Raw genomic sequence first — 288,358 nt, forward strand, 5'->3', positions numbered from 1 at the left:
CTGGAAGCTTGTGGGTTAAATTCCTGGCTCTGCTAGTCTATATGTGCGGTGTGTGAATGGGTGAAAACTACAGTGTAAAGCAGCTCATATAAATACAGACCATAATACCAACTCTTTATTCTTCTGATTTGATTTGATCGTAACAAGTAACAAAGACAGTTAGAGGAAGTTGTAGTGGAGTAAAAGCAAAAGTTGCCAGAAAAATAAATGATAAAGTGCAGTAACAAGTATTTGTACTTTGTTACACGACCTACAGGCAATCTGATGAAAAAAAAAAATGTGTGTGTGTGTGTGTGTGTGTGTGTATTCTGTGTACTGATATACTTAAGTACAACCCATACATAATAGATTTTGTATCTGAAATTTTAACAATCTAGTTTTTTAGAATTATAGACCTTTTCCACTATACAGTTATAGCACAGCTTGGCTCGGCTCTACTCGTTGCTTTTCCATTAGTGGCAATACCTGGTACGTTGTCTGACTGCCGGCCACTTATGCCACAATGACAATCTGTTAACCCAAACACAGTATATACTGTATATATGCCTTATTCTATGTATTTATTTTACAAATATGTACGCATGTGTCCACTATCAGTGCCCTAATTGTGCCCCACACTTCAGTGAGTGGCAACAACAGTATTAGTGTGACTGTACATTTTCCTCCCAACACGGACTTACGTACGCACTTTATGGCACTAAAGCAGGTGAACGTCACTTATCTTTGCCTCTGTGGAGCCAGTGCTTTAATACGTCAACTTGTTCACGCTTATATTCTGGATAAAAACAGACAAACAGTGAAGCTGATCCTCGATTAATCAACAGGATTGATTGAATGTTATATTAATCTTGAATAAAATTGTAGTGGACTCTGTGCGCAGGTTTCCAGGAGTAATGAAATTTACAAGGTTCACTGAATGCACCTCTAAGCTCAACACACTTTGGGCTCCACGACTGTCAGTATGGACTTATGTCATAGAGTTTTTTTTTATTTTCGTTATTATTTCGCTTTTTTTGTTTGTTTCTTTATAACTACTTAATAATTACTATAATATACTGTATGTATGTGCATTTGAAGAGAAATTTACACGGTTCACTGAATGCACCTCTCGACTCTGTGTCACTGTCCCACGCTCTCATGCACTGGATCTTTCATGGATACAGCAGTGGCCTTCATTTTGTGGAGTCTTTAAAGGCTTGTTTTCGTGGTCAATCAGTGTAGCATCTTGTAAAAATGTCTCATCGGAGCAAACAAATCATCTAAAACATTGTCTACTACAAATAATGTAATGTCTAATGTGAGCCTAAAGAAACACTTGAGTCCATAGGATGTGGACAACTGGACTTTGTAATCCTTAAGTCATTTAAGTCTTTAAACATTTGTTTTTGTTATTTGGGGGGGGAAAAAAAATCACATATAAACACAGTTTTTTTTACTAGTAGCTTGTAAACATGTGTTATTGCCACTAAAGATTATGAGTGTGTGTGTGTCTCAGACGAGAGAATATAGCTGACTTTTTACACACTTTTCTTTTAACTATTCAAATGTGGCAAGGTGGGGAGGGTTTTCCTGTTGGGTGACAAAGTCAGAAGAGGATTTTTCTTTTCTTTTTTTTTTACTTTTAGTTAGCAGGATGGAAACATGGTGCACCTTGTCAGATTATATGAAGCCCAAAAAAATGGCTCAAGACAAGTTCAGGATGATGACATAAATTATTTTAAGAAGTTAGAGTGTGTGAGGAAGTATTGTGACAGCGCTGAGACAAGGGCCAGTGACAGAGAGTGTGATTGAATGGCAGGGAGGACCCTACATTTTTAAATTCCTCATTATCCACTAACGCACAGGCAACACGTCTGCTCCTATTCCATTACTTACCCCTGCGTATTGTCATGCTCTGAGAATTCAATGTAGTACCTTTTATTGTAGAAAATGAAAAATGTCACCCCCCTCTTCTCTCTCTCTCTGCCTCTCTCCTAACACTAATTTAAAATGTCTCATCTCCCTCTGCGTGTTCAACAGTCTGATTGCCTCAGTGCTGAAGAAAGAGGCCTAAGAGGAGGAATCCCCTCTCTTTGTGAAAAGGAGACCAGGTGGGAGCAGAGGAGGCGGAGGAGGAAAATGGAGTGGGATGATTCACGAAAAGGCAAAAATCTGCAGCTTCATCAGAGTCGGTCAAGCAGGACAGCTGCTGCCGCCGTTGACCTCAGGAACTATAGTGGAGAGACCCACACCTTCAAGGACTAAAGGTCTTCTTATTATTTCCTCTGCAGCAGTCACACCACTTTCCCTCCATCTGTCATTCTTTTTTGTTTTCTTTTCTTTTCTTTCTCTACCACTTTTTCAACTCTCAGCATATATTGCAAAAGTGCAAGGTTAGGATTAAACCTCGCTGAGAAATGATGATAATAATAATAATGATGATAAAAAAAAAAAAAGAAACCTTCAGGTCCTCAGAGAAGGACAATGATAAAGGTTTGTGTGAGGCTCAAATACAGTAGAACATGGATATGTGTTGTAGAGCTCAGCGAGCAGTTGAAGTAGTTTGGCCAAAAAATTAAATAAACGGTGACCTCCTTTATGAGGCAACAGGAACAGGAGCAGAAATACTGAAATTAGTCTTTGGAAAATCATTATTTTGTTTCGGTAAAGACTTGTAGCCTTATCATCACATCATCATCATTGTTATTATTATTATTATTATTATTATTATTAATAATAATAATAATAACAATAATAATAATAATAATGATGATTATGAGGGGAAATAAAGTATAAATATGGCAGTGTAGATATGAGATTATATACAAGAATAATAAGAGGAGTAAGTGATATGACTATAAATATAGTAGTATGTACAAATTGAAACAGAATGTGTAAAAACAAGCAGGTTGCATGAGTGGTATGAGTATAAAAAAATATGGTAGTATAAATATGGTGGTATGTACAAATTGAAAAATAATAATACATAAAATAGTTTAATGGAAGTAACAGAATATATGGAATCATCAATGGAAATTAATAGTATTATTGACCATTTTTTATATCAAATAATCATGAAGGCAATACAAAAATATCAGCAGAAAATCAATTCAATTATTTTGTGGCAGGAAAAAACACAACGAAAATAATAATAAAACATTGTAAAAAAAAAGAAACACAATCATACTATATGTATATGAATACTATTTAAGACAATTCAAAGTAATAATGTACATTATAGACGTCTTATCACAAATATGTTGGAATTGGATTAGTTTTAGCTGGATGTGACGAATAAAGTGTGATACAAACACTTCATTCAACCAACTACAGTGGCCCTTCTGACAGGAATAACTGAGTTTCACATTATATATTAGTTTTATATTATATGTTCCAATTATACCTCATTATAAATTAAAAAGTATGTTTATTCTATGTAAAATGAAATGATTCACTCAAACACACTGGCTGCTGCAGCATGGATGAGGAACACACAACCACAGAGTTCTGCTCTCTGTCTCTGAAAAAAAATACACATGGCCCTGCCTTCAGACAGAGTTCTACTGCCCTCCAGTGGAGTACAGTGCTGCAGGTCAGAGTTTCCATCGTGCAGTGAATATTTCTTCTTTAGTCTAAAGTGTGAGAAGTATTTGGGATCGCTCACTCAGATCATGCTGACTGAATAGAAGAAAGATGGTGAGGTTTCTCAGAGTGTTTGCTCATGGACAAAGAGGATGAATGTTGCATAATAATGTAATGTAATAATAAAACCATATGTGGAGAAAAAGTTTCAGATGTACAGTCGGGATTATGCAGCACCTAAGACCATCTGTCTTACTAACCTGCTCCACAACAAGAAGAACAAGAAGGAGGTGTGTAACTGATGTTCAAGGTCAACATCAAGGATCAACATCAAGGTCAAAGACCAGGCAAGTCAGTCACAAAATGCCTTACATTCCTTCAAAGGCTGAAGAATCTATGAATGGAAACTGTGTAAAACATGCACTGACTTGACGACAGATTTACACTCACAGATCTGTCGTGGTTCTTTCTCTCTGTTGTTTAAGTGTCCAGTGAAAGTTCAGGTTACAAGACATAAACTCACTGTATTATATACAGTGTACCTAATGAAGTGTCCGATGTGTTCCTCTGCTGATGTGGTTATTTCACTTACTACTTTGAGTAACTGTTGAAATCTTTGATATTTTCTCATAATCTGTAATCTGTAAACTCTAGGGATGGTTGTGGGTAATTATTCCAGTTCATCCGATCTGAAATATTCAGGCCACATTGTCTGGCGCCAACTAGAAAGCCATGCTCAAACTCATTTAAACTGCCTTCCTCATTGTGATGCTAGGTTTGCACTTCATCAGGTCGTCTTAATCATGTGAGCTACTGTGAATAAGCCATTGAATTGGTATGCCTTATTAACTTGCCATGAAGTGTACATACTTCATTTAAAAACTTTTGGAGACTAACCTTACTAACACCTCACAGGTGTCTTTAATTCTGAGATTAAAGTCAGAAAGTCTGAATTCTGAGATTAAAGCCACAAAGTCTGAATTCTGAAAAGAAAGTCAAGAATTCTGTGACTAAAGTCATAATTCTGAGACTAAAGTCAAAATTCTGAGATTAAAGTCAGAATTTTGGAGAAAAAAATCATAATTCTGAGATTTAAATCAGAAAGTCATACTTCTGAGATTAAAGTCAGAAAATCGGAATTCTGAGATTAAAGTCAGAAAGTCGGAATTCTAAGATTAAAGTCAGAAAATCGGAATTCTGAGATTAAAGTCAGAAAGTCGGAATTCTAAGATTAAATTCACAAAGTCTGAATTCTGAGACTAAAGTCAAGAATTCTGACTAAAGTCAAAATTCTGAGATTAAAGTCAGAATTTCTGAGAGAAAAGTCATAATTCTGAGATTAAAGTCAGAAATCGGAATTCTGAGATTAAAGTCAGAATGTCTGAATTCTGAGATTAAAGTCACAAAGTCTGAATTCTGAGAAAAAAGTCAAGAATTCTGAGACTAAAGTCAGAATTCTGACTTTATTCTCAGAATTCATGCTGTCTTTAATTTATTTATTATTTTGAACCCACATATTCAGTATACAAGAATAAATAACATGCCAAACCCGAGACAAATCGAACTAATTGAAAAATAAAAATTCATCTCATAGATGAGAAAAGCCAGCAGGATAATCCACATGCTCAGTGACGCATCTTGCATCTGGCCCCCCGTATATATACTCTGTATTCTTTACGGTGACCACAGGCTGAGAAACTCAGTGAGAACCAGCTGCAGCTTCTCCAACATTTCAGTATTTATAAAGATTAAAACGTCAGGCGTCTGAGACAGAAAGGACAGGATCAGTCTGAGTCTGTGCCGTCACTATTAGATAAAGAGGCTGCCTGTATATTAGTGGTTAATCTGCCTTAACAAGATAGACTAGGACTGCATGTGCTGCGTCACTGATGATGGGACCAGTAATGACTGAGGTGGAGAGTGAAAGGTTGGCAGCTAAGCCTAAAGTAAGCTACTTTGGCTCGACTGGTCACACTCTGTGTTTGTGTGTGTTCACTTATTAAATCAAAAATGTGACACCAAGAAGCTTAAAGCACCAACAAGCCACATGGGACACATTTGGTTCCATTAGCTTAACTTGATAAGAGACAGGGAGATGAGTTTGAGGGAAGAGTTTGAATATGAATTTTTAACGCTGATTATTTTTTTGCATCAAAATCAGACTTTGAATTTTGAGAGAATTTCAAGCACTTCCATTGTTTTCAATGTTGTGTGAAAACACTCAATGTCTCCAAAGAAATTCAGTGCAAAAAAATGAAACCTTCTATGATTGATTTTTTCAGACAATGTTTTGAGACATCAAATATTTTTTACTGAATGTTTAAGACATAAAATAATTTTTTTTTTAAATCAAAGGCAAAAAAAATGCTTGAAATTTTAAATTGTAATATTCAAAGTCTGACTTTGATGCAAATTTGTTACAAATTCGAGGACCTTAGAGGACAGTATTTAATCAAAGTACTCCCAATAATACTTTCACAATACTATCCCAGTAAAGGGAAAAAAAAGGAACAATATATACACCAATCAGGTAATGTAATGAATGTTTTATTCAAGTCATAATGACATAGAGACACCAGTTATTTGTTATTAATTCACTAAATGACACATTTACTCATGTACAAACTAGTTTCCTTACAACACAAAAATTGAAATAAGAATAATAACATGACACTAGTGACACTTTCAATGTTTTATTGATTGAGAACCTTTCATGTGCGGGACAACAGGGGGACATTTGTACTACATCTATTTAAAGCTGAGGGGGAGGGGGGGGGAAAGGGTGTATTGGCACTAATAACAGTCAGAGATTTAACACGCCACACACACAGAGACAGTAAGCACAAATGAGCAGAAGGCAGTATCTTCTTAAAGGTTATAAATATGAGATGTGAACATTCAGCGTCCACTCCATTGTTTACATTTACAATATCCTGTGATGATGTAGATCACTGTAAAACCAATGACACACAATGTTAATCTGACACAAATGTTGGACAACATGCAGAGAGACTCTTAATCCGTTCATACATGAGCTGGACAGTTGAGGTTTTAAGTGTGGTTGGATGACAAATTGACAAATGATCAACACCGACTTTGCTGAACACACTACCACATTTGAAGCCAGCAGGGACACAGGAGATACCGGTCCACTGCTGCTTTGTCACTTTAATCTGAATTTAGCGGCAGATGACAAACTCCTGTATGCCTTGCAAGTCCTTATTTGGTCTGAAAAATAACAGAAAACGACGAAAAATGTTTCCCGAAACATGGTTTCCCCCACAAACCTAAATTTGACTTCTTTGTTCGATGAGCTAAGAAACCAAAAAATATTGACATACTCAAATATTGAAAAAATACTCAAACCTGATTCATAGATTACCAAAACAGTTCATTTCTAGGCAGAAAACGCCGTCAAAGAAAAAGCAGCAAATCCCCAAAACATCACAGGCTGAAGCTGGTGGACCTTTGTTAAATAAGCGTTTTATTTAAGTGGCTTAAATCGTTTTTACCAGCTGTGTTATCAGTGACAGATGTGTGTCCAGCTCCCAGAATTGTCCACAGAAACCACAGTGCACTCTCCAAGGTCACAGTTGATAACGTGTCAAGGCCTCATAGACCCCACTTTAAAAAAAACCCCTCAACTATCCCCTTAAAAGACGCTTTCACGCGACCTTCAACCCCTACAGACTTGTGTAGGCAACCCGTTGCTGTCAAAGCACACGGTGAACATCATATTTATAACCTTTAACAGGAAAAAGCTCAAGTTGAACAAAGACACGGATATTAAAGCCTGTAGCAACTGCTGCAACACATAAACGTATAAAAAGACGATTGAAATGACCACAGGTGATGTCACGATTATTGTCTACAATCTAACAACCATAGTCATTGATACAAGTTGTGTGAATTACATTCAGGGCCACCATTAAAGGATAATGATGTGTTATCACATTTGAGAGAGAGTTAGTTTTTTATCTTTTCAAAAATATTACAACACTGACTTCAGATTCTCTGGCAGTCTCACAACAGCTGACCACAGGCCTTAAATCCACCACAACAAATGAAGACGTTTCAAACAAATACTGGACTCCTTTTCACATTCACAATCAAGGTAACTTAGATCAGACCTTTTCATTCATTCCTTCAGCAGCAGCAGCAGCAGCACAGCGGGTTGTTTCAAGCTTGGACAATGAATTAAATGTATAGGCGTCAATTTGGAAGTCCCCTTTTTCAAAACCCGTGTATTTGGCATTTCGTGGGGTCTGTTGTTCATTTTATTTTTTGGGCCCGGCTCCTTTCTCCTTCTCAAACTGGGCAATCTGGTTGAAAATATTGAGCAGATGAGGAGGAAGTTCTTTTTTGGCACTTTCCCCTGGACCGTCACCATTTCCAGCACTGTTTTGCGATGTTTTGCGGATTCTCCCAGCTGACCTGCTGCCCTCTTCCTCCACTCTCCTCTTACTACTTTCCTTCTCTCTATCCGCATCTTCCGTCTTATACCTACCATCGTCAAAGGAGTTCCTCTTCGAGGACTCGTGTCTCTCCCTCTTCTCCAGGTGTTTGGAGGCGGAGCTGCCGTTTCCTGGATATTCAGACTGGAAACCCGATTTACGGGAGAACTCTGAGTCGGCCGACGAACAAGACACTTTTCGCTTTCTGTTCTCGTCCAAGCTGCTTCTCCTTTTGGAGTCGCTGTTCCTCCTGCTCTCTTCCTTCCCTCTTTGCCTGTTTTTATCCCTCCTTTCTTTACTCCTGCTGAGTCTACTCTCTTTCTCTGGGCTTCTACTCTGGCTACTTTTCCTCGTCTTTGCCCTTCTCTTTCTTTCTCTACGTGACGAGTCTGAATCTCCGTTATCTGAGGCTGCCGACAGAGAATACAAATGACAGATCCTTCTTTCATCAGACTCCTTCGCTTCCACCTCCTCATCCACCCTAAACCCCGGGCCCCCCTTCTGGTTGAGGAAGGTAGCAGAGGTGTTGGGAGGTGCTGGATACCACTCCACCTCCTCCTCCTCATCCTCCTCCTTCTCCCTCCTCCCATCTTTCTCATTCTTACCCTCCTCACTTCTCCTGCTGTCCCTTGAGGAGATCCTGCTCCGGCGTTTACTCCTACGCTCGGACCTCCGATGCTTCTTTTTCTTCTTTTTGGATTTCCTGCGGGAGGATGAGGAGGATGAAGAAGCAGAGGAGTTCCTGGAAGACTCGGAAGATGATGACAAGGAAGAGGTAGACCTCTTCCGTTTTTTCTTCATCCTGAGGAAGGGAAGACGACCACTGCTGAATTCATTCTGATCAAATAGTCGATGACATGCTTTTACATTTTAGCACAACCAAAGTAAGTTTTAAAGGGGAGAAATGTAAAATATGTACAACTGCGACCTTTAGCATTTTGAACAGCTCCCACAAACCCAATTCAAAACATGGTTGCTTAAGTTTCTAGAACATGGAAACACAAATGGAACTGGACCTATTTTCAGCAACAGGCGGACATTTTTCTTACATTTAGCCCCTTTAAGTCTCATAAATGATTGCTTCAGAATAAACGGGGCAAAGAAATACACTGATAAACCATGACATTAAAACCAGGTCCCTGTTTTAATGTTGTGGCTGACCAGTGTACACACCTGCCTTTCCTGTAGAAGATTGGAACCAACTCACCTCTTCTCTTCTTTTAAGATCTTACGCAATTTGTCAGCGCTGGTTTGGCCGCCCTTAGGCTTCGTCTGCTCCTTAGCTAGCGCTTCTTCTCGGAGGCGAATTGATTTCTTCACGGTTGCCGAATGAGGCAATGCACGACAATGGCACACAGGAGTCCACAAGAGACATTTAAGACACACATGCAACCGAGACCGCCCGAAATGTAATTCATTCAGTTATTCAAGTCATTCGTTCATGTGGTGGGAGTAAGAGCAGAAAGAAGAGTGCAGAGGAATTCAAAACATTTTTAAAAGAGAGCGTTACAGTTAAATACCAGGGGAAACAGGAATGATGGAGGAATATACAGTCACATTATTACCATAGAGAAAGTGGTGCGACACAAGAGCGAGGTAGTTGGAGAACAAGCAGATAGATGGACGGACAGAGGTGCAGGCAGACAAAAAACACACAATTTGAGATGGGTTGCAACGTTACCGTGACGGACCAGCGACATGGCACCACACACCCAGTGTTCCAGGAGTTGAGTCGTTGTCATTTGTGCAGTTTTTTTGTTTTGTTTTGTTTTATTTTGTTTAACCCCCACAGGACAGGTGACAAGGCAGTGGCAGTCGGAAGGTCAAGGGGCAGAGTCCCAGGATTGCAGACAAACACACACCAAAACACTTGATCAGTATTACAAACCACCACATTAACTGCATGTGTGTGCTCATGGTAAAAAAGAAGAAGACATGCTTTCAGTATAGTATCTATAGGTGTAAAAGCATTATGTCAATGCTGTTAGACTTCATTCAACTGCTAGTCTCAGACACGCAGTTTTAACTAGTTATAAAGAGCAAATCATTATAAAAAAATCGCTACAGATGGTGGGCAAATAACTTCAGGAACAGAATATTTAGTGTTCAGCTTTGACCCGAGTCAGCGAGATCAGTGCTCTTTCCTTTGTATAATAAAATGGGATTGTGTTCCAGTAAGAGGCACAAATAAAAGTACAATTAAGAAAAAACAAACAACCAAACTGTTTTTAACAATTTCAAAAAATATGTGTGTATGCCATAAAGGAGAATGTTGTAGTTATTTCTGTGGCGGGGACCCAAAACAACAAGTTGTAAATTCATGTATTATCAAAACAAACATGGGAGACATTACATAAAGGTTGAAATCCTTCATTGTGTTGCTTTAGTGTATCATATTTATTTTCTTCTACAGCTAAAGTCTAAAATCTAGATTAAAACCCCCTGGCAAAAATGCTCAAGGTACGACACACTTATATGGACAAAAGTATTCAGACGCCTGACATGAAATTGGCCCTCCTTTTGCAGCTTTAACAGCTTCCACACTTCTTGATTTGTAAGTGTTTCATTCATTCTGTATAGCACGTATGAGGTCAGGCACTGACTGTTCCAGTTCATCCCAAAGGTGCCTGATGGGGGTCAAACCATGTCTTTATAGTCCTTGCTTTGTGCACTGGGGCACAGTCATCTTCTTTAAACTGTTGCCACAAAGTTGGAAGCATAGCATTGTCCAAAATGTGTCGGTATGCTGAAGCGTTAAGATGGTGCTTAACAGGTGTGGTCAAATAATACCTTTGTCCATACAGTGTAACTGTGTAATCGACAAAACTATCTCACACAGCAACAAGTATACACGGGAAAGTAGGGCTGAAAGTTTCAACCGCTGTTAAAGCAGCGAGCAGCGGCTGAGTTGTTGTTATGAACGTGCCAAACTGTGAATCATCCAACAGGCTCCAACAAAAACACGGAGTGATGCGTTTTGGCTTTAGCTTGCGTTTTATTTATTTATGCATTGTTTTCCTCAAGTCATACATGACACTACAGTGAAAAAGCTTGGTGATATTGCACAGTGCAAACTCGCCAGCTCACCCAAACCATTGGTGTGTGTGTGTGTGTGCGTGCACGCATTGTGGCCCACTCACCTGTATAGTGTCTGTGATCTTGTGCAGGGCATCCTGTGCCTCAGGATTTGAGTCATCAAGAGACAACGCTCTCCTGTACAATCCCTCTGCTGTCACAAGTTTCTCCTGCTCTTCAAGCCTTAAGGAATAAATAAATAAATAAACAATCACACATGTACATACATAAAGAAACTAATCATAGAATTATAACATATTTTATCAACAACAACCAAGCCCTAATAAATGTATTTATGTTGCCGCTCCTAAATCTACAGTGATCTGTTGTTGTTTGTAAAAGAAATCAGACCGGTTGATGTTCCCTCATCTGTTCCAAAACAGCATATCTGTCATATTCTGTCACTTTAATGACCTACCTGCATAACCTCTGTCTGAAAACAGTCCAAAATATTTTGTATTATTTGTCCAGAGTTTGAAAGGGGAGGTACTGACGGGATAATTTCAGAGACAGTGGGGGAAGCAAATGAAGAGGAAAAACATCCCAAAGCTGTTTACTGGTTGAGGTATCACGAGGATGTATGTCGTAAATTTGAGAATAAATGTTTTTTTTAAACAAACAAACCCTTTGCCAGTGTGAACAAAACCACAGGGAGAAACCACTGTCCACATAAATCTCATTATTTTATTTCACTACTGTGGGGTTAATGCACAAAATGAACTGCTTACTGTTTTCCTCTCTCCACCAGTGTCTGGCAGAGGTACTTCTTGGCATTGCGGTGATCTGGACAGCTTTCTAGAGCCTGTTCAAAGTTGGTTATAGCTTTCAGGAGGCTGCCTTTGTTAGCATACCTGAGCAAACAATGAAAACATTCAGTAGGAAGAAAAATATTCAAATACAAATCTTGTAAGACTGCTTAATGGCCTTACTAATTCCAGGTTGAACATTTTACTCATCTGCACACAGAAATTAGTCAAATCTGACTGTGACAATGACACTTAAGGGTTGAACTAGAATAACTGTTCAAAATGTCATATATGTATGCTTATATTGTCCACATTTACTTTCTCTGTACCACTCACCTTTTCTGGTGTTACATATTTTGAAAACATTTCATCTTATTCAAGAAAACTTAGAAAAAAATATAGATACAAGTAAATGGCTTAAGGAAATATAAGTACAAATGAAAATCAACTCACAGAGCTCCCCGTGCCACCAGTGCTTCCACATTGTTGGTGTCAATTTCTAAAGCCTTGTTGTATTCATTCATGGCTTCCACATGTCGACCGTGTTTGAAGTGGTCCACACCTGCACGCACGCTGAAGACAAAAGAAGACAAAGGGACAACTGAAAGTCAAGTTTACGTTCACATTGAACATGTCAAGACAGAAGCAGGAAATGTAAAGCTTAGCCTCACCACTTTAAGGCCCAGGATGCAGATTGTTTTTTCCTAATTGAAGAAGCAAAATCCTCCTCCTTGAAAAGTTTACTATGGAGAGGAGACACAAGAACTACATTAATAACTCGACATACTTAAAACAAATGTTTGGTTTTGTCTACAACCAAAAGGTGTCATAAGAGGCTGAACACCACATTGGTGGCCTTGGGTTTCAATTATCAAATGAACAGTTGCTGAAGGAGTTCTCAAGATGAACCACACAAATCAAAGACTTAACTTAAGAGACACGTCAATCAAAAGTCTGGATAAAATCAGGAAGCCTAAAACCATCCTTTTTACACACCAGTAGTAAACACACAAAAGCTGGGCGCAGGAGCAGTGGGCAGCACTTATCTGCACCCGGGAACAATTGGGTGCCTTGCTCAGGGGCACCCCAGCCCTTGGCCCTTCCAGTGATAGAACCGACCACCTTCCAATTACGAGCCCAATGCCAAAATAACAAAATACTATAAACTCTTAGAGGTTCTACCAGTCAACATGTTTACCTCTGTAGACCTCTCATCATCGACGGTGGATGGATGTCACTAATTTGCACCTTCTCCAGCAGGTAGTCCACTACACAGGGGTTGTGGTAGCCATGACAGGTCCTTAGTATTCGCTCATATGTCTGACTGGAGTCATTGGATGCACGGGTGCCACGGCTGAGAGGGAAAAATGTTAGAGTGGCGTTATCTTCTGATCAGTCAGATTCCACATACATGATACGACTCCGAGAACTGAACACACAAAGAATGAGGAAAAACGACAAAGGTTATAGTGACCTATGTCACAATAAAGTTGGTGGGGTTGTTTATCTTGACTGGAAGTGAAAAGAATCTCACCAAACCAGAATTTAACAAGTGTTAATGGGAAAATAACGCAAAAGCTGGACAGGCAGAAACAGAGACACAGTTTCTCACATTTGCTTTCCGACTAGATATTGTTGTTTCTCGATAGTTATATTTTCTGAACAACTACAGAGGAGACAATCCACTTCCTGTTTACACAAGCACACACATACACAGTGTAACTGCAGGGTCAAGTCATATACATTTTTAAGAGTTTCTATGGATGCAGATGACCTCTGACATGGAGCTGAAATGCTCATCTGGACATCAATCATTGTTTTTCTTCAAATAAAAACAATACGTTTGTCAAAGTCTAAAAGACTCCAGTATTCACTAATGAGATTGTGATATATGTTATTACCTGTAATGTATGGGCAGCTCCTCCTTGGTAAGGACTCCCAGTTTGATGTGGTCCAGGCCTGGAGAAAGACAGGACTGGAGGAGGGACACTGTGATTTTCTCCTGGTAGCGGTCGATGTCTTTCACTCCAGCTAGAGAACCAGAAAATGTAGAAGATTTGTTACAAATGACAAAACAGCAAAACTAACAAAAATCTCCCACTAAGTTCATCATATGTGAAATTCCAGAGAATGTTTGGACTCAACTCTACAGATATTGTCACCAGTTCATTTTTGAGAAATTTGAAGTGATTTTTGAAAACTTTGTTTTTGACACAAAACAGTGTTGAAACCTAAAACACTGGCCCTGTGTTTTAAAAAGAAAGCTCAGCGGAGCATAAAATAAATTTTTTCACACTGTGACAACACAGTGGTCTAACTTAGAGTGAGTGTAGGGCTGCAGCTAACAATTTATTTTATAACCGATTCATGTGTCGGTTACTTTCTCGATTTTCTCAACTTAGTCATCAATTAATTGATGAGTTGTAGAACCCAAAATAGACACGTTAAATGTCTGAGATACTTCTGAAGTTGATTGATGGCAACTGTTTGGTTGCTTTAGTGACAAAACAAAAGACTACTAAAGATTCGCTTCTTCTATTTTGTAATAACTTGATCTTTATGCATTACGTTTGACACTGACCATGTCTACACTACACTCTGCTGACACTGACCTCTGATGAAGTCCCCAATCTGGTAGTAGGACAGAGGATCATCATGGCTGCCAGTGGAAGGTATTTCTTTAACGTGACATAGAGCCTGAAAGCAGAAAGGAGAATATGCTTAATAAATTATCTTTATTAATCAATAAAGAAGAAGTCAGGTAGGTTTCATTGTAGCATTTTTAGGTTGGATCTATTACTGTGCAGTTTATTAAAAGACACAAAAGAAATGTCAGTAGCAGTCATTCCAGTTCTGTTCCAGAATCCATCTCCAAGTAGAGGTGTGGACACACCCGAGACACACGACTGATGCACTCAGAGGGATGAGTTGATCTAAGGTGTGGTTTTATGAGTTACTGACACAATCTGTACTAACTTGAACTATCACTTCAATTACCACAGATTACCCACAGACTGCAGGCTGAAGTGGCCAAAATGTGGTCAGTGTGAACAGCAAATGTCACAGGTGGATTTGCTTTTTTTCCCACTCTGATTTGAGTCCATTTAATATGTAGCCCAAAATTTGGATTTGAAAAAGTGCTGATTCCACGAGACTTATGCTGTTCAAAGCTTCATAGTGCTAGCTCTCTGTGAGATTAGTGGGGCTTTTTTCTTTCCTTGCAGCGACCAGGCAAGACATCTTGTAATATAAGGCCTATAATAAGGCCTGATTGGACTGTTAAGCAATGTAACATTTTGTAAGAAAAATGCTATATAAATAAAGTTTTTATTATAAAATAATATATACAGTCTGAATGTAGTCCAAGGTCCATCCACTTCAAATACGCTGACTCATCTGTGGCCACCACCACAATATCTGACCACTTCTAAACAGGACATTAGAAACTCACAGAACCACCCAGGGACAATCCAATTACCCCATTTTTTAACTGTTGGTTTATTTTTGATATGTGATGAGATTTATGAGGGGTCGGCCAAATTTGGTTTGATTAGCCTGCTGACTTACCGACAAGTCGAGGTCTTCTATGTCTCTCTTCAATCCTCCTGCCATGCACAGCAGAGTGAGAAAGAAACCATATTCTCTTATGTTGTTGATCCTCCCCACCACCACATCTCCTCTCTCCAAGTCCCTGTACATCACGGATCTTCTCTCTTGATATGACACCTCCATGAATATCTCCAGTGGTGGCATGATGGCATAGGGCTCTAGGGAAAGCAATGATAAAATAACGATTTAATCAGCACCTCAGCAAAGTAACATCCTCTAACTTTTTTAAAGCTCCAGCTCTGGATTACCTTTGGCTATCGACTCAGCCAAATGATGATCTGAGCAACTGTCCATGAGAGATAAGGATAAAACCACTTTATTATTGTAGTTTATTTCTTTCATTTTAAGACTCCTGCTGTTCTGTTCCCCTCAAATGCATCATGACCCCACTTTTTTCTGATAATAATTCACAGGGCCTGCTCCCTTAAATGAAATGAGCTACTGACACACACACATAACAGAAAACGAAGTTGTTCAGTCATGTCTCATGTTTTTGAATAGTTGCAGTGAAATGATGAAGGTGCTGTTTGTTATCTCATTTGTCTGAACCTGTGTTTATGATTTTAATTCATCCATTACTACGTATTAATTAATTAATTAATATGCATCATAATATGGTCACAAATTGTTCTGTGTGTGACCAACAGAAAGAGAAAATGCTTTAAACATGAACATGAATTTGCAGGGACGTGGAAAAGTCACCTTGTCCTACTACCACAGTATGTTTGCTAAAAGTATAACACAATATTACAAAGTTATCCTTCTGTCAGACACAGAAGCAGAGCATGTGAAAATAAGTACTACAGCAGCAGCAATTAAGCTGAACTAAACTGAGAGAATTTGAAAATTCTTTATTTCGTTGTGAGTCCATCTACGCAAAACATTTTGACTTTAGACCTTTTTTATTCAGCCATGCAGATCTTTGGGTGTCCTAACAGCATAACTGAAGATGATGTTCTGACACATTAGAGAGAGAAAATACTAAGAAAATCAATATTAATTCACAAAAATTAAACAATGAATAATGAAAATAACCATTAGTTGCAGCCCTGACAAACAAAAATACATATGAAACACAGTAGGGTTGGATAAAAAGCAGCTGAGATCCAAACAATGTGTGCCTTATTATTGTTCAAATCTTTCACTGTGGTCTGGCAAGTGCACATTTATAATATGACTACTTTGTCAAAACGTCGTTTGGCATTTTGCCTAAAGAGCACTGACCTGCAGCCTCCTCTTCCTCCTCATCATGTTCCTCTCGCTGAAGAGTGGCTGTCTTCCACGCCGGACTGAACAGGATGTCTGCCTTCCTGGCAATGAACTGTTCCACAAGTGGGCTGCCCTGCTCTTCACCCCTGCTACAAACAAAGCAGCTGCTTTTATTCCGTCCTGGTAACCATGTGCTTCTCTGACAAAACTAGAGATCAGAGAGCAAAAAAGCTTTGCCAAGACTCCTTAGTTTCATGCAGTTTCAAACATTCCCCCTTCTTGTAATGATAACTTTTTTTTTAAACCCTGACTCCAGATTTGTATCACCACCAAACACTAATAACTAATTTCTTGGTACATTCCCTACACCCACAGAAAATGTACTTGTACTTAACTACATTTTTTTATTCTTGCTGCTCACATGACCGACAGACATGGCAAAAAGGTTAATTACTGCACAACAATAATCATTGATTACTTTGTTGGAAAAAAGTAGCTTCCCAAAATAACTAAAAGATAATTTCTTTTATTTTAAACAAAACATGACACAACAAACTGTTACAAAAAAGAAACTTCATTGCAAATATCTGAGACAATTCCAAGAGATGAATTTGGATATCTGCTGATACTAAACGTTATTAGTTGCAGCACTATATTTATACTTTACCAGCTAATTGATGAAAAGACATGGGCTATGCAAGATTTCAGTTTTTTTTTATCTAAAAGGGATGTTAAAATCAGATAAGATGAAAAGATTCAGCACACACTTGATTCACCAGGTATGTACACTTCTTTCAGGAGTCTGTGCAGGCCTTGACAGAGCTTTAAAAACACTTCCATTTACCACATTCATCAAAACACACATTCTTTGTTCTGAGGAGTAACAGAACTCAAATTAAAGATATCAATATATGCCCAATATTATTATTTGTATTATTATTTATTTATTCTTTCGGGGTGACAGTAGCTCAGTGGTGGGTTGTGGATTTGATTCCTAAAAATGTATTAGTTAAATAATAATAATAATAATAATAATGATAATTAGAGTCACCTTATCTCTCACTAGAGCTCGGCTCGGCTTATTTACACCAATGTATTTTAACGTTGGCGATAATGGTGTTACTTCAAGAGCTAAGCAGTACTTGATTGGTATAAAACGAACCAGTGAAATATAGAATGAGTGGATACACATTCCCATTAAACACTTCAAGAAGAGTGGAAGCTATACTAATATGTATATTATAGCTGGGTAACTCTATGTTAAAGTCCTGCATATGTATTTGACTACGTCATTACAGTCCCTGCTGGTGTAATGGTCACATCATTCCAACCCAAATACCAGTGATCACAGAATTTACCAGACACGAAAACCAGTAATATGCTGGCGCAATGAAAAAAAGAGTCACAACTTTCTCGCTTACCTTTCACTCGTGACTTTGCACAAGTCAGGCAGCACAGCTTGGAAGTCTGGGTTTTCCGTTTGCTCACATTTGAGTGTGTTGAACAAGGACTCTCCATGATACAAAAGAGACTGCCTTAACAAGTCTCTGTCCATTATGTTTGTACAACACTGCACTCACATTACTTGGACGCGGTTTAGCCGTTACGTTAGCAAGATAGATTTAGTTTCAAAATCGTACCACGCAGCAGGTCTGAGTGTAGAGTCGTATGAAGCAATGGTATCTTGTGCACACGTAGATAAATATAGTTTATAAACAGTAAGTAGCAACGTTAGTCAGTGATGCTAGCAGGGTAGCAAAACAAACGAGTGCCATGCCAAGACTCAGACTTTTTCCCATTTATGGTTTAATATCTTCACAAAAAAACATTCCGATACTTTAACATACGTATTATTATTGTTTCGCCCCCTACAAAAGAAAACAAAACGCAACTATATTTCTACTAACCGTTGACAAAATACAGGCCACTACATCCGCGTAGCTGGTAGATTTAATGCGCCTGCGTGGTGTGTTACACTGCAGATTTCCGCAGAAACAAGCTCCGTTTCGGAACCAATGAATCACTTGACAGAAATGCCTATATATGGGTCCGAAGCATGGATGTCCTAAGCCGAATTAGATTGCTGCTATTAAATGCACATTGTAACTATGTTAAATGGCCAGATCCACCCAAAGTGAAAGAAATGTAATTTAAAATAGGCCTACATTTATCTAGCTGCCAAAACTCAAAGTTGGTTCCTCAACTTGACAAAACTTACATAAATATGTTGGATGTTATCCAACTATTCTGAGCGTGCTGTTTAAATTGGAAGAACCTGATTTTGAATGTAGACTATTACTTCCTTTACTCCCGCAGGTGCCGACACGAATAAGAACCTAACTACCTACATCGGTGAATTAATCTTGAATGAACTTGTAGTATTTTGAACAGGATATCTTGGATGGCTGTAATTAAATGATTTCAGGCTTGTTAGAACTGAAACAGAATCAGAACAAATTAAGGAATGTTGTGACCTTTGTTTCCCTTTGTGCCATGAGCACTGCCAGTGGATGTGCACTCCCATGATTGTCACGCCCTTCTCAACACACGCTTGAATATACTGATACAAATTTAAAAATGTAAATTGCATTTACTGTTATTTACACTAAACCCGTGTCACTTTGGTTTTTGTTTTGTTTTTTTTACCTTAGAAGGCAGTAAAATCACAAAAGTGGCCTAATATTAATTTGCACTTTCAAGTGAAGCACTAAGTGTGGTGTTACTGGACTTGAATTTAACAAGTAAACCACTTCAATATTTAAAACTTAGAACAGGTGTGCAAATGTGCACTAAATGAGCTCAACAATAAAACCAAACTAGAAGATTATGCAGTGAAATTTTGATCGTCCCTGCTTTTTGGTGCCAATATCATCAGGTGCAGGACTTGAGCTTGTAATGGAGTATCGATGGAGTAGATTTGTAGATTGAACCTTTAAAACTTAAAGAGAGAGACTGACACTTGCAATTGCATTGTACAAGCCCCTCCCCCTCTTCAACCCCCCTCTCCCTTTCCAAACACCTGTTTCTAATGGCCCTTTTCAACTATGGTCTCGCCTCGCCTCGCCTCCGCACGGCACGGCACGACACGGCACGGCATGGTTTAGATTGTATCTCCACTACTGAAAAGGTACCTACTCAACGTGGGCAGAGTCATCACCGCGCGGCTGCATGACACTGCGGTGACTTCGTTTTACACACGACACACACACACACACATATAAAAGAGTGACTAATGACTTGTAAAGCAGTTGTTTTCAGTGTAACTGAATCAAATCACTAGAATCAGTTAATTAAAAATATTTGTTCAGTGCTTCCTACATGACTGGAGCACAGACTCCGTCTGGACTGAAATACACTGGCAGGGTTTGTGACGCCGGTCGCGATCAGCAGCACTGTTGCTAAAAACACCAGAATCCACTGTTAAATATTGAGTTTTTAGACATTCCCCTGGTAATTGTTGGAGATTAACCCACATTTTTAGGATTTTTTTTAACTGATCTACAGTTTGGCATTGTTTGGTTTGATTTTTGTGTCGGACGTCTCTTCCTGTGACGGCACTCTGGCCAACCAGTGGCCGGCAGTCTGGCGACGTCACACATAGTGCCTACTCATCCCGCTTGGAAACTCGCCAGAGCAAGTACGAAAAAAGTACCTGGTACCTGGTACTATGCTAGCGGAAACGCAACTTAACCATGCCGAGGTGTGGTGAGTAGAGCCAGTGGAAACATGTCATAACAGTCAAAAACAGGTGAAAAACAGAAAGCAACATGTTTTCAAGTTGTCATGTTTCAATGATACAGATGAGACAGATAGAAGTCCTGATTTGTGAGTGTCGGGAGGCTTTAGGGAGCTCCCACATTTAAATTTGTGAAAAACGGGTATGAATTGACAGAGAAATTACAGCTTTAAAATCACCCTCATCTTAATTTTTTTTAACATGGGAGTCAATGGGAGGTTTGATCAAAACCCTCTGTGCTTTTAGATGATTTTAAGAAAAACTGCAAGTCACATGGAAAAGGAAACAACACACCGGGTTAGACAACAACCATAGCAACATTTTTATGTAAAATTGTCTGAATAGTCTGGAAATTCTAGGCAGGAAAATAATTTGTTTAGAGATTTCTGTGATTATTTGCATTTATTGATGCCTGATGAGAAAACAGGATTAAATTGTTCACACAGTTTATTAAAAAATACTACTGGAGATCAAACGACAGAGCAGGTAATGATGGAGCAGTGACCTCTCAGATCTCGTCAGATTCATTCAAACCACCAACGCAACTCTCAACAGACACTTTCTTTTGTCGTTGCAGAATTAATTGAGATGAACAAATTGAACAGGTTGAGGAACTGTTTTTGTTGGCACATTAAACTGGTGAAATAAAAACAATAAAAAAATCTTAATCTGTTCCATCTTCTAATTTTCAACTCATAAAAGCAATAAAAGTTTAAAAGCAACATCACACCCGGCGTGATATTCGTGATACTCATGCCTATATGACCACATCACAGCCACTCAAAACATTCAAAAAAAGACCCATTGTTTGAGGATGCTGCAGTCCTATTCACAACATTTTAATAACAATCACCATCAATGTTTTAACCAACTGCAGTCTTTTAAAGTATGACATGTCACTTGATTTAGTTTGTAGTGGCCTAACTATGTACACATCTGGTTTTTCAGGTTATATGAAAGGAGCCTCTCACACCAAATTATTGTTACCAACCTCTTTAATTTAAGGGAGGAGCAATTCAAAACCCAAGCATAATATGAGATCACAGAAAGAAAGAACTCTCTGTGCCTTTACACCTCTCATCATGGAGAGAAGAATCCTTTGTTGGATAATTTTGCTTGGATCTATTTGTCCATCCCATCTACAAGGTCAGTATTCATGACACATTTTATAATTTTAACTTTGGTTGTTTATATTTCATTGGATGTATTTTGAACCAGGACAGAGTATTTCCAGACACAAAGTATATGTGATTTATTGCACTATACAGATGACTTATTCTAATAATGCAACATCTTTTGGCCTGCGATGAAAGTTTCATCAACAATGTATGATTGTTTTCTCATGACATAAAACAAGCAAAGTTCAATGTTATATATTAAAGCAATGCAACCCACATTTGGACAAAGAGCATCAGAAAGTATCACTCACTCACTCACTCACTGATTACAAGAATAAATACTTGTGTGACTGTAAAACTAACAGAAATTGTTCAAAGCACATTCTGTTTCAAAAAAACTGGGTGATGGAAAGCGTAAACTAGACAAAGTGTCTGCACACCTGTTGTTGCCCCCATGAAAATGTCCTTGTGTCATGTGGTCAGTCATTTATTTTTCTCAGAGCAATGTCAGGTGTGTGGTCACTTTTGTTCGTTAACTGCAGGACTAAGCTATCTGAAATTGAAGCTATCTGAAATTGAAATTTACAAGAATGTTCAATGATAAATGCTCCTCCAATTGGCTCGAAAGCAGTGGCTCATAATTTACCATGGCAATTTATTCTGTGCGGTCCGGACCAGGCTTACCATAGCTCCTGCTGCTCAGTCCATCAAGTCAGCTGTCACTCTGATCAGAAATAAACATGTTTGTTGCAGACACCTTTTCTTCCATTCATCTGACTTTAATATAGGCAACAACCCTTTAATAACTGCATGCAGAGTACCTGAGGGCCTTCTGCTGGCCCTAAGCTGCTATAGCACATAAATGTCACTCTGTGCGAGTAACATGAATTGCTGACTTCACAAAATATTTTTCCTAAAAAAAAATAATAATGAAACAAGTTGTTATTTGTTTTTTTTCCATAGTTTACAGTATAAAACTATGGAACTGCGTAAAAGCAGTTATTTTGCTCAAATGAGCTCTGTAAATATTTATATTGGCCTACAGATAATTGTGCATTAATTCACAATTATCTGCCAGGATTTGTCTCTGAACTTTATATGTATCAAGTCTTTCAAGTGTTTCTCACTTGGAGACAAATGTCTCCTCCATTTCTGCATCAGTACATCTGTGATCGACCTCAGGGTCCACTTCGAAGAGACATGAATGTTCATTTACCAGGATAAGTTATACCTGGCTTAACTAAACAATGCCTTCTCATCCTTGTTTGATGTTCATTCAACGGATTAAGCCAGGATGAAATTACAGTGGTAGCATTGATGGAGCTATTTAAATGGGCTATACATTTGTTACCAAATTGTTAACATTTTTAGACAAAAAATACAATTTGCAAATACTGTCTCTCACTTCTCAACTCTGTCTCCAACTCCACCGACAACGACCATGACAACTCCAGCTTCAACGACAACAACTCCATCTACAACCAACACGACAACTCCAGCCACAACCACAACCATTCTAACCACAACTCCTTCTACAGTAACCACAACAACTCCTTCCACACACAACAACCATGACAACCCAACCACAACCCAGCCACAACCACAACACCTCCACCCACAACCACACCTCCACTCACAACCACAACTCCATCTACAACCACCACGACAACTCCAGCCACAACCACAACCATTCTAACCACAACTCCTTCTACAATAAGCACAACAACTCCTTCCACAACAACCACGACAACTCCAACCATAACTCCAGCCAAATAACTCCATCTACAACAACCACAACACCTCCACCCACAACCACAACAACTCCAGCTACAACCACCACGACAACCCAGCCACAACTAATAACCATTCTAACCACAACTCCTTCTCACAGTAACCACAACAACCCAGCTACAACCACAACAACTCCATCTACAACCACCACTAATAACCCACAACCACAAACCATTGTAACCACAACTCCTTCTACAATAACCACAACAACTCCTTCCACAACAACCACGACAACTCCAACCACAACTCGCCAAGAACCACAACAACTCATCGACAACAACCACAACACCTCCACCCACAACCACAACCACAGCTACAACCACAACAACTCCATCTACAACCACCACGCATAACTCCAGCCACAACCAACCATTGTAACCACAACTCCTTCTACAATAACCACAACAACTCCTTCCACAACAACCACGACAACTCCAACCACAACTCCAGCCACAACCACAACAACTCCATCTACAACAACCACAACACCTCCACCCACAACCACAACTCCAGCTACAAGCACAACAACTCCATCTACAACCACCACGCATAACCCAGCCACAAACACAACCATTCAAACCACAACTCCTTCTACAGTAACCACAACAACCCATCTACAACAACCACAACACTTCCACCCACAACCACAACCAAGCTACAACCACAATAACCCATCTACAACCACCACTCTAACCCAGCCACAACCACTCTAACCACAACTCCTTCTACAATAAGCACAACTCCTTCCACAACAACCAATGCATAACCCAATAATAACCCCCAACCACAACAACCCAACTACAACAACCACAACACCTCCACCCACAACCACAACTCCAGCTACAACCACAACAACTCCATCTACAACCACCACAACAACTCCAGCCACAACCACAACCATTCTAACCACAACTCGCTCTACAACAACCACAACAACCATGACAACTCCAGCCACAACCACAACAACTCCATCTACAACCACCACAACACCCCACCCACAACCACAACCCAGCTACAACCACAACAACTCCATCTACAACCATGATAACCCAATCCCAATCACAACTCCAGCTACAACCACAACAAACATGTCAATCCAGCTACAACCACCACAAGTCCTTCAACGACAACCATGACAACCAAGCTACAACCATAACTCCAGCTACAACCACAACTCCACCTATAACAACCCCAACAACTCCAGCTACCACTATTGTACCAACCACTACAACTACTGCCTAACATTCATCATCCAACCAACTACTGCTCCAAACAACAACTACTGCAATCTACAACTACTGGTCCAACCACAACACTGCTCCAACCACAACAACTACTGCACCAACCACTACTACTGCTCCAACCACAACACTACTGCAACAACCACTACAACTACTGTTCCAACCACAACTACTGCTCAACCACAACTACTGTTACTACTGCTCCAACCAAAACAACTACTGCACCAACCACTACTACTGCCCAACCACAACTACTACTGCTCCAACCACAACTACTGCTACAACTGCACCAACCACACAACTACTGCTCCAACCACAACTACTACTGCTCCAACAACAAATACGCTGCTGTCCAACCACAACCACCACCACCAACCAACTCAGTACTGCTCCAACCCACAACTACTGAACCACTACAACTACTGCCCCAACCACAACTACTACTGCTCCAACCACAACAACTACTGCACCAACCACTACAACTGCACCAACAACTACTGCCCCAACCACAACAACTACTGCACCAACTACAACTACTGCACCAAACACTACAACTACTGTTCCAACCACTACTACTGCTCCAACCACAACGACTACTGCTCCAACCACTACTACTGCTTCAACCACAACTACTACTGCAACCACAACTACTACTGCTCCAACAACAACAACTACTGCTCCAACCACTACTACTAACAACCACTACTACTGCTCCAACCACAACTACTACTGCACCAACCACTACAACTACTGCAGCAACCACTACAACTACTGTTACAACCAACTACTACTGCACCAACCCTACTACAACCACAACTACTACTACTACTACATACTGCACCATCCACTACTACTGCTCCAACTACAACTACACCAAACTACTAATTGCTCCAACTACAACTACTACTGCTCCAACCACTACGATTGTAACTACAACATAAATCACAACTACTAACTGCCCAATCCACTACTACTGTTCCAACCACCACAACTACTGCTGCTCCAACCACAACTACTGTTCCAACCACTACTACTGCTCCAATCCACAACTACTGCACCAACCACTACCACTCCAACTACTACTGCCCAACCAACTACAACTCCTTCTACAACCACAACAACTCCATCTACAACAACCACAACACCTCCACCCCAACACAACTACTGCTCCAACCACAACAACTACTGCACCAACCACTACTACTGCTCCAACCACAACTACTACTGCAACCACTACAACTACTGTTGCAACTACAACTACTGCTGTCAACCACAACTACTGTTCCAACCACTACTACTGTCCAACCACAACCTACCACCAACCACTACTACTGCCCAACCAATAACCAATACTGCTCCAACCACAACTACAACTGCACCAACCACTACAACTACTGCTCCAACCACAACTACTACTGCTCCAACAACAACAACTACTGCTGCTCCAATCCACAACTACTACCGCACCAACCACTAGTACTCCACAAATCACTGCTCCAACTAATCAACTACTACTGCTCCAACTAATTACAATACCATCATTCCACAACTACCACTGCTCCAACCAACAACAACAACTACTGCAATCAACCACTCACAACTTCGCAATTCTAATTAAATCCATCGTCCAACTAATAAATTAAATCATCGCAATCTACCAATCATTTCAATTCAACCACTACAACTACTGTTCCAACCACTACTACTGCTCCAACCACAACGACTACCGTTCCAACCACTACTACTTCTCAACCACAACTACTACTGCACTAACTACACCACTACTTCTCACCTAACCAATTACTACTGCTCCAACAACAACAACTACTGCTGCTCCAACCACAACTACTGCACCAACCACTACGACTGCTCCAACCACAACTACTACTGTACCAACCACTACAACTGCACCAACAACTACAACTACTGTTACAACCACAACTACTACTGCACCAACCACTACTACTGCTCCAACCACAACTACTACTGCTCCAACCACAACTACAACTGCACCAACAACTACAACTACTGCTCCAACCACAACTACTACTGCACCAACCACTACTACTGTTCCAACCACAACTACTGCTGCTCCAACCACAACTACTTCCAACCACAATTGCAATTCAACTTTTAATACTGCTCCAACCACAACTAGTACTGCACTCTAGCCACAACTACTGCACCAACTATTACCACTCTGCTCCAACTACAACAACTACTGCAATGGAATCCACTACTACTGCTGCTCCAACCACAACTACTAACCCACAACTTACAACTACTGCTGCACCAAACTACTACTGCAATTCAAACTACTACAACTCCAACAACTACAACTACTGTTCCAACCACAACTACTACTGCCCCAACTACAACTACTACTACTCCAACCACAACTACTGCACAAACCACTACAGCACTGTTCCAATACCATTACTGTTCCAACCAATAACTGCACCAACCTCTTTACTACTGCTCCAACCACAGCAACCATTGCACCCAATTACTACAACTACTGCTCCAACCACAACATCTTAGCCTGCACCAAACCACAACAACTACTGCACCACTACTACTGCCATCCAACCACAACTAATACTGCTCCGTTAACCCACAACTACTGTTCCAAATCCACAACAACTTGCTGCAATCAACCACAACTACTACTATGTTCCAACCACATCTACTACTGCTCCAACCACAACAACTACTGCACCAACCATTACTACTGCACCAACCACAACTATTGCTCCACCTACAACAACCACAACTATACAAGGTAAGGGATGTTGATGCGATTGTGAACTCTATTGGAGAGTTATGCTGACTGAAAACAGCATCCAAATTCAGTCGACTATTACTTGAATTACTATTAACACAACACAATTTAAAAGCAGATTCATAATAGTTACATGTCCAAGGCCCATGTGGAGAATAGTTTACAGAAGAAGAGTCCCAGTCTGGGCCTTTCTATGTGGAGTTTGCATGTTCTTCCTGTGTGTGGGGGTCTTCCTGTTCCACATCTGTGTAAAATCATGCAGGGGTTGATTGAACACTCTACATTGCCCGTAAATGTGACTGTGTGAGCGAATAATTGTCATACAGATTGTATGACAACTGGGGTTTCCAGTGGGAAGTGGGAAATTCCTCTATGCTGATGTTGATGGGTCTTCCACTGTGTTTTAACTGCAGCAACTCTACTGAGCATTTACAAAACAAGTATCACTCATTATAAATAGTCTACAGGATAGAAATATGCATGATATCCACTGCCTTCATACATCAGTGACGTTAAAGATTATGATTTCAGATTGGTGCTAAAATCAGTTTTCAATATCTTTCATCTGTGATGAATTAAACAAAACACCATCAACCCTAGTTTAAATACAAAGTAAGAAATACAGTAACCAACAGCCAATGTGTGAAAAAAACATACTTTTCACATTGTTATAACTTAAAATATGAACTGTCATACTTTGAGAAGAATAGTTTCTCTGATGAAAAACATGTGTTTCTTTATTTAGTTATGTAGTATAATTTATTTTGTAAACATGCACGACTGTAAACCTACCTGGTTTTTCAGGTTATATGAAAGGGGCCTCTCCCTCTGTCACCTCCCTCTGTAAGTGAAGGAGGAGCAATTCACAATCCAAGCATGATGTGCAAAATTATCTCAGTACCTACAGCAGTGAGGACTGAGTAACACCACTCACCATGGACTCCAAAAATCTTTATTGGATCATTTTGCTTGGATATTTTTGTGCATCCCGTGGACAAGGTCAAAATTCATTTAATTTACATATTTAATTTTAAGTCACAATTTTTGGCTTTGGTTGTTGGCTGTTATGAATGTCTTATTAAAAAAATGTAAATGAAATAAATTCAAAATGTCCCCTTTAGTGAACACCGACAAACAAGACCAAATAACAGTTAGACGGTTAGACAGGTAGACAATTATGACATTTTTTACAATTATTTTTGATAGGATTATAAAATAATTACAAAAATGAAAACTGTATAATTAAAAAGACAACACGTCCACTTAGGATTATTGACATGATTTGGTGTACTATCAACGTGGCATGGTGCTTGAAATTCTCACTGTCAAGGACAATGGAGAATCATAATGAAGAGCCACACACAAAAAAAATAAATAAATAAATAATAAAAAAAAATTGTTAATTTCCCCAAGGGAACCTCCCAAAGGGATCAATAAAGTCGTCTGTCTGTCTGTCACTGAACTGGCACACAGTCATCTATGCCAGTGGACAAGTACCGGTCCGTGGGTCGATTGGTACCGAGCCGCACAGAAAGTATACATATCTTACATTATTTCCGTTTTATTTATTATCTAATGCTGAACGATGTTTTATTTTGGAAAATTACCGGATTCTCTCCGCCATATCTGTCTATGATTCACTCGTGAAGCATGTCAAGATGCTTGCCTCGGTCACATGTCACGGTCGCAAGAAGAAGATCAACTGCTGGAGATCGCAAATGAAGGCTGATTGAAAGCACGGTGTTTTATTTTGCAGCAGGAGTGCAACACCCATCTCGTGGCTAAGTGTTTCTTAGTGTTTCTCACTCCATTTCTGCATCAGTACATCTGTGATCGACCTAAGGGTCTACTTCAAGGAGACATGAATGTTCATTTACCAGGATAAATTATACCTGGCTTAACTAAACAATGCCTTCTCATCCTTATTTGATGTTCATTCAACGGATTAAGCCAGGGTGAAATTACAGTGGTAGCATTGATGGAGCTATTTAAATGGGCTATACATTTGTTACCAAATTGTTAACATTTTTAGACAAAAAAAAACAATTTACAAATACTGTCTCTCACTTTTCAACTCCGTCTCCTACCATGACATTTGCAGGAACAACCACACCACCTCCAACCACAGCTACAACCACAACAACTCCATCTACAACCACGACACCTCCAACAACAACCATAACTCCAGCGACAACCACTGTAACCACAACTCCTTCTACAATAACCACAACGACTCCACCTACAACCACTACAACTACTGCACCAACCACTACTAATTCTCCAACCACGACTACTAATGCTCCAACCACAACTACTACTGCTCCAACCACAACCACTGTACCAACCACTACTGCACCAACCACAGCTACTAGCTTCAACCACACATGCCACAACTACTACTGCATCAACCACTACTACTGTTCCAACATAACATGCTCAACCACAACTAAACCACAACTAGCTGTACTAATAACCCAACAACTACGCTCCAACCACAACTACTGCTGCTCCAACCACAACTACTACTGCACCAGCCACTACTACCGCTCTAACCACAACTACTACAACAACAACAACTGCTGCCCAACCACTGCTGCCAACCTTGTTCCAACCACAACAACTACTGCATGCAACTCCACAAACCACAACTACTACTGCTCCAACCACTAACTTCAACTACTACTGCTAACCCAACCACAACAAGTACTGCACCAACCACAACTACTGCACCAACCATTACGACTACTGCTCCAACCACTACAACTACAACCACAACAACTACTGCTCCAACTACAACTACTACTGCACCAACCACCACTACTGCTCCAACCACAACAACTACTGCACCAACCACTACTACTGCTCCAACTACTTGCAACCACTGCAACTACTGTTCCAACTACAACAACTACTCCACCAGACTACTGCTCCAACCACAACTACTACTGCCCAACAACAACAACTACTGCACCAACCACAACAACTACTGCCCCAACCACAACTACTACTGCTCAACCACAACTACTACTGCTCAACCACAACATCCCACAACTATACAACAACTACTCACCAACCACAAACTGCACCAACCACAAACTAACTACTGCTCCAACCTACAACCACAACTACTGCTCCAACAACTACAACCACTCATTGTAACCACAACTGCTACTACAACTAACCACACAACTACTGCGCTCCAACCACACAACTACTGTTGTTCCACCAACCACCAACCACTACAACTACTGTTCCAACCACAACTTCACTCTAAACTACTACTAAACAACAACTACTACCCCAACCACAACCACTCCACCACTAAACCACAACTAACTGCACTAACAAACCAAACAACTAACAACACCAAACACTACACCACAACTACCAACCACTGCGCAACTACAACAACTACTCACAACCACCTTCACCAACCACAACAACTGCACCAACCACAACCACTCCAACCACACAGCAACTGCTGCCCAACCATTACCACTACTGCTCCAACCACTACAACTACTGCTCCAACCACAACTTCTACTGTTCCAACTACAACTACTACTGCTCAAACAACACTACCCCAACCACAACCACTCCAAACTACTGCTCAACCACCTAGTACTGCACCAACCACAACTACTGCACCAACCAACTGCTCCAACCACCAACAACAACTACTAAACCACAACTACTGCAACCACAATAACCACAACCAACCACAACTTCTACTGCTCCAACCACAACAACTGCTCAACAACAACTACTAACCACTACACTGTTCCAACCACAACTTCTACTGCTCCAACCACAACTACTGCACCAACCACAACTACTACTGCTCCAACTACAACAACTATTGCCAACCACTACAACTACTGCTCCAACCACAACTACTGTTCCAACCTACAGCAACTACTGCTCCAAAACAACTACTCCAACCACAACAACTACTGCTCCAACCGCAACCACAACTAACCACACAACTACTGCACCAAACAACTAACAACTACTACTAACAAAAACCACAACAACTACTGCTCCAACCACAACTACTACTGCACCAACCACAACTACTTCACCAACCATTACCACTACTGCTCCAACCACAACAACTACTGCAACAACCACTACTACTGCTTCAACTACAACTGCCAACCACTACAACTACTGCCAACCACTACTACTGCTTCAACCACAATTACAACCACCAACCACTGCTCCAACCACAACTTCTACTGTTCCAACCACAACTACTACTGCTCAAACCACAACCCACCCCAACCACAACCACTCCAACCACAACAACTACTGCTCCAACCAAACCACTGCAACTAGCTCCAACCAACCAACTACAACTACTGCTCAAACAACAACTACTACCCCACCACAACAACTACTGCTCCAAACTAAACTACCACCAACACAACTACTAACCACAACAACTTCAACAACCACTACCATTACACTGCACCAACCACTACAACTACTGCTCAACCACTACTACTGCTTCAACCACAATTACAACTGCACCAACCACTACAACTACTGCTCCAACCACAACTTCTACTCTTCCAACTACAACTACTACTGCTCAAACAACAACTATTACCCCAACCACAACCACAACAACTACTGCTCCAACCACAACTAGTACTGCTCCAACAACAACTACTGCACCAACCACTACAACTACTGCTCCAACCACAACTTTGACTGTTCCAACTACAACTACTACTGCTCAAACAACAACTACTACCCCAACCACAACCACTCCAACCACAACAACCACACTGGTACTGCACCAACAACTACAACTTGCACTACAACCAACCACCAACTACTACTGCAACAACCACTACTACTGCTTCAACCACAATTACAACTGCACCAACCACTACAACTGCTGCTCCAACCACTACTACTGCTTCAACCACAATTACAACTGCACCAATCACTACAACTACTGCTCCAACTACAACTACCACTGCTCAAACAACAACTACTACTGCTCAAACAACTACTACCCCAACCACAACCACTCCAACCACCACAACTCCAGCTACAACCACAACCACAACAACTCCAGCCACAACCACGACCACTCCAACCACAACTCCGCCTACAACAACCATGATAACTCCTGAAGGACAAATAACAATCCAAGGTGAGGTTTTAGTTTCGATCAAATGGATAGCTCAAATCCAATAGGGGAGATATTTTGACCCATAAAAGCATGCATACTGAAAAAGTAAAAACAGAACACAATTTATGAAGAATGTTAAGTACCCTTGATAGTAAAAGACCTCTTTGAAGGATAAATTAGCAAACAATAAAAGTTTTCTTAAAAGAGCTAAGTATCAATGCAGAAGAAATATCCTTTTAATCTTCAGTTGCAGGTGACTCTAATATATCAGCCTTGTGGATTTCCCACTAGCAGACATGGAGGGTAAAAACAAAATCAGCTATTTGATTTGAAAATGTATTCTGCTTTAATTTAAATTGTTTAAGTTATTTTAAATATTTCTGCTATTTCTAAGCGCCTTGGAAAACAATGTATGTACCAATAATGGGATCTCACGGGCAAAGAGTCTTCTAACATTGACATCATTTTTATTTACGGTATTTGTTAATCAATTATGACATTTTCTTAATCCCCACAGGCCCCGTGATCATAGCAGGTCTAGAGATTAAGCTAACTTCCTCTGGTGAGCTCAGCAACGGAACCATTGTCGAGCTTGTCAAAGAGGTACGTAACTCAAAAATTGAAATAGCTGTCTGGGCAAAGCTCATCGTGAGTAATGACAACTAATGGAATGCAAAAAAAAGTGTCGGACTGACCCACTATTTTGTTCTCTCCCCATTTAGTTTTTGAGAGACCAGCTCCTAAACGGCACAGCCCACACGGTCAACGTGAGAAAAATTCAAAGGGTTGTCGTTGGACCATAGAAACACCACCTGGACACAAACTGTATGGACCACATAAGCATATATTACGTCAGTTTTACGCCATTAGTAAACCACTGTAGGAAATGGTATTTCGAAAGGATCAATTCATCATTTAGCACTTAAATAAAATCTAAAACATTCATTGTTGACAGGCACATTGGAATTAAGTGTTATTTGCACATCAAAACAGTAAGTAAAAACCAAGAAATCTGATCTGGCAAAGGAGTAGGTTGTATGTGGTTTATGCCCATGCTTTGTAACTGGAGAAACTGTTCATCTGCTGATAAGCCTAGTTACCAGGAAACACTTCAACTTATTGCACCTCAGTCCTCCCCTTTGACTGCACAGTAACAAAACCTGTTTAACAAATACACCTGGATGACTTCCGTATACCAAGTGTATGACAAGACAAGGAAGTGACAGTGTATTCCTGGAAAAACGCAGTTTCCCAGTCTAATTAAAGTACCTAAAGAATTATCAATGAACACAATGTGACTTGTTTTTACATGTACCAAAGCATGTTTCCTGGTTGGCTTTGCGTCGGGAAAGACATCTGCACTTTATAAAGGACGTACAGTTGAGGCCAAAATTATTAGCCCCCCTTGTGAAATTAGACAAAACTCTTGATTTCTCTCTGGAAATGACCATTAACAAGTGTTTCCACGTGTGCATGCAAACCTTTTAAAGGTTTTGGCTCACGGCACATATTAATGAATGTGTATTATTTGTGTTGCGTACTAGACAGTCCTTGTTTTGTGGCGGAAGTGTAAAATATGTTAAGTATGATAGACCTTGTGAGATTAGAGCATATTATTAGGGTTCCTATTGTAACCCTATTGAAATGCAAAGGATTATTTTATTATTATTATTATTACCTTCCAAGTATTTTTCTACCTACAGTCAAAATGTTTTGTACTGTCTTCAATTTTCTCAAATTATTTTTGTACTTAAATACTTAATGCACAACCAGATTAAGTTTGACATTTCTGACACTTGAACTGTAGAACCAAAATGTTGAACATTTGACTTCCTACCAGTAGGTTTGTGTGACAAAATGATTTTAGTTTATTAAGCTTTATATCACTTTGAAAGACAAATAAAGAGATATCTGTGTTTGTGTCTATTAATACTATTCTGTCTTCATTTCTTTTTTTTAATGACCTTTATTCAGCATTTGATTTTAAAGCATATACATTAATAAAAAATGTTTTTCTCCCATAAAATATTATTTTGAAAAGAACAGAAAGTTAAATGTAATGACGTATAATAAAACAACCTATTCTGTTAGGTAGCCAAGTATGAAAATATATTGGAGGTCCATGACTTAAGAATTAATACTTTTTTGCAGTAAATAATTAAAATAAGTACAAAACAGAGTGACATAAAGTAACACAATGGAAAAAATGTGCAGGGTGTTGAAATATCCTGTCAAGACATCTCATCTGATCCACACCTTGTCCTTTGCTATGATCACAGTCAGTCAGCATTCCCAGCTGCTCTAAAACACATTGTTTCCCTGACACAAAAGAAATCATGCACAGCTGCTGTTACACGACCAACTCCGAAAAACAATGACGCTTTACATAAAACCTGGCCGACACCGTATCATCAAGTGACTAATGTAAATAGCAAATAGCTGCTCAGACAGGCACGGTGCTACTTAGAGTCAGCTAGAGGGGGAAACGTTTTCAGGAGATCCTCCCGTTCCCAGACTTGTCATCTCGTCTGTGCGGTCATCCTCTCAGTCTCCCCCTCTCTGGACGCGTGCAAACCCCAGAGCCTTGTGTATGGCTCTGCTCAGCAGCGCCAAGAGATCCACAGCCCGCGCCACTGACCTCGGCAGGAAGAGCTCCAGAGCACAGGTGGAGGCATAGGGCAGACCATCCTGAAAATGTGATGTTTGAATAGATTTGAAACAGAAGGAAAGACACATGCCATCAGGAATCAACACACTCAAATGACAGAATGGATATTATGGCAATGTCATTTCCTCCAGAGAATTCCATTCCATTATTGAATTGTTGCGGCTTTGTCAGTAACATTGGATCGGACTGGCGTGTTCCATTGACTGGACATTTCCTCTCATTAACAGACAAATCTATTCGGCCAGTCACATGGCAGGAACTTAATGAATTTAGATTATGATCAAAATACGTGGCTGAAAAGCACACCAAGAATCAGCATGAGGAAAAAAGTGACTTAAGTGACGCTGACTGTAGCGTGGTTGGCAGCAGAAAACGTCTGATCTACCGGCGGATCATTTTCTTGACTAATCGAGTACTTGTTTGCTCAGAAAACGTTGAAACAACGTCGATCAGTGTTTCCCCAAACCTGGAAATGATGACGTTCTGTTCTGAAATGTCTTGTTTTGTCTGCCAACCAAAATAATGCAGTGGTAGCAATTTCTTTCTTATAAGGAGCAAATACATCAGAAAATATTTGTGCGTCAATATTTAAGAAGCTGAACGATCTGAAAACAAATACTCAAATCGATGAATCAAAATAATTGACAATTGATTTAGTCATAGATTATTCGAATAATCGTACGATTTCTTTATCCCATGAAAGTAGAAGACATTAAAAAGAGTACACTGACAAGTCTCATATTAATCTGAGAAATACTAACCCCGGTGTAGAAACGCAGGGAGATTACCCTGGGGAACCCAAGAGGAGGCAGGTGATCGGCCCCAGTGATGAAGGTGAGGACATCTTTGAAGGAAAAATCTGCCTGGCCATCTAAATGTGAACAGGGAATTACAAAACAAACATCTGAAAGAGCATTTGTGAGAACACTCGCCTGAAGAAAAAAAAAAAGAGTCAGTCACTGAAATACACCCTCCTTGCTTACTGCTGATGATGTCGAGGACCGTTTCCCAGTGGTCAACCGTTGTCTCCTCTGCTGCCCTCAGCTCACAGCCTCGACGGCTGTAGCAGACGTCGAAGAGGGACAGAGGTGCCTGGTGTGCGCTCGTCATCGCCGGCACAAACACCCTCCAGTTCAACATGACTATATCCCACAAGCCACCGCAACTGTTCATGCCCGCCTTGAACTGGGAGATCATACTGGCAACCCTGACAGAGAGCAGGAGGACACGTGGGTCTTAAAATAATAATAATAACAACAATAATAATAATAAAATATGGAAATAATAAATCAGAGGGCAAAAAGAAAGGCAGGTTAAATAGAACTCACTAAACCACTTCATGGGCTACCTGTGGAAGATGTGGTGTTTGACAAGGCGGATATAGAGGTCTGGTATTTCATCAGAATGGTCAGAATAGATGCCAGGGATCCCACAGCTTGACACCCACTCACACAGAGCAGGAGACAGCAGCTTCACGTCTGTGTAACTTTGCAGCTGGAAGAGAAGCAGTAGTTACTTTTAGCTCTTCAACTTATTTTAATATATCTAATGTTCATAATTTCCTATATTCTGGTACTTGCTTATATTTTGCATTTACTGTGCTTTTTTTAATTGACTAGTTCTCCTTATGCATAACCTACATCTGACAAAGAAATCCATATGTATCCATGTTTTGACCTTGTCAGGACCAGTCGTCGTCATGGAGATAATATTACGAATAATAACAACAACGCTCCAACCCTGATCATGTCCTGAACCATGACACTGGAGGTACATGGTTCCATGATTCAACGAATGGGACGAAAGAACTCTTTTGTGCATCAGTCAATTCTAAAACTAACCATGGAGCTTAATCCCAGATCGAGTGTACTGAAGACCTCTTCTGTCCTCGCTGATCGTTCCATCTTGTCTTTGTCGTTATGCAAATGCATTTCCGACTTAATTGTCTGACAGTAAAGTATATCATCGTCATCGTTAAAGGAACTGGTTTAAGTTTAGGGCTACGATATGAATCGTGGTTAGACATTAACTGGTTAGGGTTAGGCATTTAGTTTTGATGGATGTGCCCTAAAGTGAGGTTTTCGGACCAGGTTTTCATCTCCATGACACCCACTCGACCCACAAGGTCAGTGTTTATGCCAGAAAAGGTCCTGAAGAGGTAACAAACATAAGTCAGTCACACTCATCTCGTGTCTGTGCCGCATTCTTAGTGACCAACGCTAAAACCAAGTCTTCACCCTCAAAAAGCCCCTTTTAAAGAGGTGACAGAATGTGAGGGCCATCTTTAATGTCCTCACGTTCACAAAATGTCTGCACTCCCTGTGTGTGTGTGTGTGTTACCTGTTGCAGTCGGCTCTGCACTTCAGTGTCAGTAATGTCTCTCCATGTAAAATCTTCCAACGATGGATTGTGGCCACACATCAGCTGTCAGTACACAGAGTATACACAATACATTACAGTGATATAGTGCATATGTTTTTCTTATTTTTCTGAGTAATTCTTTTGTTTTTTTGTGGTAATTTTCTTCATTCCGTTTTTCCAAGTAATTTTTTTTCCTGTATTTCGAGGTCATTTTAAACTCTCCAAAGACCCTCGAATCTAAGGTGACTCCTGCCCGTACATACTGTACATCTGTTGAGTCACCACGTAGCGAGCCTGAATGCATTTCAAATGAATGGTCTCGCATCCGTGGACCATGCCGTATCTGTCCAACTGATCCTGGAGAAACATTGCTATGTATTGCTGGCAGATCTGAATGGGCTTTTCCTTCTGAACAACCGCAAAGTCCTCAGGTGCCTGTGCAAAGTCGACAAACTAATGGTAATGCCATTTATGTGACTTAAAAACAGGAATGTCTCCCAGTGTCTTGATACTGGCTCAGACCAAAGTAAAACTTGATGAAACTAAACAGGGCGTCCATGTTGTTACCATTAAATCGAGCTCTCAATAAAGGAATTAATCAGTTCATTGTTTCTAATGCTTTCTACTCCAAAAAAAAAAATCAGTAAATCAGATAAAAAATTACTCTGAAAAACTGTTTGTTTGATGTAAGATATAAAACAAAATAATTAGTTTGATTTTTATAAATCTATGAACTATTTTAAATGGCAAAGTTAACATTAACTATTTTATGGTAATGTTAATCCAGACAAGGCGGCTTTATCTCAAGAGATAAAGAGTGATGTAATTACCAGCTGAATAATATAAAACAATTACAATATCATCGGTTAGTTTTTGTCGTTGGCGTGTAAGTGGTCTCGTCACAGTAGTGACTGACCGATAACTTACATCAGTGAGCATTTCAATAGATAGCTATGTTAAATAATGAAGGTACATTTCTGAATTTGGGTCCAGCGTGTTTGCATGTTGGCGCCTTACAGTTATTAACAGTAAATGATTGCATTCACTGCCATTTGGACAGTAGAGCCATTCTGCTAACTAATTTCTCATGAAATAGGACAACCTACAATCTGAATATCAATATAAACAATTGAAATTGAAGTACAGAGAACATTAAATCACTGAGACTTGCTGCGTCAGTTGAAGAAAACAAGAATAACCAGTCGGTTGCAATGCCACCCAAACAAAAACAACAAAAACAAAAACATGCACACAACCTGGAAGAGGACAGGGTGTAGACAGCGAGGTCCAGGTCCACCCTGAGCCAAAGACCAGCCAATGAGAATGCCCGCTTCGTAATACTTCCCACCTTCAAGTGCGGCAAGGTCGTAGGTCAAAAACAGGCGTCCTGGATGACCCTCGAAGACAGAACTTTGCTGCAGCTCGAGGAGAGTCAACCTGCGAGACAAGATATTAAATCCATTGACATGACAGACATTTGTGTGCTTAAAGATAGTGACACATCATCAGCCTGGGAACCAAAACAGAACGGTGTCTTCACACTGAAAACGATTCCATTTGGAATTTGAAAGGTTGGTTATCTGTGAAAATTACAAAATATTTCATTTCTCCATGCCAGCTGTCATCAGTGGGTGACAATAAACTGTGGTGGAGAGGAAGAAGGAAGGAGAAGCTCAGCAGTGGAACTTTTGTTTCGCCTAACTGGTGTGAACGCGGGTTGGTTCACTTAACCAAGGTTCCCACTGAAACCAGAACCTTGCTGGTGCTGGCCAGCATGTACTTTGGAGTGGAGAGTGAGCGGTTTACAAAGTTATTCCTTTAAAGCTTCAGTGGGTGATTTCAGTCCAATTTTGCAGTATTATTTGAATCAAGGGTGGGACAAAATATCAAGTTGGTGATATATCGTCGGCGTTCCTCGTGCAATACGATAATATTATATAAATAAATACATTTTAATTCACAAATTAAGGCATTCTAAAGTAAACGGTCCCTCCCTGGCAGTTTCACTGGCCGGGCAACATTACTTCATGTCTCCTCGTACACATGACTTCATTTAAGTGTTGGGAGTGGCTTCCCAAATTCTATTTAATGAATGTTTCAAACACAGGGAAGAATTCTCTGAGAGGTTTATAAAACATAGACATTGGACGCGATGCATATTTTTAGTTGACGAAATATTAAAAACACTTTCATTCATCGCCTTGATCTCAAAATAAGAGGTGTTCACTTTGAAAGACAAACATTTAAATACAGTCATTAGAGCCGCAGGTGGCAGACCGCTGACAGATATTGTGATGTATCACTATACGATTGTCTTATAAGATATTGACTCTCACAGAATCATTGTAGCGTGATATTATTGGGATCGTGGACCGTGTATCGTAGGGTACCCTGTGATTCCCATCCCTAGCTGAACTTGGGCTCGGTCAATTGACAGGGAGTGTCTGTGTGAGCAGTAGAATTCACTTCCGTAACGTTTCGTTGTTGTTTCCATTCATACTCCAACCTGTCAGCAGGCATCGCTTTACGAGAGCAATTCTATATACTGTTGACTTCAGGTAAAATAAAATATGAATAATTAAAAAAAAAAAAAACCTGAAGAATTCTCTGAGAGGCCCCTCATGGCCGTTGGTCTCCTCTCCTCTGAAGGAGATGATGGGCGTCGCCCTGAAGCAGAAGGCTGGGTTCCTCAGCCACTCCAGAACGCTGTGCAGCAGCTCAGTCCTCCTCACCTGGACGTGGCTTTCTACGTCTCCATCCACGTTCTCCTGCCTGTACAGCCTCAGGACAGTGTCCAGGTCGAGCGTGAACTAAAAACAAAAATATATATATAATAATCACAGACAGACATGACATGATGGCCCCTTTTTTACAGGGTTCCCACACCTTGGTCGACATCAAATTCAAGGACCAAATGCGCTAACACAGCTTGAAAGTCCACTTTTATTGATTTGCAGCACACTGCATCTGGACAAGCGACTGTCCTTGGGATCTTGGTCAAAGTCAGTCTTTGTAATTTTCTTTGGTGCGACAGAGATCTTGGAATTTGCATTTCTCAGGTATCACGTCGTCACTCGCTCTCTCTGGAACTCGCTCATTGTTCTGCATGGAATCTCACCTCAACGGCTGAGAGACAGCTGGTAATTATGACGTGTCCTGTGTAGGCCAAGTCTACGAATATCAGGCATGGAACAGTCGGTGGCATCGTAACAAACAAGGGAGACATTTGCCTAAATATCAATTTCACTTGTTCAATCTTTTAAAGATTAATCTTTCAAGGATTTAAAAGGACCCATGGGAACCCTGCTTTCATCGTGCAGGAAACAGTGAAATCATTTCACCTCCTCTGTGGTCCTGCCACAGTCAGGCTGCGTCTCTTCTCCTGGCTGATTGTTTTCATCTGTGTTGGACTGGAGACAAAACTCCTCCCTGAAAAGAGACAACAATCATAACTTTGTGTAATCCAGTCACATAGTTCACCATTTGGTTATGATCCAAAAAAGGTTTTCAAGATCTCCTGCAAAGAGTCGTTTATGCCAACGAACCTGTTGAGCGCAGGTGTCACACGCGAAGGCCTCCCACATTCTGCCTGTTGAGGAAATATAAAAGTTAAAGACATTACTTGTGTAGCTATTATTTATCAATCCTTTGAAAAGGTCCAGTTTGTAATATTTAGAAATTGACTATATTGCCCATAAGTATGTTTGTATAAGAGTATAACTGCACAAAAATAAAGAGCCTTAGCACAGGCAGAATACAGAATTCAGAGATTAAAGAAATTCATGCTGTTTTTTTGTTGTTTTTTTTACATGTGGCCCTAATAGAGATTAATTTTGCATTAAACATACGTTTTTATTCTGAATTATATGTTAATTAAACACTATACACGCATATCGCCCCCCCCAATGACCAGCTTGAACAGCCCACTCCTGACCAGACTAGATACTCATCAGTCAATTGAGTTTGAGACTCCTGAATACCCTAACACCACATACAACAGTTACAGTTCTGCTTCACTCAGAAAGTGAATATGTTACAATAATAAATAAATGTTAAAGGAAGATTTTATTTGAAAAGGAAAAAAAACAATTTAATATGGAAAAGTCATGAATCACATTATTTTCAGCAATCATACCTGCTGAAATGACAAAACCATCCCATAGTAACACAGCAATAATGGAATCAAGATGAGTGCGTTTCACCTGAGGAACGTCCAGTTGAGCAAAGACATACAAAGGACTGTGCTGGGAAATCCTGAGCACCTGCTCTGTCGTCCAGCCCTCTGCGGGGGGATCTGGGACAAACAGAACCCTGGAGCCCTGCAGACACTAGAAACAACGACACACCACCAAAAACAGTTAAACCCAAATGTAGATGTCAAACAGCAAAATTGTGCAGCGAATGTCTTCTGGCATTTACTTGACAGAGGCTGTTTCCAGAAAGAACAATTAAAATATGAACATAGTGACCTGCAGATATGTGAAGGAGAACCTTTGTCCTGCTCGTCTTACAAACTTCCCTCTGAAAAGCATGGCCAGCCGACTCTCCATCTGACTGATTGACCAGCCGTCGTCGATGGTGATACGAGCGGTTATCGCCGTGGTTCCTGGAGAAGCTCCTTCGTCATCGTGTGGAACAATCTGTCTGTATATAAAATATTGACCTTGCTGATGCTGAATATCTGTAAACTGCCTGTACACTTTATTTATTTATGCATCTACCTGCAACATGCAATATTTCTGTAGCCTTCATTCTTGTACATAATGCACAAATACCTTTCTGTTTTTTTCCCCATCTTTAATCCCTTACTTATTATGTGTTGTCTGTTTTTTTGTCTGTGTAACAGGTGAATCCCCCCACGATGAGGGATAAATAAAGTTTATCTCATCTTAAACAGTAAATCAGAAATTGAGATCATGGATAAAAATATGCAGCTCAAGTTTTCTTTAGAAACTACTACTAAGTGACTGAGATCATGTTCAAGGTAAATGCAGTGGCACACACACATTGCGGGGAAGGGGTGAAGTGAAAAACAAGGGCACCTTCATAATTATTTGGAGGAAAATAGAGGATTATCCCTCCTCGTTTTTCTGCAACTGACTGAACATGATATTTCTGCTTCGCCTGTGACAACATGGACACACAACACAGCTCACAGCTCCATTGTCCTGACGTTTTCACGGCAACAGTAAAACGAGATGTTCTCAAGTGACTGCTTGGCAACAGAGTCAGTGCATTACAATTATAATGTAAGTGTTAGGGCCCAACGTCTATACATTATTGCACAGTTAGGTTTATTTTCATTATTATTATTATTGTTATTATTTGCAGACAGAGTTAATAGACAATGTTTCCATAATCTAACTTATATCAGGTGAGTGTAAAATAACATTCAGCTCGAGCACTTTCATACTTGATTATGTGATTTTCGATATATCTGATTTTAGAATCGCCAAACCACTTTGCGTAATGCAGTTTTCCAGGCGTTATTACACACATTTAATTAGGAATTGACGGCACGAGCCACATTTAAAATACATATTGTAAATAAAAGAAATGAATAGGACATAATGTATATGTGGGTTCGAGCCCCGGTTGGAACAAGGGCCTTTCTGCATGGAGTTTCAGTTGTTCTCCCTGTGTGTGCGTGGGTTTTCTGGCTTCCTCCCACAGCCCACAAACAAACAATATAGGGATTAGGTAGATAGGTCACTCTAAAATGACCATAGGTGTGTATGGTTGTTTGTCTCTATATGTGGCCCTGCGGTGGACTGGCGAACTCTCCAGGGTGTACCCCAAGTCATCTGAGATTGGCACAGCACCCACCGCGACCCTCCTGTGGAGGATAAAGCAGTAAAAAATGGATGGATGGATAATGTTTATGTAGCCAAAGGGCAACGTTAGTAGAAAAGAACCTTAGTAGCTTCACGTGTGATTTGGAATCACCAAATTACCTTGTGTAGTTGAAATAAACTGGAGGTGTGAGGTGTAGAAATAGGAATTCAGATGCAACTTTTGGGCACATTTATAAAATACGTATATAAAATAAAAGTGTTTTCTGCACAGAGGGCAAAGGGACAAAAACAAGTTGACATTCTTTGTCTCCGTGGTAGCACAGGAGAAATGTCCCTACTGTCCAAAATAAAAAGGGGGCCATCACTGAGTGGGGGAAACTGTTAATGTTTGCAGTGAACTCGACGGCATTCTGTCACTTACATCTTGATGATGATAGAGTGATAGAGTTTTAAAGAAGAGGACGTCGTGAAAAACAGGTGGTAATAAGGGACAATATCAGATGTCATACCAGTGTGGCGAGTACTTAAGATATCTTATCTGAAGTCAAGCACGGACAGCAGTTTCTCACGAGGGAGAAATGGGTTTTATCAGATTATCTCGTGTTACAGTAGCACTCTCACCGCTGCGGCTGTGCCAGGTCGTGAGCCGCGGGCAGACAGACGACGTCCCTGACCACCAGGCCTCTCCTCTGCGGGGTCACTCTCCTCCATTTGAGACGGCTCATAGTGTCTGGCTGTGATGCCTGCAACACACGTTGTGATTCGTTTTATGTTTGATATAAAAGATACGATCGCAGTCTGAGGTCAACTTCAGACCAGGGAACAAGGAAACAGAAGCATGGGTACAAATCATTTAGAAGTATGCGGCTGTAACTAAAAATTCAGCATTATTACAAACAGAGGTCACGGTGGAAGAACGGTGGGACTTCACCTTCACTTGTTCACTCTTTGAGACTTTGAAGGGAGGAAAGACCTGTGAAAGGAAAGCAGAGATTTACAGTTAAGATTTCATAAATCAATCACAAGCATGTGTCGCTGTGACAGACTGTGGCGCTGTTTACGTAGCCTACATTCCTAACTCACTCACATTCCACCTATTGTTATCACTAACCTCCATTTCTATCTCTATTTCCTCCATGAAGCCTGGGATCGGGGTGTAGTGCTTTGTCACTTCACCTGCAGGAAGTTCTGGGCTGGGCCTAGTTCTGGTTCTGGTCTGAACCTCAACCTCAGACTCAGACTCTGATTCCTTCTCTGGGTCTGGGACCAGAGGATGCTCCAGGTGTCTCTGAGATCAAGAAGAAGAATAAATTAGATTAACACCACAATCTCAACAGTGGCACACTAAAACTTATCTGTGGATCTTTGCATTGAAAACCAAACACTGGGTGAAAAAAAAAACAGTTTACCCTAAAGATTATTTTCATTGTTTTTCATGTGAATCTTTGATTTCTAGGCAATTTCAAATGTCCCCCATATGTGGAAACATATCTCTATAATTTCTAGACCAAGATTTGTGGGCATGTATCGCCCCAAATTGGGATCCCACCAGCTGCTTCTTATTGGATTTTGACATCATTCTGATGGCAAAACCTGTAACAAATGAGGTCCATGTAATTTAGCTCATGGTGCTAAAGCTCAAACACTATTTTCACCTCCACTCTATTTGCTTTTGCAGAAAATAAAAATCTCTTTAAGCGTCCGCATGGCTCAATCGTACCACTACAGGAATAAATGAGAAAAATAATATCCACATCTCTATATGAGATTTGAAAAGACTTTAAGATATAATCTAAAATATGAATTCAACGGTGTATTTCTGCGGTCATGTGTCACATTCTTTCTGAGATTTGAGCACATACGTAACTTTCCTCTGTGTGTTTTAACAACAAACACTTTTCATCATGGGGCCGATGAGGATCAGTGACGCTTCCTTGTTTTCAGTGTGTATTTGTGTGTGTGTGACTAACAGTCGCATAGTGTAGAAGCCACACCTGGTAAAACATGTGTTCCTCCACCTCCTCCTGCACTGGGATCACCACACAGAGTTCCTCCTCTGAAGAGAACAGCTCCATCTCAATGTTTTCTCTGATGGCCAGCAACGTTGCCTTCCTCTCGCCCAACTTCATCCTCTCAGATTAAAACAGCTTTCGGTTTGTTGTTCAAAACTCAATCTCCTTCTCACTTTTAGCTCCCAACCTTTTCTGGACTCTTTCCTTTGTTTTTTTCACCCTCTCTTAATTCTAATTTATCTCCTCGGTCTCAGTCTTCTTGTGCTTCTTGGTTGTCTCCATGCCCGCTGTCCATTTCTTCCCTTAGGCCCCTTTACAAAACAGGCAAACCTGTAAGTTCTTGTTGGCTGTTGGTGGCCTTCCAAACATCTGAGGTCTTATTTCCTCAAGGTGAGATCTATCAGAGTCCAAAGCTCTGATTGGCTCACAGTCCACCAGTCCGGCTGTGACTGCAGAGGTGGACGGTTCAGAAGCTCTGATTGGTTTAGCAACATCTTTGGACTTCAAACATTTCACATTTTGTTTTCATCCAGGTCACTTATGGGGGCAATCAGTTAAGAAGGCTGATAAGACAAATGCACAGCTCATGTGACTGATCAGCTAATCAACTAGAAACTGACCTGATGATTGAGTCACTTTTCACTGATTACGCTAACATAATCCAGTATTTGTCTCAAATGCAGTCCCACAGTTACCACAGAATTTAAAAATATTAAAATACAATAGAGCTCACAGACTCAATAACATGAAAAAACTGCATTGCATTCACTTCAAATTAAAACATTTTCCTGACTTTTTCTGGTGCTGAATTTACCGAAAAAATTAAAAATCTGAGTCTGACTTTACAAGATTCTTTTAGGGGAGTCTGAATTTATGAAATTGTTTTTCAGGTCTTTTTGCTACCTCAAAAAATCAGACAAGGAGCTCTCAGGATTCAGTACACTTCTGTATATATCCCTGAAATATGCCATATTTATTTATTTTATCTTGGTGAAACATTACAGTGTCCAGCTGATCCGAGTGTTCTTTGCATCTGAACAACCTCAAAGTCCTGAGGTGCCAGCAAGCGTAGAGTTGACCAACTAATACCAATACAATCAATGTTACTGAAGGACAGGAGAATCTCCCGATGTCTCAGAAAAAAGCAAAGTAAAACTGGATTAAACCGAACGTTTAAACCGAAATATGTTTTCAACTGAGCGATCCAGATGGAAAATCTCTCTAATTCAGAGCTGAAAGTTGATCATAAATTCAGACCTGCAAACATATATGGGACCAGACCAGAAAAAGTCTCATCTCATAAACTCAGACCTGAAAAAAATATTAAATAAATTAAAGTAAATTAAGGCTTGAAAAAAAATCTAATTCAGACCCCTGAAAAAAAATCATAAATTCACACCAAAAAAATAAAGAAATTTAGATCCACAAACAAAAACCTCTGGCATTGAGTGCAGAAAGAAGAAAATCATGAATTCGGACCTGAAAAAAAATCTCAAATTCAGACCAATTCAGTCGCCTTTAATCTTAAAATTATTATTAAAACCTGATGCAAATGCACCAGAGATTATTTCAAGTCACATTTTGTGCCTGTGACACAACAAGACAGTTTTCAATTCTGTCAGTGACACAAGACGCCTTTGTTCTTCTGAACGGCACTTTAACTCGTAACACAATAACCATTCCCTAACCAGCTCATCTTGAGAACATATTTAAAAAGTGTCACATATTTCACAATATCTCGCTGGTACAGCAGAATGATTTCATGTCACGTTCACTTGACAAAAATGACTGGTATCTGTTCAGATCTCATCTCTCTGTGAAATAATCACAAGGTCTTTGTGAAGGTGATCGACGTGATAAACTGTAACACGGCAACACGTTAAAAGACCGCTGTTTATTGATGTCCAATTCACATTTTTTTAAAGAGATAAATATCTGAAAACTGAATCACAACTCCTTCTAACACAATCTCTGGGAATCCCTGGAATTTTTCCTTCTTTAGATAAACAATTATGCTCCTTTAATATTCTGCAATCTTCTGAATTTCTACTGGATTCGTTCATCTCTGTGGTCTGTCCTCTTCCAGACCTCCACGGTGGTCGGTGGGCATCGTTCTGTTCTGTTGTGGCAGCGTCTCGGTTTGCCCAATTCTTCATAAAATCTGCATCATTGTTTTCCTGTAACTGTAACTGTGAACCACAGAAGCCTTGTGCTCACGTCATCTTAATTAATACTAATATTGATGTGTTTGCTCTCTCTGTAAATGAGATGCTTCGCTTCAGGACCGTGTTGTGGCTGTTGAATCACCCTTGACGACTCTCACGGATCAATTAAAGCAAAAACACTGGCGCTCCGCTCGCACGCGTTGACACATTTTGTCTTTTGTGTGTCTGTGTATGTGTTTGTAGACAAGTTTTGATTCAAACCTCGCATTGTGAGGACATTTTGGGCTGGTCCTCACATCTTCAAAGGTTAGGCATTGAGTTGTGATAGTTAAGGTTAGGGAGAGGGGCCAGGGAATGGGCATTATTGTGTCTCTGAGTGTCCTTCAAAGGCTGCTGTACGTGTGTGTGTGTCTCTCAGGCCAACAAGTGTCTCTGAGTACATGTCAACAAGTGAGGCAGGAAGTACGACGCCGTGCCATCGTCTGGTATGAGTTCCAGGAACTGTGCAGGGCTCGTCTCCGTGGCGACCACCACCAGCGTCTCTGTTGGCATGTAAACCATAAACAGGTTCCAGAATATCATTGCTGCTTACCATTATTATTATTTTGCATTTCCTCTAGTAAATCAGATGACTACACATTTCAATTCAAAGACGTATTTATTACTTACATTATTTGTGTTAATCTTATACTTGTATACCGTTCTTAACAAATATATTAAACCACCACCCAAAGCCACAGCTGCCCTAAATTAACAGCATTGGTAATTATCAAAATCATGTTTTTATGTTTCTGAAATGGTTAATACACCAGTATGTAGACGTTCTTTATCCAAAATGATATTTATAATGATAAAATACAATTATTATTGTTATCCATGAATTTTCAAATGTACTGTTTTGTAAATGGGGTGAATTTCTCGTTTTTATTACAGGTGGTCACAACCTTATATTAACTTGAAAATGTCTGTTTTTGGTATTTTTGCATTACTTTTGCATCATAAATAACTTTCATTTTGAAATCCCATCACAAATATTGTGAACACAATATCACAATGGAATATCAGGATTTACTTTTATCTTATATCGCACACACTGATGGAACATTTTTTTTCCTCCTGACCACACTAGATGCTCAGGGACTCTTTGGATGTTGTATGTTTCCAGCTGATCAGTTGTATTTTGGCCAGCGTTGTAAAAGAAATGAGGAAAATCCTTAATAACTCATAAATGTTACATGTTTAACACACATACACATCTCTGTTTTTTGTGGATTTTACCATTAAATGTGATGAATTCTACTAAAATTCTACTTTAAAAACACATGCATTGCATGTTTTGAACTGTGAACCCCCGGAAGCAGCTAATAGCTGAAAAGACCTGTTTGTTCAGTAACACTGCCCCCTACAGGCTTGTACAATAGTCACTGTATTAACAACACAAAATGTGCTAGAATTAAAGAATAATTTGACCATGTGTAATAAAAACCTCAACACAAGTGTTTACTGCCCTGATTGTAGTTTTTAGTGGTTAAAAAGCTCAATTGTCAGTCATTATAAATAATGTAAAGTCAAGCTGAAATAAAGGCGTCTGAATAGATTTGAGGGACTGGACTTTACCTTTGAGAGCAGCCAGTAGGATGCTGTTTTCTCCAGCAGCTCTTGTTCTGTCACAAAGCTCCGGGAGAAGCTTCTGCCACCACAGCCCCTGCAAAAAATAAGACACTGCAGTGAGACACGACGGAAACTTCCAGAGAAACTGCTCATGAACTTAAAAATGAACCAAACTGTGATACGGAACTAGAGCAGAGTAAGTTTAGACACCATGTTTTTGTCTTGTAAATGGTGATTGGCGTAGGCTATGATGGCCTGAGGGCATCTGTCCAGCAACTTCTCAATGCTGATGTCATACTGCCCCCTTCTGGTGGTGCAGAGGAGGTGCAGGCTGAAGCCCCATAAGGTTCCCTCTGACAAACGCTCCAGCAAAGGTTGGACGGAGCCAATGGACAAAGAAGGACCACACAGGAGAGACTGTAGGCACAGAGAGGAATATAAATGATTATCAAATTCTTTTTTGTTTTGATCCCAAAAACACATCCCAACTCCATTTCACCAAATTCTGAAGGAAAGTTAAAAAAAAAATCAGTTCGATCAATTCATATATTTTTTTTTTTTTAAGTTTTAAATCAGCCGACTGCCACTTAATTGTACTCAAGGTTAAATGATGGTTCAAACGAGGTTTATGTGTCATATTGATTGATATCCTTGGCCTGAGACTCTTATTACAAAACAACAACTAAAGACATTCATGTACACTGAAGACTACTACCCTGCTGCTGTTGATGTCACTGTTAAATATGGGCTAAAAAAAACTTAGGAGTTATGTTTGTTCATCTATACAGTTGTATTGTTGTGATCTATGTGTTATTTATGTGAATATGCATTCTGTTTAATGTTGATGATAGAGACTTTGTGAGGGAGCGTGAGTTATTTCATGGTCAAAAGTACCTGTAGTTTGTATAGCTCCTCCTGGTGTTGGCAGCTGGTAGTGTGAGCTGGACAGAGAACAATGAGCCACGGGTAGAGAGCTCCGTAATGGGAGCACGAGTTGATCTGGAGCACAAACAAAGGTGGAGGAGGAGACCGATACCAATGAGAACTCATTTATGAACCAACGACCACAGCCATCTCTTTTCTTTCTTTTTTTTTTAAATCAACCAGACACATTTTACATTAACAGAATAACTATAATTAATAAAAATTCATCTAGAGAACAGTGACCATGTATACTGCATAACATACAGTGATTATGGCACTTTCCAGTTGCTGTCAAAAATCAGAATTGGTTTGTTTTCGCGAGTTTCAAATGGAATGTCTCCTCAACTCGGATTTCCAAAGATTTCAAATCACAAACTGTGACATTTGAGTCCAAAAAACTCTCCCCTACATTTACTCTTAAATGCACTCCTGTCTTATTTTTTTTGCTCATTGAGACAGTAGAACTGTTAAAGTTTTATCCATGCACATGTTACACTGTTTTTTCCCCGACTTTCCAAGTTTGGACTTCCAACGTAAATGGAACGGACCATAACACATTTGTTTTGGCAGGTAACCACATATTTAAGAGATGAAATAAAATAAAAAATAAACGTACCAGGTCGTCAGTGCTCTTCAGGGACCTGCGTCTCTGAGATGTGCAAGGAAAGCTGGAGCCTGACTCAGAGTTTGTGCCCACGAGTCGATCGATGTAAACAGAAGCCAGCCGGAACAAAAGCTCCTGGATGACAGTTTCTTGTGAAGAAGCCATGAGCATCGCCTCCCAGAAATCCACCTGCAAGCAGTTCTCACAGCCCAGCTCCTACACACACACACCCACACACACACACAGAAAAACATCATGTTTTTACTGACGCTCTCCTTTCAGAGCTTATGCAGCTGATTAAAATGAAAAAGAAAAAAAATCAATGACATACACAAACACAAACACACACACCTTGAATATGTGATCAGCCTGTTCCAGCTGAACTTTGTTGTTCTCGTGAAGAGCCACCATGCCGGCAACCAGCAGGCCCGGCTGGGACTTTGCCAGCTGGCGACTCAGTGCTGTGGGATGCACGTGTGTGCGCGGGGCTCCGCCTCCACCGTGAAGCAACAGCCGTGGCTCCTCAATGAAACCGTACACCAGCAGCATCTGAGGAAACAAAAACATGCAGTGTGTAGCTCTCTATTTACATGTTAATTTGGAGAAAAGGTGTAAAAAAAACATTTTCAAAGACTGTATTATATCACTGGCAAAACCAAAAAGTTATTATTTTTCTATGAAATATATATACATATACATATATATATATAAGATGATTCAGTGAACAATGATCCATTTCTTATTAAATGCTGTTTAATGCAAACAGGAGAAACATCACTGATGTGACGTTGTATAAATACAGGCCAAACACCTTCTTTAAATGCTTATCATTTGCATTTAAATAATATTTGATATAATCATTTATTAATAAATGGGCCAAATATAGGTTTCAAAGAAAGTACTTGTTAATCTACTGTAGCTAAAGGTCACTGAATGCCACTGCGGTCTGACAGCCAGTTTCTAACTCACCTCAGCATGCCTCTCCATCAGTTGTGTGTACTGTGGCAGGTCGTTGAGACGCTGCACCATGGTTGCCATGGCGATGGTCAAAGGCACAGACACGCCAGCCGTGTCCTCCAGGTGTTGTAAGATTCTGAGCGTGCGGGCAGGACTGACGTTAATCATGGACGGGCTGGCACATACACTGAGGAGCTCCGACGGACTCGATCGGCTGAAAATGTCGATGACCTCATCCGCTGATTCCTGCACAAGAGAAGTTTTTTGCCTTTTACTTTTAGCTCATTTTTTCTGCAATCGTTCTACAATCGTTACAATCGAGTTGCTAGCGACTACATGACAATCATGTACCTGACTGAGCTTCTGCTCCGTTTCCTCTAACAGGTAATGCTTCAGGTAAAACAGGAAGCCAAGGCCATAGGAGTGAGGGCTGCTGGGAAGTGGGCGGTTCCTCACTATGACCTCTGTGACTGACAGACCAGACATCCTGTAGTACGGTAAAGCCAGGTGACAGACCTTCTGACTCGCCCTTAAAAATGTAGAGAGAAAAAAAACACATTTATGAGAAGAAGGGGATGCAACGATGCATCGATTTATTACTTCAGTAATTGCCAACTATATTGGTAAATGATGAACAATTTGAGTGTTTTCTTCTTTTAAATAAAACCAAGTTCATTGATTTAATCTTCTTATATGTGAATATTAGACTGAACATCTTCGGTTTGCGGGCAAAAAACAATATTTGAGGTTCAGGAAGAGACAAATAAACCTTTATTAATCAAATTTTCTGACATTTTATGGACAAAAATCAATTAATCATAATAATAATAATCAACTGATAAATCAATAATCATTAGTTGCAGAATGAATGAAAAGTGAAGAGAGGGACAAATAAGGTAAAACAAGGTGATTTAAAGTGATTTCATTTGGGTTATGCATGAAAGTTAAAAATAAGGGGTTTTCTTTTAAGGGGTTTTATGGAACCTGACTTTATATTTAAGGGTAAAGCTTTACCCTTGTGTGTTTTAGTATAGGCCTGTGTGAAGGTGTATGTGCTGTGACTTTTTCCCTGCTCCTCAATTTTATAGATTTAAAAAGATTAGACTATTATTTGTAAAACAAGAAAACAGAAAAGAAAGAAAAGGAAAGAAAACCTGCGTCATTTCGCTGTACACGTACCTGCTGAAACAGTCTCCCAGTTGTGCACAGTTCTGCCTGAGTGCCTCCTCCAGCTGCTGTCTGTGTGTCTGGACAGCTGTCTGACCCTCGTCCTGTCTGTATGCGTCTTCCTGCAGAGACGACGTGCCGTCGTCGTTCTGTTGCTGACCTGGTGTTTGCAGTAAGGCGGCGCGGAGGAGGAGGTGCGCTTCGCTGAGGAGGTGTTGAAGGCTTTGGGCCTGCGGGTTGGTTTCTGCATACTGTCGACTGTATTCCACCTGAAACATAGAGACACAGGAGATTCTTTGGCCCCATTTGTACCTGGTCTTCACATCCATCCTGAGTGATACAATCACAGGTGGTAACATTTTTGAGCTGTGTCCTCAGGACAGATTAGAGCATAGTTCACTACCTTTTTACACTTTTCAGTGACTGCACATTGATTTACTTGTAGCCACCACTGCAATAGTAAAATAGTAAAACACCCTGACATGAAATGATGGCTCAAATCAAACCAATTATGTACACATAACACACAGATGACGTCTTAAAGGAATACAACACCAATTTGCATTTAGCCTTATATTATTACTAGATTACTAGAATAGGGGTAGTATTTTTTAATAATTGTGCTTCCCAACCTCAGTTTTCCCTGAGTCAAACAACATCTTCATTCTTTTTTTTTGTTACGTGCCCACCAGTGACACCTCGTCCAAGCCTTGGTCCGAGGCTTGAAACTGCAACGCTAACGGCACACTTTTTAGACCCACTCGTAGGGGGACGGGACCTCAATCCAAGAATGTAAACAGTGTCTTTGCTAACAGTTACTAACAGGAGCATTCTTATAGCCTCTTTATATACTGTAGGTTTAAACATAGTAATGGAAAAAAGCAAGTGTTCTAAGGGTTAATTAGGATGGTGCCTTCTCCTTGCCCAGAGACAAACTGATTCTTAAATCACTTTAAATTCTACCAAGGTTCATCCTCATCAGTCATTGGATCACATTTTTATTTTCTTCAATATAGTACAAAAAAAATGGACGTGTTACCATCTCTTTATAAAGAGTGAGGGGTGAGACGGTGTCGACCACGTACAGGTTCCACCCATTCCCTGCCGGGCTGGTTTCTTTGGGAGAAGAGATCGTCCACCTCCTGCCTCTGAGAGAAGTCACAAGACAAATACAGTCATTCCAAAATGAGGAATTCATTACATCATGTGAGCCTGATTCCACAGAGGGAATGTTAGCATCAAACATGTTTAGACAGCGCAGGTTAGAGGTCAATGAGCTCAGCCTGTGTTTCTACACCTATCTGCAGTAAAGATAGGTGTTTCTTTCCTGGTACAGAAAGCGTTTTTAAAGTGTAAATGGCTGTGTTGTTACTGCACACGGGCACACAACATATACACACATGATTAATAAAGTACAACAGGTTTCCATAAACCGAGATGAAAAATGATTCATTCTGATGTCATTTGTCATGAGACTGCAGAACTACTGTGATGTCACCTAACGCAGTAGAGAAAGGAGAACCGTCCAGGGTTTAAGTGACTTTGAAAATGGCAGGGTTCTTGGTGCCAGACTGACTGGTCTAACTATTTCAGAAACTGCTGATCTACTGGGATTTTCACATGTAAGCATATGTAGGGTTTGCAGAGGATGGTCCAAAATGAGAAAATGTCCAGTTGTTGTCTCCAGAGGAGAGTAACCACTTATAACCAAGGAGGACCATCTCTGTACAGCAGCATATAACCTCACCAGGAGCCATTCTTGCCATTTTATTAGGTGTCCTGTTTAACTATTTAAAGACAAAGTGTTTTTACTTCTAAAAAAACCCAAAAAAACATAAAAAATAAAAATATCTAAATAAACATGTGTGTATATGCAAGAAACCAGGCCAGGAGCCAGTTTCTTAAAGCTGGGAGAACTCACCTGAGTAAAATTCAGCTCCTTTTCATTTCAGTTCAAACATGATTAGTTTGTGAGCAAATCACACACACACACACTGTGGGCAGTTAGAAATGTTAGGGTGGACTCAGCACAGTTTTGGGACTAGAACGTGAAGTGTTGTCACTTTTAAAGTAAGCTGCAAAGTCAGAGAACATGAATTCAAACAGAAAAACTTTTCAACTGCAAAGACTTTATCAAAATTGTACATACGATGGGTGCTTCATTTAGTTTGATGCAAACCCTTTGGCCCTTTAGCCTTTTCCTTTTGTTACTATGCAATGAAATGTTGCAGCGTTTTGAGTGTATGTGATTCTAACAAAAATGTTCTAAAGTGTCTCTAAAAATAGAGGAGTGCATTGTAGAATTAAACTGACCCTGAAATGTAAAACCTGAAATGTCTTCCCACAAAATTTGTCATGGAGCAAAACTCCCAGGATAATAACCACTATCAGATTGCAGCCGGCAATTTTGGTTCCAGTGGCAGATGCAAAAAAAAAAACAAATCAGCTTTTGTTCCGTGGCTTTTGTTCTCTGGCATCAAAATTTGAAACCTAATCCGGGGATTAGCCTTGTGATCTCATCTAATCTAATTTGAGCAATTCCTGTTGTTGCAGCTTGACCAAAAGAGACAACAGAGGCAGGAAGGGGTGGGGAGTGGGTTTGTCTTACAGGAAGGGGCGTGACAGGAGGCTCTCCAGAGCCGGTGTGGTGGCGGGGTCGATTCCCACCGCTAGGAATATACCAGTCAGCATGGTGGGTTCTTTCAACTCGCTAAAATGCACAATAACATCACGCTCAGGTTTGTAAATGTTTATATGCCCACTCTCACACACACGCACATAAACTTGTTCTTATATCTTAGTGAGGACACCTCATAGACATAATGCATTCCCTAACTCCTTACCGTAACCTTAACCATCACAACCAATACCTAACCCAATTCTAACCCTAAAACCAGGTCTTAACCCAGAAAAAGCACACAATATGTCCACACAAAGATAGGTTTTATGTTTTTTGGACCTCACAAATAAATTGCTGAGAATGCTGAAAAATCCCTCTGAAATGTTTTGGTACTCTCTGATGATGAATGATGACGATGACGCTGAGAGGTTTATCATCAATGCAAGACCACAGTCATATTTGTGTGTTCATGATTGAGTGTCGTTTTAGGGTGTGTGACTCACAGACTCCTGCGCTGTGTGCTGCGCTCGGCCTCCTCTCGTGGCTCGGTGTCGACCGTAGACAGCAGGACAACATGGCGGCCGTAGACGCACACCGAGCGCAGGCCGATAAACAGCTGCATCCTGAGCGCACACACCTGCAGGCTGTTGGGTGGACAAGCCTTCAAATAACACACAGAAACAACATAGAAAACATGATTATTTTAGAAATATGAAGACTACACACGTTATATGATACTACAACTATGGCAACTGCTTTAACAAGAGCAACTTCAGCTAAAACAGGCTCCAGAGCAGGGCCTGTTTTGACTAGAAGTACTAGTCAAGAGTGAGGCCTTTACCTTCATGGTGGTATCAATGTACGGGTCTTCAGTCCTGGCCGCTACTGCTGCACAGCGCACTGTGAAACACTGCAACGCATTCCTACCACAAACATACAGAAATCAAAATACACCCAATATTTCACCCATCAATCTTCACACTAAAGAAAAAAAGGAGCAGGGATCATCAAAAAGCTCAAAAAGTAGACAGATCATATCAAACTGTAACCGCTTACATATATATAAATTTGACTGGTATTAAGACAACGATCATCTGCTGTTAGATATTAACATGATTTCTTGAGTTTTGTTGGAACATCTACACTTTAAAATGTTAAGAGAAAAAAGCAACTCAATTTTCATATCCATCTTCATTTAATAAATTCATTATTGATTCATCAAATCAGACGCTTTGGTGTCGGGATTGTTGAAGGACAGTTTAGCTTGTTTGTGTCCTCAACTCTCTCCTCATACAACATAACATCACTGTTGTCATCTTGATGGGCAAAGAGGGTATGGATGCAGGTCGAGATGCACTCACAGCACCCTCTGCTGGACAACTATGTCATTACTTTTAATTACATTACATTTTGACTCAAATTGGTTTTTAAGGTTCAAATTTGGACTCAAAGGTCAAAATTTTGCAGGTTTTCAGCATTTATTCTATGAAAAGAAAATAAAACCAATATCAATTCAAACTGAATCGGAAAATGAATCAAATTAGAACCCTGTGAATTGGAACCGAATCAACTAAGGATATGAGTTGGTATAAACCCATAGTGTTTACAGGTTTCAATATCAGATCAGACTGCAGACGTACTTTGTTATGACATGCAGCAGGTGGTCGCTCAGCACCGCCTCCTGCACCCTCTCTGGATACTGATAGGCCGAGAGCAGCTCCACTCCACTTTTCAGACTGTACAGGTATCCGGCATTGGGGAGGGAGAAGAAACAGAACAAACATGCTGGTTCTTCCGTGGACACGGACTGGTTACCTGGAGAGGGAGTTACAGGGAGTTACAGTCATAATATAAAACATATGATGGATAACTGCATGTGCATGTCGCACTCACTGGTGAAAAGTGGGTAAAGCTGCAGGGAGTGGAGCTGCGTCTCCTCCACACTGCAGCCTTGGAAGAACTCGGGAGTAAACCGCCTGCAGGAGGGGAAAGACACAGTTAAAATGTGACCTCAATAGGAGAAATATCTAAAGGCCAAACTCAAAAAAAACACACAGACCTGAAAAGAACATATGACAGCGTGTATTGTCCTTTGTCTTCCAGTCCCGTCTTTTCGATGGTGACAGAAATGTCACAGTTTCGAGCTTGATCACCAAGCAACTCCTGCTGCCTCGGTATGAGCAGAAGGTCAGCTTGGTCTTCTAGATAATCTGGTGCACAGACAAATATATGCAGAGACACATACTACATATGATTATCTCAAAGGGTCCACCATGCCAAAAGGGGGATACAGCGACTCAGCGAAGAAAATCATGAAAAGATCTTGAACATTATTTTCATTGTTTGTGTGTCTTGGCTCTAAGACCCAATTCCTATTTGTCAAGAGGGAGGATGAGTATATTAGCATGTTAATAGTATTGTCAGTTATTACCATCTTTACTGGTGTCCGATGATTCGTCCAGAGATGTAGGCTCAGAAGATGCATCCAGTTTTAGTACGAGCACCTCCAGCTCTGCCTGCACGGCTAAGTACCCTCCACATAGCGCCACCTGGAGGGTGCACAAAAGGTGCTACTGTTGACAACTTTTTGCTTTTAGTAAACATCTGTCATGGGGGTTATATACTCTGACAGCTGTGAAGCAGGCAACATCACAAAAAGAAATTAAGAAGAGGTGGAAATTACCTGTTTGGGTGTCATTTTTGTAATATGTAAAATTACTGAACGTTCAAAGTCCAGGACGGAAAGATTGTGGCTCGAACTTGATTGGTGACCTTTGGGCAGAAATCAAGGTGAGATCATATCAGTCACAGGAGGAATCCTTTCCTTTATTTTATTTTTAGAGGCCAAAAATGGAAAAAAACTCAACTCCAGGTTCTAAACATAACGAGTTATGTGTGACTCAAGTTACCTTGACTCTGACTGGCGCTCTGCTGACTGTTGGACCAGGATCCCTGAAGGTTCTGCTGGCATTGATTCTGCTGTCATTTTCCACAGAAAGACAATCTTAATATTACATCTTTCAACGGCAAAGGAAATACCATTTCCTTGTGTCTTAAAATAAAAGATTCACAACTGGATCCCTACCAGGCTCTGCTGGTTCTGTCTCCTCAAAGTAAAGAGAATCAGAGTGTTCTCACAGCCGACCAGCAGGTCTCCTGTCACAGAGCAACACGCCACAGCAATGGGACGCTCCGACAGAGGGATCTCAATGATCTCCATCTGCGCACCGCCCCGCACAGATGCGCCGCGCAGCAGGTGACCCAACAAGCGCACCCCAACGCGGGCTTTCTCTTCAGCCTTCATTTTGAAGAAATGCATGGAACAGAGAGGAATATAAACAGGTGCAGTAGACTGAAAATAAACTACAAAGCTACACAAACAGAGTATTCCCATACTGACCTGTTTGTGAGGTTTTCTTCATCATTTATTCATGTTGTTTGGGGATGGCGTAATGATGGGGATTTGGAAGGTCGCAACTCTTACAAAATAGGTTTTATTTGTGGATTAACAAAGCGTATGATATCAATCGCAGGGTGCCCTGATGACAATAACATGTCCTTTAAAGCTCTTATGGCTTTGCTTCAATTGCCAAAAATCAGTTCATGAAAATCATCTGTGTTTTTGTTTTTGTTTTTTTTAAAAAAGGTCAAAACTTATTTAAAGTTTACTGGTTACATGGGTTCAGTCAAAAATGTATTGAAAAGCCAAACTAAACCCAGTTTAAAGGTTGCAGTGGATATTTTGTTCTAATCCCTTGTTGACAGCGCAATAAAGTGATAAATATGATGCCCTTGTACCTGGTATCTCCAGTTAGTGTAGGCTCTCAGGTAGGTGGAGCTGTTCTTCTCCTCAATGGTCACCAGGTAGTCACCTGCGTGAGGAAGGAAGAGATAGTATGTTAAGTGTATAAAACTCTTTACTTAGATAATAGTATACGAATACATGTGTGGATGAAAACATTGTTTCTACTACAAGTAAAAGGCAGAGAAGAAATGTACAGAAAGGAAGATGGAGAATGTAAGTCTCACAGATGTTAATCGCGTTTATTCATTTTGTTCTTTTTGTTTGGTTCTGTTTTTCTTGGTTGGAGTATTTTTCTATTTTCCTTTATTGTATTGTCCATTTATTTTATTTTTATTTAGTTTGCAATTGTTAATGGTGAAGAATGGGGGTAGGACTTGACAAGCCTAGGCTTCTTGCTATCCCTTTTCGAACGAGTCAAATGGATACTCTATTGAAATTTTTATTATTCTTCTTATTTATTTTTTCTTCATTAGTTTATTAATTTTCATCTATTTTTAATCATTTGAAATAAAGATATCAATCAATCAATCAATCAATCAAATGTTGTTACCGATCTTGCTGTGCTGGATGCTCTTCACGGTGCCCATGGTGCCAAAGCGACAGATGAGTGGACAGCCTTCCTGCTCCAGATTATACGCATCCACCTATTTTCAGCACAACACACAAACAGTGTTATGATGGTGAATGGTCTGTATTCATATTAAAGCATTGACATCTCCACTTCAATCCCTTTACACTATTAATAATAATGGAATATTTTGTTGATAAAGTGCTTTTAATGATTGTATTGTACTGGTATTGACTTCCAGAGAGAGGGGGCAGCTATAGAGGAACCTCTGTCACCCCATGTCCAGTGTGGTGTTGAGAGAAGGTTGGCATCAGATGAATGGAAGCTTAATGGGTGGGTGTGGTCATGGAGCAGGTCAGTGAGGTAAGGCTTTGTGGCTCAGGTTAAACTGAACTCATTGCTGCATTAGGGGCAAGTGTAATCTGTAGGTGAGAAGGCATGCAGCAGAGTTGTGGATGTTCTGGAGGACTTTGAAGGATGTGCCACAGATGACGTCATTGCAGAAATCAATTCTGGATGTGATGAAGGCATGGATGAGGGTTTGAGCAGCATGGGAAGGAAAGTGATGGGTGGAGAGGTTTTTTTGGTGATGTGGTTGATGTGGTGTTCAAATGAGAGGTTGCTGTCATTTCACTCCAGTGTCAGCTGGGATTGGCACCATATGCCTCTTAACCCTCAAAGAATAACACTTCAAAAACTTTCACATCCATCCACACCCATACAGACACAACCGTCACAGCCAGTGCGGCGCGGTGTCTTGCCCGAGGGCACTTCAGTGTGTGGACTGTACGGGATTTAACCTTCGAGAAAATGACTTCCTCCTGAACTTACCCATAACATCTTGGTTGTCTTTCCTTTTTCCTTTTTTCAAATAAATGATCAGTGCTGTAACTCATCAAATATTACCATTATTGTATATATGTAGACAAATACCACACTTTGCTCTTAATGAACTAGATGTTTGGTCCATAAAATATTGAAAAATGTTGATCAGTGTTGCACAAACAAAAATGTGACGTTCTCAAATGTCTATAAACTAAAGTTATTCAATTTTTATGGTTTCTTTGTTAAATTGAGCAAAAAAATCCAACATTATTCAAATTTAAGAAGCTGAGAAATCAGAGAATCTGAAAAACCCTCACAATAATCTGTATGTTGCGTCTTTATGCCTTTGTCTTTTACTGTTGATGTCAGCCTTCATAAATGCACGAGTCAAACCTACTTATATGGCTTGTGTTTAGTCTATGCATGCATTAAACAATGCATAGCATCTAGCAGACAAATAATGTGATTGACGGTTGCTCCCGGGCGTTCTCAGACAGAAGAATCAATGGACTAAAACAGATGGCGGTAACCTTGCATCCTCCGGTAGCCACCACGAACAGGGCTCCTCCTCCACAACAGAACAATCCAGGCTCTTGCTCCACCTGAACCGCGAGAGACGGCAGAAAAAGAAGAACACTGCAGAATTATCAACCAAACAATGACAACAAAATAAAAAACACAAGTGTATTGCTTTGAAATAAGAACCAGGAAGGCTTAACTGACCTGCACTATCTGCTGTGAGGCAAACGGATGGCAGTTGTACACGTGCACCATGTTTGGTCTCCTTCTTGTTCACTTCAGCAGACGTAGGTGTAAATGTTCATTAGCCAGTTGATCTGGCGACAAATCCATGAACTCCTCCGTTTCATCCAGCAGGACAACTACCAAATCAAATGACAAAAAAAAGAAAAACAAAGTTTAAAAAAAGGATTTTATTGTGGTCCAGTGACGAAAATTAAAATGTCTTAGAAGAGAAGCGACATTTTATTATTGTTTTGGTGATATTGATATTGATATTTTACATGTAAGAGGCGTCCCAGTTCACATAATCTGAAAAAAAAGTATTTCACAAAAAAACTGAGCTTCTGCTCCACCTTTTGATTATGCAAAGGCAGTTTCCATCTCACAGAAGTTGTATTTACACCATAAATCAAGTTAGATCTTGTGTGTAGTTTTCAGAATAAATGTTTTGTTTCCATTTGGAATGTTTTTCTGTGTGTTGTATAATATTGTGATTTAATTCTGGTGATATATCAGGCATTCATTGTGTGTATGCCTAATATGTACATGCGAATGTAACAACTAGACAAGATCTTGTTTGTATTTTCAGAGGCTTGACCTTTGCTGTTTTCCCCATGTTGTCTCCATGGCTACTAGGGCTGCAAATAACAATTATTTTCACCATTGATTAATCTTTCGATTATTTCCTCGACTAACCGAGTACGTGTTTGGTTCATAAAGTGTCAGAAAATTTTGATCGGTGTTTACCAAACTCAAAAATGATGATGTTCTCAAAGGTCTTGTTTTGTCAACATACCTAAATCATTCAGTTTTAATGATTTCTGTGTTGTATGGCACAAAGAAACCAGAAAATATGAATATTCAAGAAGCTGAAAAGCTTGTTTTAAAACACTTAACTAATTAATTGATTATAAAAATACTGTAGTTGCCAATTCATTTAGTAATCGATTCATCGAATTATCGCTGCAATCCTAATGGCCTCACTATGATGTACTGGTAATTTCATTAAACAATGAACATTTTATGACCTAATCATTACATCCCCTGCATCCTGTTAGTCAAAAAATTGTGAAATATTCACCAAATTCAAGATTGAGAGACTTTAAAACCAAACTGTCAAAATGATGCACTAAATAAGATCAGCACGTGTGCAGCAAAAGGGTATATCTGTATAAAGTGAATGCTATTTTCTGCATCTCTGCACCAAGCAGAGTTTCACTGATCGATATCACATGTCACACAGTCTTGTGAGCAGCAGCAGCAGCAGCAGCAGCTCCGGCGGTTTGTTTCCCTTCAGCTCACATTAACATGCTTCATTTTCGCTTTACTCGCGCCCTAATAATCACTAGCGAAGCGTCAAAGTTGTCACACACACTGAAGGTTATAATATAAACGAAACAGCTTCTTTACCGTCGCTGTCGCTGCTCTTCCTCCTCCACTTTTCCGCTACTGCACTTTTATCGATTTCACGCCGCCACACAGGAAGTGCAACACAACAACAGAGTGCCCGCCTCCTCCGGATTCTGATTGGCTCGTGCCCCTGCTTGTTTTGATTAAAAAAAATAAAGGGCGGATCTTCCTCTGTTATGACGTTTATATTCTGTTTGAATGATGTGTTTTTTCTCGTTATTTTAATCAAGGTTAATTTAAATTTCCAAGATTATTTGTATCCGCTTAAGTCTAAATGTGTGCCCTTCATTTCAAAGTTGAAGACAATGTCTTGTGTGAGCTTTATAGCCTCAATCACAATAAATGTCCTGTTATTGAACACAAAGCCTTAAGATTTGATTTATTTGACGTCACAAAAATATATAAACAGTATGGCACTGTAACTTTACATCCAGTTGCTGCAGTAACTTAGACTAACCACAAGGGAGCAGAAGCTGAAAGAGAGAGAAACGGTCCTGCATTCGAGACAGCATGAACAACATAACGTCTTTGCAAATTAGAGAGTTTGAAAGTAAAGAGGGGAAATATATTGGAAAACACGCACACTAAAATATGTCAGAGCATTTGAATACTGCTTGATTCATGGCCATTATTCTATATGGAGTCACCTCTGGTGCAGGTTTTGTTCCCAGGAACTTGGTGTGGAAGTGATTTTACTCTTTACACGTATTTTATTGGTAAGTCATCATCCATTAATCCATCTGCCATTTTCACAGCAGACATGTTGACGCTTCAGGAGATACTGATAAAGTCATGACAGTGTAGTGAGCCAACTAAATGCAACTCAGCCATTATTATGGTTCAATTACTCCTGTGATTTTTTTTTTTTTAAGATTTTTTTTATACTACTACTGTATGAAAAGGAACCACAGTGGCGATCTCCAACTAATTGCACTACTTATGTTATATGTACCATGATTTATTTAGATATTCATACTTGAGATTGACGCAGAGCAGGTTCTCTCTCCCGCTCTCTCTCACTCTCGCTCTCCCTCCCTCTCTCCTGGTGCTGACAGGTACTCTGGGCTTGTATCCTCCTGCAGAGCTCAGCTGAGGTGTCGACAGCAGAGCTGAACTTAATAATATGTCATTCGCAGAGTGAGACGGTGGTGCAGTACCAGCAGGACTTGCCTAGAAGAGGAGAAGAGAAGAGGAGAAGAGGAAAACCCACTATAATCAACTCTACCTTTTATCCACAGCTAATGTGCATACAGTGTGTGTGCACCAGTCACACTGCAACCCACCAAGGTAAATATGACATGCTTACTACAATAATGATGGAAAATGCAGGCAATGTAGTTCTTCTGTGATTCATTTCCATGTCATTCTCATATTTGAACATCATTTTGCAGCCAATTTAAAATCAGACAGAGAAAAAAAGTTGAAATTAAACTAAAACTAAAGTGACCTCATGGGAATATGTTGCACAGATTATTCCAACATCTTTGTTTTTCAAGTAGAAGTTAACATGTAATCGGTTAATTGGGCAAACGTTTGCAGTTGTTGCTGAAATGAATTGGCGAAGAAACGTGAAGTTTATTTATGGGTTTCAGCCAAAAGTTAGTTCATTTGGCAACACTGACGTGTTTAATATGTAGTTAATACATCATTTCATTAATAAATGTTTACGTAAGTTAATGCATCATTTGAACTCTTTCATTTTATACTGTATACCAGTCATCTCCGAGTCCTGCTTGACATAATTCGGCATGGCATTACAGGACAAGCAGTTATTGTTTTATTATTGTATTATTAAGTGATAAGCGGGAGAAAATGAGTACCCCACTTTGTTTAAGAGAGCTGACAGAAAAATACAGTGTGTGCAAGTCATGCAGCTCCTCTGAGGAATGTCTTTACTCAGAGCTGAGTCATGCAAATTATACCTCCCTTGTCTCTCTCTCATCTTCTATCTTGAATCTGTTGTCGTCAAACCACAATTATATATATGTATATATTGTTTTGTCTCAAAGTCATTGAAGAAATGTTTTTTTATAGAATTTACAACAACAGTAGAGGAAATCACTACACGTTACTTAGGCATTGATAGGGTTACAAACAATGGAAAAACTCAGTTTCATTGCAATGCGCACACTTAACACCCACCTGCATGATTTTAAGGCAAATAAATGGGTTATATTTCATTGGAGTAATTAGTGGTTGATGAGTAGGGCAGTAAATGGAAATATTGGCTCCAAACTCCTGAAAACATTTTTGGAGATTGTGACAGGAGCGTGGATAAATGACAAAAACAGTTTTAGAAGGAAATAAATCTTGTGACTTTCTTATGTACTTCTTATAATACATTGTGCACATAATTATTTTATATTCTTTAAAATAAATGTGCAGCTTTTGTATGGTTAAGTTAAGTTAAGCTACACTTCCATACAAATATAGAAATACTGCACAAGATACAGTGGAAAAATTTGAGACGTCTTTAAATTATTTACATACCCAATGAAGCAGGGGTCCATTCTTTTTTTTCTTTTTTCTATGAAATGCATCCTGTCTGGAGGCAAAGATCCAAACCAAAAATGAAAAGTGTGGTGCAGTGTGATAATGGCTGCTCTGCCTGCTGCACAGAACCACCAGTGCAAGTCATCTAACATTTCACACAAATGAGATGTTTGCTGCTGCTGCCTGATACTTTGCTGCATGCCCGGCCATGCTTGACTTGCACCTGTCTGTATGTGTCTGAGAGAAGTGTCATAAAGTTGACAATTTCAGGTTTAACTTACACAATAGCATGCACAATATACGTATCGCCATAAGATCAATGCGCCATGTAAAACTGCAGAATTTGTTTATTCACGAGAGTCACATTATCATCGCAGTATTCAATGATATCTCATATGGCTTGTTTTTGCCTGAATGCCGCGCAATCCTATCTCCCACTTGTGAAAAGAGATGCATAAACATGCAGACGATGAGTTTGGAGAGACAATGGTAAGCGATAGTGCAGTGATATCTAAGACTGTGGAAGAATATGAGCAGCGAGGAAGAGTGGATTGACAGTGAAAGGAGGGCAAATGTGTGAAGAAGTTGTTTCAAGAGGAGGGTCGAAGGCAAATTTGTCACAGTTATTCACATGGTCTCATCTGATCTTCACTAAAATATGCTCCCGTGACATTTCAGCTGCTTCTGCAGTTAATGTAACCTGCAGGTGAACACACTCAGGCAGCTTCAGACATGTTCTGAAGGCGAGCACACAGCCACACGGAGGGGAAAAGTATATTCCACCTCTGTCAAGTGTTTATTTTCACACCTCTGGAATAGTTCAGCAGGGGTCACGGAACATCTCATAATAATCTGTGATCGTCCTGACTTGGTCTTAATGCTCAGGTCAAGTTTTGAGTCTGATTTTTTACAATTTCCTTGCTTTAATATTGTTCAGATATTGATAATATGCTATAAACTGTTCACATTGTGGTTGAGACCCAATCAGTTTTATGTCAGTGTTGGCATCAGCACCAACCTAGTATACTAGATCAGTGCATTTCAATGACAGACCACATGCCCTTAATAGAAATAATCAAAAGATGATATAGTCTTCAACCTATTAGTTTGAACCATAGATTGTGAATGAGGATCAATGACTTTTCTCCACTCCTGCAACTGTAGAACCATAAAACCAAAATACCTGAAATATGGGTGGTACCATGTTGCAATGGTGATAAAATTTGGAGCCAGAAACTGAGTGGAGCAATTGTATGAAGGTCCCACAGTTACACCGCCCAACCAATCCCGAGTCGTAATCAGTCATTACTTTTCACCTTATTTTACACTATAAAATAACCATTAGCCACCAGCCAGACGTACAGGATTTAGCTTTACTTTTTTACATTTTGAAATCAAAAGTCAATGGTTTAAACATATTTGTCCTCATGCAAGAGGCTTGTGCATACATGTCATCTCTTCTATTGTATCATGTACAATACAGTTTAAGAATGACTGTTCGCACCTGTGTCTCCTCCTGTGACCACATGAGATCAGATCTGGTTTCCCCACACCAAGCCATGTCTGTCCCCTAGAACAAAACTATGTTTGTATGTTTATTGTGATTGTGAGAAAAGGTGCAACAACTGAGTGAAACAAAGCACTACTCACATTGCTGTAACATGAAACTAGAATTTAATCATCAGAAAAATGAAATCATATGGCAATCAGTGTTAATATGGCCTTGATGGCCACAAATAAATTAAAATGAGTGTAAAAAAAAACTACTGAGGCGATTTCTAATGTGTCCTGAGGATGGACTGTGTTCATGGAGCTCAGGGTTTGGACAGATGTGTCCTCAAAGCCACCTTTATATGTGGTTTCTGTGATCTGATCTCATCTGATGGATTGAGAGCATTCAGATCTGTACTTAGAGCAATTTGCACGTAATCGGATGAGGACGGATGTTGATACCAAGTTTTAAATGGACTGAATGGAGTCGCTAGTTAGGAACGGAGAATACACTGCTTGGACCCAAATGCACGAGACAGGAGGCACGATGAATGATTCAAGAGTCTTTGATTTCCTCTTGAGAAAACAGGCAAAATCAAAATCACTTCTTCATAGAAGGAGAAACTAAACTAGACTATACTTGACAAAATCAAAATTGCTTCTTCACAGAAGGAGAAACTAAACTAGACTAGACTTGGCACTTGAGCTTACAAACAAAAGGCAAAACAGGCTTGGACTCTGACGTGTTCTCTTGAAAGCATAAACGACACACTGGCAAATGACAAAGGAACTGGGGACACTATATAGGGAAGAGGGAATCAAGGGCAGGTGCGAGTGATTACTTAAGGATCACCAGGTGAAGTGCATGAGGGACACATAAGACCTGTCAAGACAACTGAAGAAATCAGGCAACAGGAAGACATGAACGTTTACCAAAATAAAAGGCGAAGTGAAAATCAAACCCACATCAAAAGTGACATGAGCTTAACGTGACTTTAAACCTAAACTAACACAGAAACTGAACTAAGCAAGACAAAAGCACTAATAGAGCTGGCGCCTCGTGACAGTCGCTTACTTCATTTCCAATCAACCTTCTCTGCCTTGTTGATTGGAGTTGCCTCGCATACTTGCTAACTTGGTGACGCTGTCTCACTTGTTCGTGCCGTGTGGCGTCCATCATTTGAAACAACCAAACCTTGTACTGCCTCCCTCAGTACCAAGAACTGGAATTGGCTTGGTGGTCACGCTGATGTTATTTTTGGAGCTTAATTCAATTGGTTGGATTGTGTCAGTCTAATGTGATTGTCAAAATGGATGCCCTTGGACTATAAAAGGCAGCTCGTACAGACATTAGAGAGTGACTGAGAAAAACAGAAGCTGTGCTCTAATGCCGTCTTCTCAGTGGAGGCTTTATTCTGGACCTTGTTGTTTGCCGTAGCGACTTCGGTATTTGGAGAGTATCCGTCAAACAGCCAGCTAGCCTGTCTAGATCATTCACTAAGTGGGATGCTGGGACGGCTCTATTTATATTCTATAATGAAATGGATGCTGTGACAAGTCTCTAGAGAAATGTGGCCATGGGAAAAAGCTGAGGTCAAACCGACAGGGAGAGGAGAGGGGACACTGGCTGGATTGTATTGGACAGGAAGAAGAATTCTCCAGGGACACTGTACAGCTTCACTTTCTTGATAGTGAACTTGTTCTCTGGGTCTTCTGGGTAAACTCTTGTGCTCTTGAGTGCTGACCTCTTCTGCACTTACTACCTTACTGTCAGCCCTATTGGGAATGCATGCAGCATTTCCCTTCCTCTGTAAACAAATACTAAAATGCCTGAGTTCCCCAGGAGTTAAGATGAGATAGGACGGCATCCCCACTGAGTTCTCCCCGTCTTTGAGGACAGCCAGTGTTTGTTTTTAATCCAGAAAAAGGAAATCAGAGCTTCCCAAAGAACTTGTGACTTGTATTCTCTTACTCCATTAAACTTCTCCCAGGTCTTCAAATTCTACTCAATCAGGAGAGATACTGTACATCAAAACATAATAATGTGCTGACGAAGGTCTGTGGACATCTGCTGCTTCTGAGCAGTGACTAGGAAAACCCATGAAGACCGATAAAGGATGAAGACTCATGGATCTGGTGAGACTGTGAAGACTTGGCAGCGAACAAGAAGAGACTGTATGTAAAAAGAAAAAGGACGTAGTGTTCTGGCAAATTCCTGTAGCCAATCATCCTGCATGTTCTCCCTGTGTGTGTGTTAGTTTTCTTCGGGTTTCCTCCCACACTCCAAAAACATGCAGAGATGGGGATTAGGCAAACTGGAGAGGATGGTTGTTTGTCTCCATGTGACCCTGTGATGGACTGGCGACCTATCCAGGGTGTATACCCCCGCTTCTCGCCCTGTGTCAGCTGATTGGCACCCTCATGTGGAAGATAAAGTGGCAGAAGATGAGAGAGTAAACATTTCCCTGAGGAGTTAATGGTTTCAATTACTATTTTCAGGTCTTCTTCAGTAGCCCATGATGTCAGTTTTGTAAATGATGTTGACGACAATAACCTATGGCACAAATAGCTCCAATGAGTTGATTGCAGGTAATGGCTGTGAACTTCTGCTTGCACAATGTCAACATGGTGCCAGGCAGATAGCAAATCTTCAAAACAGGAGTTCAGATTCCCGTGGGTGAAGTCATGACTGTTTGCCACTTGGCATGACAGCAGAGCAAGAGAACTAAGGCGCAAAGAGACAACAAATTTAAAAAGACAGCAACAACAAGTTACAGTATGTGCGTTACATGATCAACAGCTGATCCCAGGGTTGACGGCCCATGAAGTGACAGGTGAGGGCATGAACATATGTGAATCACACTATGATTGGTGTGATTCATGTAACAGAGTCATCTTCCTGCCTGAACTTACACTACAGCTTTGTGTTTTTATGAAGTGTTTGTCTGGAAAGGTTCTGTGATCCTTCAGTAGTTTCCAAACAGCCATGTGGAGCCTTTTCTTTGACAATTTACAAGATAACCTGCTCATAATCCAAGGGAAAAGCCTCAACACTGTGAAATCACACACAGCTGTTCAGCCGTTACGAGGATCATCTGGCTGAGAGATGCACTGACACAGACGGGGGGTGTCGTCAACTCGTGCCGCACGAGCTTCTCAATTAACCACATTCATCAAAGCTGTGAGACTCGGTAGCACATTTTGAGGTTAATTATAAGGAGGCCACTGTTGCTTAGATCCATTTCCAGCTGTGATATCCTCTTAAATCAGTGAAAGTGAAACAGGCAATTTGACACATGCTGGCATCAAACAATTGCAATAGAGTACTCAAAGGTTTTTTTTAGTTTGTAAAGTTTTATTTGGAGACAGAAACGGTTGATGTCTCCATCCATGTTTTCCCCAGACTGGTTGATTTGGCTGTTGAATCATCTGAGTGGAATCTGCCGAATAAACAGCAGGATGGAAGTGGAGGCACATGTATGATATCTGTGAAATTATGTTTATGTCAAATGTTCTCGTGTAAGAACATCTTGTGCAGTCCATGATGACAGTACATTTCAATTGAGAAGCCTCACAGTGGTCAGACCAGCAGCTGTAGCCGGTGAGGTTAAGTAGAAAACACTGCAAACAATTGAACATGCTAACACCAGTAACATATAGGGAAGCAAAGAATGGTCCCTCCGATGCCTGGTACTGTGTATGAACTGTGTATAAGCTCATTGTGGAGCAGGGAGGTCGTTCCCTCTGCTGAACGACCTCTGTTCCTCCGTAAGGTTAAGCTGAAGATGGTGTTAGATGCTGACAGGAGTCCATATACTGCATGAGTGACTCCTCATCTACATGAGGACACACTCATAGATTAGATTGATGTGATTGAAAGTGTGTGTGCACGTGCGAGTGTGTGTTGTGGGGTCCAACAACCTTTGATGACAGTCAGTGACATCATGTACATCCCTGTGACATCACTTAGCTTGATTAGGTGTGTGTGTGTGTCTTTTTTCCCTGACAGGGTTTTCGTTGTCCCATCTTTTCCAATGACATGTTCCCACACACATACAGTACATGCACATCCACTCGTGCATCGCAACATACAGTGAACACGGTAACGTTGATAAACTATGACGTTAACACTCAGGTGCTCAAACCGGTTATTGTTCTCATCGATACAAATTGGATCACCATTGATCTGGAACAGCAGCATTTCCATATAAATCATATTTGTTTATTTTTTCCCCTGATATTTTATAGAGTCAGCATTTCAGAAGAACGTCAATGATCTTTGATGCAGGATTTCTGTCTCAGTTGAACTATCTATTTTATTTTGAGTTTTGAAGAGAAGTACAAAGATTGGCCTGGAACCATTTGGATCAGTGTAGTGTGAATGAATTAAAATGTGACCTGATGCGTATGGATCAGCAATATAGAATATATACTTTTGTGCTCCATAATTATTTACCGTCAGTGCACATGGTTTGTGATTTAAAGTGGGTCTTTGAGAGAACTCTTTGCTCTGTTTATATGACACTTATACCTCTTATATAATGTAGTAATAACACGACGTTCGCACTTAGGGGAAATACTTGGTACTCGGTTGAAAATTGAATAGCTTTCTCCTCTAGGCCGGCCTCGTTGGCGCAGTAGGCAGCGCGTCAGTCTCATAATCTGAAGGTCGTGAGTTCGAGCCTCACACGGGGCAATCGTTTTAGGCAGCAGCTGAACAAAGCGGAGGGGAATTTGGCTTATAATAGGCAGGTTTCCGGGTCAAATCACTGGAGAGGTCGCGAGCGGGTGTTCCCCAGAGAAATGTATCCTACCCCCACTGCTCCCCGGCCACAGAAGTGCTGTGCGCTGCTTCTGCGCCTGGTTCGTGTGTGTGTTAACTACTGATGTGTTGAATGCAAGTGTAACATGGTTTTTATATCTAGTGTTCTGGTCTTCTGTGCAGTCAGTCAACAGCCCATTTCTCAGGGAACCTAGCCTTTCATTTGGAAAATACTGTATATTATACTCAGTAAGATTAATCATCATCGTGCCTGTGTGTGTGTGAATCTGTTGTCTTAGTTTGGCACTAATCAGCAGGGGTTTGGGTGATTTCACCTTTTTATTCCCCCTTTCACAGAGCATTCTGCTTAATGTTGTGTGACTTTATCTAAACTGGCGGCACAGACACCGAGTCTGATTCTCAGCCTCAGAGACATCATCACCCATGGGTGTTTTCAACACTGGATTATCTGCAGTGTTGCTGTTAATCAGCCATTACACTGATAAAGAAGTAGAGCTGGCTATGGGAAGGCATACACATGGGAAATAAATTTAGATTGCTTTGCACATTGGCCTGTTTGATTGACACTTTTCTGGCATTTTAGCTACAGTACAGTGGACCAGTGACAACACACAACTGAACCCCGACATGACCAGATTTGGTATTAGATATGGTCCATGGTACTCACTACATTACCAACATTACCAAGTTTTCGACTTCCAAGGATCGCAGCACTATCTTTCAAACCAACATAATCTTAATCTCGACATGTTTAACAGACCGACATGTATTCCTCTTATTATCATTTCAGTTTCTGTGAATATGTCCTGCATTGTTTTAAGGAGGGAGTGCAGGTTGAATATTATCAAATCATGCCTTGCACCAACAGAGTCTGTTTGGATATTTTCAGCAAAAAAAACCCTCCCACAACTTTCCTGTGATTACTGTAGCGTGAGTACATTTCCCTTTTCCCAGCAGACCCCCTCCTCCCCCTTTAGATGAAGTGCACATGCATCATTCATGTCTTCTTGTACCGGCTAAATCCAGCTAATAGTAAAACTGGCAGATTCCAGTGCTGGTTGTTGACCGAGGTCACAGAACAGTTATGAGAAATCTGGATTGTTCTGTCTCTTTTAGGTTAATTAGATCAATTTGTAGTTGTGTTTAATTGTTCTTTTATATTTTCTCTGTTCTAGGTTCGATACGAGTGCACACGCATCTGCGTACATGCCTGTGAGTGTGTATATGTGCCATCACCATGAAGCACCAGTCTATCTCCCGATGGCTGAGCCAGCTGGGACTGCCGCAGTACTGTGCAGCACTGGAGCAGGAGTACGATGGTGTCGAGGTAACAGAGAATGTTTTCAGCTTCCTGTTCCTCTTTCCAAAATAGCTCCAAATGTTGCATAACTATTGCAAAGTATAATTATTAGAAATAGTCATTTTTGCACACACCGATTAGTGATAGTGAATTTCACTTCTTCATTGAACCCCCATCCTTATTACACAGCAGTAGAAGCAGTGGGCAGAACTTATCTGCATCCTTGACCTGTTCTGGGATTTGAATCGACAACCCTCCGGTTACAAGGCCAAATCCTTTCCTCTTGGCCATGTGTTGCATCAATGGCAATGGCCTTGTGGTGACAGCGCGCCGAATCCTCATCACTAGACGACTAATTCAAATCACTGCTAGCCACTGTTAGCCACTGCTAGCCACCACGTGGCCCATGATGTGAATATGAATCATAAAAAGAACCATGTCTCCGTCATTTGAATGAACTGAGCGTTTAACATGTCTGTGTTTGCTGATGTGTGGATGATAAAGTGTTTCTATTTTGGCACAGTCGCTGTGACTAAGAGTGTTAGACAGAGACTGATGAAGGAGCTCATTACAGTTTTATCATAGACCTCTTAGTCTGAATGGACACTGATGTGGAGGCTGTTTAACATCCAACCATCCACCTGCTGCATTCTGAACATTACACAACCACTGGCTAGGAGACGAGATGGATTGGCCAATAAGGCATGAGTTATACAATTACCCCAAATGCATTGGAGCAATTAGTGGAGGCATAATGGTGGAAGGCTTTAAAAAAAAGACAGCGAGAGTGAGTGAAAGTGTCAAGGAGATTAATACAGATTTATCAAGTCAATGGCAACAAAGTGCTGTTCTCGTCTGAGTCTGCAGTTACGTGAATTTTGGGTTTAACTAACTACAAATATGTTGTTTTTAAAAACTGTTGTAGATTGAGAAAATGGTGGATTCTACAGCACAATTCCAATGACAGTGGTGAACATTCAATATGTGAATACACAGGATTGCAGCAAAGGCTAATTTTAATTTTTCTGTCCCTTTTTATCTAGATTGATGTTCCCTAGTAATTAAGTTATATAAATAAAACAAAACAAAAATAACAGACCAATTACAGATTATGCTGAACTGTGCTGGCAGCCATAATTTTCCAGCATTGTTGGGATTATAGCGATTTAATGAATGTCAGAAAAACTGACAGCCAAACACGATTGCGTCACTTTTAACATTGCTGACATTTAAAAAAGCCTGGGGGCTGTTTGTGAAGGTGCTATTAATAAGAATGAGTTTTATGAAGCAGTTGGTTCAATCTTAAACGGTGATTGTTTTTTTAGTCTAAGCTATGTTTGAGGCTCGGATGTAGCTGCAGTGAGCAGCACATGCTAACAAAGAATGGTTACATTTCCATTTTCATTGTTATAACTATCATTCTTGGTGTGAATGATCTCTGTCCACAGTCACTGGAAGTATAGGCAGCATACAAGACTCACACTCTGTCAGATGGTGTGACGTTGTCAATGAGTAATGGGCTCAGCATAGCGTTGCTAATCTTCCTGTAGATATGATCACAACAATATTAGTCTCAGCGCCTCTTAGCCATGCAGGCTACAGCAACACAACAGTCTGTGGTGAAAGCTCACTCAGCCGGCATCATTAACTCTGCCAACAGCAACATGCATGCACACAACGTCCAAAGATGATTTCCTTCCTCTCTTTTATTATTGTCAATATTGTGGCATATAAAGTATTTGTGGTTTTACAGCTTTAACATTTATATTTACACATTTACTCTACAGATGAATCATGACCCTGACACTCAAAAATTTCCAACCAGTGAATAAAACTGGGACTGAACGATTTGGGGGGGAAACGTGTAACTGCGATTTTCATTTGATTTGTGATAGAATGTGTTACAATTTTTTATTTTCATTGAGGATAGAACAATCAAAAGTAGGATAACTTAATTGCAACTTTTGCTATTAACTAATTGAGTGGTTTCAAATTGCCAATTTGATTAAAAATTAGTAATTGTTTGTCCTTGTAAAGAACTTTATTAGTAGAAATACTGTCCCAAAGTATAACTACTTGTATTTGTAGCAGGTACAAGTCTGATTTTTTAATATTCTGTCATATGTGACTGCGGTTTATGTTTGTAACAATCATGTGATTTTTAATGTCCCGAACTGTCCCTGAATCTTGGCTCCCCTTTCTTTTTTCCCCCTGCGTGCACCTTCATCGTTGCAGCAACATTCATGTGGGCAAAGTCAACACTGACCACCGCTGTATCAACTCTCCTCTCGACTAGTATGAGAGTTCATATTATTGCTCAGCTCTGCATGATGTGGATAAAGAAAACATGTCAACTTGCTGTTGGACACGAGAGGGGAGATGAGAGAGGGGGAGACGGACAGAGACACAGAGAGATATAAGATGTGCCAAACCTCTCTCTCTCGCTCTCCCTCTCACACACACACTTCACAGTGCACAGCATTGATTTATCAGTTTGGACAGCCTAAACAAAGCTTTATCCCTTAATTTATCTATAACCCTAACCATAATTACTACTGGCCTAATCCTAACCCTAACCCTAACCTCAACCTAACCTTGAAACATATCTTCACCTTAAAATGTAGTCATTTACATTGTGGGGACTTGTTTTTTGTCCCCACGAGGAAGACAAGTCCCCATAATGTGACTGTGTAAACAGGTTTAGGTCCCCACAACATTAGTAATACATGGGCACATGTACACACACACACACACACACACACAGAGGGAGGGAGAGAGAGGAACAGCCACATGCAGACACACACAAGGCAAAGTCAAGCAGGAAGAGTCCAAACAACAGTCACTGTCAGTCGCACACACCAAGGTAGAAGTTACACACACACACACGCACACACACATACCTGAATAACAAAGCCACTGGCACACATGCACATGAGCAAACCCAACATATAAACCATAGGGAATAAGGACATTTTGGAAAATTGTGGACTCACATTCTGTCTTTTTGAGTTTTGAGTTAGAAAAGGGTTTTTGTTAAAGTTACTGTAAGGGGCTGGGGAATGCATTATGTCTATGAGTGCCCACACTAAGAACTAAGAATGCTGCACAAACAGGACTTTAGGACCTTTTCTGGCATAAACGCTGACCTTGTCAAGACCAGAAGTCCTCATGGAGACCAGGTCAGAAGAAGCTCACTTTAGAGCAAAGATGTGATTTATGGTTAGGTTAAGGTTAGAGTAAGTCTCCAGGAAATGAATGTAAGTCAATGCAATGTCCCCTCAAGTCATGAATGTCGTACATGCGTGTGTGTGTGTGTGTGTGTATATGTGTTAATATTCATGGACTTGCCCACTGTATATCTTGTCCAAACTGAGCAGTGTTTGTGACTAACTAGTAGAATAGTCGTATTATTGAGAAACCAAAACAATGGGGCCTTGGTTTGCTGTGTTGAGCTGAGCTGGGCTGGGCTGGGCTGGGCTGGTCTGGGAGTGTCCTGTGATGACAGTGTGTGTGCGTGTACTTCACCATGTGTGTGCTTTGTGTCGCTTCATGACTGCACAAGGTCTTGTTCAAAGACTGCGCGGCTCTCCTTCACCAGGTTATTTCAGGGGTCACTTATTTGAGTGCTATGGCGAGGGTCAAAGTGAGGAAGGGTGTGTTTGTTTGTGTGTTTAACACAATGCCGTAATGACAGGGGCAGGATGAGGGGAGGAGACAGCACACTTTTTTTTAGACGGCACCAGTGGCCTCGGCACTTCTCCTCTGCTCCCTGCTGGAGTCACCATGTTGTCTAGACACACTGTGTTATACCTGACGTCCTCCAGTCACAACAGTATCGTCCCCATAAGACAATCTGACTCAAGTATTTACCCAGGTCTTTGTATTGAAGTGCTGAATGTTATTCCCGTGTGTTTGGTGAGGCTGAGTGAGCCATCCTGTTCCAGTGTTAGTGTTATTGACATGAAAGGATTTGCTAAAAATGTGTGGAAAGAAAAAGATAAAACACAGAATTTAAAATTGTTAAGATTTTTTTGAACAGAGGTAATGTTTCATTTGGAATTAGAAGTTAGGAAAGTGGCGACATTTCAGTTTCAGTTTGATCAAAAATGTCTTTAGGGTTTAAATGTTGTTTAACTGTTTTCTTTATTGCACTTTGGTCATTGTAAATGCCCTGAAACAATGCATTATTGCAAATGAAATGCAAAGTTGAAGTGATAAATAAAAACAACATTAGGGCTGCAATGATTATTCAATGAATCGATTGCTAAATGATCTATTTTGTTTTTTTCAATAATTAAAACAAGCTTTCTGATTCTTAAATGCGTCTTAAATGTGAATATGTTTGTTTCTTGCTCCAAATAACAAAAACTGAATCATTTTGGTTTGTGAACAAAACAAAACATTTGAGAACATTATCATTTCCTGGTTTGGTAAACACCAGTCAACATTTTTCAACATTTTCTGATATTTTACAGACCAAAAAAGTACTTGATCAATCAATGATGAAAATAATCATTAGTTGGTGCCCTAAAGAACCACAAAGCATGACTGCTGGTGTAGACTTGTTGTACCTGCATTTGAAGGACTCAGATATTTTTACAGCTCCAGATAAAAAACCCTTTTTCTCTCTTTCTGGCCATAAATCGCTCTGAAGGTAAAGGTTGCTGACCTCTGGTGAAAGAAGAGGGGGGGGTCTGAATCTAGTCAACCTTTCGATGACTAGTTTTGAAGTAGCAAAAAGGCCGTTTGGACGCAGTTTAAAACGCTGACACCTGAGCAACAGCGCTGTAAATCCCTCAGTGTGGAGCACATACGTCTTAAGACTACACTGCAGTGTGCTCATACTTCTCTTGTTTGTTGAAGACATTGTAAGTAAATAATGGAGTGAAAGACTGGGCCATCGGGTTCACTGTCCCTTTTAAAAACCAGTGCACAAGGTCGAGTACTGCTCGCAACTGAGCAAAGTCATAAAATAAAAGAGAAGGGGGCTGGAATCAAAAGAGACAACCAGGAGGGGAAAAGGACAAGAGGAGGGAGAAAGATGAGACAGCGTCCTGGTCTTGGACATTCAGTCCACGTCTCATGCCACTTTCGGACCAAAGTAATGACCCCGGAAATAATCTTCTTGTCTTTTAAAATGCCATCTGAGTGAGACGACCATCTGACGCAGGTCAGAGTCAGGGTTGAGACTCTGGGTCGCTTGGTGTCAAAGTTCACTCTGTCGCCCGAGTGACTGGGTCTCATTTTCCTGGCATGACTCTCACATGTTAGGTGATATATATATACATATATATGTGTATATATATACATATATATGTATATACACATATATATGTATAAAGACAGTGTTTCGAATTGTGGAGTGCTGTAAAAGACCATACACATGTATTTTAATGATTGACTTTACAGATTAATTTGAATGTCAAATGAAGGCAGATAATATGACTTGAGTTTTGTGGGACAAGTGGTCAGATTTATGAAGAGGACGGCTCTTATCCAAGATCATCGACCACTCGTTGAGTTCTCCTTCAGCTCTTTGACATGTCTCACTGTGGACATACTCAACTTTGGTGCTTGGTTTAGCCATAGTGACAGTTTGAAGGTTGTAGGATTTAGTTTGCGCTCCCTCAATCATGGAGAGCAGAAAACAAAATATCAGCTGATCACAATAGTTGAAAAAAAATGGAAAGAGTTGGCTGATGGGTTAATGCTGAGTTATTATGAATGTGTTTTGGTGTCTTCCAGGACCTGCTCCACCTCTCAGAGTATGACCTTCTAGACCTTGGAGTGCACAATCACCTTCACCGCCTGCACCTCCTCACTTCTCTACGCCTCCTCCAGGAGCGGGAGAGGAGGAGAGGTATTCAGATACACACGCACACATTATCTTTCCTTATCTGTCCCATCAGGTTGTTGATACTTGCTCTCCGTTGAAATCCACATGTTTCCACCTCTCCGTCTCTGTGCTTGAGTGCAGACAAAGATAGCGTCATGTAAAGACATGTTCATGTCTGGGGGGTCAACAGCTGCTGCTGCTGGTATTAGTAGTGGTGGTGGTGGTGGTGGTGGTTGTCTGCAGGAGGACAACACGGTGTCTCACACACACACACACACACACACACATAAATGTGAACGCCTTCCAAGGCTGTCAGTAGGTTAATGGAGTGCTGAGGCCGACAGTCCTGCTGAGTTTAATCACTGCTAAACTGTGTGTGTTGGTCTGTGTGTGTGTGTGTGTGTGGGACCGGCAGCTTTGTTTGCTCCGTTTCCCATGCATTATACTGTGAAATATAGCTGTTGTCTTGGTGACGTCGCACACAAGTCTTCAGACGAGGAGAACTTTTTTTATACCGAGTACCAACTGAAACAATATGTCTACAGACTTTTCACACGAGGCAGATTTATTCTCATCGTCCTCCTCTTCCTCACATTATACTTCAGACACTGGTACAGTGAAATCAGATGAAGATGGAGCGAGAGATAAGGGGACTCTAATTATTATTATTTAATTACTTCTTCCTTTTTTCTTCTTTACGGTTTCCATTTTCTACGCACACTGGTCAAAATTCCAGAACCAGTGAATCCTCTTAAGGTAATGAGCAAAACCGGTGTATGACCATTTTACAATGCAAAGGCAGAAATATCTTACAAACAAAATTATAATTGTGGTGTGTTTTCATATACTGTCAAGTTTGAAGCAATTTCTTTGTGCTGCATTATTGATTTTTTTTTTCCTACTTTGATGGAGGAGACATGAACCATAAAGATATAAAGTCTCCTCCTGTCTCACTGTCAAGTTTGTTAAAAGCAACAATTTGCTTGCCCATATGGAAGAGAGGTTCTTTTCAAACAAAAACAGCCCTCAATCTGTGGTGAGTATAAACTCTTTTCAGTCACTTCCATGTTTTGCAAACATTAGGGTTTTGTATAAGTTTATTCTTTATTGCCAGCCATTTCCTCTGTGAGTGCAGCGGTGGTAAAAAAAACGTTGCAGAGGAGAAAGGTTAAAATAGTAAAGGAGAGGGTTATCTAATGCTTTATTACACAACAATTCATCATAACGAGTAAAATAATAGGAATATTTATGAGACAGGCGTTCAGTCAAATGTTTTTCATTAAAATGGCCAAAGATGTGAAGATAATTCCCGTTGAAGGAAACAATTCTGACAAAGAAGAGAGCAACAGCTGCCGAGGCTTGAGCAATAAAAGACGCCATCATTCATCCCCGCTGCCTTCAGTCTGTACGACACCAGCAGCACGGTGTCATAACAGTGTGGAGCAATAACACTGTCAAAAATAGACTCTGTAATTTGCACAACTCCAACTCAGTTGTTATTACTCACCGAGGCTGTCATATCCTGCTCAATACACATGTGCAATATATCTGAGCAATTACTGTCACGGCACTTTTCACTTCCACAACTAGGTGCTCATTTTAATACTGTATATGTAAACATGTAGAGTATGGCTTTAATATTTTAATTTAGGGTTGTTGTTTTTTTTCACTTGTTTGCACACCTGTTATGGTATTGTTTTTAATATTGTTATATTTCAGTGGCAGTTGCTGGTCTTTTTACATTAATTCTTACGTAAATTCAGCAAACAAACAACTCCAGCAAGGAAAACGCGATCATTATGTAGAACTGCAATGCTCTAATAGTGTTTTTATTTAAAGTTCAAATGCACAAATAAAAACGGGCTATATCACGAGCGAATAACACACAACAACCAGCTTTTGTCTACAGATTTCCCTCGCAAAAATCCACACAGGACTGAGACAACATTAACAATTAAAAACTGGCTCCGCCTTTCAGACAGTTCCTCAAATCATTTAGCAGAAGCCCATGCGTCCGCGCACGCCCACTGCTCCATTGACTCAGAGAAAAGCTGAGCTTCTCTGGAAACAATATGTTCGGTGTTGTCCCGTAGAGAAAAGTTGAAGCTGAACTTCAAGTGGTTTTAATGCTCTTGGAATACGATAATCACATAAGAGACAATCTGTCATCCGTGAAAAACAGCAGGTTCTGAACAAACTAGTGACACGTCATGAAATATTTGATGACATTTTAGAGGAAGCTGAGCTTCCTGTGCTGTCTTATATCCTAGTGTAGTGCTGTCTGCTCCCAACCCTGCATCTGTAACAAGTCAATTCCCTCAGTGTGGGATCAATTAAGTCAAATCTAATTTAATCTAATCTAAACCTGATTTTACGGCTGCTAATACCTTTAGGATGAGGACACTGCAAAGTGCTCCTTTAGAAACATGCATTTTCACATTCCTGGATTGCGGAGCCTCGACCTGCACGTTTAGGACTGTTGCAGAGGCGAAGCGGCCTCTAGTTGAAATCACTCAGTCACCAACTACTGTGGTATTATCTGTCTGCCTGGCAGCCTGCCGCCCCCTATCATTACCACAGAGGCCAGATTTGTTCAGCTAATCGTATCCTTTACACACACGCACACACACGGAGGTGTGCTCAGCGATTCTTCTTAGGACACGGCATTGGCCACCAGCCTAAATAAAGCGTTATTACAAACCAGCTCATGTCTAAACTTAACCTTAACACAACAACAGCCCTCAAACAGGTCCTTAGACATGCAGTTCTGCCTCATTAGGACCAGATTGTGGTCTACTGGTCCTGACAAGGTCACAAAGAGATAACAATTACAAGGAAACACGGGCAGCCTCCAAAGTTGCCAACTCAACATTTGACCCAGATAAGAGTTTCCCTGCGAGAGCACCTTCAGCATAAAACTCACACACACTGCGTCCAGGCACATATTCATTTCATCAAGTTACTGTTTGTTGGCTACAGTATATGATTACGCATGGAGAATAGGAATCTGTGTGTGTGGTATGTGTAGGTGTGTGTGTGTGTGTGCGTGTGCCAGGTACTTTCCCCGCTGGCAGAAAATAAAATGCAGCAGAGAAGCAGAGATGTTCCAATTAGAGCAATTAGAGGGCGACGTTAGAAGCATCGCTCAAACCGCACTTGTATGATCATATTTCACATATTTGAAGTATAATTTGAGGTGATGTTGAGGTGCAGTGCTGTCATTAGGAGGCAACCTTTTAAAATGATATATTCATCTTGACATGAGGCTGAGTTCTCGTTTGTTGTATTTTTAAGGACAAAAGAGGAAAAGTGTCGGGTTTATTGCCACATTTATTAGTATAGATGCTGCACTGCTCTCTGCTTCTTGACTATTTATCTATTAAAATGATAATTATTAGTTTAAGTTTTAACTGAAGCACAGATGAGTCTGGATTACACGCTGGCAACATACAGCCCAAGGGTTGGATCCAGTTCACTCGCAGAGGATTTGCTCCTGCTGTGCTCTAACATGAGCTCACTTGAACTTTAGCCAGAGATTATTTGAGGGAGCTGGTAGCAGAATTACATGTGGACATTTGTGTTTCACACATTCAGCCTCACTACACAATCGCCTGAGAATCTTTGGAATTCAGTGCATCTCTGCTCCAGAGAAGGAAACGAAGAAGGGAAAAAAGTGTGTTGTGTCGTTGCCTGTGTTTGTACTGATTGACGTTCGCACAGCTATTCTTTTAAGGACTCACATTGACTTCCATTCAGTTTGACAGTCTAACCAAAGCCTTATAATCTTATAATCTGTACCAGTTAATCCTGACCTAGGGGTGTCAATCATACGGTCCGTGGGCCCATCAGAAGGTCCAATCAGGCCCACAGGATGAATTTGTGATTATGATAAGATTCTAAGACTTAATTTTTCAGTTCCAGATCCTTGTGACTACATGTTCTGCCTTTGTAGATCCACTGTGATCTGTGAGTTGTAACACACATGTGTGAATGGTACATTTAGGCATAAAATTGTTGGAATTGCATTTATTTTTCAGGTTGTTCATAATGTGTTTTGTAAAAAGATCCTTAAATGAATGTAAAACAAAGGGAATCATTTGGAGTCCTTGTTGGTCCTGGTCCTGGTCCGGCCCACTTGGGATTGCAAATTGTATGTGACCGTGGAAGTAAAATGAGTTTGACACTCCTGTCCAGCCCTAACCTAAACCCATTCTAACTGAAAACCTTAAACCAGGTCTTAACCCTTAACGTTTTGAGGCCCAACAAAATGTAAAGTTTTTTACATGTTTTTTGGACTTCTCAAAGATATGATTACACACACACACACACACACAAATCGCTCATAGTCTAAGGGGAAACAGGAATGTTTTGAGCTTGGATTTAAAAGTGTAAACAGTATTTGCATGGCGTAACTGATCAGGTAAAGAATTCCACAGTGCTTGTCCACAGTAACTGAAGGCACCTTTGCAGATTTGACAGATTTAATAAGAGTTAATAAACATCCAGGTATAAAGAAGAAGCTGCTACAGATCTGAAATAATGCACACAATAATAACTCATAGAACAAGAGGTTGTTGACTGCATATCTGCTTCAGAAAGCAGTGCATTCATTCCTTTATTCATTCATTCATTCATTCATACACACAGCTTAACTCTCTGAGCTGTGGGCCACCAGCTGTTTTGTGCCGTGCTACGGAAATCCGTGATATGAATACCAGGACACACACAGAGACAACACACTGTTATGCTAAACACGGACTTTACATTGTTTGTGTTTGTGTGTGTGTGAGTGAGACCGTGATAACAGGTGTTCACACACACATACACACACACACGGTTTGTTTACTTGTTTGTGTCCCTGCTGGACAGCCATGTTGCCATGGCGGCAAAACACTCAGAGTGGTCAGTTGGGAGATCGGAGGGTTCAATCATGGACGTCTCTCTCTTTCACAATTACATACATTTGTGGCTGTCAGCTCGCGTGAATTATCGCCGGGTTGTCAGGACGTTTTTGCTCAGTGCACGAGCAGAGAGTCGTACATTCCTTCACCTGACTTTGGCGTGTCAGATTATGATTCTGCTGTGGTTTGTCAGCTGTTATAAGCCAAAGCAAAGCACTCCTTATCTCACACGGCCTGTGTTATGTTGCCAGTGGTTCAAAACGTCCTCGTTCACAGCTGTTACCGATCATCTTTTTTTTTTTTTGTCAACAACCTCTGAGGCAAACACACACACACTCACACCACATTCACCACCCGCTGAGAGTTTAGAGGTTAAAGTGTATATTTGGGTTTATTTAAACTAATATTGTAATATTGGTGATCTGTGTAGCCAGATCACCAATATTACCAATATATCATATCACATGATATCATTCTTCATTCACTGTGCTGTATGTGTTGCATGACCTTTACATATGCGATCATTTATGTCACATCCGACCAAGCAGTACAATCTGAACCAAGATAATCTCTCGTGTGAAGGTGACGGAGTCATCAACACGACCCAGTAGCAACGACTGTTGTCTGTGGTTATCTCCTCTGTGTCCAAACAGTCCCGGGAATTAGACTATGTTGATCCAAGATAGGAACATCCCAAAACACAAAATAGCATATTGTGTGTCACATTAATCACACAAAAATCACATTAAAGTTTGCTGTTAGGACTTTGCTAAGAGAATATTACACAGTAGTTTCTCTTTTTAGTTTAGCATGTCTTTAAAGTGTACATAATGTGTGGCCACACTTGACCCTAAGAGAGGCTACACTTACTCTTAGAGTAAAAGTTACTTAGTTACTTTGTAAACAAGGTGGGAGTTCTTTCTTGTGTCGTGCAAAAAAAGACAATGGGACACAAATGTCACATGAATTGCTTTTAATTAAAAGCAAACCTTTACAAATTAAAGTGCTGACAAAATAAAATACGTAAACACATAATGTATCAGTCAAAATGGGTCAAAGATCATAGATGCTTTAGCTTTCTCACTCACTCAGGGACCTTAATTAGCTTAATTATGTTATATTATATTATTTAAAGAAACTGATGAACATGACCAACACTTTCGGACTGTGAGGCTGCAACCACAGGAATGAGGAGTGGCTTAAACATTGAACTGTTTACACTTCACACTTTTCTGATTGCATGTGTATATAAAGGGCAATAAGGGAATAAATGAGGAGAATAGAGTGGGAGATGATGAGTGGATGGAATGAGGGGGAGAGAAAATAGAGAAAGGAGGAGAAGGAGAAGAAATTGGGTAAATGTTCCTCGCACACTTCTTATCTTTTTTCTTGAGGAGTTGTAGAAACACCAGAAATATCTACACGGCAAGGGACAAGAAAGAAAGAAACCCCTGAATCTTTCACAACATGAGGTGTAATAAATCAATAAGACTCAAATCCAATTATGCACAGGTCACTGCTCCAGTAGGTGCAGAAGCCAAACCCATCTATTTAATGCTTTGGGAACCATCGGCGCCCTGCGGTGGATTGGTGGTCAGTGATTGGAAATGAGTGACTCAGCAGTGACACAGTGCCAACATGCTGCCAAAGTGCCAAAGCAGGGTTTGGCCAGTGGAGCCAAGTTAACAGGAAGTGCATGAAATGACTGTAATGGTATGAGTTTCCACAAAAACATTTTAAAAAGCAGTAAAATAAACAGGGAATAATTAAATTGGGGATAACACCTTCATTTTGTTTACTTCCTGTGCAGCACAATCAATTCTGTGTGCAAAATGAAACATCTAAAAATAGAAGAAGCAGTTCTTCTCTGCCCTGCTAACAACAACCCATTGTGCATTATTACTTGTGTGTCTAATAGTTTGAGCATAGCATCAACAAGAGAAACGGCTCATAAATGAGATTTCGTCTCTGCTACATCAGTGTGAAACAGCGGGGGTTGGATGTTGTTAGACGAGGCATGTAAATCGTTTAACAACAACAGAGTTCAAACCATGTGATGTAAAACTGAAAGGGAGCGAAAACAAAATGCTAAACACATTAAATAATCTAGCCGAGTGTAAAAAACAATTGATTATAAAGGGTACGGTTCGGTTTGGTACAATAAAGTACGGTTTGGAATGGTGAAGCCTTGGTTTAGGGTTGTAGCATAATGTCCAGCCGGTGCAACGACAAGGAACGAGGACGTTGAACGCAACACAGCAGACAACAAAGGAGGACATCCAGCAGCTCTTTTTGTCCTGCTCGGTTTGTGTCTGTCTGTCTCAAGAAGACGTCAAGTGCTTGTATGAGAATAGAAAGTGGGCATTGAAGAAAGGGAGTGACGTTCTTTTGACGCTCAATCAGCTGACCATTTTACTGTGGTACCTCAAGGGAAGGGTGCCAAAATTGGAATGGTTAGGACCGGTTATGTGTCATACTGTACCAAACTGCTCAAACACGGCTTATAGCCATTTAAATAATTACCACAACACTGGGGCCACATGGTGGGGTTTTGGTTAGCACTCTCGCCTTGCAGCGAGAAGACCCGGGTTTGAGCCCCGGTTGGAACAAGGGCCTTTCTGCATGGGGTTTGCATGTTCTCCCCGTGTGTGCGTGGGTTCTCTCCGGGTACTCCGGCTTCCTCCCACAGTCCAAAAATATCCAATGTGGGGATTTGGTAAATTGGACACTCTAAATTGACCGTGAGTGTGAGAGTGAATGGTTGTTTGTCTCTATCTGTGTGTGGCCCTGCAATGGACTGGCGAACTGTCCAGGGTGTACCCCAATGTAGCTGAGATTGGCACAGCACCCCCCGCGACCCTCTGGTAGATGATGACTGACTGACCACAACACTGCAAAGAGTGTTTTCTTACAGTACTTCAAAAAGTTTAATTTAGGGCACTTTCAACACCAGATCTGTCTGGTCTGCTTTAAACGGAGAGTCCGCTTCATTTGGGCAGGTGTGAAAGCTCATGTGAACTCTGGAACTCCGCCTGAAAACATGGGTCTCTGTTCGCTTGCCAAGTGAACCCCAGTGCGGTTTGTTTCCAGTGGGAAAGGCAAACGGACAATCCAGCGAACCAAAGAGAGGAAGTGATTGAAATGATTTACGGCCGTACAGTATATGTGATCTGAAAACTGCCTCACCCGCTGCTCATACTGGGCAGATTCTTGTGCTTGTTTTCAGGAGGGCAGCTGTTGTAACTGCGTGCCGTTAACCAGGCGGTTTGGTCCACGTACAAAAGTGCAGTGTGAAAGCGAAACTAAACGAAGGTGTGAAAATGTTCAGCATTCCCCACCCAATAAAATCGAGTCCCCCAGATTAGAGTCGCTGACACAGACAGAAAGGCTCATGCTTTAGGGGAGAACTCTCACTGAATGTCCAGGTTTAGTCTTTTTCTTTAAACTGTTTGTGGCCACTTCTCGGTGTGTGTTTTTGGCCTTCTGTTGTATGAAGTCGTCCCGCTTTACTCGCGCTCTGTGCTTCTTTCACCTCGCCTACTCATTGTGTAATAAAATAATGAGATACTTCATCATGCGGACGCGTGTCTGTCAGGTTTTATAGCGCTGCCACTCAGCCGAATGACTCCCTGAATTGTTTTGGAAGAGCACAGGTGAGTCAAGAGATGATTACAGATTACTCTCCTGACTCACCACAGTTTCTTGGAAATACCTCCTTCACTCCCACACAAAGAATTTTCACCTGCCTGTGTGAAATAGTACTTTTACCTGAGACATTTTCGGCGGAAAGAACAGGCCGATGAAAAAAAGGAAAATCATCATCAGACGAATGTGTTTTACTGTTTCTTGTAAGATGTATAACTCTAACTGGAAAATGATTCCAAAAGCACTGAATACATATTTCGGCCCCTGAACTGCACCTAATGATTTTTAACACCACACGTCATGATTTTGTTGGTTATTCTTTGTGGCTTTTGATGACTTTTTTTAGGCACCCAGTTCAAAGCCGGGATCGTGAGTCACTGAGAAAGGAAGCAGGAGTGGCCAAGTGATTCCACAGACTGTAAATAAACCTGATGATTAAACGTAGTATCATCGTCTAAACTGATCACCTGGGAATGAAAAAGAAAATTCAAAGGCACCTGCACACTTCAACGTTTCTGTGTCAGCAGATGTTTTCCCATCACAGTGATGTTTCGTACCTGTCATACTGACATTTCTTGAGTGTCAAAGTTCAGGCAAATGCTCATTTAGAGGTGGAGAGGAGTTTGAGATTACTCGTAATGTTTTCACACCTTAAAGATGAACTTTTCTGCATTACAATATGTAGAAAAAAATTAAATTAATGTTGTATTTTTGTTTCCAACACTCTTTTATTCAAGGTCTTATCTTTTATTGACATCATCTACCTCTTTTTGACACACCTTTTTAATTTTATTGTGCTTCGGCAGAAGTACAACAATTCCACGCTGCTTCCTGACATCTTCAGCGGAATTGTACAACAACAACAACAACAACAACTTTTATCTCTGCCAATTACAATGTTTGTTAATGTCGTAGGTGTCCACCGGGACATGTCGTGGCCCCTCATGCACTTTCACAATCTTAAAAGAAAACGTGTGAATAGCTCAAGATTAAAAGACGTGTGTCAATGAGGCATAGAGTGTGTGTGTGTCTGTGTGTGTGTGTGTGTGTGAGAGAGAGGGAGAGATGGTTCATACGGGTCATCTGATCATCACAGCTTTCATAGGAGCAGGATGGGCTGGTGTATTGTCTAAAAGGAAACACACACACACACACGCACACGCACGCACACACACACACACACACACACACTCGTGCATGCACGTGTCTGGATGTTATCAACTCTAGACAATACAGGGGAACAGGAGGACAAAGACAGGAGAGAGTGTTGTCCTGAGGGCCACAGCCAATACACACACACACGACCTCATACCTGACGTAACAACACATGCACAGCTCGTCTAACTCCAGATGAAATTTAATAAAAACAAATTTGCCAACATTCCTGCCATATTTGCGCTAACGTACCAACTAGATTTTAGCCTCTGACTCAGAGCTGATTTATGTGCCAGCTAACATGCACTTAAGAGTCTCGAGTGAACCTCAAGTTGCTCAAAGTCACTGTTCTTCTCTCTTTTCTGTTTTTTTCTTTTTTAAAAATCCCCTCTCCACAAATAGCAACATTAGGTCACAACATCTAAATCTTCCCTAAGTGCCAGAGCAGTCGCTGGTGTTGGTGTAAGAGGTCACAAACAAAAAAGACTCAGAGCATGAAATATGAGGCCGTGCAGGGAACCAACACAGAGGCCGGGGGGGTTGTGTGGAGGAGGAGGAAGAGGAGAGGGCAGAAGGGAGTTTTATTCAGTGCTGGAGGGTTCTCCTTTGGGGGGAGGGGGTCAAGAGATAACTTGGGTCAGAGAGAAAGAAACAAAACTCCTCCCAAACACAGTGGAGCAGGAGGAGGGGACTGGGGCGCTCGCAAATCTCTTCCCAGAGAGAGTGAGAGGAGGGCGGGGCTTGTGACTGTGTGCAGTGCTACTTGTTGATGCCTGTTTGAAGGAGCGTGAGTGTGTTGTCTTTCAGCCGGTCAGTCAGTCAGACGCACTATGAGGAATTCTGACAGAATCATATCAAGCTGAAATATTACCAAAAAAAGAGGACTGAGGGAGAAAGAAGAAGGAGGACGTTGTGACAGGTAGGAATTCAAATGTGCACTTAGATGTACAGTAGATGTGTGTGTGAGTGTGTAGGAATGTGTGTGTGTGTCAGGGCAGACTGAGGTGAGACAGTTATCTTTATTTCATCTCCTGCTTCCCTCAGACTTTTCATCATCTGAACCATTTAAAATTAGAAAATGTAAATGTTTGTCTCTTTTCTGTCTCCGGCCCTGTCGGTTCATTTGTTTACAGTTTGCAGTCACTCACAGTTACTCAGGGACTTTTTGAGCAATAAGTTGCCATCCCAAGACACTGGGTGTAACTGTGGTTGCTGGGGTTGGCGTTGCTAACTGTGGAAAAGCCCAGCAGGAAATAATTACATGAAATATGACAGATAAGAGCACTTATTTGTTTTCCCTCAGTTTAACTGCTTTTATGTCTTATTTTAAACAGGTTTACTCACTAAAGCTGTGTGTATCCTTGGCTTAAGGACGTTAATTGTTCTGTGCAGATACAATAAATGAACAGATGTAATCAGATCAGTGGTAATGTTTGCCAAAGCTGTGCGATCATATCTTGTGGGATGCTTAAGCTGCAGACGAAGATTCTTTATGTTGCAGCTTGTGTCAGCTGACGACGATGATGATGATGATGATAAATGTCCTGATATAAAAACACATCACAGTCACAAATGACTTATCAGAGCTGATAAAAAGAAAACTAGTGAGTGTGAAACTTGGGCGTCACTCTGTGAAAAGTCTGACCTTCAGTTACACGAACTCGTCTTTAAACAGCAAATCACCCACAAGCTGATGACAGAGTCTGACATGTGTGTGCATCTGTGTGTGTGTGTGCGTGTGCGTGATACACGCATTCAGGAGGCTGTTTCAGACATAAGTCAGTGTCGTGTCTTAACACCATAGTTATAATGAAATGAATAATTAGAGCTGAACTGTGTGTCAACTTTGCAACAAACGATTATTTTCGCAATCGATTCATCTGTCGATTGTTTTCTCGATTAATCGAGTAATCGTTTGGTCGGAAAACGTTACAAAACATTGATCGTTGTTTGTCAAACCTGGAAATGAGGATGTTCTCGAATGTCTTGTTTTGTCCAAAAACCAAAATGATGCAATTTTAATGATTTCTTTGTTATGTGGAGCAAAGCAATGGAGAAAATATTCACATTTAAGAAGCTGAAATCTTAATTTAATCATGAAAAAAGCTTCTAACTGATTCATCGATTATTAGAAGAGTTGATGATTAATTTAGTAATCGATTAATAATCGATTAATCGAGTAATTGTTTCAGCTTTAGGCTACTTAGTCGAGTATTTGTTCCCTCTTTAAGGCATAAACACTGACCTTGTCAGCCCCAGTAGTCCTCATGGAGACCAAAACCTGGTCCTTATGAGGCAAAATTTAATTTCCAATAAACGGGTTAGGTTTAGAGTTAAGATTTGAAATGAGGTTAGGTTAAGTTTGGGGTTAGAAATTAACATTTTATGGTTAAAGTTCGGGGGGAAAGCGCTTTAGCTTATAGGCATGGAAGTCAATGCAGTGTCCTAAGACCCTGTGTGGTGTTCTGTTACTTGCTCCAGTGGGATGAGGTGGTTGGTATTCCATCCAGCCGTCAGCACTATATGACCTAATGGTCTTTACAAAGACAGACAGACCGACTGACTGACTGACAGACTGAATACATTTATTCTTGTTCTGAAGTCGAGGCATGAGTCACAGTAGCATCGCCCTGTTGTGGAATTAAAAGCACTTCAGAAGAACCTTTTCATATACTGTAGCTACTGGTTTGGAGGATTAAACCATTAAATGGCCTCATGAGGTCTATGTGCAACCACCAATTATTCTTCATTACCAGCCAATTACTGTAGATATTCTTGATTCATTAATTACTTCACCCAGCAAAACAGTTAAAAATAAAAAGGTTTCCCGTTTCCATTTCCTCAAACTCATATGGCGCACAGATGGTCAGCTCGCACAAACGTGACACGGGACCCAAACGCGAGTGTAGATTCTACACTTGTGTCGTATTTGATGTCGATATTTCAAATGCACCTCAAAGTTGTGTTTTTGTTGTCATTTTTTTTTAAAACTTGGGTTCTGACTGACTGAATGTGATCAGTGACTGTACCCACACACACACAAACACACAATTGTCCATTTCCACAAGTTGCTGTAGACCTTATAAATGAGTGCGCACACACGTACACACTGAGGAAAGATTTGTGTGTTCGTCTATAGACGGGCAGAGGTTCTGATGTATTTTACTGCCACAGCCTCATTTATATGACACACATAGACACACACACAAACACACACAGACACACACACTGGTGGCCCCACGCACTGAAGAGCGCAGTAGGACACCGCACTCTCTCCTTCCAACAAAGACTGGCTCTAAACAGTGGTCATGTGACAGTTGTTTCTATTGTTCACTTCTGGCCAGGGGTGGTTTTGGTAATGCACTAGTGCGAGCATGTGTGTGTGTGTGTGTGTGTGTGTGTGTGTGCATACCATAGCAGGAACACACTTTAGAGGAAAACCCTCAGTCCCAAGCATGCTGATGTTTGTGTTGTTCCTCCCTATTGTGTGTTCCGTGCATGTGCATGTGATGAGAGACCACGCAGTGGTATAGCAAATGTGACAGTGTGGCTGTTTAAGCACACACTTTTTCCACATGTATATAAATCACTATTATTATGACTTGGGTTGTAGTGAGACGACGTCACGTTGTCCCCGTAAGCCAAGTTTTTCAAACCACTCCTTCAGTGGATTAACAACAAAGCTTTCCCGGCTCCTGATGGATGCAGCACATTAGCCGGAGACAAAGGGGAAACAGCTTGCCACCAAACCTTGAAACTGAATTCAACTGAATTGATTTGGGTTTAATTTAATGGGAGAGCTGTGTCCTTCAACACTGTGAGACAAACGCAGAGGCAGCTAAGAGATGTATTTGTTTTATTACTACTAATCCTTTCTAACGAGCCGTCTGTAGTCCAAATGTTTATTCTGCCATTTCCTCTTCCTGCACTTGTTTCCCACCCAAGGCCTCCTGAGTGTTGTTAGTGTGTGTGTGTGTGTGTTCTCAGCCCAAGGCCTTCACTGGTGCCGGTGGCAGAGCAACTCTCAAAGTATTTTGTCTGCTCGTCCATGGTCAAGGAAAACACTTTTGGTTGCATGATACACGTCCATTAAAATGTTAGGGATGCAAAAAAGTAGAAAATGGTGGATTATTATATCTGCCAAGGAGATTATGTGTTTGGTGTTCTTTCCTGCTGGTCAAAAACCTGTTTTAATCTGTGTTTGAACCCGTTTTTTTTTTTGTGGAAAACACTGACAATGGGAATGCTGTAATCACCAGTTTGATGGTTCATTCTAATTTAATGTTAAAAAGGCTTATTTTTTTAGCAGGATTACACAAAAGTAAATGAAAATTTATCTTAAAAACTGAATGAAAAAACCCATTAACATAACATTGTTCCTTGTTCCTGTGTGACAAAAACATCTCAAACATTATACTCCAGTCAACAACAGTCCTAAATCATTGTGGATTCTCGTCTTTATTAAACTAAAAGTTAAAAATAATGCTTTGTGTTAAAATAGCTTCCATTTTAAAGTTATTTTCTGTAAACGGTGATGGCATGTGTGATAATATCCCAATATAGAACATCACAGATCTCTTAAAACATGCCAGCACTCCCACACATTTTCCTTGTGTGTGTTTGTATTTTTATGAGCACAATGGGGTCTGTTCTGGTGTAAACCCTGACCCTGTAAAAGACCAGCAGTCCTCTTATAGTCTAATAAATCCTGATAATCCAGATAATCCAAACTGAATTTCTGAGGTCTTGGTTAATGTGGTCGCGGTAAAATGTGAATCAAGGTTTGGTTTTAGTTTGGTTTGGATGTTCATGAATGTAGTGTGTGTTCAGTGTGTGTGTGTGTGTGTGTGTGTGTGTGTGTCAGATACAGGGCAATGTGACCGGGCACTGAACAGCTGTAGGGAGGAGAGAATAAGGCAGGGAGAGAGAGAGGAGGAAAAAAGGAGATGGAAGGACAAAGGACAAAAAGAAGGTGGTGAAGTGAGGAAGTAAAAGAAGAGCTGACATCATGATGGACAGACGGAGGGAGGGAGAGGGTGTCTGTCTGTGTGTGTGTGTGTGTGTGTGTGTGTGTGTATGAGGGGTGGAGGAAAGGAAAGATGGATGAGTAGGGGATGAGTCAATAGGACAGAGTGATAGAAACAAGGCAATGATGTGAAATAAAGAGCTTGAATGGAGACGCTGGGGGGCGAAGAGGTTAAAGGCTGTATGGAAGAAGATGAAGAAGAAGAGTGAGAGTTTTCACACCTTTGCTCTGTGTGTAAATAACTTCCCGCGGCTCTTAGCATGAATTATTTATTCATGCACAAGATTAATCGACCAAGTATGTGTGTGCATAAGTGCTGTCTGTGTTTTCACTCAGCGAGAGTCAGTCCCTTTCTCCTCTGCAGGAAGGCGTGTGTGTGTGTGTGTCTGGCAGATGGTCAGGGCCACACACGCACACACACACAGGCACAACTGACCATCCCTGAAGGTCTCATAATGGGTCCCCCTCCTGTAGTCCTTCAGGCTCTCAGAAGAATCCCTGCTCTGACCTAACATGCCTCAGCAGGACTTTTACAGTGTCTGTGTGTGTGTGTGTGTATTTAAACTTTACTCGTCATGCCACAGTCTTCCTCAACCTGCCAGCTGTTCCTTTCTCTAAACCTGCATTTGCATTTTGATTGATATTCATCATCACAAGCTGGTCGCTGTTAAACTAACAGCTTCACAACCTTTGTGATGGGTCACTGACTTGTAACAGAGAGAATGGTGAGAGGTTACAAACACAGAGAAGTTCATCCATTACTGATCTGCTTCAACTAACGATTATTATCTCATCACGGGTTATTTTCTCGAGTACTCGTTTGGTCCATAAAGTGTCAGAAAATGTCCATCAGAGTTTCCCAGTCGTCCAAACAACGATGTCCTCAAATGTCTTATTTGGTCCACAAAACCAAACTGGTGCAGTGTTAATGATTTCTTTGTTATATGGAGCATCAGTAAGTTCTCCAGTGCAAAGTAAGGTATTTCTTTTATGAGAGTGACGACACGGTGAAAGTAAAACTGAAATGTGTGTAAGTGTGTCATCATTCCTGCAGGTCTCTGCTTCTGCTTGTCCAGACTAAAAATGCAACCCTGGAGGTTTTTTAAAAAAATATAACTGAACCAGCAGAATGAGTTTTTTTTTTTTTTACTTTTTCTGTTTTGAGGGCTCTTAACACCGGGGTATAACGTGCACAGCAGGCATATCCAGGCTGGGTTTTCTACATATTTAAATACAAATGAAGTATATGCTATGGATATACAGTATAGCCAGAATCAGTCACAGCAATGTAAAGTAGTGAGCAGTGCTGAATTGAGGTCAATTAAAAACACACCCTGCGAATTGCATACTGAACTACATTAAAGGTTTTAAAATCCTAAAATAGCCGTATGGAACCGTATGGTATAAATTATGACTTTTGGGAACAAGGGTGCAGACACACTTTCACTTCCTGCAGTGAAAACAACTTAGATAATGAATTTCAAGCAATGCTAAAACTTTGTGCAACAGTTTCACTTCTTTCAACATCTTCTTCATGCTCGCAGTCTTGATAAAACAGGTTCCTCTTTTTGTCTCTGTCGACTTAGTCATTGTTGTATATAATTTACACAACCAATACGATAATGAAGTTGTGTAAAACGTGAATAAAAAACAGAATACAATGAATGAAGATGTTTCATGTTCAAACGCTTATTGAGTGATGTAACACAGTGTTAAACATGGCCCTGTCCCTTTTTTTTTTTAACGTGTTACGGGCGTCAAATTAAAAACGAGGGAATATTTGCAAAAAAAACAATAAACTTTATCAGTTCGAACCTTAAATATCTTGTCTTTTGTAGTGTTTTCGCTCCAAAGAAATTGGGGTTACACATTAGAAACTGTACTGTGTGATGGAGTTTTCAGCACAAGTACAACATTAGCTGCACTGGAATGAACTGCAGAGACTCTCTGCTGATATTCCAAAAGAACACGAGTATCTACAGCAGTGGCTCAGTCTGGACATCCTTCAGAGATCCTGCCGCCTGCTCCCCTGTCTAAGCTCTGGATACGATCCAGAAGCAGCCTTTCAGAAAGCCTCAAATGTGCAGGAGGACCTGCTGAGTGAAATGGGCAACTCAGCCTATTTCTTTAGTTCAACTAATTAAATGACTTGGAAAAGCACTGCATTCTTTGTTGTTGCACCCCGCAGCTAATTTTGGTTGATGACATTGTTGTCATTGCGAGGAAAAACAAGGTGGAGCAGCTTCACGGCTGAGACAGAACGCACTCTGTCATCGTTTCTCAACGTGAGAAGTTGCAGATTGCAGCTCGGTATTTTTGCCTCCTCCTTCTCCTCCTTCTCATCTACTCTGACCTCATCTGGCAAAGCCACCGCCGTGTCGATCCCCACAGTTTACTCAGACAGCCTACTTTCTCCGATAGTCATCAGGTTGTTCATATTCAGAGACAATAACAAACACCGCTGTCATTCTCCCCAGTTAGATTCCTGGCTTTGATGAGATCCTGGGAAAGGCGGGGAGAGTTTCTTTAATCACCCATCATCCACTCTGCCAACATGTCCTTCAGCTCAGGATATTTTAGTTTGTAGAGTGTGACTAACCGCTGCACACTGACTGATTCAGAGCAGATGATGGCGAGCAGTCCGCCCATCATCACATATCAGGGGAATTTATCGAGAACATGGGCAGTGTTTGCCGTCACTGCCACCTCTATCTGTCATGTTCATCTCCAGGTATTTATATCCACTGTGTCTGCTTCTCTGTCACAAGACAGAATAAACTCCATGAGCAATACATGACACGTGAAGTAAGTTCTCTTTTTGTGTATTTATTTAAAGTGTTTCCTGGTATTCTCAAACTGATGGAAACTGATGTAAAGGGTCGGAAAATCAGTCACTAAATATAAATAGTTTTCCAAATGTGGATATTTTCTGAGAATATCATCATTTTCAGGTTTGATGATTTGATGATTTTTCAACAATTTCTGACATATTATGGACCAAACAAGTACTTGATTCATCAAGAAAATCATCAATATAGTCATGGATAAGGAAAATAATCATTAGTTGCAGCCCTACTCAGAGTGTATTAGTTTACAGGATTAAATAACAGTCCTAAAATCCATTCTGTTATTTAATTGTACCGGATTTCTCCCTATTTGTCTCGATTGTGTTGAACAGGAATAGCAGAGAATCCCAGAAGATTGTTTTCCTATTTATTTATTTTCAAATATAAAAGATATTTGCTTTTCTGTGGTTGCAGCAGCGTGGTATTCCTTCCCGTGGAGATCTGTTTGAATAGATTTATCAGTTCTTTTTGAGCCCATGAAATTTCATCTGAATACAATCTGAGGTCACTCAGTGCCGTACTGTCCTCAGATAAGACTGACTGATACTGTCCCTGTGTCCTCGTCGGCGTTCCAGCTACAGTGTGTCCTTATTGCTCATGCTCGTCTCGAATGAACCATTAAACCCCGGGAAGTTATTGATTTAAAATAAAATGAAAAAAAGTCAGTTCTTGTTATAAATATTTTTTAATACTTCACTGGGGTGAAGTGTAAAATCATACGCTGGAACACTTTCACGGAGAAGTCAGCGTTTTCTACAAAAAGGCTTTCAAATGTGGGACACACTGCCGACTGAAGTAACATTAATGACAGATAATAAAATAAAGAACAAGGCTGTGAAAAGTTGGCTGAAGCAAAATCACAGATTTTTTACTATTTTTACTATCAAATCAACTATATTAACTATAAACCGGCCAGTTAATCAGTGTAACATTACCCAAAATCAAAAATACTGGTGTAATATTGTATAATAACAAGTCATATTTTCCCTCCAGGCCAATGTTCTCATACGTTTGTGTGTGTGTGACATATATGTGAGGGTATGTGAGGTTGTCTTGTCACTCATGTGAGTGCGTATATGGGCAGGGGGGCGGGGCAGCTGTTGTACCGACGCTCGTATCGCGTGTCATAATATTTCATGTTGGGTGAATGCTGTCAGTGTGTGTGTGTGTGAGACGTTCAGATCATATGTCCCTTTACAGCAGCTCTGTATTACACATGACCCGTTTATCTTGTGTTACCAAGTGGTTACATAACGGTTGTAACGCACTCGGAAACCCTTTTTACTTGGCCTTGTTTTTATCATGTGTCTGTAGAAAGACTGACATAAACTGAAATGTTTTTGTATCGGCTAAAGGTCAGATTTATATCTCCCTTCTTTCTAGAGTGGAGGATGATGGCAGAGGGGCGTTTTGCGAGTCTGCCCAGGTCCCTCCATGCACATCACAGCCTGGAAGGAGTCACTAGCCACACTGGAGTCCCCTCCCCGTCCCTTGGCGTTCCCAGCAGCACCACCTACTCCTCCCGGAGGCTCCAGGCTTCCCTCGCCACCTCCATGGACCTCCACAGCCCCAGAACTGGGTGAGTTGATGGTCCTCAAAAGAATCCTTTCACATTTCTGGGTCTGGGTTCCCTTCTCTGGGTATAACCCCGCCTTTCGCCCTGTTGTTCGACCCCATTTATCAGTGAGAACTTGGTAGTTCAGGTTCAAAAGCAATTCAGTATTTCCAGCCATGACACAGTGTAACTGCACATGAAGACAAGATGGGAACATGCTGATTTTATTGAGTTAAAAGTAAAAATATTAAAGTTCAGTTCACTTCAGTGTCCCTCCAGGACAGAGCAGCGGCGTCCCCGAGCTGTCCACCACGTCCTACCATCAGATCTCCATTCACGGGACGATGCCTCGACGCAAGAGGGGAGGCACCAATCTCACTCAGGGACTGAACTACACCTGGGACCCCAGAGCCAATCAGACCCATCCATCGGTGTGTGGAAAAAAGGAGCGAGCTCCTGGTCACATCCATCAACCTTTGACCTCTCCACTGGTCCAAAATATCATCGATGACTTCCAAGGTTTCAGGTAAGCAGATGCTGATGAAGGTCTTCTTTGTTTGTCTCGCTCTAGCTTGCACACGTATACGTCTCAGATACCGTCTGCATCAGTCATCATTACACAGTTACCTCATCTGTTAGTGTTTGAACGTGACATGAAGGAGAAGACAGAGATGATTTATCTTGTAGACTTGAGAAAAAGGATGAAAGCTTGTTTAAACCGCAGCTATAGTGTGAAATTATTATTAACTGAATCGAGCAAGTTAAACATCATCTCATTTGATAGAATGTACATTTAAGTCTTGTTTAATGTTATATTTGTTGATGTTGAATAAGGTCCCGGTGATAGTGTCTGGCTTGTTTTGTTTCTCATGTCTGGACAAGACAAGAAATCAGCTTTTTTTAAATATTCTCTATTGTTCTATAAACACAGACTGTGTTTGATGTGTAAACCTGATGAAAGTGAGAATTTGATTCATGATTTTCTTTTTTTGTTTTACTATTGATGAGGACTTAAGGGGGGGGTTCCTTTTCGTAACATATTTGGATGAGTTGTTGAGATATTTTGATGTCGACGGACTTATTTGCTCGTTGGGCTTCTCTCAATGTCATATTTGTAGTGTCTGTCTCTCTGAGCATTAGTGTGGCACAACAAAGCCTCAGAGACTCATCAGGGTGAAGAGGGAGAAAGAGTTTGGATGAAGAGAGAGAGAGAGAGAGAGGGGAGGTTGTAAAGGCCCCCGAGGGTGTAGCAGTTAGCTCGACTTCAGAGGCAACACACACACACACACACACTCTCTGTCCCCTCTTCCCTCATCATGTCCTTCCATCTTTCTATCTCCAGTGTAGAGTTACAACAGACTGTATCTGATGCAGCCAGCTTTGTGTGTGTGTGTGTGTGTGTGTGTGTGTGTGTGTGTGTGTGTAGAGCCCCCAGCAGTTGGGTTACCTTTGTAGGTCAGGGTGTGGCAGGACAGATCACAGATTACTGTGAACTCTTTTGTCTGCTCCCTCCATCTTTCTGCCTTCGTGCTGGATACATTTCAAATAGTGCTGTCATACAGCAGGACAATTTGTCCAGGTCAGATTCAGCCTGTGCAGGTGGTTGAATAATGAACATATTGTTGTTGTTATAGCTTCATTTTGTCCTAGTGTTTCGTACATATCAAAACTTCATAAAATAAGATTACTGTTGTGAGAGAGAGAGAGAGAGATACGTGGAAACACATCAGCTCATGCGGGGACACACTTCAAACTGTCTCAAGATCAGAGAAAAGCACTTGGTAATAATACAAATCAACTCACAACTACAAAAGGAGGCTCGCGGACGTGATTGACGAGTCTCAACACGTGTCATTGTACATGTTTCGAACACGAATGTCAATCCGCACGTTATAATTTCATCCTTGTTTTTATGTGGCTTTCTTTCTCCATGTGTCAAATCACAAACGTTATGCCGTTCCAATAATATTTTTGTCATTTCACAAGGTCATTCGGACCCTAATCTCCACTGTTGTAATTCAAGATTACAAAAAAACACCAGTATGTGTTGAAGACACGTCTTTGAAGTGAATTCCACACTTGACTCCCGGCTTGGCCGCAGTTCACAGTGGAGTTTACAACAAACTTTTATCTTTTAAAAGTATGTAACCAGCGGCCAGTTGGTCTTGACTTTCCATTGCTCATGCTGTCAACTGACCTATGACCCCTGACCTTATGTTGCACTAGCTCCCCATTGGTCATTTTGTCCGTGGGCATCTTGTCAGACCACCAGGAGAGAAGGAGGATGAAGAGGAGGGGGGAGGAATTGGAGGCAAACACATGAGAGAGAGAGAGAGAGAGAGATGAGAGGGGGAGCAGAGGACAGAGAGACAGTAACAGTCTGTTGACAGGAACAAGTTCTCTCTTCAACATAAAGACTCTGTTTCTTATCTCTACATCTGTGGATTTGTTCTCGCTTTATTCAACATTGAAGATGAACCATTCCACAGTACTTACATGAAGTATTAAATTCATTCTTTTTCACCCGCCAAAACTGATCAACAACTAAAAACCAGGACACGTTTGTATCGGACAAACAGAGCGGCAAAGACATCGTCAAGTCGTATTAGAAGAACGTTGTTTCTCTACATGCTGAAGTAATGTACACAAAAAAACAACATGGAATTGAAAAGGTGAGGTTGCTTACATTACTTAATGTCTAGAAACTAGAAGTCGTGTCAGTGTAAGTAAGTAGAATATTTTTAACTGGTTCTTTTCATATTTTACATCCATCACAAATAACTCAAAAAACAGGCGACGCACAACAAACTATAATTAACTTGAACAAACTGGCCACATTATTAGGTACAGAGAAAACAAATGAAATGCTTCAGGGTTTGACGTGTTGTGTTGTGAGTTCAGAGACGTTGCTCTTCCTACTTGTACCAAGTGGGTACTTGAGCTTATGGTTGCCTTTCCATCTTCTTAAACCAGTTTGGTCGTTCTCCTCTGACCTCTGACCTCTGACATCTCTCAGATGACTGCCACTCACTACTGTAGATCAGCTCTCTTTGTCAGTGAACAATCCCCCCTAGATCAGCAGTTTGTGTGACATAATTAGCCACGCTCAAACAATTCAGCTTAACCTCAGCTACACACCTGAGAAACAACGACAGCAGAAGGCTCTCAGCCATTTTGACAGGTGTTACCTGTTCAATTCGTGTAAGTGAGGACAGACAGTGAGGAAGATAAATGCAGTCAACCCTTAATTCATTTGATTTTCCTCCTGACATTTAGAATGTTCGTCTAATTTAGAGAATTTTATCTTCCACACTGTGTAAGTTGACAGTATGGGCATCAGTTGTTTTTTTTTTACAGCATGTTCAGACACTGAGCCCCGACGGTGGAAACACACTGACCTCTGTAGGCAGAACAGAGACCTTACATTTTACTTGTCATCTTCCATCTCCTTCTCCCTCTCTCTCTCTCTCCTTCCCTCCCTCCCACACACACACACACAAACATGGTGTAGTCCCTAACTACAGCCAGTTGTGGTCATGCTGAGTATTGTGTGGTGAAGCGCAAAGAACAACAGTAGCCAGAAAAAGACTGTGGCGAGTTCCGCTGCCTGCCTCTGCCCTCCTTCCCGCCTGTTATTTTTCTTCCCTCACTCTCTTTCTCGATCACTGGCTTCTTCTCTGTCTGTCCACGGTGCAGGTCAGATTCTGTGGTTGTAGTCTGATGCTGTTTCAGCAATATGGGCAGAGGGAGGAGGCAAAGTTAGCCGTGGTCAGCTTGTGAAAGTCTGGAACGCTACCTATATCACATCCACCGCACTTTGTTTCACTTCTGTTGGTGCTCAAGTTTAAATGAATGGGAAATAAAAACAACAAATGAAGCTTCAGGGTGCTTCCAGGCTTTGATCTGCCTGAATACAAATGGGAATTTCCCCTCTGATGAAGCACAGTCAAGCTCCAGGGAGGGTTTGTATGGGTGTTGTCTGGTTGTTTGGTGATTGAGCTGAGGCGGGGGTCACGGGGGTCAGGTGGTGGTCGGTTGCGGTGCAGACTCAGGTCCAGTCAGCCACTGTCCCCAGTGAAGCAACACATTCCGTCGCACCAACCCGGCTGCAGATATCAAACTGATTTCGGTTTACATTCGAGACCACAGAGACTTCCTGCATTTTTCTACCATGAATTCTTCTATTTTTTACTCCTTCGCCTTGTGTCGTGGTTTTCAGATCACTGCAAGACAAACAGCCGGCATCTAAAAAACAATTATATTTTTAGAAATGCCAACCCGGCATTTTTTATTTCCACTAATATGCCTCAACCTTGCACAGTATCAGGATACAGGAGTTCAGGTTTCTCTTAGTGTGGCACAGAGTCATTGTCTTACATACAGTGAACTGTCCAGATAATGATAACAATAATAATGATAATAATAATAATAACAATAATAAAATAAAAATCGATATCAGTGTTGGTGTACACTGTCTTTGCCATGTTAACTCATTGTTAGACAGCCTTTTTTTGACTCTCTAAAACAACATCCACACAGGAAATGATCATTTTTAGCCTGCAGGGACACAGGAACTGTGCGTCTACTCCGAACACACAAAATAACACTTTTGAATTTAGTGGATCAACAACTCCTTGTGCCGTGGTGGATTAAATCCCTGATTTCCTCTTTGTACTATGGCGTGGGAGTGGGGAGACCATTTATAAACTGACACAAACTTTAGTTTCCACTTGGAACAGGTAGTCTGATGATGAGATAAAATGGTGAGCATATTCGTGCCTAAATCAGTTTGTCCCTGCTGGAGCTGTGTTTTACTGAGGCTGCTCTTTCTGTCGTGTGTGTTAATTCGATTGTAAAATCACTTTGGAACAAGGAAGAATAAGACGTAGAATAATTTCTCGTGCATGTTAAACTCATCATTCAAATAGATGTTATTTTCATTTGTGAAGTAATGGGCTATATTTGCCACCATATAGATAGCAAATTCCCCTTAAGTGTTTAGCCAACAACACAAAAGAGAAAACAGTGTTCACTTTACTTTACAAAAACAGTTACAGATACCAGAGAGTGAACCCAATAAACAAAAGAAAACCCAATAAACAACAATGTAGTTCCAACAGACTATAAAAGTGAAGAATGTCAGAGAGCTTGGCACAAACAAAAGACAACCAAGGAGAGGTAACGTGAAAGTGAGCTGGTTTTTATACAGAGGAGCTAATGAGCTGCAGGTGAGGAGAAGGGGGCGTGGCACAACAGGTGAGAGGAATGAGCTGATTGCACTGAAAAGACAGCAGGGTTAAGCCTTGTTTAAACTGCAGCCCAAACCGTTTTTGAAGCATATCCACATTGCATTTAGCTTGAGTTTTTTGACAGATTTCCCAGAAAATCCACATTTAAATATGTTAAAAAAAGACAAGTCATTTTGAACTGCTAGATTTTTATCTGTAACAGAAACACTGTTTCACTGTATTAATGATACATACTACTGAATTGTAAAACAAATGGATATAATTAACATCAACAAAAGTGAAAATAAATAAAACGAGCCACTAGTTGGGGACAAAACTACTAAAAGTTTAGCATACTAATCATAACCAGTTTGTTAACCAGGGTTAGAAAGCAGACACCTGCTTTCTGTGTTTCAGAAACAAATTGTAACTCTAACAATATTTGCGAAAAAGTAAATATTCTATAAGTAAACATTCCATTTCGAGTCATTTTACTGAAGTCTAAGTCGAGTCTTTTACCAACGTTAGTCAAACAAGTGTCAAGTCCTCAAATTTGCGACTTAAGTCGAGTCAAGTCACAAGACTCGTGTCCTCCACCTCTGGTGATGAGACATAAGAATAATCCCTGTAGATGTGCTGATGACATAGTCCAGAGTTTGTGTGTTGGATTACAGATCTAATATTTGCAGACCTGAAGCAGGAAAATCCTGGGCTATATTATATATATTATATGATTTATCCGTGTGCGTCCGCGTGTCTGTGAACGTGGATGTTGATGGTGACAGAGAGCACTTCACCTCCTCTGAATAATGATTGGACATTGTTGTGAATGGAGGCTTCTGTTCAGTTACACAACTAAATCCTGCTCATTATGTGGAGCCGCACTAAAACTGAGGAAGCTTAAAGCTGAACATATTTGGTTTGGTTAAGTAACGGCCTGCACTAATATTCCCGTGGGAACATCAGCAGAGGCTTAGGGGATTTTAACTAGCAACCTTGCGAGCGTCGTCTGGGATTTGAACCTAATTACCTCCTTCGCTGAGCTCCCGGCTGTAAAGCCTCGTGTGGAGATTTCGGTAAGACACTCAAGTACCGATATTCACGGCAAAGACGGAGAGCAATGAGAGAGCGAGCGCGAGTACACTTGAGTAGTAACTAAGGGAATGCCAAAATCAAATGTCAGACATTTTTTTGACATTTAAACGATAGTTTCCCAGAATAAAAATAAAAAATCCAGTTTGTGCCAAAAGGCGCGGGAGACGCAAGTTGAAAATAGTAAATCAGTCGAGAAAAAGAGATGACTGGAAAAATCTACACGTATGTAATTTTGCGTGTGTGTGTGTGTTTTCTTGTATTTGTGGCTTTGTGAGGACCAAAAGAAATCATAGGGAGTGAGGACATTTTGGCCTTGTACTCACATCTTTAAGGGGCTTTTTGGGGGTTTAAGACCTGGTTTTACGGGTTAGGGTAAGTGGTTAGGAAGTGTATTATGTCTATGAGGGTCCTCACTATGAATGAAGCATAAACGTGTGTGTGTGTGCTCTCTAACCTCTCTGTGAATTTGTCAGTGGATTCAGAAGGGTAGGCGTGTGACTGTGATGTGTGTTGTGGTGGGGGAGGAGAGAGAGAGAGAGCGAGGGAGAGAGTGAGTGAGTGAGTGAACATGTTTACCACTGAGTGAGAGAAAGAAAGACTGAGTGAGAGACAGATAGACAGATGAGTGGGACAGAGAAAGAGTTTCAGGGTGAAAGCAGTTCAGTGTGGGTTGTTTTCTCTCTCTCTCTCTCTCTCTCTCTCTCTCTCAGAGGAAGCACTTGTAAAGTGGGACTCATTTAATTGTGGGATATCATCATTACACTGAACTCTGTGCAGCTGCACGTTCTCACTCCAGAACATGTGAACACTTGTCTGGACCGGTGAAATCTGTTTGGACCTTCTCCTCGTGCCACATCTCCACTGAACCATATCATCTCCTGACAGAGCCGCACTGTTCCCGAGGAAGCAGCATCAGCACCAGATACAGGGACACGAAGCAGCTCAGCAGTATTTGTGGCAGGAACGAGGAAATTTACAGATTCTTTGTTTGTGAGGATCAGCACTGAGGACGTGCAGGAGGACCAGGGTTTTTTTGTCCCAGTAGCAAGATGTGCTCTCTAAACCGGACCTTGTCTCTGTCTCTGTTCCCCAGCAGAGAGCCTGCCGCCGGCCTGGACGCCACCGTGGACTATGTGAAGGTAGGAACAAGACATGTGCAGCGTGGATTCTTTACAATTGTGTTGATTTCACTAGAAATACGGAAATATTCTCATTTGTGTGCCAACGTGTGTTCATTTAAAGATGAAATTAAAGATACATGAAGCACAAACACTAATCTACTTAAGAAAACATGACAACATAACATCCAGGCAGATGAGATGAAAAGAAAACCCACATTATACTACTTGTATTTGCTATTTAAAAGCAGTTTCTGTGGTAGAAAGCACTTGAAAACCGTTGGCAGGTAGAATAAAGGTTCAATGATTCCCTTTGGATGTAAGGGGAAGAATTCAATTATTGTAATTTAAGTGACAGGCCGAGGATATGTGACCACATTCAGCGGCGTAAACATCATCAAGTGTATCCAATTGGCCCCGGGCCACAAGGAGGATGCACCTCTTAATCACAGACACTGTCACCCCGAGTTCAGTTCAAACTGCTGTAAATGATATATTACACGCACACACACACGTACACACGCACGCACGCACATGCCACCTGAGTCCCGGTTTCCCTCACTCACACAGAGATGACGAGTAAAAAGTCCTTCTTTGTTATTACAATGTCATGGAGCCGACATTAGAAGCTCTTTATTGTGTATGTTTTCATCTCTTTCTGCCTCCATCACTTCCAGGTAACATTTCTTATCCAAATAATGTCAAAGTAAGAGTAAATCCATTTGAATCCTGTCAAGCGAACCATTCCACTGGGTTATTAGGGTTATTGTTGACAGATAATTAACAGACAGACAGACAATCCTTGCATTTATAGATAGATATTATGTATCATGTATATTTAGCAGTAGCAAAAAAAGGTTGAGTAATGAAAGTAGTCATTACTTTAAGTGCTGTTTACTTATTCTTTCATCAGTTGTTGCTTGATTTTAATCACAATGGAGTGGATTTCACACTGCATTCTATGTACAACATTCTTCTGCTGCTGCTGTTTTGTGGGTTATAGGGTTTCAACAACAAATGATGTTTATCATGAGAGAAACACGAGATACTTGCGCTGCGTGAGAGAATCGCGAGTGTAAGTATAGGTTATAGACTAGAATTTCAGTTTGTCATAACTCTCGTCCAGAACTGTTCAATAACGCCAAATTAAAAACCTAGACCCACGAGAGGCTTAACGGCCGCGTTTCTAAAAATGTGTCAAAGGAATGTTTTCGTGTTCATTATCTTAACCGTACCTTCACGTCTCATTTCTTTAATATTTGGACGAGTCGAATAAAAAACGCGAGCACTTTATCAAATGATCTCAGTGAGGGGAGGGGACTATTTGTTCAGCTGCTTTTCATAGACCGACACAGTAGAAAACACGCTATTATGCTATTATCGTAGCGTTCTCTCAGATAAATAATAAGCTGTGTGCATATGTAGAAATATCTTAATGTTTAAGGCTGATTCACCACTGATTCTGGTGTATGAAAACCTTACAATCTGAGACATTTTCAATGGTTGATTCATCTTCTTAAGTAAGGGATTTATGATTTTTGTCTCCAGTTTTTCACAGTTGCACTTAATCCTTTCAGTAGAAAAATCAAAAGATGTTAACATTAGGTAAAGACAAGAAAGAAACTACAGATTTTTTGTCAGTTTTGCCTAAAAATGAATAATTTATGAGCAGGAAAGGTTCACACAAGGATCTTCACCTCCTTCAACCATCCATCCCTCTTTTCTTCCATCTATTAGCTCATATGTTTGGATGCTGATGCCGACACCTCGGTGTGAAAAGCAAACTCACTCCTTCCCACGAGAGACGGGTGCACATGTTGGACTCTCTGTGACACACACACACACACACACACAAAGTTGTTTGTACATCTTAATGAGGACACCTCACAGGCATAATGCATTCCCTAGCCCCCTTACCTTAACCTTAACCTAAACCCATTCTAACCCTAAAACCAGGTCTTAACCCTGAAAAAGCACTTTTGAGTTGTGAGGACCAGACAAAAAAGAGTCCTCACAGGGACAGGTTTGTATGTTTTGGACCTCACAAAGATAGAAATACAAGTAACTTGCACACCTTTGACTAAACTGGGGCAGTGAGTCGTGTCAACAGTGTGTGTGCGTGTGTGTGTGTGTGTGTGTGCGTGCTGTCCACATACGGAGCTACTGTTTCATAACCATTACAAAATATGTGTGAAAGTGCAGCCGTCAGCTGTGGAGCTCCAGGTGTGTTTGCATTTCCAGTGTGGCCGAGAACACCAGCCATGTGTCCATGTGCACACACACTCACACACACACACAATTCGAACCCTAGCCCTTAAACCAGGTCTTAAAACCCCCCAAAAAACAAAAAAGTGTGAGGACCACAAAGCCACAAATATAAGATTACAGACACATGCACAGACCGTGCAGGTGTTCTGTGTCATATCCTGTGCTGAAAGGTCACGGTGGTGTCAGTGCAATGAGCCTTTGCATTGTTTAGTGCAATCAGGAGTACATTTAATGTGTAGGATGGATGTACGTGGAGCAGGAAGTGTCTGCAGAGAACAATCGTGCTCAGAAACTCTCCACTCGTGGACCGGTTTGTCTCCCGATCTGTTTGATGTTTAAATTCTGCCTCCATTAGCCGCTTTCCCTCACAGAGAGGAAGCGGGAGCCATCTTTGATGTGCGAGGCTGCCGAGTTAAATATAAAACCTGCATCATTACCACTGTAATTACAGAACAAAGGTCGGAGCATTCAGAGAAGTCCTGCATGAGAGGCAGCTGAGGCAGCTTTCAACAAATTAGTCAGTGATCACAGACAAAGCTGCTTTCCCCCGAAAACCCCACAGACAGGGAAGCGAGCGGTATCCTTTACTGTGACAATCAGGAAGGCAGAAATTAAGATTTGTGCTGTTTTGAAAATGATGTGGCACGAGTAGTAAATGTGAAACTTCATTGACCTACGAGGGGAAGAAACAATCGTTGTAGTCGACAAACACAGAGAGACATTTAGATTTTTACTGTGTTAGTACGACAAAATAGAAGATATGGCATTATTTTTGATAGCTGATTGTTTTCTGTTGTTTCGTGACACAACAGAATTTCCAAAAAGTGTACAGGAAATGCAGAAATTGCTTTTTTTCAGATTAACATTTGGCCAGATCAACAATCAGACAGATTGTGTTGGCGTAATGTGGGATATAAAATATATAAAGTAAACTATAAAGCACTCGGAGAGTGGAAACATCCACTTAGGTAGTAATGTATACCTGTCTGTGGTCCCTTTTTCAATACAACACTGACATTTATTAGCAGAGATATTCGTGAAACTGTTAAAAACTCCTCTTTCTTGCCACTTTAACGGTTTTTCTTTACATACTGTATAACCCTTAACCCATGTCCCAATCACTGCCAAGATCATATCTTCTTTTCCTACACCTGCATCGCCAGAATATTTAATCTCAGCTTTTATCACTTTTCTTTTTCTTTTTTTTTTTAAGCTATGCTGCTCACAATCAGACACAAAAATGGAGAACCCAAATGCAAACATGACAGGAAACAAAAAAGCAAAACATCATAAACCAACGCAGACACTGAGTCAATACACTAGAGAGGCAGAGATAATCAGACACAGGTGAGACAAATGGGACACAGGTGAATCACATTAGGGCGGGGCAGACAATCAACCGGGAAGACAGGACTAGAAGCAGAACTCGACAAGGTTCACACGCGAGAAAGAAGTGCAAAATAAAACAGGAAACAATGAAACGGGTCTGAATAACAATGTACAACACATGTAATTAAATTTAAACGATTGTAACAGACACAATTCTAGACATTAAAACTGGTGTCAAAGAAAGAAAGAAAGAAAGACTATTCCCTTGATGATTTCTTTAATCTCATGTGACTCCTTCTCTCTCTCTATTTCACGCTCTCCCTTTCACTCCCTCATCTCTGTTTCTGAGTTGTAAACATCAAGTTGCTCGACACAATAATGATCTGTGTGTATGTGTGTGTGTACATATGTGTGGTCTCGGGTTGCAGCAGCTTTCAACTCTCAAAGTGGAAGACAATTTACATTACACAGCACGAACAAAGCACTTGAACAGTGTTCAGGTATTTCACAGTAAATAAAGTAATCATTACTGTAATTATTTCAGTTAGAAATAACATCATATCATTCCATAATTCCATAATTCACTGATGATAAATGAATTGATGACTTAAACCTTTAGCACATCAATAACCACACATGACACAGCAAGAGAAATAAAACCTCATAATACATCAGGTGAAAATATGTCTTCAAACGCTGAGGGAAGTGCCACAAGGTAGTGGGGCACACTCTAGTGGTCACATTAAAGCACTGCATCGTGTAAGTGCATCCTCCCCAGTTAGACGTCCAGTGTGACATTCATCAGCATCATCACCCCAGTGTGTCAGCAACCAGGCAAACAAACAAACAAACAAACAAACGAACAAAGAGGCGGGCAGCTGGTCTCCCAGCTCGCCAACCATTCACCTCCACCAGCCGTGACCGTGAGCCCGTCAATAAGCTCATCAACAGCCAATCAATCAGGCAGCAGACAGAGCGGGCAGCTGGCCTGACACCACACGTCGCGCTTACACCAACTGAGGATTAATAATCTCCTCTTCAGAATTCAGTAATCCTGTCGAATTCAGTCATTTGTCATGTGTGCACAGAAGCTGCAGCATGGAGACATGGTTCTGTATCTTATCAGACACTTGAAATGAGGACAGGTGGTGTAAGAGAGGAGGACACAAGAGGCAGATGATCCGCTGTGGTGGTCCCCTAAAGGGACAAGCCGAAAGAAGAAGATCAGAAACACTTGAAACATGATGATCTTTAGAAATCCAGCAACTAATCTGCTGCTGCTTCTGCCAAGAGATTGTCTTTATTGGATTATGTGCCCAGTTGAAAGGGTCAGTCAGGGTAACAATCAATGTGAGAGTGGGGTCAGTCAGACACTATAGATTACCTGGAACAATGTTCTACCATGTTAAACACAGGATGTTGACATGTCTTTAATCCTAAAGCGCTCAAAGCTTCTGTTAAATCAAAAATTGGCGTGCACGATATTATCACGCCAAGATCCATCGACTAAGGACTAAAACAGAAGGCAGAATAAGCTGCGCCTCTTATAACTACTATTTTGTAATGTTTATTTATTCTGCACAATGAGGATAATGTATATGTGCATCTGCCGCTGTGACATGAGCACGCAAAATAATATGTTAATTTCATTACAGAAGACACTAAATGACCTTTGCTGATCTATACAATGTATAGATCGGTGGATTGGATATCGACAACAAGCCCAATATCTCTAAAAACAGCAATAGATCAGCATGTCTCACCAAACTGAGCATTCTATCGCTGAATTGTAGTGTCAGTGTGATTCTTTAGCATTATTAAAGCTCGTGTAGGGTCTTGGACTATACTAACGGATCCTGTTACACACTTTTAAATATAATGTGTCCCTCATAAGCTGCATAAGACTTAACATTTCATATACTTTATATTATATTCTTGAACATTTTGTTGTGTTTTTATGTTGTTTTTTATTTGACATTTGCAGTCTTTATAATTTGTACGGTGGCCTTGAGTGACCTGAAATGCACCCATAATTAAAATGTATTAGTAGTAGTAGATATATTTAGAGCTCTAAATATTGTTGAACTTAAATTATTTGGTTTTAAACCAAAGTGATTAAACTACTTAAACTACTGGTTCACATTGAATATGAAAGGACAAATTAATACTAGGCCACTGATTTTTGATGGTTTGGCTTATTTTATTTATTTATTTTTACAGCCTCATAAAAATATACGGCGCCCACTGACTGTACACACATTTTTATTGACTCATGTAATGAAGACACATTTCAGTGATCAATATAACACATGATCACAGGCCATTACTGATCAATGAGCCGGCACAAAGACTCACTGCAGTGACATTCATTTGCTGGTACTAGAACATGATGAATGCTGTTTAAGTGGCAGATAAACTGTGCCATGATATCATAAACCACCAGATCATTTATTATACAGTATATGTAAAGACCAAATATGTCATCTACTTACTGATTTTGGGGACTTGACGAGATAGTATCATTGCTTATTAGTAGTAGTTTGTAGATTGAGCTTGACCTTACGTCTTAGTCGTATATGGTTCATGCAATTTCAGCCAAAATATGTGATTAAAATGTGTTTATTTACATCAAACACAAAAGAGGAGTCACTGTCGTGAGTAATGAGTTGTATTTTTAGCCACTCTACTTGGTGTGGGATATCCAGACAAACTTGAATTCCCCGTGTACTGATCCTCTGCTACAAACTGGAGAAACTGGCCATGCAGGTGTTTTGTGAACATGCCTTGTTTTTTAATGCATCAGCCGTTTATTAACAAGTGAACCCGATAAAGACTCAGCCAATCCCTCACATGCCATCACTGGAACCATAATTCCAGATACTCCAGATTATCATACATATCATGTGGTGATACTGTATGTCGTCGTCCTTCGTAATCGATACGCCGGGGCAAATGTCGATATTTTAATGTACAAATTAAGGCGATCTTAATAAGTCTCTTCATGTCTCCTCCAAACTTAGGTGGAAGAAGTTATGGTGGAAAAAGTTATGTTAAGAGATGCTCATTTCATGTTGAATACATACACTTTATGCACTTCTGCTGGTCTCTGTTGTGAATGAATAGAGACATTTCTCTTCAGTTAGACAGATATCGTGATGTGTCGCTATATGATTGTTCTGCAATATATTGATCATCACAGCAGAATCGTTGTATCGTGATATTATTGGTATCGTGGACCCTAATTGTCAGTGATAAAGCTGAGATCTACTTGATTTGGCATCTTCCATGAATCTACTTCCCAACCATTACAGACTCCGATGATAGAGATTTTATCCGAGAGTTTAACGCACACAGACATTTCTCAGGCAGTGAGGATCTGACAAAGTTGTTGATGACTATGTTCAGTGTCCACCTCTGACCCACTCTGCTGCAGTTGTGCAATTATCGAATGGGCTGCTTTTAATTTGGTATCGACATTTTTTGTTTCTACAGGATGAATCATAACGGCTCTGGTGACCCAATAACGTTGTGTTAGTTAGTTCTTACACTCGTCCTCTATCTCAAAGATGGTAACACTTATTTGTCAATTATTGGTCCCACGGTTTGTGACTTTTTTTTTTGTGATTTTCATGAGCCTCAAAGGGTTTTTGGAATTTTTTAAAACTGATTGCGACATCCATAAAGGCTGAGTGTGAAGGAAGTGTGGGCTGGTGTTCATTAACATCCTCCTCCTCCTCCTCCTCCTCCTCCTCTGCTCACCAGTAGCATCGAGGAGGCCTCATCGACACAGAAACTTTCCCTCCACGATATTTCTCGTTTTCGTTTTCTTCATACACACAAAATGAACGGCCTCCAATTTATTGTTCGGCGACCTCTAGTGGCTGTTCTGCACTCACACAAGGCTGTTGTTAATTTCCTGTTTGAAACCGTTATCCATGACGATCCCCGGGTTTAAATCTAACAATAGGGACAAAAAATCTTAACGGTCATTGTCTTTATGGACGTGTTTGCCTCTAGCGGACTCCACGTTTAAAATAAAACCATGTTTAAATGTGACTAAAAATGATCATCGCTCGTCCCATTTGTCACATAAATTTTGCTGAAAAAGGGTTTTGTTGCTTTCCCATTCGACAGAAACAACAAGCAGATAGAAATAGACGACGCAGAACCTCAGCGCGCTGATTTTTCTGTCTCTCGTTGTTTTTCCAGAGCATTCTTGGAGTGGAGGATGTGTGTATTTTAAGGTGGACATTTAGGCTAGCTGGTGATTTGGGGCTGCTGTGGTTGGTTGGTTGGTGTGTGTGTGTGTGTGTGTGTGTGTGTGTGTGTGTGTCTTTGGAGTCCTAGGGAATGTTCTACATGGATTTCCATCGAGGATCCTCGGAGAGTCCGTGCTGTAATTAGTGGCTTCATTCTCTGTGGTGAAATATTCCTTGAGCCGGTTTGCTACTGGGGTGTCACCCTGTAGAGTGTAACATATGTGCCGGGTTCTCATGTGTACATGAGCGTGTGAATATACATCCACAGTCATTTTTGGTGCACATGTGCTGCATCTTTGATGTGAGTGTGTGAACCGGCGCTGGAAACATGACATTTCACTCTCACAGAGAGCGTGGGTGTAATTGCACACAGCAGTCATTAACGAACATAACCGGCCAGCAATTATCCACAATCACTCTGTGGGACAGATTTATTCCTATTCCATTTATTATTTTTAACTTTAGCCTTTACCCATAATGAATTCAGGCGTGACCTTCACCTTAACCATCAATTAACACCTTGTCGCTGACCAGGACCTTGGATGATGTGTTACCCCTCATTAGGAATGTGCTCTAATCCCCATGAGGACGACTGGGTCCTGACAAGATTGGTGTTTATACCAGAAAAGGTCGTAAAGTGTGTCACCTCTCTCACACACACATGCTTTCCCATGTCCAGACGCTCATAGCTGCATATTTTGGATTATTTTCAGAACGCTATCTGAGCCGTTTACATGATTATCGGGGGGGCGGAAGTGATGTATGGTCTGTTTTTAGTATGGCTGCAATGAAGAGACAAGAAGCAGTGACAACAACTATGTCTCTGCAGCCAAAGAAGAGGAAACTTCAGTGTGAGAGCCAATCAAGTGCAGAAGCACAAGTTGAAAAACTCTTATTTCTTGTTTTCTTGTTATTTCTAGTGCTAATAAAGTAAACTCAAAGTTCTGGAAGAAGACGGGGCCAGAAATTACTTTATTATTTGTTTATTGTGTTTTTGGATTCTTGGTTGGAAAAATTCTATAGACCAAAAATACACAAATCATAGTGACGATTTGTGTATTTCAGATGCAAAAATCAACAGCGGACGTGTGTCAGAGCTCGACACAGAGACACAGGATGTGCATTAAAATGGATTTATTTATTGATCCATCTCCATATGTTTTCATTGCCTCTGACTTTGCCTCTGGGCCACTCCCAGTTATTTCACATATGATTTGGTCAAACCTGATCACATGGGTCCGTCCCTTTCCCCCCGTATATGGAGCTCAGGAGGGAGGAGTAAAGAGGGAGACGTGTGTGTGTGTGTGTGTGTGAAAGGATCAGCGGAGCAGAGTGAGCAGCGGAGGGTTCACTCTGCAGGAGACTGTGGAGGAGAGAGCGAGAGATGACAGAGTGATACAGAGGCTGACAGGATGTTGGGACATCAGGATGATGGATTGTTTTCCCACAGCATCTGACTACACTACACTCGCAGTTTAGCCCTCTTTTGTGCTGTTAACTCGTCTCAGAAGATGTAAATGTCCATGGTTGTTGTTATCCAAGTCATCCAAGTTGCAGGGTTCGGGTCTGTCGTCAAGGAGACAAGAGCTGGCATTTACAGCTGAAGTGAACTGGCTGGAGTTTTGTCAGTTTGGGAGACGTTTGCGAGAATGTCGGAGCGATGCAACCTGAAAACCCTGACAGCGGCTCTGTGCTGCTTCTACCACAAGAACGCTGTCATTTCAGCAAAGGTGAGAGAGAAACAGGAGCTTGTGTGTGTGTGAGGATGTGTGCATGCGTTTACCCTGCAGCTTCTGTGTGTTTGAGTGCCTTTAAATCAAGCCTAAAGTGGTATTTATGTCCATTTTTCTTTCCCACATGTGGCAGCGTTGATACAGATCTGCATGCTGCCATTTAAAAAAAGAAAGTGGACAGTTCCCAGTGAGACATTTGTGAGACATGATTAAAAGCAGATTTTTAGAAACAGTCTGCAAAGTGTATGTAGACACGTCCAGCCTGGGCAAAATCTAATCACCTGAATAGTCCTCCTCTTTAACCTCACTCTCTCTGTCTGTGAGCTGAACACTGGGCTTTTATTACTCGGACCAGACGCCTTCATAAATGACCAACTGTGTGACCGTCTGACTCTGTATGTGTGTGTGTGTGTGTGTGTGTGTGAGAGATATATAGCTGGCTTCATCCATAACTACTGCTCAGCTGGCAGACACACAAAGCAGTGTGTGAAGCAGAGGCTGAGACACAGATAGTTATGGCCTTCGAGGGACCAGGACGGGGGGACGGTGGCCCTCATGAGGATGATAAATTGCTAACTTGTGATAGTTTGTCTTTTCTGTGTGTGACGTCAGTCAAATGTATGAGTGCCATTAAGATGATTGGATGGAGCGTGCAGCGGTGCAGCAGCGGTGCAGCAGCGGTGCAGCAGGCCGAGGTGGCCACGCTTGTCCCCGTGTAGATTTTAGTGAGGGGACGCGTTTGACTCTGTGATCACGTTCACATCAGCTGCTGAGATGTATTCTGAGCCTGGATGAAGTGCAACAGAATAAATGCATGTGAACATGTGAGAGGATCTGTGGTTTACTTACATTTACAGTAACAGGTGCAATCAACAGTGTGAGTTTCTCATTTCTAAAACATCAGAGCAGCTAAAGAAAACTAAAAATCTAAATTAAAATCACAGGCTCGACATTAAAAAGCATATCTTGTGGTTTGGAAAGTGAAGCCCAGGAAGTAGGACGGAAGTAGCAATTAGCCACCAGGGGGCGACTGCACTGGTTGCAAAAACAACTCAGTTTGAATGGAAGTCTAAGGGAAAATGTGATTATTTTCCATAAAAAAAATGTAAATGTAAAAAAAATCTGTGTTTTTTGGATGTCTTGTTTTGATAATAATTGAAACTGGTTTTAATTATTGAAAAAAAGAAAATAAATATATAAGATCAATTAATCGAATAATCGTTGCAGCCCTAACGTCATTTATAACATGTAAACAGAAGCTTATAGTCTCAGTCTCTAGTTTCAGGTCTTCTACAACAGTCAGTTTTTTCTAAATTATGTTCCCATTCAGAGGAACAGGAGCAGCAATAAAGCACAGCACATTATGAGCGGACAGACTGTTATTGTCCAGTGACATCTGTGAATTTCCAGCTGCAAAAACTGTCACGTGATGGTCAAATGCATCAAAATGCAAAAAAAAAAGCTAAATTAGGTCATTTTCTGTGTGTGATTAACCTGAAATAATATTCTTGCACCAAAGCAAATCTGCCACTAGCTTCTGCTTTCCCTTACCATTGATTCAGATCCCAGCATAAACCTGTTCTGGGTTTTTATTCTTCTTACATGTGCAGTCATGTTTATTATGTAAGAAAGACAGTTTTCTGTTTATGTCCTCGATCATAAACTCACAGCACTTAAATTAAAAATGTAATTGTTCTGTTCCCCTAAATGAAAATCCTCCTCCAGCATGTGTGCATCAAAACATCGAAATTATTCATTTATTGTAATAATTGATGTGACTCAGGGCCATGATCACATGTCATGGAGCACAAACATAGATGAAAAACACCCTTTTGTGTCTTGTCTGATCCTCATAACACATCAATTTTCATGTTGATGGATTGTTTAAATACTACTTTGGCAAAGAGCGTTGTCTATAATTCATGACGCTGCTTAACCGTCTCACATTCAGACAACGTAATTGTCTGTAAGATGAGATTATTGATTAAGTCATTCCGAATCTTGATCCAGTTCCAGAATGGAGTCGTGCTTATTACCTCACAAGACCTGTCATATCTTCAAAAAGTCAGTGCTTTACTGGAACAGTGAACTCTGTGTCACAGCAAACTACTGATGCTGAAAAAAGCACCAGACACAGAGTTGCGCCACAGTTCACTCAGTCTTGCACTGTTCGTTCTCCATCCTTCTTTTCTTCCCCTCTTCTCACTCCTCTCCATATCTTCCACATGTCTTCACTTGTGGAACCAAAAAGCCTCAGGTTTAATTCCATTCGGCTCGTTATTCTCTCCTCCATCTGGCTCTTTGGGAGCGTTCCATTTCACCTCAGAGAGAGGCAGCTTCTTTGTTTCTGTGTCTGTGGGTCTTTGAATCGTCAGTCGGTTTAGCATCTGATAGTGAAGAAGCACAGGGAACATGGGGGATTCAGCAGATTATATTATACATACAGCACATCATGAATGTCATATTCATCCAGTAGTTTGGTTTTTGTGCACAGATTAGATTATAATTCGAAAAAGTTTAAATGATAAAGCCGTTTGTCCTTCCCTTCATGTCTGTGCAGTAAAAAAGAAATTTATTGAGAGCTTCAAGGATATGAGGCATTAAAATTCAAAAATCCCTCAGCCTTATCCAAAGAAAGAGGTCGAGTGCTTCAGTGCTTTTAGGCGAAAATCCTCTCCCCTTTAGTTTCTCAGTTTGACCAAATGTAAACTGCACTTTGAAACCTAAAGCTATGCAGCCTGATAAACCAGGGAATTATCTCTCAGGCCTGGAAACAACCACTGAAGATCTGTGTCAACCCATGTGTCCCTGGTGAATATCGCGTTCAAACATGAAGGGATTTTTGTACGCTGCTACGTCACACTCCATCTCGCTGCTTTCAGGCTCTGTGTATGTGAGATCTTTAGAAGCGGACGGCGGGGATTTGCGTCCATGGGAGCTACAGGGAGCTTGGTGGCTGGAGTATAGACACTTAGCAGACCAATCAAGTTCTCCTATACCAGTGTTTTTATCAATACTGGTCCTTGGGACCCACTGTCCTGCTCCAACACACCTGATTCACATGGTCAGCTCATCTACGAGCTCTGTAAAAACCCTGGTGATGAAGCAATCAGGTGTGTAGGAGCAGGGGAACATCTAAAACATGTAATTAAATATAAAAAAATGGCTTATTTTTTCTTAGAAACATGTTTTTGGTGGACAGTTTAGGTGAAAACTGTCTCTAGAAGAGCAGGTCAAGTCAGGTCAAGTGTCATAGAACCAGCACTTCACTCATGTTGGTGTCGGCTGTTGGGGTTTGTTGCTGATGTTCGGCCCTTAAACCTTCTTCTTAAAAGGTCCTGTGCGTATATATTTGTGACATCTAGTGGTGAGACCACAGATTTTAACAAATGGAGGACTCCTCTGTCTGCTCACTCCCATCTTTCGGATGTCACACTTCTTCGTTTGTGTCGTTCTGCTTCAAAATGCAGACTAAATCCTCATAAATGTTGCACATTGGACTTTTAAAATTGTAAAAATGAATGTCTGACCAGGACAATACTGAACACAGGAAGACGCATCTGTTTATTTTTGTGTGTAAACAGGAAAGGTGGGGGACACTGGGATGATGAAGTCAAGATGTAGAGATGCAGAAAACAAATGATCCGAGCCGTCCTCAGCTTTGGGACTGTTCAGCCTGTCAGAAAACAAGAGACAGAGAGTCCTCACACTCACTCTGGTTCTTATTTAACTGCACAAGAATATAAAAACTGAATAAAAACGTCACTTTCGGTGACAGTAATACAGGTTTTTGCTGAAAAATCATGCAACATCCTCTCTTATAGGGTTTTCTTTGCCTTTTCCCCCCTGGATGGATTTTCCAAATTAGCTGCATTGTTGACAGTTTGCATTTTTCTAATGATTTCAGAAACTTTCAAAACTTCACCTTTTTGTTGTATTTAGTTGAATGGATGCAGGCAAAAAAAAGTAGGGAACCACCAGGAAGATACATGAGTGGAAAGTTTAGGAGGAGAGGAGGAAATACCAGATAAAGAACAACTGATAGAGTGTTTTAATGATGATGATGTCCTTTGTAAAAAAAAAACACCCTGTGATGGTTATCTCTCATGTTAGTACAGAGTATGAAAACTGTTAACAGTCCTTTCATCTATACGTCAGTGGTTAGCTTTTGTAATGATTTGTGTTAAGCTTTGGCGTCAGAACAAACCGAACAATGCAGACACCAAATCACGAGAGAAAGTTTTAATTGAAAGTAAAAATTAGCATGTGAGTATCTAGTCCAGGTATAGGTGAGTATAGGGGAAAAGCAAAACTGGCTGTACAGTATGTGGTAAGTAGATTATGGCCTCATCTACAAGGAAACCGAACTTTCCCTGTAGGATACTTGTTTTCCGTAAACACTGCATCATTTCAAACGCTTAAAAACCCTAAAATTCTCTAAATGCTGTAGTATCTACATATATATAAACATATATATATATATATAAACATATATGTATATATATATATATATATACTGTATGCTGTATATGCCAGGCCTGTATGTGACATTGTGACATGCCACAGTAAAAACAGAGACCAACACATGAAGCATGATGTGCATAACACTTGAAATGCAAGTTGTTAGAAGATTTCGGCGGATTCTCATGTGTGCATGAGCAAGACAGGTGTTCAGAAGCATAAGAGGACAATACAAGTTAAATCAATGTGGCAGGCAGACAGGCAGACAGACAGACAGGCAGGCAGAACAAAACAAAAAAAAGACACAAAACAAGCAGAACTTGACGTTCTCAGCCAAAGACCTGGCAAAGAGTGGAGCTGACGACTGGGTATTTATAGCAGGTGGTGAAGTGTGTCAGTCAGTGGGACGAGCAGCAGGTGTGTTGCTGAGCTCTCACATACAAACAACAAACGAGTTAGGAAAGAGGGATGAGGGGAAAAACAGGAGATTCAAGTGCCAAGACATTAGTCACATGTACACCTCACTGCACAGGGTGATCTTACACTTCAATTTTAATCCTTTTTAAGACAAGAAATGAGAAGAAACGTCAAACTAATGGGGGGAAAATAAACCTGAGCTGAGATGATTTCACCGAATCAATGTCATGACACATCACTCCCATGCTTTTAAAGCTTCACTGTGACATCATTCACTGAGAAGAGTCACCATCTCAACCTGCTGGAGCATAAAGTCCACGCACATACAGTGTTGTGACTAATACATACTAAAACCACTGCAATAAAAGTTTTATTGTGGATTATCTCTTTATGCAATGTTAACAGGGTTTGTGTTTGTGCAACGACTCAGCGGCTTTTTTTAATTAGCGCTGCTGTGGTTTTCTGTCGGCATGATTTAAACGGTGCAGTAGCACATTTTTAGTGTCGGAGCTCAGGCGGCGAGGAGGCTGGACATAAACTGGAGGTCGAAGAGTCACGCTGAGAATCTCAGCTTCAGGAACGCGGTAGACGGAGAGGATTTGAGCGAGACAAGGATTATAATGTCATCGTGTGCATGTGTGTGAGGAGAAAAGAAAGTCATTTATAATGCTAAAAGGTTATTTGTCCTCACCTCGGTGAACTCAAAGGACAAGCTGCTTACACCGCTGTGTGTGATTGGTCACCAAGGACAGGGTTCCAACAACAGAAGATCGGGTTTTTAACCAACACGTCATCTCCTCCGTAAACACAGAAACCACTCAAGAGTTCAGTGTTTTCTATTTTTGTGTCAAAGCCGGGATATCCAGTCAGTGTTGAAATCCTCTTGAACAATGCTTTGCTTTTAAAGGCCATTTTAGATGAGAAAACATCTATCTATCTATCTATCTATCTATCTATCATTTTAGATAAATACATATCTAATCAGCCAATCCCACAGCAGCAACTTAATGCACTTAGTCTTAGTCAATATGACCAGAATTTAAAGATATAATATGCAACATTTCTGCATTCACATCAAAAATTCATTTTTTTTTGAGTTGTGTTCTTACATTAGTCGTTATAACTTCCTGGGCTTGGAAGGAAAATATTCTGTACTGCCAGTGTGTTAGCTGTTTGTTTTTTTATTGTATTGTGTGTACATTTGTCGCGACATGATTACGTAAGACATAAGACTACAGTTCCAACAGTTTAAATGATAAATCATGAGGCACAGAAATGACATACCGTGCGTTTAAGTGGTGTCAGGCGCGATGGTCTGATTTTCATGCACTATCATCTCTAGGCAGTCGTTGTTGGTGTTGTGAAGAAAACAATCTCTGAAAGCACAACAGGTCGAACCTTCAGTTCAAGCAGCTGAAGATCACACGCTGCATCAATAGATTTCATAAATGCTTTAACAGAAGAGTTACAAAGTTACTTTTGTGTGTTAACCAGGAAAATCCCACACACAAAAGAGATTAAGAACCTCATTTTCAAGAGAGTCCTGGTCAAGATAATACAAAACACTCCACACAGTTACAAATGTACACAGTTACAACAGGTTGCACGTTGTAGAGTCAGCCTCAAGGACTCCGTTAGGAACCCATTTCACTACAGGCATATGGAACAGAAAGCAACAAATGATCCTGAATTGAAAGAGTAAGGGTCAGCACTTGTAGGTAGGCAGTAGTATTTGAGTCAATATATATACGTGCTATGGTGGTGACGATCCTGATGTAATGTCGAGCGTTAACTGACACCACAAGTATCGGCCACATATCACATATCTCACCTTGTACACACTCTCACTTGTGAAGGTGTGTGACGTTAGACGGTCATAAACCATGTGTCCTCTGATCTGTAGGACAGAGAGAAAAAGTGGAAGAAGGAGGAGGAGGAGGAGGAGGAGCAAAAGAAGGTCTGCTGGACTGTTACTGTTGTGCTGTGGTTCTCACACACACACAAACAGAGCCTGGTGCAATATAAATGCAGCTGCTCAATGAGGATGACATCATATTGCAGCATCTTATGAAAGGGCATCCCCATCTATTTCCATCTGTTATTTCTCCGCCCCTCATCTTCTTCCTCCCTCTCTCCTTCCCCTCCTCACGCCACCATTCATCAGTTGTGTTGGCACTTTATTGTTAACACGGTGCTTAATTACATATTCCCAAACGTGCTTGTAGTCAATAACCAAAATATGGTGTAGTTCTGGAGTATTGAGTTGAGTTCTGTGAGTGACATTTACACAGTTGACTGAGTTCAGCTCGTCTCAGGTGTAAGGTTGTTGTGCTATGCAGGTACAACAGGAAAACCAGGATGTCCTGACAGAGAGTTAGTGGGTGTAACATAGAGCCTTTAACTGACGTGCAAAAAGAAGTCATAGTCGTGATGCAACCAAAAGAATGAAGTGGATTATTACAAACGTTTATATGCAAAAATAAACAGCAGTTCCTGTTATGTTTATGGATAAATTCCTGTAATTCCATAAAATCAAAACAAGGTAACCTTTGTTTTCTTTCACAGTGAGTCTTTGTTACTTTTGACATGATATTTTGTTGGCTCACAAACTCAGAGCAGACAAAGCTCTGCGCCCACCGTGTGATCTCTGGACCACAGGTTGGGAACCATCACTCTAAAGAAGCGTTATGCATATGTAATGCACACAAAGTCACAATATTGTGTACAGTTTTTGATAAATTCATAAATAAAAATCTGAATAACATAAGTAATTTGCATTCCTATTCACTCATACACTTAATTGGGCTCCTAAAGAATGAATGAATGAATGAATTAATGGCGGCCTCAACAAAAATAAAAAACAACAACATTGCTCTTGTTACAAATGACTATTTAGTTCATATTTTTAAAGACATCCATTTATTCATTCATTCACACAGATATGGTTTAAAATAGCTGTAATAAGTTTCACTGCGCACAGAATCTGATTTTACACAGTGAAATCAATACGGCTTTAGAATGGGACTGAATGACAACTTCACTGCCCCAGGTACTTTCCACTGCTGCACACACACACACACACACACACACACAGGGCCTGTGCATGATGACACCATTACTGTTGTCATCCTCCTGTAATACGATAGGATGATAGGATGATTTCCCATCATACATGGAGATACGGAGACTCAGGGCAGAGAGGGTCTATTCTTATAATGACTTAAGAGCCGGAGATAGAGGGAAAGAAGCAGTGGTGCAGCCACAGGATGAACGCGTGAAACACAGAGAGAGAAAGTGGTGAAGACATTGAGAGTGTCTTCTTCCTGGTTTCAGTTTCATGGGGACGCTCAGAGGCATATTTCCAATTTCACGTACACACTGTAGCTCAATAACAGAGTGAGAGAGTGTTATTGTCACTAAATGACACATATTTATCCATATTTGCCTCTCACTGTACATGAGTTAGAGCTGTGTTTCTCAATCCTGGTCCTCTGGGACCTACTGCCCTGCATATTTTAGATGTTTCCCTGCTCCAACACGCCTGGTCAGCTCGTCATCAAGCTCTACAAAAGCCTGATAATGACTCATTCATTTGAATCAGGCGTTTTGGGGAAAAGGAAAGTGGTTTCCCCGACGACCAGGATTTGGAAACAATGGGTTAGGGTAATCCTAGGGTGCTGTACTTATCCTTACTGGGCCTAAACAGTGCATGCACATGTCCGGTGAAACCTAAGAACGTGGCAAATGTGGCACCTGCTGCTGTATCTCACCTGCGTCAAGGTTGGACTGGATACCATGGTTGTGACAAGCGGTTATTTGAGTGACTGTTGTCTTTCTCGTAATTTCAAACCAGTGTGGTCACTCTCCTCTGACTTCTGGCACCAGCGAGGCATTAATGCTCACTCTTAAAGTCTCTGTAAACTGTAAAATGCCAGTTAATGAGCAGTTTCTGAAATATTCAGACAACCATGTCTCATTTAAAAAAGTCACTTAAATCAACTTTCTTCCTCATGCCGATGCTCGGTTTGAACTTCGCCTCGGGTCGTCTCAACTGTGTCTCCTCGACTAAATGCAACTGGATATTCACGTTAACGTGCAGCTAAACAGGTGTACCTAATAAAGTGAGCGTGCTTTGTTAATTGTTATTACCAAATACAATCAGAAGAGTTGGTTTTATGGTCTGTATTTATATATAGCTTTTCTAGACTTGATGAGCTGCTTTACACTATAGTTTTTAGAGCTGAAACATTACTCGACTATTAATCGATCACTAAATTAGTTGTCAACTATATTGATGATCGATTAATCGGTTTGAAGCTTTTTTTCATGATTAAAACAGAATTTCTGATTGTTTCAGCTTCTTAAATGTGAATATTTTCTGTTTTTTATGAACCAAACGATTACTAGGAAAATAATCGACAGATTATCCGATTATGAAAATAGTCATTAGTTGCAGCTCTAACAGTTTTGCCCTTCACATGCTGCAACCTGGGTTTAAGTATCTTGCTCAAGGACACATGTAGACGAGCAGAGCCAGGAATTAAACACACAGCCTTGAAAGACAAGTCCTCACTTTTTTTTAATACTTTTACTTCTAAACCTTTACATTTTATATCAGAACATTACTTTTGATACTTAAGTACATTAAATGTCATATACTTCAAGACTTTTATTTAAGTAATATTATGAAAAAAAAGTCACTTCAACTTCTACCAAAGTCATTTTCTGCTCAGATGTTTGTACTTTTACTTAAGTATCCTTTTAGACTGGTGTTATCTGACCCTGGATTTATTTGTAACAGTCAAAACTTCAACATTCAACTCTCATAATCCTAATGAGGTTTTCAAAAGTCATGAGCAGAGATAAGTTCAGGTTGCATCACTCGAGTGTGCGAGTGTTTACGTACGTCAGGTGTAGGTGTGTGCGGAGGCAGGTCCAGGGCCAGCTGGGTGTGGTCATGGCGATGACGCACCAGGTGGAGGGAGAGACTCAGAGAGGAAACTCACACTCACTGAGAACAGAAAAGACAGGAAGAAAGACACAAGAGATTAAGTGTTGAATGAGAGACATGTGTGAGGACATGTGTTAGAACTTTGTAGAGACAGTGACAGTGTTTGCTATGAAGTGTGTGTTTAAAGATGACAGAGACAGACGGAGCGATGCAGAGACCCAGCAGCTGTCATGTAAGTGTGTACCTTTGTATTTGTTACCTCTTTAAAAACCTTATCTGGTTTACACACTGACCTTATCTGGACAAGTAGTCCTCATGGAGACCAGGAAACCAGGTCCTAATGAGGTAGAACGGCATTTCTGGGGAGCTGGTTAGTTTAGTTTATGGTTATACTGGTTGTGATCAAGGTTAGTGGTAACTGTGGCTTTGGTTCAGGCTGTACACATTATTGGACTGACCTGTGTGTGTGTGTGTGTGTGTGTGTGTGTGTGTGTGTGTGTGTGTGTTTTGCTGACTCAGCATCCTGTCAGGACAACTTTATCTGTTGTGTGTCACTTGTACGAGTGAGTGAGATTTGTGAGTCAAGGCTAGAAACAAAGCTTGTTATGTGTAATTTGTCCTGCTTTATGTAAAATATTTAATTTAAAATAAACTTTGATGCACCTTTGTGCTGACATATACTGTATATATGTATAAAATAATAATGTGGTAGAGGCAACTGTTGTAGCAGAAGCAGAAATAACAATAATAATAATGATGACCATAGGAGTGATATTTACACACATACATGAACTGATCATGCTAAATGTGTTGATAAAACACGAGCTGCGTGTGACTAAACACGCAAGTGAGTTTTCATGTCCTCGTACTGTGCACAAATGTTTATCGTTTGGCTGTTTGTCTGCTTCAGAATACTCAAAATAGCCTAATCAGTCAGTCATCTTTGACAGAAGGTGTTTTTTAGCAGATGTTTTATCATTCTTAAAGGATTACTTCACCAGTTTGCATTTAGCTTTGTATTACTAGAATAGGTGTAGCATTTTTGAAAAATTGTGGAGAAATATCTCCATTCTTTTTCTTGTTATGTGCCCGCCAGTGACACTTGGTCCGAGCCTTAGTCCGAGGCTTGAAACTAAACGCTAATTCCACACTTTTTAGAGGGAACCTCATTCCCAGAATGAAACAGTGTCCGCCATCTTTGCTAACAGTTACGCTAACAGGTCGCTGGTGGGCACGTGACAAAGATGTTTCTCGACTCATTACTATTCTAGTAATACAAATCTAAATGCAAATCGGTGAAGTATTCTTTTAAGGGGTTGTATAAGACAAAAAAAACAAAAACTCACCCCTCTATACTACCCTTCCTACCATCCTAGCTTGCCTAGCATGTTTTATTTCAGTTTTTTTCAGGTCGTATCGAGACACTCTTCTTCTTCCAGGGAGTCCTGGTCAAGGTAGCAGCACAAAATAGTCCAAATCTAATTTTTAGATTTAAAACTCACAACAGAATATAAAAGCTAAAAGGAAGTAGTTAAAGGAGAGAGACATAAAGTGCAGAAGTATACAGGCCATAACAACAGGCTCCTTAATCCAGACGTGTTGTAAAACAACATGTTTCTTTCTTTTTGATGTTTGTGTCTGTGAGCTTTTTTTGTCTTAACCTGTCTGAGGACTGTGTGACACCAGCTGTCACCACTTTGATGGATTCATAAATAAAGATATTGTTCTCTCTCTCTCTCTCCCTCTCTCTCTGTCTCTCTCTCTCTGTCTTTCTCTCTTTTTAAAAAAAATCCCAGTTCTCCAGGGATCACTTCATCCTGGACTGTCCCTCCGAGAAACTTCGCAAAGAGCTGGAGGAGGAGCTGAAGATGAACTGTGAGGAGCCCAGGAGCCATGCGTGGTACCACGGAGCCATTCCCAGACAGGTAACACACACACTAACACTAACACACACACACACACACACACATAAATCACAACCACACGAGTCCCTCCCTGTAAAAGCCTGGTTAAAAACTTGTTGAACCTGATCACCTATTATTAGACTGCCCTGCTGCACACAGGAAGATTAGAGCTCCAGCAGTGGCCTCGGCTGTAGAGCTGAGGTTGTAACAGTTACAACGTAAAATGCCTCTTTCTCTCTGCATTTATGTGTGTTTATATATGTGTGTGTGTGTGTAACAGAGAGAGATTGTGTGTTCCCAGCCGCTGAGATGTAATCATTTTTAATAAGCTGCTTCCTTTTGGTCAAACTAAACTACCGCCATTAAATGCTACACAAACACTCTGTTAATTAAAGTATGTAAGTGTGTGTGTGTGTCAATGAGAGAGAGGCAGTCAGTGTAACAACAGTGAAGTGGAAATTTAAAAGGAAACCTGTTCAACCCGAACGTTAATGAAAGTACATTTCATGTCAGTGATTATAAAATATAACTTCTTATAAAAACTGTTTTTTAGGTTTGATGTAACTTTAATGAATAAAAGTTGTTTTTAATCAATTAAGTGTATGAAAAATATTCACTTCACAGTCAAAAACTGGGGAAAAAAATCTAAATGATGAATAATTAATCAGAATTGTTGCCATCATCGAAAGTAAAATGTATTGCGTTATGATTCAATTCTTGAGTCTCAACTTTAAATTCATGATTAAGTCTGAGTTAAATGCATTTCATGGCTAAGCCTGGAGCTTTGATCCATGCGTGACACATGGACACAGATAAGGTGTGTCACAGTGACCCACGCATGAGACGTCACATAACGCAACTGAAAGCAAAACCAAGTTTGAGTCGATTTGTCTCTCAATTTTCTCAAAGTATTCCATTTTTCTTGTCAGTTACTTTTAACGAAATGTGAAATCATCGCTAATTAAACCGATGAAACATCGCCACATGTTGCCTGGACATCACAGGTCAAAAGGTCAGGAGAGTAAATCTACAGTCAAACCTCTTGAGGCTGATTAAACACTGGGGTAGTTTTTCCTCTAATCTGTGTTACGTAAAACGCTGCAGACGCTGCTCGTGGAGAAGGTCACACTGTGAGAGAGGCTGTGCTACCATTATTAGATTTAATGAAATGTTTGGACTGTCAACAAACGCTCTGTAATGTCTCAGGTTGCAGAAAACCTGGTGCAGCGCGACGGAGACTTCTTAATCCGTGACTCACTGTCCATCCCGGGGAGTTACGTCCTGACCTGCCAGTGGCGAAACGCTGCCCAGCACTTTAAAATCAACAAGAAGGTAAAAAAAAACCTGTGCAGTTATAGACAAATATCTCCTGATACACATGGTTCTCATCTGTGGTTCCCTGGCGGTTGGAATGAGCTCTGCATCTCAGTATCTGAGTCTCTTTCTGCATGCATTAAACACTAAATGATGAAAATCTTCAGTAAATAAAAGATACCAGACGATGTTGGTGATGTACATTTTATCATTTAATCTCTATTATGTTTCTTCACATTTTGCCAACTTGTATATTTAAATTATCCTTAAGATTTATAACAGTTATTTAAACTTCAACCACACATTCCTGTTTGCGGCCGCCTAGCTTCACTAGCACAATGTTATAATATAAAATAAGATAATATAAGATGAGATAAGATAAGACAATACTTTATTGTCCATTTGCACAGAAAATTGACTTGCACCACCGTTCAGAGAACGTAACAGCTATGTCTCTATATTTAAGAGTTACACGCTACATCTTTAGTCGTTAAATGACGGTGCATGCCTCGTGCAGGTGGTGATGCTGAATGAAGCTTACTCCAGAGTGGAGTATCGTCTGGAACGAGAGGGCTTCGACAGCGTCCCGGCACTTATCAGATACTACGTCGGCAACAGAAAACCTGTCTCACAGGTGAGTTTAATGAGCTTTTATGAGACACCTTTGTCCAAATGACTGTGACACTGTTTGTTTGGTTTTCGGTTGCGTTTAATATGGAAGTTTTCTTTCCCAAAAATCTAACACACACCATTCTACCGCTGCATGTAGAGCAGCCACTTCCAAAGTGTGGGCCGCGAACCCCTAGTGGGCCGTGACGGTACTGCAAGCTGGCCGTGAAAGGTCATTAAATAAAAATAAATAAATATTTGTTTAAATGATCCAGCATCAAACGGGCTAACATTTCAAGTATTTTCACTTAATTTTAATTCCTACTCGTTACTACCAAATAAAACCAGAGTTGGTATTACGTATTTCAAAGTGAGCCCCGGCGACCTGGGAACGTCTGTTCTAGAGGAAAACAAGTCGCTGTACTTCATCTTATCTCACTTGTTTACACACATTTACTAGGTGGTGGGAGCCATTATCTTCCAGCCAATCAACAGAAGCCTTCCGCTGCGCTGCTTGGAGGAGAAATACGGATTATCCAGCACTCACAGGGAGGCACTGCTGGCGCAGGAGAGACGCAGTCAGAAGCGCCTCAGCCTCAACATCACCAACGGACACGCGCACGACAACGCGCACGACGGCACGCACTGCCACGACAACTGCATGAGCCGGAGCAGCCAGCTCAGGTTTGTACACAAACACTGCTGATGAACCAGCGGTGACAAGTTCATTTAAAAATAAATCATTGCTCAAGGTTGAATCCTCAAAAAAAAAAGTATTTTATTAAAGTGAAATTCATAAAGTAAAAATGTTTTTCATTCTTGTGCATCGTGCCTCAACCTGTCTATTCTGTGGCTACATTTAAAATGTTTTTGTAAATATACACTGACATATTTCCTAATTTACCATCAATGTCCTCATATTTAATCGCCGTACTTCATATTTATGTATAAACACAACGTGCCAAGGCATCAGTGCATCTGCACTAGTTGTGTAAATGAATAAACAATGTGTTATTTTCTCAATAAAAGGGACGTTGTTTTGTACATTTTAGAAGTATAAAAAGAACATGACGTAAAATGGACTGAGGTCACTGTGATTCACAGTAATCCGCCGTTATACTTCAGGGGCTGAAAGCGACACCTGCGTTTATTGTTTCTATGAGATCATACGTGTAATTTGCTCAATCGCATTAATGTATTATTAAGTGCAGTTTGTTTTTTACTCAACAAACTGTCTCTGTTATATTTGAATAACGGACAAGTTTTTAACTCACAGCCCCGAGCTTTACGCTCAACATCAAAGGTCTGGGTTTTTTTTATACATATGTTCCATATGTATCATCAACAAAAGGTCAGAGGGGGTCAGAGTCTAGTGACAGAGAGAGTGAGTGTGGAAAAACAGAAGAGAAAGAAAAGAAAACGTTCTGTTTTGCTCGCACTCAGGTTAAAGGATCGATGCGGCAGCCAACCAGCAAGTCTCAATCAGGTCCAGGAGAGACGACGCCCACTCAAGGCGCACCAATCAGAGAGCTTCTTACCTCTCGGTGAGTAAACCTATAAACAGAAAGATTACCCTGTAAGAGAAATGTATTCAACATTTTAACTCAGTCTAAAAGAAAAAAGTTCTTCTCTTTTTTAAACATCTCTCTTCTTTTGCTTTCTCCCCTCCAGGATCCAAACCCCAGGCTCAGCAGTCTCCCGACCCGCTACTCCCCAGCCCCAACCCCAAGTCTCCAGTGTTTCGGACGGGCAGTGAGCCGGTCCTGAGTCCCTCTGTCCCTCGGAGATCAGCAGAGATTCTGGCCGGTGAGTGAAAGAAGAAAAAAGAAAACAAGATTACACACAGAAATACTGTTTATTCAAACTCTTCAGTCACAATAATATCTACGTATACTGTCAAGGTTTTTAGCAGAAAGAACAAAGGACTGTCATGTTTCTCACATATTCAGAACAAATTCAGTAAAGCACTGCAGAACTGAATGCATAAAGCACAAGTGTGCAGAATTAATATAGAACTGGGACTGCACGCTGTTTGTCTTGGTCTATAACACCTTCCCACCAAGTTTCGGGAAATTCGGTGGAACTCAATTTTACCTCTTGTAAAACTTCAATAAAAATGATAGAATATTAAATAATTAAGACGGAACAGCAATAAGATACTCATGTCTGATTTGACTCTTACCTAAGTGAATGAAGTGCAGCTAAAGGGCAATTGAGTGTGATTAGCAGGCTAAAAATAAAGCTTTTGTGTTGGAAAATTAATATTACACAATCACTGAAGCACTTAAGTCACATGACGTCTGCAAGTTTGATGTTTTTTTTTTTGGGGGGGGTGTCAGCTTCTTAAATGTTGTAAAATGTCCTGTTTTCTTTGCTGCACATAACAAAGAAATCATTTAAAACCAAATCATTTTGAGAACATCACTAATTCCAGGTTTGAGTAACAACTATGGCTCACTGATTCAAATTTACTATCAAAAGACAGACGTGACGCCATTGGTGACCTTGTTCTTGTCGTCTCCAGGTCAAGCGATCCGAGGCTCCGACAGCCAGCTGTGCCCGAAACCACCACCCAAACCCAGCAAGGTGCCGCTGTCTCGACTGCCTCACTCCGCGTGTTTTCGGCCCCTGGTTCCTTCCTCCATCACCTCCTCTACCTCCACCTCCACCTCCTCCTCCAACCACACACACGCGTCCTCCAGCGTCGCTGCGCCTTCCCTGGACTCACTCACATGTGGGGAAACGCCTTCAGGGAGAAGGAGTGGAGGTAACTTTGTTATTACGACGAAACGTCATCAAATCGTTTAAATTGAATTTGGTTTGTCACACTGAACAAAGAGACCTATTGAGAACAGTTTAAAGCTGAAATAGTACATTTATTTGTGAGGAAAGTACTCTTTAGTTTTTGTTTCCTGCTCTAGTGCGATGATCCTCAGTGGGTCACTCAGAGTTTCACGGGCGGCTTTTTTTAGAGACGACTGAAACAATGACTCTTTAGTTCTAAGGATGTAAGAAAAGGAATGAGGAACATCTTTCAGAGCAACCTGTGCTTTTAAATGGCTACAAAAACAGGCAACATCGATCTACAATAATCCGTTACCAGTGAAATAAAAGAAGAAAAAAAGGTTGACTGGTGATACACTAATAATGTAATCCATTAAAGCTGCAGTGCGTAACTTTTGGTGATTTCTGTTTTCAATAAGGTTTTCTTTTTACATCGTGAACAGAGTTTATTACTTGTACGCTGCACCCTTCATCTGACAACGAGTTCTGTCAAGCAATCCTATCCTGTCCTGACTGAGGGAGTGTTGGTGTGTGTACAGCAGCATCGCAGGGGCGGGTGGAGACAAAAAAAACCAAAACAACAAAAACTGCTGAATGACCGCATTCTTTAAATTCACTTCTGAAACTTCTGGCTTCCAATGTGTTCAGTCAGACTCTGAGCCTGTCCACAGCCGTCTCACTTTAACAGTGTCACGTTAGCTGTTGCCTCGTGAAACAAATCACTTCCTGTGTGCAGCGCGAGAATGAAGACGGCTAGATTGAACTGGCCTCCTTTACAATGAAATGTTATGAGTTAAAGGTTACGCACCACAGCTTTAAAGCTGATTTTGGTGTGTGTTGCAGGATGTGGTTGGATTTTGATTCTCTGTTGTTCTCGGCTGTGATGTTGCTCCGCAGGTCCTCCCGTCCCTCCACTGAAGCCCCTGAAGTTTCACCATCAGCTCACGCCCGCAGACTCCCACTCCTCTGTGTTGTCTCCTCCTGATCCGGCTCTGTATCCCGACTCAGTGACACTAACGGGACGGACTGAGCGGCTGCAGCCGAGCCCTGCGGACCTGAGGTCCTGCAGCCCGCGGGAGTGGGAGGAGCCGAGCTTGCCGAACTCCATCACGGACAACGAGCATCAGCCACCGCTCTGCAGCTACGTGGAGCGGCTGAAAAGAGAAGGGGAGGGAGGGAGAAAGGTGAACGGAGGAGGGGAGGTGGAGGCGAGAGGACGGAGAGGGCTGGACAGAAGCTCCTACCATCACGCCATCGCAGCCTTAGAGAACACCAGTGAGGACGAGGAGGAGGAGGAGGATGCAAGGAGGGTGAGGGAGGAGGAGGAGGAGGACGGGGACAAAGACAGGAGCAGTTTCCAGCGGCCGGTGGTGGAGACAGAGTCGGCGTTCAGACCGGCAGAGTTCGGATCTCGACTCCTGCCTCCTGAAAACAAACCACTGGAGATGGTGGTGCTGAAGAGAGCGAAGGAGCTGGTGCTCACTCACAATCACCACAGCATCGCCAAACACCTGCTGATCGCAGACTGCCAGGTACACACACACACACACACACACACACACAGGTTTCCATCACTTCAGAGGACATGGCATTGACTTACATTCATTTCCTGAAGATCTACTTTAACCTTAACCATAAGCACTAGTGCTCTAATTCTGTTTTGAAAAAATACCCTAAAATGTAGTGACTAAAAAACAGATTTAAACAGATTTAGCTCCCCACAACATAAGCAATGCCAGGTACACACACACACGCAAAACAAATTTAACTAATTATAATATTTCATGTTATTATCCATCAGTACCTTTACTTATTTTGGAGACGTAAAATCCACTTATCTAACAGTAGACTGGATATGTGACTCAACAAAGCACATATACATGTGCATATGTCAAATCACATGTTGATGTTATAAAGACCAGTTATGAATAATATTGTATTAAAAAGAACAGTGTTTCAGGGCTTTAGATGGCTCACCTGTCTGAGCTGGTGACACATGGGTCAAGGCGGAGGTCAAGGCCCTCTGCAGGTCATCCTCATGAACTACAGACCCAGAAACAAACAGAGAGTTATGCTAAATGAGGACATTTTCACAACCTTTCTTTATTATTTCTTTTTGCTGATTTAGTAAAAAAGAAAGAAAGAAAAAAAAGTCAATAAAAAGCCTTTTGTTCCTCATTAAAAGCAGCTACTGGATTTTCATTTGAGAAAATCATTCACAGGTGCAGAGGAAATTCAACTTGCATAACAATCAGATTTATACACGTGTGTGTAATTTGGCAGCAAACATATTTACTGCTGTTTGCTATTATGTGTGTGTGTGTGTGTGCTTTTACTTCCCTGGCATAAACACTGACTTTGTCAGGACCAGTAAAGACCAAAACCTGGTCCTGATGAAACAGAACCTCATGTCTGAGAACCTAGTCAGGTTTAGGGTTAAGATTTGACTTGTGTTATAGGTTAAGGTTAAGATTAAGGTTAGGCATTAACTGGTTAAAGTTAAGGTTAGAGAAAAGCCTCAGGTTTGGCTGATTCAAATGAAAGTGTCCTAAAAGGAACAGCTACTCAAACCTGTGTGTGTGTGTGTGTGTGTGTGTGTGTGTGTGTGTGTGTGTGTGTGTGTGTGTGTGTGTGTGTGTGTGCTGAAAATTAGATTTCTGCCTCGCAGCCGATGTTTCTGCTGCAATAAAACGACTCTCGTGACGCAGGAGAAACATAAAAAAAAACAAAAACCCACTAACACTGGACAGACTCAGTGAGAGATGGGGATAAAAAACAAAACATAAATGTAATTGAAATCCATCCTGTTAAAAACCCTCTCTCTCCTGGTGTCCAGGTTGCGAGGATACTGGGAGTGACTGCGGACCTCAAAGGTCAGATGGGCGTGGCCTCCGGCCTGGAGCTGGTGACGCTGCCGCACGGTCGGCAGCTGAGGCTGGACCTCATGGAAAGGTACGCGACGCACACAAAATGAGAGGATGAATGATTCGGAACATTTGATCGGTCACAGCATGAAAAGCACTGCTGTAAAAATAAAATATGATATAATATTAATAATAATAATGATGATGATGGCTGAGTTCCATTTAGCTTTGCACTGTGGGCTTTTCCTGCTTATACCGGTTTGTTCCACACGAGAGGATTTTTCAAATATGACTTGATTTTAAAAAACACAACGAACTTTGTAACTGATTTTCAACTAGCAGTCAAAGACGCTCGACCACACATTTAACGTGTAATCAAACGGTAAGTGACGTAACCGAGGGACTGGTGTAAGTACACCCTGGGAACAACAGTCACGTGATAAGACTTGTCAACATGGCTGCCAATGAAAAGCTGGCGCTGGCAACTATTCCCCAACTGAGAAGTCCCGACGTTTCCACTACAAAAGACGGCCTCTAAGTACATCACGTACAAGAAACGACTCAATTTCGGGGAAAAGAGTAACGCGGGGGTTTAGGGTTAGGGCCAAGACGACCTGGTAAGGCCATATAACAAGCAAAAAAATGCTAAGTCCTTGGGCCTGCTAACCCTAAGCCCTCAGCACGTCACTTCCTGCACCACAGCCCTCCAAAAATCAACCCCATTTCAAGGTGGAGATTCCAGGAGGAGAATTCAATATTTGATTTTTACGTTTTTACGACAGCCCCTGATCTGACTGTCGAACATCAGGTCAGAGTCCATTTTAACCCCCAGATTAGTGATGGTTGACCTCATGTAAGTTTGACCTCAAGTGCTTCAACCAAGGTAATTAGTTTGACTCTACTGTCTGGGATCTGGAACACAAAGCTTAAAGAGAATAGAAGCAAAAAGACTAAATTAGTGGTGACTTTACTAGTGAGTGACAGTTGCAGATTGAGTTTACCGTGCGGTCTGTGCTGTGATCAAAGTGAATTCAGCCCTGCAGCCTCTGAAAGATCACATTAGAAGATCAGAAAACAGACCTGGACGTCACACTGTGTTGATAATCCTCCTCCCTCTCTCTCTCGCCATCATTCTTCCCTCTCACCAGACACCACACCATGGCGATAGGCGTTGCCGTGGATATTCTGGGATGCACTGGCAGCGTGGACGAGCGGGCGTCCACGTTAAACCGCATCATCCTGGTGGCGGTGGAGCTGAAGGACACGGTGGGCGACCTGTTCGCTTTCACCGCCCTGATGAAAGCGCTGGACATGCAGCAGGTAACACACACACACACACACACACACACACACACACACACACACACACACACACACACACACATCAGGAGGCGTGGTTTACTGACTTTTGTCAACTCGACTCTGTTCTTCACAGATCAGTCGTTTGGAAGAAACATGGACGACTCTACGAAGGAACTACACACAGACGGCCATCAGCTACGAGAAAATACTCAAACCTTTCTACAAGAATCTCTATGAGGGCACAGGTACAGCTGGCTTTTATTTTTTGATTAGATTGAGTTTTGTGAAGGTTTACTTTCTACTAAATTTAACCCTTCTAATCTAAACTATTCAATATAGTACAAAAAGGGCAAATCTAATATTAAAACTGCTCTTTGACTCGGTTCAAAGACACTTTTTTTTCAGCACTGTGAACATTTTATTTATTTATTTTTTTCTAAATGAGATGATCTACCCGGCCACCAGTTGCTGACCACCGTTACATCGATACATAATCAACACTGACTTTATTGCCAGACACTGATAACATGGCTGTTATCAACAGAGATTATTTATTTATTTATCACTGGTAATTATGTTCACCACTGTCTCTCATTGTTTGACAGAAGTGGACTTTGTAAACCATTCTCGGGCTGCAAATCACGATTATATTCATAATCCATTAATCTGGTCGATTATTGCCTTGATTAATCGAGTAATCGGTTGGTCCATAAAATGTCCGAAAGTGTTGATCAGTGGATTGGAGCAAAAAAAACTGAAAATATTCACATTGAAGTAGCTGAAAAATCATGTTTTAATTCCTTAAAAACTCGCAAACCGATGAATTGAGTCATAATCAATTAATCAGTCAGTTAAAATGTGAATTTTTGTTGATTTGGGGTGTGAGTCTATGTAAATTGGGGCGTGTTGGGCAGTCAGTGTTGACGGTGTATTTATTCAGCTTAAAAATCTCTGAACTATCCCTTTAAGGTCTCAAAGGAAACGTCTTTTCTTCCCCCTTCCAATATTCAGCAATGCAAAATTATAATATCGTATAATATTTATGATAAATGTCTGTGATTGTTGAACATATTTAAACTTAACTGCCGTCTTTCCTCCTCCTCCTCCTCCAGCCTCGTCTCCTGCGGTGGTGTGCGTCCCACTTCTGCTGCCGCTCCTCACTCTGATGGAGCGTCCGTCAATCATGTCTGAAGGGGCGGAGCTCTGGGAGACCAGCGACCAGGGCTGCGACATCATGCTGCGCCACCTGGAGTCTGCGCGGGACGTCGCACACAACGCTCAGAGCTACACGGCCAATGCACAGAAGATCTTACAAGGTAAAAAAAAAACATTTGCAAAATAAACATTAAAGGTACAGTGTGTAGAATTTTCTTGATTTCCTTATTCTTGTTTTCAGGGTTTCAGGTGGACGACGACCTGCTGGAGGTGTTTAAAACCGACTTTCAGCTGCGGCTGCTGTGGGGAAGCCGCGGGGCGTCTGTCAACCAGTCGGATCGCTACAACAAGTTCAACCTCATCCTCACCGCGCTGTCACGGAAACTGGAGCCGCCGCCCAAAACGCAGACCTTAATCTGACTTGATCCGGGCAGCGGCGCAACGGCGACTCACTGTGGACTCAGTAAAACTGAGTTAAAACGACAGGAGGAGGTTGACGAGGAAAAGTGACTTAAGGATTCAGCTGAGCAGCAACATACACACACAGTGCACACTACACACGTCTATGAACTCAACTCAGACTTTTTCAAATGCACCATTCCACCTGTGGCACACTGTAGCCGCCATCACAAAAGTACTTTTCACTTTTTTTTAACAAAACAAAACAAAAACAAAAGAAAATTGTCTGATTTGACTTGTACAAAGGGTTTAAAGAGTCTCATTTCGCTGCAAACAGCCGTCGACACAGATGTGATTTAGTGTGTCTCACACTAAAGGTACTTTTTTATTGAAAGGCCCAATGTGTAACATTTAGCACAGGGTTATTGGCAGAAGTTGAATATTATACTGTGTATATGTATATTTATTGAAGTGTATGGTTGATTCAAATTTAAAATGATTTGGCTTTACGGCCTCAGCCTGTAAGGAGAAATCAGCCTCTGTTCTTTTTGCCTTTTCGTAGCTGAACCTCTCCACGCATCCTCTCTGGTATGTGAAGGCCACCGTTTCCTCGACGCGCATGGGAAAGGGAGGCGTCGTCATATTTTGGCGTGTTTCTACTGACTCGAATCGCCACGGCACAGTTAACTAGCGTCTCCACTAGCATAGTACCTGGAGGCGATACTGATTGGTCAGAGTGCCGTCACAGGAAGAGATGTCCAACACAGGAATCAAGCAGAAACTGTAGAGCAGTTAAAAAGACGCAACAATCCTAAAAAAACGTGGGTTAATCTCCGACAATTACCAGTGAAATGTCTAAAATCTCAATATTTAACAGAGGAGTCTGGTGTATTTATTTTCCGATCATGGAGGAAGTACTGAACAAATAGTTTTAATTAACTGATTCTAATGATTCAGTGACACTGAAATCAACTGCTTTACAAGTCACTAGTCACTCGTTTGTGTGTAGCGTGTAAAACAGTGATGACTCCGCCCACGTTGAGTATGTACTATTCTTGTAGTGGAAAACCAACCTAAACCTTGCTGTGCCAAGGTGAGTCGAGGCGAGCAGGGACCACATTCTCATTATTAGATGTCACTCATTCTTACACAGCGGGTCTTACGCAACTAGAACAACATTAAATGCAAAATTTTACTTCACCTAAATATTACACACTGGATCTTTACGGAGAGTTGAATGTATAAACAAGAGTTTATTCAAAAATCTTAAGTTTTCAAAGAATTATTCTGTGTTTTTTTAAAAGAAAATGCAAAGTCACGGTTCAAATTAAGAGCCGAGAGACGGAGAGATTATGTCGATTTTTCTCCGACACTGCACTTAATTCATAATTCCCCTTCTTAGTCGAGGGAAGAAAGGGAGAAGCAGCAAACATTTGAGATATACTGTACATTAAGAATCATAAAAAAAATAAGTGACCGAGGAAAACATCCAAATCTTCACACATGAAACTGTGAGGAAAGACAGAAAAGATGGAAAACATTAACACTGATAACCACATGTGAACATTAGTCAAATCTTGCCACATTTACACAGGAGCTGCAAAAATATTTAAATATCGTAACCTTGCGCTTTCCCTCCCCGTGATCTGGCTTTGTACAGAGACACACACATGGTTGTTAAAAATTAAGAAAAAATGTTTTTTAAGTATGTTGACATGTAAGAGACTAAAAAGCTGTACATATTTTAAAGTGTTAGCATGTTAATAACAGACTGTACATATTTTTTCTCTGTAGACCGTAAAGAAAAAAAAGTCAATAAAGTCTAAAGTTTATATGATGAACGCCGGCGGTATGGTTTAATAAAATATGACGTATGATCAACTCACTGTGTGATACACTGACTGACTGCTGTAAACAAAAGGCCACACACGCATTTTTCCATTGCTGCTTATTTTATTAGAACAATATCTCGGGAAGAAGAACGAGAACATCTTTCTTCACAGAGTGTCCGACGACATTCAACGTAAAAACATGTGCACAATATGGAGAGAGAGAGAGAGAAGCACTGCTGTGGGTTATTAAAAACGTACACGACATGGTAAAACACAGATTTACATGGATTTGTAATGTTGTGATGTTGTCGACGTCACACGTACCTGCTATTATATAAAAAATGTGTGTTGATGCTGGTGTAAAACGGGTTTATGTTATGTTTATGTTGACAGGGTTTTAGGTTCATGGTTGTCGGAGGTACAGCGTCAACACAGGACATGAACAAGCAGAGGAATGTAAAGAAGATCACGTTTGTTTGTTTATGTTTTGCCTGGATGTTGAAGCAGCAGCAGCACACTCACAGTAGCTTGGCTAGGTTTCAGTAAAAGAACCGTTTTTACATATTTAGCATCGCTAAGCTGATTCATTATTAGTTATTCCTGCATAATACTCAGGATTAAAGCACAGTGGATACTATAATACACAGCTGAGTGGTTATAGGTTTATTTGTGTTACAAAAAATGATCCGTTAGTGTGATTTTGCTCATTTCAAAGCTGCAGTTTTTAAAAAACAACAACAAACAAACTCATGGTTAAAGAGACCGTTCACTTCAAACAGGCCTACGAAACGAAACAAAGATTTTAAGAGTCCACTTTGGAGTCAAGTGTCAGATGTGCATATGTCAGTTAACGATAAAAAGCAGTGTTGGTTTGAGAAATGAAAATCTCTAATTTCATTCAAATGAATTGCCAAACACATATTCACTGTTTTTCCTCTGAGTTCACGGAATATCTTTGGGCTTTGGACCATTAATTGTTCCAAACTAGTAACTGGAAGACATGTTTCGATAGGCGTTATTCATTATTCTATTGCCAAATAAACCAAAAAGTACAGAACGGCTGCACGAAAACAAAACTAGGACTTCCCAGACAACAATTAGTGTTTAATTAAAGGACAAAATTAGTAGATGAACTGGTGATGAATATTATCATGAGCTGCAGATGGATCTTTGCACTTGTTTACAAGACATCATATCAGAAAAAAAATAATAAAAACTGCCAAATCCTTGCCATTTTGACACCCTGAAGAGGTTAGATGGAAACCATGTTGTCAGAGATTAATATGACTGGGATCCAACATTTTTAGAGGCATATTAGTGGCTAAAAAGGAAGACAATATTATTTTTCTTTCAGTGGTTAAATGTCAAGATTACAATTAATAACTCTTTAATGCCCCGATAGACAAATGGCCACAGGGTAGTAGAGGAAATGTGGAGTTGTGTGAGAGTTCAAGTAACATCTACAGCATAATTCTATACATTTCACAGCTTCTTCAAAGAAACACACTACAGCTCGACCAGGAGAACTGTTTCCTGGAAAATCAACAGGACGCTAAAAAAAATTATTTTGCTCGTCTATTGGAAAGATAAAGAAAAACAAAATGATCAAGAGATGAATTAACTGAAGGAATCTAGTAAAACCATGCAGACGAGTGTAAAAAACATTTTTTTTTAAAGAAAACTACCGTTTCCCGCAGCTAAAACAACCTGTCTCAGCTGACAGACCTTCAATCATTCATCCATTCATTTAATCACTCGCTCATTCAATCAGATTCATATGCTGTGAGGGCAAAGTGCATCGGTTCAATTTTAAAAAGCCTTTTTTTCTGTGAGTGTCAACAAAAACAATCCTAACAAATTAGTCGCCATGGAAACACATTCAGCATCGACACACGGGATGTTAATATGTACAATTCATTCAATGGTTTAAAAAAAAACAAAAAACATTTAACATCACGCATGTGCGCACATCCATGTGTACATACGTGTCGTCACATTCACAAATACACACACACACACACACACACACACACACACACACACACACACACAGAGGCGAGGACGGGGTCCAGGTGCCCGATGGGAAATGACGTCAGGCGGTAGATATGTACGTGTGAGGCGGGAAGGGGGTGGGATCCTCCACAGTTGAACAACATGGAGTTTTAAGGCAGAGTCTGACCTGCAACAATATCTTTGATAACAGTAACCCAGTCCGGCGGTTTGGTGATGAAACGCTGCCATCTGTTGGTCGGCTGGCGGAATTACAACCAGAGGAAAGGTGAAGAGAGAGGAGGGTGGGAACAAGGAGAGGAAGAGAGGGTTTTGTTTCACCTGATAGTCCTGCTATCTGTCTAACGAGTAGCTCTGATTTGACCCCCACTGCTGTTTGGGAAACGTACGACAAACATAAATAAAAACACAATCATCGACTCATGCTGGACGTCCCAAGAAAACAGCGCAATGAGACGGCATTCATCACACACACACACAACATACACTTCAAATCACCTCATAACAACAACACGTTAAAAAGAACATGCGACCGTATGAAGGTGAGGGCAGGCATGAGGAGCAGAGTGGCTCAGGCAGGCAGACATCACCAACAGAGCACAGATAAAGACGGGAACCACGATGACGACAGGAGTGAGTTCGAGCAAATGGATCACAGATGTTGTTAGTGGCAGTAAAATAGTGTGAAGTAGTACCTGACCCTGATGTTCATAGACCCTGATATTATGCGTATGAAGTCGTGGGTTTTCATGAGCTTAAATAGGTTTTTATTATTCAGAAAATATGTAAGATAAAATATTAATCATAAAAAATAGTAGTGTTACTATGAAAATACACGTTTAATTGATTGTAGAGGCGAGTGGGTTGGTTTCTTCGGTTGTGACGTTAACGGCGGATTTTGATTTTCAGTTTTATGTTGCTGCATTTTTCTGTGGGAACATTTTTACTTAGCCCAAGAAGACGAGAATTTTGGAAATTATACAATATCATTGTATATGATATCGAGTAAAAATGATCAGTCCCATACTGAAAATCACAGAATCGGAAATCTGATACAATCCAAACATAATATACATTGCATGCTTCACTATGCACAGGCTGTAAAAGAAGAATTACGTCAGTGAAATAGCTGCAAAACAAATGGGTTAAGTAGGTTATTATTTGGAAAAGTTCTAAAATGGCTGTGTCTGATATCGGTATCGTGCCACCCCTGGATGCAGGTTGTGCAGATATTATAATTTTGGTGGTGATTTTCATACATAACTACTGACACTAAAAAAATAAGTACCCTAGATTTCCATAGAGTTAAATCTGTACATAGCAACGCAGTTTAAATCTAGTTGTAGTGGCTGTACTGTTAAATGGTGCATTTGCCACTTTCTGGCCTGTGAAGTCTTCTTGGTTTTATGCTATGCTACCTTTAAGGCAAATTGTATGTCACCTCCAGTTAAGGGTAGGACTTAAATATTAAATAGATTAAATACTGTACATTATTGCCAGTTAATGGCTTTGGGATCATCTCACACACTCTACCACCCTCCCTCCTTTCCTCTCAAAACCCCCAAAATCTGACCATGGACATGAGAGCATGCAGACATGCAAACCTGGTTCCCAGCCCACTTCACCTCTCCTTCCCCTATCTACTTTTCTCTCTCTCTCTCCCTCCACACCTATTTCTCTCACTCTTGTGTTCCTGCATCACCAATAATCAGCCAACAGCGTGAGCCCTCCACCAGCCAATCAAATCGCCTGGCCACCCTGCAGCCCTCAGGAACCTGCAGTCACATAGAAGAGAATGGAAGTTACTAAAACACACAAGTGTAGAAGAGAAATAGACACTCAAACACACACATTGGTGCACCCACAACACAAAGAAAACACAACTAAAGTGGAAGGAAGTTTGTGATTTTAAAGTGCTCATAGAGAGGGAGAGAGAGAGAGAGAGAGAGAGACTGCCATTGTCTTTGAGAGTTAAACACAGGAGTAGACTTTTGACTCAAAGACCGATTCAAATCTGGACAAGGAAAGACAAAAAGAATCCAAAATATTTTAAGCATCCTGCAAATTCTGCCTGTTCCTTTCATTAGGAATCAGAGACGCTCCTCCTCCTCATCCTCCTTCTCCTTCTTGCCATCTGAAAGACAAACTGATGTAGAATAGAGATCTGTTGCTGTGCTGAAATCCTGTCCAATAGCTGTGAAGATAATGTCATCCTGCTTAAGACCTAAATAACAGCGAGACACCACTTTAACTACACCTGCTACAAAGAGAAACCTAGCGTACCTCATTGTTGAGGAACAGGCCGTGTTCTGGTAGTTACTCAGAATTCCAGAGTGGAACTTTGAAAAGGTATATCATATCCATAGTTTCAACTGCAGAATAAAACCATCAGAGGTTTGTCTCCATGTGGCATCCATGTTGTGAGAAAACGTCCAAACACCTACAACAAGTATTTGATTTGGACTCCCCTGTGCTTGAACACAGCAGCAGATTTACAGTGTTTGACAGCTACCATGTAGGAATCTGCTGGCAGTTTGCTCTTCTCTGTATTGACATGATGCTACGAGGAATAGACTTTTATGGGAAAAATGGATAGTATTCAAAGGGCATATTTTCTAGTTTTTGTCAACAAATCCCATGAAAAGTTGAGTAAAATATTTGTTAACAAACATTTTAAGAATTACAACATTTCCGCTTTGTTCTGAATGACTGACAAAACAAGTTGTAGCAATGTGCAGTGTGAAACTTTACTTTCTCCAGTGAGATTCTGTAAGAAAACCGCAGTGAGGATACAACGACACTGAAGGCTGGAACCAGACAAACCTCTGCAACTGTAATTCCACCCTTAGTGTAATGGCACAGATACAAAAATACATCACACACACACACACACACACACACACACACACACACAGAAATAAAAACAAATACAAATGGAGAAATTAGCTTAAAATCAAGGGAAAAAAAATCTACAGTAGTTAAAAGAATAGGATAAAAATATATCATTTCTAATATATTACATAAAAACAATCTTAAACTTTGATCGATAAGAAGTGGTGCTGCCTTTGTCGTGGGGCTCAAAACAGCAGAGGAGACAACAGACAGACAGACAGACACACGACTCAAATACTAGATCAACATCACTTCAATGCCATCATGTAGACTTAGTGCTCACAGACATGAGAGGACAACGACTGATTAATAAACAGACCGAGGGATGAAGAGATGGAAGGGGAAATCAGAAAGAAGGGAAGAGACGGACGTCCATGCGGGTGTTCGGATTCTGTCTTTTTCCTTAGTGTTATATTATTGATGAACAGAGAGCAGAGATGGAGGGGACGACAGAAGAATGGAGGAGAGGTCAGAGGACAGTGTAGCTTCAGATGTAGGTGACAGCACCTTTGCTGTTTTTCTCCATGGTGATTTCTACATAGGAGGTGGGGACGTAGCCATCCTCTCCGCTCTGCTTCCTCGCCCTCGTCCAGCCGTCGCCTTTATCTTCCTCGATGATGTACAACACCTGCGAGCAGTGACGAGAGATGAGATGAGACTCGGGGCGGCTTGTCGTTACTCCGTCAAGACAGTTAGACATCGTGAGAAATGTTTTTTGTTTTTTTTTTGCTTTCATGTGAATAAGAGTTATACAAACAAAAATGAACATTACCTCATCTTCTGCCATAACCAGCGTCCCCTCGTTCTGACCTGTAAGTCAATCACACCACAGTAACGTTGCAGAGACAACCATTGACATGCGGCCAGGAGGAAACGCGGCTGCCTATACATGTAAACTCTCATGGATCATGAAGAAGTTTTCGTGTGATGTTAAAAGTCAACTTTGCTTCTATTGAGACTTTGAGGCGCTCAAGTCAAAACAAGAGTTGATAAAAGAGGAGATGGATTTTTGACTGACTGCTATTCTCAGTTTATCTCGGGACATTTTGGTCTTACCGTCAAAAGAGTACAGTGCTTTGCAGTGTCCGATGACGGGCAGTGGGTCGTCGTCGTCAAATTCGTCATCGAATTCGTGAGGGTCGGGGTTGGGCTGTCCCGACTGCGAGGGATTGGGGCGGTGGTGCGGCGTGTGATGCTCCTGACTGGTGTCGTCAGTGTAACTGCCCTCAGGACTGATGGGAAACAGGAAGCAGGAGTGAGCTTTGTGTTTGCAGGACTCATTTATACACAGTTAGAAAAGTTAGGACACAATATGGATTATTCGATTCAACGATTAACTAAATGAATTGTCAACTGTTTTGGTAATGGAAAGTGTGTTCTTCCAATAATGAAAACAAGCTTTCTGATCTTTCAGCGTCTGAAATGTGAACAATTTCTATGGTTTTTGCTCCATACCACAAAGAAATCATTAAAACGGAATCATTTTGGTTTGTGGACAACACAAGACATTTGAGAACATCATCATTTCTTTGGTTTGGTAAACGCCGATCAACATTTTTCGACATTTTACGGACCAAACAAATACTTGAGAAAATAAGCGACAGATTAATCAATTATAATGATCTAATTTTGAAAAGCCTTCTCTCTAAAGTTCCACCAGTGAAAGACATGAGCGTGGATTTATCCACTTAATACCGATTAGATACTCTAATAATAAATCTATTAAAATAAGATATTTGGTATGACATTATTTTACTGGTCTGTAATTTTAGAATGATTTATGTCTAAATCTTTAAAGAGGTATAAAAAGCTGTGTATATGTACACATTGTATATACAACTTTTACCTGTTGCCATCTGTGAAGATATTTATGTGAGACTTTCTGGAAAGGCACTCAAAAATGACATAACTGTTGAATATATAATTAGGATCTGAATATTTCACAAGATGATTTAAGTTAGTACCTTTCTCTGCCTTGAGGAGTGTGATGGTGATTGTCGGCGCTGTGTCTTCTGTCTCCTCTGGAGCTCTGCTTTCCCTCCACCTCAGATAACCAAGTCTGTCGACAGAGAAAAGCAGTTGAGGCTTCTATTAAAAAAAATGACCAGTCAAGCATATTTAAAATACATTTGGCCAGGAGGTGGGGCCATCACCACCAAAATATATACATATATACATTGAGAAAAAAAAATTAAGAAACATAAAATACATTTTATTCCAACCTCATTTCTGTGAATTTCTGAGCGCAGTTTCTCCATGTTACACATGGTCTCTGATATTTGCGGTTGCAGGCTGTTGGGGTCTCCCATCTGTGGATTTTTCTCATACACGTCCTTCATCTTGTTCAAGGCATCTCTGACAGAAACACACAAACATGTCACGGAGTTGACAAGAGTGGACAAATGATAATAAAAAGTACAAACGTGAACAACAACATAATGGGTTACAGCCTCTTCACTGAGCTGCGTTTCCCCACTATGGTTTTCATCGCAGACAGGTTTTCCAGGATTGATTCTGTTTCTTGTAGCAACTCATTCCATCATTTGTCCATTGTATTTGTCCATTTGTCATTGTATTTTCTCTTTACGCTGCTCATTTTCCTGACTGGAAAATTCAAGCGGTTAGTGCTGCTTTCTGGAGCCATGATCGAAGTGTTGGAACTAGGTTTTCTTGTTTTGCCGAGTGTGTTAATGGTTTAGATACGGTGTGGTATTGTTGTACGGCATCTCACCTCTGATCGATCTCTTTCTGGAGCTCTTTGTTGAGCTCGTCGATCCTCTGCTGCAGCCTCTTCCTCCGCTGCTCGGGGGGCAAATGACTAAAATCCTCCAGAGACGGAGCCTAATGAACAGAAACAGGATTTAACATCGACCACATTTTGAACTCAACTTTGTGTCACACCTCAGGCACAGTCAGCAAAGTTAGACATTCAACTTGGGGGGTGGGGGCTTATTAATACTACTATTGATTGTCAGTAAAAGGTATCAGATTAAAACTCAATGATGCGTCAAAAAGTCCTGCGAAAAGTTGCCGGTGAGAAAATTCAACCTTGAAACGATTCCAACCCCAAGATCCATTAGTGGCTGTTTTCGAGTTTTAAATGGTGTCATACTATCTTCCTTAGCAGCCAAGGTTTACCCAGTTGCCATGGAAATTTCAATACTGCAAAGAAGTTTAAATTCATATTCGTTGCACAATATCGTTAGTGTGATCAACTTCACGAGGAACTATTTCCAGTAGCAAGAGGAACAAGGCCTGCAGCAGATAAAACTATTCATGTTTTTTAATTGAAACCTTATTTTACTCACCATCACTGCCAAAAATGTTTCCCTCTCACAGTAATACACATGATTAGCTTTCTATCTCAATGGCACCTTAGGGAGTTCCATTTCATAAGATTGAAAACAGCAGTGGTTGAATTGTTTGTACAATTCAAAGGCATCATACCTCGTCAGTTACTTGGGCTGAAAACGTTAACGAGAGCTGCAACAACCACTTATTTTCACAACCAATTAATCTGTTGATCATTTTCTCAATTAATCGTTTGGTCCATAAAATATCAGAAAATGCTGAAAAACACTGATTAGTGTTTGTCAAACATGGAAATGATGATGTTCTCAAATGTCTTGTTTTGTCCACAAACCAAAATGATTCTGTTTGAATGATTTCTTTGTTATATGGAGCAAAGAAAGCAGAAAATATTCATATTTAAGAAGCTGAAACCATTAGAAATCTTGTTTTAATAGTGAAAAAAGCTTCAAAATGGATTCATCGATTATCAAAATAGTTGACAATTCATTTAGTAATCGATTAATAATCGAGTAATTGTTTCAGCTCTAGTATTAACCATTTTTGTTTAGTTGATATTCAAGCATGAACTATTCAAATGGGGTAAGTTTTTGTCCTCATTTCTTTTTAAATATAGTCAATTTGGATCAGAATTCTTAATTTAGTTTGCAAAACAATGCGGTACTTTCACAACATTTGCACAAACCTGTGGCTCTACAACTAAGACACCCCGTTTGCATTAACAAGAGCATAACCATGATTTAGTTTGGGGGAACATTATGTGAGGAGAGAATTCTATTTGGGAAGGGAACAGCGACTAATCATCACTAATGGGTTTATAAATTGGAGGCTATGGGACATCATACATGCACCAGCTCCTACAACGCTGGCTTTTCTTACAACTACTTCATATACACTCACTTACCATCTTGACTGACCACTGATGAATTAACCATAGCAGTGAAAAAAAAAGGAGACAAACAACATGGGATGCTGGTTAGTTGACAGTGTGTTAAATAGCTGCCTGTCAGTCATCTCGCAACAAGCCAGCGACATGAGAACAAGTTAGATGAACATGTTAACACACGTTCCTGCTGGGACCTGACATGCGAGTTCATATTCTTCTGTAAGTTTGGATGTATCATATAACAAGTTGAAGAGTTCATAGGTAAACTTGTACGAGAACGATTTTGTTTTCTCCTTTTATTGGCATAGAGGGAAATTAATCTCGTACAGAGAACCGGAATTAACTGGTAAAATTGTTAAAAGACTATTTGGTCTTAAGGGATTTGGTTGGTATCAGGGATGATTATAGGTATAATCCTCAGGGAATCCTGTTTAAATGACAACTTGTGACACCTGTAAACAGAACAAGGCAACGTCGAATATAGAGAAATAATAATGGGTTTACTGTAGGGAATAATATTATTCTCTAAATGATTTAATTGTGTTGAGAAAAGTGGTAAAGACATTTGTTTGTGTACAATAGTTCAAACCTTTATCTAGCTTCAGACAAAAATTCAGCATTTATCCTAACATTTCTGAGTGGAATTTGTCTCTCAAAACAAAAAAAGAATCAAACCAACAGCAGCTCAGTCGGTTCATCCATCTGTAAAGGTATGATGGCAAATTGACAGATTAAACCAGACTGAAATCCAGCCAATCACAGATGGATCCTGACTAAAACTAGGGGAGAAAACACCAGTCAAAGCATCGGCTCAACACTGAGACTGGGTGTTAACCGTCTGAAAGTGTTTGTTAGTGCATACATCACTGCAAACCCATGCCAAAACACCACCAAAGCCACAAACCTGATGCTGATATCAAATGTTAAGCTCTTTCCCCACACAACACACACACACACACACACAACACTGCAACCAAGAGTCCAAAATCCCTCTAAGATACACACACAGGACACACCATCTTTCACCGAGGAGCCCCCATCTTGTGATCAGAGCAAAAACCTGTCTTACAAATAAAATACAAGGAGTTGGAAAAGAGGAGAAGGAAAAAGAAAGACAACCCAAGATACTGTCAAAAAAAGAGGAATGAGCAAAAGAAACAGCACAACAGTGTCTGCAAGTTCCGTCCAGTGAAATTACTTGAAAAATAAAAAGGAAAAAGACCAAAAAGAGCTCCCTAAGAACAATACATACATGACAACATGTTGAAACTACAATATTCAAGGGCCAGTTAAAGGACCTGCAGACACCGTGTAGAAAATAGAAAAAAGACCAAATCATATCAACCTGTCAATCAAACACACTGGAACACTACTTCCTGACTGTCTGTCTCACCCCTCTCCTTAGGACCCTCAAATTCTGGGGGATTCTTGGTACTGAAGTCTTTATCTCTGACAGATAGTGGCTCACACGGTCAGAGTTGAACCGGGGTGGGGGGAAGAGGTTGGACGAAGACCGGGGATGGGAGGAGGAGGGTGGTGAAGGAGGAGAGGAGGAAGGGGACTGGTTTAAAGAGGAGGAGAAGGAAGAGAGGACAAAGCCAGAAGTCAGGACAACACATTCTTTGCCTAAGTGTGGTATTGTAAAAAAAAGTGCACTTTGTCTTTTGATGTTTGGTTTTTAGCTCTGGGGGGAGGTCACCTATAACAAGTGGAACTGGTAAAAAAGCAGAAAGTTCAAAGTGTTTTATGTCTGATCAAGTCATGAATGCTTGTGTACACTAAAAGCATGTGAAGTATGACTCTTGCATGACTTGCTCACAAGTCAGAACACTTACATGATTCAACACCGACTCAAACTGAGTCATTACAATCATCCTATAATGTTGAAATATCTGAGCAGAGGAAGTGGACTTGTTTGGTATTAGCATGGTTGAAAGAACTTTCCTTGTAACAGCAGATACATTTATTCCAATTAAATCACATCTCATCTGCGTCATTCTCTTTTTCAATGAATCATTTTAGTAAGGTTAGTTTTAAGTGATGATGCTCACTTCATGAAAACTCAATAAAATCAAACTTGTTTGGGAGGTATTTAAGTATTAAGTTATTTTTAATGGAGGTGTGTGGCCTTTCTCATCTCTTCTGTTGAATGTAGAATACTACAAATACATGCTGCTATAATGTATAAATTGTATAAAAACAGTTCATTCCAGACTTCTGTATTTCCTGTTTCCTTTTTGATTGATGTGAACTGGACGCAGTTTCCTTGGGAAAAACACATCTCATCACGTATCAATGAGGATTTAAGCAGCTGACTGATCCGATGACAGCTGGTTGTCATCAACTTAATTTTGCTTGTTTAGTTCGAAATATTACACGTAAAAGGCAAAGGGGCTGTAAACTTGCCACTGTGGGGAACACACCTTTTAAAATACCCCGATGCAGTCGATGACTGAAGATAAACCAACAGCAGATAGGTAATGATTACCCAACACGGGCTGTATGGAAAAGGACAAGGTCCAAGCAGTGGGCCGGAGAAAGATTAGGAGACTTGTTTTTTTTTAAAGTAACAATTAAAGGTGACAAAAATCTTGAACTTGAGACAAGTTAAGTAAACAGAGCAACAGGAAAAGTGAGTTAACATATGCACCTCAGCAAAAAGTTTCCTTATTAGAAAGATGAAACAGTAGGGATGAAAAAACGAAAATGATTATTGTGACAAATAAAGTCGCACAATGTTCACCTGCAGGGTGGGGTTTTAGAAAACAATGAGGAAGTGAACACAGGTGTTTTTCTTACCTGCTCATGACATTTCACCTGCAGCATAGCTTAAGTAAATAAGATTCAAACCAACAACTGATTTGATCCCGACCATATAACATTTGTTTCATATGTAAAGCAACAGCCTATATAAAGAATTTTACTATACGATGTAGCGCTGCATCAGCCGCAACAGACGCAACAGACACAAGTTACTTCTTGTACCTTTGGTTTCTTCCCGAACAGCCAGAGCTTGTTCTTGGTTCTGTTCATAGGGTGTTTTGGGTCAGATCGTGGTGCAGGGGCTCCATCTCTGTCTCGGTCCCTGTCTCGGTCTCGCTCTCCTTTGGGCGTGTTGCTGATGGTCCCATCTGAACCCGTTCTGCTGAGGTTCTGACTGAAGTCCTCGAAGGGAAAGTCGCCTGGAGGTTCAAAGCCGGACTTAAACGACTCTACAACAATGGCTGAATCCTGGGACAAAGAAGAGGTGAGAGTCAGACAGAGAGAAAAGAGGCCACAACAAAGTCAAAATACGTTTCGCCCACCATCCAAACAGGCTTTCCCCGACTACGCTACAAACCTTTCGCTCATTGACAGCTTTGGCAGCAACAACCATTCCCTCTAGACATTTGGAGACGATGGGAATGACTCTCCGCTCTGCCTCCGCAAAACACCTGTATGTCTCGCCAAGCTTCACTGTCCGACGTTCATCCATGTCTTGCAGATTCTGAGAGAAGAACAGAGGGAATTGATTTCACACCTACAATCAGACAAATGTCGCTCTATTTACACCTACACTTATCTCTGTGGTTAGACAACTTGTCGGAGTTAGCAGATCCCTTCCCAGGATGGTTGCTGATACTACCTTAATATATTAGTAATGGTTTACACGAGACAACCTGCTAAGTTTAACATTTAATAGGGCACTTTACCAGGTGCTACACTTTCTGTAAACATGATAGTGGTTTAAGTGAGGAATGCTAAAACACAGAACTCGCCACCATTTTGTAAATGCTACATTTAAACATTAAGAAGAGATCGTACGGTTTTAAAAAAGTTATATACACAGTACATATATCTGAAATGAGCTGCATAAAAGGCCTCACTTTTCAACTTACCTGAACAAACGTTGAGCCAAAAATACAACGTTAAAAAATTCATACAAGGATCAAATTTAAAACCTCATATTACTCTGTTTCACAATCATACAGACCAAAATGTTTGGCATACCTTGAAGATGTGTGGTATGGCGTTGTTGAAATGTTTCCACTGTTCTGCGTTGAAGTTCTGGAGCTGAGAGGCGTATTCGTTCTTACTCTCGTCGGCCGTGTGAGTCCGCAGGTAGAACTGGGCTTTGGCCTACGCAATTACATCACCATCAGAATCATAGTCACATCAGTCAACAACAAAGACAAGTCTGGAGTCCAACATGACAAAAATGTCATTCAGGAGTCCTCATGAAGCTGCTATGAATAAAACTTCTGTAAAAAGCTCTAATGCACCTCCTGTTATTTCCACAACTCCACCATTGTGGACAGTAGCCCATCCAAAAAACATGTCTTTACTGAGCTGGATTTTGTGACTTTACCTCAATTCCGAAACTGTTTATTTTCTCTCAACATTTAGGTCTAATTATACTGTAAGCAGGAGGGGAAACGAACAGCTACAGTATAATTTCATAGGCATCAATTACACACTGCTAACTTTAAGTAAACCAAAATACTAGGTATGAAGGGAACGAGATGAGGTTACTGTTATTTTGTTACTGGATAAATCAGAAAAAAATGTTTTTATTGCTCAACAGTTAGAATAAAAAACTGTGGCTCATATCAAAATTATAGTCATGAGCCATGTGCCCACTGTATACTTGGTCAACATGCACACAATTACAATATGATAAAGAAACAGTGAGATACGGGCTTCAAGATTTAAAGCAGCTACGTTACAGGTGGCAGCTTCCTACCTTCTCCACTTCTGATTTGGTGGCGTTGATGTCATTATCTAACCGGTCATAGGTCACCTGGGATTTCTCCGCTTCCCTGCACTCTCTCTCAAACTTCTTTTTACTCTAAAAACAAAAGGAAACATAAGATGGCACAATTTGAGACATTATATCAAGTGACACTACAATAAATATCCTGGTCCTGTCATCATAATACACTGAATATTACATGTAAACGTGTGTGTGTGTGTGTGTGTGGTGCGTGAATTAGAGGCAAAAGAGTCGAAGAGGTAGATGAATCAGAGAGATAGTTAAATTCCTGCCAAACCATCTGGGTCACATTAGTAGTAAAGGAAACACAGTGAATAGCTGAGACATTACAGTCTAGTCACTAGGTAGTCACTATTAAAGTCATGCAGACCACACGCAGAAAAAACCTTTATCAGATGTTCAGCATTAAAGCAACGTGGCTAATAGGCTTCAGGCAAGACTGTGACTGGACATGTATTATGTATATATTTAACAACAGCAGTAAGGTTGTTTCCCCCCCCTTATGGAACTGAGGTGGTTAATTACAAGTCTTGTAATAAGCAGAACGTTAACCATTAACTCATCAAGTGGAATTGAATAACCTCAGAAATGAACAAATGGAATCTCACTCTGGAGCCATTTAGGAGCCAAGAAGAAGGTTGTCATGGGCCAAAAGTGGCACATGGGCCTTGCTTTGGTTTGGAAGGAGCTTGTGTACACTGTGGCCTGCGTGTTTGCATATGTGTGTCTTTGCGAGTGTGTTTCCTCGTCCTGGACCCTGGCCTTGTGTCCCTGTAGACCAGGAAGTTTGCCAAGAGGAGGAAAAGGACACTGCAGTCTCTTCACAGTAAGAAACAAACATTTAAATGTCAAACGTTACAGTTACTTTTAACAAAACAGTGCAGATGAGCCTGAGATGTTATGAAAACACTTGAAAAGTACCAGAAATAATGTGTGTGTTTGCTAAACGATGGAAATGCAGTTTCCTTTGTTAGCATAACAAGTATGTAATGAGTGAAGCTGACCCTAACATTACATACTGTATTTACATCAACACGTTTCACTCTCCCTGCACCAATCCTCCTCCTTCCCCCCTTCCTCCACACTTACACTGTCCATCTGTTTCCAGCAATGATCCAAATGCTGCTGGGCCTTCCTGCCCTCCTGTAGATGCTGTCCGATTACACAAACACACACACAGAAACGCACAAACAGGAGACGTGCAGAAACAGGAAAATACACGTCAATATAAAAACACACGTATGCATATACACGGAATGACAGAACTGAAACAATAAAGAATCACTAGCAGGGAAAAGAGCTGACGCTGCAGCCACAGATTAACAAGAGTTCAGCGGCTAAGGCTGTAAAACAACAAACCAAGATTGAATTGCGCTTTAAAATAGCGAGTTGTTCCTACAGAAGTCAAAATGAAAGATTTGCTTTTAATCTGTGTTAAGAAATGATGCATCTAAATTCAGGCCTTTTCTGAGGTTTTCTTGATCATTTACAGTTGTACAGTTTTCAGCCAGAGGATGGAGTTTGCTTGGTTGCCATGGAGATTCATTTGTTGACATGCACTGATTGCAACCATATGACGTGTTGTACCGTGGGTGTGTATTGTGTCATATCCCAGTGAAATTTACTGGGATATTTGATATTTGTAGCAAAGAAACAAGAAGCGGATGCTGTCCTTCCAGTTTTTGGATCGCTGATTTTCACTGTACAGCCTCAACAGATGGTGAGGGAAGTGAAAGACAGATGGTTAACATCACAACCAACATAATTCATCCTCTTGAAGCCAAATGGGAAAAAACGCGTATTAGGATATGGCTACATCTGTTTCATTGAGGGATGCAACAGGTTGGTTTTCTGGGGGACTGTGGTGTTAATTCAAAATAAGTGCACTGAAAAACAAGTGACATTTTGTCGATAACACAAAGCAAAGTATGAACTCGATGGTATAACTCACATGCTTCCTCTCAGCTTTGAGGTCCAGGCTGTATCTCATCAGCTCTCCATACACCTTGTGAGCCATCTCCTCTGCCACCACCTCCCTCTGACCAGCATAGTCATTGAGTTCATTCAGTATGGAGTAGAACGAAAGGCATGATGTGAACCTGTACAACACACATACACAAAGCACCTCATACAATATTTCTGGTCTGTTAATAAGGCATAAATACGATTAAAAGAGCAGATCAATTGAGTCTACCCACCTTGGCTCCTCATCCTTAGAGCGTTTAGGACAATATTTCTTGACCAAGTTCCTGAAAGAGAAGAGAGAGAGAGAACAGACCTAGAGGGTAAAAAAATGTCTGATATTTGAAGAATGGTAGAGAGACATGGAGGCTGGCAGAACAGGCAGGCAGTGAGACAGACGCACAAACCCACAAGTTTCTCTGCACATTATTAAAGATGATTCAAAGATTTTAACATCAAAGTCTCTGCCTGTGTCCATTCCCTAAGGTCTCTGACAATCCCAAGTGCATCAAAGCAGTGAGTTAATTATTTATCTAGAAAGCAAAAATATGTAAGTGAACACTGCACGTGTGTGTGTGTGTGGGAATTCATGTACTCTGAAGGGATTCCCCTCTTTGAAATCACATAATGGCAACCAGTGGGATTCAACTGCTTTGACTCTGTTTGGGATCAACAACAAATACAAAATAAACAGACAGACAGTCAAAGCCAAAGTTTAAAGATTTTTTTTGATTGATATAAAGCTCAAATCAATAATACTGAATAGTTTCAGTTTGTGGACAAAACGAGACATAGACATCAATTATGAAAACAATTATCATTTTCAGCCCTACATCACAGCCTCCTTTACCACAGCTAACAGTGCAGCATTTTACTGCCAGAGCACTGGTAATATGTGTATTAATATAAATATATAAAAAAGGACGGAGTTGAAACACCTGGCCGGATATAATTGTTTTAGATAACTGTTTAGAAAAAAAACAGTGTTCCAAACACAGCTGTCACAAGCTGGTGTTTTGGGCCAGTTCAGGTCAAAACAGCCGTTGCCGACTGCTGGCTGGACTTGACTTAATGATCCAACTGGCTGAGGCACTGATGGGTTTGGGGGTTCCCATCAGCCTGATAAGGACCCAGCCTAGAACAAGGCTGGGTCCTTACCAAGGCTTTTTTTATTGCATTCTACTGTGGAAGACAACCAACTGGTATTTGGGATGATGAGGACAAAAACACTGCACCATGTGTCACTGAACAGCTTGACATTCACTTTTATTCACAAAACCACATTTACATGTGTTAACGTTTGCTCTTGGTGTCATCATGTGGAAGTCAAGCAGATCATAATCAGACACAATTATTACACATTAAACATTGCATGTTCTGGTCAGTTACAGAGTTATGCAGCAGAAATACAGGACTGTGACCATCTAATCTGACAAATCTCAAAGGACACACGTAGCCTGATCTTGACATGCATGTTATTTCTGCCTCGTTTATTTTCTGCTTGTGTGTGTATGCGTGCATGTACCGTAGCTGTTTGGCGTAGTTTTGCTCGATGTCCAGCCTCTCCTTAACAAACTTTGCATAGCGCTCCAGAAAATCAATCCCCCACTGAGTATGTTTGTCCAGATTATCAAACTGGTCCTGCAGATGGAGGAGGAAGGAAAGGAGAAGAGAGAAAATTAGTATATACACATTTGATTCACATGACGTTCTGCATTCAAAACAACACTTCAAAAGGACTGAGCATGGAGTAAAATGTATATGAATTTGTTCGCTGGATGGAAAACTGCATTTAAATTCAGTGTTACATGACTCTGCAAACTGTTTGCGTGAAATCAAAGAACCTTTTTCCAGCCAGATAATATTCATGTCAGCACATTCATTTCATGCATCACTCACATTTACGGGAGGCAAACAAAAAAAAAACTAGCTCCCCTATTACAGAACACAAGCTCTACAAATTGCAGGTATGAGGAAAGACCAGGTAAAGAAGTGGAAAACTGAAAATGAAAAGGTTTCTCAGAAAACCACTGGACTCGTGGACAAGTGTATTACTTTCCCGATGGACATCCATGGACACTGTGAGTCATGATGCACTTCCTGTTAATGTGATTAAATTTAACTGAGTTTTGAGTAAATGTCACCTCACACATTATCTTTGCCACACATATCTCTCTCCATAACTCCTAAACTTTAAGGGGGCTTTATTCTTTCTCTCTTTGTTCTGCTGATTGTACATGTCCTGTACATGTCCTGAAATTTCTCTACGGATAAAATGCCACGTGGAATAGTAAATCAAATTACAAGAGTACAGCGAACGCTTTATTCCCCACCACCCAGCGTAATGTGAATGCCATTAGAATGAGACTGTTATTTATTATAAACATCATTCACTCTCTACTAGGAGAAGGACAATCAAATCAAGTGACCGAGTTATTCATTATCAACAACAACATAGCTCTACCCTGTTGGTGTCAAATTTTGTTTCTTCAGGACAGACATACTGGCAACAAGGTCTCTACTCGACAGTAAAAAAAACATTTACAGCTCCCTGAACACAGCATACACAAACACACAAATGATTACAGCCGTGGTTGGCTATCAGATGTCTGTAGTGACGGCAAACAATCCTCACCCTCTGCCCACCATGTGTTGTGTGTTTTCTGGGCAGATTAAGGTGTAGTTTAGGGTAAAGGGTTACATTCATGAGCTGCATCAGCTTCAACAGACAAACGTAATGTGACCTGAAACAAAGTCAGACACAAGAAGGAACATAGGAACGAACAGGCAATAAAGTTTAATGAAATAAAGAGCTAAAAGGCCATTTCACATGTATCCATCATTAACCATGAAACAGGGTTGAATCACAACTTAAGATGCTGTGTTGCAGTAAATAAGCTACAATGCACTAAAGCTAATCCAATGTTCTTGTTTTTCTTCAGCCATTATGAAAAAACACAAATGGATCTCAAGTTGGGTATACATTGTATAAAAAGGTCCGGTGTGTAAAATGTGGGTGGAATTAATTACAGTAAAATATTTATACCTAACTTTATACAAGTGAACAATTAACAATTTTAATGAAATATTGCTTTTGATAACCTTAGAATGAGACTTTTATACTGAAGGCTACATAGGGAAGGGTGAGAGATAATCAGCTGCAACATGCAACTTCATCATTAAATGTCAGGACATTTCACATACTGCACCTTAAGGCCTGTGAGTTGACCATTTTGAACTAAGGGGAAATCTCAGTTAACATGGGACAATCTGTGAAATGGAGATAATCCAATATGCTACTATCTTTATTTGTGGACACTGAAATCATGGTATCCAGTCACATGTGTGCTGGCCTGGCTACCACAATGAATGCTTCTCTCTGTCTTTGTGTGCATGTGTGCATGTGTGTGTGTGTGTGTACAGCCTCTTCTGGAGCAAGTAAGAGTCACCATGGGAAATATGAGACAGTGCTTGACAGGTGACCTTCTTGTTTGTTCTGTTATCATTTTCTTCAAATACAAAAGACAGCAGGGAGACATTCTAACTGAAGTGCAAAGCTTTCAGGCTCTCATCAACCTGGGATAGTTGAGGAGGGAGACTAAGTACTTGGTAGGTCAAGGGTGAGCAATAGGGCAGAACAATGAATCACGAAAATAATCGCAAATTGAAAGACACAGCAATTTGATTAAGATTAAGGTGTGTTGTGGTGAATATCTGCTGTGCTGCAGAAATTCACTGGCCCACAAGTCTTCATCTTCAGAAAAGAAAATGTGTTTCATTTGTTAAACAGAATCCAAACAAAGTTGAAACTGTCATGATTTGAATATAGTTTTGTAAAAAAAAATAGCATCAACACAACTTTAAAATAACCAACTCTGTGTCACTGTAATCGCAAAACAGGGGAAGCCAGACGTTTTGGAGCAGACAACTAAAAAGTTTATTTTATGGTACAAAAACACAGATTTTGTGTAAAATGATGCAAGACGTGCTCCGGCAGAGATAAGCAGCTGGTCTCCCAAAAATGACATTATAAAACAGAAACATATTTTAATGGGCTGTTCTTGTTCCGTCATTTGTCTGCATCTTGCTGCACTGGTCACCTCTGGTAAATACCGTCTAGGAGCCGCCTGGTCAGTGTACGAGCCTGTCCACCTCCATATAGCCGGCGTGTCTGCCTGTGGCTAGAGCAGCCTGTGTGACAACGTCCATGAATAAGTAAAAGAATATGAGCTCATCCTGTAGTTTGTGGCAGGCTGAGTACAGACTGGCTCACTGGGGACATGACAGCATCCATGGGCTCAGTTTCTCTCAGCTCACAGGGAGAGCAGGAAGAGGACGGGAAGGATGATGAGGGTTAAAGCACAGCTGAATCTGGAAACTACAATTTGGTCTACACTCAGTAACCCATGCTGCTGCAGCACCTGCACTGTAACCGATATTTTCCATTCAGAGAAAACAGTCTCTTATTTTGTCTGGTATTTGCATCTCCCACAAAATACCAAGGACAACCGTTCAAAGTTATTACTGCAGTGTTTATATGTGCTCGGCCACTGCAAAGTCATGAGGTCACAATTTCATGACTGTGCCGAGGGCCTTTCATGTGAAATGACGAGGGGTACAGGAAGTGGAGTCTCAAAGCAACACTGGAACCATTTTCAGACGTGTCCAGAGATTTGGGTCTGGACAATCTCCAGAGTTTGGTGTTCACATATGACAAATGAAGTGGAACAAAGTCTGGGTGAGACGCATTCACACCAGCAAGAGAACCCCTGGAGGATCAAGGCGAGGGGGTGGTGACTGGCTTCAGCATGCAGGAAGCAAGACATTCGCCCACTCTCTTGCTGTGGATCCTCCAGAGTTTTTCCTGCTGCGTTCTCACGTGAACTCAATCGGATATTGACCAGAGATCGTAACCAGAGAGCTGAATGGAGAGTCTCCCCAGTAGAGTTTGGAGCATATGTGAAGGCAGCTGTGGTGAGCATGTTTATGCCACTGCAGCTCAACAGTAACTAAGTAACATAACTTGGATTGTGTACTGGCAAGAACTTGGTGAAATGATACGTAACTCCATACAGGGATGACGATATATTTTGTGATTCACTATAAACAAGACCCATGTATTGCAATTTTACCCCACAAAATATTCTATTTTAAGAACATCTCTCTCGGTAAAAATAACAAAGGTGTATGCATAAACACACTGTTTTCTTTGTCTCGTGAGAGGAGTGGAAGAAGGGGGAGTGAGTCAAATGGCAGTGGTCAGAGATTTCGATAAAACACGAAACAACTCCAAAGAATGTTTTCATTTCGATACAATGCTCCAAAAGAATCTGTGCAGGATCATTCCATTAAGTATTACGCTGTACAAGCTGTAATACAAGTACAAGCTGGGACTGTTAGACAAACTGAATGTGAAGCTGAAAATGTTTACAGCATTTTTTTGACATGCTGCAGTATCACTTCTTTATTTTATTATTACACTTTTTATTTATTTGAGAACTTTCTCAAGTTTTGTTTGTAGTGGGTGCAGCAATATTGAGAATTATTTTGTATGGGGACACATTTTGTGGGCAATTAGCTACTGTTATGCTGTGGCAGTTGAGTCGGTTTAGTCATTTAAACTTGTTAATAAATAAAAAAAATTTCTTTCCAAACTGAAAATGTACCCAACCGTGACGTCGAAACCCAGGTACCGAACTGTGACTTTTGGTCCAAAACATAACTATGAAAACATTTGACAAGAGCCAGTTGTAACAACTGGTCAATTTTTTGCAAGGAAAAACAAACTAACCCAAGACAAAAATGATATTAAGGCATTAAAAAAAACTAAAAACACTCACCATCAAGCAGGCAGCTAGATTTACTCTTTTCCACACGTGAACAGCGATGATTCACATCAAACAACATATAATTTACAAACGGCAAGAACTGTGTTTTATGAGGGAAAAAAAGGGAGCCCGAGGCCCGACCCGCCTTATTTGCTGAATTTTTCAGACTGAACCCGGTCAGGTTTGTTGGGCCGACCGACCCATAGAGATCTTTAGTACAAACGGATAAATTAACAATGTTTGGACTCATTGAGCCTCCAACCCTCTTCTAAATAGGGATGGGGCCGATCCAGTATCGGTATCGGGTTCCGACACAAACGTAATTCACGGATTGGAAATTTCCAATCCAACTGTAGAGATTTCCGATCCAGTCCGTCGAATGTCTCAACAAGTGATTCCCTGACTGCTCTGCTAGCTGACTGCAAAAAGTGGAATAGATTTTCTGAATGGAGGCGTGTCGCACGGTGGGTGCCTGCTTTACAGCGACCCCCCCACCAGGACCTTGTCGATTCCCGGGGACGCGGACGTATACTTGCAGTGCCTTCTCCTGCCCCAACTTTTTCTTCCAATAATGATAAATTGATAAAATGTTGATCAACAAAATTGTTGATCATAAATAGTGCTGCTGACATGAGCATACTTTTTTATTAATGCCCTATTTATTAATTTTGGCAAACTGTAATGTTTTTAAACTGAAAATTAAACCCTGCTAAACAAAAACTACATGTTGATTGATTCATAGCTTTCAATTAGAAACTCTGGCAGTTGCATATTCATTGTCAGGATGGGATTTTTCCTGTGAGCAGGATTTCCTGTTTTTACGACTTCCTTTTCTGACCTTATACTTACCTCAAGTAAGTCCTCTTCAGACAAACATGCATATGTTTGTACATATCATACTTGTCTGTATAAAGGAGTTTATTACAGCCTTATATAAAATCAACAATAATGATGATAATAATATTAAAGCAAACAGAGCATCCATATCGGAATAGTATCGTATCGGCAGATATCCAAATTCAGGTATCGGAATCGGATCAGAAGTGAAAAATAATGGATCGGTGCATCCCTACTTCTAAAGACAGTTTTCAAGGTCAATATCAACTGGGACAACCCTAGTCAACACTACTTCTGGCCATTATCACAACAGAGGAGGATTTCTTTTACATACCATTTCATACCACGGTTCAATCCCAAAACTGGGTCACAGATCTGTTTCTGCCGAGTTCTCACTGACAAAGCCAGGGCTCCGCTTTAATGAGCTGCCATCGCAGAGTGAGAGAATAAATTAGTCATTTAGTTCCAAAAAGAGGAGGGCTGAAGACACCCAGTGTGGAGACACTGTGATAACCAATGAGATGGCCAGGCAGCCCCTCCTCAGCCAATCCCAGCGCCAGGCAGCCTGGCTACATTCCATGAGAGACATCAAGGTTAATTAGCACCAAAATTGTTGCTACGACAATAAACTAATTAAACACTGTGGCATTCCAGAGTAGAGTGCAGACACAGACACACACGTAAAATGCACACATGGTAGACACACACTGGGTGGGAAATGTCATCTTGTCTGAAACACTAGCATCAGACAGAAGACCCCCAGGCTCAGTCTGCAGTGGGTGTGTGGGTGTGTGTCTGTGTGCGTGTGTGTGTGTGTGTGCACTTTAGTAAGCTGTGTTCATCTGCTTTGTAAACAACCAGACAAAAAAGGTCTCTTCCAAGAATGTGGTGGGAAAGAGAAGACAGTCTGCATGTGTACTTTACCTCTTTAAACACTGACCTTGTCAAAACCAGTGGTCCTCATGTAGACCAAAACCTGGTCCTCAGGTTAGAGATGTTCCGATACCATTTTTTCCCTCCCGATACCGATTCCGATACTTGATAAAATACAACATAACATCACGCCCGCATGACTGTGATATGATTATCATTGGTGGTAAGGTTTGGCTCAGGTTAAACCCTCTGTAAAACATGAACGAATACAGCAAATGGACACCATTTAATTTTACCAGTGATATGTTATTTCGTTTTTCAGCTTGTACATTTGTTTTGACTGTGGTCCAAATGCTGCAGCACTGGCAGAGCTTCATGTTTCCATGACGACTGACCGGGAAAGGACTCGCGTGACATCATTTTTACATGTCTCTGGATTGTTAAAATTCTCTGAAGTAATGCTAATCTTTAAAAACAGAGGCATACATACGCAGGACACAGGTACGCTGGTTAGTTGTAGCGCTGCTCTTTTCGCTTAATAAACGGGCCGCTCCAGTTTGACTGTAGGTGCGCTAACGGAGCTAATGCAGCTAACAACGCTAATGGAGCTAACTGGTAAATACTGCCAAACCGCCGACATGATGAGCTAACGTTAGCTCTTTGTCTACAGGTGTCGGGTGATCAGTTCTTCTTCACACCTTTAAAACAGCACAGCACAACTGTTTCAAGAGAACCGTGTCAGAGCTAACAGAGCTCAAATAAATTACGTGGTATCGGAGTGTATCGGAGACATTTCCAACACTGGTATCGGAACAACTCTACCTCAGGTCCTCAGAAAATGAGATGGTTATGGTTCAGGATAACATTTTTGTTTCCAGCTGCCCAACGCAGTGTCCTAAGACAGTGTCCTGTGTGTTTATAGGGCGTTATAGGGCGTATATTGAATTATGTAAACAGCTCAGTGAAACTCATCTGAACACTGATGCAATTTAATTAGTAGAACTATTACAAACATGGGTCCTGTCAGGTGGAATCAGTGCTTAAGAAACTTAGATTAACAGCCAAGGATGTTAGATTATCTGTGTCAAGAGTGCAACTACAACACCACACAGAAATTGTCCCAGAAATTATTGTGATAAACGATAATATTCTAGTTCTGAGACCATTTTCAACTAATACAATGATACTGGCATAATAATGGAGGTACACCTTTTGAAAGATCAATACACTTTTATTTCTAAAGAATATTTAACACTGGAACTAGAAGACATTTTAAATATCCACAATAAATGAACAAAACAACCAAAAACAATAAATAAAATGGACTCTCAGTCTCTGTTCACAAAAAATGCACTGGATTAAAAACCACACACAATGTAAGAGAAGCAACGTAATCGTGCCGAGGCGAGGTGAGTAGAGCTGGTGGAAATATGCCATTTGTGTGGCTTAAGGCAGGATCTCTCAAGAGTAGCAATGTTGCCAGCTGTGCTAAACTTGCCGTGTTTAGTTACTACTAGTTTAAAACTACTGTTTTACAACAAATGCAACATACCGACTTGCTCAGGTTAAGTGGTTCACCAAGGTCATTCGGTTTGAATCCAAAGTGCTCCCACAGAGACCATGCGGCTGACAAGTGTCTGACAAGAGGGTTCACTCCTCAAAATAATCAAGCTCATTTTATTTATGGTGCAATTAATTGATTTAATGCATATCGCAACAGGCCTATTTATAGTGATATGCAAGTGGTTATTACTTTATTGAGAAATCATGTATTTTCCTTTTGCCATTGTTATCAATGGCTGTTGCAGATAACTTTATGTAGAACATTTTTTCGAGGAATGTTTTAATTTGATGACATGAAAGTCAGAAAGGTTTTTGGCAACAATTTTGATTGAGCAAATATGCAGTCTGCAAATGTACCATTAATTAAAGTATATGTGGTGCTAGATTAAGTTCTAAACAAAAGATGGAAGAATTAAAGATTCACTTTGTAATTTCAGTGAATATTGTATATATAGAAGAGATGAAATACTGTTCCTCTATAATACAGAAAGCATTAGGAAATGTTATGTGGAAAAATTAAAAAAATTGTTTTAATGAACTTAACAAAAAAATGCAATATAACATTTAGCAAATAAAGCTGTTTGACTGTTTGCTATGGAGCACTTGAAGTGAAGTAATGTGTACAACTGCAGGTTCTCGTGTTGTGCAACCATTTAACACAGAGAACTTGGCTCATAAGAGAGAACGGCTCTCCATTTAAAGCAACATCAAGGCTTAAACCTGCAACTGATAGTTTGTAACGCAGCAGAGGAACCTCGCTGTTCTCCTGCCTGCAGAGAAGTCAGGGTCGACGGCGTGCCAGTGCTCCCGTCTGTTTTGCCCATAGATGGTTATTGGAAACCTTTCAACACAACAACCTTTTAACATCAAATCCAAATCTATTTAAATCCAGATGCTCTGAGCAGGGAACAAGCGATACTATTATGTGTGTGTATGCGTGTATCTATTTTCAACAAACTTCCACCTTTTACCTACTGGTGTTTTGTCCTGTATTCACAGTTCAAGTATTTACAGGTTGATTCTTTCAACTGTGACTAAAATAGCTTTTTTCTGATAACAGCAAAACTATGAGAACTTTAGATAAGTTGCACAAAAGCAAATAAATATCATGTAATCTTTATACACACTGTAATAAAAGCCAAAGTGCTGTATTATGTTTCGATAACTGGGCTCCAAGAGCGTATAATGTAAAAATTCAAAGGCTATACAATAAGGTGTTTTTTTCCCCTCCTTACTACTACTTTTTATCATTATTCAAGTTTTAATGGGAGTTCCTTAAATGTATCATATATGCCATTTACAGCAAAAATCTATTTTTAATTTATTTTCAAATCTGAAATCAAAACTGATGGACTAGGTGGATTAGTTCTGGAATCCACATCTTCTGCTTTGGGCAGGAAATATTAACGCTCACCTTAAGAAATACAGTGAACCACACCCAAATTGGATTTGAACAAAATGAATGTTCATTACATACAGATGCAGGGATGTTCTGTCCAATTTTCTACCTACTCCTTTCTTGTTTTTCTTACCTCCCCTCATAAAGTTTCTCTCCCAATGCCAATATTCTCCTCCTGCACACTCTTTTTCACCCTTCAACACACAGATACACACACACACACACATCACTATTGGTAGTGCCTAACATAGTCTGTTTTCATGACTAAAACAATACTCCAGCTCTGCACAAACATAAACCAACCTAGGTATATACACAAACTGGAGAGGAAATATGTGACTCAGTTGCTCCCATTATATATTTCAGTGGACTGCAATGAATCAGAGTGTGATCACATTATAGATGACGGTGAGCCCTGAGTCAGTAAGCTGCTTCACGGCCTGCAGACACAAATTCTAAGTCACTAAGTGTTTCACAATAAAATCTGTCCAAACTGGACAGTTCAGGGTCGAACGCACCCAAACTCATATCACATCTGACATCATCTAGTCAGACTGGCTAAAAAAAAAAAAAAAAGGTTGTCTTCAGAAACAACGTCATGAGCATTCTGCATATAAATATATTAAATCTGATCACAAATTACCAGTTTACCTTTTAATGCCACACATGAACAGGTAGAGCATAAATAGAGAGTAAATAATGGGTCTGAAAAGGGCCTTAAACTCTACACGTACAACTACAGCTCATATATTTGTGTTTGTTTACGTCAGTTCAAATAGTTTAACTGAGGTGAATACATCGGTGTTTCTTCCTGCCATGCAATGGATGTAGATTTTTATCCCCAGCCTTTTCTCAGAGTGCACTGATTTACACTTGACTAACAGCTGTGCAGTGTTAAAAGAGGAAACATGTCTCATCTGTTCCACATCACCATCAAATAACTTGTGCCTGAACAAAGTCAAAGCTATGACACTGCTATCACCCCTAAAATATATTACTGTAATCTCTCGACAGACTCTCCAGTGGAATGTCTTCCTTTTCTTTTTCCTCAAATATTTCCTTAAAATACATGTTGAACATGTTCTTCCAAAATTGTAAAGTTGGTCCAACACTCTCACATAATGTGACTGGGAGTTGGGCTACTACTGCATGTGTACTTTCAGTCCAACTCAAGCTGGCCTGGATGGTGCTACCCATGTACCACAGTTCCCAACGCAGAGGAATGACACAACAGCGACAAACAGATGGTGAATGACGTTAACTTAACGTCAACTTAAAAGAACTGGATATTTTTCAAGTTGGTGAATTGTGGGAATACTCACATGCTAAAACCAGTCACATGCTAAACCAGGATTCACCAAACAACCAGAAAGGATGCATTTCCACCCAGTAATGCTGCAGACGGACACACTTGTGCTTGTATACTGACAGAAGGGCAGTAATTTAATGGCACAGTCAACAGACAACCATAGCTCAACTTAACTGTGCATGGAACCACACCAACTGTGTGCCAGTACCAGCAAACGGCACAGGGGAGGACATCAAAACTCTTTCCTAAGACTCAAAAAGAAAGCAGACGGAAAAAACCTAGCAAATGCTTATAAATACCTTAAACAGAGACCATCACATTTAACACTGAACTGATGGCAAGAGCAAAGCTGTAACAGATGTTGGCTGAAAATGACAATAGTCTGTTTTCCAATATATGCGAAAACAAGAGAAAACAAAATCCATTTTAAGCCCTTAGTCTTAGGACTAAATTCATTTACTCTGGGCAGTTGTGTGTCACTGTACGGGGATTAATACAACTCACACTTTACCCCCATGGTCATATGCGGTTATAGGTTTCAATGAAATATTTCTTATGGAAGAGCAATTTTCTTAAGCAGGCCAGCAAGACTGAACATGCGTCTGTGTCTGGGTTGAAGACAGGTCAGTCAAACATTAACCCAACCCATAAGCTCCATTCCACTAAAAACTATTACAGTGGTCCTTTTATCTCAGACTAATCCAGAAAAAGCTTCAAATCACAAGGGAACTAAACTATATATACACACACCGTATTTAAATGTATTTTACACCTTAAAATTGCACTTAGTGTTTCTACAGAAATACATGAACCAAACAATAAAACATGTACGTGTGTTATTGTTTATTCAGTGAGAGTTTAGATGTTGCTACGAGCATAAACCCAGTGACAGTCACACTTTGACCCGTCACATATCCAAACTAGTTTTTATTTTGCTGACTGGAAAGAATGACACCTGGTTTGCAAGAGAAGGGAGAACAGTGAGACAGACACACACACACACACCCAGCAAGAAAACATACACATGAGTGTCATGTGTTGATAATAAACATGGCTGACTCGGACTTCATCATCTGACCTTTTTACCACAATAAAAGCTCTGTTTCTGCAGCCAGGCTTGCATACTCATAGTGTCTCTCACCTTCTCTTTTAATAGAAAACATAATGTATACATCTAGATTTGTAGGTTAATGAGCTACATTAAGGTGAAAGACAACAATTCCCACTAATGACCTTTATGTCACTGCAACAGCAACCCATGTGTGCATTAGCAAATTAAAGCACCAGGATTAAATATAACAGTCACGTTTATAAGCTTGACATGCATTTGCTGCTTTTAACTGTATTTTACTTCAGTATTTTTATGTTATTTTTGACTAGAGAGGAAATGGAGACCACCTGATTACATGCAACTGCATTTTGTAACTTTTGTTGATTTCTGTTGCTATTATTCTGCCATGAACAGAAAATGTAACATGAATCGTGTCCATCTGAAAATGGGTTGTGTCAAGCAAGACTAATGGCGTATTTCCACCGGCTCTACTCGCCTCACCTCGGCATGGCACTTCACGGCATGATGAGGTTGCATCTCCACTACCAAAAAGTACCTACGTGGGTGGAGTCATCACTGCACGGCTGAGTGACTTTGTTTTATATGCGACACACACACACACACACACGAGTGACTAGTGACTTTACACCAGACTTCTGTAGTTGTTGGAGATTAACCCACGTTTTTAGGATTGTTACGTAGTTTTAATTTATCTACAATTCGCCACTGTTCGGCTTGATTTTTGTCCACACGTCTCCAGAGTAAAACCTCCTACTCCACAGACACCACTCCACTTTAAAAGGTTCCCGTTAAATATAGAGGTTTCCCTGGTAGTTGTTGGAGATTACCCCACGTTTTAGGATTATTAAGTAGTTTTAAGTGATCTACAGTTTGGCGATGTTCGGCTTGATTTGTGAGTGGGACGTCTCTTCCTGTGACTCGGGACTCTAGCTAGTCAGCGGCCGGCAGTCTGACCGATCATCACATAGTACCTACTACTAGCACGCTTGGAACCTCGCCGGAGCAGGTACTAAAAATAGTACCTGGTATCAGGTACTATGCTAGTGGAAACGCTACTTAAACCGTGGCGTGGCGTGGTGAGGTGAGGCAAGTAGAGCCGGTGGAAATGCGCCATAACAGAACTGGCAGGGGGAGCATTTGTGTGTATACACCAGCAGAGCACAGGTGGACAGGGACAAGCAGCATTTATCCGATCAAACTGCTGAACAACCAGGTTCTTTGAGCAGAGAAATTTACTTCTGAAACGTGAGATGGGCTCTTCTTTTTGTTTTCACTCATACTCCAACCTGTTTGCAGCCATCTGTCTTTATTAATACAAAACTGCTGTTGTGGTGACTTCTTCCTGACGTAAAACGAAAACGAAACACTTCCTGTGTGCAGTGCAGGAATGTAGCCTGGCCACAACAGCTCGGAGCACCGCTATAATAAAAACCACAGAGTCATGTGGCACTGGTAATTGTGTGAACTAATTTGACAATGATTTGAATCCAACTGTCATTTGTTTAGATTCAATAATTACACAGTACAATTTTCAGTTCAGAAACAGTAGCAATAACTTTATATCTGGGTTTTAGGGCTCACTCCTCCTTTCCCCTCAATATTTAATACCCGTTTGTGGTAAACACAAACATGGGCACTCCTGTATGCTGCTGGCTCATCAGGTTTCATAGCAACACAATCCCCTCTTTTGTCATGTTCCTCTGCTACTTCACATTCACACCCTGACAGACTGGTTAGGCAAGAGAGCGACAGCAGACAGAGAGGAACAGACAGATGATTGGACATTCAGACAGATATTAATCTAACACATGCCCATGCCCTAGCGAGCACAGGATACAACCAACTGTCACACTTGTGTGGATGTCAAATGATGTTAGTTCTTTAGACATGATGGGAATGTGCCGAGCTCTCTGCTTCGCAAATGGTTGCACACTGCTAGCCTTGATCTTACTTGGTGGACGCATCTGTTGTATTGCAAACATGCTGTTTGCCAACTTTGACTGCTTAGGTCGGCAGCTCCGCTCAGCCTATCTTCGAATCTCTTCCTCACAAAAAACAAGCCAACAAATCCTGGTGAATACTCCCACTTACTCAGTCAGTTTTATTTGTTCATGACACACAGCTCCTCCTTGTCTCAATTCTGATTTTGGCCACTTGTGGGGGCAACCTTCCGATACTAAAAGGTCATTCAACTATCTGATCCTTAAAACACTGAAACACAGAAAACCCTGCGTTCAATACTACAAGGGCTGGTTTTATTAAAGTCTCCAAGTGGCCAGATGTGTGTCAGGATGGCATCACTTCACAAAATAATCATGCTTGCTTGGCACACATACTGAGATACACATTGCAATTTAAGCACAGCTGAAAACTTTATACAACTCAGTGCTACAACTATTTGCCTCATCAACTGCTTAAGCTGGGGCCACACTGGATAAACATGCAGTATGTCGCTCATCTGCTGCATCTCATACACATTTGTTCAGACAGGGAGAATGTCTTTCTGCCTAGCTGCTGCACTGTTTTCCGTAGTTCCACTGTTTGAAACGGCCACAAATAACATACTTTAAATATGCTTCCATACTCGACTAAATGCCAGGAGTATTCAGTATGCCCAATGCATATCCATCTACAACAAATACTTCACAATAAAAGTATTTTCATAGAAATTAAATGCTTGAGCCCCTCTACTTTGTAATTGGTATAGAACATGCACGTATACAGATATACATGTGCCCCAGCCCTCATAATATTTTCTAAATGAATTGTTATATGCCAAATGGCAAAAAGAGTTGGCCACATAATTTTAGTTTTTTAGATGTCATACAGAAAGAACATGAAGGAACTAAGGGGTTAAATTCAGGACAGAGCCAAGGAAATCTTTGCAACCAGGAATAAAATTCAACTAATCCCAAACATAATTGCAGATATTGCAGGATGGAGCAATGACTGGCCAAGGGGGTGAGGGAGAAACATGCACACATGCACTCTATTAATCCAAGTGTTTCCTGTGTGAGTATTATATGAAAAGAACAGGATGTGATAATTATTGTATTTGCGCAACGGTACCATGAGCCTTGTCATCAGACCATATGTGCATGCCAGAATACATGCGAACACAAAACAGCTCAATTCATTTAAGAGAAGCCACAGGACGTCTGATTTATCTAACCGCTGCTCAAGTCCCATAATCTGTGTCAGGGTTAGGCATGAGGCTCTCAGCTGTGTGTGAGTCAGGATGTTGACCATGACACCTTCTCCTCACACTGTTCACACTGGTTAGTGTGGCCGACTTTAGACCATGTCATTTGGTTTTGGTGCCAGCTGGCATTATTTTTAGACAACATAACAGTTTTAGTCAATTTAAAACCTCAAACCAAAGACATATCATTTGTGGGAGAATAAAGATTTTCATTTGCTTGTACTCAGCGGCAGGTGTTTGGTAGAACACATAGATCTGCATTAAAATAAATGAATGAGTAATCGTTTTTCCTCTCAGTCAAGTGCAAAAATAACAAGTTGAGCATTTAGACAAACCACATTAAACGTTGGGGGGAGGAGGGGTATAAAATTAAACGAAAAATTCATTGTTTTTCTGAAAACCAACATTTGCATGTCATCGAACGCCACACCATCGATCACACCAGGTATTAACATGCCTACTCAAATCTAGAGGAGCTTGACTGAATCAAAGCTCTCCTCGTGCTGAAATACAGTTTGAACTACTGCAAAAACTAATCATACAACAATCAGTGTGTGGCAGTGGCTGCAAATAAATTAATGCATGAGCAGTGATAAGTGCCCGCTCAGGACTGTGGACAAATGTGTCATCAAAACACCTCTGAATATGGTTTCTGTGATCGGATCTGAGGAAGCATTCAGGATCCATTAGGACCGGTCAGACCTGTACTTGAGGACAGGTGTTAATACCAGCTTAAAAAATCCTCTAGACCATTTCATTTTAGTCACCTTTAAACTGAATCATTGATAGATTTTCATTGGAAATTGTGGTGAAGATGGCAATTCTCATGATTCCACACAGATTCCCAATGTCATCAACCTAGGTGCTTTTGTTTTTTTGATTGACAGACCCCTTGTTGCATAATGAACATTTACGAGTAATATTTTTAACAGCTGCTGCTTACACTGATCACTAAACCTAAATCACTTCACCAGATCCAAGTATTCTTCTGTTGCATCCATGTAACATCTTGTTAAAACTAAGAGGGCTTAATGAATAATGATGAGTCACGGCTAGATCAACACAAAGTAGTGTTTGTTAAAGACAGCTTTGGAAGACGATGGTTGGTCACCATGTGGGTTTAAATTGCTTTACAAATCTGTAGAGAAATACCGGAGAAATAAATCCTGCATGAGACTACTGCCGCTATTTATACTTGGGTGATTCATGAATTTGGGACTTAACAGTGAAGGGTAAAATAAATTTCCCCAATTTTTGGACATTCTTGTTGAATCTTTAGAGAATTAATTCAGATTAACACCAGAGATAACAACCCAGCTCATAACAGGTCTGCTGCTCTGCATGTTGACATTTTTTTAGCCTGCACTCTGCCTACCTGACATATTACGGGGCGGGGAGCCAACAGGAACCAGGGGGTACAATGTGCACTTCATGAACAGGTTACCTAGGTTACCAGCAACCCTCCAACCCTCTCTGTGTGTATGTGCAAATGAGCAGTGCAGAGCAGTTTTATGGGGCTCTGAAACTTCATCAGCCAAATAAACACCCTGGGAAAACTCTCCTGTTGCTACAATTAATATTGTCTCCTTGTATGCAAACAGGCTGCATGTCAGAAGAGGAGGACAGAGTGAGGAAAGGGGGGAAAGGAGGAGGAAGAGGTGGGAGTGGGGGTGGGGCTGTCCTAGTTATGCTTGTCCCATGCATATACGCTCTCTACACATGGTGTCTGTCTGTCTGTCCCATTTTGGAATGAGTTTTGTTGTAAATTCCTGTTCAAAGCCACCGTTTCCCATGCATGCACTTATCAACCACAAATAGACTCCACTGACCGATAAGGTAGGGCAGTATATTTGCGTTTATATTGCATGTGCACGATGCAAACTACAATATTAGCATACGGGGGTGGAGTCCTTTGGGAACCTTCAAGAAGCTTCCAGCAAATACATGATAAGAAGACAGAAACCTGAGTGAGATTAGATGATATGCAGCTGGAGACACAGAAAGATTCAAAGACAGATTTTCCTGCTTAAACTGATAATTATCCTCCAGCAGGTTTGTTGTGTATCATAACAAAATAACATTTACCCAGACCTTGGGCTGGACAGTAATTCAATAAAATTTTCTTGAATATAAAACGAATGTTCAATATAATATTTATGCACAGTGCAAACATACTTTGGGTCACAACATAATTTATGTGAATGTTATGCCTCATTTATGTGAATCTTTTCTCTTTTTAACAAATTTCCCATAGGATCAAAAACCTTTATTAATGTGATAATTAATGTTACTAACCAATAAAAAAAATAGGCAGACTAAGCACTACTAAATCTAGTTGAGCTCAAGTCTACAACAACAAAAAAATCTTTACATAAATGGGACCCTGGGAGAAAACTCAAAAAAGGAGCTCCATGTCACGAAAGTCTATTTCAGGCTCAGTGACACTAATCCATAAAACCTTTCCCATTTTATGTAAGTCTATGGGAAATCCCTCTATAAACGTGTCTGTGCTGGAGAATTCTGCCCAAGTCTAAGAGAGGGTTTAGGAATGCATGGTCAAGGCAATGAAGGAGGAGCTGAAGAGTGGGGCAAATTATAAATCAGGAGTGGGAGAAGAAGAGCAAATGGTTTGTCTTCACATGCCAAACATTGTGTGAGCCACTTCTTCTATCTTACATAAACACAAATAGGGGACAAAAAAGGAACTTGATTTAATGTCCATGCTCCAACAGCAGTTGCTAAGGAAAGTAATGGAACCATAGAGACAGAAAACCAGACCTCTTAGCATTTAGGAACCAAACCAACTTATCAGTGGTCTGGAATAGAAGTCTTCATGTTGCCCCCAGTGTATTTCCACAAATCAGCTGGTCTTGTGTCAGTCCACGGAGCAGATAGCATCAGTGCAGCAGAGGTGATGTGTTTAGTACACAACAACCAAAGGACGTCAGCTGAAGGACATCTTTCATCTATGACAGCGACAGCAACGTTTAAAATATTTCATTGTTGTTTCAGCCAACAAGAAATTCAAAATAAGAGAATGGAATCACACTAAAGATTTATTAAATTAAATTGCCACTGTAGACAAGCTTGTATTGTTCAGACAGGACAATGCAAAGGGTGCACACTGGATCATCCATACTTTAATTGATACTACGGTTTCAAACTAATCGCAATTTTCAAAGTGTGGTTATGTCTTTGAACTAGGGATGTCCCGATCCGATATTGATATCGGTCTGATATCAGCCAAAAAACAAGTATCAGAATATATCGGACTGTCTCTAAAATCTCCGATATAAGCACTCCATTATAAGCAGTCCATTCTGCTCCAGCACTTCTATCCAGCAGCGCTCACTGTGATCATGTGGGCTCTGCGTTGGATGCATGTAGAGCCCACATTACCACAACAAAAGTGTGTGTGTGTGCGTGCTACTGCTATTTCGTAGGTTAAATATTTTTCTTTAACCTCTGGAATCAGAGGCTACGAAGCCGCACAGCGAGCGCAAGCTAGCCATTAGCACCACACAAGCTCATCCTGATGAAATTAACCATAGACTGTATGAAATGAACATGGCAAAAAAAATCAAACATTCTTATGTTGAAGGTTAAAATTTGTGTATGTAACCCATTGGTTAATAATAAATGGGTCAATGTTTCTCATACCAACTGTTGCTGACTATTTTTCTCCGTTTAAGTAATATCACTTGATCAAGCCTATTCTAACATTCCACACTACAGAAGAAGTAATTAAAATATGTATGACTTATGCTGATATCGTACCGAATCAATATCGGTATCAGCCAATACTCAAGGCTGCAATATCAGTATCGTATCGGAAGTGAAAACGTATCAGAACATCCCTACTTTGAACATTTACTGTATTTTAAGGTCTGCTCACTGACTGCAACATTGCTCACAATAACTTAAAAAAATCTGAAATATTAAGGGGTCTCGTGGATACCACACCACCGTTTTTATAGGTTAATAGTATGCAGGTTTTAAACTAAAGGGTGTCATTAATACAGATTACTTAATTTAATCAATTCAGTAATCTGTATATCAAGTATACTAATTAGAGCTGCAACTAACAATTATTTTCTTGATTAATCGTTTGGTGTTCAGAATATCAGAAAACCTTAAAAAAATGTTGACCGGTGTTCATCAAACCTAGACATGATGATATTCTCAAATGTCTTGTTTTGTCAACAAACCAAAATGATTAACTTTAAATGATATCTTTGTTATCCAGAGCAAAGAAAATAAGAAAATATTCACATTAAGAGCTTAAACAATGCTTAAACAATCGGAAATCTTGTTTTAATCATGAAAAAAAGCTTCAAACCGAATATTCGATTATCAAAATAGTTGTCGATTAATTTAGTTTCAGCTCTAATACTAATGTAAGTGAACATGCAAGCATGCCTGACATTTGATAACAGCCAGCAATCCAGCAGAGGCTTAGTGTAATGACTGACTGGTTTGGATGTCTAGGGAAAATTGACCAGAAAAATTCCCAACATCTTCCAATTTTCCACGTGCCCCAAAACCTGCATTTTTATCCGCTGGCTAATAACGTAACCGACTATAAACAGCTGACAGGCGGACTCCTGGTAGAAGCTACGACACTGAACGCAGCTGCAGCTCCGACCAAAGGCCTACACCTAAATTAGTGGTGGTTCAAAGGCTACGTTTACATGATGACGGTCTGAACAGAAGACGCAAAAGTGGCGTCATGTCTTCTGTGTGTATAAAGTGATGCAAAAGTGTGTGGAATTCAATTGGGTATGCATGCCAGGCGGCTAGGTGGCGCTGTGATACACTATCACACAACACCGCCATGTATGAGCGCATGCGCAGAATCTTCCTTCCTCTCCGCGAAAAGCAAAACATGGCAACCGCCGGGAAAAAGAATTTCGTCTGGTCAGATGAAGAAATTGAACTAATACACCAGATTACATTGGACTACAAAACAACAAAGGTGCAACAAGGCGTGGACTGGGAGTCCTGCCAGACAAAATACACAGATATATAGACCGTATTCATAGAGCAGTATCCTACTCCCCTAGATGGCCTGTATGTGAGGTAAACGCGTATGCAATGTGAGCAGATCTGAGCAGAGTTTTGCATCTTGGCAGTGTAGACGGAGATGCGAAGGCGGAGCATATTCAAGTTTTCCACTCTGGAGGGTGGTTTCAGATTTTTGCCGTCACCGTCTAAACGAAAGGCACTTCCGATAAAATATTTTGTCGTTTTTACCCGCAAACGGGGCCTCAGAGGTCCGGGGAGGTTTCTGTAGCTAGTGACTCAGTTGACTTCCTGGAAAAAAGTTAAAATACACACTAGTGTCTAATACGAACAACAAAAATAACAACTGCCAGATACTGTCATATGAAAGAAAAGCAAGTATCACACCTTTATGAAAAAGGGGCGATAACATCAGGTCATGTAACTTAAACAGGTTTATCCCAGGTCACTCAAAGGCATACAGGTGGAATGGTGTGTGAATAGAAAGAGCTTGACTGACGGGGTGGACACAGCTATAATCACTTTTAGAGGAAGACGGGAGGATGAGAGGAAAGGAGAGAGTATATAAGAATAAAATATATCTATCCACAGAGTGAGAGGCACACATGAGGCAAAAGAACTGAACATCCACTGAATGTTGCATTTTGTTTTGTTTATCTATTTACATTTTACAATTTAATGCTACCAAAGTAGAAAACATGTCGTGTGCATTTGGAAAAACAAATATTTATTTTGATGAACTGAATCCCAAAAGGATTGAAAGATGAAAACAGTTCAAAGATGATGATTTGCAAAAAACTGCATGAAAAAATAGAATATGATAACAAAACATCTGCTTCAAAAGAATCCTCAATAAAATAAATAAATACAAGATTTCAGACAGTGCTGTTGTTAAAAATCAACAAAGTGAGAATATCAGTAGGTTATTATCAGGCCTGAAATTTTGTCACAACAAAACATTAAAAGCATTTTTAGGGAAGAAAAAGAATGACAATAAAAGATACTGAAGGATCATGCAAAGTTGTGTACTTGTGTAATGGTTCGATCTACAGTATTAGACAATTGCAGCTACAAAGCCCACTGGAATCATAAAAAATGTATCTAATCCATTTTATCTAATAATTCACCTCCCCCACTCAACAAAAAATAAGTCCCTTCTCTCTCCTGTCATTAAACATCCTCCCTTCCTCAGCTCCTCTGTATGGCCCACCATCGCCTTACCCTCCTGTAACACCTCCTCTCGGTGTCCAGAAGACTTGTGTTAGCACAATTTTGTTAATTAAGAAAGACATCCAGCCTCACATGCCAGACATAACAGAGTAAAGTGGCTTCTCTTAAACTCATAATAATATGCTCTCTCAGTCACACATCCAAGAACACCCCCACAATCTTCAGCAACACATTTCAACACAACGTGCTTGGCTAGACCGGGCGTAACAGCTCCTGGTGTGCAGGACAGTGCCTTAAGGTCTGACACTTCATTCACAACCTTTGTGATCTACAAAGAGGTAACAAAACCCTATAGCCAAGAGTCTGAACACCACCTGATGCCAAGAATGCAAACAATCCTCAGGCATCAAGTATCAAAAGATCCATAAATAACCCTGGTACCCCTTACTGCAACTGAACCCCCATAAGGCACCTACAAGGCAAGGCATCTACAAGGCATCTACAACAGCTCATGGACTTAAAAAGAGTCCACTGTTTAAAGATTGTCCTCTTTCCTCCATCTCTCCGTCCTCCATCCCCTTATTCTTATCTTTTCAGTGTGTCCGATCAGCAGAGACGGCTGCCTGTCACCCTCTTGTCCTTCAGCCCGAGTTGGCTGCTCCTCTCTGCTGGCCTCCAACTCACCTCAGCCAGACAGACGAGAGCACAGCATGGCAGCATCCTGGCACTCGGTGCACACACATAAAGCAGACAGAGCTTTGATTCAGACAAACACTTCCTACGTTATGTGTGTGTCTCCCAGGCAGGAAGCCAGCGCAGTAATAGGATGTTCCTTGCTCACTTTGTAATGCCTCAAAGACCTGAGTTGGAGCCAAAACAGAGACCGACTGCAAATGCACCAACTGATGTTAAATATACCAATGAACTTTTTAATGCTGCATACTATTAACCTATAAAATATTGCTCATGCAGGTGCCACTGATGGATTTATATATTTACCATGTACAGCATTGGTTTGCAACCTGGAAGACAAAAGTCTGTACTTTCATGAAAACCAAAATTAAAAAAAAAACATTTACGATAATCTTCAGTTGATTATTTTCTAAATAACTGCTGATTATTGGTTGTTCTGTAAGTTTACACATTCTTGTCAACAGAAACTTGATAAATGCTGAAATAAAGTTTAACTTTCAGTTATTCTGTTTTTTATCTTAAACATTTAATTGTGGACACAAAATGCTGAGGCAAAAAATAAAATTTAAAAAAGGCATATATCCACAATTTGCTGCTGCAAGTCTCAAAGACTGCAGAAAAAACATTGACCTCTCTACTTATGAGGTGTTTCAGGGACATGGGGATTAATTTGAAGCATTTCTGACTCTAAGCATACAATGTTGACAATTTAAAGACGTGAACTTAGTTTATTGGAATGTGCAGACATTTTAAATTAACATTACAGAGTAGTCAAAACTTAGTTACATTTATTGATAATGAATATAACTATTATTTAAGCCCTGTTAGCAAGGGAATATACATAATATTTTCTGTCTATATATACACATATTGGCAAGAACCTGCTGCACATTCAGTTATAATTTAGATGTTGGTCTGTAATACATAGATAATGGATATGCAGTCATGCATAAAACAACAGCCAGTCAACAGTTTTATATCTTATCTCCTGAAGGATTATCTGTAATCTGAAATCAAATAGCCAATCATGTGTAATCTGACATCAGACATTTAGCACATTAATCTCATCTGTGGGCTCGGGGGATTATGACAGTACACCAACAGGCGGCAGATGATAGCCTGCGTTGGTTTACTTATGGCACGGATGGAACAGCGCTAGAGAGACAAGCTCAAACTACAGAGGAGTAAGTCATGGAATTACTTAGAGAACACTTTGAAATAAACTGTTTCCCATGAAGTCATTCCTGGGAATTATTTCTGATGGTGGGTTTCCTACATTAGCTTTAAACCTTTTTTTAATCCTGTTGGCTGGTGGTACAGCTCTTGCATGGTTTATGTCTACTAGGTTTTAAAGTGAATGTCAAGGTTTAGTAAATAGCATTTTTTCTCTGAAAGTTTATCTTTAGTACTGTTCATTATTATTATTATTATTATTATTATTATTATTATTATTATTATTATTATTATTCACAATTTTGAATGAGTGATTGGTCCAAAGATTCTGATTAACTGCTCATTATCACAAATATCTGTAATATGTAATATGTAATGTAATATCTATTCAGCCAATCACATGGTAGTAATGTAATGCGTTTAGGTGTGTATAGTTGTTCAAGATGACTTGCTGAAGTTCAAAACAAGCATCAAAAAGAAGACTGTAAGATGATTGCCAGACATGCCGGTCTGAGTATTTCAGAGACTGCAGCTCTATTGGGATTATTTATGCTCAACCATCTCTATGATTTAGAAAGAAATGTCCAAAATAAATCAGAAAGTCAGTTCTCTGTGTGAAAAATGTGTTGCTGATGCCAGAAGGTCAGAAGAGGACATGCATGCTGTTTTGAGATGATACAGAGGCAACAGTGAGCAGTGAAGCAGATGGGCTGCAGCAACAACAAGGCCACAGGTCTCGCATATATGAATAAATACGAGAATAAAAGCTTTTTTATACTACAGATAACCAGAGGAATATAATCCAGCCATCCCACCATACACAGACAGTCTAGTACAAGAACTCTGACCTTTTAACCTGACCCTAAAACTAGACCCAATACTTAACCCTCAAAAAGCCCTTTACAGTTGGGTCATTCCTACAATTTGGTGCCATTTCAGTCCCCATGACATTATATGGTATATTTTGTTTAAAATGATAATAATATTAATTTAGAAAATCACATTTTAAATAGTAAGATAAATTCTACCATAAAACATAGCAATATATAAAAAGGATGAATTAATTAAAAATAATTTATCAGATTTTATTGCAAACAGGCCAAAGTGATGTGTCCCCATTCATGTTTGCGCAACTACACTTACAATTATAAGTTATAAAAATAAAAAATATATTTTTTTTTTCATTATTGTTGTATGATCTTATTTGTCAATTTTCTGAATAAATGTTATTTTTTTATAATAATTCATTTTTAATGCTTTAAAACTTCAAAATAATTGATGTCCCGGTTTTGACGTCCCCCCCGTTACTCTGATGGATAACCCTTTAAATACACCCACTGACTATTCCTCAAGTCACATGATCTTCAGGAAGTAGCAGAGATATTTGGAGGGAACTTTTCAACAAGAAGCAGAGTAAGTATCACTCTTCAATCTACTGTTTTTTTAGCTTTTTAGAATGGCTCACTGACTCGGCAAAGCTTAACACATCCATTCTGTTACTCCATTTTATTGTTGTAATTTATATTTTTTTGCAAATATTAAACTATGGTGAATAAATATGTTATAAATCCTCCTCTGTGGACACCTCGTGCTAGCATGTTGTTCATCCCATTAGCAGCTATGGCTAACTTTAGCCAAAAATGTCCTCCCTGTTACTGTCCACCCTGTTACCATTTTGCACAGTAACAGGGTGGACTCATAAAAACAGGGTGGCCCTAAGAAGGCTAATGATTTATTATTTCCAGCATTTGTTTGTATTTTTTCTTTTTTATATAATTATTTTTCTTTTTTTTATAATTCAGACAGAAGGGTAACTTTTACCTCCTGTCAAAAGAGCCTTTTAAGAAAGGCTTCAAAGAGATCAGCTGGAACTTTTTTGAGGCCAGCCATGGAAAGGGGGCTCCAGATGGTGTTGGGGCTACCCTTAAAAGGTCAGCTGACAAAATAGTCCGCCATGGAGTGGATATCCCCAATGCAGAGGCCATGTTCAAGCAGTTAAAGAACACAGGGACTTCAGTGGAACTTTTTTTTGTAAAAGAAGATGATGTCGAGCGAAAAGTCCAAGAAATGAGATCTGTGCCCCCACTTGTGCCAGTCAAAGGAACTATGAAAATCCACCAAGTCATCAGTTTCTCTCCGGGGACAATTAAACATCGAGACATAACTTGCCTTTGCCAGGCAGAAAGAGGTGTACTTGACTGTGGGTGCTATGAGCTGAAGGAGACAAGCCTGGGAGAAGAGGAAAGCCCAAACTGTAATGATGAACCATCAAGGCCTGAGGTCATCAAGCAAGAAAATGTTGGGCAATGGTGCATAGTAAACTATGATGATGAACCTTACCCAGGAATCATCCTGGATGTAGAAGAAGATGTAAAGGTGAAATGTATGCACAAGAATGGAATCAACAAGTTCTACTGGCCAAGTCCAAGAGAGGACATTAGCTGGTACAGCGATGACCAGGTTGTGTGCCTCATGAGAGAACCCCAACCTGTAAACAAAAGATCCGTCCAGTTAGATAAAAAGGTGTGGGATTTAATAGAAAAACAAATGAGTTAAAGGTTCAAATATAACACTGGAAAATGTTCCTGATGTTTATGTTGGTTATGCATTATGATATGGTAGGATAAAATAAATTAATTGCCTCGTTAAAATGAAATATACTGTTATAACTGTTGTAATGTCCACCATGTTACATGTTGTCCATCCTGTTACTGCTGTGTCCACCCTGTTACCCCTGTATTTTTATGATTCTAAATTAAAATGGAATAATATTTTTGCTTGTTTTTGTGGTTACTAATGTGGTGAATTAATTGAAAAACTCGAATTGTCTAAAAATGGCGCAAAATTCAATTCATTTCTTTTTTTTATTGCAAAAGAAATATGTTGAAACCAAATTTTGCCTTAAATCAGAATATATTTTTTTTCAAGATAATGCTTATATATGGATATTTTTTTAAAATATTTTCACTGAGCAAATGAGGGACATGTTTGTTCTTAGAAAATGTAAATATCACAATGACTGTGCATTCCAAACACGTATTAATAAAGATGAGAATGTCCCATAACAGGGAGGACATTTGGCCCATGTTGTATGTCAAGAATTTGGTCAAAAGTATTATAATTCAATATCCTGAGCTGGACCAATAGCATTTTCTTGTAGTTTAATAATTCCTCGTTCAGATGAAATAATAAATTCTTGCATGGTTACATTTTTTTTTTAAGAAAGTCACAATGCTGAAATGGCACCGAATTGTAGGAATGACCCAGTTGTGAGCACCAGACACAAAGTCCTAACAAAAGGTAGGTTTGAATCCGATTTTGCTCTCACAGCCTCCAGCACTCATGTGAGCACACAAACACATCCACACACACACACACACACACACAGGCACACGGGGGGATGCTGATGGTTGCCTCTCTGGTTACAACAGCTTGTGATGGCCAACACCCCAGAAAAAGAGACACAGACGTTCGATTCACCACTTTGTCAGATATAATTCAAATTTGAATAAATGTTTATTAAATTAAATCCACAAGTTGCAGCAAGACATTAAAGCCGCATTATTATAATATTTAAGATAGGTAGATGATGCAAAATATAAGAAATTCGCTCGGATTCCTTCTTATATGCGAGTCATTCGAGTAATAAAAACCTATTCAATCTGACTTATTTCTCCACTCGTTGCCCTTTACTGTCTAAAAACATGGGCTTCACGTCCCAGTCAAAGACACGGGAGTCTGGACAAAAGACTGACAACAAAGACACACGTTGTGCCAATCAGTTAATGATACAAACAGCTGTGGTGCTGAGGTTGATTGGAAGCAGCACGGTGGTCGCTAACCCCCCCCCATCCCGGATCCAACCGTTTCTCCACCGTGCCTGCCTCTCCTTCAAACGGGGTGTGACACACACACACACACACACAAAGCCCTCAACATGTAACTTCGTAACTTGCCAGCCAAGCAAAAAAAAAACATATTCAACAGCAAAGATGCGATTCAAGTTGACATGAAACTGGGCAGACAGGACTACATCACCCCCCACCTAAGTGCCCGCCCGCCGTATGTGTGTGTGACTCTGCGGACTTCCCTGCCTATTGTTCCGCCGCTGTCACAGCCGTTAAGGTGCACCGCGGATTAGCTTTAGCCTTAGCCTCGCGGGCTAGCGTTATCGTTAGCCCAGCGTAAGGTATCCCAGCAGCACCTTCCTGCCACCCGTTTGAGCTAAGGTCCCGTGTGTTTTTCCGTGTCACATAAAACAAAGCAAACAAACCAGTTGGCAAAGAACAGAGTTCAGACATACCCAGAGCTCCGTTCCCCAACTCATGTCGGATTCCTCCTTGTGAGTTCTCCCGTGTTGGACGTAGTTTTCCCCGCTCAGAGATTCCCAAATAGCCGCTGGAACTCCGGTCCTCCTGGTTTAAAACTGACTGTCTGCCGACAAACAATCACTCCGCCTCCTTCTTCCCAATCAGCAGGGCCGCTCCAACCGGGGGCCCTGGACCGCAGAGACACCCCCAAAAAAAAAAAAGAACAACTATTAATTGATTAATAAATTAATCGTCAATAATTTTGATAATATATTTGATTTAATAAAATAATAATAATAACAATTAAAACTTCTTGAATGTGAATGTTTTCTGGTTTCTTTGCTCCTTTTTACCAAATAAAAAATCATCATCATCAATACACTTTTTATAATCTTTGTGTATTTAATCTGTGTTTTAATGCTTTGGTTTATGTTTCATGACTTTGTATTAATACTTTGCGTGGTAATTCAGGAACAATATATATTGCACATATCATTTTCTTTACTATCAGTATAACAAAGGTTAAATAAGCATGTTAAAAGTGTACAACGTTAAAACAACACATAATTGCTATTATTATATGTTTTTTCCCAGTTTAACAACACTGTTAAAATTCACTTTTTTTCCCCCATCTTTCTCTTTTAGCAAACCTAATCTTTGATTATGTGATACTTTATCATGATAATTGTCAATACTGACACTTTAGTTGTAACAGGTGGTTATTTGAGTTACTGTAGCGTTTTGATTATGCTTTAAAAGTCTGTGCCTTGTGTTTCTATTTTTGCCAATAATGCAGTATATTGCCATCTTATTTAGTTCACATTTGTATTGGCATTACCTAATTACACTGCCTTGTACATCTTGTTGTATGATATTTTGTGTTGCATGGCAGTTTGAAAACGTAGATTAAACGTGTTCTGAATTAATGTTTTCTTTCTTTAGATCTAAAATAAATATTTCTCTCCTATTTTTGTCATCACTTTTAATCCCAATAAATAATTTCAATAATTTAGCAATTCGATTCTTATACAGAGTATAAACAGTCTCTTAGCTTACTTGCATTGTGCACAGTACCCTCAGTTTCCAATTTGATGTTTAACTCATCACAATGGGATACTAGTGTAAAATCACTATCCTATTTAGTTGTTGTTTTCTAAAAATAAAACGGAAGTTCATCTTGGCCCATATTATCATGCTAACTTATTCATAGCATGGTAATACTTGTATTCTTTTGTCAAAGTCGTCTTAAGGGTCAGTCAGTCAGTCATCATCTACCGCTTTATCCTCAACCAGAGGGTCGCGGGGGGTGCCGTGCCAATCTCAGCTACATCGGGCGATAGGCGGGGTACACCCTGGACAGTTCGCCAGTCCATCGCAGGGCCACACAGATAGAGACAAACAACCATTCGCTCTCACACTCGCTTCTATGGTCAATTTAGAGTGTCCAATTTACCTATCCCCACATTGCATGTTTTTGGACTGTGGGAGGAAGCCGGAGAACCCGGAGAGAACCCACGCACACACGGGGAGAACATGCAAACTCCATGCAGAAAGGCCCTTGTTCCAACCGGGGCTCGAACCCGGGTCTTCTCGCTGCAAGGCGAGAGTGCTAACCACTACACCACCGTGTGGCCCCGTCTTAAGGGTAATAATTAAATAATATAATATTCTGTAATAATAATAATAATAATAATAATATTCTATTGGATATTCAGTAAATTACATCATTAAAGTTGCTGGAATGACATTGTACTGTTTGTTCTACTTTAACCAGTCAAAGGGCTTTAAATGTTTATGCCTGTCTATATATATGTGTGTATATATATATATGTATATATATATATATATATATATATATATTAAATCTAAGGTTTTGTCAAATACTGTATAGGACTAAATTGTTCACGGCTGGTGGAGTAGCGCTCTCTAGCGGCAAAGATACGGCATTACAAATACAGTCAGCGCTACATGCTCCATTACCTTTTAACTTTAGATTTACTAGATAGCTATTTATTTTAAGGAGAACGAAAAAAAACAAAGTAAAACTACAGGTTATTGCTGATAGTCATATGTAGGGGGACAATCATGTGCCTCATTTTCAGTGCAGCCTGTGTTTACACACCCACGTCTGTAGATGGCGGTAATACAAATTACAGCTGAAGAACACACTGCCCCTCATAACAAGGCAGAAGAAGAAGGATTCAGACTGATAGTCATTGGAGTAACTCTTTCTCCTTCTTCACCCTTTTAACTTGCGCAGTTAATTTAATTATATTAGCAGATTTACACATAGAGACATGTACCGCTGCACGATAAGGTAAAAATACGTTAAATTTGTTTTCCATTCGTGCGTTTTCACACTCGTGACCTTTGGCACACATTTCATATTGTACACATCAAGCTAACGATACGTCTGACTTCAAATCACAAGTCACAACACAAACGCTTTTCTTTGTAAACCAATGGATACATTTGTGTGTGTGTGTGTGTGTGTGTGTTTAAAAAGATCAACATAGATTTGTACTCGAATTTGATGTGTAACATATAGAGATAAAATTAATCTGCCTAAAATATCTAATATGAAGCATTATTGTAAGAATAATTCAGCTATTCCGTAGATGTTGGTATCAACAACATGACTCATAATAATGCTAAACTGTGAGCACACTCTCAGTGTTTTCACTCAAATATCACTCTAAGACAAATCATGTTTCGGGGCAAAATAAAAAAAAAAACCTTTATGTCATTACAAGTTTCCACATTTTATACACACACACAGTTAAATAATGCTCTCAAAAAAATAGGACTCAAGACTGGACTCAAGGTGCTCGGTTTAGTCATAGTCTGATTTTAAATCAGGACCACAACTGATTTCCTTCTGTAACAAAACACAAGGCACATTTTTGTCCTTACTTATGAAGATATGACACAAAATAATGATGTTTTTGGTGTTAATTGTTTAGAAATAAAAGGTTATCGCCATACAAAAGTAGAATTCTGAAGAAAGATTAATTCAAAACAGTAGCTACATGATGCATCTCACTTATTTTTTGTTAGTGTTCAGTAGTGGCCAGTGTATTTGCCTTCTTCTTATCTTCATCTTTTTAATTTTAATGTTGTCAATACTCTTTTCTTGTATGAATTTTTATGTCACAGACTGGCAGAGCAGCATTGGAAATGTCCTGTCCGGTGTATGAGCGCTGTAGCAAAGAGGAGGAGATCTCTGCCAAGTGCCTTCCCAGTGCTGGAGCTGCCCCTGCAGCCCTTCCACCAACATGTGTATGAGGCTAACCTTCGAAACAGCAACACCTGCAATAAGAAGTAGGTTCTTACAAAAGATCTCTCTTCTCACTACATTTTTAAAAAATTTCAAAATCATGACATTATTGCATCCGTTAGATTCGTAGAGTTGAGTGAGAAGGTGAGGAAAGGTGGAGGCCAGAACAGCATTGAAAGACATACAAAGAGAAACAGGAAGTTGCTGGTCAGGGATCGTCTACGCCTCCTGCTAGATGATGAAGATTTTCTGGAGCTGTCGCCCTTTGCGGGTCTGAATCTGCCATATGGAGACATTCCTTCAGCTGGCTGCCTGACAGGTTAGATACCATTTTACTATTACAGTCCTGTACGCTGAATACAGAGATCTCATCTCATGATACTCTATAACAACCTTATCAACCCTATAAGAACACACATTAACCTTTGCTCTACACATGTGTGTTTGTGTATCCAGGTATCGGCAGAATCTGTGGTCTGTGGTGTGTGTTCATTGCCAACGACGCCACGGTCAAAGGCGGCACAGCTTATCCGATCACAGTGAAGAAGCAACTAAGAGCTCAAGATGTGGCGACTCAGAACCGCCTGCCTTGTGTTTACCTGGTTGACTCTGGAGGAGCTTTCCTACCTCTGCAGGTTCTTTGCAAATGCAGCAGGTTTTAACATGTGTTTGGAGTCACTTCATCGGGGGCGAGTGATTCTAACTGTTTTCTTAATTCATTATTCTCTGTTTGTGTGTGAAAATCCAGTCTGAGATCTTTCCGGATAAGAACCAGGGAGGAAGAACTTTCTATAATGAAGCCATCATGTCTGCCATGAAGATCCCACAGGTAAAGAAGACAAGCATTTATAAAATATTTGGTCTGAAACGAGACAAACTATTTCTTCACGAAAACAACTAATGGTCCTAAAGGTGTCGGTGGTGTGTGGGTCATGCACAGCGGGTGGAGCCTACATCCCCACAATGGCAGAGGAGACAGTGATGGTGCACCGAATAGGCACCATATTCCTGGGAGGACCACCACTCGTCAAGGCTGCTACAGGAGAGGAGGTGACACCAGAGGACCTGGGAGGAGCCAAACTTCATGCTGAGTATGTGCATCAAACCCACCTCCATGGCAGTAACTCATAGGTGTCTGGAAAATATAACCAGACAATAGAGAGCTACATCATCAGGTGAATTCACCCTCTGGTTTCAGAGTGAGTGGCTGTGTGGATCATTTTGCCTGGGAAGAGAAGGAGGCGTACACTTACACCAGAAACATCATTTCCACCCTCAATTTCCAGCTGCCTGAGGAAGAGGAGCATGACGAGGAGAAGACGAGGAAGAGGAAAGCAGAGGAGGAGCCACTGTACAGTTCAGAGGAGCTTCTGGGTCTTGCTCCTCGGAGTTACAACTACACGCTGGATGTTAAGATGGTACAAATAGACAAAGTTCTTTGCTCTGTAAAGCGAGAAGTGAATGCAGCCACACTGACCAAACACTTAGGGAGAAAAGTGTGAAGTTAAAACTGTCAAACTGGATCTGGATAATACCAGACACCAATCCCCATAATGAGAGCATCATTTCCATCATGTTCTGTTGAGGAAACTAGTTATTGAGACCATTAACTCCTCAGGCAAATCATCAAGTGATGCAGCATCACTAACTCACAGGTTGATTGTCTGTCCAGGTTATCAGTCGACTGACAGACGGGAGCCGCTTCCAGGAGTTCAAAGCTCGCTATGGAACCACGCTGATCACTGGGTTTGCAAAGATTCATGGGTAAAATATACACGCACCCATTTTTTTTAATTACTTTTTGTAATACATTTTTTTCTGATTTCCATGTGGCCTATAGCAGTATGTAATAATGCCCCAAAATTGCATTTCAATTTGCTTGGCATCTCACAAGTTTAGGGAGATGCCTATTTAGTGTTATTTGTCAATGATTATCAGAGACTTTTTATTAATCCTCGTAAACTGATTTTGCTCATTTACCAACTGGGTCATTCCAAGGAAAATAAATTCATTAAAATACGTTAAGAAAGAGAGCTACAGCAATCAGTTCCAGGAAGCAGCTCTCTGGATGATGATGATGCTGAAGAAAAGTTGGTCCAGAGCGGTTCTTTCAGGGAAAATCTTCCTTTACAAACTCAGTTAAACTAACTTTGAAAACTCTCAAGGGTCATTTAGTTGAATAATAGTAAGTCTATTTACTACTAACCATGCACAAATGTAGACATATTTTAAATATTATCAAATAACATATGGTCTATTAAAGTCATTTAAATTATGCCCTCATTTGAGCACCTGCCACAAAATCTGTGGGGCAGGTGCACACCACTGCCCCTGATCATGTATGTACAGTTTAACGTGTATTTTCTGTTGCATTAGGCACCTGGTGGGAATAGTAGCCAGCAATGGAGAGCTGTCGTACCAAGCCGCCCTGAAAGGGAGTCATTTTGTCCAGTTGTGTGACCAGAGAGACGTCCCGCTCCTCTTCCTCCAGAACACAGCGCCCACACCGGCTCCGACGCGCTCCGTGTCCAAGGTACTAACCGACACTCGAACATGTCAGTGCTCTGCAAACACAGCACACGCTGGAATATATTAAAAGGTACATTTACATGTGTTTAGAAACTGACATTTTTAGATTTCCTGACCAAAGAATGGTCCTGTCAAAATTACTTTTCAAATTAAAGTTGTTTTTATATACAGTGTAATATATTCTGTGTGTGTGTGTGTGTGTGTGTGTGTGTCTTCAGGCAGAGATGAATAGTAACCACCTGAAGGCTCAGGGATCGATGCTGTCCGCTGTAGCGTGCGCGTCCGTGCCCAAAATCACTGTGGTGATCGGTGGTTGCCACGGTGCCGACAGCTACGCCATGGTGAGAGTCACTGCTGTACACTAGACTTTAAAGGTGGTGTAGTCCACGTAGGCACGTCAATGAGTGGTGATGGTAGAAAAAAACAGTTATGGACTATAGCTTTAAGTTTAAACAGGAACAGATGTGCATAATTAACAAAAGACTTTAGCACAGGTTGTTTTTCTTTACATCAAACTAGACATTTGTGCCTCTAAGATGAAGATGTAGCATGATGTTACAGTAATCGGTGCAACACAGTCAAATACAACACACTTAAACGTGATCAGAATACCAGTATGTGCAATATGTGGGATCTGCTGCACCTTTTGTTGTCTTCTACCGCACAAATAAGCAAAGCAACCTCTGGCACATGCTAATAACATTGCTAAATTTCGTCTCACCTGATGACTTATAAGTCACTTGGCTTGTAAGTTTGCTGAAGTCTCTCGGTGTGCAGGAGCCAGTAAAACAGGGCCAAACCCTCACAGACGTGAATCCTCTTTCTGCCTCCAGTGTGGACGGGCCTTTGAACCAAACTTCCTTTTCCTGTGGCCCAATGCCAGAGTGTCAATGGTGGCTCCGGGTCATGCTGGCTCTCTGCTCCCCTCGGACGCTGAGCAGCAGCAGCAGCAGGAAGACGACATGAATAAGAGATTAGAAGAAGAGAGTTCAGCTTTCTTCTCCTCTGCCAGGCTCTGGGACGATGGAGTCATTCTGCCTCAGGACACCAGGAAGGTAATAAAAGTAACACATCTATAAGATTGCATCCTTCTTTCTTTTTTTTTTTTTACCTCTTTCTTTCTCACAGTTGAGGTGTTTCTTTGTGTTTGCAGGTTCTCAGAGACTGTCTGGACATCATTAAACAGCAGCAGTATCAGATTTCCACAGAAAAGGGGCAGTCAGCACTTCTTCGTGTGTAGGAGCTTCCGCTTCCCCCTGATACTCCCTGTGGACAAGACAGAGTCTCTACGTCACTGGTGATGCACCTGATTCTCCACCTTCAACAATCAAAAGTTGTGAAGAGTACCAATACAACTGATCTGCACTGTCTCCGTTTTTGCCACCTTTCTGTGGGGGGTGTCCAGCACTTAAAGGGTGGAGCTAAACAGGAATGAAATGGGGAAAAACACAAAATGAACCATTTTCAAACTCACTGGGCATTACAAGGTCATTTGTGTTTCTTTTTTCATGACAAATGTAATCATGGTGGGCTACACACTGTGTCGTACTGTGAAGAAATTGTTGTTTGTTTGTTTTTTATATATACATAATAACAAAGTTATAGTGGTTGGACAGAAAAACCACGATAAGACGAAATATCCACAGCTGAATCTTATCATCAGTTCTTTAATGTCATATTTGAGAAGGTGACTGATGGATGCGATCCAAATTTTGTTCATAAAACAACACGGATGGCCAAAGTGAGAAAAAGACAGAAAACAAAAGCAAAAAACTACATAAACTCAACCTCTGACTTCCGTCGCACCACAAACTTGAAGCAGTTAACATGAGGTCATGAATGTGTCTGAACTTGACAAACTGAAGACTATCTCCATTCACGCAGAGTTGTTTCGTAGTTCAAGGAACAAAAACTCTCCATGTCCACACTTACAGTCTCAGAACAGATTGACTTCATGCACTGTTCAGAAATATAATTGAAGGAAATTGAGACGTGTGTGTGTGTGTGTGTGTGTGTGCGTGCCTTTGTACTGTACGTAGGTCAGACTTCCAGCGACAGTCAAACAGAAATCTGACCTTCATCCTCACTTCCTTTAACCCCCATGTTCTTCACGTACATGAAGCTTTAACTACACCCTCACTGCATGTGTACGGTTTAACGTCAAATAACAAGTGCTCTTAATGAAAGTTGAATATATTGTCAAGGTAATATTAATTACTAATTAACACAACAGCTCTTGTTTGATTGGCTGTTTTGAAAAAAGATTGTGCTGTGTAATTAATTACACGTGAATATGAATCACTGTATTGAAGTTTTTTTTTCATTTGTATAAAACACACAAATGTAAATAAATTTTTAAAACTGCAAAACTAGTCTCACTTTCAATTATTGCAACAGATATCCTGAACTAAAGATGATCTCGTGGCAGCTTTTGAAAACACATAGTTAACAACTTTCTGCATACTATTTACTATGTACTATTTTACTAGTCCTTATTTTTGTATTATTTATTATATTCACTTCATATTTCCTTTAAGTTGTTTAGATCTATGTCCTGATAAATGTCAGCATGTTACTTTCCTTCTCATACCGAGTTATTACATTTTAATTAAGGGCCAACAAATTAGTTCGAGGTTAATTGTTGTATACTTTCCGCCACCTGGGGGCAGCACAATCATGTGTATCACAGTTATTAGAAGATAATGAACATAACAGCTGTTCCGTCTGTACATCATGATTTGTTTATTGGGACAATGTAACAATGTCATTTCAAATATATAAAAGATACTGCACTATAATCATCATATGATGTAAAAACGTTTGATATATACTGTATATTCAATCGTAACGTAAGACATTTTAATTATAAAACACAGCTTTGCAGTCAATGGTTTGGCAACAGCAAAGAGAAAGTGACTTGTCTGGCGTTTAAAGCAATAGTTCAGGTTTCAGTGTGGCTGTATGAGGACTTGACACATTAACACTGGCACCAGAAGGAGAAACAGATTTTAACCATTTAACAAAAGCCTCATCTAATATAATCTGTGCCTGTTTAAATCTAATCTCTCCTGCACCAAAGCCCATGAAGAAAATCAGTTTTTTAGCTTGCATGAACACATGTTGCCGGTCTACTGCTGCCTCGTTTATAAAAGTTTGTGGCACTTGGCTAAATCTCAACAAAGATTTTCAATCGCCAAAGTCACAAGATGACACATTTAAATGTACTCATAAAAGGCAACAGTAGATGAACAACCTCTGTGTGCAGTGATGAAAAAAAACACAGATTTTTTCTATGGATTTTGGTGCAGGACCAAATGAGAGCGAGTGACTGAATCCCAGGATGGTCCTCGTGCACAGCGTTGATATTTTATTGATAATTTGTCAATAACCCATACAACCACGCTTCAATAAAAGTGAAGTATCACTTTAATATGTTAGTACACATGCATATAAGATAAAAAAAAAAAGTGGTCACTCCTCATAATTAATCTGTACTCTTACGTTACAATCAACAGACACTGTTGACAATAAGCTAACTCAGCAGCAAGCAGTACATGGTTGTTGTTGTTTAAGAGTTGTACTTGGTCATGCAGGTGAAGGTGAGGGTGAGCGCCGCGGTCACGGTCTGTACGTGCCGTGCAGAGTCAAGGGGATGAAGACGTTGACCTCTGCTCTGGCCAGCTCCGTCAGATTCATGGCATCCAGCACCAGCAGGGAGCCGGGTCGCTCTGCACCGGGCTTCACCACGATACTCAGCAGCACACCTGTGACGCCGAGACACGGGAGCTGAGTAAATACAGCCGTCCACTAAAAACATGCTCAAGATCAGGGAATTACTGTGTGGGACGTAGGTGACGTGGCGGCACGTGGTGATGGGCAGTGCCATCTTTATTTTGGGTTGTTTTGTGGAAACAGAAATACATGACTGACGCATCTGCGTAGTCGATATTTTCATAATATGACCAAAAAAAATTACGTGTTTGACAAATTCTGATTTTTTCAAACATTTTCACTGAATTACGGAAAAGTGACTGCCCCATTCACATGGAGTGTGTGTGCGTGTGTGTGTGTAATTGTATTTGTTACCTCTTCAGGATATTGTCTGGCATAAACACTGACCAGTAGTCCTCATGGAGACCAAAACCTGGTCCGAATGAGGCAGAACCTCATTTTTGAGTAACTGATTGTTAAGTTTAAGGCTAAGATTTAAACTGAGGTCATGGTTAAGGCTGTCCAAGTCAAATGGAAGTCAATTTAGTGTCCAAAAATAGCTACGTAAACCTGTGTGTGTGTCCTACCATCATCCTCCTCTGTAGCTCCAGGCGTTGGCACAAACAGTGGCTCTGACGGGTAACACTCCTCCTCCTGCCACACCCAGGTCTCTTTAGTCTGCACGTTCAGTTTGACGATCTGCAGCAGTTCAAAGGAAAAACGAAATCATCAAAAGACATGAGTTTTTCTGTTGTTTGACTTTTCTTCTACATTGGACCTTGCTAACATATGACTTTCTGTTGTATTTTTAGTTGTTCTGTACTTTTAATTGTTAATATTGGTTCCTGTTTTAGTACATAAAACAGGAACCATTTGTGTTTATAATCTTTGTTAAATTTCTGTCCTCCTTGTTACTGATCACTAATAACTCTGATGAACCTTTTAGTAAGAATGCATCTGATTTAGGGTTTTTCACCAGTTATTAGATGAATACTGACTGTGTCTGTGCTTCTCTGTCTATGGCTGTGTTCACTGTCCTACCCTGTCAGGGATGAAGTGGTTGAGCCCCAGGCCGTAGGCGAACGAGTACTTCTTCCCACGACATCGAGAGTAGTTTATCTGTGGAAACTCAAAGGCTGAGGGACACAGAGAGACAGAGACATCAATACGGTGACATAAAAGAGACGATATGACCATATAGGACTATATAAAAGTGATGTATGAGTGATCAGAGTCCTCTGTGTGCTTCACATAGCTTCAGAAACACTTTAAATGTCACTGTAAATGGATTTTTATAACCAGTCACAGCCTTAACAGGAACTACTCATGAGCGGGGACTGTGTGTAGAGGGTGACGGACCTCTGGTGTCCTTCTATCGCTGCTCAGTCGAGAGCGTCCTGACCTACTGTCTCTGTGTGTGGTTTATCAGCTGCACAGTGGCACAGAGGAAAATCATCCCCCTCTCAGTTACAGACAGTTATGACACCTGTCTGAAGGGATTGTGTAATTACGCTGAATGTAGACATCTGTCTTTTGTGTTTTATTTCTACTTATTGCAGTAATAAGGAATGCACTCAATGTTGTGATACAGACACCTGTGATTGCATTATTGCTTATATATGATGTGGTTTGACTACTTCCACTTAAACGCTTAAAGGATTTCGGCACACAACTCATACCGATGACAATTTTTGGTTTGTAAACTGTTGTCTATCAGAAAATGAGAGAGCTTTGTCTGCGTACTTGACATGTTGTTCTAAATCTATGTTATATGTTCTATTACTATTATTATTATTATTATTATTATTATTGTTATTATTATTATTATTATTATTATTATTATTAATAATAATAATAATAATAATAATAATAATAATAATAATAAACTGCTGTGTTTTAAGGTTCTCAGATTTGTCTTAGCCCTTGTCCACAGATTTAGCTTGTTTTAGCCTTTTTTTCCCCAAGTCTCAACAACAAAGTCGTGGTCCTCCAATCAATTTTATGTGGCCTGAACACTAAATATCAAGTTATAATGAGTTATTTACAAAGGTTTTCTTTTGCAATATATTCATTCATTCAAATTCCGTGAAATATTGTCTCTAATATTCTTTTTTGCAACATCACTATAGAATTTTGTGATATAAAGTTTCTTCTTATGTAAAACTTTTCATTTTTCTTTTAATTTGACCAGCCCCCTCCTGACCAGACTCAATTCTTAGAGGCTTAAAGGTCTCGATGTGGGCAGATTCTCTTCCACATGAAGGTGGTCATAAATGATGACTTTCCAATAGCCTAAATCAGAGAAAGTGCACATGTGAGTGTATATTTTCATGCAGACTGTGTGTTTGCAGAGCCGTGTTTCATTACCCTGTCTTGGTCCAGAAAACAGAACTTCAGGTTCCAGCCAGATGGTGCCGTCACTGTGCAGGACAGCAGTAGCTGTAGTGTAGGACAGAGACACCAGGTTCTTCCCCTGCGCCTCCTGAACACACATGCACACACTGTTACAATCAGCTGGTTCTTACTAAATCCTTTCCCCCACAGATTTGCGGTCACAGGTGGGACCTATTTGTAAAGATACTGATTGTTTTTTTTGGTTCTTATTTCTGCCTGAAACATGTGGCTTCACCTTCAGTTTTTCAGCAGTTGGTTTAATTTGAACATCATGCTGCTAAGATTAACAACCACTGGCGTTTAACTGACTGGCACGATTATCTGTAGAATCTCTAGAATACTGCTGCTTCGTGTTTTATCATTAGTGATGGAAAAAAACATTATTCTAAAAGAAAAAAACATTTGTATCATAGTGTTGAGATAGAAGTCTTAGTTATATGATAAATTAGTTAACCTGAACTGGACTAGTGTTTTGATGAGTGAGCAAGTCTAAGACAAAGACAAAAAAAAGATGTGAAATAAATGAAAACATATACAAAATAAACAAAAAGAGACAAGGAAAACACAAAGTGACTCAGCAAAAAAACACAAATCCAAAATGACCCTGAACTCCTAACTCCACACCCAAAATAGGCAGAAATGAGAAACAAAAACACACACAAATGCACACAAGACAGAGGTCAAGTCACTCCAAACAACAAAAGAAACACAGACTGATCACAAAGACATACAGATGCAAACAACCACAAATAATATGGTGTGTGTGAGTGTGTGCACTCACCCTGTGTATATCCAGTGGCAGTACATAGCGCCTGACCTCAGGTTGAGGAGCTCTCATCGCTGCTTTCTTCACCTCCTCCCACTCTTCCTTCACGTTGGCCATGTACAGGTAATTAAACACAAAGTCATGACTGCAGAGAGAGAGAGAGAGAGAGAGAGGGAGTGAGAGAGATTAAACATAGAACACACACACACAGAAGATCATACTCACCCTTTCCACGTGCACAAGTCGACGACGATGAATCCGTCGTCCTCGTAGGCGTTGATGTGGTGGAAGAGGTTGAAGGCTGACGTTCTGAACTTGTGGCTGCTCATATAAGCAGCTGGGTCTTTTGTAGCCAAGTGGAACCATGTCTACACAACACACACACATGCATGCATGTATATATATACATATATATACTCCATATAAACAGAAAGGTAATAAAAACACTCCCTTTCTACTGTATTTGTATTGTATTTACATCCCTGGTTCTTATGTATAACAGTGACACAAATAAATGAATTGAACTGACGAGCCCCGTGTCTCCAGCCCAGCCTACCCCCATGCTCTCGTTGGACTCGAAGCAGTCCATGTAGGTGGCTCCGGTGATGCTCCAGGCTGCCAGGAACTTTAACAGGTTGATCTTCACCGGCTGCTCCACGAACACAAAATAGTCATCTGTCATACCGAAACTGCAGGGAGAGACAAACAAGAGAGTTAATGAAATCAGTGCAAAGCATTAGAGACAGAATATGGTTCAGTGGAAACATGAGAGAGAGGACACGGTACCTGTGGACGTAGGAGGGTTTTGACCTCTCACTGCTGGGCAGCTGAACCACGACCTGGGATTTCTCTATGGGGTCTGAGTCTTCTGAAAGCGCACAGAGTCATTATCTCAAACATAGAATCTTCATCTTTATCCGCTCTTATTGGCTCCATTTTCTTTTATTCTTCATTTAAATTTGTAACTCATTTATTTAATATGTACTTTTCTCTATCTCTCAGTAAAATTCCTTTTTCGTGTGTGTGTACAGTTGTATTTGCTACCTCTTTAGGACCTATTCTGACATAAACACTGACCTTGTCCGGACCAGCAATCCTCATGGAGACCAAAACCTGGTCCTAATGAGGCAGAGCCACTGGTTAACTTTAAGGCTAAGATTTAAATTGTGGTTAGGTTAAGGTGGGGGTCAGGGAATTAACTAGTTATGGTTAAGACACAACACAGCGTGTGTATTTACTCATATTTATACCTCTGTGAAGACCAAAACGATAAAAATCTATCTTTATGGGGACATTTTGTCTGGACCTTACAACTTTAAAGTGCCTTTTCAGGGTTAAGACCTGGTTTAGGGTAACGGTTAGGCACTTAGCTGTGATGGGTAAGGTTAGGGTAAGGGGCTAGGGAATGCATTATGTCAATGATGTGTCCTCATTAAGACATAAAAACAAGTTTGTGCGTTTGTGTGGTATAGACTCACCTTCCTGAGCAGGTGGAATCTTGACAATGTTGTAAGCCAGACTCATGTTCTTCCCGAAACAGTTGCCAATGTTGTAGACCGTACCATCTGTGTCAGTGTGGGGGTGGGCAGTCACCCCGTTCACTGAGATGTACTTGCAAAGGTCCACCTGATGTAGGCACACGAACACACGGTAGTCAGGGGATGAACGGTGAAGAGGTCAAGGTAAAACCAAAAACAGTGACAATCATCTACTCAAGTTTAAATGTACTACTACTTATCCATAACTCAGGGGCCCATTGCACAGTAGCCATGAAATTAAATCACCTGTCTATAATCAAACTAATGATTAATGTGATCAGACAAAATGGCTGCTGTGCAGAACTGAACAAAAACAATGAACTTGCCATTGTTTAGAAAAGAGGGAAAGTAAAGCTCTCATCCTCTCACCTTCTTTAATGTCTCCAGTGAGTCGGGATCGACCTTGGTGATGTAGTTGGTCTCTGTGACAGCGTAGAAGTCTTCTCCGATTGGATAGACGTTCACTACACAGTTGTCGGTCACTTCAATGCCTTTAAAGTAAGTAAAGAATCTGAAGAAAACAAGAAAAACAGATATTGCCACAAAATTCTCTCAATTTAAATACAAACCAACAACAGTAAACAGTCTAACACATGAATTAAGCAAACTTTGTTTCAGCTGCTGTTGTTTTGAAAGTGTTTTATATATAACAGTTGGGCTGGATTGGATTGGATTAGCTTAGCTTAGCATGAGGTTGAGAAGCAGCAGGAAACACATGAACAACTCGTTATTTAGCACATTTGAGCACATGTGAAAACAACAAGACAGCACAGGACATACAAACACCTCCAACACATCCTTCTGTGACCGAGTTCAGCAGTTCAGTTAGAACATTTGCTGAGTCGAAAACCTGTCATCTGGAGTGAAGGTTTAAAGGTTCTACCTGGAGAAGATGTTCTTACAGGGGTCAGGGTAGGCTGCTGTGCCAAACTCAGTGATGACCACTCTGTTTTCAGCCATAGCACGGACATACGCGTCCGATTTGATGAACCTGGAGACAAAGATCACACAACAAGATGTGACAGAGAACCATTGAGCCACTCGAAGCATCTTCCCTATACAGCCATTGTACACTTAAGATTGTGAAGCACAATTCAATGCTGAGTCAATAAAACGTTGCACTGGTTCCAGGGGGAGTTTGACAAAACTATTTTGCAGCACCTGTGTCTGATTTTGTCTCTTTTAGCAACAGTTTGGATGAATCTGCACCGCTAAGCATACCTCTCTAAACTCACAGTAAATCAGATGTTGTTAAAAATGTGGTGATAATGAGATACACGTGATAAAAATGTCTCAGGCGGTGCTTGGTATAAAACGTTTGAGAACCACTGGTGTAAGCTACAGATTTTAGTTTTTAATTGCATTAACTGCCCTGTAAGAAGTGCTCAGTTTTTGTCAAGTCATACTTATTCTTACTTCCTGTAGTAGGTGACCTGCCCTTTCTTCAGGTCAAACTTGTGTATCATAGCCTGTCCGTCAAACATGTGACGGAGCGGTTGACCCCCGACCTCGAAAAGACCTGGACCCATCCTGAGGAGACTGCCGTTTAGCCATGATGGTATCACACCTGTGCGCACACACACACACACACACACACTGCTGTTTCATGGCTTAAACCTGTGCTTTACCAAACTTCATTATGAGGATCCTGTTTTTAAAGATGGCAAACTATCAAATCACTCTAGAAATCGTGATGAGAACAAATTTACGACTCACTTACAGCCATATGTGTATATCATTTTGAATTTGTAAACAACACAAACACATAGAAATTTAAAAGGTTTGGAAAATTATGTTTGGGGGCCACAAAAAAATCTCCCGAAACCCATCTGTGGGTCCCCGACCCAGTCTTTAAGAATCATGGGCTGAAACAATGTTCATCATCTTTCTTTATTTTGCAAAAACATGGACACTGTCAGTAGGATTGAGACAACTGAAGGAAAAAATTGGAAAAATACAAATGTAAACAAAAAATCATTGTTAGTGTGTCTGTTTGTGTGTGTGTGGTGGCACTTGGTCACTCCTCCTTCTTACCGGTGACCTTTGCAGGAATGGGTTCGTTCAGCTCCTCTACTGTCTCAAAGATCTTCTTGTAGCCTGCAGCAGGATGCTCCACACTAGTGAGGAAAACATTTAATTAAAGGCACAATTCTGCAACATAACTAAGACATAGATAGGGTGTGCTTTTGTACAATTTAACTTTTTTTTTTTCCAATCCATTAATTAATTAATTAATTAATTAATTGTTTCAGCTCGAATATCTATCTATCTATCTATCTATCTATCTGATCCAATGTTTAACACTCATTTTCACTGGAAAATCTCTTAGGGCTTGGCAATATGGCCAAAAACAATCAAATAATATTGTTAATTGTCACAATAATAAGGCGGACAATTAAGGACTATGGTTTGCTTTAGAGCGAAAGCTAGAAAAACACATTTATTGTGGTTATTGATCTGTACACTGTCTACTGTTAGTGAAATATTGCCAAGCTCTGAAATGAGTCGCGTATGTAACAGAAGGAGAACGAAATCAATCTTGAATACAATTTGTTTGCTGATAGCTCAACATGTGAGGAGTAAAGAGAATGCAGCAGAGATTCTTTCTCTGGAGTACAGAAAACATTTTTCCTTACTGGGGTTTTGGCTGCTGCGTCACTTTGTCAACCGTGTGCAGGCCAAGCATTTAAAACCCACATCACAGAATCATTGTTTTTTTCCTCACAGTCAAACAGCAAACGTCACTGAATGATGATGATGCTACTTCTTATTTCATCCCTGGAAACAAATACATTGGAAACTTTTTTTTCCTTAAAGTAAAGTTTCCTTCAGTCAGTCAGACAGTCAGCCACCATCTACCGCTTTATCCTCCACCAGAGGGTCGCTTCACAAACAGGAAAAACATTTAAGAAAAGAAAGGGAGAACTTGACTCACCAACTGGCCATGCTGCTGTTTGCTCTCCACTCTTGAACTCAGATTTCCTGCTGAAGAGATGTGCATTTAAACCACTCACAGATTTCCTGTAGTTGGAGATGGAAACTGAGGCTCTCTCCCTTTATCCCCCGGCATCCACCCCTTTCTTGTATTTTCTCCTCCCTTTTCATACCTTTTCACTCCCTCTCCCACTCTCTTCAGTGCCTTCATGCCCTCCCCTCTTCTATCCGTCCTTCCTCCTCCTCCTCCTCCTCTGGCACTGAACAAGTCTGCTTTGTCTCCTCTCCTTTCAGCCGTCTGGCCCTCAGCCTCATGCTGAAAGTTCTCTCGGCACCAAAACAAGTTCTTTGTACACACATAGGAGCTCAACCTACCAGTGAGGTGGGTCAAACTAATAAAGTCAACCTTTAAAAGCCATGTGTCGGTGTTGTTTGCCTTGTAGATGTGCAAGTAGAAGGAACCCTTTCTAATTAGTTCCAGACAGCTTTGAGGAACACTATGAAACTATTTTAATTAACAAAGTCTGGAGGTGGGGGGAGAGCAGCGGTGAAGGCAGGGGAGAGTGAATGATTACCAGCGTCTCTTTTTTGTCCTTTTGTCATTTTGATAAACGAGGGTTGAATGAAAGAAGGAGTGTGAATTTAAATCCAAATGGTTTCATTAATAAGGGTAAAAACCACAGTAATCTGTGGGTTCTTCACACAAAAAGAGCAGTGGCCTTGAGCAAAAGGGAGGACAGGTCAAAGATTAACTGCTCCTGGAGGTTGACTATCAATAATAGTAAATATTTTGAGGGCCAAAAATGCAAATAATAACCAAGTCTATAATATATTTAGGTTCTTGTATTTTTTTTTAACTGGGAATGTGTTGTTTTTGGTCGCAGTTAAACTCATTCTCCTAATTTTCATAGCATCAATTCTCAATTAATCCTGGTTAATTGGAGTGTTGTTGACAGTTGCATTTGTCTGAATAAGATGAGGGAAAAGATCAATTACAATGTCAAAAAACATATAGCAAAAACTGTTATCAGTGAAATGGATTCTCCTGTTGAGCATCTCTTTCTTGATTTTTAAAACCCACTGTTGGCTTTCCCAAAAACAAACCACATTTACATAGTAGGTCCTATTGTTTAAGCCTTGCAATGCCATTGGATGGTAAATGTGTAAATAGGTCTGACCATCAGGCCACAAACTCATACGACTTGCGAATTTTCCTTGATGCACATGCACATATGTATGGTGCATTGTTCTGGAATCTAGGGATGTAAGGGATCTGGGGGTTCCTTTTCAGTATGTTAACTAGAGATTATCCAGACTGTATTTGTGTGACTTCAGTGCAATGTATCACAAAAAAAATATTGCAAATCGAGAGAGAGATGCTGGAGAACAGGAGAAGATTTCAGCGTCTTCTGTCATCCTAGGTAGAGTCAATTTCTGTTATTTACCGTATTTAATGTTTCACCGACTACAGTTTTTGGTACATTTCTTACGTTTCAACTTTTTCTTATCTTATTCAGACAAACACAACTGTCAACACACCAAGGAGAGGGGCGACCACCTTCAGGCAGCCCAGTATCATCAGTGACATCACAGAGCCCTTTGACATCCATGACAGTAACACCACAGAGACCTGGGACACCATCACACATTGCCCAGGTGAAGACAAAGAACACTGGACACTAGTTTTTGAATGGAGTTATTGTATTTGTCTTCTCCCATTTATCCATTTTCATTTAGTTTTTCAGCCTAATAAATTACGATTTGTACAAATATGACTGTTGTGTGATTATTATTCATGATATTAAATGTTATGGTGCTTTGTAAGCAATCCTGCACATGAACTCTTTTGACCCAATGCTGCGATATTAGAACATTTCTGTAAAAACATTTCTACCTCCGAGACCTCATTTTTTCTATTTTTGGCTATTATGGGCTGATTTTGCTCTATGTTCTGTACAAATATATGTAATTTCTTACACTAAATTAATGTTATGTCATGCTCAAGCTATGGTTTTCAAATCTATCTCTATCACCCCCGCACTTACATTGCATGTAATGCAGTCATAACAGATAGAAATCAATATTTCACACACACACACACACACAGTTAGAAATGTGAATACGGCGGGAGGGACATAAATAAAAACAGCTGAACAGGTTTATTCCCAAGACTTTGCATAGTAAACAATGTAGGCGTGTAATATACTGTACATTTCTCTGTACATGTCACTGTCCTCGGAGCATATATATGGTTACACATACACTTACACTGAATCTGAGGTATAGACAAACATGTATATCAGAGTAGAAATTATACTTCATATATCCCAGGAGAAATTTAAAAAAAATAAAAAAATGTTTTTGTTCCGTTTTTTCTTGAGATGATGGCTTCTGAAAATCACTGTTACTTAAAATCCATCAGTGAATCTAAAAAGGTCTACCGTGTGAGTGGAAGTATTTGACGGGAGAAATTAAATTTGCTGTGCACATGTATGTTTTAATAGGTATGCCATTGCTCTAAAATAAAACAGGTTTGGTTTGTGTAACCTTAGAATTAACCTTTTTGCTGCCACCATCTTGTTTTGAACAGAAAAACCAGCAACAGCGTGTGTGTAAGGCATGTTTTTGGAAAGCTTACTATGCAAACCACGAAGAGGGGCGTCCTTTCTGGTATGCGAAGACCACCAAAGTTCCCTGATGAACTTGGAAAAGGGAGATTCTTTCTTTCACAAATCGACCTTTGACCCTCTCACTGGAAGCACAAAAAAGCAAATACTGTAGAGTTTAAATGATTGATGTTGTAGATGCCACAAAAATAACAGATGTATGAGCTTTAGGAACTCATTTTCTACCACTTTATCCTTCACATGAGGGTTGCTGGCGTTAATACCAGCTGACATAGGGCAAAAGGCAGGGTTACAGCCAAAAGGGCCACAGAGGAAAAACAACCATCCACTCTCACACCTACAGTAAATTTAGAGTCTCCAATTTGCCTAATACCCAAATCTGCATGTTTTTGGACTGTGGGAAGAAAATATGACAAGTGTGTGTCGAGACCTTTGTTTTGGAGTCAAATAGGAATTAAATAAATATAAATTAACCGTCTTGTGATTCACATTAGCTCGCAGGCCATTCACAGAGCCCAAAGATCTAGAAAAGCCCTTTACAGTACCTACAATCTATAAAAAACACTTAGTCAAGTATATATACGTTTAAAAACAAAGTTAAGAAAAAACATTTCTAGCACTTCTCCCAAATGACATCATAAATTAATTATTAATCGATTTATCCCCTTGTGGACCAGTGATCCAAGACTTTGCAATACACACACACACACACACACACACACAGAGACACATCAGTGTTAACTAACAATAGAGAAGGAAGAATGCACATAAAATTCAGAGCTCTAAAAGAAATTTGGTACAAAAATAAAAACATGCTGTACTGAACGCAATAACTACAGTCTGTTTGTCTGCCTTCATCTTACTCAGCTGTCAACACACACACAAATACACACGTTAACCACTGCAGACGTCTCCCAGCCTGCATTAGCGCTCATAAAATCCCAATCCAATAGGAATAACAGTGTTTCCAATGTAACAACATAAAAATAATGAGAAGACAGTTTCTTAAATCTTCTGCTGGGAGCGTAGCATCAGTGCAGCGATGATGTCACACTGCTGAAACAATGTCATTTCAGTTCCTGATGCTGAACGCTTTGGTCTTCTTGATGTTAAGGAGTGCGGGTTTAATCTTTGGTTTGTTGTCGGTCTTGTTTTCTCTGTCTGATGGGGGAAAACGACGACTGTAGATGTCTGGATACTGCTTCTGAAACTGGGAGAAAGGGGAGACAAAAAATGATATCCATCCATAAACTAAATCTCACAATTTTTGACATGCGAGTCGGCACACCACACTGCTCCAGCTCTATCCAGTTAACTCGCATGAGAGATGAAAACACTCGAGCATTTGAGGAACGTTGCGTTACCTGCTTCAGTTTCTTGCGTCTGTTTTTCTCACTGATGTTTTGGTCAGTCAGCAGGATCTCCAGTAACTCCTCCATGGCTTCGTGAGAAGACGCCTGCTTCTGCTGTTCAAACTCAGCCCCGCTAATCTGACGGCAGAAAGCGAACACGGGCACTGGAGCGTATATTGGATCGTCACCATCGAGGTTAGTGAGGCTCTCAATGGGAACCTGGGCAAAAAAAAAACATATACATATAAATGACTGGTCTGATTTACTGTAAAAAAAAATTTGTTTAGTAGCTAAAACAACAGCTGATATTAGGATTTTTTGTTTGTTGAACTCTTTTTGTTGTGGACAATTGCCTGATGTATGATGATGAAAAATGCCAAGAAGTAGGCAGAGAGCTGAGTGATGGAGAGTGGGGGGTGTGGTCTGGTAGTGAAATCTGACAGAGCTGCGTTGGGGGACAACAAGCCAAGCGCTGGTTGGACAAGAAGATGACGGGACAGTGTACCACAGACAAATGACAAAATTTTCATTCAACATGTATCATTTCAATACTAAACTGTGAAGATCTGCACCTCGACAGCAAACTAGGTAACACATATACGCTGGTTTTTACCTGAAAAATGTGGTTTAGGGACTTAGTTACACTTTAACAAATAATAATCAATATCACCAAGTGCTGCGAGAGTGTAAATGGTGTACCTGTGCTGTGCGAAGATACTGAATGTGGTCATTGATGGCACTGAACAGGTACTCGGGAACTGAGAGGATGCTCTGCTGATGGTCCATCAGAAAAGACACCAGCCTGGTGGCCAACAGCTCATCCAAATCACACTCCTCAGCGCTGCCCAGGACACAGCCTGAGAAGGTGTGGACCATCTGAAGGGGGAGGGGGGAATGGGTGGTCAACATCCACCAAGACACACAAATATGAAGTAAAAATGTAACTTTGAGACACTAGTTACTCACCAATGTTCGGGTGCCGATGGCGGGGTGGAGGCGAGGCATGTCCACATTCTGACTGATGCGTGACATCATCCTCATAAGGAGCTGCAGCTTCCTGCGGGAGGCAGGAGGAAGGAGGAGGGTGCAAAGCTGCAGGGCCTCAATGGCTACACGCTCACACTGAGGCTGGATGAGGCCTACACACACACACAGTTACCCAGTAATGATCACATTCACAGGTGAGCTTTGTGTATTAAAACATAAAGCAATCGTCTTTTTTTTCCCTTTATGACCACATTCATCCATCCACTACTGCTACATCACACCCACTAGATCAGACTAATGAGGGATGAATGGATCGATGACGGATTAATGACAGGATTAATAAACTACCACTATGGTACAGGATGAGTCAGGTGGGATTTATATGACAAGATGCTTTTAAAAGCCTGTGCATCCATGTTTTTTGGCTTTTGCTTGAGGATAGATAAGAACAATTCAGCATGGATATCACCTTATGCTTAGACATTTCAGTCACAAATACATTCATAAATGTTATGGACAGAATGTTGAAAATACTCCACACAGACTATGTAGAACTTGTGCTGTGATTAGTGGCAGCCATGCTTTTTGTAGAGATTTTTGGCGATAACAGATTTTCACATTTTAAGAGTATCAGCTGAACAGCTGGGTTGGGGCTACCTGGTTCACTGCCTTGTTATACAGCACTATGTTTGTTACAAAACAATCAAACCCCAAAATATAAAATCATTTTCTTTTAAATCACACATCAACATCACACTTAGATTTCAACAATTTCAGCAATTGTGGTTTTAAGTTAAAACATTGCATTCATGTTGTGGTTAGATGTTAATTGGAGTTAGTCGGATTATACATCGACAGACGAACAGACAGACAGGTAGAGGGGAGAGAGGGTCTTACTGTGCTCAGGTTTAGGCTGAGGGGGGTGTGCGCTGCTGCTGGGCACACAGACAGGGCGTTTGAACAGTGACACAGGTCGAGAAGGCTTGCACACGTCCAGAGAGCTGAGGCAGCGCCGGACAACAACAGGAGCGGGAGGCATCCAGAGATTAGAAGTACTGGAGGCGGGTCTGGGCCCGTTGGGTCCTGTAGCAGCATAAGACCCTTGTGCTTTGGCCACAGCAGTTGAAGACAAGGAGGAGAAAGGATGATGGGAAGAAGAAGAGGGTAGATAGGAGGACACCAAAGAGGGACGTGAAGCTGAGGAGGAGAGACGCGAGTCTGATGGAGTGTTAACATTCAGGCAGCTGGTTGTTCGGCCCTGCCAGGTGGTTTCTTTTGCTTCTTCTTCCCTGGCTTCTACCACAATGTCCAGACAGCTGCCTACGCTGTGCGGCCGCAAGGGATGCAACCTCTTTGTGGAGGACAGTCCTGCTGTGGAAACTACAGACAGTCTATTTCTAGTTGTACTTCCTGGAACATTTCCACAGGCCACAGCAGATGCTTTGGATATAGATAAAAAGTCTGAATGACAGGGGGGTGTTATGACTGCAGGACTGTCGTCCTGGCTCCTGCTGTTGAAGGTGCAGGATGCCAGGCTGTCACTGGACAGAAATAGTGGCTGTAGGCTGAGAGGGGCACTGTCATCCAGGATGGTTTCTAGTGAGCAACTTCTGGTTTGAGGTTTCATGGAAACGGCAGTACTCAGACTCATGAGGCTGCCACCAAACTGAGCGTCACCCGCACCACCTCCTCTCAGTGCCTCCAGGCGTGACTGCAGTTTCCCGCCAAGCACATCTCTCATGGGAGATTCTGTTTCATCACATGTCCCCTGATGGAGAAGAGACAGGAGGAGACACTCTGTGGAGCGAAATGACGTCTTGGCTGGGGGAGGGACTGAGGGCAGGTCAGACTTCTTGCGTTTCCCACGTTGGTGCGTAGTGGGCGTCGCAACGTACCCACAAAACACTGAAAGCGGATGTAGACAGACAAGCAGAGAGCAGGCAGGGCCAAGCAGAGCAGGTGGAGGGTCAGTGCAAGCAAACAGTAAGGAGGAGGGAGAGAGTTGAGTTAGGTTAAACCATCACTACACATACAGAACAATCTGTTGGTCAACGCATAACACGGATCGCGAGTAAAGTTGCTCATGTCACTGTTAGGAATCCGCAAACAGAAGTGACAACAACCAAAACCTCTGTTAGGTGTCAAAAGGCTCTGTTAATGGTTCGGATCAGATATAATCATAGTGACACCGAAATGTTACCACTGACAAATGAGAGCACCTACCCAGGATGTTGATAAACAGTTCGTACAGTTCGTATGTGAGTAACGGCTGTGGGAGGCTGTAGAAGTAATCGGACACCGTTTTGAAGACATCTCTCTCAAAGCCGGGATAAGACGGCTGTGCGCTGTCGTACTTTGGCCCTGGAGATAAAATAGCAGTAAATTCATAAACCCAACATAGAACTGGGCACCATCTTTGGCATGTGGACAAAAAATTTAGGAAAATCATTATTTTAGGGTTTGATAAACACTGATCAAAATTTCGTTACCATTTTCTTCAAAAACTGATCAATTCATCAAGAAAATAAATGAATAACAAATTAATTGATTGTTCAAATGTTTTTGTTTTTTTTAGAGAGGTGTATGAGTGGTTTGCATCTACTTACAGTTGGCCAAACTCTTCATGGCAGACAAAACCCAGTGTGGAAGGTCATCTAAAGAGATGAACAAGTGATAAGACTGCTCATCAAATACAGTGAATCATATTAAAGTCACATACACACGCTTGTGGTTTGCAGACTTAAAAAACATACTGGTCTTGTCGTCCATCGTGACCACTCCGTGCTTGTTGACTTTGGTCATGTTATGAATGATGTTCTGTGGATTAATGTAACGCTGGTACAAAACCTCATCAAGCGACGCAAGACCCAGAATCCTCTGCAGGCTGAAATATAACACAAGACAAAAACATTAGTCACAAAATCATCTACATTGAGAACATCAGCATGTGTTATTTATAACTACCTGATCAATTTGGTAAATGTATAGGTATCTGAAATTTGTAGTGTTGTGATTGATTATTAAGTGGTGGAGATTAATGAAACAAAAGGCTTTCTAATCAGTGTATGCGTTTTTACTGGGTTAGAGTGATGTCCCTCCAGATTTCCTGTTCGTCATCCAATGTCAGCTCTCGTCTTGGCGCCTGCTGGTCTCCTATAAGCTTATTTCCTTCTGCTTGGAGGGCAGGATCAACATTTTCCTGGAATCGACAAACATAAAAAGTGAACCACTGTTACATAATAGTTGATTTGCTTTCAAATTGCCTTTGTTTGGTCTTCATGAACAGAAACAATGTTAACGATATGAGTATGCTGTGTCTTTTATCTGAAAACAATGCCAACAGCTTAATCAGCAATGTTAATCACCAATGTGTGCTTAATCACAAAATGTGGTCGACTAATCAGCTTAATCAGCAATGTGTGAACTCATTTGACAATGGTTTGAATCCAATTGGCATTTCTGACAACAGTGTAGAGAGTATCATGAGAAGACTGAAACGATAATTCACATTCACTCCAACTCACCAGTGTCTCCTTTTCATGTTTTTTCACACCCCTAAACCTGAAGTCCTTTAGGGAAGGTCGTTTCTTTATGGAGCTGGAGGCTGAGGTTGTGGCTGAACAGGGAATGGGTTTTAGGGGAGAAGTGGAAGGGAATCTAGGGTGGAAAAAAAGAGAAAATTGGCCATGTAATCTTGCTTTTGGGAAGACAATCACCATGGCTTTTTTTAAACAAGTGAAACAAAACTTCTCTTTGCAGAAAGTGACTGAAATCTATGCCCAACCTGTACAGCGAGTTGTTGTCCTCGAGATCCTCCGAGCCCCAGCGACCCTTCACATCTTCAATAACATGGTTCTTCAGAAACTTCTTCAGGAGCTGCAAGGTCTGTTGCCTGGTGACATCGGGGCCAAAGTTGCTGTTGCTGCGGAGGAGCTGATGTAGCCATTCCACGGCAGCAGAAGCCGTGAAGCATGAGGCATGGTTGCGGAAGTTTTGGCGATGTTTCCTTAGGGGCATGCCACCTCTAAAGAGACGAGTGACTTCATTCCACTGAAGGAAAACACAGATAAAGTTTGGTATTGTCAAACAGACTTGACACTGTCTTCACACAGTCCAATTAGATTTGACGGGTATAGGTCAATGCTAACATATCAGGTGACAGCATGAGAACAACTGGAGAAAAAGGATGTGTAGCTGTAGTGTTGGAGATTAGTAAACTGTACAGCGTTCGACATTTTCCACAATTAACTGGTTTCTTCCGACTTTGCTCAATCGATCCGACATTTCTCATGATAACTATCAATGCGGTGATCTGAAAGCTGTTTTATTCAAATCATTCTGGTCATATCATCCAGCTCTAGAGACCAAAGCGTATATCAAGACTAACTGTAATTTCACAGATTACTAGTCCAAACAGAGTCTGCACTAACACTGTGATAATTCCATTTAATTGTGGTCTCCTCCAGTGTCAACATTCTTTTGAGGAGGGAAGCATGATGAAGGCAGCACAGTGGGAACTTTAAAACATTAGTTGGAACAAAAACTCTTTTATTTATCAACTGGTTCATAAAGTCAAAGAGATTTAGGAACATTCATGACATGCTTGATGTTGATTTTAAGTTGTGCTTGAGGGATATATGATCAATGTAACCTCAAGTGTTATATTTTTATATGCTTTCAATAAGCATGTATATATTATGTATATAAAATATAATTGCAATTAAATGTGTAGTGTTTTCAAAACCGTGTCGACCTCGTCACAGAAAAGCTATACACACAATAATGGTGTGCTTCAAATGTCATATTTTGATTCAATGTTGAGTTATAGTAACTCCTGATATTACTATGTGTTGGCTAATGTACTCTTATTATGTATTAATATGTTCTAATTTGTTTTTATAATGTATTTAATGTATTTGTTTGCCTTGTTTAATTATCTTAGATGGTTAATAACGGGGAAAAAAACTTTACAGACTTAATAATTAAGTAGAAACTATTATTTTCGGTCAACTCTTGTCACCTTTATCCTCGTCATATCTGTCTCCATTCACATGTCTGTGATAACAAGGCCTGAGAATGTACCAAGACTCAGGGAAACAGGGGGAATAAAGTCTGAGAAAGACGTAAAGTCTAGAGGAAACGTCTCACACTGAGCTATACTGTAAGTGTTTGGCTGTGGGGTAAAGAAATGACACTTAGGACAAATTTAAACACGGCGTTTAAATCAGCAGAACAAACCATACAATGAGTCAAGTGAAGTAAAGGCGGATTAAAAAACGTTACCACTGACGTTACGTTACACATCCATTGACTAGCTCTTTAGCCCGCTCTGTTAGCATTTAAAACTCACCAGTTTTGTGGCTCGGTACGGTCCAGGGCTGATAACATGAGAACTCATGTTTATGACAAACGGCAGCGCTTGCGTTTTCACCACACCCGACGGCAGGACGAGAATAAAATATCCATAACACAGACGGTTTTCAGTTGGTGTCACCGCGGACTAGCTGACTGACTGGCTGCTCGCCTTCTGTTCAAAATTGCCAGCAGTCGTCTCCTCGCACGGGATTGGGCAACGCGCGGGTCACGTGCTCAGTGTAGAAGCGAAGAGGGGCGGGACCAAAACGCTCTTTTTAACGATTTCTTTCTGCTCTCAATTTCTACCCCGTACCTTTTATAATTCAGCCAAATTCGGTGCCTATTTGACTTGTTTTCACCTTTTCCACATACATTATTAGGGCTGCAGACAGCTAACGATTATTTTCATATTCGATTAATCTGTTTATTATTTTCTTGATTATTCGAGTAATCGTTTAGGCCATAAACTATCAGAAAATGTTGATAATTCTTTCTGAAACTAGGTATTAATGATATACACAAATGTCTTGTTTTGTCCACAAACCAAAATGACACAGTTTGAAGAGAGCAAGGAAACCAAAAAATATTGTCATTTAAGAAGCTGAAAAATCTTTTAAAAATCACTTAAACCAATAATCTTTTATCTAAGTAGTTGACAATTAATTTAGTAATAGATTAATAATTGATTAATTGAGTAATTGTTTAAGCTTTACACATTATTCAATACATAAGTTGTACTGAAGTATTCAAAAGTAAAAAAAAACCTTGTTACCACCCAATGGATGCACTGACTTGCTTGGAGAACCACTATCTGCTACACAAAGCAGATTCTAATGTGTCTGTGAAGGTTGTTTGTGGACCCTGTACCATATATACTGTATATGACAGCTTCATCTTGCAAATTTCCAGTTATTAAAATGCATCCAAATGCATAAAATGTAGAGTAAAAAAGCCTACACAATTGATTTACATGGGTTTTGGTGATCAAAATAACACTTAATAGCATATATTACTTGTTGTCGCTGGCATTATTCCACTATTCAACTCCTCTACTGTTGTTTCTGGCTCATTTCTTGTCACCTGTTAGCTCAGCTCAGTCCAACTGAAGCTCTTTGTACCCATATTTTTTTGCCACATGAATATAATATCAGCACAAGAGAACATGCATTTTAAGAAATAAAGTGTTATTTTGACATTACCGGTCATATGAAATGGTTCTGTTCTGCTTAATTTAAGTCAAGACAACTGAAACTGAGGAATTCAGCCGTCATTCATTTGATCGTTTACATTGATTTATTGATTTACTATTGTGACCTGCAGAAATCCCTGTTGGGTGTACTACTCTTGGAGTCAGCAGCAGTGTCAGTGACGCAGCTGTGGTGGAGTAAATTCTATTGTATTCACAAATGCTTTCACATTGGAATGACATTAGCATTCCTTAAATGGCAACAGGAGTGCAGTGAGGGACAGACAAAAGGACAGAGGAGGTTAGAGACATTTTCAAAGGAATAGATGGTGGGAGGTGGAGAAGTGACTCCAACCCCTGCTATAAACATGCTAATGTCTGCAAACACTACAAAATCAGAAGTACTGTTCTACTGTATATACCATGGTCTATCTATCTATCTATCTATCCATCCATCCATCTATATTTGTTTGATTGTAGAAAGCCGATCAGATAATAATGCTGTTATTTCAACTAAGCTGTGAAACTTTCATTTTCGTTAATGTGCTGAAGTTAGTTTGTTGTTGTTTGTAATGTAATTTATAATTTATAGTCAGTCACACAAATTTTGGCTGAGGCACCAATGCTCTTTTCGAATCTCTTATCTTTGCGCACATAAGTAAAAGTGAATTTTTCCTTCTGTACTCAAAACATTCTGTTGTGAACACACAAACCAGCTGGACCAGTGGCAATAGGCAACATTGGGGTTAGGTCCCTGCTCAGGGGCAAATCAACCCTTGTCCTGTCCTGTAATTCCAACCGGTGACCCTCTGGTTATATGCCATAACAAAAGAGAATTTCAAATAATTTTGGACCATTTCACTGCAGGTACTTGTAATCCTGAACTCGTGAGCAAGACTGCCCCCAGCTGGTCATCAAGAGTATATTCCATTTTGATGATTCTGAAGGCAAATGTTGCAGTTTGCATCCCACTGTACACTTTACATGATTCACTTTCAAAATAAAATTTAAAAGAAAAAGCACACAAAGAAATTCAAAATGACTGTGATTACAAGCTTCAGTTGATAATTATAATCCAATATATTTGTTATTCTAAATTAGGCACCTCTATGAAATTAGTTACACTGGTGTGTCTTTATACTGGCTAATAGTTTTATTATTTTCTTATAACAAGGTATTATTAATTCTTATTTATAATAACTTAAAAAATACAACAAATAATACTTTTTATTTCCTTTTGCACTATATGGCAAATGGACTCATTAGAAACTTGAAACAAGTAAGTCTCTTAAAGAACTGCCTTGCAAATCAAGAAACTCCGAGAGTAATAATATAAATATAAATATTATTCATATTACTTCAAACTGCATTTGACGTGAATATTATTGTATTACACAAAATCTGCCGTGACCCGGATTCGAACCGGGGTTGCTGCGGCCACAACGCAGAGTACTAACCACTATACGATCACGGCGAGCTATCGCTTCGGATGAGGACGCTGGGGGTATAAGTAGGATATTTAATAGTTGGGACGCGTGGAACATTTGAGTGAGTAGTGACGTTAATGTTGAAGCAAAGGTCGTATAAGTGGAAAGAACTTTCACGTATCTACTCTATTAAAAGAGAATTGTGAATAACACGGAAGTCGTACCACTGGTTCTTGTCACAACTTTAATTTGGTAATAAAAAAAAGAAAGACAAAAAGGTAATCGTCAGCTGTACTTGCTGACGTTTTAACTCTCACTCAAGAGGCTTCTCCAGTTCATGTCTTCCTTTCAAGTTACAGGTCATCAGTCTATTCCATCACTTTTTTTTTCTTTTTGCCAAATGGAAGTAATGATCAGACTCAACATTCTCTCAATTTACTGGTGCCCGAAAATTTATTCGAGTGAACATTTTCGTTTTTTTGGGCTCTCTGTTTGTGGGCGCGGCTTTGTCCGTTTAAAAAACAAAAACAAAAAAAACTGTAGCTGATTGGCCCATGACGGTGTATTCATACGGTTTTGACGTATTCTCTCTCCCATTGGACAAGACGCCGCCATACCTCGCCTGTGATTGGCTGATTACGCGACACGACCGAATTTCAAACCGTGTTCCAGTGTTGGTGAAGGAAGCGTGTGTAACGTCTGATAGTTGGCTAGATGGATCGGATTGTTAGGAGCAGTCGACTCGTCGCTAGTTGCAGCACCGCGTCCGCACACACATGGCGTATTTAAGCGTTTAGAATCGAAAACATAACACGTAGCTAGCCTTTTAAAGCTACCTTTATTCGCCTGCAATGGCCGAAACGTGGACTTCAACACGGAAAGGATTTGTGGACTTCAGTCCAGGAACGCGTGATGACACTGACAAGGAGAATAATGTCCCGGTTTTGAGCTTGATCCAGTTTTCAAAGGCTCCGTTTGTCACATTTGGGACATTAAGGTTGGGAACGTCCAAGTCGGCTGTTCTGCGGATTGAGAATCCTGCTGAAGATGTAGAAGCAGAGGTGACTGTTGAGAAGATCCCCTCAAGTAAAGGCTTTTCTGTGGACCACAAAACCTTCACCGTTCAGGTATGTTCTCGTTCTCATGTTAAAGTACATTAGAATGTGTACTATGTGTATGAACCTAAAGCAATCACCAGGCTCAGGAGATTTAGTATTTACAATTGGTCCACATGTTGCCTTGTGTTTTGTGTGTGTGTGTGGGTGCAGCCTGAAGGCTCTTTCAGTCTGACATTAACCTGGACTCCAGCAGAGGAAGGTGGGATCAGAGAGCTCATCACGTTCAATGCCAATGGAGTCCTCAAGCACCAGGCTGTTTTGCTGGGGCGAGCAGAAGCACCGAAAAAGAAGAAGGTAAGCTGGACATGAGGGGTGGGATTTTTTTTTGTCAAATGGAGCCATGAAACTGTAAATATTAACATTAAAGAAGCTGTAAGGTAGAAAGCCTATGTTATTATAATCTAAAACTATTTCTGACTGCAATAAAAATCATCAGTCAGAAAGATCATTATTCATTTTCAGTCTGTCTTTTCATGTTCTCCACTGTCAATATGAGCTGTTAACCATTAGGCAGACAAGTTTAGGGATTCGAATCTAATTGAATTTGTTTATCTGTTTGTCTATTCGTCTAATTGCCATCACAACTTCTTAAATGCCACGATTATTTGACAATTAAGTAGTTATGAGATTACCTCAATCAAACACATGCCACTCTTTATTTTCCTTACATTTTTTGGTGTCCGTGTGTTTCAGAAAAGCTTGTGGGACACGATCAAAAACAAACGGGAGGGTGGAAAAGTTGCTGTCCCTCAGGGGAAAAAACTCAAGCACCCCTCGAAGATGGTCGCCAATAAAACCTTCCAGGTGCCACGACAACAGCAGTACAAACGGGACAAGCCGTGCAGTCCTCTGTCCTCACTCAATGAGGGCAAAGCCACCAGAAGGAGGTCACTCAACAAGCAGAAAGAGCAGAAGGCTTTAAATCACAGTCTGGCTTTCTCAGATCAGGAGAATGTTTATCACAATGAGAGGAACTCTCCGGTCGTCTTGCTCATCCCCGCTGCAAAACTGATGGACTCTGACTCCACATCTGCTCGCCCAGAGGTCCTGGCAACCAAACCTGAAAAGAAAGATCTTAATAAAATACTTAATGCGACGATCTCACCTATCGGAACTCCAGAGAAGTTTAAGAAAATCATGCCTCGTATTCAGTCGAAAAACGCAGCTCCTGCCACAGTGAATTATATGGCTGATGCTGGCGGTGCATACAGTGAGTTAACTAGAACCTCGGTTCTTTCTTTGGAAGACGCACTGGCCGTCATTGGCTCCGATCTGAGCCAAATGAACACCGGTCTTCGAGATGCTGGTTCTGATTTTTTGAATTCACTGGAATCAAAAAATGGGAGTTGTGGCTCTGGACCTGACAGCCCGGAGCTGCCCAAGTCAAATGAGCTAAGACCAAAATTTGTGCCTCATATTCTGTCAGGAAGCCCAGCTCTAGCTACAGTGATGTCTCCGGCTGATGTTGATGGTGCTAACATTGAGTTGAGTAGAACCTCACTTCTTTCTTTAGAAGATGCACTTGCCATCGTTTGCTCCGATCTGAGCCAAGTGAACCCCAGTCCTCAAGACGCTAGTTCTTTTTGTGATTTTTCCGATTCTCTGGAATCAAAGAATGGGAGTTTTGGCTCTAGAACTGACAGAAATGTCCTGAGACCATTACCTAATAGCCCAGAGCTGTTTGAGTCAAATGAGCCAAGGCTGACTTTCTTTGTCAGCCAAAAGGTTGTTGTAAGTGAGGCTATTGCTTCAGTGGAGGAGGCTGCAAATTTGACTGAAATTGTCAAAAAGTCCTCATTTACCTCAGCTACGGTGATCAAGAGCAAAGCCCCAGTGAAGGAAAACAGTTTGAGTGGACGGAAAATAAAGAAGATGAGGCGCAGGCTCTTGGAGAAAACACTGGAGCTGTCTGACTGCAGCTGTCAGTGTGAATCAGTCTCAGACACTCCAAATCTCCCTGTGATCGATCCAGACAAGGGAAATAAGGGAACGCTGAACTCTTATGTTACCAGTCACCCGTGTGATGACCCTCATGAAGTGCTGGGGTTCACCTCTTCCAGCCTGAGTCCATGCACCCATGGTCCACCTCCACCCGTCACCTTCCCTCCCTCCTCCTCTCCGCCTGTGGCTCCCACTTGCATTTCTTTCTCAATCACCTCTCCACCTCCTGCGATCACTTCTTTCACCGTCACCTCTCCGTCACCCCGTGGCTCATCCTCTCCCCTTCGCCTTGACCTCCCATCGAAACCGAGTGTATTTGAGCAGTGTCCAGCTGTCTCTGCGCTTTCGTCCGCTCGGGATGACTCCTTTCCCATCCACAAGGCTGGGATGAGTAAGAAGAGGAAGAGCGAGGAGTATTTGAAAAGTGATGCGAGGCGAGAGAAAGCTGTGGAAAGTGAGAGGGTCAAAAGGAGCAAAGTGGTGGTTGGCAAAACGGAGGCCTCGAGATCAGCGCAGGAGTGGAGAGGGGCGTCGCAGAGGCAGCAGCAGCCGAGAACAGCAGGTGATACTTCACGTCATATTTTGTGTTTTCAATATCCTGTCACCAATGATTATGAAGTCCACCAGGCCTACGACTAACAATTATTTCCATTATGGATGGAAATATGTTGTTTTGTCCATAAACCAGATATTATAATGTACATTATTTGGTCTCTAATGAATGAGAATGAGATGATGTGTCTCAATGAGACTGTAAGTTAATAAATGAAGGTTGAATAAAATATATTTAGATGTAAAAGAAAAAAAAGTTGATACTTTGATAGTCTCTGTGTTAACTGCCGTGCTTTCTTTCAGGATCAGTGCGCTCTTTGACTTCGTCCTCTCTGAAGAGCACACGGTCTGCTGTTCCGCTCCAGAAAAAGCAACCAAGCTCCAAACACAGCTCGAGAGGTAAATGATCATGTAGTTCTCCTGACGGACACTTAAATAATGATACTTAAAATATGCTCCAAATATTGATGTCTATGTTGATCATATGCTTTGTCCAATGTAAAGGGTAACAAAGTCCAAAATGACTTTTCTGTTGTACAGGTGCACCATCTCTGAAGTCTGCTTCATCTGTGAGGACAGCAAAAGTTATTGCTGTAGCGCAGTCAAAGCTAACCTTCATTAAACCAGCCCAAACAGGTATTTGCTGTTAGGTCTTCATGAAGCTTTTGGACGCGTGGAGGTGTATTTCAGTTTTGTGAAAATCCTTCCTTCCACGTTCTTTCAGCCATACCAAGGCACCCAATGCCATTCGCCGCAAAGAACATGTTCTATGACGAGAGATGGATTGAAAAGCAGGAGAGGGGATTCACATGGTGGATCAACTACGTTCTGACCCCAGATGACTTTAAAGTCAACACCGAAGTCACTAAAGGTAAAAATCCGTCTGATCCAGTGTTCAGTAGGCTGATGCCAACCCTGGGAAAAGACTGTCTTTATTAGAGATTTTCTGCATGGAAACACAGAACAATGTTAAATTGTTAAATTTATGGCTGTCAACATTTCGACACTTGGGATTGTTAGAAATTCCTCCATTTGATGCACGAAGCAAATACAGTATTACCAGTCCTCTGTATTTAGGTTATCACGCTACATCTTGTTCTCCTTCTGTGGTGACAGCCTAGACTTTGTTGCTTATCTTAGTGACCCAACTCCCAATATTTTTCACTTTACAGTGCATTTTCTTTTTACTGAATCAAATTCACGGTGTCAAATCTGTCAAAAGTTCTGACCTCATCCTAAACCACTGAGCTCAAACCACCGGATGCTATTAGATGTGCCTTAAGCTCGGCTAAAATCCCAGTCTGAGAGTTTTGTAGCTTTTAAAGACATACTCTTCTCTTACTACATCTTCACCACTTTACGTTGTGTCATAATTAGCTGTTTTTTATGTTCTTCTTGTACCTTGTTGTTTTTTTCTTTCCCTGGATGTTTTTAAATGTGCTATAGAAAAATGTTGCAATACATTTTATTACAAACAAAAGTGAATGTTTTACAACCACTAATTATTGTGGACAGGCTTTTTAACATCCTAATATTGTTTTTACTTCTCTTGCAGTGAGTGCTGTATCTCTTGCCATGGGCAATGATAACACCTTCAGCATACCTAAAGCTCCCACCAAAGAGGAGATGTCATTCAGCACCTACACAGCCCGGAGGAAGCTGAACCGCCTCCGTCGTTCTGCCTGCCAGCTCTTCACATCTGAAGCCATGGTGAAGGCCATTCAGAGGCTGGAACTGGAGGTGGAGGCCAGGCGGCTGCTTGTCCGTAAAGACCGCCATCTTTGGAAGGACATAGGTGAAGTATAAAAGCTGTTGATGTTGGATTTTAAATACCCAGATCAGCCCAAATGATTGCATTAATTACCCTTTTCTTGTTGACATTTTCAGGTGAACGGCGAAAAGTTCTCGACTGGCTTCTCTCCTACAATCCGCTGTGGTTACGCATAGGGCTGGAGGTATTCTGATACAACGGTGTTTTCTTCGTCTTTTTAACAAAGTTCCCTTGACCATTCATTCAATAACATAGCATAACATTGCCTGTGTGCAGACGATCTTCGGAGAGTTGCTCTCACTGGAGAGCAACAACGATGCCTTGGGTTTGGCCATGTTCATCCTCCAGCGGCTGCTGTGGAACCCAGATATCGCTGCTGAGTTTCGGCACCCCAAAGTGCCCCACCTTTACAAAGATGGTAATTTACCAGCTCTAATTACTGTGTTGCCTCAGATGAAGAATCTGTGTTGTATAATCGTGCAGTAATGGTATGCTGCATTCTTTTGCATGCATTCATGTAGGAACCAGAAATTTGACTGTACTTCTGAGGTCTGTGGTTTTAGACATGCAAATCCATGTCACACGTTCAGTATTAGCACACATGGCAAAATGTTGGAAAATTTAAATATGGCATCAAGAGTTCAAGTATCTCAATGTATCGTGCATACATTTAAAATAAATGGAAAGTGCTGTGTAGTAGAACAAGGAAATATTGTTTGTGGACTCATTGTAAATATCTGTTCACATTGTCTGGGTTAGGCCACGAGGAGGCACTGTCTCGCTTCACACTGAAGAAGCTGCTCCTGCTGGTGTGTTTCCTGGACAAGGCCAAAGAGTCTCGGCTGATAGAGCACGACCCCTGTCTGTTCTGTGTGGATGCAGAGTTCAAGGTAGGCCAAGGCCTCCATGTGCCAATGGCAAACATTCAATAATGTTAAATGTTAAAAAGGGGTAGATGGGTGGGGTGAGTCACACTGGAGCCAGGCCTGAAGAACTTGCTCCGTTTGAGCCCTGAATCTTCTTCCTATGAGGCCACAGTGCACCACCACACTGCCCTAGTATACAGTCATTAAAGGTTTTAGGAGATAATTAAGAGAAATGTCATAAAAACAGCCATTAGAAGTCATTGTGTCTTTAGTGACAGACTTGGCATAGTCAGTACTGGCAATGTGTCAGTGCCTCATCCAACTCGGACTGTCATTCCAACAACATGTTCCATGCTCTGTGCTTTTTCTAATCAATTTTCTCCATTAAACAGACCAGCAAAGACCTGCTTCTGGCATTCTCCAGGGACTTCCTGAGTGGAGAGGGAATCCTCCCCCGGCACCTCGGCTACCTGGGATTACCCGTCTCTCATGTTCAGAAGCCCCTGGACGAGTTCAACTTCGCTGTGAAGAATTTGGCTGTGGACTTGAAATGTGGGATTCGCTTAGTGTGAGTGAGACATGAATTTAATGTGATGCTTTGATCCCTGTAGGATATTTGTGTTTCTCTCTGAGGTGAGGCTCAGCCATATGGCAGTATTGGCATGTCTTGTTGATGAAATAATAGTGTAATTCACTCTGGTCCACCTGTGTGTGTGTGTGTGTGTGTTTGTGTTTTAAAGCTCATTATTGTGCATTTATTCCTTTTATTGCACACATACAGGCTGACAAATATATTGCGTCACAAATACCCAAAATGTGTCTGAATTGAATCTCCAGGGATTTGACTGCTGTTTTTGCTATTAAACTTAATTGGTCTTTTCTTGTCTTTAGGATTATTAAGTTGTAAAATGACCACACACAGCAATTTAAGACGAAAAGTTTCAAAAGTGTGGAGAAAAAAAATCAATATTTTAATGTGAAATAAACAAAAACAACAAAACACTTCTTGCTGGAAGTGTCATTTGTCCTTTTAAGTAATCTTCAACCTCATTTCCAGAACATCACATATATCATGCTAATTATATTATAATACAAATCTGTCCCTAATGTTCCAAGAACAAATGGATAGTCTTTTATTATTTTTTTTCCACTTTTCCTCTCAGGCGTGTCATGGAGCTCCTCATCCAGGACTGGAGTCTGTCGACAAAGCTCCGGCTGCCGGCCATAAGCCGCTTGCAGAAAGTTCACAACACTGATATTGCTCTGCAAATTCTCAAAAGCAAAGACATCGACCTAAAGGATGAACAAGGTAATTATAAATGTTTTCATAAGCAAAGTAGAGGAACAGCAGAACCTTTATTTTACCAACTTGAACAAATGTGGTTTTAAGGTGTTAAAGCTTCGTGTCTTATATTTACAGGCTCCATTATTGAGTCCAGAGACATTGTGGATGGACATAGAGAGAAGACATTGAGCCTCTTATGGAAAATCATCTTTGCATTTCATGTGCGTATCCAGCAAAATTCTCAATTCAAATTTTTTTTTTAATCTCATGAAAGCAGTTGATTAATGTACATTTGTTGATAATCCGTTAAGGTGGAGGTGATTCTGGATGAGGACCAGCTAAGGGACGAGATTGGTTTCTTGAAGAGAACATTAAGGACCAAACGGAGGCTTGATTCTCTGAGGTCCGACCGGGGCCTTCAGCCGAGTCCTGTAAAATCCAGGGCACCATATGAACACAGCAGCACCAAGATTACGCTGCTGATGGACTGGACTCGTGCTGTGTGTGACTTCTACAATCTGAAGGTGAGTCATTTCTTCTATTGCTATATAGATAGCAATAGCAGAAGATACCCTTTTCATACTTTATGAAGAATGTACTCATTTTGCTATCATTGGCTACATTTCATGGCCAAGTTGTTTGTACTTTACTTCATGTCAGGGGTTAGGATTAGGGTTCATGTGTCTGTTAATGTGCAGTGCTTCTCAGATACTGAAGTCAAAAGTTTTCAGTTTTCTCCTGTTTTGGGCTGCAGTTAGCAGTTATTTAATAATAGCGTCTTTGAGTGTTAAGAAAAGCGCTATAAAAATACGATGTATTATTATTATTATTATTATTATTGTTGTTATTATTATTATTAATATTATGTCGAACCTTCAGTTGTGATTATTGTATGCAGCACACAGCCTCACAACAAACCTTGATTTAAATGACAATGTTCTTGGTTATGTTCTCTGAATTTGCTTTAGTTAAAGTGTGTTTTCTGTCTTCACAGGTGGAGAACTTCACCGTGACGTTCTCAGATGGCCGGGTCCTCTGCTATCTCATCCACCGCTACCACCCAGGTCTCGTGCCTGAGGAGGCTATCAGTCACAGCACCACGCAGACCGTTGAGTGCTCCCAGAGAGGACGCCTGGAACTCGACTGCTCTGCCAGCGACTCAGACAGTGACTTATCAACCAGCCTGCATGGTACATGTATGCTTTGTGTTATGTGCAACTGCCGGTTTGGATTTTTATACATTTATATTAGAAATTGGAGAGAGATTACTTGTGGTAAGAGCATGTTGTTTTTGGTTTTTTGTGAACAGGCCCAGATTCTCCATCAGTAGAATTTAAAGAGCTACTAGAAAACGAGAGAAACAACTTCAAACTGGTGAACACTGCCGTGTCTTTTCTGGGTGGAGTCCCCGCCATGATCAATCCGGCTGACATGTCCAACACTATCCCCAATGAGAAGGTGAGAGCAGATGAGAGGTTTCCTCGGTTCCCTACGTGCAGTTTAATATTCAGCCCATTTTAGATAAGTTATAGATTCCCTGATGAATCAAATTAACCATACTATGAATATCTGTATACATGCCGTGATCAGACATCATAAATCACAGTGTATGGCCAAGAAACATTGATTGACTGTATGATTGTGCATTATTTAAATTTTTTCCAATGTATTTGTTATGTCAATTGATTGGTGAATTGAGGCAAAAAAAAAAAATCTACCAAGACCTTGGTAAAAAAAGACACGTCCTTCACATGTGTTTGTTTCCAGGTTGTGATGTCTTACCTGACGTTCTTATGTGCCCGTCTGCTGGACCTGCGAAACGAAACCCGAGCAGCTCGGGTCATACAGGGTGCCTGGAGGAAATACAGGCTAAAGAAAGATCTACAGCTCTACATGGTCAGTTCACAGCAAAGTGGTTTCAGTTTATTTTAACGGTCTGAATCAATTTTGATGGAAAAATCCACTGTCATTGCTATTTGGTTAAGAAGCGTTTGGTTGCATTTGGTTACCAGTTTTGTAAAATAGTTAATATAAAGTTATTGCAGGAATAAGGAATTGTTTATCTGATGGAAATACTGCACTATTGACTTTAGACTAGGTTTTTGTTGGTCAGTGGCACAATGGCTTTCTGCCACCTCAAGGTAGCAACGACCAAACAATGCCCAACCACAACTTTAAGACCAACAGACCCATGAGTGAGTGTTGGGTGGAAGCAAAGACACTTGTGCTGTGCCATGAGTCATGTTGCGGTGAGTGTAAGATGGAGCCCAACGTAATTTACTTCTGTCTTTTTACTTTTAATTATCTGCAGAAGCGCAGAGCTGAAATGCAAGATCGAGCCGCGATTATCATCCAGTCAGTCTGGAGGGGTCACGTAGCCCGCAACAGGCTGAGGAAGAAGAAAGAGGCTCAAATCCGGGCTCTGCAGTATGAGGCAGCAACTGTCATACAGGTAGGTTTTTCTTTTTCCTATATCCATGAGTGGGAAACGTTCCTTCAGCAAAATGTAAATGACCAAGATATTCATGATCTATTCCGTTTTTTTTTTTACTTGTGTCTCATCCCAATGAATTGAATATGAAAATAATCATCCATAACAGATACTGCTGTAGAAATGAACTATGTATTTCTACATCATTGTTAGGTGTTGCTCGTTCTTTATCGGTGCTAGTTATAAATGCACGACTCCCATTAATAGTTTTTGTCCATGCAGGCGCAGTGGAGGATGTGTTCAACTATGAGGGCTTACCAACGCCTCAGATACTACACTATTATTGTCCAAGCACAATGGCGTATGAGGAGCGTTGCTGCTGCTTATGGAAGGATCTATTGGGCAGCAACAGTCCTTCAGAAACACTGGCGGGCGCTGGTTCTTGCAAGAAGAGGTCAGGAACGTTATCTCTCCCTTAGAACTGCAGTGATGACATTACAGAGAGGGTACAGAAGATGGAAGGCCAAGAAAACAGAGAGGGAAAACCATGCTGCCAAAGTGATCCAAGGTGTGTTTAGGAAATGGCACCAGGAAAGAATGACCAAAAGAAGTGCTGCTGCTGTAAGGATTCAGTCTTGGTACAGAATGCACAGGTGTCTCAATCAGTACAGGCAGATCAAAAGAAGCACTATACTCATTCAAGCTCAGTACAGAGGTCACGCACAGAGGTGCCACTTTAAGATGTTGAAGCTACAGGACCACTCAGCTGTTATCATCCAGAGTGCCTTCAGAGGGCACACCATCAGGAAACAGGTGGCAAGGATGAGAAGTGCTGCAGTCATAATTCAGCGCTGGTTCAGGGCCTCTGTGAAAAGAGACATGGAGAGATTGGAGTTTGTGAGGATAAGATGCGCTGCTGTTACCATACAGGCAGCTTATCGTGGAAAAGTGGCCCGAGAGTTTGTGAAAAAACAGCAGAAGGCGGCAACAGTAATCCAGGCAGTTTATAGAAGGTACACTGTTCAAAGCCGCTACCTTGTCATGAGAAAAGCTGCAGCTATCATACAGCAAAAGTACAGAGCTGCAGTATTGGCTCATAAAACATTGAAGGATTTCCAGGCTCTTAGGAATGCTGCAATCATTATTCAAGCTAACTGGAGAGGCAGGGCTGTCAGGAAGATGATAGAAAATCGCCATAAGTGTGCAACTCTGATACAGGCTTACTACCGTCGGCACAAAGCCCAGGCAGAGTACAGGTCAAAGAAAGTGGCAACTGTTGTCTTACAGCGTCACTACAGAGCTTATGTGGCTGGAAGGGAGATGAGGGAAGGGTTTCTATGCCTAAAAGCAGCCTGTGTCACTCTACAAGCTCAATTCAGAGGCATGAGAGCCAGGGCAGAGATCAAGAAAAAGCACCAGGCTGCAACTGTCATTCAGTCTACTGTCAGGATGTTTCTCTCTAGGAAACGATATGTTCTCATTCAAAGTGCATCAATTATTATCCAAAGTCGATTCAGGGCTCTTCTGCTTGGCAGAACCCAACAAAATGAGTACAGGGAGCTAAAACAGGCCACAAGAAAGATTCAAGCTGTCTACCGGGGATTTAGAGTGAGAGAAGACCTAAAGAAGAGGAACAATGCTGCCAGAGCGATCCAAGCTCACTTCAGGATGTACAGAATGCGTATGGCTTACCTTGCCACCAAGTGTGCTGCCATCATTATTCAGGAACACTACAGAGCCAAAATACTCAAGGATCAACAGTTGCAGAGGTACAAAAAAATAAAAGCTGCTGCTGTCGTCATCCAGAAAGCTTATCGTGGCCACATGGCCAGGAGGAACGTTACAGAAATGCACAGAGCTGCTGTCATCATTCAAAGAAAGTTCTTCACAATCCGTGAAAGAAATAAGTTTCTCGCTATTAAGACGGCAGCAGTGGTTTGTCAGCAGAGGTACAGAGCTGTAACCCTTGCAAGAATAGACCGTCTAGACTATCTGTCAAAGCGCAGGGCAGCCATTTGTCTGCAGGCAGCCTACAGGGGATATAAGGTCAGAAAGCAGGTGCGTATCCAGCACATGGCAGCTGTGACAATTCAGTCTCACTTCAGAAGATACCAGCAGAGAAAGTTCTACAAGAGGCTATGCTGGGCTGCCAGTGTAGTGAAAGCACGTTACAGAGCTAATAAAGAAATGAGATCGGAGATGAACAATCTAAGTGCCAAGAAAAAGGCTGCTGTTGTCTTACAAGCTGCCTACCGTGGAATGAAATGCAGGCAAGTCATCAAACAAAGGCACCAGGCTGCCTGTGTTATCCAAAGAGCTTACAAAGCCCACGGTGAACACAGGGACTATCTGAACTTGAGATCCTCTGTCGTCACCATTCAGCAGAGGTACCGAGCCACTGTAGCAGCAAAGAAACGAAAGCAAAAGTATCAGAACATGCGAAGAGCAGCCATCATTCTTCAGGCATCCTACAGAGGTTGGCAGGTCAGAAAGGAGGTTGTTCGTTGGCATCATGCCGCCACTGTGATTCAGTCTGAATTCAGAAAGCACAGAGAGGAAGTCAAATTCCAGGCCATGCGACTGTCAGTCATCATCATCCAGAGGTACTACAGAGCCTGGGCTCTTCAGAAGCAAGACAGAGAAAACTTTCTGAAAGTTAAACATTCTGCTATTGTTCTTCAGGCAGCTTTCAGAGGCCAGTGTGTGCGAAACACAATTACCAAGATGCACAAGGCAGCCACTGTCATCCAAACAAACTTCAAGAGACATAAACAGCAGTCAACCTTCAGGAGACAATGCTGGGCAGCTTGTGTTCTACAGCAGCGGTTCAGGGCTCAGAGACGGCGAGACCTTGAATTAAAACACTATCAGATGTGCCGAAAGGCAGCCATCAAGTTACAGGCTGCATATCGTGGTGTGATGACAAGGAGGAAGCTCAAACAAAGCCACTGTGCTGCCAGTATTATCCAGAGAGCTTTCAGGGCTCATTGTGAGCGCAAGCACTATCTGACTTTAAAATCCTCCATCCTTACGATTCAACGGCGGTATCGTGCCACTGTAGCAGCAAAGGAACAAAAGCAAGAATACCAGGAAATGCGCAGGGCTGCTGTTGTCCTTCAGGCAGCCGACAGAGGTTGGCAGGTCAGAAAGGAGGTTGCTCGTTGGCATCAGGCCGCAACTGTTATTCAGTCTGAATTTAGAAAACACAAAGAAGAAGTCAAATTCCAGGCCATGCGGCTGTCAGCCATCATCATCCAGAGGTACTACAGAGCCTGGGCTCTTCAGAGACGAGACAGAAAAAACTTTCTGAAAGTTAAACATTCTGCTATGGTTCTTCAGGCAGCTTTCAGAGGTCAGCTTGTGCGAAACAACATTTCCAAGATGCACAAGGCAGCCACTATCATCCAAGCAAACTTCAGGAGACAAAAACAGCAGTCAACCTTCAGAAAACAACGCTGGGCAGCCTGTGTCTTACAGCAGAGGTTCAGGGCTTACAGACTGAGAGACATTGAAATAAACCATTATCAGATGTGCAGAAAAGCAGCCATTGTTTTACAGGCCACATATCGTGGAATGAAAACGAGGAGGAACATCAAACAAAGCCACTGTGCTGCCAATGTTATCCAGAGAGCCTTCAGGGCCCATTGTGAACACAGGCACTATCTGACATTAAAATCCTCCAGCCTTACTATTCAACGGAGGTATCGAGCCACTGTAGCAGCAAAGGAACAAAAGCGAGAATACCAGAAAACGCGCAGGGCTGCTGTTGTCCTTCAGGCAGCCTACAGAGGTTGGCAGGTCAAAAAGGAGGTTGCTCGTTGGCATCAGGCCGCAACTGTTATTCAGTCTGAATTCAGAAAGCACAAAGAAGAAGTCAAATTCCGGGCCATGCGGCTGTCAGCCATCATCATCCAGAGGTACTACAGAGCCTGGGCTCTTCAGAGACGAGACAGAAAAAACTTTCTGAAAGTTAGACATTCTGCTATTGTTCTTCAGGCAACTTTCAGAGGTCAGCTTGTGCGAAACAACATTTCCAAGATGCACAAGGCAGCCACTGTCATCCAAACAAACTTCAAGAGACATAAACAGCAGTCAACCTTCAGAAGACAACGCTGGGCAGCTCGTGTCTTACAGCAGAGGTTCAGAGCCCACAGACAGAGGGAGCTTGAAGTCAAACATTATCAGATGTGCAGAAAAGCAGCCATTGTTTTACAGGCGGCGTGTCGTGGCATGAAAATGAGGAGGAACATCAAACAAAGCCACTCTGCTGCCAGTGTTATCCAGAGAGCTTTTAGGGCTCACTGTGAACGCAGGCATTATCTGACCTTAAAGTCCTCCATCCTTACTATTCAACGGAGGTATCGAGCCACTGTAGCTGCAAAAGAACAAAAGCAAAAGTATCAGAAATTGTGTAGAGCCGCTGCCATTCTTCAGGCTGTGTACAGAAGTTGGAGGATCAGAAAGGAGGTTGCTCGTTGGCATCAGGCCGCAACTGTGATCCAGTCTGAATTCAGAAAGCACAAAGAAGAGGTCAAATTCCAGGCCATGCGGCTGTCGGCAATCATCATCCAAAGGCACTATCGCTCCAGTATTATTCAAAGAAAAGAAAGGGAAAACTTTCTTAAAGTGAGACAATCAGTCATTGTTCTTCAAGCAGCTTTCAGAGGTCAGCGTGTGCGGAACACTGTTACCAGGATGCACCAAGCAGCTACTGTCATCCAAGCCAACTTCAGGAAACATAAACAGCAGTCATCCTTCAAGAGACAACGCTGGGCCGCTTGTGTCTTACAGCAGAGACTCAGAGCTCAGAGACAGAGAGACCTTGATTTGAAGCATTATCAAGAGGTGAGAAAAGTTGTCATTCATCTACAAGCTGCCTTCCGTGGATTAATATCCAGGAGAATGAGCCAACAAAGGCACCAAAGTGCCACAGTGATCCAAAGAGCTTTCAGGGCCCACTATGAACACAAGCAGTACCTGAAATTGAAATCATCTGTGCTCAACATTCAGCAGAAATACCGGGCAACTGTAGCAGCTAAAGCACAACGAGCAGAGTATCTGGAAAAGCGCAATGCAACCATCATTCTTCAGGCAGCACACAGAGGCTGGCAGGCCAGAGTGAGGGTTGCTCGTTGGCATTGGGCCGCCACTATTATCCAGTCTGAATTCAGGAAGCACAGAGAAGTAGTCAAATTCCAGGCCTTGCAGCTGTCCGCCATCATCATCCAAAGACATTATCGCTCCCATGTTCTTCGACAATATGAGCAAGAAATGTTTCTGAAAAAGAAACAATCCACCATCATCCTTCAGGCTGCATTCAGAGGCTGGTGTGTCAGGCGGGAAATAAGGCGATTAAATCACAGTGCCACCGTCATCCAATCGTGCTGGATAGGCATGGTGCAGAGGCGTATCTTCCACAGGAAGAAAGAGGCAGCTGTGACACTTCAGCGCTGGTTTCGGGCAGTGCAGCTTGGCAGAGTGGAGAGGAACAACTACACCCGAATGAGGCAAGCTGCTGTCACACTTCAGACACACTGCCGGGCCTGGAGTGCAAGACGACAGGTAAAAGAATGCATTCAAAGTTGCTAGAATTTAGTTTTTCCCACTACTGCCTGTCTGGAAGTAAGCAAACTTACATCAAAAGTGTGCTATAATAGGCTGATCATATAATCCTCTGTGCTATTATATTTCAGGTACTGGAGGCTGCCAAAGCAAAGCATAGGCTCCAGTTTACATCGGCTGTTTTCCATCATCTCAGCGCCATAAAAATCCAAAGAGCTCTGAGAGCGCACTGGGCTTTAGAGTCTGCAAAAAAACAAATCCACTCTGTCATCACCATACAGGTACAGGCAAGCCGTCTTTATCAGTGCAGAATTATGTCAGTTATGTCTACTATTGTGACAAACGTAATGGAAAACCACTCTATGTTTCTCAAAATGATTCCCTTGTTTTTTCATAGCGATGGGTAAGAGCGAGGCAGCAGAGGAGACGGTATCTGGAGGACAGGAGGAAGGTGGTTAGAGCCCAGCGAGCAATCAAGTCCTGGTTAGCTCGTCGCCACAAAGCTGCATCTGTCATCCAGCTGGCCGTCCGGAAATTCCTCCTTCTCAGGCGTCAGAAGAGGGTTCAACAGGGGATTGTTAAAGCTCAGGTACTGAAGTCAGTGTTTTTGCATAATGATCTTAGGTAAACCTAAGAACATGTAATAAGTGATGGATGACAGTTGAATGTCCAAGGTTGGGATAATGTAATTAAATTGCCCTATGTATTCTAACGTCCTCTGATCTGCTATGTCTCTTTTTTGTTTTTGTCCTTTTTCTATCTTTTCTCCAGGCTCTGTGGAGAGGACACCGCTCCCGCCGACTGAATGACAAGCCTAAGATTGTGAAGCTGAGACACCGCTTACACCAAATCTCTGCTGCCGTCAGAGAGGAGGACAAACTGTGCAACAAGACGTCGTCTGCCCTGGACTACCTCCTTCGATACAAACAGTTTTCCTACATTCTAGAGGCCCTGAAAAAACTGGGTATGGATTTATTATTCCTGGGAATTCAGCATTTTGTAGCAACTATAAAGCTTCCTAATATCACTGTAGTTCCTTTGGGCGGGGGCTGTGGGTAATGCCATAAAATAGAGTGTGGAATGCAGGGGATGCAGACCTGTTCAGGCTTTGACAGTGGTGCCATTCACCCTTTTGTAAATTGATGTACTATCAAAATAATCTTTGAAACATTATTTGAAGGCTGAAATCCTACCATGATTCATAAATATTCTTAGATTCATGCGTTGATAATTAAAATTCAAGTATGAAAGATATGAAACTTGTGTCAAGTCGGGAGTTAATGTTTGTAATCATAAATCCAAAAGAAGTTCTGTTTCCGTGTGGTGTGGATAAAGCCTAATATCTGATGCTAACAGATGAGCCTCTGTGTGCGTTTACCTTCACAGAAACTGCCACCAGGCTGTCGCCAGAGTGCTGCGAGCGGCTGGTAGAGAGCGGAGCGACCACTGTCATCTTCACACTCATCCGCTGCTGTAACAGGAGCGTCCCCTGCATGGACGTGATCACCTTCTCCATCCAGATCCTCCTCAACCTGTCCAAGGTACCAGAGTTGCTTACTACTAATTATGGCTGCCTTTACATGTTTTTTTTATTTATTTGTTTTATTTATGCCTATTTATTTTGATTTGCTATTAAGTAAATTTGTACTAGATATGGACATATGAAATTCCCTTTAATCATTACTTTTTGAAGATTCCCAAATATCACTAATGACTAAAACATTAGGTTGAATGGGCTGCTACCCTTTTGGCATCTGTGCTTGTACTTTCTTCTGGCATTATTATTATTTTTATTTTTATTTTTTGATACATCTGCTGTGACATGAGTTTGAAAGTTTTAATTTACCAACTGAGGGTTTTTAAATTACATTAAATTCAGCTTTCAGTATTAAGGTAACTGCCACAGATGGCAGTGAATCAGTATGAATTAAAGATTTGACCATAAATGAGGCTGGTTGTCTGATAACAGCTGATAAGAAACATTTCCAGTTAATATGTCGCTGCCTCATTGATTTATGTTGTATTTGGCACTCCAGTCTTTTATCACAGCATGTTTATTTGGACTGATTTCCCACTTTGCTTTGTGGACTTTGACTGTGTGACTTGCAAAATAATCATCAAGGCTGCTCTGGTAACTCGACTGTCCAGGGCCCCCCATCCCCCCCCTTCCCTGGGACTCTCCTGTGGAGGATAAAGTGATAGAAATTGGATGGATGGACTGCTATTTTAATCCACTTTGAACAGTGGATAATAGTAGTAAACAGTGCACACTGATAACGTGAAACTGCCCCATCAAATGCACATCTTGCCTTTTTTAAACCATTTCAACAGACCTGGCAGCACCACCTTGTGGGGAATGTGAATTTTACCTGCTGTTTAGGTCTTGCATTCAAAGGTCATTTATGTCTTGGTAAAAGCTGCCAATGAGCACTCTCATATAACCCTGCATAGAATAAAACAGTGTCGTTTGGTGCTCAGTGTTAACTAAAATACCTTCCCACTTGTTACACAAGGACCTATTTAGTCAGGAGTCTTGGTTGACAGAGGCCACTGTGTTTCTACAGTACACATTATGGAGCAGAAGCTTACTATGCAATCTAAATCGCAAAACTACAATCACATCTTCTCTTGTATGCAAAAGCCACCGTAGTTCCCTGATGCCCTTGGGAAAGGGAGGAGAGCGAGGGAATGGGTCTTCTGTATGTATGGCTCACCATGATATGTCTCTAATTAAAACAACGACTGTTGTTCAAGATGGACAGCACAGCTCTTCTTTCTGCGCTAAAGTGAAATGATGAATTTATGGATTACCCCAACTGAACAACGCCTTGCCCTTTAAATCTATACTTGTACTTGTTTTTCCATCTTTAATTGTTTCCTTCTTCTTGTTTTTTTCATGCTCCAACTCACACCCTTTTTGTTTGTTTTTTTTCTTCCCTTCAGTACCACAAGACTATCGAGGCGGTGTATTCGGTGGAAAGCTCAGTGGTGACGTTGCTGGACCTGCTGCAGAGATACCGGGAGAAGGCGGGTGATAAAGTGGCCGAAAAGGGCGGCAGCATCTTCACCAAGGCTTGCTTTCTTCTTGCTCTCCTGCTGCAAGACAAACAGCGCGCTGCGGTCCGTAACTATGACGCCATGCACATATTTTGTTATACATTATCCCAACCTAAATCACGACACATGAGATGAGATCAACAAATATGGTGACACCTGCTTTACTAGGACAGATAAAAGAAGAATAACACATCATTTACGTTGCTTCGAATCAATTGTACATGTTTTTACAGCAATTAAAAACGGACAAAGCTGAAAATTAAAACCTCATCTATATTTCATGACCTTTAACAGTTCACACTTCACACAATCACTGATCTATGTGAAATGACAACAACGACTGGCAGCTTTTTTTTAATATAAAGCGAATTTCATTTCACTGTGTTTAGGAGGTTACGAAGCTGCCCAAAGCCTTGGACATGATTCGCAGTATTTATCGCCTCACTGCTCGCAAACACAAGATGGATGCGGAAAGAACGGTCACCAAGCAGAAGATGAACGCGTCAGTCAACGGGAGCTTCTTTGTTCTGGCAACGCCTCGTAAATCACGACCTGCACCAAAGTATGTATTCGTTATGGGTGTAGTAAATGTGTCGGAGATCCACAGATGCATTCGTCTTGCAGAGGAAATTTACATTACTTTTCCTTTTTTTTTCAGGTTTGCACCAGATTGGGTTCTCAGAAAGGACAAGCTCAAAGACGTGGTGGCTCCTCTCAGGGCCATTCAGATGGTGGCAGAGACATTGTCTGTTGTGTTGTAAATAGATGAGCTTTTATATATGAATACATCATCTCCTTTTTTTCTTCTCAGAAAATATTATTTTATGTTGTTGGGTGTTTCTTTTTTTTTTACCATGACATTTCCATGTGTTTCATGTACATATTAAAATGGATTTGTTTCCTAAACATGTATCTGAATTTTGAGGAAAGCTTCCAAGAAGAGTGGAAGCTGTTGTTGCTGCTGAAGTGGGACTAACTCGTTTGAATACGTCATTACGGTCCCCGTTGGTGTATATAATACTTTTGTCCATATAGTGTATATACAGCACTGTGCAAAGGTCTTTGGTCACCATTAGATTTGTTGTTTTAATCAATGCTAAGGCAGGGAAAACATGTCGTGTGAGAAGTTTTATTCAAATGACACGCAGCAGCTGTCACATCCATTCTACTGAAGGCGTCTAATGGCAGGTGGGCAGGTTTATCTCACCATCGCGACATCTCTGACGCATTGCCACTCCACCGACAGGTTTTCCTGTGGTGCATGAGAACTCAATTTCATCATTGTGGCTTATATACATTTTAGTGTTACGGCTATATTTGAATCTGATGCTACTTCCGTTTGTCTCTTCCGAGGTCAAGGTGCAGGGTCCTGCAAAAGACAATGGATGCAGAACATGCATTACTACGCAGGTCACTCTGTTAACTATTGCTAAATCTATTAGTTCATCTAGTGTATTCTTAATGTCCATTTTAACTGGGCGTTTTGTTCTAGATAATAAAGAGGGGGAAACAATCCATCTGAAAATAATTTAAAAATGTGATTTATGGTCTACTTTAATTACACACAATGCACTGAAGATGGCAATCTTTAATTTATGATGTCTTTGCTGCTTTAATGACAAAGAACATGTGGGTTAGTCAATCCTTTGAACTCTATAGAGGAGGGCACTAATATCTGAGACTTTTTTTTTGGATGATTTAGTTCGTTTACATTCATGGTGTAATTGTTTCACCACTGCACAGTGTTTGCATATGGCGGTCATGTGAAGAGTGGCGTGCAGTTACTTACTGAGGCATCTTATTTCTCCAACCCATTCACCGTTGTTGCACGTTTTGAAGGGCCCACCCTCCATTAGGTATAAATTCGGACACATGAATTCAACCCTCTCTTGATGTCCATAACTGTCCTTAGCCGTGTGCCTGAGGTCTGCACTGGCAGGAGCTGTTGGCCTCTCACAACCCTGAGGAACTGAAAGAATGTGGAAAATAAAAGGTTTCGGTCTTATTGTTTAGCAATTAACAATGTTTCATCTTGAGTCACATCCTGATCTTAAAGTACACAATATTTTTGCAGTCCTCATTTGTGACCACTTTATCCTCTACGTGAGGGTCGCTGTTGCCAATCCCAGGTGACACAGGACGAGAGGCGGGTACACCCTGACCAGGTGAAGCACACAGAGATGAACAACCATTCACTCTCACATTCACAAATGGATCAATTTAGAGAGTCCAATTAATCTCTGAATGTTTTTTGACATGAGGGAGGAAAGCGGAGAACCTTGAGAAACACACACAGAGAGAACATGCAAACTCCACACGCAAAAGCCTGGACGCCAACCTTTTTTAAAGTAATTGTACAAAAAATACATCAGAATGATTTCTTTCATCGACATCTGCTCACACCTCCAATTTGACTGGAGCATGCTCTTATTTGAGTCAATTAAGAAGAAAACTGAAAACGGTCAGTAGTTTTGTGACCCTGGCTCTCTCCCGGAGCTGCTTTTCTCGGAACAGGGGACTGGTTTAATGATTTGCCAGCGTTTTCCAAACTGTCCCTTTAATACATTTGCTGGGGTGAAACTCCCCACTCCTACTCCAGTGCACTGTGAAGAAAACCAAACGCAAAGGTTTGAGGAAAGCATTGAAATAACAATGACTCATACAGAGTAAATTCATTAAATTGGTCAATTTTACTGCAAGAACATATTTATTTATTTGTTCATTTATAATAAATGAACAGTATGCTACCATGATCTGTCAAAACTAAAATCTGTTGACCAAAATGTACGTGTTAAAATCCAATCTAAATACTTTTAATATAGGAGATAGGCTAATTCTTCAGTGTTTCACTGTGCTTCTGTTTATTGTGCACAAATAACACACACACACACACACACACTCATACAGATTCTTCTGTACTGCAAATGAAGCCTGCCTTTCAAAGTAAGAGTCTTTATTTTCACTTTGCATACAACATCTCCCATTACCTCTCAAATATGTTTATATAGCTATATCAGCAGCTTAAAAAAAGTGTTCTTACCATTCTGTGATAAAGACCATCCCACACACCCTAACAGGTGAAGAAGCAAAAGCATCAAAGACAAGTTCATGTTTGGTTTTGCGGAACAAAAGGCTGAGCAGAATATCTGACCTGAGCTCGAGTCAGTATTTATACCCGGCATTTGAAGCATGGACCACACCACGTGAGTGTGCACCGTGGAACATTGTGTCACTCTGACATAGCCAGAGTTTCTTAAGCACCAAAACACAATCAATATTGATTGTTTTATTAGTGTGATTCAAGTTTTTTTTTTCTTTCAACACACATATTATAGACATAATGCATTCCCAAGCCCCTTACCATAACCTTAACCATCATAACTAAGTCCCTAACGTTAACATAAACCTAAAGTGTCCCCACAAGGTCAAAATTGGGTGGAGAGAAAAGGAATTGGGTTGGTTACCAGTTCAAATCCCAAAGCCTCAGGGGCACCCCAACCCCTGAGCGAGGCACCCGATCCCCAAATTGCTTCCTGGCCGCAGATACGAGTTGCCCACTGCTCCCACGGACGTCTTGAGGTCAAATTCACTATCACTAATTGGTGTGTGTGCAAAAATAACTCATTATAATTCTAAAATGTCCTCACAAATATAAGTTTGTATGGTTTTTTTTGGACCTCACAAAGACATAAATACAAGTGCGCACACACACACACACGTGATTAATCGTGCCAACAGGAACTGTCTTTTTGGGACGTTTTACGTAAGAGTCCCGATCGTCCCAGCTGCAGAGGACTTCCTTGAACCACTCACAGTCAGACTGCCAGCAGACATTTTGTGGTTGTTTTTTTAAAATGAACCTTTAAAATGGTTTGTTTAGTGTGTTGCTGGTGGTTTCTTGGAGCTTTGGGAAGAGGGAGTCTCCACGTTCTTGTTGCGATCAGGTTTTCTCCCCCAGGCCTGATTGTCTTTAATTTTTGCATTTATCTGTCTATTTATTTATGGTGTTTCCTCATTTACAAACTGAGTTACAAACAGTTAGACCGGGTCCTTTATTCACAGCGAGTTAACCACAAAATCCATCGCTTGTGTGTTTGTTCCCATCACTCCTTGATCATCTACTTTCATAGCATCGAATCACCTCTGCTGTCTCTATGGATCTATGGTCAAATGTTGCGTATATACAGCACTGTGCAAAGGTCTTTGGCCACCATTAGATTTGTTGTTTTAATCAATGCTGAGGCACGGAAAACATGTTGTGTGAGAAGTTTTATTCAAATGTCACACAGCAGCTGGTGGAAATTCAACTCTAACACATCCATTCTACTGAAGGCCTTTAATGGCAGCTGGGCAGGTTCATCACACCATCACGACATCTCTGACGCATTGACACTCCACTGACAGGTTTTCCTCTGGTGCACGAGAACTCGATTTCATCATTGTGGGTTGAATACAATTTGTCGTCACGCTTGTATTTGAAACTGAGGTTACGTCTGTTCCTGTCTTGTGCGTTCACAGTGCAGGGTCCTGCAAAAGACAACAGACGCAGAACATACATGACTTTACTGCACAGCTCACTATGTTGATGAGGATATACAGTATATGCATTTCATACACGTTAGTGTGTTCAGTAACATGTGTGTAATGAATCTAGTGTATATTATTCTTACTGTCCATTTTAACTGGGTGTTTTGTTCTGGATAATAAAGAGGGAAAAAAATCCATCTGAATATAATTAAACAATGTGGTTTAAGGTCTACTTTAATGACATAGAATCCACTGAAGATGGCAATTTTTCATTTACTTTGCAGTGCCGCCCACTGTTACTGCGCCTCTGATGTGCGTCGTACCCTCCTTCCGGAATCAGGGTTATGCTGTGATTGCTGATAGATCTGTGATCCATACTCCCTAATTGTGCGGTAGGTTATGCTCGTAGGATTATTGAGTATGGTTTGGAAGTTACGGCGAGTGGTAGTTTGCGTCACGCTTTGTTCTTTAGATTGCCTTGCCGAATTATTTAGATTGTGTTTGTGCATGTTATTGTTTTATTTCTTTGTATCCTGTTCATTTTGATTTATTCAGTTCCATTTTGTAATAGTGAGTTTGGGTGTGTGTAGTTGTGAGCTACTGAAGTTCACCACACTGATCATTTTTGTGTCTTTTGCAGGTTGTTGTGCAAATACAGTGTCACAAATTAAGACTTTTTATCGATGGGTATTTTTAATAATTGTTAATAAAATATTTGCTTATTTTTGGAATCACGTCTCATCTCAAGTGCTTTTTCAATCTGTGTCCTTAGTCTAGGGGGAGTCCTAACGTGGGCTATATTACTGATTTTACTTAGTTATTTCATCGGGGTGAAATTCCCTGAGGTGGCGTTGTCAGTCCGTTCTCACCTACCACCATTCCGCCACATCTGCATATGGCGGGCATGTCATGTAAGAGAATGTAAAGAGTGGAGTGCAGTTACTTACTGAGGCATCTTATTTCTCCAACCCATTCACCGTTGTTGCACGTTTTGAAGGGCCCACCCTCCATTAGGTAGAAATTCGGACACATGAATTCAACCCTCTCTTTATGTTGGTAACTGTCCTTAGCCGTGTGCCTGAGTTCTGCACTGGCAGGAGCTATTGGCCTCTCACAACCCCGAGGAACTGAAAGAATGTGGAAAATAAAAGGTTTTGGTCTTATTGTTTAGCAATTATGAATGTTTCATTCAGAGTCACAGCCTGATCTTAAAGTACACAATATTTTTGCGGTCCTGATTTGTGACCACTTTATCCTCCACATATGAGGGTCGCTGGTGCCAATCCCAGGTGACACAGGGCGCCAACCTTTAACGTAATTGTAACAACAAAAATGATTTTGACATTGCTTGACATTATGCGAGAGTCCACTGGTACCCACACATAATATACAATAGCACTTAAAGAAAACGAGGAAATATAATGCTAGACTGAAGCTGACCCTCATTTGTGCGTGCCAGTCATGCTGTGTTTCCATCAGGGTGCGGTTTGGAACGGTAAAGTCCTGGGTCAGGCTTGCGTTTCGACTGGGAACGGCACCTTTACTGAGGCGTAGGCGGGGTGTGCGCTGTGCCATGTCAGCAAGACACGTAGCTTGATGTCGTACCAGTGCGACAACGTCGGACGTGACACACCAGACAACAACGGAGGACATCCAGCGAGCTCTTGTAGCTCTTGTTTTCTGGTTTGTGGCTGTTTATTTCAACAAGACGTCAAGCTTTGTATGAGAATAGACAGTGGGTGTTGAAGAAACACCACTCACGGAGGAGTGATGTTTTTCTGTTGCCTAATAAGCTGACTGTACCGTACCACTTTACTCCAGGACCCCCAAGGGAAGGGTGCCAAAAATGGAACGGTAGGGCCTGTACTATTCTGGAAACGGAAATGCCGTACCGAAATGCTGTTCCACTCAGTGGAAACACAGCTTTAGTGTTATCTAATGTTGAGACTGAGGAATGCAATAAAAGGAGAACTACTCTGATCATTCCACTCTGTCCAATGTGCCTCAGGGAACTATGATGGTCTTTGCAACACTCTTTCACAACTCTCTCCACTCTCCACTCTCCCTGCCTTTAACTCTTCCTAAGTTAAACATGCTGCTTTAGAAACGTGTCAGCTCAAGACTGGGGCCTCCATAAAGCAAGTTACTTACCTTAAGTACAGAATATTCTACCCTTACAAGAATTATTTTTATTTGAATTATACATTGACAGGTACGGGTAGGTAGTGTACTCAGTCTTTGTAAATGTTACACACTGCACCTTTAAAGAGATCCTATAACATAAAACCCATCAAAATTGAAAACATCAGACGCACATAGTTCTGTAATAGAGAAGAAGTAGATAAAGTCATTTTCCTTTTCAACTATACTGCAGAGTTTACTTTGATGTGCCCCATCCTGGCAAAGACCATTTCAGCGAGAACAGTTGCACAACACAAATAAATTGCTCCACAGCAGTTTCACAACACTCTGTGCGATATGACGGGTAAACAGAACAAACATACTCACCTCCACATGTTGGGAAGGGACTACTCCACTGTCCATTTGGCAAACATTTAACCTGTGCATTTCCCAACATGGTGAGTCTATGGTTTTTACAAGTAAAAGTCAACTTTTCCCCTGCTTGTTGTTGAGTTCCCAATACAGCTGGATGGACGTACACACTCGGTGGTATTCCTGTTACTCTGCATCTGTCTGTGTTGAAGAAGAGAATCTGTTTACACAGGATAAACACATCGGTGTGCAAAATCATAATACATGTCTTTTTAATCGTTATGTAGATCACATGACCATATGTGAGAAGGGCCACAGTGTGGTTCCTGTTTTTGTTTTTCAGCCTGCAATTTTGGAATGCAGTAGAGTCGAGGCACAGCAGTAGATGACTCCATATGTGCAGTGAGTGTAAATAAACAACGGCTACATCAATAGATAGATGAGATAACAATCATAAGTTGTTTTTTTTTCCTTGTTCTTGCAACCACAACAAGGTCAATCATTGCAGTTTCCACACAGAACCTTGACGGGAAATGGCCCACTTATTTATGATTTCGATTACATTTAGCTTTAATTATATGTTCGATTCTGCTTTGCCTCAAAAAAACATGTTAACACAAATATGAAAATAAAAGTGTGTGTTTGTGTGTGTGTTCAAAATCAAGTATACATACCATTACAAGTTGGAAATCTGGCACTCCACTGGTCTCTTCCTAAACACAGAATTTCTGCAGGTCCGTCCAGTGTGTACCCTTCATTACATTGAAATTTTAATTTATGTCCAACCTTCACGGTTTTATTTGCTGATGATGCACTGAGATTAGGGGACATCCCATCCACTTTACATGTGATTTCTGAAAAATAAAACAGATCAACAGACAAGCTTTGTTTTCCTCTCCCCACAACAGGCCATTGCAGAGCGTTAAAAATGAAATGGTTTACCTTCGCAAGTGGGGAATGGATTACTCCAATTTCCGTCTTTACCACACACCAGCACTGAACTGCCATTTAGGTATTTCCCAGGACCATCACAGCTGAATGTGAGGAAGCGGTCAGGAAGTATGGGCTCATCATTATCCGGCAAACCTATAACCTTGATCTCTTTGCCTGCATGAGGTGGGCGACAGCTCAAAGCTGAGTAAGGGCGAAGAATCAGTTGGGTCAGAAAAGACAGAGAAAAGTAGAGGGGTTAATTTGATGTGTAAAGGCCTTTACATACTACACAAGAACAGAGAAGGTTGTTTTCTCTCCCAAGGCTGCGAGAAAATAATAACGTCACAAGTTTCTTTCGGGTCTCTCAGCTTTTATTTGGTAGTTCTTGCTGCTTGTTCTTGACACATCATCGTCAGCAGAATTTTTTTTCTTGTGTGGTGTCCGACAATTACTGTGTAATTAGCCAGAAATTTGAAGTGGGCATGGTTAATGTGGAAATGTCCTAAGAGGACTCCCCAGGAGGGCCACACAGTGGTTAGCACTCTGACCTGGGTTTGGCCCTGGTTGGAACAAGGGCCTTTCAGCATGGAGGATTATGGGGATTAGATAAATTGGACACTGTAAATTGACCGTAGGTGTGAGAGTGAATGGTTGAATGGTTGTTTGAATATGTGGATGGACTGGCGACTGTCCAGGATGTACCCCGCCTATTGCCCCATGTTAGCTGAGATTGGCACAGCACCCCCCGCAGCCCTCCTGTGGAGGATAAAGCGGTAGAAAAATGGATGGATGGTGGATGGACTTCCCAGGAGTTCTTCTTCATGGGTGTCTCGTGAAGTATGAAACGTCTTGGCCAGAGCTAACTTTGTTCGCGTTCTTGCCACCTCGAGAAACACATTTCTCTGTTCTTGTGGAGGTACAGTATGTACAGACTCTAAATAAGATGATTATCAGGCTTTTGCAAAGCTTCATGATGAGCTGACAATTTGAATCAGGGGTCTTGGAGCAGGGCAACATCTAAAACATGCAGGGCAGTGGGTCCCTAGGATCGGGATAGGAAAAAAAAAAAATCCACCAAAGTACAGTAAGAGACAGAACTTTGAACATAATTGCTGCTCTGCTGTTGTAACTTACGTTCACATATTGGCACATGATTGGTCCATTTGTCCAGCATACAAGTGCGTGTGTCTTCCCTACTCACCATCTGATACCTGCATAGAACACCACAGCAATCAATCCTCTACCACTCATGTATCACTTTAAAATAATCATCCTAGTTTCTATAGAGGTCCGACAGCTGACGTCAAGTAGACGTCACCATTTTGGTAGGAAGCAGCTCTGTTCACAGCCATAGAAAACCAGCAGCACTTACAGTATACCCGGCAATATGTCGGGCAACTTGTCTCTTCACTGGCTGTTTTCATTAAAAGGTGGAAATGGGTGAGCATTTTAGCAGCTCGATCACTACATATCTGGTACTGAGACAAGACACTGAAGTTGGGATCCAGATTCACAGCATCTTAGTTGGCCATTAAGGGAAAATTTAAGGAAAACTTACCAACGTGTGTGTTACTGGTGTGAAAGTACGTTGTGACTAAAAAGTAAGGCCTTACTGTATTAAGAGACATTCAAAAATCCTTTATTCTGTTTGGCAAAGTTACAGGTTTTTTTTTTAAATTGTATTTTATTAAAAGCGTTTTAACAAACCTGAGACGGAGAGGGAAAATCTCAAAACACTGCCTTTATGTTTTGGGGGTTTTTGTGTGGATAGAGACATTTCCTGAGACGATGCCCTGTACAGGAAACTTTTTCAAAACGACAAAGAAAAAGATTGTTTATGTTTCTGTCCGTGTGGATATGGCCTAAGTTTCCCTTAAGTTCCCCCTTGACTGCCGACCGTGAAGCTGTGAGTGTGGAAGCCTATTTCAGCATAGTTACATTCTCCAATGTTAAGTCATGATGCTGCTGGTGTGGAATAATGTCCACTCTTACTGTGTCCATCCTCATGAAAAGCACCTGTAGGTATTGTAAGGATCAGATATGTTCAAATCAGTCAGATTCTGTGATATGATGCTTGATCTCTGTGGATCTAAATTGCAGAGTTAAATCTTGAAGCTTGAAACGGTTTCATTTTTTTAGACGTGTCTTTCTGCCAACATGCCGGTGTGAACAAACTGAGTCATGCGACATTCGGAGCTTTAGAAATGGTTCCACATACCCTTCATTACAAAAGTATTTGATAGTTGCTCCAAAAACAAAGTCGCCACCTCTGGTGATCTGATAATAGCCATTGGGAGTGTCATCAGGAAGTTGACATGGCTTTACTGAAAAATAAGAAGAAAACATTAAAAAAAAAATAAATAAAAAATCATTATAATGCATGTACTATACATCTTATTATGTGATATGTTGTTAGTGAACGGAGGTTGTGGCACTTGTGCAGCCATGTGATTGGTTTGCCGCTTTGGAGAGGCAGCTACAATAAGAGGCTAGAATTTGTTGGAAGCAAAAACATAATTATCATCAGAACTCTTCTTATTTTAAATAAGAATTGGGTCCAGTTTGTTGTATCCTAGTTACTTGTAAAGCAATGTGATCTTCTGTATTAAACGATGACTGTTGCGCAGCAAAATAAAGAGCAGGGATGACATTCTTTACACTTACAGTAGCACGTTGCCCGATTAAGTGCTATCCAGCCATCAGTTGAGCACATATATTTGATAGTTGGACCGGATATGTAACCAGTTTCACAAGTGAAATGTATTACATGTCCTTGCTGGTACTCATCACTCCTGGTGTTGTCTGTCACTTGGGCGTGAGGAACATCTGGGAGGTTTGGACATACTGACAAAGAAAATAACATGACAAATGGTAAGTATTTATACAGCGCTTTCCTAGTCTTGATGACCACTCAAAGCTGCTTTACACTATACACACAGCGCATCTATGTGCAGCGCATTTTCTATCACTCATCTTTCATACCCATTCACACGCTGCCAGCAAGTGTCTTGACCAAGGAAACATCGGCATGTAGATAAGCGGAGCTGGGAATCGAACCCACAGCCTTCGAGTTTAATTTTTATTTTGGGGCGCACAATAAAGCAGCAAATTACATGATGCTTCTGAGGAATTCTGGACAATTGTAGCTGTGTTGCTGCCTGCCATGGTCTTACCCTTATATTGGCTACAATATTAAATGGCAATCTCAGAAGAATTGTCTTCAAAATGGCGCAATTCTAGGAGGTGAATATGTTGTCCAAAAATAAACAAAAAATAATGCATTTATTGTCCTCATGACAATGACTTAACTAGTTTTATATATACTGTAATAAATAATTATGTTTATATTATCGTTCAATTAAAAAAAGATCCCATGACAAGACTTTTGAAAACTATGTAAAACCCCAATGTGGAGTAAAGACTGAAAAATGTTTCAATGTTCAATGTTCAAATGTTTCTTCTGTTCAGGAAAATATGGCTCGATGATGCACCAGAGTCACAGTTAGCATAACCCCTCCACAACACTGTGTCAAAATCCAAAACCCAGTGCAACGGTTCAGTTCTATTCAGCACAGTACGTCATGATGTAGTTTTTTGAGTTTCTTTTAGGAATAGTATCAAAAATACCGGCCTCAGCCGTTACATTTTTCAGAACCCTTGCCTTGGGGTACCAGTGTAATGGTACTGTCCGGGTGGAGCTAGACCCACGACAATCAGCTAATTGGTGCGACAGAAACGCGCCACTTTCTTCAACGCAACAAGGGCTTTCCCATTCCAAACTGTAACCGAACTGTGCCCTAATGGAAAACTGCTTTTTTTCAGCTGTTAACTGCTCACTGTGAGTAACTACACCTAGCTAACCTAGCTAAACCAGCTCTGTGTTTGTGTACACTATGTCGTTAAACCCCGACCAAAGCGTCATCTCTCTACTTGTCTGTTGAACAGGTGGTGTTCATGTATATATTCTGTACAGACACTGATGAACAGCAGCTTATAAGTTGCCTATATACATTTTGCACTATTCCACCAGTGTTAATTAGGGTGTGTTTGTTTACATTTAGAGAGAAGCAGACAGGAAGGTACGCTCCCTTGTTGGCATTGTTGTTGTTGTTTTTCCGGGTCACAAAGTGCGCCAAAAATAAGGTAAATGAGATTGAGACAGCCAACAGTGATTTTTTAATAAATGCACAATTGCAAGCACGACAGACCTTTTTAAATCCTTCAAATTTGGCAATATGGTGACAAAGTCAGAGGAGATATTTTCTCCACGTGCACTTTAAGGTCTGTGACTGTGTTCAAATATAATTATACAGTAAATAGAATATACATTTACAATGAAGCGATAGTACAGCTTAATGTGGTTTAACTTAATGTGTTAATGTTGCATGAGTTCAACACTGACTTCACCATGCTGCCATTTTTCTGAACCAGTTTGAGACCTGCTGGCAGAGACAGAAGGGATAACAGATCTGATAAAATCTGTGCTTAGTCTATGATGAATTTGTTCACTACATTAGTTCACCTTTTCCAGGTTGAAGTTTAGTCCATTGAGAAAATCAAAAAAATGTGTCATGGGCACACATGTGTGCTGCTGCATCATTTGGTAAATATGCAAACTCACAAAATAACACATTTGAATTCAATAGAGTTTGGTACAAGTTTATACAGTTCTGTTTCCATCCTGCAAAATGCTGTCTTGCAGTGAGAAAAAGTGGTAAACACATTCTTGTGATATAGTAGATTAAAGCAGGTATAGATTTTACTTGGTGAACTTTATTTTATGCCACTAAAACTGTTTTTTTTTCAACATAACTCAGTATTTAAAACGATGGTCTTACCTTTCTGTGCTGATAAAAATTTCACATTGCTCCACAGCTGCAAAAGCAGAAGCAACAAAGGCAGTCGCATCTTAGCAAGCAGGAGAAAAAAAGACGAGATGACAAACTGTTTTTCCCTAACAAAAAAATGTTTGTGTGAATTCCAGCCGCAGTCCACAGTGAGCACTGAGTGAGGACTGCCCAGGGGGACTGGACTGCACAAGGCTGCATGGACGCAACATGACGCACGGCAAAACAAACAGGTACACGCTGTGCGTACTGGGTTTACTCAAAGCTCAAGAAAAATACTCGGACAGCATTGTTTGCACAACATCAGTCAATTTATTGACCACTCTCAATGTACAGCATTCCTTCACTTTCCTGATTTAACTCATATGGGAATCTACTGCATTTGCCTCGACTGACTGTACATGACCTCATTTGGAGGAAAGTAATCAGATTATAGACATATTTGAATTAAATTAGATGTGACTGTGACACATCACGTTAACCTATCTCACACATACAGAGCCGCATGGCAACTCTCTTTGCAGAACCATGTAGTATTTGAAGCTCAATAGCTGCCATGGTTGAGAGTGAGTGTTGACTTTAATTAGCACTCGCGTGGCATGTGGCAATGTTGTTGTCGATACGGTGCAAAGTCCAGTGTAAATATCGTTCAGTCATGCTTTCCAAATGCATCAAATGAGCAACACTTTCTGCATAAGGAAACTTCACACACAGTAGCTGGTGCTTGACTATTATGAATATTGCAAAATTGCATTAGTCATAGTTGTGTTATTTACAACAAACTAGTGTCACTCTTGTTTGTTCACAAAAGTGGCCTAGTACCAGTAATACTAGTAATGACTATGTGCAGTAAATGAACAATCGTCAACTACAAAACAAAACCAAATAACTGAAGCTCAACACCATTAAGATATCTAAAACTATCTAGATTATGTCAAAATGTTGTTTTCTTTTCTCCCTCGTGCCTTTGTCCGGCTCTGCTGTCAAACATGTATCACTGTCGGTTGTTAAACTTTAACTGTCCTCGTGCTGAGCCTGACTTGTAGTTTTAATCAAACACCTTTAGGATTTACCTGAAAACCCTCCGTAAGTACAGGTCACTGCAATGCATGCAGACATGCTGTCAGCAGTGGCGCTGTATAAATGCAATCTGTTTACCACTTGCCACATTTTCTTTTAGATTCATCTTAAATTAAAGGGACATATAAATATTTCCCACCTAAATTAAGCCCATGAAAGAAAGTTTTGACCACTTATTTATGTGTGCGTGTGCGTATGCGTGCGTGTGTCATCTACAAAACTAAACATCTAAACCCCAACCCTTAGAATCTAATTCTAACCCTAAGTTCCAAAAAAGCAAGTTCAGTGTAGACACCAAGCTCAAAAAATAAATAAAACCACCCAATGAGGCCTTTGTACTGTTTACCTTATTTTTATTTCAACATGCCAAACTTTCTCAATAGCAACACTTTTTGCACAAATGATTGTTAAAATTCAGACACCCACTGTTACCCTTTGCAAAAGTAACATGTTTGGCAGCAGTGTATCAAGGTGATGCATGTTTGTAAAGAAAAAAAAAACATCAAACAAACATAAAAATCTCCTTTTTGGCATTCAAAATAAGCCGTCCTTGACCCTATGTGGACACCGCTTTCACTGTTGCGGAGCGGAACCTGTGGGTGAAAATATCAAAGATCAGAATCATATTACATATCATATTAACCAATCCAAACCAAATGTATTTATATAGCACATTTAAAAACAACAAAATTGACCAAAGTGCTATACAGTTTAGACATAAAAACCACACAAGGAAACACTAAAACCAACAGGCCATAGAGATAAAATAAATGTTTACAGTGTTCCATATAACCAGTATAATTCTCGCCAAAAAACAAAGCAACCCTCAATTTACCCTTGTGGGATGACAGTCACATTCACAAGACGAGCCACACCTGATTCAAATGAGTGGGTCGTTAAATGACCATTTGAATCAGGTGTGTTGGAGCAGGGAACCTTCTCAAACATGCAGGACAGGGGAAAACAGCTGAATATTTTTCAGGCTTTTGAAAATAGAAAGCAAATCGTACGCCGCAGAGATTCTGCCGACAAGATAGTGCTAACTTCAGTGCTGCTAATGTGTGGACAGAGCACTCCTTCAGCTGCTTACGTCGATGTCAACGGTTTGGAATACAATGACTGACAAGTGAGTGATGAACATCCGTCTGGATATTGGCATCACCGTGGAGGCCGTGCTGCAGGAGTTTGAGACAACACGGAGACGCAGAGCAACAACTTCAAATAGGTAGGAACATTGTTTTATTTCATTTTATTTATCTGGCATCTTGTTGTTACTGTTGTAACAACTGTTCTTATTGCAAACTACTAAAAACAGTTTGTTAAAAAGAGCTGCCTCTCCTGACATGACTGTGCTACTTAGCAGCTTCTCCCAGTTTAAAATGAAGCACTTCGCAGATTGTGTCTCTTTAATCACGATTTGGACTAGCATTTTGTGTCCATTGAAATAGGGCTGCAACACTTAAATTAATCGTCAACCAGTTTGATACTCGATTCATTGGTTTGAATGTTGTTGTTTTTTCAATAACTAAAACAAGCTTTCTGAGTTTTCAGCTTCTTAAATTTGAATATCTTCTGGTTTCTTTGCTCTATGTAATATCATCATTTTGAGAAACATTAATTAACATTTTTCAACATTTTATGGACCAGTTACTCGAATAATTGAGAAAGTTATCGGCAGGTTAAACAGTGATGAAAATAATCTTTAGTTGCATCCCTGTTATTGAAACAATGATAATTACGAAATTCTGATGATAATCTTGTATCATATGACATCTAATTTCAATTTGTACTCCATAATAATCTTGTTTGTTGGCCGATTTCAATGGATTTCATTATGCGCCTCTACACCAAGAACACTCTGGCTTAGCTTTAACACTGGCTCTTCATACGTACGTTTACATTCAATGGTCCTCTCGTCCCATTTCCCGTTCTTGCATGTCAGCGTCGCTTCTCCCTGAATATTATGGCCCTGGCGGCACTGGTAAGTGACCTCAGAACCAGACAAATATTCCGTCTGGTATGATGTCACAATAACAGCGTTGTCAACTTTAGGTGGGGGACTGCACTGATTGAAGATGACTGAAAGTGTAAAATGAAAATTGGACAGTGTTAGGTTACACCATGTAACCTTATACATATTTAAATAAAAGTGAATGTGACTCACGTGCACAGATATTCTTCATTGGTATTCCTGCCGAAGGCCATTTCCCCTCGACACACATCAAGCTTTGAACCTGAGCACTGTATCCTGTGTTACAAACAATCTGGACACTTTTGCCTTCTTCATAATACTTTTGTTGAGACGTTATGTCCCCATTAGGAATCACAGGCACTTCACAATGTCTTTTCTCTGTTGCGGGTATAATAACAAATAATTAGGTTTGTATGTTGTATATGACAAATATACAGTTTGAATGGTATTTCTTTTAGTAGTACAATATGATGATTAATCATTTTGAAATCAAAATCACAATTTGAAATGACCCAGTCAGCAAAATGCAAAGGCTGCAATTATTCTGTTCTTGATCACTCACACATCCGATTGCATCCTTGTATTAAAACATACGGTAGAGTAGTTCATGTTTTCATGGTCTTAATACTCCATCAACTGTAATTTGATTTGCGATATATTTATGATATTGTATTGCGCGCCACATGGTTGGCGAAGTGGTTTAGATGTTTGCAGGTCCTTCGGTTTCTTCCCACAGTCCAAAAACATGCAGACTTGGGGATTTGGTAAACTGGACACACTAAATTGACAGTAGGTGTGAGAGGGGGTGCTTGTTTGTCTCTATGTGTGGCCCTGTGATGGCCCTATGTCAGCTGGTTTTGGCACCAGCGCCCCTCTCATGTGGAGGATATAGTGGTAGATATTTAGTTTTCCTGCTTCTATAGAAATGCTGATGGTCTACATTAAGAATCAACTTTGCTACACGCTGGTTATAACTAAGTAACGTATTTCAAGTATCCATTACCGATGCACTGTCCAAGTCCAGACCATACACCACCAACACATTTGGCTTCACCCCACCAGCCTTTGGTGACGAGCTTATACCCTTCATCACAGGTGTAGTACAGTGTGTCATTGTCTGCTCCAGTGGCAAAACCATGTTGGATTTCTGCTTCAGCACATTCTGTAGAACCTGAAAGAAAAGAAAAGAAAAGATTTAAAAGGTTAATAAGGTCCTCTAATGGCCTTATCTGATTTTATTTCAAACAACATTCACTCTGTGATGAACCTCGAAACTCTTTAATCATTGTTGTTACCGTATTTCCTGTGCGGCCTTACCTGTGCACCGCTGAATCCCAGTCCAAACACCTGCTTCACAGACAACAGTGAAACGTTTGTCCATATCATTGTGGCATTCATACTGGACTCGATCTCCATGCTTGTAGCTTCTCTTGTTATTGTTGATGATGTGCGCTTGGTTGATGTTGAGTTTTTTACACAACTTCTCTGCAGGAAAATCATTGTGAAAGGCAGAAGTCAGAGAACTGTGACACCCCTATGTACACACACAGATTTTACAGCGCCTAACCAAAGCCTTATTCCTAACTTTAACCATGACCAGTTACCCTGTCAGTGGTTACCCTGAAGCTAACCACAAATCTTAGCCAGTTCCTCAGAAATGAGGTTTGGCCTTATTAGGACCAGTTCTTGATCTCCATGAGGACTACTGGTCCTGACTGGGTCAGTGTTTATGCAGTTAAAGAGCTGGGTTATACTTTCAAAGGGCTGTCTGACTGCATGGTAAACCACTATCGCAAACATTTGGGGCTACAACTTGTTTCCCTGTGCTGTCCTCATTTAAAGGGTTATCATGTTTTGGTTCTTTCTCCCTCTTCAAACAGGCAGCATTGTTGTATTTACTATATTTGTATTCACACAGACTCTGCATAAATACTTAATACACAGCCCCAACTTCAAATGAAACCCCAACAACCCTGAACTACTTTAATGTTGTGGTGTATTCCAACTACAAAAGTCATTACTTAGAATGTAACAAGTATAATTACATGTGTTGCACCTCTCAGCTCCATGGCCATTACAATTCTTGACTCCACTGCATGTTGATTATACATGCATTAGCAAAAATGAACACAGAGAGATTATAACCTCAAAAAGCTTAACATTTCTGGATTTGATCATTACATTTAAATTACATGTAAGCATTTAGCAGATGCTTTTATCCAAAGTGTCTTACAAGACAGGAATAAGCTACATAGAAGAAGTCTTGGCAAGAACTCCACTAGATAGGAACAGTGGACTGATAGAGGGTGAGAGTGCCGAGGTGGATGCAAGTGCATAAGGAGGTAGTGCAGGGGAGGGGCTAGAGTAGGGTAAGTGATAGGACAGAGGATGCTTTTGGAAGACTTGGGTTTTCAAGAGCTTCTTGGCAGTGCTTGGTAGGTCATTCCACCAGTGTGGAACGACACATGAAAAGAGTCTGGATTGTCTTGTGCAGGGTGTTGGCACTGCCAGACGACAAACCTTTGATGAATGGAGTTGTTGAGAGGTAACATAAGCCTTTAGGAATGCATTGAAGTAGGTGGGCTAAGGGTAGCCAGTGGAGCTCAATGAACAGAGGGGTGACATATGCCCTTTAAGGCTAATTGAAGACCAGACACGCCGTCGCGTTCTGGACCATCTATAGTGGTTTCACAGCACAGGTTGGGAGGCCTGTTAGCAGGATGTTGCAGTAGTCAACGCGGGAGATGATCAGAGCCTCTACTAGGAGTAGCCTGTTGAGTTAGGTACGGTATGATTTTTCTTATATTGAATATTGCAAAGCGACATGACCGGGCGACAAAAGCAACATGATCTGTAAAGGTCAACTGGTCATCAATCATGACACCCAAGTTTCTTGCTGTCTTGGAAAGAGCCAGAGATAGGGAATCAATATTAATGCAGATGTTATGATGTGTTGTTGGCTTGGCTGGGAAGACCAGCAGTTCAGTTTTGGAGAGGTGATCAAGGTAAAAGCATGCATCTCTATTACGGGTGTATTAAGTGTGTGCAGTGCAGTACCAACTTTGGCAGTGTTTGGAGGAGAAATGCGAGAGCTATCGGTAGAACTGCAACAGACATACTGTATGTCTGTGTGTGCGTGGTGTCGACTGGATAAGAAATGCAAGAGATGTCTGTTTATTTGACTGTTAATGGCACATCTGACGTAATAAGGGCACCAGTGTGTGCAGTGCCGACTTTGACATTGTTGGAGAAGAAATGCAATAGAACGGGTTGTTTTACTAAGAAGACGAAAAAGATGACAGTAAATCCACTATCACACAATCAAGCTAAATATCAACAACACAGTTGGTCTATATTCCCTTACCTCTGCAAGTGGTTCTTCCTCTCAAACCATTCTCATCACAGGTTAGAGAAAATTCTCCTTCAAATTCATTCGTGCACACATAATCCACCCTCTCGCCATAAACATATGTCTCTTTAGAGTTGACGATGTTTGTATTTGGGATATCTCTTCTGTTGCATGTGATTACTGAAACAAACATACAAAGAAAACGTTTTAGTCCTATCTGTTGCTCTGGTTTTCATGTGTTCCTGGTCTGCTCCCCATTTTTCTGCTCCATGTTTGTCAGTTTGTTCTTTTTTGTTGAAACTGAGTCAATTTTCTTTCTTTACTCCTACGTGACATCTACATACAGTATAGCTACCACTACCATTGGACAGGGGCTACCTCGACTTAGAAACTTTTAGACAGAGTCATAAAATGACTATGTAATAAACACATCTGTAAAACTATGCAATGGCTATTTTAAAAGAAGTAAGGCTTTTTCAGAGGCTTGATGAACATGGAGGTGTTGGCTCTTTTTAATTGTGACTACCAAAGGTTATTTCTTCTGCCAAGGAGGTCGTGTTTTAATCAGCATGGTTTTATCTGTTAGTTTGTCCTTCTATTCGCAACTTCCTGGTTACAGTTTTTGGCAAATCAATAAGAATTTTTTGCAAAGAATCTACCCACTGATGACAAAAAAAAGATCACATTTTCAAGAAATCTCTTATAATCAAAACTCATCAGATACTCCACCATCAAACTAAGATTTACATACTTATTTAAGATGGTAATAGCTTTAAGTAGGTACAGTTCTATACTGATCCAGAGGTGCGCGCTTTCTGAGTGCTCTTGTTCCTTTATGTTTTTCATACAGTAGCTCAGGATTGTGGAGTACCAGGCAACTGTTCACACAATTTGTACATTTTCTGGGCAGATACCTAACAAGGAAATGAATACCATAGATTCAAAATGTACATATGAAGTGATAGTGAATGTGTGTGTGTGTGAGTGGGTGGGCAGGAAGTGCCTTTTCAATACCTTTTGTTGTTGAACCTTTTTGTTGGAAATCAAAGTTTAAGACATTAAACCGAAATGGTCCGTGAACAATTTGACAACTGTGGATAGTAAATGAACGGTAATGATTAATTTAACAGTACCTTGACATTGTGGATCTGGTCTCCATCCAGCTCTGGTGCATGTGGCCATGCGGGTGCCATCTGTGCTCTTGTAACCCGCCTTACAAGTATAACTTAAGGTGTCACCTATTTTTTTTGGTGTCCTATTGTAAGTCCAGTACATTTTCAGTGAGTCTTGTGCAGTGCATGTAAACACTAGAATAAGAAAGAGACTTGTTAATCTAAAGTGATCAGTATAAGACTGTTTATGACCACATGTTGATTCAACCACAAAGACAACAACAATCTCATCATCGGACTCTGGGCACAGTTCGTACCTTGGCATACGGGGTAGATATTCCAATCTCCGTTATCTTTGCACGTAGCATCTATTGAGGTCTGTTGAGTATTTTGAATCCAGTAGTCTTCGTCACATGTTACTCTTACTCTGTCCCCACGTAAGAATACACTTTTGGCAGGTTCGTAGCTGGTTCCTCTCAGTGTCAACAGTGAGAGTTTACATGTTATCACTGCATTTTTGGGAGTTGAAGCATATTTTCTGTTACTTTTCTCTAAAAAAAAGACAACCATGACATCTGTCGCTCCAACAGTAAGGCTGGTGTAACATGGGGAGTTTTAGACTTACATTCACATGCAGGTGTGGGGCTCCACTGTGCTCTTTGTCCTTGTTTGATGCATTTTGTATGTCCAATCACAGCAGTCTTAAAGCCTGGATTGCACTGATAACGCAGGACTTCCTGCTCTTTATAGACTGTGACGTCTCCTTGGACAAAGCCATTTTCAATCACAGGCACTGAGCATTTTATCTCTAGATAGAATGAATGAAACACAAGCATGAATGTGACAACATCTGTTCATGGACAGCCAAATGAAGTCAGCACTTACTAAAGTGATGTTTGTGTGAGAGGAAAGTGAGAGTGAAGGAGAAGTCACTGAAAAAGTGTCACTGAAATATTCTTTGCATCTTTGGTTATTTTAGTTTCACCTTTTCTCATTTAGTTATACAGTATTAATGTTATATTATGTATTTTTGTTCATATTTTGAAACTTTATCTTGTCAGGGTATGTTCTGTACACATACTTCTACGTTTTCTGTGGCAGGAAGGAGGTTTCTATAGAGATCTAAAAAACATCATCCTGAATGGACAGACGTAAGACGTGAGTGGCCTCACTTTTCTGAACTATGGATTATGAAAATTCTTCCAAGATTGATTTACGTGTTTACCAGGCTTTTACTAGTTATCCAGTCTCTGTATATCAATATAATAAGTAAAATAAAATAATTTTTTTAATGTAATTAATTAGTTATAAATCTAAACCAGTCTAACCAGTCTAAAACTGGTCTGCTTTGGGTTCAGCAAGCTGTGGTGTGATGGTGCAGGTCCTGTCATGCACCTGTCTGTGGTGGCTCATGTGGTCATATGCAACAACAGTGCAAATTATTTAGGAGACACGTCTAGGAGTCTCAGTGGACATAGAACTCGGAAAGTATGTAGAGGACCCTTAACTGGATCTATAACTAATATTTCTTTTTTGGGTGTTACAGTATTATGCCATTTCACAGTTTCTCTCCTGCCATTTTCCCTTCCTTCCTTCTGCCTGTTGTACCTTCACATTTCGGTTTGTCGTCGCTCCACTCTCCATGTTCATTACAATAGATCTCCTGGGTGCCAATCAGGACTTCATTCCTGTTCTTGCAGCTAAATCGAACCACGTTACCAAAGGTCGCTTCCTCTAGGTCCCCAGCAACCTGGACATTATCCTCCACATGAATCACTGAGCACTGTTGTGCTGGAAGGAGAAAAACATGACGTACAAAAAACTTTTTATAAGGAAGCAAAAACAGTATTTTAAAAAGGCATCAACTACAACTATTTCTTATCCTTAATTCCGCTCTTACCTTCACAAATGGGAACAACACCATCCCAGCCTCCTGCCATGCAATGTCGGTAGTTTGTCCGACTGACCATTTGATAACTGAAACCAGTAAAATGTAGAATGTTTATATTGTAAACAAGTCTCATGAGAAGCAAATGGCATACGCTATAAAACTTTTAAATCTTAGAACATTTTATGATCATAATACCCTGTGTGGCATTTGTATACAACTTTTGATCCGAAAACAAAATCGTCTCCTGTTTCCAGATTAAAATCCGCAAATGCTGTATCACCAGGGTGACCACACGATTTGGCTGAAAAGATTTGAATGAAGAAGAATGTTAATGACATGTGGCAGTGAAGGTTAAAATATCCAATATCTGATCCAGTGATTTTGACCAGTATCGGACAGATACAGAGACTGTGTTCCTTATCAAATCATCTCTACTAATCATTCAAACGTACTGCTGCAAATTCAGTAAAAAAAACAAAAAACGACAACCCACAAATGAAACACATGCATATATATAAATATAAGTCAACAAAATATATAATTTGTTGGAATACACTGACATGTTATATTACACATTATATGTAGTTTTTGCCACATATAGTGGCAGCATTAATATTTAATCTTAACAAAAAAGTGATCACTTACGTTCACATTTCTTGCCTCTAGGCTGCCATTTACCTTCGACACAGAGCAGTTTGAAAAAGCCACTGTAACCAACACTGCAGCTCACTCTTACTTGTTTTCCACCAGGGTAGCTGGCGTCCATTCCAGTTATGTCAAAATTTGAATCATACAGGGGCCCTTTTAAAAAAGCCTCAAGTGTGCAATCTGGGAGAGAGAGAGCGAGAGAATGACCAAAAAGAAAAACAGCTGCTTTTCTGTGTTCCAACACCAGACAACAGACTCAGTAGCACAATTGACACAAGCTACGTCGTCTCACCTTGACTTTTCACAAAGGTCAGCACTTGCATCCACAAAAATAGGACACAGCTTCCTGTTATTGTCCGCATTTTATCTTCATTAACGTGAACCGCCAAGCAGAAGTAGAAACTGGAGACTATAACACTATTATACACCGAGAGAGCTGTGGATTGTGGGGAGAAATGGAGAGAGAGAGAGAGAGAGAGAGATTGCTCAATGATTTACGCAAGTCTGTTCTGTTCCAGCCTCCACATACAGAAAATAAAAGAAGTGAGCACACAGAGCAAACTTAGATGACACACTGATCCTCATGTATGTATTATATCTATATAAGAATACTTCTGACTTGACAGAATAAGCTTCACTGATCATATCATTTGAGCAAAAACAAAAAATCATAGATTCATTTAGAGCAACGCAATGAATGTATCCATGGTTTTTTGCTCATGCGTAGTTAAGCTTTGCTTTGTTTAACATTCAGTGAGGGGAAAAAAACCAACACATTTATTCCTGTAATAGCATGTTTATTTTTTCTTTCTCTCCAGTTAATCATTTGCGGAAGTCAATTGAATAAACAAAATTTCACCAAGTCAGCTCAGACTGCTCTAATCTAAAGTAAATATGTAAAAAGAAAACAAAAACATTTTGTCAGAACAACACTAGATCAGAAAAATAATCCAGAAACGTATAAACTAAATTACTAAACTCCTTAAATGCAGTTTATACAAATGTCCAGTATGAATGACGGCCAGAACAAGGCTGGTAAACAAATATTACAGGTTTCGTCTCAGATTGGATTATTACAAATATTCTTCTTGTGTTATCATAATCAGACGGTTCATCGGTTAATAAATTCTAAACTTCTTCTCACACTTTTTCAAACACAAGCAGGAACTGATGAATGTGAACGAATGGACTTTGTTAGAGCCATGGAAAATATGAGGCTTATGTTTGCATTTTATGCCTAATTAGTTAATATCTAGTTTGATTTCATTTATATTGATTCATCATAACTGATATTTTGTTTATCTAAATACAATTAATGTTAATTCAGTTATATAAGGTTTATTATGCTCTAATTTTGTCCTGCTACCACAAACCGATATTGCCGTAAAGCACAGCTTATTATAGTAAACTGTAGTAAATGAGCCATGTGGGCACCTGTTGGCATCTCTGCTTTCTTGGAGCAGGACGGGAACAACAATTTTCTGACCCTTAGCTTAAACGTCATTTAGGCATAAGAGACTTATTTTTTCCTGTCAGTTAGTTTGAGGTGACAGACCGGATATCAAGGATTTTGCTTGAAGACATTTATTTTTTGTTCAATGTGGATTACAGTGTGAAAATAAATCGCTGCATTTTCTTTTACGTCGGCCTCGTTTCCTTCTTGGATTTTCTTTGGAGTTTATTGCCTCACGAAAAGCACAAGAACAGAAACTTCGAAATGTTTTGTATTTGAACGGCACTTCTCTCGTCTCGATGACCACTCGAAGCTGCTTTGCACCACTTTTCGTACGGCACATCTATGCGCAGCGTGTTTTTGATCAAACATCTTTCATACCCATTCGTCAGGAGCAAACATGGGATTAAGTGTCTTGCCCATGGACACATCGGCATATAGACTTGCGGAGCGGGGATTGAACCCACGACCTTCAAGTTAGCCACCGTCGCCCCACACGAAACCAAACTAACATGGTGATATCACTTTCAACTCATATTGCCCAGCCCTACTGAACAGAACAAACATTTTGACTCTTTTTCACTTGACCGACCCATTCCTGACCAGACGTGATGCTCAGTGAGTTTGAGACCAGGACTCTTACGATAGTTATACACATTATAACTTGATATTAAGTGGTGTTTCACACTGGACTTTCAATCTGTGTTTTAATCTAAATTGCTGTCATTTGATGTTGTGCACATTGGGAATATTCCTATTTTGTGCTGTCATGTGCAAAGTCTGCTGCACATCAAGTGTTTCTTTGTCCGTGTTTAGCTCAGGACAGACATCGGTCATGGAAACAAATAGTAACACTAACAACTTATATATTTGAATGTGTCTGCACACCACACAGCTGCTGAGGAACTGCTCTGCAGTGACCCCCTGAGGTGCTGCATCGTCGTCGCCCTCATGGAGATAGAAACGCTCGACAGTACACAAATAACTGGATACAATAAAGAAGAGGGTCTCAGCAAAAGCAAACCAAAAACCTTCCTTTTTTTAGCCTCATATATGATTAAATAGAAATAAACCAACACTGATGGGTGAATAATTCCCATTGAGATGAAGTACATGTTTTTTACGGGGTAGAGAGAAAGTGGGCAAGTTTACATGTCAAAACAGATGTCACTGAATATTCAAATGATATGCAATTGCAGACAAGAAGAATGCAACAGACACACATGATGTGGGACATGCCTGCTTCTACTCTACACGTAGAATCAAATCCACCTGCTGAGAGTTTACGTGAACACAACAACAAAAAAAAACATGTTTATGGATGGCATGTAGGACACGTGTCACATTGTTTTTTTGTTTGCTTACTTTATTCAAGCATTCCTGGACAAGAGAGCTCATTGGGAAGTACAATTAGACGAGGAAGAAAGAGAAAAGAATAGGGAGGGAAAAAATGGTGGGAGGAGAATGTCTCTTTTCCATGTAGTTGTAGAATCTCTTCTTCTCTTCAAATCGCTTCAAAAAACAAAACACATTCATATATGGATACATGTCAACAAAATGTGTTGGAATGCAGATTGGTATGGTTTTTGCCACATATAGTAGCAGCATTAGTATTTATTCATAACAAAATGTGATCACTTACGTTGACATCTCGTGCCCTGAGACAGCCATTTACCTTCGACACAGAGCAGTTTGAAAAAGCCACTGTAACCAACACGGCAGCTCACGCTTACTTGTTTTCTTCCAGGGTAGCTGGGGTCCAGTCCACTTATGTCAAAATTGGAATCATACAGGGGCCCATTCACAAACTCCTCAAGTGTGCAATCTGAGAGAGAGAGAGGGAGGGAGAGAGAGAGACAGACAGACAATGACCAAAAACAGCTGCTTTTCTGTGTTACGTGTTCCAACACCAGTCTCAGTAGTACAAATGACACAAGCTACGCCGCCTCACCTTGACTTCTCACAAAGGTCAGCGCTTGCATCCACAAAAATAGGACACAGCTTTGGATTATTGTGCGCATTTTCATCTTCATTAATGTGAACCGCCAAGCAGAAGTAGAAACTAGAGACTGAAACACTATTATACACAGAGAGAGCTGTGGATTGTGGATGAAGGGACAGCGAGAGAGAGGGAGATATATTGCTCAATGATTTACGCAAGTCTGTTCTGTTCCAGCCTCCAAATACAGAAAATAGGAAAAAAGGAAGTGACCAAACTTAGATGACACACTGGATCCTCATGTATGTATTATATCGTGCAGGGTAGCTGGTGTCCAGTCCACATTTGAATCATGCAGTGTTTAACTTTGAGCTCAATATTTTCTCAGGTTGTACTTGGTATAAAAAGTTTGAGAACCACTCTTATCGTGTTTTATTTGTATGTATAAAGATCTTCCGAGTGCAGAATGCAGTGCCAAACACTCTCCATGGACACACCAGTGCAGGAGTGTGTTTCCACATTTCCGATACAGGCTAGTATTGAGGTTGAACATGAAAGGACGCGGTCTGTTTGGAGATATCTCCCACAGAGTGCTTGGCACTGCATTCCACAATCAACTGTTCTGGACTTTGAAGATGGCGTCACAGGAAGACAAAGACCTGGCTCCATAAACAGTCTTCTATAGAATCTGTCTGTGCATTTGCAAAGTTATGGACACTTTGGTTTGTCTATAGGAACGCAAATGTCTCAAAAATGATGACACCAAAGCAAAATATATTATCCGAAATTAGACCTAGAAAGCCTCTAACTCTGGATTTTTCCTTTAAGCTCATTACGTATCCACTCATTTGTAAAGTTTATATTCTTACAGTGTTTTACCCTTAAATGTTATTGCTCTGCAGACGTGTTTCAGGAATTACATTTTTGTTCGAATCTTGTTTTTAAATGGAAATCACACATGGCAGTTGCTACTTCAACTCTAATATCAGTAACAATTGCAGGAAAACTATGTGCTTAACTCCTCGGTCGAATCAGGATTTGAACTGGTGACCTTTTCTTGCTGAGAGGCAACAATGCTGGCCACAGTTCTGCCGTGTGGCTTGTTGTATAAATCCCAATATATAAAGCAACGGGTTTAAAGGCAAAACAGCGTTTTATTTCCCCTTTTAACCATTTCCCAACATTTTTTGGACAATCCCTCCGAAAAAATAAAAACCACGGACCTTTAGGTTGCGAGTCCATTTCCTTTTCCTCTTGGCCACGGGCTGTCCCAATAGTATTATACACTATCCACTTTTTTCCCCAAGTGCCCCACACTTTAAGCATATTAAGTATCCACTCATTTGTAAAAATTCATATTCTTCCAGTGTTTTACCCTAAAATGTTATTGCTCTGCAGACGTGTTTCAGGAATTTTGTGGGTCAGTCTTCTTCTTCAGAGCACAACAGAGTCAACTGTGAAAAATGCGGCACATTCAAATCCCATGGGGCCACACACACACACACACACACACACAGGCGCACACACACATAGAGATTACCATGTCCTATAGATGCTCTCACTGTGGGTTTTCACTGTTTGATGGTACACTGTGTACACAGGCACACAGTTAAAGGTAAAAAGTGTCGGAATGGCTATGTGAATGTGTGAAGACAAGGTTTGTGTTGGTTGTGTTTAGGCCATGATTTCACACAGAACGTCTCTTGATAAGGAATATCTTTAAAGGAACACCCAAGAGTCCTCCCCACATTTTCTCCACTAGAGGACAGAATTGATCCACAAGGCTGCCAGGGCGAACAGGGGATACAATGGGAAAGGAAGGCGACTTGATAAATAAATAAATAAATAAATGAATGCATGAAATCCAAAAAAATCAATTGGAATCATTTAAATCACAGGTTTATCTAGTTGCTGTTTTTTTATTACTTCCCGTAACCCTGTCATTGACATGAACTTTACTTCTCAGCTCGTTGGTTTTGATTCCACGTCAAGAAACAATATGTCGAGAAAATGTTTCCTGCCCTTTACACCGTTAGAACATTTATTTTCCCGGGCTTCTTTGGTCTCATTTTGTTGCATACATCCACACAGAGGGGTTAGACAATCCTCAACTCATCAGTCCCCTCCTGTTTCGATTTCTGACAGGTTTTAAAAAAAAGAACAACACATAAAACGCACTTTGACCTCGAGGAAAACACTATTATCACCATTGATTATGCTGTTGCCTGTGGATCAGTCTAACCAGCAAAGGAAGAAAGTATAATTTATCTAATGTGAACAAATTTCTGCCAAGTTCATAATTTAGTGCGTGTAAAATATACATGATGTTCGAGCATTAAAGATATAAATAATCCGTCCAGCTGACATAATTAACCTAAAATGTGTCTCATAAATAATTCGGCTTCCTTGTAATGAAAGGAAATTCAAACTTTTAATGATGAAGGGAAAAAACAGATCTTCAGTGCTGGTCAGCTGGCAAATATCTTTATATATAGAGCAATTATTGTAGTGCTCCTACTGTTAGCATGGATTCTCCGGCTGCTTGGATAATCTGAGCCTGTTTGTTCAACAGGATGAGCGTGAATGTTAAAGCCTAACGGCAGACAAACAGGCGAACAGTCCCTGAGGATTTTTAGCTTAATACTAATGATATACAGGAAGCACCCCCACAGGTTAATGAACTTGAGGGAGAGATTTTCTTGTCAGTGCAGCGACGCCTGACGTGTGAAAATGACAGCTTGTCACTGTAGGCGCGGCCTTTGCCGTCGGTCGTTGGCTTTCAGCAGAGCTCACACGGGTATATATTCCGCTGCTTCTCCTTCTTTCGATCCTTGTGTTTCTCACTGGCAGACTCTCAGGAGACATGGGCGAACCAATTCAAATCCGATCTGTTTTTCCCTCTGCAGCCGAGGCTCCCGCAGCTCTGCGCTCTTAATGGAATAATGAAAGATTCAGACGGACCAAATGCTCGAGAGTTCACATCCTTGTTTATTGGATTAGTGTAAATATGACTTGAACACTGACGCACTTGGGAACAATATTTCATGGCTCCCAAACCTTTCGTACCACCTCAGAAAATATTGAACTCTCAAAGTGATACCAACGTTAAAAAAAACACAGTGGTGTAAATAGGTCGTGCAAAGTCAGCTACGGACTTTTCACAGGAGGCAGATTTATTCCCAGTAAGATAATTTGCTTGCTCATCATCCTCCTCTTCCTCACATAATATACTTCACACACTGGTATAGTGAAATTAGATTAACCCTTTTACGCCTAAGCCTCAAAATATCCGTTTTTTTTTGCTTATTTGAATCACAAAAGGGCCAGAAAATGTCCTGTGAGTAAGTTGCTTTTGCTGATTTTTCAATATCTGGGAGTTATTTACAATTTACTACATGGTAAAGTAGTGCATTAACAATTTAAAAAAAACTAAAAACTAAAAACACCCCCCACTGTAGTTGTACACAAACATCAGATTTAAAAACATATTTAAAGTAAAAAATTTTTGAGTCTTTGTCTCAATGTCCAAAAACAGACCAAAAAATGCCAACTATGTACAGGTGTTTTTCGAACTCTCTCCTCTCTGGCGACAAAGACGCTGATTCGCCGGCATCCTGCAAGAGAGCAAGTGAAATTACTGTAATAGCCGGTGTTAAAGGGTTAAGTTGGAGCATGAGATAAAGTGACTCTAATTATCATTATTATCATCTAATTATTTGTTTCATTTTCTACACACTGCGGTCAAACTTCCTCCGCTCCACTGCGATCACATACCCTGGTATGTACGGTACAACAGTATTTCCAGAGCAAGCTCACGCACCACCGGTGGTTCGCCGAGTGCTAGTCTTCACATCTGCCAATGGAATCATTATTTATATAATTTAACTCTCACCAAATGTCAGCGGGAGAATTAATTTGCAGACAATTTGTGGAAGTTAAATCCAGCAGAGCACGTAACACTTCATCACAAGTCAAACTGTGGCCTAAAAATGGAAACGTATTGGCAATGAAAATGTACTCAAAGTGTCAAAACTTTTGCAGAACGAAAAGAAGACACTAAATTACCATCAGCTACTGTATAGCTATTAACACATCTGTTGGATTGGATAAAGAAAATCTACTTTATTCTAGAAAATGCCTGATAGCTGCCGACTTCAAGAAAAGACCAAATAGCTTTTGGCAAATTAAGATTCTTGCAGCAGTATTTGCAGCAACCAGGAAGAAAACGTGTTTTCTGAACGCAGTAGAAAATAATCCAATTATAATTGTGTTTATACGCAGTAGTACACTATTTGCACTGATCTACTACTGCTCAAGTGTTATGGCCCTTTTTCCACTATGGTCCCAGCTCACCTCGCCTCGCCTCGCCTCGCCTCGGCACGGCACGGCACGGCACGGCACGGTTTAGGTGCATGAAACTGCGGTGACTTCGTTTTACACGCGACAAATATGTGATTAGTGACTTGTAAAGCAGTTGTTCCCATCTTGTTTTTTTTTGTTTTTATCTTCGGCCAAAATAAGCATTAAATAATTGTACAACTGAAAATAAAAGGAAATGCAACAGGAATAATTTGAGACCACCAGGAGCAAAAGCAAACCAATGACCGATAGGGCTTCATATTATCATGTGTACAACAATAAAAGTATACATTACAGGTAAAGCAGTGAAGCTGTGTTTCCAGTACAGCTTAGCTTCACCACAGTAACAGCTACCTGCTTAAATAGTGTGAAATCTTACTGCTATATTTACAGACTAACAGACTTTATCATTAACAACAATTCCGACAACATGACACCTTAAAAATAGTGTTACTTGTTTAGTAACACGTAACATCTTCCTCCAGTTTGACTCCACCCCCTGGCTGATTGTACTCAATTCCATTGTAAGTCTGTAGTAAAGGAGTAATGGAGGGTTAAGTCAAAATGTAAATATTCCCCCCTTATATTCAGTGAAGTATAGTGTGCTGTTCTCTCACTGTACGTTTTCATTTAGCATTCTCTTATCAGCTGCAGAGCAGTCGGCAGCACGACACTCGGAGCATAAAACACAAAGCTGGAGGGAGTTATCAAATATTCCGGTCTGACTGTTGAATTATCATGCTTGGGGAAAGGTTGGGAATAAGAAAATCTGGGATTTTGTCGTCTAAGCTACCGTCGTGATGAATGGCACTGCAGAAACCCCCCACAGTGGTAGCAAGCACCATTGCCATTTAAAAAAAAAAAAAAGAGGGAAATATTGAGTACAGTTGTGGTTTATGATTCAAATGTAATTCTGATATTTGAGGATGTGGGACTTGGCAACTTTAACAACAGACTGATTTGGTTCTGGCCTTCCCCAAATCCCTAGTACAGTCAATTAACTTTAATTCCTCAGTGTGAGAGACAGTGACAGGGTTTTCCCGTGGTCGACTAACCTCAGTAATAACTCTTCATTAGTTCAGAGGGGGCTAAGAGGGGAATGAAAGCATTGCTGTGTGTGATTCTCCCACTGGAGCTTAATAACATTCCTGATTTGTGTGATGAATACCTCATACTTACAGTGTCTGTAAGAAATACTTGTCCCTTACCTTAGGATTGCAGCTTTGTCTCTCAGCTGTTCGACAGCACTCGCTGGATTTATGGGCAGGGGAAATGATTTATGATAAATGACTGTTGATGTGTGAGCAGTATGTGAATTAGAGGCTCAATTTTAAAGCAGCAACATTAAATTAGACAATTGTATTGTGACACTGTTGATCTGATTTCAGGTGAAAAATCACAAGACACATTTTCTTCTTCTTATTAACGTGTTGGCCCAGTCTTGACAGGAAAGGCCCAAGAAGCTTATTCTGCTCTTAGTGTCAAGTAAGAGAAAATATTCAACTGGTAAAGTTTTTTAAAAAAATGCACGAGTTGGTTCCTAGGGGCATGTAGGCAATAAGTCAGGTCTTAAAGAAAGTTTGATTAATAGTCACATGGGGAGTTTCCATCGGACATAACTCTACATTTCACAAGGGGTTTTATTTTTGGACGTCACCACCGTTTGACATCTGTGTGAGCTGATCTGTGTAGAACAGTTTAAATATTGTACTTTTGACATTAAAATGGTTGACTTTACTTTATTTCCTTTATCTCCTTGTGTTAATGGTCATGTTTCCTGTTTTGCATTTTTACTTTAACTCACTGTTTTATGGCCAGTTTTCCTCCTCGTTGTGAATTGACTCCTCTACGCAGTTGTGTGTCGATTGCTTTTTGGATTCTGCTTCCTGTTCTGCTCATCATTTAAGATATCTTTTTGTGCACCTGCAGCTCTGCATTTGGATCATCTCTTTGTTTGAGCTGTAGTGTGCAGTGTTTGCGTAGTAAATCTGAAAACTCAAAAACTGAAGGGATAAGAAGGGGCAGACACACTTTGTGACACAAGCAGTGTCTTTTTTGGACAGTGTTTCTGTCCACCTTCCCTCCTGTGTGTTGTAACTGTTCTTTGTGAATTGACTCTTCCTGCTTCGTTTTGGGTAGTAAAACACGATGGGTACTTTTCCTCAGAGCCTCTCTCCATTGTTTTGGATACAGAATCATGCAGTTCTTTTGTGCTGCAATTTAGAATTGTCATTTCATATTGACAATTGTCTGGATGTGTTAGACATTTTCGGCTGGACTAACATTTAAGAAGTCCAATTGTAGTCAAACTAACACAATTATTAGTTCTTAAACCAAAACAAACACAGATCTTTCTTTTTCAGGTGCAATTAGTTTTACAAATCAGGTTTTTCATTTATAAACCGAAGCAAACTTGCATTCACTCATCTGTAACCACCTTAAATTATTCAGTTTCGTCTGCACAGAGTGACAGAGATGTTGAGTGAAGCCTGTGCTGTCTCTGTCCTGTCCGTCCGCGTGTGTGTGTCCCTGCTATAATCCATCTGTCCGTCCTTCTGTTCCCTGTCCTCCTCCATCCTTTCATCCTTTCTGACAAAGACGCTGAAGAAGAGGAGGAGATGGCAGTATCTCACATTTTCTATTTTAAAACCCTCACTCATTCTCCTCTGAGTTGTATATTCTGGGGGGATAGGAACAGATATGATTCTAGTTGTTTTACATCAACATTAGTGGGCATAGGTGTGTCTTTTATTCCCTGTTGTAAGTTTAAAGTCACCTGGAATCATATATAGTGTTGTGATAGGTTGGGTTCAGTGTTCCTATAGGCCAGCATACAAAAAACAATTACAAAATGGGGGAGAACAAACACACCCTCGAAAAATTCTATTAACTCCAACTAAAATGGGAGCAAACAAAATTAGCATAATTGGCAACCCCCTTCGCCACCAACACAAAGACAATGTAGACGGTATAATAACAGCTTACGGATGTGCTCTTTTTCTCTCTCGCTCTCTCAAAACACAAGTGTTGTGACACATGGCTTTGGTCAGACGTACCCAAACCCCAGTCAAGAAGTAAGAATATGTTTAATAGCCATCAAAGGACTCAATCCATCCATCCATCCATCCATCCGTCCATCGTCAATCGCTTATCCGAGATCGGGTTGTGGGGTAGCAGCTCTAGCAGGGGGCCCCAGACTTCCCTTCTCTTTCCCTGGCCACATTGTCCAACTCTGACTGGTCAATAATAGTAATACATCATACTTATAGCGCTTTTTTGGTCACTCTAATACGCTTTACAAAACAAAGGACAGGACTGAAGTAAAACAATCGTAAAAATTGTTGCCTCCACATCCCGAGGAGACTGAGGTCCTTCGGAGTGTGCAGACCTCTACTCCGGACTTTTTATGACTCTGTGGTGGCCTCTGCCATCCACTATGCTGTGGTCAGCAGGCCAGCACAGACCGGGACAGAAAGAAACTTTCTTTTTGCTCTGTCCTGGGCCGCTCGCTGGAATCGGTGGAGGAGGTGGGACAGAGGAGGACGTTATCCAGACTGTCCTCCAGCATGGATAACACACACCACCCACTGCACCTGACTGTGGAGAGGCTTGGCAGCTCCTTCAGCTGCAGGCTCCGGCACCCTCGGTGTAGGACGGAGCGCTACTGAAAGTCCTTCATCCCCACTGCTGTTCGGATATTTAACTCCTCGTCTTAAATGTCCACTCACTTTCCTACTTACCCCTGATTGTGGTTGTAAACTTCAGTGTTTATATTCAGGATGTTCTTTTTTTCTTCTGTACTGAGTGCACATCTCGGTTTTAGTCTTTTTCTACACTGTGTGTACATTTTTAGATATTGTGCATTCTATCTTATTTTTTATCTCTATATTAGAGTGCAATTAAATTTTCTTTGTAATTTTTTTACTATATTGTATTTTATTTTATTCTATTCTCATTTCTTTAACTGAGCTGTTGTAAATGTGTGTTTTCCCCCTGGGGGAGGAATAAAGTCATTCAATTCAAAAAAATAGATAATTAAGTGTGGGCAGTTTTAAACAGGTGGGTTTTGAGCAGTGATTTAAATGTAATGAGTCTGAGTTCTTGATGGGTTGTGGGAGTGAGTTCCAGAGAGTGAGAGGGCGAGTGAGAGGGGACGGCAGCAGTGTAGGCTCGGTCCCCCAGTAGCCAATTAATTCTCCACCTAGTCCTTGGTTTGCCCCTAGATCTCCTACCAGTTGAACGTGTCATCCTCACTAGGTGTTGGAACCACCAGGTGCCGTAACCACCTCAACCAGCTCCTTTCCACGCAAAGGAGCAACAGCTTCACTCCGAGTCCCTCCTGGATGACCGAGCTTCTCACCCTATATCTAAGGGAGACCCCAGCCACCCTTCTGAGAAAACCCATTTTGGCCAATTGTACCCATGATCTTGATATTTATGTCATGACCATAGATGAGGGTAGAAACAAGGACTGACCGGTAGATCAAGAGCTTTGCCTTTTGGCTTTGTTCCCTTTCCCACAACGGACGGTGTGGCAGAGCAAACGCCGCACCAAATGGGGCAACTCCACTGGTTGCAAAAAATGTATATGCCAAATTGGGCCTACTTCTCACTTGATTCACTGTATAACGAGGAATTAATGGGTCAATCATTAGTTTCAATTCATTTTATAAATTATGTTCCCATTTAGGGGGAAATAGGTGATAAAGTACTGCACGTGTGAGTAGAAATCAGTGCCAACTTGTGATTCTAGAGGCTTCAAAAACAAGAGGTCAGATCCTCATGAACTGTCACCACGTGGATGCTACATTGTACAGACCACACATCACTGCAGCAAGTTACAAACCTGGATCCTGAAGACTGTATTTCCAGCTTGCAACTCATAAAACGTCTACTTTATAAAAACCTGTGACATTTAGTCTGCAAAATATAATTATCTCACCTAGAATGGGGTGGAGGAAATACTATATTTTATGTCTATCATGTCATGAAACGTCCATACTAAACAGAGAGCATAATTTGTCGTCCACAAAATACCTTTATGGTCATATGAAGTTGCTCACAGTGGTTGGTTATAACAGATCAGGATCATGTTAGTACAGGACTTTCCTGACACACACTTATTTATTGAAATAGAACCAAAAATGTAATCTTTGCCATGGTACTTTTGTAGCCTAAGCTAAGGTAAAGGAAAGAAGAGGAACACGTAGCCTAAATCAAACCCCATCTATACTGGCAGTGTGGTACACTTTTATGCCTTATCATCCATCCTGCGACTCCTGGTGCCTCCGGTGCAGCTCGTAAAAGTAATGCTTCACTTTCATTCAGATAAATTACTCTGAACACAATGCAACCACTGACTGCATTTGACACCACAATGGGAACAGCAAAGACAATTTCTTAAACAATTTATAAATGACATAATTGTTATCATACAGTGTTGAACTTCACTTTTGCTGAGGCAACACAACAATAAAAGTAACATGAAAGCATCACTCTCGTATTCCTGTCGGCTAACTGTTGCTGATTTAATGCTGCTGTGAGGTGTTGAAATCCCTGCACTAGCCGAGAAAACTACTCTTGTGTATGTACTGTACGTGTTTGTTTTTGGTTTTGCAAGATTCAGAAGCTTTGTGCTCTCTCCTGTCAGCAACTGTGTTGTTTCCTAATGCCCTTAAGCAAGGCACTTACCCTGCCAGATTCTCTGAAAGCTTCAGACACCATTTGAACCTACTTGTGAATAAACAATGTTCTCTGAACGTGTGGCCACAATATGCGTTTAAGGCTATATCTTGTAGCCTTTGCACTTTTTCATACAGAAGATGAGACAGTATATACAACACAAACTGTATTATGTTTCATCACACTGCACCCATGAGAAACCTAGGAATCGTCCTGCTCTGTGGAGAGGATTCTGACGTACTGCATCACAGCATTTTATGCAACATCAGGCAAAAACGATCTCCAGAGGGTCATAACCAACTATCAACCCATTTTCTTCAGCTTTATCCTTCACATGAGGGTCAAAGGCAAGGTGCATCCTGGACAAGTCACCCTCTCAAACCTACAGTCAATTTACACTGTCCAATTAACCTAATCCCATGTTTTTGGACTGTTGTCCCGAATAACCTGTAGACAACCCACACATGCACAGTAAACTCCACACAGAAAGGTGTCCAAACTGGTGACCCTCTTGCTATGAGGCAACAATGCTAGCCACTGCATCACTGTGTGGCCCAGGGTCATAACCATAGCCCCCAAAATAAGTTGTTTTTGACATTAAATGTCAAAGTTTCCCATTATCATAGCACGGCTGCATGAAACTGCCATGACATTGTTTTATACGCGACACAAATGCCAAACGAGTGACAAGCAAAGAAGTTGTTTTCAGTGTAACTGAATAATTACAATCAGTTAATTAAAAAGATTTGTTCAGTACTTCCTGCTTGACTTGAGCACAGTCTCCGTCTGACACAGTCGCTGAACTGAAACACGACTCAACGGGTTGTGATTGAGCTCACAAATAGGTAGAAGATGGGTGGATGGATACCAGAAAGCAGAGATATAGAGCTTTGTGCCCATATACTTGTCATAACGGTAGCCCGTGGACTTCCGCGGAACGACCATCCTATCACAGACAAGATTATCCAGCGCGTCAGTTGAATAACTGCCAGATATCAAATAACTGCCAGATATCAAAAGTAAAAGTTATCTTGGAAAAAAGGGGCAGAGGTACTCATTTATTGAACATATTTTGAATGAATATCAAGATGGTCATAATAGGGTTAACTGATCTACAGTTCTGCATTGTTTTAGTGGCTCTGTGTGTCTGATGCTTGTTGCGTGAATGGGGTGAAATCTGCCATCTCTGATTGCCTTGTTCGGTTTGATTCTTGTGTCGGACTCATGCTATTGACTCTTCCAGTGCTGACACTCAGTCTCAGGCAGTCTGTTGACATCATGTTTTAGTATCTGCTCAGCTCGCTTGGAACCTCGCCAAAGCAGGTACTAAAAATAAGTAATAATAGTATAATAATATTAGTACCAGGTACTATCCCCAATGGAAAAGACAAAAAAACCAAACAAAAGTTGTGCCGTGTCCTGCCGCGTCGCATTGGAACTGTGTAGTGGAAAAGCGCCGTGATAGGAGAGCCTCTACCCACTCCTGAGGAGGTCTTAAAAATCTGCTGCCTTAGCCCTTGACACAGCCTCTCTGCTTCCATCTGAAAGACAGTATTGGGCCTTAAAGACCTGCATCTCCAGACTAAACAACAGTCCCTACCCCCCGTGCCATCACCATAAGAGAAGGTGAAATTAATCAGTAAATCATGCCACAATGCAAACTGTTTCTAAATCCAGTTATTCTTCTACTTTTGAGTGCATTAATTAGTGTTTCATAGTAAAAATTTATCCGTACACTCATTTTGGTAGATAAAACACACATTTATATTTTATTCACCCATCTTTTATAGTTTAGTTGTCTTTTACCTCTCTTACGACAACATGGATATGAGTGAATGTCAGAGCGACGTTTCAAAGGAGCTGCACAACAAACTTTGTTGCTCTTATACAACAGCAATAGCGGCATTCTATTCTATTCTACATCCTAACTTTCAAACCCCTAGCCTCCTGAACAGCGTGTACTGAAGAATCTCCCTGGTCTCGGTTTCAGTCACTTCCCTGGAGACCCGATCTAAAATCGGTTACTCCGAAGGGTCAGAGCAAAATAGAGCCAACTCACTGCTGCACTATTATTTATAGATGGCCCTGTGCTCATGCTCAGCTGCAGCATCACATAAAAACGGGTCACTACATATGAATATGTGCATGCATCCGAACAGGTGTGGCTTTTAATGACCTCAAGAAGTAAGAGGTAAACTCGCTCATATTTTGTGAGGATTATATACAACATATATATATGTATATATATGATCCATTCCATTTAGTCTTTTTCACTTCCATGATAATCTACCAACATAAAAAGACATGAGGTTGAAATCTCAAGGAAATCCTTCCACACTTAAAATATCATTGTATTATTTAAAATGAGCCCTGAACCTCTGCTTAATTTGGATACAGAAATAGAAACAGTAAATGGACTGTATTGAGGATATGTCTCTTTTCAAGTCATATAAATACCTTCACCCATTCGTGCACACATTCATACAGTGCTTCTATTTCGAGCAGCTCTTTACTAATCTATCCTGTTCACACACTGCCAATTTGAAAGCGGCAATAATTGATTTTTTTCATCATAATTTTAAACCCACTGTTCCAACTAAGTCTTCTATAAATTACATTTATGAGCGACGAAAGTGCAAAAGCTGTTATGTTTTGTCGGAAGCATAAATGGAAAAAAAAAGGATATGTATGAAACACATGTTCCTCGCTTCGGATTTATATTTGGCCCTGTTTTTAGAGAGGCTTCTTTTGTTGTTCTATAAAATGTATTTGCGATCACAGTTAAGTTGTACAGGGTTGTCATTTGTAGGTGCAATCTCCCATGGGTTTGTGACTGAAAAAAGTAGGCTAGTAAAGACTCTCCAAGAGAAGTGCAGTCATTGATTCTGATTTTCACTTGTTTCTCTTGAATCTTGGAACAAGTCTTTGTTACTGTCACTTTAATCCAACCCATGTTATCTCGAAGACGGCGTTGTCTCTTCTTATCTGCTTTTACGCTGCTGGTGATCAACAGAGTTGGGTCGACCAAGTCTCTGGCAGCCCGTATCTCTCTAATACCACAGCGGCATTGCCTGCAGACGCAGATCCTGTCATGAGACTGTGCATCAGCAGAACAAGAGCCCTGTGATGTGAACCAGAGTTTATCTGTTTGGAATCAGAGGAGATTCTAAAAGAAAGATTCAATTTAAGTGCTTTAAAAAAGCGGGGAATATTCTCAGGTAGAGATTGATTCAAAATTTCAAATGATGCCTGGCTGGCCAACACTGATACGGCTCACACCTCAAGCAGGTCAAAGTTTTTAAGTTCCAAGTGTAATATTTCAACACGTCCACAATGGATTTTTGATGCTATCTTGTTTTGAGAAGATTATTTCTATTGACTTTGGTGATTCCCGAACGCTCCCTTCAGAATTGTTTTGTGGATGAATTGCCACGAAACTTCATATAGAACTCGACTGAAACCCACGAGGCAAAAGCTTGACACAGAAATCACAGGTTTACTGTAAACCTGTGATTTCTGTGTCAAGCTTCAGTAGCGTACCGTGGGGTTTCAGTCAGGGCCTTCAGTAAAAAAAAACAACAAAAAAAAAACATGCACACCACTGCGCATCTGTAGGCTACTGCATCATTACCACCACATCTTCCGTTATGTCACTCAGCAACCGCAATTTCACAAGCCACTATATGACACAAAAACAAGCTTCCACATAAGCATAGGCGTCAGCTATGCGGCGGAACACGTCCCCAGCACTATTTATGATCAACAGTTTTGTCCTCACCACTTCTAAAAAATGTTATAAATGTGTCATTAACACTCCAACTACGGTAAATGATGTACCTCTTCGGTGTAGGTCTTCCTCTTGAAATCATTTCCTTCTTTTCTCCAAACGATCGCCGTGAAAAGTGCACACGAAGGAGATCAGAAACATGATGGAGCGGTGGTGTTAATGCAGCGGCCATAGCTTACTTCAAAACCCGCCAAAGGTTCAAACGTCGCTGATGACAACAGCGGGGGCTAGCGCCAGACACATCACTGGGCCTAGGGCGTTCTGTCACTATGATATCACATTTTGATTGGCTGACGACACACGTCAGTCAAAGTTAGAACCAAATAGGAAATGGCAGCTTTAACGAAATGCCAGCAATACTACAACAGCAGGTCCACGGAGCTATGATGCGTTTAATGACATTATGCAAAATACAGCTCAGCTTCACAAAAAATAACCATATTCTTTCTGGAAATATAATCATAACATACTGAAAAACTAATATAATTCAGACATGTTCAGACACACATTAATTTGACTATTTAAAAAAATAATAATAATTTAAAAAAATACTTTTTTGATATTGTCAGGGCCAGCAGAGAAGGCCCTGCTGGCCCTGACAGCCCACCACTGGGTTTACAAGAGCAAAACGTTCAGTAGACAGGAAGGCAAAGAGGAGAAGACAAACCAACAACCAACAGAGGGCAACAACAATGAGCAAAGAGATTGAACTGGACAAACTAACACTTGTATAAGCTGATCTGTGAGAAGGAAAGAAGCACAAACAGTGTGATAAATGGATAAAAGGTAAATGTGCAGGAAGCATATTAATGCCAGATATGAATGGGGACAAAGATTCCTGCAGAGTGAGAAAAGCAACAGAGGACTTGTGCAGAGTTGAGACCTGGAGGTTTATAAAATGGCCGCGATCACAGCAGCCCACGTCTGTGGGATCTGTTGTGATGAGTTGTCTTGCCTTTGTGGGAAACTCTCTGTACAACTCTGCTATTCTTTCTGTTCCTCTGTTAACACATTCCCAAGAACATCTTGTGGTCAGCCCATCACACCTCTGCCATGGACCGTCAGCAAAGGAAAAACACAAAGCTGCAAAGAGGTTGAGGACATTTATATGCAGCAACACATCCGACCGGACATGTGTGGGAGAAGGAGAGGGAGGATGTTACATGAAAAGCTTTTCTCATTCCGGCTCTTCAATCCGAACATGTACTGCGCTTTCTATTCCCTGAGCTCTGTGCTTCTGCTTTTGATCATGTCAGCTCCGAGGATGGGTCACTGGATGAGAGCTTTGGACCTGGCTCCTCCACTGGGAAGGATCCTGGACCTCAAAGGGAGGTCAGAAAGAGAAGCTCAATCCCAGAGTCTTTGGGGAGAATAGACATACTGCTTATCAGGGGCTTGGTGGGTTATATGCACAGTCAGGCCTCTGAGAACGGGCATTAAAACTGAAGAGGTAAGCGGGTGAGTGAAGATGGAGTGAATGATGGGCCAGGGTGGTGTGGGGGGTTGGAAGAAAAATAATTAGTTTTAGATTAGTTGATCTTCATTGTCATCAAGCCAGAAATTTCTTATTTTTCTTTATGTCTTTATTTTTATCAGCCTCTCCCCCTCTCTTTGAAAACACAGAGAATGAACAAGAGAGCATTGTTGGTGTATAAGGTTTAATCTTGTGTCAGAACTAAACTTGCCTTAATTTGTGATTGTCTGAGGTTGCTTTGCAGCCTAGGTAGTTGGTAACACTGCAGATTGACATTATGCAAAAAGCAGGGTTCCCACACAAATTTCAAACACCTTTCAAGGACTTCCCAGGACCAATTCACTCAAATTCAAGGACCGAATGTGCTGACACAGCTTAATATGGGAGGGCAACTTGTAAGAGGAGCTTTGCCCATGGCATCCACTTTTATTGTTTTCCAGCATGCTCTGCATCTGGACTGGAAGCGTTTGTCCATGGGATCTTGGTCAAAGTCAGTCTTTGTAATGAGACAGAGATCTTGGAATTTTCGTTTCCCAGGTGTCACGTCGTTTGCTATCTCTTAATTAACGCTACTCGCTCATTGTTTTGCATGGAATCTCACGTTAACGCCGGTGAGAGACAGTGGACAGTGTCCATAACACTGCTAGTAATTTTGACTCGACGTTTGTTCTGCGTAGGTCTAGTCTACGTACATCAACCTATGCAGGGCATGAACCAGTAGGTGGCGTAACAAACAATGGCGACATTTACCTAAATATTAACCGAACTTATTTCTTGCACAAAATTCAAGCACTTTCAATGAGCCACGTCTATTTTGGTTGATTTTCAAAAACCTTTAAAGGATTTCAAGGACCCATGGGAACCCTGGACTGGAAAAGGTTATTATTGAATAATTGATCAATAATAACATAGTATGTTGCCTAGTCCAGTTTTCTAATGTGTAATTTCAAAAGTATTTTTTTTTTTTTTTAGGAAAGGATTGGGGTGTTTTAATATTTCTTTTTGTATTTCCTGTAATGCTGTCTTGCAAAAGCAAACACATATGGGAGGACATTTTCTGCAAAATGTTCTGTTAGATGGCGTTTTATTAGTGAGCGTGAAAACATCATGATGATTTGAAACGAACAACCTGAAAACAACATATGAATGAGTGTTTCTCGATCCTGGTCCTGTGGCTCCACTGTCTTAGTGTTAATGTTTTAGATGTTTCCCGTTCCAACACACCTGATTCAAATGGTCATCAAGCTCTGCAGAAGCCTGCTAACAACCCATGCATTTGAATCAGGTGTGTTGGTACAAGGGGAACTTCTAAAACATGCAGAGCAGTGGATCCCCAGGACCAGGATTGATAGAAATGACAAAGTCTTTTTAATGACAACATGATCAAAACCTGCCACAGAATAAGCCAGATTTCCTCTCCCTCTGATTCTCTATTTTGCTCCAAATTCTTTGTATTGGATGTTCTGGCAAAAAACAATTAAGCTGTCAACTGTTTCTGTGACAACATCAAGTTTTTATGCTCTCCACTGGCCTGAATTCTATTTTATCGTCAGTTCTTTAGAGAGACTCCAGCCTGCTGTGACATGTGAACGATGAAATACAGTAGAGAAAACTTTACTATACACTTCTGGTTTTGGTAAGATTGAATATTTGATTTTGTTAGTCACATAACTGTCTAAAGGGTTTGTGAGACAGGCTTCAAACTTGGCGGGTGAGTTATAATCTCTCTCTCTCTCTCTGTGCAGTGATGCCATTATGTCAGTTGAGAATAAAAGTCCATAAAGCCATTAGGAAAGTGAATGGGGCTTATAATTGTCCAATTCAGACATTTTCCTCCTCATCAAAAGTAATCCATGCGTCGGGTTTAGCGTGGCAGATGTAAACAGACAGATTAGAGAGTTAAACAGAAAGACAAACATGGGTTTTAGGTCAAATTGTCAGGCATTCCGTGAGATAATCCTCAGCAAAGTTTCATCAATGGCCACGTAAACTATGCCTCGCAGTGTGAGGCATTATTGATATTTCAACAGACACAAAAACCTGACAACAGAAAGTTAGCAACTCTCTCGGGATTCCCCAGAGAGTTGCTGAGAGAAAGTGTTTTCCGTATACTGCAACATCTCCTTTTGATTTATTTATATATTTTAAAATTCAGTTAAGCTCTTTGAGCTACATGGTCTACTTGGTTTCATAATATCCTCACTTTTCTGAAAATGAAGACGATGATTTGTATTTTTTCATCAAGTTTGTTTTGTTTTCTAAAGCCTTCTTAATTTCTCCTTGGCCTATGAGCAGTTATGAAAGACATTTAGACTTATTCTTTTCAAATTGGGATACTTATGCATTTATGAAGATGTACCGCTGAAGTAATGTGGGTATATTGTTGAGGATGTTGTTTACTGAATATTTTGTGCAGCTTTACTTTTAGTATATACAGTACATGAGGAGTGTGGATAGACACAGTTGAACATTATGCGTTAACTAAGCCTTTACATCTCTTATAGAATGTAGATTAGAGCTGCAACTAATGGTTATTTTCATAATTGATTAGTCTGTTGATTACGTTCAAGAGTATTTGTTCGGTCCATAACATGTCACAAAACCTTGATTGGCATTTCCAAACCCTGGAAATGATGATGTTCTCAGATGTCTTCTTTTCTCCACGAACAAAAATGTTCCAGTTTTAATGATTTCTTTGTCAAATGGTGCAATAAATCAGAACATGAGGAGCTGACAAATCAGAAAGCTTTGTTTTAACTGTTAAAAAGTTAATTCATTTTGTAATCGAATAATAATCGAATAATAATTGCAGTCTTGATGTGGATATATAATAAATAAAGATATACAGATGTTAGATCTATATTACAACCCTGATGTCCATGATATTGCACATGCTGCTGACAGATTGCCCAGTGTAAATACTTCTGCCCCTGTCTTTAATTTTACACCAGTTACATTTTTTGCAAATCTATATAGCATTTCATGGTGAGATAGAAACTTGATACCATTTATAAGGACTGAGAGACTGACAACAACTGCAGCTGAGAAACAATTGCACCGACAGCACCCTGTTAGCCCGTGCTAATGAGGCCTGACTGGCCGCAGCAAAAAGTTGCAGCAATATAACTGTATTCGGGCCAATTATATCATCTTTCCAGCTGGGAAACTAAAGTGCGTATTGTGTTTGAAGAAAACCAGGCAGAGAAAGGAGAAAAAAAAGCCTTACAGATACAAAGATGTGAACATCAAATTGCATCAGTATCAAGGCTGAAAGAGTGGATGCCTCTGAGTCCTATAGGGATTCAAAGAGACTGTTTTAGCTGCAAAAGGAAAACAAACATTGTCCTTGCAAGAATGACAGTGCACCATGAGCTCAAAATAGAGTCATCATCTTCCACATCTACCCTCTATTCCACACACACACACAAAGACACTGTCAGGACTCTGCAGCGTTTCTGCAAAGTGATTCAAAAATGCTTTTGTGAAGGAAGAACTTCAAAGTTAAACAAAAAGTGTCAAAACTGTCTCTCAGTTACAATAACACATCTTTTCCTGGCTGCTAGGTTTGATGCCTGTGCTTGATTCAAAACAGAGGCAGTCACATGAAGAAAAAATCCAGTGTCCATGAAGCCTTTACTGCAGCCTTAACCCAGTCCACCAGTTGTCAATCACACTGTTGTCCACTTATATGTGTTACTTTGTTGTCGATGGGAAAAATGACTCACAAGCTAGTGATTGAGACCATTTATTTGTCAGTAAAAACTAGGCTAATTTTACCATAGACTTCCATTCAAATTGACTTCTTTTTGCGGAGTTGCCCTGTGGTGGCTTGGGTGGAGCTAGACCGGCACGACAGTCAGCTGATTTGATCGGCGTAAATATCCCATGGAAGTTGAGGCAAATGCCTGCAGTCTATTCTGTTGTTGAGACCAACTGATACACACTTTACCGGAAACTGGGGGTCAACTGATCTCCATGCAAATTAATCTATAGCTTTCTATGTGACAGAAAACAGGTGGTAAAAATTACCAAAACTAAAGAACTGGTTGTTGATTTCCGAAAGGAGAAGCATCAATGGAGAAGCAGTTGAGAGGGTCACCTTCTTTAAAGGTGACATAGAATGCTTGTATCTCACATATATGTTAGTTATGGAGGTCTACTTACATATATTAACTTGTTTTCATGATTAAAAACCTTCTAATCGCTGCAAACGAGCCGATCAAAATATCTCCTCACTGACGCTCTCGTCAGCCGCGCTGTTTCAGACCAAAACCACACCCCCAGAATGTGGACTGTGTTGTGATTGGCCAGCCAACGAGAGCTTTCCCACTGTCCTGTGATTGGCCAGGTACCTGGAAGTGATGTAATAGATAGGCCAGCTCTCCCTCTGGCACGGTGGATGCTCTGCATCTCAGCAGCTACAACGAGAGTAGTTCTTCTTCTTCTGCGGTTGAATGTACGCAACCGGATGTGCCCGGACTAGTGCCCGCACCAGGAGGCGCTACGGTGGTGAGAGGAGTGGTGAGGATTTCTGATGACGACATCAAATTAAGGAAATGCCGATCCGCTTCACAGAGCCCAGGAAAACAATACAACGCTATTTCCTCAGCAGTGGCTGAACTGTTTGTTCTGAAACTTTAGGGTTTCATAAACGAGGTAATGACGCAGATACACACACAAACGTAGTGTTAATTGGAGCTTCCGGTCTATGTGGGCTTTAAGTTCCTTTGGACCACCATCCATCAATCCCTATCATGGGAGCTCAACACCAGTCTTATAATCAGCAAGTGCCACCAGCGACTCTACTTCCTGCGGCAGCTCAAAAAATTCAGGGTCAGTCGACCAGCCATGACCCACTTCTATAGGTGTACCATAGAAAGCATACTTACGTTCTCCATGCTTGTCTGGTATGGTCACACAACCTCACAAGATAAGACTCGGCTGGAGAGAGTTGTGCGCCGAACTTCCAAGATCATCGGTTGCGGCAGACTTTCCTCACTCACATCACTTCACTCATCAAGACTCACCAGAAAGGCCAATAAAATTATAGCAGACCACTCTCACCCAGCACACTCCCTCTTTAATCTCCTCCCATCAGGCAGGAGATACAGAAGCATTACAAGTAAAACATCTTGCTTCAGTGATATCACCTACCTCCAAGCCATCAGACATTTGAATCTGCACTAATCATCATGTACTTCTCCCGCACTTGCACTTACGCATAATATGCCGCTGCTAGATACTTCCTGTATATATTTTCATGTTCGGTTGTTTGTATTATTTAATATTGTTGAGATGTGTGTGGTGGTAATGTATGTACTCTATTGTGTCTGTCTGAGAGCAAATCAAGACACATTCCTATACCTTGTTTTGACATGGCAATAAACTTGACAAACGGCCACAAACCAAGCAGGAACAAAAGAGCTGCTCAATGTCCTCCATTGTTGTCTGTTGTGTCGCATTTGATGTTGTCGTTCAATGTTGTCGCACCGTGTGTTTTTGGCCACCTAATGCAAGACAAATATCTTTGGCTGTGTTTTTTGGTCTGAACCAACTTCTGTTGGAAATACTGTATTTGGCTCATTAGCCTCTCAGTGTAACACAGTGCTTGTAATAACCAATTTCAAATTGCATATTCACTCACACAGACGAAATACTGCCAAATGCAAACAGTAAATGTTGGATAATGTTCAACACAGTCAGCAAGCAAATCATCTAAATGAGTAATTACAATGTTCCGTCTCAGTTGAACATGTGCACCCATGTGGACTTAATTTCTAAACAACTGTGTCACATTTTTTCCTTTATTGAGGGTTAATTGATACCTGCTGCAAATGTAATCGGCACTACTGGAATGCAGCATTAACAACAGTGCAAAAGGTAAATAAAATGGCACACTGAGAGCGCAGACTTTATCTTATCTGACATCAGCTTTCGCTCCACTTTCAGTAGATGCTAAATTCAGTGGAGATTTTTAATATAGCAGACACAATAGATACCCTTAAGGAATCCCTTCCCCTGTGCCCAAGCAAGGCACTCCTCTGTCGGGACACAAGTACCCCATGCAACCCCCCTCTCTGGAGCTCCAACAAGCTCCAGGCGACTCTTTTTTTTTCTTAGCACAACTTTCCTGACATTTGCAGCCAAAATCTGAGATTGGCGAGCCAACACTTCCGCTTTCATCAACCAGGTGACAGACAATGACAATTCATAAAAGAACAGACTTACCCAAGTTACCAGACTGCTGTTAATGCAACCTCTAATTTAACTACGGATCGTAATCCACTGCAAACGACCAATAGGTTATGGAGGGGATGGAGTGGCTCAGTGGTTAAGGCCGGTACCCTGTGTGCAGAGGACTTCATGGTTGCAAGTTACTCAATTCCCTTGTAAATCGCTTTGGATAAAGCGACTGCTATTGTTTCTGCTAAATGACATGTAATGTAATGTCGACAGTGCACACGGATAAATGGAATGAATATTTAAATTATTCACACAAATTGAAAACATCAAAACACTTGAATGAGACCAATGAGACAGTGATTACAGGTGCAGAATCATGTTAAAGGTCTTCTTGATGTGATTATCGTTATTATTTTACCATTCATCTAAAAGCCCCCGGTTCCTCAATGAGCATTCCATCTGAGAGCGGCACAACGATTCAACCAATCACAATTAGCGTACAAGTCATTAGGCTCATGGAAGTGTGCGTTTCATCTTAATCCCCTGTCTCAACTAATATGAAACCTCCGGTTGTAAAGTGATAACTTTTGTTGAAGGGACTGAGCAGGATGTTAATAATCACAAGATGGTTTGCCATATTGGGGCTATTGTAAAAGCATCAGGCCACATCACATACAAAGTCTGTCTCCCAACACCTTGCCTCTTCCTCTTTGAGAAATTGCAGATCTAATGGGACCCAATATGAGGCAAATGGTTAATGCATGAGAAACGGTACTAATAGCTGCAGCAAAGTGCAAAAGCGAGACAGGGTGTGGAGGAAAGAACAGCAAGAAGCAAAGAAATGGAGAGAAATGGGAAGCATAAATGACAGTGAATGTGATTGAAAGAGAGCAGCAGAGGAAAAGTTAGCAGGGAAGATGAATTTCCAGGTCTATCTGGTCGCAGAATGTTTTTAAAATTTGGCTTTAAAATAAGCATAGGCATAACGTAACAAGCGCCACACTCTGACTGTGGTGAATGCCATGGACTCTCTTCTGTGTTTGGGGTGAAAAGAAAGATGGGGAAGAGAGAGAATGTACAGTGGTTGGATTTCAGTCTACTCTAATCGCTCAGGTCGGTCCATATTTAAAGATGTCAGGTTACTCGGAGGTGAGAGGAGGCGCTGGTGCCCAAGACTGTGACACATCCACCGAGGTAACAGATAATGAGGAGTGGGCGTCTGACAGATGACCTGTATTAGAAACCGTGTTACAGCCGTGGAGCCAGAAAAAGAGGGTAGTGATGGGTGTGATGGGGTTTGAGTGCAGGGAGCAGGAAATATTCATGACTCACAGACTAAATGACTTCAAGGAAAGCTTTTTATACAGCAGCATTCATCAAGTGTTAATGAACAGCTGAGAGGGTACAAATGCAAATATGGGGACTGGGAATGGGAAAGAGAGAAACAGATGGAGAGTGAAGGAAAAGAGAGAGAGAAAGGGGGGAAAGCGTCAGAGAGAAAACTATCATCACTGTGATGAATGGGGGTGGTGGCAGAAGCCCTCAGGCGATCACTCAGTCACTGAGACAGGCTTCTGTGGCCCTAACTTCATTATCATGACACAGTCACATCAACAGATGAGAGCACAGCAGAACTTGGCTCTATAAAGAATCAGTTAAACTGGTCGGGGTTCGGAGGCTTGTCACAAATACGAAGGATGGCTCGGTTCTATTCAGGTATTTTGAAAACTTCCAGGAATTTCTGTTCACTCTCTGGAAACTGTTGAGTTTATTCTGATACTGCCCTTTTTTTTTTTGAAAAAGTTTGAAAAATTGAAGCAGAATATTGTAAAATTTCAAGTAAAACATAAATTGTTCGACATATAAATAGTGTAAATGTCCATTTGTCTTGTATTTGGTTGAGGTTATAGGAAAGAATCGTGGTTTAGGTTAAATGAGAAATGTGTCGTCACTGTGAAACTTTAATATTTTTCCTGCTACAAATGTCTACACTCAACAGTAAAAGGTGATTTAAGTAAAATATGTTCAACGGCAACCTTGAGCGTTTAAAACAGTATTGCTATACAGTATACTCATATTACAACTAAGTTACTACTATGTTTAATATCAACATATTTGCCACTCAACAAATTCACACATTTTTGCAAACGTTGTCTTGTCATATCATAAAATACTAACTGAAACCGAAATACAGTGTTTGATTGTGGCTGCTTACGGAGAATTATGGCATGTTTTGTGATATATAGATATATATGTATATGTATACTGTATATGTATATATATATATATTTCTATTTCTATATATATACAGATTTCTCATGTCATAATACCTTTCTATGTCAACTTAACTCAAATCTAGTTCACACAGTGAACATGAATTTGTTTCTTTTTGTCCCATTAGTCCACTTTGTATTCCATATCCACCCATGCAGAACAGTTCCACTTGGCGTACTTCAAAGAACCAAGTGCCAACAAACAAGCCTTGCGCCTTGAGCTAGGTTATTTATCATAATTGGAATTCATATCCAATTTTGTACCAGTTGTTTCATCTTTGTCAATTTTGTCCTTGGGTTAATTTTGCTTCACATTGATTGCCATCCTCCTGGGCGATTTGCAGCAATCTGTGTCTGATTACTCCTAGTTTGATTGATGAGGTGCTGTGGCCTCCTGCGCCTTTGGTCTTACCCTGAGACTAAACACAGGTGTTACTTTGAGATTTGAAGCCACCCTACAACATGAAAAACTACAAATCATGTGTTTCAGCACCAGCAGACATCCGAAGCCTCCTCGCAGCCTGTGAAGTGCTTACACGTTGGTGGCATGAGGAATCTTTCAAAGGTTAATCATTGGGAAAGACAATCACACTAATGCTCTATGTTGCCTTTTTTTTATGGAAGAATAACAAACATAAAGGTAATGAGGTGAATAGTTTCCATCGTTGCTAGCAAAGCTGTAAATTTTGAGCCCAAAGATACATTTTGCAGTTAATTGAAATGTGGGTGGTGGGAATATAAAAGGTCCATATCAAATATTTATGCTGTGAATTAGCCTCTTTTCAAATGTGAACGAGAACATTGCATAAAATATTCATGAGAGGATCGGTCATTAGGAAGCAACTTACACCATTTCTGGCGTACAGGGAGAATACAGTGGAAGCATAAAAGGTATTAGATGAAATACATCATGTTGGACATAAAGAGATAAATTTACACTAAAATGGAACATGTGGTATATGTATCTATGAGGACTCAGGGAGACTTTGCAGTGTAGGTGCTAAAATGCTTTTATGTCATCTAACTTTCAAACATGGACCCACATCAAAGGTGAACTTGATTTACACACATACTTGATAGTGTAACTAATCCCAGAAATGAGCAGTTGTGTTAAAACCAGTGCACAAATGACTGACATCTGTAAAAAGCAAGGAGATGTTATCTCAGAAAACGTCATCATCATAAAGCCAATGAGCCGATCAGACTGCACAGCTCGGTGTGTCGGGGATGCCAAACCCTAATGTTTTAGAGCAGGTGTTGTTTGTATATGCTTAGAAAATTAAAACACTTCATAATGCAGGGACTACAGTGGGAACTGGGTATACGGAGCAAAATAAGTGTGTTTTCTATCACCAACTGCTTAAAAAAGAGCTAACTTTAATTTTAGTTTTGGCTATTGAATAAATGGAATAAAAGGATACAACTGGTTGAACTATGTTTTCATTCAGCAATGAGAGGATGATCAAAAGAAAACAAGACAGACTTAATGGGTATCATTTGGATTTTTTCTGATACTGGTGCTAAGAGAGACTATATATAAGAATTTTCAAGCAGTACTTTTTTCATTAAATTTTGAATTTTTTTTTTCATTACCAGTATGCCTCGGGTAAACAGCAACAACTGACTTCCATGTACTGTTACACATAGCTTGCACTGTGAGTTGTTCTAGTTTGCTGAAGAATGGAGTCTGCCAATATCAACAAACAACCGGCTCCCCACTTCAACGGAAACCCTGTGTTTCTGTTGAGTGTTCACTTGTGTTGCATTCCTAGTGACGACACACTGACATAATGCATTCCCTAGCCCCTAACCCTAACCAAGTGCCTAACCCAAACTTAAACCCAATTCTAGTCCTATCCCTTAAAGGAATACTTCACCATTTAGCTTTGTATTACTAGAATATGGGTAGTATTTTGATGAAAACATTTCTGTCCTCTAGGGGACAGAAAATAATTGAGAACCACTGCCCTAACCTAAACTTAATTCTAACCCTAAAACCAGTACTTCACACTCAAAAAGCCTGTTAAAGGTTGTGTGGACCAGCCAAAATGTCCTTGCAAGGTCAAAATGTCGTCACAATGATAGGTTTGTTTGACAATTGGTCCACACAGCTTATTTAAGACAATTACACACACATGCACACAGAAACTGCAGGACAGAAAGCAAGAAATGCTTCTCAAAAGTAAAGGTTTGTCTTTGAACGTCTTTAATCACATTTCCACTCAACGTAAACCTGGAACCAGACAAAAGAATGAAGTCTGCAAACATGAAGGAAAAAAAAGACCTGCTCCCAGCACAGCACAGACCAAAACCAAAAGCAGAAAAGGAGAATGAAAATTTTATCAAGCACAGCCCGCCAAACACGAAAGTGACTGATGCCGAGCAAGACGAGAGTGTTGCTTTACTAACTCATCAGAGTGAGAAAAATAGTGCAGTCTCCTCTGTAACTCACTTGGCCAGAGCCCAGGATGTTCACTCGTGGCTGTTGAGAGCCACTTAGGGCTCACTTACGGCCTCATGTGTTTTTATAGAGATATTTTGGAACTTTTGTTCAGCCTCTTTAAACGGTGCCTGCACTGGTACAATACAGTAACAAATGGCAACAACATAAAAGAATAGCTTTTTTATTCATAAGGCAGGTTCAATATATAATTGTACACAGCAAACAAATTACAATAACTTCAAAGTAACAGTTTTGCGATATATTTGTGTTGGAACTAAAGCAGTCCTTTTGATATATTATCATGTTGGCCTCCAGTCCTCAGTTGTGTCGGATCTGTTTGCTCGAGGCTAGAACACACGAGGTGACCTGCCACGAGACATTGATCTGATTTCTGATCTGAAGAAAGACGCACGAGGATGATGGAGGCATTTTTCTGTCCGCTGCCTTCCACATGGGGCTCAGCAGTGCACGGCACAGTCTGCAGTGCAGCAGCTTACAAAGTGGGTCATGGAGAGGTGCAGAGCCAGAGGTGGTGCGGAAGAAACAGCAGTTCATGGAAATTTGGAGTTGGGGCAGATTACACAGTTAGCAAGTGTGACCTCCTCAACCCATTGCAATACCCTCAAGATCACCAGCAGCAGAGGAAAAAATGGACACATGATCGGAAGCCAGCCCTTTCAGACACCGGATCCTTAGAGCCATCTGTATAAATCTGAAAACATTCTGTCTGACTTATATTTATTAACTTTTTGTATACTTATTACAAGCAGCAATAAGTCCACTTTTGGAAACCAAATTGGGACTGGAGGCCAGACACATTCCACTGAACTGCTGTCATGTACAGAAGGCTGTTTTGTAGCACTGCCTCAAGTTGAATAACCATGTGATTCACAGACCAACTTGAAATCCATCCATCCATCTTCTACCGCATATCCAAGGTCGGGTTGCGTGGGTAGTAGCTTGAGAAGACCAGACTTCCCTCTCCCCAGGCCACTTCATCCAGCTCTTCTGGGGGAATCCCAAGGTGTTCCCAGGCCAGCCGAGAGACATCGTCTCTCCAGTGAGTCCTGGGTCTTCCCTAGGCCTCCTCCCAGTGGGACGTGTCTGGATCAGGGAGGCGTCCAGGAGGTTTGCTCCTGACAAACATTGGTCCAGGGACTAATGTTCAGCACCACTCTAATTAGTTTATTTAGTTAGAGTCCTGCTAAACCAAGTAGTACAAGCATAATACAAGTAGGAGTGAATTAACACTGCATAACACTAGCATTTTCAGTGTATTTCAGTGTCCGTTTTAGTCTTTATCTAAAAATTAAGCCTTGTGTGTCACCTTAGTGACAACTATTTGCCCCATGCTCTGCCCACTCAGAGATCTATCCAACTCACTGCTCAGATACTTCACACATGTTGTTGCAGTGACATGCATCAACAGAGTATCACCTACTTTAATACTTACCTCTGATTAACTTATTGTTGCAGGAAGAAAGTCCCTTGGGGTCACAACATTTTCCATTTTAGATCACAATGGCTTTCTTTAATGATCGATGCACATCTTCTAAAGCCCATGGTGTTAGTGCATTTAATGTGTTTCCAAAACCACTTTTACTAATGTATCAGTGGAAAAAAACTTTGCTGCACCTGGCATGTTTATCAAAAGGGTTGCACTTAGGTTTGCAATTTATTATTATGGGCGTGTTTTTGGCCAAAAAGCTTTAAAAGCCAGGTGCACTTGCACAAAGCGTATGTGCATTTGTGCTCCCCACCTATGTTATATGACAAATACTCTATACTTCATTTTAAGCCCCATACATGACAGGATGGGGCCCAATGTCTGTAGTAAGAGACAGAGTCCATCAGGAAACCACAGTACATGGGCATGAACCAAGGTAAAGGTAAACCACCATGGTAAAGAAATTCATGGTTTTAAAGACATTTTTTTGGGTTCCCCCAATAGTTGGTCTGCAGTATTGTTTGTTACACTTGATGTAAAGTAAATAACATGTGGATTAGTTGACAAGCCACTTAATTCACTTAAGCAGGACTTCTAATGTACAAACAACCATGTCATCATTATCCAATATGATTACACTGTTTTATTTTTCAAGAATTGTGAAACTAGAATTGGTTGTGGCATATGCTGTAAAGTAGACTATTGTAGTTCCTTTTTGAAGAATGGACAGGAAACCAGTTCCATAGTGCCAATGCAGGTGATGTAGACCATTTCAGGCTTTGACACTTGTGCCATTCACCCTGTTGTGAGTTGATGTACCATCAAAATGAAGGTTGGAATACACAGTCATCTCCTTCTGAAAAAGAGTGCTATGTGGCGTTTTAAACAAAGTGGACAATAAATAATCTCCACACAAGCAGGGCCTTTTACATCAGTCATTGCTCAGGCTACTGTGAGTTAAGGTCACACCCCTTGCGGACCGTAACCCCTAGACATCTGAGTCACTCTGATATGCGTTAAAAGTCCTTTATTAAGGCATGAGGGAGTAATGTCTTTCAGTTGCCCTGCCAAAGAGTCTCCTGAGTGCAAATGCAGCGGTTCCTCACACTTTAATAAAAGACTTTTAATGGGCATTGGGAGTGCTATGGATCTCGTGGGATTACCAACCACGGAGTCTTGGGCTGAATGTAAACTGAATACAATCCTGGTGTTGTCCTCTGGTGGTGTACCTTTCTGATCTTCTAATACTCTTAACAGATTTAACAATGTAATGACAATTAAATATTAGAGGCCTTTTGAAATGCTGACAGTAATGTGGCTAATGTTTTTTATGGCCCAGACCAATCCGCCTTGACTCAGGGAGACTTGTGGTGTAACTGTATCTGGGGTGTGTTTGACCTCGTTTACAGCGCTGCAAATCTCTACTGACCTACACCAGCAGCTTGAGGTTTTCCAAGTCCATTTACTTACAGACCTTAATATTAAATAATAAGTGCCAAGAATGTTTTGTCTACAATGGAAGAGATTCTAACTCCAGGTCATTCATTTTAATTTTCCAGTTCATGTGACATTTTACTGCAGGGAAAATCTACCTTAGTGTTTTTCTACACCGTTAGATAAAGAAACATTAATGTGTAATTACAAAGATCTCAGCTCTTCCACAGTCCCTGAGGTCCTCCTTCCTGGACTGCATTGTTGTGCACTATTGTGCATCACCAAGCTGCATGACAGTTGCATCACTGGACCAGAATGCAGCTATGTACAGTGTTATGATGCGAGGCAAAGCAAATATGTATACAATGTTCTCGTTCTCCTCTTCTTTGGTAGGAACGTGTCCTATTCCGCGCCCCCAGACTTGTACAGCCACTCGATGGTGAAGTGAGATATGACAGGACGCATCAGGGTCCTGTAGTAATGCGACGTGTACTTCGTTGTGTGTGTGGAAGTATACCAGGCCCTTAAGATCCCCAATAAGGGTTACATGACCCTAAATGGCTGCTGAAAGTCCTGTGGGAACATTGTGACAGTACACTCCGAAACATCCATCGACTCCTACGTGAGCCAATCAGGATCATGTAATTACCCTTTTTCTTAATCCTGTGATTAATCAAATGTCCTACCATCTGTGCATTACAGATAATAAACAAATAAATGCGTCATGTTTTGTTAAAATTGCTCCTTCAGTTTCAATGGGATACTCCTCTTTGCTTAAATAAATGAAGCATACCACATGCGTGCACATCGTGCCTTGAGCAGCAGGTCTGTAGTTTGACTCCCAGTGGGTTTACTGGGTACCTTTTCCCTGCACTCTTACCCCATTTTCTTTTTCCTCTTCACCATATCTACCATAATGATAATGACAGAGTTTTACAGCACATAATGACTGATAACATCACTGCCCACATCTTCTCTGACTATAGTGATTTTTTCTTTTTATTTTGACAGAAACATAATACAATAACTAATCATAAACCTGTAGCTGGCAGCCACTTCCCTCCTCTCTCCCATTCTCTCTTGCTGCGTTCCCGTCTTGTATATGTGCTTGATTACAGGATAGGAAACAGTTGCATCAGAGGTCAGGCCACCAGCTGCTCTCCATCATCATCATCATCATCATCACCATACCTCTCTGCCATAAATACCTGGTTCCAACCTAAACATAAGTTACACCAGATTGTAGCCTTTTTTTAATATGGATTCCCCAGTCTGATGAGAGGCATCACCTCCCTCTTCACCTGAATTCCTCAATAGGGATGGGTTCCTTGAATTCAGTATCAGTGCCA

The 288,358-nt window shown here is 40.7% G+C and overlaps 11 protein-coding genes, 2 long non-coding RNA genes and 2 other non-coding genes across 26 annotated transcripts; 5 read left to right on the forward strand and 10 right to left on the reverse strand.

Annotated features, from left to right (window-relative positions):
• Nucleotides 1–6,238: 6,238 nt before the first annotated feature.
• Nucleotides 6,239–18,621, reverse strand: ttc14 (tetratricopeptide repeat domain 14). 2 transcript variants are annotated; one of them, XM_044044194.1, is made up of 12 exons: nucleotides 18,076–18,621; nucleotides 16,670–16,800; nucleotides 15,404–15,603; nucleotides 14,449–14,533; nucleotides 13,738–13,867; nucleotides 13,035–13,190; nucleotides 12,508–12,579; nucleotides 12,290–12,409; nucleotides 11,819–11,941; nucleotides 11,156–11,273; nucleotides 9,223–9,329; nucleotides 6,239–8,817 (listed from the first exon to the last, which is right to left on the reverse strand). In XM_044044194.1, the coding sequence occupies exons 1-12, from the start codon at nucleotides 18,207–18,209 to the stop codon at nucleotides 7,839–7,841; spliced, it is 2,355 nt and encodes a 784-aa protein (XP_043900129.1). In that variant the 5' UTR covers nucleotides 18,210–18,621; the 3' UTR covers nucleotides 6,239–7,838. The 2 variants fall into 2 exon arrangements, with proteins under 2 accessions (XP_043900129.1, XP_043900128.1); XM_044044193.1 differs by having other exon boundaries at nucleotides 16,670–16,803.
• Nucleotides 18,622–32,378: 13,757 nt separating this feature from the next.
• Nucleotides 32,379–34,403, forward strand: LOC122780437. Its single transcript, XR_006361695.1, has 3 exons — nucleotides 32,379–32,489; nucleotides 32,986–33,071; nucleotides 33,191–34,403. It is a non-coding gene; the product is annotated as an uncharacterized LOC122780437 (long non-coding RNA).
• Nucleotides 34,404–34,447: 44 nt separating this feature from the next.
• On the reverse strand, nucleotides 34,448–45,781 carry LOC122780436. Its single transcript, XM_044043380.1, has 15 exons — nucleotides 45,287–45,781; nucleotides 44,404–44,580; nucleotides 44,224–44,265; nucleotides 43,914–44,035; nucleotides 41,967–42,141; nucleotides 41,700–41,825; nucleotides 41,043–41,086; nucleotides 40,839–40,926; nucleotides 40,093–40,307; nucleotides 38,754–38,934; nucleotides 37,477–37,560; nucleotides 36,485–36,630; nucleotides 36,120–36,343; nucleotides 35,898–36,007; nucleotides 34,448–35,156 (listed from the first exon to the last, which is right to left on the reverse strand). The coding sequence occupies exons 1-15, from the start codon at nucleotides 45,419–45,421 to the stop codon at nucleotides 35,013–35,015; spliced, it is 2,013 nt and encodes a 670-aa protein (XP_043899315.1). The 5' UTR covers nucleotides 45,422–45,781; the 3' UTR covers nucleotides 34,448–35,012.
• Nucleotides 45,782–47,757: 1,976 nt separating this feature from the next.
• Nucleotides 47,758–62,773, reverse strand: hps3 (HPS3 biogenesis of lysosomal organelles complex 2 subunit 1). 2 transcript variants are annotated; one of them, XM_044044575.1, is made up of 25 exons: nucleotides 62,702–62,773; nucleotides 61,274–61,431; nucleotides 61,081–61,152; nucleotides 59,708–59,801; nucleotides 59,151–59,224; nucleotides 58,438–58,650; nucleotides 58,262–58,331; nucleotides 58,036–58,124; nucleotides 57,784–57,901; nucleotides 57,412–57,562; nucleotides 57,246–57,328; nucleotides 56,993–57,167; nucleotides 56,194–56,275; nucleotides 55,856–56,013; nucleotides 55,341–55,442; nucleotides 53,772–53,880; nucleotides 52,745–53,001; nucleotides 51,917–52,094; nucleotides 51,578–51,811; nucleotides 50,960–51,157; nucleotides 50,621–50,824; nucleotides 49,975–50,079; nucleotides 49,291–49,497; nucleotides 49,087–49,174; nucleotides 47,758–48,011 (listed from the first exon to the last, which is right to left on the reverse strand). In XM_044044575.1, exons 2-25 carry the CDS (start codon nucleotides 61,322–61,324, stop codon nucleotides 47,884–47,886), a joined length of 3,240 nt encoding a protein of 1,079 aa, XP_043900510.1. In that variant the 5' UTR covers nucleotides 61,325–61,431; nucleotides 62,702–62,773; the 3' UTR covers nucleotides 47,758–47,883. The 2 variants fall into 2 exon arrangements, with proteins under 2 accessions (XP_043900510.1, XP_043900511.1); XM_044044576.1 differs by lacking the exon at nucleotides 55,341–55,442.
• An 8,535-nt stretch (nucleotides 62,774–71,308) lies between these two features.
• Nucleotides 71,309–71,381, forward strand: trnam-cau. The gene has a single exon. It is a non-coding gene; the product is annotated as a tRNA-Met (tRNA).
• A 1,271-nt stretch (nucleotides 71,382–72,652) lies between these two features.
• bcar3 (BCAR3 adaptor protein, NSP family member) lies at nucleotides 72,653–137,778 on the forward strand. 4 transcript variants are annotated; one of them, XM_044044204.1, is made up of 18 exons: nucleotides 72,653–72,795; nucleotides 78,514–78,628; nucleotides 97,561–97,756; nucleotides 98,001–98,258; nucleotides 105,149–105,194; nucleotides 126,388–126,516; nucleotides 127,702–127,827; nucleotides 128,327–128,443; nucleotides 128,879–129,102; nucleotides 129,862–129,962; nucleotides 130,090–130,224; nucleotides 130,943–131,185; nucleotides 132,100–132,734; nucleotides 134,039–134,154; nucleotides 135,215–135,386; nucleotides 135,502–135,613; nucleotides 136,481–136,684; nucleotides 136,765–137,778. In XM_044044204.1, exons 1-18 carry the CDS (start codon nucleotides 72,706–72,708, stop codon nucleotides 136,941–136,943), a joined length of 3,198 nt encoding a protein of 1,065 aa, XP_043900139.1. In that variant the 5' UTR covers nucleotides 72,653–72,705; the 3' UTR covers nucleotides 136,944–137,778. The 4 variants fall into 4 exon arrangements, with proteins under 4 accessions (XP_043900139.1, XP_043900141.1, XP_043900142.1 ...); XM_044044206.1 differs by having other exon boundaries at nucleotides 105,152–105,194; XM_044044207.1 differs by lacking the exons at nucleotides 72,653–72,795; nucleotides 78,514–78,628 and adding an exon at nucleotides 89,058–89,224.
• LOC122780857 lies at nucleotides 116,366–125,052 on the reverse strand. Of its 2 annotated transcripts, none has more exons than XR_006361744.1 (4): nucleotides 124,547–125,052; nucleotides 123,411–123,561; nucleotides 120,925–121,016; nucleotides 116,366–117,149 (listed from the first exon to the last, which is right to left on the reverse strand). It is a non-coding gene; the product is annotated as an uncharacterized LOC122780857 (long non-coding RNA). The 2 variants fall into 2 exon arrangements; XR_006361745.1 differs by lacking the exon at nucleotides 116,366–117,149 and adding an exon at nucleotides 118,324–118,438.
• A 1,077-nt stretch (nucleotides 137,779–138,855) lies between the features above and the next one.
• fnbp1l (formin binding protein 1-like) lies at nucleotides 138,856–183,132 on the reverse strand. 4 transcript variants are annotated; one of them, XM_044043550.1, is made up of 17 exons: nucleotides 183,011–183,132; nucleotides 156,092–156,207; nucleotides 154,803–154,853; nucleotides 154,556–154,703; nucleotides 153,694–153,756; nucleotides 152,575–152,679; nucleotides 151,842–151,970; nucleotides 151,192–151,338; nucleotides 150,837–151,082; nucleotides 147,870–147,884; nucleotides 146,388–146,497; nucleotides 145,879–146,011; nucleotides 145,621–145,715; nucleotides 144,713–144,888; nucleotides 144,429–144,466; nucleotides 144,164–144,284; nucleotides 138,856–142,539 (listed from the first exon to the last, which is right to left on the reverse strand). In XM_044043550.1, the coding sequence occupies exons 1-17, from the start codon at nucleotides 183,032–183,034 to the stop codon at nucleotides 142,532–142,534; spliced, it is 1,725 nt and encodes a 574-aa protein (XP_043899485.1). In that variant the 5' UTR covers nucleotides 183,035–183,132; the 3' UTR covers nucleotides 138,856–142,531. The 4 variants fall into 4 exon arrangements, with proteins under 4 accessions (XP_043899485.1, XP_043899488.1, XP_043899484.1 ...); XM_044043553.1 differs by lacking the exon at nucleotides 138,856–142,539 and adding an exon at nucleotides 149,245–149,412 and having other exon boundaries at nucleotides 143,894–144,284; nucleotides 150,828–151,082; XM_044043549.1 differs by lacking the exon at nucleotides 138,856–142,539 and having other exon boundaries at nucleotides 143,894–144,284.
• Nucleotides 183,133–185,213: 2,081 nt separating this feature from the next.
• Nucleotides 185,214–190,812, forward strand: si:ch211-198n5.11 (methylcrotonoyl-coenzyme A carboxylase 2). Its single transcript, XM_044044397.1, has 12 exons — nucleotides 185,214–185,334; nucleotides 186,174–186,338; nucleotides 186,417–186,613; nucleotides 186,751–186,929; nucleotides 187,043–187,123; nucleotides 187,207–187,385; nucleotides 187,493–187,712; nucleotides 187,967–188,058; nucleotides 188,671–188,827; nucleotides 189,042–189,164; nucleotides 189,657–189,878; nucleotides 189,977–190,812. The coding sequence occupies exons 1-12, from the start codon at nucleotides 185,315–185,317 to the stop codon at nucleotides 190,061–190,063; spliced, it is 1,722 nt and encodes a 573-aa protein (XP_043900332.1). The 5' UTR covers nucleotides 185,214–185,314; the 3' UTR covers nucleotides 190,064–190,812.
• A 729-nt stretch (nucleotides 190,813–191,541) lies between these two features.
• LOC122780954 (retinal Mueller cells isomerohydrolase-like) lies at nucleotides 191,542–200,307 on the reverse strand. 2 transcript variants are annotated; one of them, XM_044044400.1, is made up of 14 exons: nucleotides 200,168–200,307; nucleotides 199,267–199,349; nucleotides 198,649–198,799; nucleotides 198,116–198,223; nucleotides 197,602–197,743; nucleotides 197,173–197,320; nucleotides 196,481–196,559; nucleotides 196,251–196,383; nucleotides 195,920–196,062; nucleotides 195,710–195,839; nucleotides 194,902–195,016; nucleotides 193,576–193,670; nucleotides 193,122–193,233; nucleotides 191,542–192,587 (listed from the first exon to the last, which is right to left on the reverse strand). In XM_044044400.1, the coding sequence occupies exons 1-14, from the start codon at nucleotides 200,176–200,178 to the stop codon at nucleotides 192,442–192,444; spliced, it is 1,596 nt and encodes a 531-aa protein (XP_043900335.1). In that variant the 5' UTR covers nucleotides 200,179–200,307; the 3' UTR covers nucleotides 191,542–192,441. The 2 variants fall into 2 exon arrangements, with proteins under 2 accessions (XP_043900335.1, XP_043900334.1); XM_044044399.1 differs by having other exon boundaries at nucleotides 196,481–196,562.
• Nucleotides 200,308–202,302: 1,995 nt separating this feature from the next.
• depdc1a (DEP domain containing 1a) lies at nucleotides 202,303–210,664 on the reverse strand. Of its 2 annotated transcripts, XM_044044881.1 has the most exons (12): nucleotides 210,483–210,664; nucleotides 208,917–209,182; nucleotides 208,657–208,789; nucleotides 208,210–208,331; nucleotides 207,886–208,016; nucleotides 207,739–207,786; nucleotides 207,356–207,493; nucleotides 206,030–207,037; nucleotides 205,112–205,284; nucleotides 204,845–205,021; nucleotides 204,158–204,364; nucleotides 202,303–204,003 (listed from the first exon to the last, which is right to left on the reverse strand). In XM_044044881.1, exons 1-12 carry the CDS (start codon nucleotides 210,528–210,530, stop codon nucleotides 203,866–203,868), a joined length of 2,589 nt encoding a protein of 862 aa, XP_043900816.1. In that variant the 5' UTR covers nucleotides 210,531–210,664; the 3' UTR covers nucleotides 202,303–203,865. The 2 variants fall into 2 exon arrangements, with proteins under 2 accessions (XP_043900816.1, XP_043900817.1); XM_044044882.1 differs by lacking the exon at nucleotides 206,030–207,037.
• A 2,411-nt stretch (nucleotides 210,665–213,075) lies between these two features.
• trnah-gug lies at nucleotides 213,076–213,147 on the reverse strand. The gene has a single exon. It is a non-coding gene; the product is annotated as a tRNA-His (tRNA).
• A 642-nt stretch (nucleotides 213,148–213,789) lies between these two features.
• Nucleotides 213,790–232,589, forward strand: aspm (assembly factor for spindle microtubules). The gene is made up of 26 exons (XM_044044172.1): nucleotides 213,790–214,227; nucleotides 214,369–214,512; nucleotides 214,912–216,721; nucleotides 217,015–217,110; nucleotides 217,252–217,347; nucleotides 217,436–217,582; nucleotides 218,267–218,506; nucleotides 218,599–218,666; nucleotides 218,759–218,900; nucleotides 219,242–219,372; nucleotides 219,741–219,916; nucleotides 220,512–220,657; nucleotides 220,769–220,854; nucleotides 220,945–221,157; nucleotides 221,628–221,823; nucleotides 221,943–222,091; nucleotides 222,401–222,529; nucleotides 222,945–223,085; nucleotides 223,347–228,626; nucleotides 228,758–228,907; nucleotides 229,024–229,215; nucleotides 229,398–229,590; nucleotides 230,013–230,167; nucleotides 231,570–231,746; nucleotides 232,073–232,245; nucleotides 232,342–232,589. Exons 1-26 carry the CDS (start codon nucleotides 213,952–213,954, stop codon nucleotides 232,442–232,444), a joined length of 10,809 nt encoding a protein of 3,602 aa, XP_043900107.1. The 5' UTR covers nucleotides 213,790–213,951; the 3' UTR covers nucleotides 232,445–232,589.
• A 209-nt stretch (nucleotides 232,590–232,798) lies between these two features.
• Nucleotides 232,799–234,837, reverse strand: cfhl5 (complement factor H like 5). The gene is made up of 3 exons (XM_044044517.1): nucleotides 234,724–234,837; nucleotides 233,473–233,652; nucleotides 232,799–233,052 (listed from the first exon to the last, which is right to left on the reverse strand). The coding sequence occupies exons 1-3, from the start codon at nucleotides 234,791–234,793 to the stop codon at nucleotides 232,862–232,864; spliced, it is 441 nt and encodes a 146-aa protein (XP_043900452.1). The 5' UTR covers nucleotides 234,794–234,837; the 3' UTR covers nucleotides 232,799–232,861.
• Nucleotides 234,838–245,901: 11,064 nt separating this feature from the next.
• On the reverse strand, nucleotides 245,902–255,007 carry LOC122781245 (complement factor H-like). Its single transcript, XM_044044845.1, has 14 exons — nucleotides 254,828–255,007; nucleotides 254,533–254,715; nucleotides 254,083–254,188; nucleotides 253,897–253,973; nucleotides 253,605–253,787; nucleotides 252,622–252,804; nucleotides 252,314–252,505; nucleotides 252,018–252,191; nucleotides 250,900–251,064; nucleotides 248,853–249,020; nucleotides 248,539–248,706; nucleotides 247,728–247,913; nucleotides 247,457–247,642; nucleotides 245,902–246,156 (listed from the first exon to the last, which is right to left on the reverse strand). Exons 1-14 carry the CDS (start codon nucleotides 254,895–254,897, stop codon nucleotides 246,137–246,139), a joined length of 2,061 nt encoding a protein of 686 aa, XP_043900780.1. The 5' UTR covers nucleotides 254,898–255,007; the 3' UTR covers nucleotides 245,902–246,136.
• Nucleotides 255,008–288,358: the final 33,351 nt, after the last annotated feature.

Source organism: Solea senegalensis, linkage group LG14 (assembly GCF_019176455.1).
Source record: "Solea senegalensis isolate Sse05_10M linkage group LG14, IFAPA_SoseM_1, whole genome shotgun sequence".
NCBI lineage: Eukaryota > Metazoa > Chordata > Actinopteri > Pleuronectiformes > Soleidae > Solea > Solea senegalensis.

What these genes read in the sequence shown, in the direction of transcription:
- ttc14 (XM_044044193.1), bottom strand. Translation starts at nt 18,209, where the DNA reads ATGGACAGAGACTTGTTAAGGCAGTCTCTTTTGTATCATGGAGAGTCC. An exon ending in ATGATGAGAGGTCTACAGAG is followed by an intron (nt 12,580 to 13,034) that starts GTAAACATGTTG and finishes TCCTCTCCATAG; the next exon opens with TAAACTTTTCAAGGAGGAGG. An exon ending in AGATCACAGACACTATACAG is followed by an intron (nt 9,330 to 11,155) that starts GTGAGTGGGCCA and finishes GCAACCGTGAAG; the next exon opens with AAATCAATTCGCCTCCGAGA.
- LOC122780436 (XM_044043380.1), bottom strand. Translation starts at nt 45,421, where the DNA reads ATGAAGTTGGGCGAGAGGAAGGCAACGTTGCTGGCCATCAGAGAAAAC. An exon ending in CTCAACTGGACGTTCCTCAG is followed by an intron (nt 41,087 to 41,699) that starts GTGAAACGCACT and finishes TTTCCTCAACAG; the next exon opens with GCAGAATGTGGGAGGCCTTC. An exon ending in TACACCCTGTCCTCTTCCAG is followed by an intron (nt 37,561 to 38,753) that starts GTTGTGTGCATG and finishes GTGTACTGACAG; the next exon opens with CTGATGTGTGGCCACAATCC.
- hps3 (XM_044044575.1), bottom strand. Translation starts at nt 61,324, where the DNA reads ATGGTGCACGTGTACAACTGCCATCCGTTTGCCTCACAGCAGATAGTG. An exon ending in CTGCTGCATGTCATAACAAA is followed by an intron (nt 56,276 to 56,992) that starts GTACGTCTGCAG and finishes TGTTTGTGGTAG; the next exon opens with GAATGCGTTGCAGTGTTTCA. An exon ending in ATTTACAAGACAAAAACATG is followed by an intron (nt 49,175 to 49,290) that starts GTGTCTAAACTT and finishes TATTTTTTGCAG; the next exon opens with GGGCTGTGGTGGCAGAAGCT.
- bcar3 (XM_044044204.1), top strand. Translation starts at nt 72,706, where the DNA reads ATGAAGCACCAGTCTATCTCCCGATGGCTGAGCCAGCTGGGACTGCCG. An exon ending in ACTTTAAAATCAACAAGAAG is followed by an intron (nt 127,828 to 128,326) that starts GTAAAAAAAAAC and finishes TGCCTCGTGCAG; the next exon opens with GTGGTGATGCTGAATGAAGC. An exon ending in AAGCGCTGGACATGCAGCAG is followed by an intron (nt 135,387 to 135,501) that starts GTAACACACACA and finishes TGTTCTTCACAG; the next exon opens with ATCAGTCGTTTGGAAGAAAC.
- fnbp1l (XM_044043553.1), bottom strand. Translation starts at nt 183,034, where the DNA reads ATGAGTTGGGGAACGGAGCTCTGG. An exon ending in AGAAACCAAAGGTACAAGAA is followed by an intron (nt 149,413 to 150,827) that starts GTAACTTGTGTC and finishes TCTTTAAACCAG; the next exon opens with TCCCCTTCCTCCTCTCCTCC. An exon ending in ACTCCTCAAGGCAGAGAAAG is followed by an intron (nt 144,889 to 145,620) that starts GTACTAACTTAA and finishes GTTTCCCATCAG; the next exon opens with TCCTGAGGGCAGTTACACTG.
- si:ch211-198n5.11 (XM_044044397.1), top strand. Translation starts at nt 185,315, where the DNA reads ATGTACCGCTGCACGATAAG. An exon ending in GTGCCGACAGCTACGCCATG is followed by an intron (nt 189,165 to 189,656) that starts GTGAGAGTCACT and finishes TTCTGCCTCCAG; the next exon opens with TGTGGACGGGCCTTTGAACC. An exon ending in TGCCTCAGGACACCAGGAAG is followed by an intron (nt 189,879 to 189,976) that starts GTAATAAAAGTA and finishes TTGTGTTTGCAG; the next exon opens with GTTCTCAGAGACTGTCTGGA.
- LOC122780954 (XM_044044399.1), bottom strand. An exon ending in GATTCCACCTGCTCAGGAAG is followed by an intron (nt 196,563 to 197,172) that starts GTGAGTCTATAC and finishes GTGCGCTTTCAG; the next exon opens with AAGACTCAGACCCCATAGAG. An exon ending in GTTTTCTGGACCAAGACAGG is followed by an intron (nt 193,671 to 194,901) that starts GTAATGAAACAC and finishes TGTGTCCCTCAG; the next exon opens with CCTTTGAGTTTCCACAGATA.
- depdc1a (XM_044044881.1), bottom strand. Translation starts at nt 210,530, where the DNA reads ATGAGTTCTCATGTTATCAGCCCTGGACCGTACCGAGCCACAAAACTG. An exon ending in AACATGAAAAGGAGACACTG is followed by an intron (nt 208,332 to 208,656) that starts GTGAGTTGGAGT and finishes TGTCGATTCCAG; the next exon opens with GAAAATGTTGATCCTGCCCT. An exon ending in CATGAAGAGTTTGGCCAACT is followed by an intron (nt 207,494 to 207,738) that starts GTAAGTAGATGC and finishes TTTTATCTCCAG; the next exon opens with GGCCAAAGTACGACAGCGCA.
- aspm (XM_044044172.1), top strand. Translation starts at nt 213,952, where the DNA reads ATGGCCGAAACGTGGACTTCAACACGGAAAGGATTTGTGGACTTCAGT. An exon ending in CCATCTTTGGAAGGACATAG is followed by an intron (nt 218,507 to 218,598) that starts GTGAAGTATAAA and finishes TGACATTTTCAG; the next exon opens with GTGAACGGCGAAAAGTTCTC. An exon ending in GTGTGGATGCAGAGTTCAAG is followed by an intron (nt 219,373 to 219,740) that starts GTAGGCCAAGGC and finishes TCCATTAAACAG; the next exon opens with ACCAGCAAAGACCTGCTTCT.
- cfhl5 (XM_044044517.1), bottom strand. Translation starts at nt 234,793, where the DNA reads ATGAACTTGTCTTTGATGCTTTTGCTTCTTCACCTGTTAGGGTGTGTG. An exon ending in ATGGTCTTTATCACAGAATG is followed by an intron (nt 233,653 to 234,723) that starts GTAAGAACACTT and finishes ACATTCTTTCAG; the next exon opens with TTCCTCAGGGTTGTGAGAGG. An exon ending in TGGAGAAATAAGATGCCTCA is followed by an intron (nt 233,053 to 233,472) that starts GTAAGTAACTGC and finishes TGTCTTTTGCAG; the next exon opens with GACCCTGCACCTTGACCTCG.
- LOC122781245 (XM_044044845.1), bottom strand. Translation starts at nt 254,897, where the DNA reads ATGCGGACAATAACAGGAAGCTGTGTCCTATTTTTGTGGATGCAAGTG. An exon ending in GTATACAAATGCCACACAGG is followed by an intron (nt 253,974 to 254,082) that starts GTATTATGATCA and finishes TACTGGTTTCAG; the next exon opens with TTATCAAATGGTCAGTCGGA. An exon ending in AATGAAGAATATCTGTGCAC is followed by an intron (nt 247,643 to 247,727) that starts GTGAGTCACATT and finishes TTACACTTTCAG; the next exon opens with TCATCTTCAATCAGTGCAGT.